The 227,558-nt window shown below is 44.0% G+C and overlaps 2 protein-coding genes and 1 long non-coding RNA gene across 5 annotated transcripts; 2 read left to right on the plus strand and 1 right to left on the minus strand.

The window, feature by feature from the left end:
• The first annotated feature begins 62,495 nt into the window (after window positions 1-62,495).
• On the plus strand, window positions 62,496-163,766 carry ASZ1 (ankyrin repeat, SAM and basic leucine zipper domain containing 1). Of its 3 annotated transcripts, XM_045006607.1 has the most exons (13): window positions 62,496-62,693; window positions 66,717-66,816; window positions 74,900-75,022; window positions 83,715-83,826; window positions 137,405-137,516; window positions 140,080-140,214; window positions 143,090-143,214; window positions 145,633-145,708; window positions 147,299-147,355; window positions 151,695-151,807; window positions 159,195-159,300; window positions 160,436-160,549; window positions 163,374-163,763. In XM_045006607.1, the coding sequence occupies exons 1-13, from the start codon at window positions 62,496-62,498 to the stop codon at window positions 163,524-163,526; spliced, it is 1,524 nt and encodes a 507-aa protein (XP_044862542.1). In that variant the 3' UTR covers window positions 163,527-163,763. The 3 variants fall into 3 exon arrangements, with proteins under 3 accessions (XP_044862542.1, XP_044862558.1, XP_044862549.1); XM_045006623.1 differs by lacking the exons at window positions 62,496-62,693; window positions 66,717-66,816; window positions 83,715-83,826 and having other exon boundaries at window positions 74,903-75,022; window positions 163,374-163,766; XM_045006614.1 differs by lacking the exons at window positions 62,496-62,693; window positions 66,717-66,816; window positions 74,900-75,022; window positions 83,715-83,826 and adding an exon at window positions 129,400-129,683 and having other exon boundaries at window positions 163,374-163,766.
• On the minus strand, window positions 102,821-111,596 carry LOC123364464. The gene is made up of 3 exons (XR_006577115.1): window positions 111,388-111,596; window positions 109,525-109,609; window positions 102,821-102,908 (listed from the first exon to the last, which is right to left on the minus strand). It is a non-coding gene; the product is annotated as an uncharacterized LOC123364464 (long non-coding RNA).
• An 11,871-nt stretch (window positions 163,767-175,637) lies between the features above and the next one.
• WNT2 (Wnt family member 2) lies at window positions 175,638-216,575 on the plus strand. Its single transcript, XM_045032569.1, has 5 exons — window positions 175,638-175,717; window positions 177,503-177,726; window positions 184,234-184,511; window positions 187,948-188,212; window positions 216,346-216,575. Exons 1-5 carry the CDS (start codon window positions 175,638-175,640, stop codon window positions 216,573-216,575), a joined length of 1,077 nt encoding a protein of 358 aa, XP_044888504.1.
• Window positions 216,576-227,558: the final 10,983 nt, after the last annotated feature.

Below are 227,558 nucleotides of genomic sequence, written 5' to 3' on the forward strand. Positions count from 1 at the left end.
TCGCCTGCTCCCGTCAGCTGCGCGCTCCGCGCCCGGCCGGCTGCCGGGACCCCCGCCCGCGAGGCGCTGAGCGCGAGGAGCCCCGCACCCCCGGGTGCCGACTCGCTGCGTCTCGGGCACGGGGAGAGGGATAGCGACGCCTCTCGGGCTTGCTCGCCCCACACTTGTGCTTCGGGGCTATGGCAAGCTGGGCGGGCTCCAAAGCGCCTTGGGGTCGGTCTCCTCCAGGTGACCCCCCACCCCACCCCTAACAGTTTGCTGGGATCAGGCAGAACACCCGCCCTCTTCCTGGGCTCCAAACTGATTCTTCCTTCGGCTGGGAAAGCGCTTCCCCCTCCCCCCTTAGCGCTTAGGATTGTGCCCGGGGTCTTATTCCCTGCCCCCTGGGTTGCAGTCTTTGCCTGGTACCGTGTAACACTGCTCACTCCAGAGCGCTGACCCCAGGTATTGCTACACCCCACCCCTGGCTGTGTTGGGAACTCAGATGCCAAGCACAACACATTACCGACCTGACATAACTGGCAGGGGTTCACCGGGGCACCTGCTATGGTGCCAATTTCAGTCTCAGTCAGCAAACCTTCTTGAAAGGTTTACCGAGAGAAACGGAGTCTCCCACTTTAAAATACAAGACTTGGCCTGTAAAGCTGGTTTCCTCAGACGAAAAGGTAAACTCGGGTATCTCGAGGAAATCCGGTGTAAAGGGAGTTGAAATCCTTGCTCCCGCCTCAGTCTGTGCAAAGTGCTCAGTACACCTTGTGTTAAATCCTGGAACGCTATTGTTAAAAGTGTTAAGCACACATTGACATTGGACTGGAGCAGATTAATAGCAAAGTAGGCTTTTTGAATCTGAGATTTTTATCATCTCCAGGTCTTTGGCAAATTTGTTTACTGTGAAATTACCTCATTAATTTCTGCTTGATATGAATGCAAATAAGTAGAATGTGAATACTTAGTAATAAGGATACTTGCATAGGGTGTGCAGACCCCATGCTGTCTTGGCCATTAAAGGGTTACTAGGATTGGGGAACTGCCTGCCTGCTCAGCTGGGGCTGATCAGGGGACTTACAACAGCTGCAGAGATAAAAAGAAGCTGATGAGCAGGAGCCTTCAGCAACAGACTGGCGAGATACTGCCCAGGAAAATGGACCCTCTGGAGGATGAGACCAAAGGGGTAACTGAGGAACAGCTTGAAGGACAAGCATGCTGGGTAGGCAAGGGGAACATGAAGGGGTTGGGAGAGCTTGATGCTGACCACTTCGTTATAAGAACGGCCATACTGGGTCAGACCACAGGTCTCTCTAGCCCAGTATTCTGTCTTCCGACAGTGACTGATGCTGGATGCTTCAGCGGGAATGAACAGAACTGGGCAGTTACTGAGTGATCCATCCCTTGCCTTCTAGTCCCAGATTCCAACAGTCAGAGGCTTAGGGAAGTGCAGAGCATGGGCTTGCATTCCTGACCATCTTGGCTAATGGCCATTGATGTCTGTCAATGGCTGTCTGTCCATGAACTTATCATGTGCAGAGTTTCTGGTCTGGAACCCAGGACAGTGGATGAGCCTGGATTCCCTACCAAGCCCAGCATAGTTGCTTATCAAGGCCTTGAAAAAGTGAGCCATACCCAAAGAAGCCAGAGGCTGTGTCCCCCTCACCTAGACTTGCTAGTCTCCTGAAATATTGGACTTTTTAATACCCCCAAAAGGGAAGGGGTTATCTGTGGCCTGCGCTGAGGTTGCAACAAAGAATCAGTGAGTGGGCTGGAAGGTGGGCAGCCCCTCAAAGAAGAAGGGAAAATGAGGCAGAGTTGCTGTGTTGCCTGGTCTAGCTATGAGGAGTTCTGAAGATACTGAAAAAGAGTCATATTTACTTTAAAAATGCATCCGCTTTATATTTCTTCTCTTAGAATATCAATATCAGGAAGGGACCTCAGGAGGTCATCTAGTCCAACTCCCTGCTCAAAGCAGGACCAATCCCCAACTAAATCAGGGATTGTCTTAACTCATGAATGTAAGAAGCAAAGCTGTTTCCTTATTGTGAAACTTTCCCAGAACAATCATTCCAGCTCAGTCAAGGTGGGATGTCCTACATTTCATAATATTGAATCAACACGCTATTATTTATAAAGCACCATAAATGTGCATTGTGCATTACAAACAAGATACCTGATTCCTGACCCTCAATGGATTAAAATCTAAACATAGCCAAAGTGCCAACAAACATAGAACTAACATTAGGAAGAACAGCATAAGAACATATGGTTATTTTGTTTAGTTATGCGTTCAGTGTGAATGATCCTGGTTTGTTTTGTTTAATAACTCTGGTTTTGCTGTTTAAACACTACATTTGTTGACTTTGATTTTTGTATTTGCAACATTAGATATGGGAGGGGAGGATCTATCTTTCTGCAAGTGCATGGTTGCTCCCCTCAGTATATTGTCTAGTACTTTATCCAGACTAGTTGCATCTCCAGCACTGTGCCTTTCTTTTCTTGTAGTTCATGCTACTGTTTAACTAGCTGTCACTCCTAGCAAGCTTTTACTGATATTTTTAAATTAATTTTATATCATTATTTCTAGTTATGCCCAGCTGTACTTCCATAAACAATTCTTCTTCATCTTGGTGGTGTTTCCTCACAGTATATGTAGTTGGTTAATGTCTCCTCTTCTGGAGTGTCTAAACAAGGCTTTTTTGGTCTCAAATTTCCCACTTGATCCTACCACAGTGATCGCAACAATGGGAGTACCAGTATAGACAGAACTCCAGACAGCTGTCATTGTTTTAAGCACTAGATCAGGGGTAGGCAACCTGCGGCACGCATGCCAAAGGCGGCACACAAGCTGATTTTCAGTGGCACTCACACTGCCCGGGTCCTGGCCACCAGTCTGGGGGGCTCTGCATTTTAATTTAATTTTAAATGAAGCTTCTTAAACATTTTAAAAACCTTATTTACTTTACATACAACAATAGTTTAGTTATATATTATAGACTTATAGAAAGAGACCTTCTAAAAATGTTTAAATGTTGTACCAGCACGCAAAACGTTAAATTAGAGTGAGTGAATGAAGACTCGGCCCACCACTTCTGAAAGGTTGCCGACTCCTGCACTAGATCATCTCATCCTGCTCAGATTAGGTCTAGATGATTCCATGCTTAAAACATCAATGGCTGCTGAAGCCTTGTCTACACTAGTACTCCCACTGTTGCGATCGCCCGTGGGAATCTTGAGGCAAAAAAGACTGGTGGTGATGTCCCCCTTAATCATTGTTTATACTATTTGCAAATTTAGCTCTAAAGTCTTTCCTTTTAAGTCAAGCTCTCTAGCGCCTTAACTATTTTGATTATTCTTCTCTGTACTTATCAATAACTCTCGGATTCTAAGGTGTACAGGTGTACTGTCATCAGAGCCACAGGGACTATCCTTTCCCTGCTCCATGACTTGATAACTCTGCATAGATAACCCAAAATTGCTTAGATCTTTTTTCCCTTATCAGATTGCAAACTCTAATCTAACTTGCACAATATCACCCCAAGATATTTTTTCTGCATTGCTGCCTTCTGGATTTCTCCCTTCCAATGAATATCTGTATTTCAGATGACTTTCACTTTGAAAGACTTGCAAGGTAGTATATTGAGGAATCTTAATCTGTTACTTTAGAACTGTCCATATTCCTAACCTTCTCTAATGGGATTGATGCTGCTCTAGTTAAGTAATTGAGAAACTTGTCCGTAACATTAGTCTGAGCAGGAGCTGATCTTAGGTGTGGGAACCACAAAGGTACATTGATGCCTAAGTCCCAGTTTTGGCTCCACTATGATCCCCAAAACTCCTGCTGAATGCAGAAAAGTGTCCTAAACACTGGATTAGTTATTTCTCTCTAGCGCAATGATTTATTCACAGTGGAACAGTGTCAGCAGAAGATACTAAGGGAGTCCCAATTCAGAATATCCCATAGCTAACTAGTTAAAGCACCTGCCTAACGTCTGAACAGGTGTCTCCCACCTCTTTTCTGCCTCCTCAGGGAAGAAGGAGGGGCAATGAACCCTAGGTCTCCCACATCCCAGGTGAGTGCTCTAACCACTGGGATGAAGATATAAGGTGTTCTGTGTGAAGCATCGTAGGTGCCTAACCCATTCCTGCAAGAAACACCTTGGGCACCTAAACTGTCTGACTCCAGGTGGCGAGTTCTTGTTTGTGGATTGCAAAGAAGACTTAGGCACGCGAGTCCAGGTTGTAGGGAGGCACCTATCTTGGGGCAGGGAGGGGGAAGTGCATGGTGTGGCTTAGTGCACATCCTTCTCCTCAGCATTTCCCATTGGCTAGCTTAGGAAGCCCGCTGCCTAGCATGCTGTCATTTGTGGATCACATTCTTAGGCATCTCTCTCCCCATTTGTCATTTAGGGAGCCTAGGTGCCTAACTTGGCTTTGTGGATTAGTGTTGTTCCTATGGATGGTGGGGTTTTGTTTTGTTTTAACCTGCTAGGTGCCTAAAAGTTAAGTGCTGTGGCACTCAGAGTTGTAACGCTTAAGTCTCTTTGTGGATCCCACCCTCATTCTCTTTGAGTTATTTCTCTTCTCTCTGGTTACACCCCCTTCCAATTTAGTATCTGTGAATTTCACTGAGATGCTCTTTATTTACTTCCATTTTTAGAAAAGACATATGTCCCAATCTGATACCAACAATTTTATCCACTAATTTTATGCACTTCCAGCTGGTTTTACTCCATTTTGCTCAAAAAGCTTAGGGCTTGGCTACACTTGCAAGTTGCAGCACTGGTAGAGGCTTTCCAGCGCTGCAATTAGTAACCGTCCACGCCTGCAAGGCACATCCAGCGCTGCAAATCTCTGGCTGCAGTGCTGGCTGTACACCTGGTCACGTTGGGGTGTAGCGATTGCAGCGCTGGTGATCCAGCGCTGCTCATCAAGTGTGGACACACACCCGCGCTTTTATTGGCCTCCAGGGAATAAGGAGATATCCCAGAATGCTTTTAACTAAATTACTCTCTTTGTTTTGTTATGCAGCCTCTCTTTGTTTTGTTGTGAACTCCGATCGGAGCTCCGTTGAACTGCTTATCTAAAAAACAAACACTGATCACAGCAAACAGGAGCTATCTGTACCTGGCTGTGAACGATCAAATGAGAGGCAGGCAGGGAGTGAATGTTTGCTTGACAGAGAAACAGCGTTGGATGCAGGCTGTTTGCAATTAAGACTAAGGGGTCGCGAACATTTTCTGATTTTTCAATCCAGGAAGCTAACACACAGTGTTGGCTCCAAAAATCCACTCTCTCTCTCTTCCCCGCTCCCTGTCACAGTACACCACAAGGAGTGAGTGAAACAGCGGGGAGTCCGTGTTGGAGGCAGGCTGTTTGCAATTAAGAGTTAAGACTAAGGGCTCGGGAACATTTTCTGATTTTTCAATCCGGGAAGCTAACACACAGTGTGGCTCCAAAAATCCACTCTCTCTATCTTCCCCGCTCCCTGTCACAGTACACCACCCTCCACCCCCCTCTTTTGAAAAGCACGTTGTTGCCACTTGAATGCTGGGATAGCTGCCCATAATGCAGCACTCCCAACAGCGCTGCAAATGTGGCCACACACCAGCGCTGGTAGCTGTGAGTGTGGCCACACACCAGTGCTGTTCCTGCACAGCTGCATGACCAGTGCTGTAACTCCCAGCGCTGCAACTTTCAAGTGTAGCCAAGCCCTTAGTAAAAGATTAAGTCCCTGATCCAAAGATCTTATTGGGCAGGGGGCTTATCCAGCAAAGATTTAACATAATGCAACAGACCAGCTACAAATGGAACTTAGAGGCAAATAGCACATCTGTATCATATGGGGACCTCTCAGCAGGGCAAAAGCTGCAATAAGAAGACAGCTGAGGAGTCCCCCAAACTGAGGGCTGGAGTAAAGCTAGCATCTCCAGCTCTATTCCTCCCCCTCCCGGTTCCTATGGCCCCAAAGTCAATGAAGCTGTGCTTCTTAAATTAGGACTGAATATGGCCCAGTGTGTTCTGTTATATGCTTGTGGTTTTAACCATAAAAGTAAACTATTAGCTTTTGTAACTAGGATATAACAACATTTACTATTGAATTAAACCCTAAGTTGCCACTGAAAACTGGGCAGACACTGGTTTGATTACAATGACTCTCTTCACTAGGATAAATTCTACATTCTGCTCTGCTTCTGAAGAAACTTTCAAGGAAAAAAAGCAAAAATATGTTAATTTGCCAAGTATTCAGAAGATGATGGACTGACAGCTTCAAGTAACCAAATTCCACACTCTGTCCACAGACCAGGTATGACACAAGAAGCAACTGTTCAAGTTTTCCTCCTCTGTCAACATGCTCCTACTGGTGCATGGAGGGGTCTACAGCTAAACATGGGAGTGTAGTTCAGTCTGTATGTCTCCTGAGGCTGTGTGACGTTATTAATATGAACTGGGACCATACAGAACATTGTTGCAACCAAGGTCCTGTAGTGGCACCAAATCTTGTATAAAGGGGGGTCAAATAAGGTGACTAAGACAAGGTTATGGTTTGCTGGTTATGATTATGCTCTCTGGATGCATGTATAATTTTTTGTATTTAAAGTTGTAAGTATTGGCTCTATACCGTCAGTATTTCAAACTTGTGCTATGCTTCTGGGTGACACACCAGACAATTTGCCATCAGCACTGCCTAGCCTGCTTGATGGCCCATTAAGGACCATCAGCTATACAACTGACCCATTGAGAGAAGGCAGATACACCCTTTGACTCAGCAAGGTGTGCAGGAACAGGCCTATGAACAGAACTCTAAGGTTTTTCTATGCCATGTGCTGGATAGTTTGTTTTTGGAACAAAGAAAGCAAGAGAATATAAAAGACTGCAAAAAAACCCAGGAATACACCTCTACCCCAATATAACACTGTCCTCGGGAGCCAAAAAGTCTTACCGCGTTATAGGTGAAACCGCATTATATTGAACTTGCTTTGATCCACTGGAGTGCACAGGCCCGCCTCCCCCCTCCCCACCCCCACCCCTGAGTGCTGCTTTACTGCGTTATATCCAAATTTCTGTTATATCGGGTCACATTATATCGGGGTAGAGGTGTACTTGTGGCACCTTAGAGACTAACAAACTTATTTGAGCATAAGCTTTCGTGGGCTACAGCCCACTTCATCAGATGCATAGAATGGAACATGTAGTAAGAATATATATATATACAGAGAACACAAAAAGGTGGAAGTTGCCATACCAACTCTAAGAGGCTAATTAAGATGAGCTATTATTAGGAGGAGAAAAAAAACTTTTGTAGTAATAATCAAGATGGCCTATTCCAGACAGTTGACAATTTCCCCATAAATCTATAAAGGACTGAATGACCCATCCCAGCTGGATGTACTCCAGAGACTTGATTTGAACCTGCAGTTTATTCCATCACTGCTACAAGCCTGAACCAAAAACTTTGCCATTACTGTATGTAATTGATTCCATTTAACCAATTCTACCTCTCATCTATATCTTTTTCCTTTTATGAATAAACCTTTAGATTTTAGATTCTAAAGGATTGGCAACAGCGTGATTTGTGGGTAAGATCTGATTTGTATATTGACCTGGGTCTGGGGCTTGGTCCTTTGGAATCGGGAGAACCTTTTCTCTTTTACTGGGGTATTGGTTTTCATAACCATTCATCCCCATAACGAGTGGCCCTGATGGTGATACTGGGAAACTGGAGTGTTCAAGGGAATTTCTTGTATGACTCCTGGTTAGCCAGTGGGGTGAAACCGAAGTCCTCTCTGTTTGGCTGGTTTGGTTTGTCTTGGTGTTCAAAGGACCCCCTGCCTTGGGCTGTAACTGCCCTGCTCTGAGCAATTTGTCCTGAACTGGTGCTCTCAGAAGTGTCCTACCAAAGCCAGCATAGTTACAGGCTGCCAGGCCAGACATTGATTAATGCCAGTCATGGTTGGTTTTATGTCCTGGATATATCCACTAAGAAATGGGATGAGAATACCAACTTGTATTATATTAGCTGATAAACAGACATCAGAGGGCAGGAAGTTTTGGTAACTCATGACCAGGGCTAGGGCTGATCTTGAGATGAGAAATTCTGATCAGTCCTTGGAACTCTGAAATACCTTCAGTGAAATCCTGGCCGTACTGAACTCAATGGCAAAAATCCCTGGCCAGCAACTACACTCTGACAGATCTCTGGGGGAATACTAGCATTAAATTCACCCTATAAGCACTGAATAGCAAGACTGGCATGTTTTATATAGAATTATTGTAAATAGTGAATGAATATTAATGCCATGCTTCACAACCTGTTGTCTGAGTTCACCTTAAAGATGCAGTAGTTCAAAAAAGGGTTAGCTTGTTATGCAGACCCTGATTTTTATATCATGGATTTCACAGGAGGATGATAATACTGGACTGACATGCTTCTAAAACTGCATGGAGCTTTGACTATAACATTCACACTTCAGGCCTGAAAAGAGTATTGTCATGTATACACCTCACTCTGTTTTGCACTTTATTAGTTGCACTTGGCCAAAAAATTTTGTTTTTTGTTTTTTGTTTTTTTTCCATTCCTTCCTCTGCAACCCCGTGCTCCCCCCCGACGTCTTAGTGACTAAAAATTAGACTAGTCAATTTCTTTTCTGTTTCCAGTCAGCTTTTCTTTTGGGTTGTCACGCACTAACCATGCTGTTGTGGCTGCCAAAAACAACACTTGTGGTCACTGATTTGTCATTGTTTATAATACAGAACCTAATACAAACAAAAGGATTTTCTTTAAGTCTCACCCTGCTGGCTTTTCAAACACCTAAATCTAAGGACTAAACTTAGTTGAAGTCCCTTTAAAAAAAGATATACAAAAAATGGCCCTTGGCTACCCTGGTAGGAAGGAGGGTATGGGGAGCCTCTTTCCATCCCACCCCGCTCACAAGCATCAGGGCAGATACTCCCTACAGTTCATGAGAGAGTACTAGGAGAGAAGGCTAGCAAAGCATGATGTCTCACACCATAAGTCTGATCCAAAGTCTCCTGAAGTCAATGGGAATCTTTCCATTGATTTCTATAGGCTTTGGGTTAGGCCTTATGATCCCAAGGATTATGATCTGTGGTTTTGGGAATACATCCAGGTGTTGAACTATTCCTCTATCAGTAATCAGTGCAAGCTATGGGCACATCCTGCTCCTGTTTCTTAGCTTGCAGTCGTTCTATAGAAGAAGATGCAACAACCAACATCTTCCTTTTGTCATTGCTTTGCACAGGGCTGCATGTTGCCCTATATTTTATTTACGGATGGCAGAGTTGACCTCCCCATACCCCAGGTGACACATTAGAAGTTTGTCTGTTTCAGAACTGTGCAGATGCCATTGTGGAAGCAAATTGTAGTCTCACTGTTCCTTGGGAAACATTCTTGGGAAAATGTTCTCTTTTTTTAATGTTGTGCTTGAAAAAATGCTGAAAATAGTAACGCAATAACAATAAACAGTCTTTGTTATGGCTCTGTAAATTATATTTCCATTTCTTAATAGTCAAAAGACCAGAGAGACACTATCAAATGACTTATACTAATTTTCTTTTTTATATCCTTAAAGTGTTCTCTACTTGTAGGTAAATTAGCTCTTAATAATATGCAATTTTGTTTTGTTCATTAATCATGACTGACTTAACATCATGGCTGACATAGTTAACTTCCTAATATCTACTCCTTTGCCAGCAAGCTTAATTAAAATGCATTGTAAATGAAAGTAAAGCTGCAATGATATTGGTTTAACAAGGTTAAGCATTCACAAATATTTACTGGAACAACATACCTATACAAGTCAATATCCGCAAGACTGAGACTGCAGAAGGATGGCTTTGGTTTTTTGCTTGTTTGGTGTTTTTGTTTTTGGGTTTTTTTTTATTGTGTCAAATGAATTTAGTCCTGGCAGAAGATGCCAGATGATTAATGGGACAAATTCAGTCATCGCCGCAATAAGTAGGCACAACTCCATTGTTTTCTGATGCTGTAATTGTTTATTCCAACCATAAATTTGGCCCTTGAACTAAGGCAGGGGTTCTCAAACTTCAATGCGCTGTGACCCCCTGCTGACAACAAAAATTACTTTATGACCCCAGGGGACCGAAACCTGAGCCTGCCCAACCCCCGGGTGGGGTGGGCCTGTGATGTTATTGACATAAATTGTAACCACATAGATCATTGTTGCAATCACTGTTATATATTTGCTGCAAATATTATACGAAGATTGTCGTGTGAGGTGTCTATAAAGAGGTTATGATTTACTGGTTATGATTATGCTGTCTGTATGTGTATCTTTTTTTTTGTAGTTGAAGTTATGAATATTGGCTATGTACTTGTATCTCAATGTGTTTTGATTCAAGTAGCCTTGGTGAAACATTTGGTCAGCTTCTTGAGAAAGGACTATTCTCAGTACGTGCCCATTCAAGAAACACTTAACTGACCATGAACTTTGGGAGATGCCAATCCACATTGGAGCTTTCCTGGGAACATTCAAACTGACATGTAAACCAGGCCCACACAACATGCGGCCCGCGTGGGCTCACTGTGCGGCCGCAGGCAAGCGGTAGGGTGGGGCTGTCGGGTTCGCCCAGGGCCGATGCAACCGTCCAGGATTTTTCCTCCCTCCCTTCCCTTCCCCTCACGCAGAGTGCAATGTGGCTGATTGGGCGCCTGGGCCTGATTTAGCTGCTCCCATTGGCAGGGCCGGTGCAAGGATGTTTCGCACTCTAGGCGAAACTTACACCTTGCGCCCCCCCCTGCTCCCCCTGAGGCACCCCTGCCCGCGGCAGCTCCCCCCCTCCACCCTGAGGCACCCCCCTTGCGGCAGCTCCCCATCCTGAGGCACCCCCCCCACCCCAGCTCACCCCTGCTCCGCGCACGAGCACCCCGAGCACGCCGTGGCTGCTTCACTTCTCCCACCTCCCAGGCTTGCGGTGCCTAAGCTGATTGGCGCCGCAAGCCTGGGAGGCGGGAGAAGTGAAGCAGCTCACCCCTGCCCCGCCTCCTCCCGAGCACGCCGTGGCTGATTCACTTCAGCCCTCAGCTGTTTTCTTTGCAGTAATATGGCCCTCGCCACTTTATGAGTTGTGCAGGCCTCATGTAAACAGTGACGCTGGCCTGCAAACTGAGTCAGGCATGGACATGCGACTTGCCCTTGTGACTCCAGACTCCATCTTGCTGCTGTGATTTTCCACAGTAAAAACAAAGGACTGTCCTTCCACGGGAAGAGACTATAAAAGGCAGCTGCATCTTCTCCATCTTGTCTTCAATCCTGCTTCTTGCCGATGGAGGGACCTTGCTACAAACTGAAGCTCTGAATAAAGGACTGAATGACCCATCCTAGCTGTGGATGTACTCCAGAGACTTGATTTGAACCTGCAGTTTATTCCAGCACTGCTACAAGCCTGAACCAAGAACATTGCCATTACTGTATGTAATTGATTCCATTTAACCAATTTTAGCTCTCATTTATATCTTTTTCCTTTTATGAATAAACCTTTAGATTTTAGATTCTAAGGGATTGGCAACAGCATGGTTTGTGGGTAAGATCTGATTTGTATATTGACTTGGGTCTGGGTCTGGGTCCTTTGGGATCGGGAGAACCTTTTCTCTTTTACTGGAGTATTGGTTTTCATAACCACTCATCCCCATAACGAGTGGCCCTCGTGGTGATACTGGGAAACTGGAGTGTCTAAGGGAATTGCTTGTATGACTCCTGGTTAGCCAGTGGGGTAAAACCAAAGTCCTCTCTGGCTGGCTGGTTTGGTTTGCCCTAAAAATGGAGAAACCCCAGCCTTGGGCTGTATCTGCCCTGCTCTAAGCAATTTGTCCTGAATTGGTGCTCTCAGTTGTGTCCCGCCAGAGGCAGCATCGTTACAGGGCCAAAGCCTGAGCCCCATCGCTCCAGGCGGGGTGGGGGACAAAGCTCAAGGGCTCCAGCTACAGGCCGGGGGCCTGCAACCTCAGCCCCGCTGCCCAGGGCTGAAACATCAGGCTTTGGCTTCGGCCCTGGGCAGTGGGACTCAGGCTTCAGCCCTAAGTCCCAGCATGTCCAAGCCAGTCCTGGCGACCCTTTAAAGGGGGTTACGACCCATTTTGGGGTCCTGACCCACACTTTGAGAACCACTGGACTAAGGTCCTTGATCTTTGTATTTCTGCCCTTGCCACACTCTCTCTTTGCACAAACTTCCCCACAGATCATCACTACTGTCTGACTACATCAATATAATATTTTGTTTCTCAGTTATGGAAAAATCATCTAGTACTTCAATGGCAGTAAGAGATGTTCTACTGACTGTGTTCTCAAGGGGTGTGTGCGTGCACAGCTTGGTGTTAAAGGATGGTTGAAGCATCCTGGAAGGTCCAGACATCAGTTCTGAGGAGCAAAACAGATGCAGAGAGCCAGATTGTGACAGGCCTTCTAGGGATGTATGAAGGAAGAGCTCAAAATAAACCATCTCCTCATTCAAAGGCCATTAAAGGCCTGCTGCAGTTGTGGTTCCTGTGCCTGGAGAAACAGGTACTGCTCTGAATGTTTCACATGGTGACCCAAAGGCACTGGGGCTGGTTAATATGAGAACAAGAACTTAGCTCTAGCTTTTTTAAGCATTTAAAAAAAAATTGCATGAAAACTGGAGTGCTTTTAGCAGGGTGGACCCCCACTCCTGCCCTGAAGGGTTAAAAACAGCCCTGGAAGGGGACTGCAGCTGGAGAAAGCAGCTTTTAGGCTGGGCTTATTGGGGGAAGTGGCTGCAGCTGGGGCCACGCCCCAGACTCAGCTGGCCCTATAACAGCAGAGAAGCCAGGGGCAGACAAAGGAGTCTTCCTCTGCCTGTAGAGGGAGAAGGGTCTGGCTGCAGGGAGCTAAAGACAGGGTACCTGAGTGACGCAGGGCTGGGGAAAGGCAGAGGAGCTGGAGAGCTCCAGCCTGGAAAGCCCCAGGCTGCAGCCTAGCACAAGGCCAACAGGTACTGGGGGTTGCAGAGGGCAGCCCAGGGGTAGGCTAAGGCAGCAGGTCCAAACCCCTTTGCCTATGATGAGTGGCTGATACTGCAGTGTGCCCCAGTGAACGGGGGCTAGATGGAGACTGGGCAGTAGTCAAAACTGAGGCAAAGTGGGGATAGTGGGTTGGGGGTTCCCCAGGGAGGGGAGATCCAGATTGGTGGGGTACTGCCAGAGGGCAGCACTCCAGTTAAAAGAGGCACCAGGGTCCAGGGAGGGACACGGGGCTAGAGGACAGGCGGATCACCGGCCTGCAGAGGGTGCTCTTGGCTGGAAAAAGAGCTAATTCCCAGGAGCCACCAGCAGGAGGCGCCGCAGGGGTGAGTCAGCATGTCTACAGTGCTAAATCCAGTTCCTTCTTCCCTTTTAAGAGAACTCCAACCACAAATACTTTTAAGCAGGATACCAAGTTACAACATCAGAAAAAATTCCCACTGCTAACACTGTTACTTCTGAGATGTTTACAAATTAACCTTTTCATGGGTAGTAAATACACAACAATCACATTCTCATAAACCCATTTGGCAATCTGACTGCAGTTGATTGACCTGCATGAGTTTAAAAGCAGACTTTAAACTTTGAGTTGCATGTTTCCAAAGGTCTCCAATTTCCTGTGTGCAACTTTGCACCCACAATTATTGGCTGGCATAAATTATAATGGGCATTATTTAGATGATTAACTACCTGACTGAACCCGTAGACAAGTCAGACAGTCAGATGCGGCCATTTGCCACTATAGTCAGGGGCGGCTCTAGCTTTTTTGCCGCCTCAAGCACAGCAGGCAGGCTGCCTTCGGCGGCGTGACTGCAGGAGGGCCCAAGTCCCGTGGCTTCGGCATACCTGCCGCCGAATTGCTGCCAAATCCGTGGGACCGGCGGACCTCCCGCAGGCAAGCCGCTGAAGGCAGCCTGACTGCCGCCCTCACGGCAACCGGCAGGGCACCCCCGGCGGCTTGCCACCCCAGACATGTGCTTGGAGCTCTGGTGCCTGGAGCCACCGCTGACTATAGTTAATAACACCTGCAAAATTGTGGCTAAAATTTGGAGGCTATGTTTGAGCCCCTTTAAAAACTAGGCCTTCTGGGCTGCTGAGCAATAAATATGACCTTGCTTAGGGTTTTACTAATCCATGAATATGGGGGCAGGCGTGTGCTAAGACAGATCATTCCCATTGATACTGATGGGTAATTCTCCTATCTACCAGTAAGACAATAGACTCTTTGACAGGATGGCAAGGTTTTCTATTGATCCATCTTGCTAGCTGGTTTTGGACCCATACATGGAATGCTGACTCATTTCTCGTTAACTTACAAGACTGTTTCTAACCTACCTTGGATATGAGGGCACAGTAGCAGCAACTGGAGTCTGGAAATGGGGGAAGAAATAGGCTGAGGACTTGTCTACATAGTAAGGTCATCTGTGACTTTGCACTGGTTTATCTAAATCCATGCAGCCCCACTTTTTTATATTTAATCCAGGCTTATTGCTGTTTAGCTCATGTTGATTACTAATCAGTTGAAACTAAGGGCTTGTTTTCACTAACTGACCTAAGTTAAGCAACTCAAGCTATGTGAGACGCTCTCCGGTTGACTTCCCTTACTCTTCTTGGAGAGGTGGAGTACTGGCATCTTGGAAAGATGGAGTACCGCTCTGCTGTTGATTTTAGTGGGTCTTCTCTAGACCCGCGAAATCAGGAATGGGCAAACTTTTTTGGTCCGAGTGCCACATCTAGGTATGGAAATTGTATGGTGGGCTATGAATGGTCACAAAATAGCGGGTGAGGGTTCTGGGGTGGGGCCAGAAATGAGGACTTCAGGATGGGGCTCTGGGCTGGGATGGGGGTTGGGGTGTGGGGGGAGGGCTCCAACTGGCAATGCAAGCTCTGAGGTGGGGCTGGGGATGAGGGGCTGGGGTTGCAGGAGTTTGCTCTGGGCTGGGATGGAGGGGTTTGGAGGGCGGGAGGGGGATCAAGGCTGGGGCAGGGGCTTGGAGGCACAGAACGGGGGCAGGCTTTGGGCAGCACTTACCTCAAGCAGCTCCCAGAAGAAGCAGCAGTAGCAGCATGTTTCCCCCTCCGACTCCTACGCGGAGGTGCAGCCAGGTGGCTTTGCATGCTGTCCTGTCCGCAGGTGCCACCCCCACAGCTCCCCACCATCAACCTCAGCCTGGACCAGTCCACACAAGAGATCCACTTCCTAGACACTACAGTGCAAATAAGTGATGGTCACATAAACACCACCCTATACCAGAACTCCACTGACTGCTATACTTACCTAAATGCCTCCAGCTTTCATCCAGACCACATCACACAATCCATTGTCTACAGCCACACTCTAAGATACAACTGCATTTGTTCCAATCCCTCAGACAGAGACAAACCTACAGGATCTCTATCAAACATTCTTAAAACTACACTACCCACCTGGTGAAGTGAAGAAACAGATTAACAGAGTCAGAAGGGTACCCAGAAATCACCTACTACAGGACAGGCCCAACAAAGAAAGTAACAGAACGCCACTAGCTGTCACCTAAAGCCCCCACCTAAAACCTCTTCAGTGCATCATCAAGGATCTACAACCTATACTGAATGACGATCCCTCACTCTCGCAGATCTTGGGAGACAAGCCAGTCCTCGCTTACAGACTCCCCCCGCAACCTGAAGCAACTACTTACCAGCAACTACACACCACACAAGAAAAACAAGGAACCAAGCCATGCAACAAACCCTGGTGCCAACTCTGTCCATATAGCTATTCAAGGGACACCATCATAGGACCTAACCACATCAGCCACACCATCAGGGGCTTGTTCACCTGCACATCTACCAATGTGATATATGACATCACATGCCAGCAATGCGCCTCTGCCATGTACATTGGCCAAACCAGACAGTCTCTACACAAAAGAATAAATGGACACAAACTGACATCAAGAATTATAACATTCAAAACCAGTAGGAGAACATGTCAATATCCCTGGACACTCAATAATAGACTTAAAAGTGGCAATTCTTCAACAAAAAACTTCAAAAACAGACTCCAATGAGAAACTGCAGAACTGGAATTAATTTGCAAACTGGACACCATCAAATTAGGTCTGAATAAAGACTGGGAGTGGATGGGTCACTACAAAAACTAATTTTCCCCTGCTGATACTCATACCTTCTTGTCAACTGTTTGAAATGGGCCACCTTGATTACATTGAACTCATTAGCACTACAAAAGTGATTTTTCCTCCCTTCTTGTCCACTGTTGAGAATAGCCCACTTCCACCTTAATTGAATTGGCTTATTAGCACTGACCCCCCCCCCCACTTGGTAAGGCAACTCCCATCTTTTCATATGCTGTGTATTTATACCTCCCTACTGTATTTTCCACTCCATGCATCTGATGAAGTGGGTTTTAGCCCACAAAAACTTATGCCCAAATAAATTTGTTAGTCTCTAAGGTGCTACAAGGACTCCTCATTGTTTTTACCTCTCATGGTCTCTTTTTACCACTGGCAAGCATAAAAGGGTCTTAGTCACAGTCTGGTCTAGATTGTGTGATAAATATTCTTTTTCTATCATAATATTTACATTTAAAACAATTTAGTTCACACAATCAATATTGAAACTGAAAGCAGTGGCCTCTAATTCAAGAAGTGAATATACTAATTTTTGGCATTTATGCTCCTTATTAGACAGAATATTGGGGAAAGGAGGATAAGAGGTTGGAGTGGGGTGGGTAAGAAGGAAGATTGGGAGTAGTAGGATCAAAAAGAAGGTGGAGGAGTGGTTATACTACAGCAGGGGTTCTCAGACTTGGGGTTAGGATGCCTCCAGGGGTCATGCGGTTATTATATGGGGGGTTGTGAGCTGTCAGCCTCCACCTCAAACCCCGCTTTGCATTCAGCATTTATAATGGTGTTAACAGGGGCAGCTCTAGATTTTTTTCTGCCCCAAGCATGGCAGGCAGGTTACCTTTGGCAGCTTGCCTATGGGAGGTCCGCCGGTCCCGTGGATTCAGCCGCCAAATTGCCGCCAAATCTGCGGGACTGGCGGACCTCCCACAGACAAGCCGCCGAAGGCTGCCTGACTGCCGCCCTCACAGGGACCGGCAGGGCGCCCCCTGCAGCTTGCCGCCCCAGTCACGCGCTTGGAGCGCTGGTGCTTGGAGCCGCCGCTGCGTGTTAAATATATGAAAAAGTGTTTGTTTTTAATTAATAAGGGGGGGTGCTCTCAAAGGTTTGCTGTGTGAAAGGGGTCACCAGTACAAAAGTGTGAGAACTACTGTACTACAGGGAGAAGGCTACCAAATGGAGACCTACTGATTTGAGAGGTTTGGATCCTTAGTAAATAAAACTGTTTTTCTGGTAGCTGTTTCAGAAAAAGAGATGGGGGGGGCCACTAATGATTTTTAGGGGAATTCTTAAAACCCCTTTGAAGTCCAGAATAAAGATAAGAGGAATTGAAGGCCTGGGAATCCTACTCCAACTGGCACATGATTTTTCTGTTCCCAATGGTAGCTTTATTTAACTTCTTCCTTATATTGTCATTTAGTAATCCTAGAACAATGATATTATTGAGGCTAAAAGGGCAAAAATCCAAGAGTGAGATCTCCTGTGACTCACCAAAAGGCAGATTCATGCTGTCTCAAATAGCTGAGAAACAAAGTATTGAACCACCTACTTCATATGAAAGTGTTTAATTATTTACAAACTATTTAAAAGATTCTCTTGAGCCCAATTTTTTAGAATGTGAATATAGAGATTGGCATCTTCTGAATTTAAGCATTACTGCGAACAGTGATATAATACTAGTGCTATTGTGTGAATTCACACAATGCTTCTTGTGGATCCTATCCATTTTCTTTTGCAAATCAGGTATAGTTCTGGTTGGAGCCTGTCACAGCCTCACAGATCGTGCCCACTCGTGGCCTCGTGTGGTCCGTGGGCGGAGTGCCCCTTTTAGTGAAACAGCCCTTCTCGGGGGTCCACTCTCTCTCAGGATCAGGCCCCTCCACCTCCTGGAGCCGCACCTCTCTGAGCTTTAGCACACCTGTTTCTCGCCATGGGCCCCCTCAGGGAGTCCACGCACTCTGGACCCCCTGGGCCTCCTCACCCCCGAAGGGGTTGATGCAACCCTGTTCTCTAGACCGGAGTGACTCTCAGCCAGCATAAAACAGGAGGGTTTATTGAGAGTTGAACACAGCACAGGAAACTCTCAGGGCCTCAAGCCTGGCCTCTCTCAGCACAGCATATCCCAGTCTCCCCTGCATCCAGGTGGGCTCTGCCTGCTGCCCCTCTCCAGCCCAGAGCCCCCCTGCTTCCCAGCTGGGCCTCCGATATCCCCAGCCCCAAGCCCGGCCTCTGTGCATTGTCTTCTCTCCAGGTAAACAGTGTCGTAAACAGGATGGCCTGGGTCTCCTCTCCTCTCAGCCCTCCTCTGGTCCCCTCTGGCTGGCAGGGCTGCCCGGGGGGGGCAAGTGGGGCTATTTGCCCCGGGCTCCGCAGGGGCCCCCAGGAGAACAGCTGAGGCTCCTGCCTCCGCCCCTCTCCTGGAGCCTTAGCGCATCAAGCGGCGTGTCTCCGGCGGGGCCCCTGAGCCCCGCCCCGCTCAGAGCTACGTGGTGAGGGGGCAGGGCTGCGAGCTCCAGGCTGAGCTCAGCTCCCTCCGCTCGGCGTGGAGCTCACAGCCCCGCCCCCTCACTACGCGGCTCTGAGCAGGGCGGAGCTCAGGCCCCGCCGGAGATACGCTGCAGCTGTTCAGCGAGGCGCTGAGGCTCCGGGTGAGGAGGGAGCCGGGGGTAAGACGCTGGGGCCAGGGGGGTTGGCTAAGGGGCAGGGAGTCCTGGGGACAGTCAGGGCACAGGGAGGGGGCAGAGGTTGGGGGGGGCGGTCAGGGAAGGGGGGGTTGGATTGTGGGCATTCTGGGGGGGGTGGATAAGGGTTGGGGCAGACAGGGAGCAGGGGTGGGGTCCCAGGGTGGGGGGGGTCTCTGGGGGATGGTGAGGGGACAAGGAGCAGGATGGGTCGGGGATTCTAAGGGGGGCAGTCGGGGGCAGGAAGTAGGTGGAGGTCGGATAGGGGGCAGGGCCAGGCTGTTTGGGAGGCACAGCCTTCCCTACCCTAAAGCTCATTCAGCAGTTTGAGGCTTTCAGAAGAGCCAAGCTGTTAGCTTTTCCATTAGGGCTACCATCCCTTTCACTTCTCAAATGCCAAATTATAGTCTATATTTAATTTCAGTGCCATAGGGAGATTCATGTCAGGGGAGGGTAGCTTCATTTAAAATTAGCCGCTGGGAGAGGGATCACATGAGAAGAGCAATATCCTTCCCAAACCTACGAAGGGAGACCCCCCTCCCCTGCATTCCCTGAGGCTTCAGAGGGGTTAATTCAGTGGTTCTCAAACTTTTGTCCTGGTGATCCTTTCACATAGCAAACCTCTGAGTGCGAACCCCCACCCCTTATAAATTGAAAACACTTTTTTATATATTTAACACTATTATAAGTGCTGGAGGCAAAGCGGGGTTTGAGGTGGAGGCTGACAGCTCACGACCCCCAGTAATAACCTCGTGACCCCCTGAGGGGTCCTGACCTCCAGTTTGAGAACCCCTGGATTAATTTAATTTTAGCGCCCTGTATCCATTCACATGCACGTGCTATTTTGAGCATTTCAGTTTTGACAACATAGGCTCATCCCAGATTCTGGAACAAGCTCAAATGCTCAGTTCGTGGAGTATGTACATAAGCTATACTAAAGACAAACCCACAGTAACCGTCTCCAGTTTGTGAGGGACCACATGGAGCCAGGCTCTAGGAAACAGATAAATGCATGGAGATTTAGTCCATTAATGGCTATTAGCCAGGATGGGTAAGGAATGGTGTCCCTAGCCTCTTTTTCTCAGAGAGTGGAGATGGATGGCAGGAGCGAGATCACTTGATCATTACCTGATAGGTTCACTCCCTCTGGGGCACTTGGCATTGGCCATTGTCAGTAGACAGGATACTGGGCAGGATGGCCTTTGGTTTGACCCAGTATGGCTGTTCTTATGTTCTAACCTAAATGAACCCAAAGTTATGGAGACAGATACGAGTCAAGGAAGCCATCAGAGTATCAGAAACCTGGAAAAATCTCTGCCTGGATGGGCTCAGGTGTTTGGTTACAAGCTGAGGTGGTTCAAAAGTTTTGGATTTCTTTTAAGCAGAATTTTTTTATTGTTTCTTTAAACAATCAAACACAGCAAGCAGCAAATATTTGGCCAAACACTTCTGAAACCTCAAACCATGTTCAGGTTTTGGCAGACTAATTTCAGCTTTTCAATTAAAAAAACCACAACAAATTTTGAAGGAAAGCAGACATTGTCCGTGATTTTTTTCTGCTTTTTAAAAACCCCTAGTTTTCGATCCAGAAAAAGTTTTGATGGAAAATATTTGTCCAACCCTTTTAATGAGCTTTAGTGCCTTTTAGCACTAGCTGATGCTGAGAACCAGTGATACCTTGTAAAGAAGTTTTCTCAAAACTGGGTTTGTGCCGAAATACGGAAGGTTTATTTTTCCCAGGGGCGCCCGTGGCGGGGAGCGAGTGGGGCAATTTGCCGTGGGCCCCGCAAGGGCCCCCAGGAGAATATAGTATTGCAATTTTTTATAGAAGGGGCCCCCAAAATTTCTTTGCCCCAGGCCCCCTGAATTCTCTGGGCGGCTCTGCTGGCTGGAACCAGCTGGTCAGGTCACCAGAGTCCTCTCTTCGCAGCCCATTGTCCTTCCACTGGCCAGAAGTGGCTGGGGTCCCAAGTTCCCTCTCCAGTCCTCTGTAACAACAAACTCCCTCTCCCCTCACCTTGTTAAACCGGTAACACCTGGGGACACTGAGTCCCACTCCCTCTGCATGCAACCCACTGGAAAACACAGAAAAACCAAGAAAACCCCCCACTTTGTCTCAAAGCCCATGATGAAACAATTATATATAAGTCTTTAAGTTTAGTAAGCTGAATGGATGCTGTGTGAAGCAGACATTCCTTTTATTTAGAGAAAATTATTATGGAATAAACATAATAGCAAGTCATTAAAGTCTGAAAATATACATAAAAAGAACAGGAGTACTTGTGGCACCTTAGAGACTAACAAATTTATTTGAGCATAAGCTTTCGTGGGCTACAACCCACTTCTTCGGATGCATAGAATGGAACATATATTGAAGAGAGATATATATACACATACAGAGAGCATGAAAAGGTGGGAGTTGTCTTACCAACTCTGAGAGGCCAATTAAGTAAGAGAAAAAACTTTTGAAGTGATAATCAAGATAGCCCAGTACAGACAGTTTGATAAGAAGTGTGAGAATACTTACATGGGGAGATAGATTCAATGTTTGTAATGGCTCAGCCATTCCCAGACTCTATTCAAGCCTAAGTTGATTTATCTAGTTTGCATATCAATTCGAGTTCAGCAGTTTCTCGTTGGAGTCTGTTTTTGAAGCTTTTCTGTTGCAAAATTGCTCCTCAATATATGTTCCATTCTATGCACCCAAAGAAGTGGGCTGTAGCCCACGAAAGCTTATGCTCAAATAAATTTGTTAGTCTCTAAGGTGCCACAAGTACTCCTGTTCTTTTTGCGGATACAGACTAACACGGCTGTTACTCTGAAACCTGAAAATATACATGATTCCTGTGTTGGCTCAGAACTTCTTTGTGGACTGGGGGACAAAGATACTAATGCAAGGAGCAATGAAAGTGCTGCTGGATGGGAGCAGCCACCTGGCACTCCTGAAATCCCAGGAATAGAGGGTATCCCACAGCCCATAACCACAAGAGAGGATATGAGTAACTGATTCCTCTAAAGACATCTAAGGGTATATCTACACTGCAATGTAAATCCAGGATTAATGAGACTTGTGTCTGCAGACCCAGGGTTTGTAAGCCAATGGCTTAAGTGTCAGCAATCATTGGTGACCCTAGGATTACAATTTTTGGACCCAGGACTCCAATATCCACTCTGTATTGGGCAAATCTGAATTAAACTGCCATATCCCAAGCTTCTCAGTGTCCTCCCCAGCTGTGGCCACCCTGGTTTGTGGTGTAGTGTAGGAAAACTTGACTGTTCACTTTCCACGTAACAGGAAGCTGTCACACCCTGCCAAGCTGTCTTTTTGGGTCTGCATGCTCCTGGCAACTGGAGCCAGCACATGGAGTCACCATTTGAAGAGCTTCTCTTGCTTGTGCTTTTACTCCTGTTTTCAGCAAATGGGCAGAGTTTCCATGAGATTGGGGTGACCAGATGTTAAGGGGAAAATATCCGGACCACAGCACCGGCAATTCGGCGGAGAGTCCTTCAGTTGCGGATGGTCTTCGGCGGTATTTCAGTGGCAGTTAATAAACCTTGCTACCAAAGACAGAAGCACCCGCCACTGAAATACCGCCGAAGACCGTCCGCAACTGAAGGACTCTCTGCCGAATTGCTGCCGAAGACCAGGAAACAAAATATCGGGACAAATGGCGTCCCGACCGTACTCTGGTCAGGACATGGGACAAACTCCTTAAAATCAGGACAGTCCCGATTTTATTGGGACGTCTGGTCACCCTACATGAGATGCTGGTGGGCATTCTAGTGGCATTTCTGACCTACTGAAGGCACCAGATGGAGGAGGACGACAACACAGACATGGAAGATGAAACTGACTACTGCTCATGACTCCTGTAGAGCGGCTGATGCCTTCTGCATAGGCTGGCCCTTCTGGAGCAGGGCTACAAGAGCAGACTTGTGGGAATTAGATCATCCTGTGAGCCTGGGATAACCAGCAGTGGATCCAGAACTTATGCAGGAAGGAATCTACATTTCTGGAGCTTTGTGAGCAGCTTGTCCTTACCCTCCAGCATCACAACATGCATGAGGTCCATGGCAAATCAGTTGGGTGTTGGAGGTTTCTGAGGCTATCAGGCAAGTGATTTCTTTTTTTAACCCAAAGGTGGTGGTGTATAAACAATATCCCCGAAGTAACTGCTGGTTTTGAGAGAATGGTGTCCAAGCTGTGCCAGTGCCATTGGTGGGACTCATGCCTGTAGTTTGCCCTCCTCAAGGAGCACATGAGTGCGTAAACTGCAAAGGGTACTACTCCATGACTTACAAGGAGAGGCTGAGGGAACTGGGGTTATTGAATCCGCAGAAGAGAAGAGTGAGGGGGGATTTGATAGCAGCCTTCAATTACCTGAACGGGGGTTCCAAAGAGGATGGAGCTAGGCTATTCCTCAGTGGTGGCAGATGACAGAACAAGGAGTAATGGTCTCAAGTTGCAGTGGGGGAGGTCTAGGTTGGATATTAGGAAACACTATTTCACTAGGAGGGTGGTGAAGCACTGGAATGGGTTACCTAGGGAGGTGGTGGAATCTCCTTCCTTAGAGGTTCTTAAGGTCAGGCTTGACAAAGTCCTGGCTAGGATGATTTAGTTGGTGTTGGTCCTGCTTTGAGCAAGGGGTTGGGCTAGATGACCTCCTGAGGTCTCTTCCAACCCTAATCTTCTATGATTCTATTCTATGATTCCATTGTTATGTAAGCTCTTGTGGACCACAGAGGCTGATTTATGCCAACGTAGGCTGCACTGGAAAAATTCATGATGCTAGAATTCATGTTTTCTGCTGACTGGGAGTCAATGGAGAGGCTGGAACGCTATTCCCACCAAATGACACTGTCATAAATGGAGTTACTGTCTCTACTCTTGTTCTGGGGGAACGCACTTACGTCCTTTTGCCTTGGTTTAGGAAACTGTAGGCAGATCTTAAAGGGTCTGGTAAAATAAGGTTTAATTACACTCGGCAGATGTAGAATGGTAGTTGTATGTTCGTTTGGCAGATTACAATGCAGGGGGACTTTACTTGTGATTGACATGACTCCTTATGCAATGGGTTCGGGGTGTGGGGAAAGAACAGTAGATTTACAGGCTTGATGTAGATAAATGTATTGAGAAACAGTCCCAGTTGTCTCTTGTGTTTATCTTTACTATTTGAAATATACTGTGATAGACCCAGGCCAGTTGGGTATAGCAGAAGGCAGATATACTGGCCACTGGATTAACAGTTTTCTGTTCCCTGATTGACCAGAGCAGGGGCTGCTCCAGGCTAATGAGAACACCTGACTCTAATTAAGCTGTAAAGAGTCAGGTGAGGCCATTCAGTTAATGTGACCACCTGACTCTAATTAAGGCCCTGCTGATACTATACAAAGGGCTCACTCTAGTCAGGCAGGGAAGTAGAAGTGCGGCTGAAGGGCTGGTTACTGAAGACACCCTAGAACATCATTAAAGGAGCCCTAAGGTAAGGGTGAAGAAGGGAGAAGCAGGAGAGCTGTGGGGAAGTGGCCCAGGGAAATGTAGCAACTCTGGCAGTGAAAGGTTGGCTGCCAACAACTGCTACCATTAGGGTCCCTGGGCTGGAATCCGGAGTAGAGGGCGGGCCTGGGTTCCCCGCAACCCACCACTACAGGAACATCTCCTGGAAGGGGAAGTCAGGTCCCTGTCAGGACAGGAGGCTGAACAGAGACTGTGAGAGTTCTCTCACCAACCTCCTTGCAGCCTATGATGAAAAGGGCTCAGTAGACTGTAACCCTGGCCCTAGAGAGAGAAGGGCTATGTGGAGAGTCACAGTGAGCCACTGAGGCTAGCATAAACTGCCTAGAAGTGCAGGACCCATGGGAGCAAGGTCAGAGCTCTGCCACAATACATTATGATGTGATGCAGTGATGGTAACAAAACTTCTTAATCAAAGCCTTTATTTTTGAACATGTATGAATATAACCGTTCTACCAGGTGCAGCTGGCAGCAACAAGGGCTGGGTTCTATAGCTAGGGGTCCCTCTTAATACTACAAAACAGTACTGGTGTGAGCTCCCACCCAGCAATCTGGGAACATTTACCACCAGCCTGGATGCCTCTAAGAGGTAACACTTCCTACTCACAAGCCCTGAGTCTATGTATAAAAACAAGAACTTTCATTAAAAGGGAAAGGGAACGAAGCATTAGTTTGGGAAAGCACCCTAACCATATTCAAAAACATGCAACCATAAGCCAACCAGCCCCCACAGTATGTCCTTTGCTTCAGTTTCCCACCTTGCAGGGTGAAAGTCTGACAAACCACTGCCCCTTTAGCACATCACTCTCCTCTCCCTCCACTGCACCCCACTCACAGTTGGATGTCCTTGGTCAGCAAAGATCCTGAGTTCACAGGTGCATTTGTGTCGGTTCACCTCCCACCTCTGTGGGGGTGAGGGAGGAACATTGAGCAATGCCTCTGCCGCTAACTCACAGTTGCTGCCATTCACTCTGCCATCACCATCCACTGTGGCTGTCGCTCTCACTGCCCGATGTGGCCACCATTCATTCTGACACCACTGGGTGCTGCTACTGCCATTCACTCCACCATCATCCTTCACTCTGGGGCTGTAGCTGCCACTCTCTGCAGTGCCACTTTCTGAGGTTCCACCACTTAACCCAGCTCTCTGATTTCAGTGGGTAATGGGGAAACTCACTGTTTAGTGCAGGCTGGGCAGCCTCTGTCACTGCAACATGGTCCCACAGCTGTGCTAAGGCTCAGCAACTAGAACTGGTTCTCACTGATTTCAGTTCTAACAATCACTTAACAAAACTCAGACTTTCAACTGAGTCTAATCACCTCTGTCATTAAACAGTGGGGATGGGGAGGGTCAAATTGTATCTAGGACTCTTAGGCAGAGCCCATACCTGTCCCCACCTTCTCTCCCTTTTCGCTGGGCATTGGCATCCCTGCTTCGCAAGTGCGCTGTGGTTGAGGGTGACTTCCTCAATCAGGGCGTGCTAAGCCCAGTTCTGTTGCCCTTCACTCACACCATAAGGATGATAACATTTCATTACCCCTGCATTCAATACTAAAGTGATTGGTATCTCAACACCAAACAAAATTAATCACTTTGGCAATGCAACTCTGTCTGCTGAATATCTAGGCAGAGTATGTGTGTTTATGCAGACAGATGTGGTCTGATCCTGAAGTCTTCCTCCCCCAGCTCATCACTAGATGGCAAAGGAGAGCTCATTCAGACTCTGCTTATGTTAGGGGGGAAAAACATATTAAACTATTGGCAGGCAGGCCAGCTGCCATTAGCACATCAAAACACCAGTAATAAACCAACACAAAAACCACTAATAGAACAAAGTGCACAAACCAAACACTAAATAGTGAAACCAAACCAGTGCACATAAACCCCTTACCGTTGTGTCCTCTTGCCCCTGTTCTATTTCCTCTTCTTTCTATGTTTAGCATGCACTTGGCTGCCACGGCAGTAGAGTGGAGGTATTCTCCTGGGCCATTTGCATGGGAGTGGCAGAACTACACCGCTATTCTCCCCTCCCTTCCCCCCACTCCTGGACTACATACAAAACTCTGGCCATACTTTGGACATTAATTTTGTCACCTATGGACTACATTTAACTTTACTTACCCTCCACCCGCTTCAGTTTATTGGCTGCTTGTCACATTGTGGCATAGCCAATTTGTTCAGCGTGATGTACTAAAAGGCAATATTGGGTTCTTATTTTTAACACCTTGGCACATCTTTGCAAGAATGTGTAAGTTTCTAGTAAAACATTAATTGTAATTTTAATTACAAATGATTGTTTCACTGTTGTGTGCACTTCCTAGTCTCCATTTTGAATTCCACATGGCGGTGATGGGGTGTCTGAGATGCTGTTAGCGGATACATGCTGATGCCCACTGTTTGTAATAACTTTTGCATTGGATTATAAACCAGAAATCCCTCCCATTCCTATATTAATAAAAACAACCATGAAGCCAAACGCTTATGCTCCAGGGCTACATCTGCCTCTTCTGTTTCTGCTACTGGCTCAATAGCAGGCTCTCCTCTGCTCCTCTGAGTATAGACTTAGGATATGTTGCAGCTGCTCTGGTGGCTTGATTCAAGGTGAAATCCCTTACCACTTGTAAAATTGCTGACCAAATTCTCAGGCCAGGTTCTGCTCCCAAAGTCCATAGGCTGTTTCTTTTGTCTTTAGGTGAAAGAGGAGGATATGGAGAGATACCTTGGAGTCCACCAGTCCCCCTTTGAAAGGGTTTTTTTTTTCTCCTGCTGATAATATCTCACCTTAATTGATCACTCTCATTATAGTATGTATGGCAACACCCATTTTTTCATGTTCTCTGTGTGTGTGTGTATATATATCTATCTATATATATATAGATAGATACATCTATCTTCCTACTGTATTTTCCACTGCAGGCGTCCGATGAAGTGGATTTTAGCCCACAAAAGCTTATGCTCAAATAAATTTGTTATTCTCTAAGGTGCCAAAAGTACTCCTCGTTCTTTTTGCTGATATAGACTAACATTTTCCAAAGGGTTACCCCAAGATAAAGTCTCCTGATGAAAGAGGTTCCATACTGTTATTTGCTAAGATGCAGATCTATTTGTTCCTGTCCACTTTCCTAGCCAAAGAACGGCCACTTGACAAGTGATGACACTTGGCTAGAGCCATTAGCTTGTCCTTTGTTTCTGAGAAACTGGTTTATCCAGATTTGCCTGGTAAGCATATTTCAGATCTTATTTCATTTTATGTTTATAACTTTACATATAATGTGGCTACACACATTTCACCATGATGTTAATTATCAGTTAGTTATTCATTTGAAAATGATATCTCACATGGCCAATTTTGTACAGAGATAGTGTGTAGAGGGTGAAAACAGTGATGCATTTGGTCACACCTGGCTGACCAGGATATCGTACATCACTGGGGGCTCAGTTCTCAAGGCAGTACTCAGAACCCAGTCAAACTCTTTGTAAAGTGGGCACAATGATGGTGAGTTCCCAAAGGAGTGATTCTCATCCCTGGCTTTGCGGTGGTCGTTCCTGAGCTGCTTAATCTGCTCCCTGCACTGGTCCAGTGAATTCCTAACGCTGCCAGCTTCTTTGCTGTTTCCTGGTATGCATAATCATTCCTGGGACTCTTCCTAAAGTCTAACTGTTTGCTTGCCTTGCACCTGAGATTAACCAAAATCTGACTGTGCTTCCGTGACCAGCTAGCTGCACACTTGACGAAGGATTCCTTCATTTTTGTGGTCATTTCAAACACAGGAGAACTGCTTGCATTTCAGCAGTTGGCATAAAGTAGAGGAGTTGAACACTTAACAGCTGTACTTGAACCAGGGGTGTTGCTTCCATTTCCTGGGAGTTGATTGTCCAATCTTGGGATAGAAAGAACAATGGACACTGTCCCATGGAACTGTGAGACAGCATTGGTGGCCTGTCAGGATGCAAGTTTGGAGGGCTCAGGGCCAAGCTGCATCCACACTGCAAAATTATAGCATTTGGATCTGAGCCCTCCCCCGCCGGGTCCTGGGGCCTGAGTCCGACAGAGTTGTCTGTAGATGAAAGAGGGTCTGGGCTCGAGACTGAGCCTAGGCTTACGTTGAAATGTAGCCATGCCCTCTGGTCCTAGGGTTGTTGCGGGTGGCCTGTTCCAGGTGAAGAAGGGAGGCAGAATGGAAGGAATGTGCTGCATGCAGCTCTACTAACATCCTCAACCCATTTTCGGAGAACAGACTGAGGTTCACAGTACCAGATTGGGGGCCTAGTGTTAGCCAGACTTGAGAAAACAGTGATGTTCTTTTTATGAGTGCTATAGCAGAGCAGCAAAGGGGTTTAGTGACTTTCATGGTGGATTCTGTCATGGCCAGCATGAGAAGTTGTCTTTTTTTTTTTTTAATAGTACAGCAGCTGCCAGTAGAATACTATGAATTGCTGAACTTAATTAAAAACCTTTCATTCAGACACAATGGAAAATTTATGCATGGTGAGAAATGTGTCTCACCGTGTGAACTTGCAGAACACTATGCTAAGCCAAACAGGTGTGGCTGTATTTTAAATGGTTAATATTTTTAAAATCAAAAGTTGGACCTACTCTAAATTTGTTATTGTGTAAATGTGAGGGTCAAGTGGCTAGTAAATATCCTATATTTTATTTATTTTATTAGCAATATCTACCGTTCACCCTCTGTGAATGAAAACAAATAATCACTTTTTCTGTGGTGCCCTCAAATGTTTCATGGCCTCTCAGTAGCAATAAAGGACTATATCACCACTCCCAGAGCTATAAGGGCTGGCATCCTCATGATATTGGTGCACTAATAAATTTGTGAGAAGGCCTTGTAAAAATGGTACTTAAATCAAAAGAGCCAGCAAGCCCAGTGTCATGACTCTGCAGGTCTTGAACCAGGGGCCTCAGTCAACTTCACATCCCTTCCAATAGCTTTCTACTAACCAACTGAGTAGGAGAAGCTATGAAACCTGAAGTTACACCAGGGAGAGTTTGTCTGGGCCTGACTGGGGGAAACTGTGAATGCTGGTTGGTCAGGGCTTCCTATTTAGAGCCAAAGAGAGGCACAAGAAGTTATCTGCACAACTGGGCTCTACCGTGCTGCTACATTAGACCCTGAACCCTGCTTCCCTGCATTGTTCCTGACCTTTGGCTTGACTCTCTGACTCTGATTCTGGCTCTGACTCTTGGCTTGACTCCCAACTCTAACTCCTGCTCCAACCATAGTCCTAGCAGCTTATGTCTCAGCCCTGACAATCAGTCAATTTCTGTTCCATTCAAAATATGTGGGGAGAAATTAATGTTTTCAAACTACAACAGGACTATATCAGTGGGGGGAAGATTTAAAGCTTCTAAGAAGGTGTTAACAAACAATGGAGAGTAGGAATAAAGAGTGACTCACTGGGCATTAAAAAATGAGAGTCAAGGAGTTTTGAAAAAGCTTATTAATGGAGACTGAGATCTAAAAGGTCCCTTTGAGGGTGTTTGTTTGTTTTGTTTGTTTGTGTAACAAGTGTTTCTGTAGTTAACTAAGTGGCTACAGTAAATGGCCACAGAATGTGAATTGCTCACTATTACCTTTAAGTGGTGCAAGTGTCCAAATACACACATTGGAAAAGCCAATCTTTGTTAAAATTTTAATATAATGTTTGAAAAAACAATGACAGGTTTCAGAATAGCAGCCGTGTTAGTCTGTATCCGCAAAAAGAACAGGAGTACTTGTGGCACCTTAAAGACTAACAAATTTATTTGAGCATAAGCTTTCGTGGGCTACAGCTCACTTCTTCGGCTGCATAGAACCTCTCCAGCGCATCATCAAAGATCTACAACCTATCCTGAAAGATGATCCCTCACTGTTATATCCTTGGGGGCAGCCGGTTTAGGAAGAAATCACTTGAGGCCAGACAGCAGACAGCTAACAAAACCACCATTTTATTTACAGACTCAGAGAACTCACCCAGCCGGCTGAAGCTGGCTGAGCTATCCCCTAATAATCTAACTCAGTTACCATAGGAACCAAAAACTATGACAACCAAATACACAACATATTCCTCCCCCCCAATAAGAACATCCCCTAAATAAAACACACACTAGACTAGAGAAGGAGGGTAGACTGCCTCCATTCCCAGCTAAACCCTGGGGATTATTTTGCCCCATAACCATGCGTTCACCCTAGCTAAAGATCCAGCCGATGAGGAGGCCTTCTGTCTCTAGGTGGATTACGGTGAACTTCTGGTGTTGTTGCACCCGAAAGTACCATGGGCTCAGGGTCCGCAGCACGAACGGGTGAGGAGATGGTATCAGCTCGTGCTGGGCAAAGGGGCATCTCAGCCGCCGGCAGTAATGGAGGAGGACAGTTAGGAATAGGTGATTCGTGATTCGGTGTCTCACCAGAAGAGGTGAAGTCAGACCCCTCAATTGCAGATGTGTCCTGAGGACTGGCATGACCTGGCAACAGCTGATCTACATGTCACCGCCAGGTAAAATTCTCTGCAGTCCGGACTGTGTAGGAAACAGGTCCTGTTTGAGTGATGACTGTGGCCGGGACCCATTAGCTCTGGAAGTATAATTCCGAGCCAAAACTGGCTGTCCTGGGCTAAGGCAAAACTGGGCAAAACTGGCTGTTCGGTCTTTTGCTCTGGGTGCCTGTCTGATGACTTGATATTGCTGCTGATGTTGCACAGTTTGTCTGGGTTCAGAAGGTTTCAGCAGATCAAAGCAAGTGCGCAGCTGTCGTCCCATCATTAGAAAGGCCGGAGATGCCTGGGTCGTAGCATGAGGTGTGTTTCGGTAGGAAAGTAAGAAGGTATCCAGATGCTTTTGAATGGAGTGTTGTCCCCTTGCTGATTTCAAAGCGTTTTTCATTGTCTGCACAAATCTTTCAGCTAATCCATTGCTGGATGGATGATATGGTGCTGACGTGATGTGGTGTATCCCATTTGCCTTCATAAAATTTTGAAACTCCTGAGAAACGAACTGCGGTCCGTTGTCGCTCACAAGTTGTTCTGGCAGACCAAAACGACTAAAGAGTCCTCGTAGTTTTTGGATAGTACTCTCTGCAGTAGTGGACTGCATTATAGAGACTTCTGGCCATTTAGAATGGGCATCTATTGCCACCAAGAACATGCTTCCTTCAAGGGGGCCAGCAAAGTCAACATGAATACGTTGCCACGGGTTTTCAGGCCAGTCCCATGGGTGTAGGGGTGCCCACTGGGGTGCATTCCTCACACCCTGACATGACATACAAGCTTTTGCCTTCTCTTCAATAGCACTGTCCAATCCAGGCCACCAAAAATAGCTTCATGCAATTTCCTTCATGCGCACTATTCCACAGTGACCAGAATGTAGCTGTTCTAACAGCTGTGATCTCAGTGGTGGTGGAATAATGACACGTCTCCTCCACAACAAACAACCAGATTGGACTGATAACTCCGTCCGCTTGGACATGTAGGGAACAAGGTCAGATGAGACCGGAGAGGTTTGTCGAGATTTTCCAGCATCACCAGGTCCATAACTTGGGACAATACTGGGTCAACGCGGGTTGCCTTCTTTATCTGAGTAGCAGTGATGGGTGTATTCTCTACCTGTTCAAAGTAGAAAATTTCCTTTTGGGCACTATCTTGATGTTTGACCGGCAAAGGAAACCTTGAGAGGCCATCTGCATTGCCGTGCAGAGTGGATTTCCGATATTTGATTTCATATGTGTGTGCTGAAAGTAACAATGCCCAACGTTGCATACGACTAGCAGCTAATGGGGGAATGCCTGTGTAGGGTCCAAAAATTGACGTCAGAGGTCGATGGTCTGTGAGAAGAGTAAACTTTCGCCCAAACAGGTACTGATGAAACTTCCGAATTCCAAAAACAATTCCTAATGCCTCACGTTCGATTTGGGCGTAGTTAGTTTCTGCTTTGCTTAGAGTGCGTGAAGCAAAAGCAATAGGTCTCTCTTCTCCCGAAGGCATAATGTGTGACACGACTGCTCCCACTCCATAAGGGGAGGCATCGCAGGCCAATTGTAGGGGTAAGGATGGATCAAAGTGCGTTAGAACTTCAGAATTTAGCAATGCATCCTTAGCTTTGTTAAATGCAACATCACAGGCTTCAGTCCACTTCCAGGCCTTGTTCTGCCCAAGGAGCTCATGAAGTGGTTTTAGCAGTGTGGCTAACTGTGAGATGAACTTTCCATAGTAGTTCAGTAGTCCTAGAAACGAGTGCAGCTGGCTTACATTTCGAGGTGGGGGAGCCTCCACAATAGCTTTAACTTTTGCAGGGTCCTTATGAAGACCTGCAGAATCAATGATGTGTCCCAAATATTCAACAGAGGGCTTGAAGAATTCACACTTGTCTTTGCGAACTCGTAGGCCATACTCTTCCAGTCTTTGTAGGGTAGCCTCGAAATTCTTTAAGTGATCCTCTTCATTTCTTCCAGTGACCAGGATATCATCCAGATAGCACTGAACTCCTGACAAGCCAGACAAGATCTGGTCCATAGCCCTCTGGAACAGGGCGGGAGCAGATGTTATTCCGAACGGTAGGCGGCAGTATCGATAAAGCCCCTTATGAGTCACAATAGTCAACAGCTCTTGGGACTTTTCATCGACGTGCATCTGTAAATATGCTTGACTCAGATCAATCTTACTAAACTTTTGTCCCCCAGCCAGGCCTGCGAAGAGGTCATCGATGCGGGGAAGCGGGTATTGCTCTGCACACAACACTGGGTTGACAGTGACTTTAAAATCACCGCAAATCCGGAGAGAGCCATCTTTCTTCACTATTGGAACGATAGGAGTGGCCCATGAGCTATGGGTAACTGGTATTAGGACTCCATTGGTGACCAGGTGCTCCAGGTCTGCTTCAACTTTTGGCCTGATGTCATATGGCACAGTTCGGGCTTTCAGATATTTTGGTGGACTGTCAGGTTTAATGTTCAATGTCACAGTGATTCCCTTCATACTTCCCAAATCATCTCCAAAAACAGCAGCATGTTTCCTTAGTATAGGGGTTAGACTGGTTTCTTCTTTAGTCATCCGGTGCACTTCTGCCCAGTTCAGTTGAATCTTCCCAAGCCAAGACCTACCCATTAAGGCTGGGTAGTTACCTCTCACCACAAACAGTGGCAATTTAGCCACCTGTCCATTGAGCTCCACCTTAACATCAATAGTGCCCAGCATAGGCACAGCTTCTCCCGTATACGTCTTCAGAACAGTTTTTGTTGCCTTAAGCGGAAGATGCTGTAGCTTTTCTTTATACACAGTCTCGGAGATCAGTGAGACAGCTGCACCGGTGTCCAGTTCCATGCGTATACGTTTGCCATCCAATAACGGGGTTACCCAGTATTCATGTGAGCCCACTGCCAAAGACAAAACATGCAGTGGCACTTTCTCTTGCGCTGAGGTGTCACCTTGATCATCCTGGGTCTGCTCTAGGGTATGCAAGGTTCCTCTTTTTGTCGGCCAGACCACAGGCCTCCTTTTCTTTTGTTTACAGGCACACTCAATGTGTCCCTTTTTGCCACAGTGTCGACACACCAGGTCCTTACACCAGTATTCCGATGCCTGGTGACCCGGCTTACCACAGCGGTAACATTCTTGACTCTGCACCGTTTTGTGGGTCAGTTCTTGTGACACTTTTTGCACCCTAGGGGATGCACCGATGTATTGTGCCTCCCTTGCAGCCAGTTCCATGGAGACAGCAATATCAACAGCCTTCTGTAAGGTAAGCTGAGCCTCTGTCAGTAGGCGCTTCCGTATAGCTTCACTGTACAGGCCACACACTAACCTGTCACGCAGGGCATCATTTAACATCTCTTTAAATTCACAGTGTTCTCCTAGCTTTTTTAAAATGGCTACAAATTGTACAACTGTTTCATCTTCCTTTTGGTCTCTTTTGTGGAACCTATATCTTTCAGCAATTACCAGTGGTTTTGGGGAGAAATGGGACCCCAGGATTTCCACAATGTCACTGTAAGATTTAGTCTCAGGCTTAACATGGTGTAGTTAGCTGCGTAGCAAGGAGTAGGTTTTAGCCCCTACAACACTTAAGAATATTGGCACCTTCTTTGTTTCTGTAATGTCATTTGCAATACCAAAAAGCTCAAAACGCTCAGTATACACATGCCACTGCTCTATATTCTCATCAAAAGGTTCCAGTGGCCTGGTCAGAGTAGCGATGATTTTAGTTTCACTTTCACAGTCAGTGCAAACAAGCAGTATTTTTATTTGTTTGTTTTGTACCTTGACTTCTACTTCCTTCTGTTACTGGAGCAGCACCAGGATCCCATCCATCGTCGCCACTTGTTATATCCTTGGGGGCAGCCGGTTTAGGAAGAAATCACTTGAGGCCAGACAGCAGACAGCTAACAAAACCACCATTTTATTTACAGACTCAGAGAACTCACCCAGCCGGCTGAAGCTGGCTGAGCTATCCCCTAATAATCTAACTCAGTTACCATAGGAACCAAAAACCATGACAACCAAATACACAACACTCACTGTCTCAGATCTTGGGAGACAGGCCAGTCCTCACTTACAGACAGCCTCCCAACCTGAAGCAAATACTCACCAGCAACCGCACACCATGCAACATAAACACTAACCCAGGAACCTATCCTTGCAACAAAGCCCGTTGCCAACTCTGTCCACATATCTATTCAAGTGACACCATCATAGGACCTAATCACATCAGCCATGCCATCAGGGGCTCGTTCACCTGCACATCTACCAATGTGATATATGCCATCATGTGCCAGCAATGCCCCTCTGCCATGTACATTGGCCAAACCGGACAGTCTCTACGCAAAAGAATAAATGGACACAAATCTGACATCAGGAATCATTACATTAAAAAACCAGTGGGAAAACACTTCAACCTCTCTAACCACTCAGTGACAGACTTGAAGGTGGCAATTTTGCAACAAAAGGTTCCATTCTATGCATCTGAAAAAGTGAGTGGTAGCCCACGAAAGCTTATGCTGAAATAAATTTGTTAGCCTCTAAGGTGCCACATGTACTCCTGTTCTTTTTGAAAAAACAATGTTTTTAGAGAAGTTCAAATATCCTATATTTGGGTTTCAGTAATTTTGTGCTTTGGGAAATGCAAAATATTTGAATATGCCATGACTTCGGTTTTTATTTCTGTTGCATTTATAAAAAAGTAAATATAGGACTCTGATCTAATTTTTGTCATGGTCTAATTTTTATTGGTATTATAGATGCCTTACTTCTCGTGAAGAGCTCGCTTTATCCACATGATCAGTTACCATTTATTCTCAGCTGGACAAGAGAAACAATAAAAGCTGAAATTTTTTTTGCTGAAATTAGCAACAGTGAAGACTTCAGGTAGGGATAAATCAGACATGCTGTGGGTGCAGCAGCGGCTCCAAGCACCAGTGCTCCAAGTGCGTGCCTGGGACGGCAAGCCGCGGGGGGGGCACCCTGCTGGTCCCTGCGAGGGCAGCAGTCAGGCTGCCTTCAGTGGCTTGTCTGCGGAAGGTCCGCCGGTCCCGTGGATTCGGCGGCAATTCGGCAGCAGATACGCCAAATCCGCGGGACCGGCAGACCTCTCACAGGCAAGCCGTCAAAGGCAGCCTGCCTGCCATGCTTGGGGTGGCAAACAAGTTAGAGCCGCCCCTGTGGGGTGTATTTATGCAATGTCTCTATTTTAAAAAGCATTCTTAATAGAATGACTTAAAGGACTAGATTCACTTCTGTCAATAAAAGGTACAACTTGCACTCTCTACATCTGGGCAGGAAGCAGCACCTAAGGGGACAATACGCTGGGGAAAACAGATGATGGTATTACTACAGTTTCCCATTCTGGTGCCAGATGAAGTGATTTAAGCCCAAAATCCTTTCTCCTTAGTTCATTTTGCCAAATATCTTCAAATTTAACTTGTGTTTTCCATGCTGAATAGTATGGATTTTGATTTTTCTCTGAAACAAACACCAATAACAGCCCTTCTTTTCACAAGTGCTCCATATTCATAGTCTTAAGGCAAAATCCTCCTTTCAGATCAATGTGGAGGAGGCTAAGAGCCAGAGCTCCAATGGTGACTTATTTTTTCTGAGAAAAAATGTCCCTTCAGCTGCTCTATTGCTCCAAATCAGTCTTTGTACCAGTTGAAAAGACTAGGCCAGACTCAGCACAGAGTCTGTGTTGGTGAATGCATCAAGGATCATTGATCTCAATGGTGGAAAATCTGCTAGGTGGACCAAAGTGATTATAACCTCATTTGCACCAGGAGGATCTGGAAAAGGTTTGTTTCAACCAACTAGTGTGTGGTCCAGCCAGCAAGATGATGTGGCCAGGGAGTCCATTGACTCGGAACATCCTTTACATAGTCTGTGCTGGCGTAGACATGACTACCGTGATAGAAACCTTGTGTCAGGATAGCAGTGGTTTAAAACATTTTCTCGACCTCAGCATGGAGAAGTTTAATTTACTTCTCCCTGTGACAGCTCTAAAGGAACAATCTGAACTATTTGGACACATTGAAAGGTTCTACATTAAGTGGAACCATTCAAGGAAAATACCTACTGTGGGCTTTGTTTTGGACAGCACAATGAAACCTCTGCTCAATGTATAGCAGAGGTCACAAAAGCAAACAAAGTGCATTAAGAGAGAGTATACTAATGAAAATTATTTAATGCTACTTAAAAATTGGGATGCCTTTACTGTGTATACAGTGTTCAATTTTGGTCACTCTTTCTTAGAAGCCATACAGCAGCAATGGAGAATCCAGAGAATGGCAGCAAAATTATTAAATGCTGGAAAGATATCCCTCTGAGGAAAGTGTGACACTGAGGCCAATTTGTAGTTCACTAATATGTGTCAGCAATTCTTTCAGCCCTGACATGCTCACTACACCTAACCTACTGTTATCATGATATATACCCAAAAGGTGGCATGTCAGATATCACTGGAAAACTAATAACTTACTGATCATTAATATTCTTGGGTAATGAATGTGCCGGGTGTGTACAAAGAATTATGGATATGTTCTAGATTTACATTCTTAATTGTGTTTGGCAAGCAATGCATAAGCCCAGTCTGCTCTAGACAATGGGATGCGTATTTGCTTGGTTGACCAGCCTGTTCATCAGGCAGAGACAATGAAAGCACATCTACATAAAGGGCAAGAAAATCCATCAACCTAGCAAATGGGGAAAATAATCTCTTGAGGAGTCAGAACATCAAATGATAAGTAGTTGAATCAACCAATTGTATACAATATTACTGTATTATAAAAGTGTATCAAGGAAGCTCTTTTATGAAAGCTAATGACACTGCTGATTACTATCACTGTAAAATGCATGTATTAACCCTATATAAGGAACTATAAATACTCACTGATGTTATATTTTTAAGTCTGTTACCAAACGAGAGTTAGTAAACCAGTTTTCTCCCAGACAGGAGGGAAGGTAGCTATGTACCTGTCTCCAATGAAATTAAGCAAGGTGTGACCAGAAACAATGGAAGCCCCGTTTACATCTGAATCAGCAGGGGGATGGGAAGTTCACAGGAAAAGAAGAACGGCATGAGGTCTAGGAACAAAACAGTGAGTTTGTGAAGTTATAAGGAGAGGGAAGAAACCATCTTGGAATCCATCACTAGGAAGATAGAAGGGGCCAGAGTTCTTGCAAGCTGAGAAAGATGGGTCTTTCCTTGAATTGCACTGAAGTCTCAGAACTGAATATAGGTGAGAAACCTGCTTAGGCAAAGCTCTTTCACAATGAAAACCATCAATTCCTGCTCCTGTGGAAAGTCCTGACTGAGAGAGTCCTGACTGGACAAAAAATAATTGGTGAGGGAAACCATCTTAAACAAAGACTGTGCCTTGCTAGATTAAGTTGTAGACAGTTAAACGTGTGTTTTCACTTTTGTTTGATTGTAACCATCTCTAACTTTATTTCTGTTATTTGGCATCACTTAACTTATGTCCTGTGTTAATAAACTTGTTTCCTTTTAATCTAAACCAACCCAGTGGTGCGTTTAAATTGAAGAAACTGCTAACTCCATTAAAGTGGCAAGCTCCTTTCCTCTAAAGGAGGAAACAACCTTATTTCTCTGAGTGGTCCAGGAGTGGGCTGGACACTTCAGGACCATTGGTTTGGGGCTGGAAGTATGTTGGGGTCAGCTTGCCAAGTGTAACCAAAGCTGCTGTTGTGGGGGCTGTTGTGTTGTGGCACGCAGCTAGGATCAGAAGCATTGAAATAAGGCTGCACAGTACATAGAGACTCAGGGTACAACATGCTTGTCTGCTGGCTGTTGGTGTCCAGGCTATGAGCCACACCAGCAGAGCACTTAAGGCACCCAGGGTTACAGGGCAGGCAGTGACACAACCCCTTACTGATCTAGATTGCACTTCAGACGTGACAGATGACAAGATTAGGACTGTGGAGTATAGGAAGGAGTCAGAGAAGAGGAAACATGATAGACATATGTGAAATAATGTGTGGGACAGACAAAGCAAATCAGGTGCTTCTATTTTCCCTTTCATATAATCAAAGAATAAGAAGGCGGACATTAAAACAGAAAGCCAAAACACTCTGAACGCATCAACGGAAATACTTTGTTATACTACACATAAGTAAACTGTAGAACTCATTGCCACAAGACAATATTGATCTTAGCAGGATTTAAAATAGACAGACATGTACATAAGAATAAAATAATAAATGCACTACATCACCCATTCATTAGGGTTATTCAATCCCCTTTTTTCAAGACTCAAGAAAACAATCAATTGCCTGCATTAGGAAGAAACTTCTTGCATAGACAGATTATTATGAAATTGCTTATTATTGGGGTTTACACCTTTCACTGTAGTATCATATACTGTGGCAGATACAGTAGAACCTCAGAGTTACAAACACCTCAGGAATGGAGGTTGTTGGTAACTCTGAAATGTTCATAACTCTGAACAAAATGTTATGGTTCTTCCAAAAGTTTACAACTGAACATTGGCATAATACAGCTTTGAAACTTTACTATGCAGAAGAAAAATGCCACTTTTAACCATCTTAATTTAAATGAAATAAGCACAAAAACAGGTTCCTTACCTTGTCAAATCATTTTTTTAAAACCTTTTTTTAGTAGTTTACGTTTAACACAGTACTGTGCAGTATTTGCTGTGTGTGTGTGTGTGTTTTTGCTGCAGCCTGATTGTGTACTTCCGGTTCCAAATGAGGGTTTGGTTGACCAGTCAGTTCATAACTCTGGTGTTCATAACTCTGAGGTTCTACTGTAGATTGCCAGACTAAATAGGCCGGTGGTTTGATCTGATGGTAATACCTATGTTTCTATTTGTATGGACCCAAAACAGTCAGGAAAAGAAGTTTGGTTCCATCAAATCAACATACCCCTATTCTGTCATCAGTAGAGTTCTACTCCAAATCCTTCCACTCTGGCTGAAAAGTAAGAGACAATCTCTAAGGATGAACAATTAGTACCTAATAATCACCACAAAGTTGTGGTCACTAAGAAAATGGTGGAACTACAAATATGTACAGCCATCCATACACTATATTCTTGAAATTAGAGATGTAAAAGACTTCTTAGATCTAATCCACCATTTTATTAATTATTATTATTTTATTTTATTAATATATATTATTACTTAACATTTATATTGTGATGGTGCCTAGAGGCCAATCACCTCATGGCTCCATTGTGCTAGGGCTCTGCTGTACAAACATATAGAAAATGACAATCCCAGCCCCCAAAGAGCTTATGATCTAAAAATGAGCTATAACAAGTAGATGAGACAAATAAGTGGGTCTTGGTGGGGCGGAGGAGACAGGCTAACAAATATAATAGGATGTCTGCAATTCTTAGCCAATCAGGAGCAGGCATCGCAACTTGCCACGTGCCTTGCCTTTGCTAGTGCCCTATGTTACATGTTCTAATACTTGGTCCAGCTTAGCTAGACCTGAGCGAAACATTTATATCTTCTATTATATCTGCTTGTGGAAAGCACAAATTAAATACTAAGAACACCACTAAGGCCTGATCTACACTACAAAGTTAGGTTGACATAAGCCACCTTGAACTGATCTAGTTCAGCATGTGTCTACACTTAAATTTATCTCCCACTGAAGTAAGTACCCTGTTACAGCAATGCAGTAATACTACCTCCCCAAGTGGCATTGAGCCATGATCAATGTGCTGAAGTCAATACAGCATGAGTCTAGATGCTACATTACTTATGTCAACCCTAACAGTCTTCTGGCAGCTGTCCCACAATGCCCAATACTGACCGCTCTGGTCACAAGTTTGAATTTCATGGCCTGGGAGTAATGCAGACCAGAAGCCCATTCCCTTCCCTTTAAAGCCCTGTGCATTTTTGATATGACTTTTCCTGATTGTCCAGCTTTGTGAGCACACCTCGCAGTGCTCCAATGTTGTGAGCAACTTCCCAGCTCACCATGCCAGGGACCAGCAGCAGTGCCATATGAAAGCAAAGGAATTGTGGCAGGATACCAGAAGGCCAGGGAGGCTAACACTCAATTGTGGGCTGAGCCGAAGACATGCTGCTTTTATAAAGTGCTGCATGCCATGCTTGACAATGAAGCTGCAGACCACCCTAGATAGCTCTGAGGAGCCTGAGACACAGGCCCTGGTGAGAACAGTGAGGAGAAGGAGGTGGAGGAAAAAGAGGAGGAGGATGGGGGGCATGTGACCAGAGGGTCCAACTCTGCCATGAGCCCAGACTTGTTTGGAACTCCACTGCAGTCCATTATGTGTTGGCAGTCAAGTACAGGTGAGCTCGAGGCAGTGGAAGGAACCGCTGGTAAGTGTGTAAATGTTTTTCCCCATTACAATGATGTAGTGATGGTGCCCCAACTTAACAGGACACAACTATCGACTCTTCATTAATTTACTCTTACTGGAAAAGGTAGCAGTACAACAAAGAGAGGTAGTGTTGCTATCTGCTTTTCATTCCACTATAGATTTAGGCACTGGGGGCCATGTTGAGCTATTTGTTTATGTACACAGGGAAGCCCCTTGAATCCTCCTGACAGATCTCAATGAAACGTTCATGCAGGTTCTCTGCAATCTTCTCCTGAAGATTTCTAAGGATGACTGCCTTGTTTCTTCCTCCATGGTAGAGTGCTTCCCCCCCGCCAGTCAGTGATACCTTCGGCATTGCAGGAAACAGGCTAGCAGCATCCAGGCCCAGCAGCAGCTGTGCTCTCTGTGCCTTTGTTAACATCGGGAGTGAGATATCAGCTAAAATCGCCATGGCCTGTGGAAAATCGTGCCAGTATTCAATGACGTTGCCCTATACTCATAGTTTCATGCAACCAAGCAATTCCTTCCCCATTTCCCTACCCATGGAGGGCCATACTCACCATGGCTGGTGCTGATTTCTCCAAAATCAGAAGGGTCAAGAATCATGTCTTGTTTAAAGCTTTAGGGGAGCAAGGGAAGGGAGTTCTGAATCTTAACTTTTGCTTTCTGTTGTGACTATACTGACAATAGTACCTCTGTGTGTTTTATCTGCAGCTGCTGCCATGGCACCCCGGAGAAGTTCCCCCTCGACACCCATGGAACATCTGAGCCAGAGAAGGAGGAGAAAGAAGGGAACTTGGGCTGACACGTTCAATGAGATCCTGCAAGCCAGCACTGCATCAGACCATGAGCAAAGGGCCTGGAGGATGAACACTGCAAACAGCCTTGAGAAGGAAAGAGGAGACAGGAAAAAGGCCCAGGAGTCTCAGCAGGAAGAGGAGAGGGAGATACACCAAGACATACTAGTGCTTCTCTGACAGCAAACACAGATGCTGCAGACTCTGGTGGAGCTACAGATTCAACAATCACGGGCTTGCCTCCCGTTTTCAGTCCATGAAGAACTCCATTACAGCGGCTCCCTACACCCCTGCCCCTCAACATTCCACGGAGTATCCAGGGCTGCATCCATACCCCAACCACTCCACCCCAGAGGATGGTAAGAACAACCACATCTTCACATACACTGACCTGTGGAAGCTACCATTGCTGTATGTGTGAGTAAAATGGACATGAATGTTGTTCCCCCTTGTTAAGTTCTGTTTCATTAATTTATTAAGTTTTTTTATGTATTTGCTTTTAAATTGCCCAGATTTTTCTTTGCACTGGTTTTGTTAGAGGAGAATTCACAACATAAGCTGCAGAGTATCTAGCAGGTCTGAAAACACCCACTTACTTGTTCTGTACAGCATGACACAGCTAATAGGATCAGTGACCCAGTCTAATAATTGTAAATATACAGCAAGCACTGCAAAACTAATAGGTGCATTGATAGTGCTATATTCATAGATGTGCACCAACCACTACACAATCACTAACAGGCCCCAAAACAGGGCCAGGTAAAGCACAGTTCACCACAATGCTTTAATATGGCTCTCTGTTAAAGTGCTCTTTCAAAGCCTCACTGAGCCGTATAGCTCCATGCTGAGCTTTTCTAATAGCCTTGTGTCTGGTTTTTCAAACTCAGCAGACAGCTGCTCCACTTCCACCCTCACAGCAACTTTTCCTCCTTTGCTTCACAGATATTCTGCAGGTCACAGCAGCCAGCTATAACCATTGGGATGATTTTTTCACTGAGACCCAGTCTTATGAGTAAACAATGTCAGCATCCTTTCAGTCTACAAAAAGAACACTCAGCTGTCATTCTGCACCTGCTGACATGGTAGCTGAATCTTTCTTGGGTGCTGTCGAGGTGGCCAGTGTACAGCCTCATGAGCAAGGGAAATGCTGGGTCTCCAGGATCACTACTGGCATTTCAACATCACCAATGTTAATCGGCCAACTGGGAAAGAAAGTCCCTGCTTGCAGCTTTCTGAACAGTCCTGTGTTCTTAAAGATGTAAGTATCATGCACCTAGGGGCAGCTCCAGGCCCCAGCACGCCAAGCGTGTGCTTGGGGTGGCAAGCCGTGGGGGGTGCTTTGCTGGCGCCGCGAGGGCGGCAGGCAGGCTGCCTCCGGCGGTTTGCCTGTGGAGGGTCCGCTGGTCCCACGGCTTCGGTGGACTTGGCGCAGGCACGCCTGTGGCAGGTCCACCGAAGCCGCGGGACCAGCGGACCCTCCGCAAGCAAACTGCCGGAGGCAGCCTGCCTGGCATGCTTGGGGCGGCAAAATCCCTAGAGCCGCCCCTGCATGCACCTTTCCTAACCAGCAAACACTGACATCAGTGAAGCATTCCCAGTGATCCACCAATGCATAACCATAGAAAATTATCCACCAGTGACCCACCAATGCATAACCATAGAAAATTAGCCCTTTCTATTGACGTACTCTGTGACAAGGTGGGCTGGTGCCAAAACAGGGATATGGGTGCCCTCAATTGCTCTATTGCAGTTTGGAAACCTCATTGTTGCAAATCTATCCATTATGTCCTGCACATTGCTGAGAGTCACAGTCATGCTTAGCAGGAGATGATTAATGGCTCTTCACACTTGCATGACTGTGGCCCCCATGTGGATTTTCCACCTCAAAATGATTTCCCACTGATTGGTAACAAAATGTCTTTGGAAGTTTCCACAGTGTGATCATCCCTTCCTTTTCCCACTGGCAGGGCAGCTCTCATTCTGTGTCCCTGTGCTGGAGGGCTGGGGCAAGCTTAGCACACAGATCTAAAAATGTGGTCTTGCACATCCAAAAGTTTTGCAGCTTCTGCTTGTCATCCCAAGCCTGCATTATGATGAGATCCCACCAGTCAGTGCTTGTTTCTTGGACCCGGAAATGGTGCTCAACCATCTGCAGCTCCTTCATAAATGCCATCAACAACCTTGACTTGGTTCTTGCTATGTCCCACAGTAATCTGTCCCTCAAGAAATCATCATGTTCCCTGCTGATTCTGCAAATAGAGGAGGATGGTTTGTCCTTTCCTTACAATGCTAATGACAATAGTGCAGATCTGTGCAGACTCCATGCTTCTGTCAGAGATGGTGGATAGTGAGGAGGACCATGCAGGTTTGTGGGATTTTTTTAAAAAGATGCAAAAATGATGAGATTTTAGATGACATTATGGGATGGAGAAAGTTGCACACTGGAAAGTTGGCTCCCAGTCATCCCTGCACAACTCATTTCTGCCCAACCATGCAGGGACAAAACTTTCCAAGAGACAGTGCACTTGGCAGTGGTGGGTTGCATACTTGAATACCTATTCATGGTGCACTGCACTCTACATCAACACAGCGCTGATGCAAGAAGCCAAGTATGCACATGCACAAGTAATATAACAACTGCGGCATCTTTATGCTGATGTAACTTGCGTCAACCAAAGTTTGTAGTGTAGATACAGCTCAAGTCTATACACCCAGGATAACATACTCTCTGTATCCAGTGAACTTGAGTTGAACTTATTATAAGTACCATGCTTCATGTTTCAGCTGGCAGAAATATCAAAAGAACCACCTTGTAGTATAAAGAGAGTAAAAAACTAAAATAGATACATTCTATCTGTCTCCAGGGATGGCTTCCAATGACAGACCCCCACACACCTGTTAATCAGGGACAGAAAGATGAGCCAAACAGGCAAAAAGACTCTTTTAAAATAAATAAATAAAGTCTTCCCAAAAGTTATTGATTTCAGATGGGGGGCGGGGGCTAGAACTCTAGCAACTGAACTATGAGGATTTATCACTGAGGTCTTGTGCATGGCCACATGAAGAGAGTTACTTCCAGCATAGAGTTGGAGTGACTCCTGCTTGATATGCAGCTTGGCTGCAAATATTTTTTACCTAGAATGGACCCTTAGATCCTGTCTGATGCAGATCTTTTTAGTAATAAAAGAATGAGAGCAGAGAAATACAAACAATAGGCTCTATAACCAAAATAAATGTATCTCAAGACTTACAGTGCAGTTCAGCCATAGTTTATGGGCCTGATCCAAAATCCATTCAACTCAATGGACATCTTTCCCCCTAATTTAATTGGGCATTGAATCAAGTCCTAAATGAGTAGGTGCTAAATATTACGAATGTCATATATTGCTGGTGACGTCTGTTTTCAAAAGTGATTTTCATGCACAACTAAAATGAGACTTCTTAATGTCTCCATCATCATCAAATGGACAGATCTCCTTTCTCTAATTAAGTACACATAATATTCTGTTTTCATTATACCAGAACTATTCTCGTTAATTCTAAGGCTAGAGCTTGTGTTCACAATAGCCTCTTATTCCTTCTAGAAGCATTAATATATTATCTCCTGTACAAAAAATTAAGCCTTTTCTTTCTTTCTTTCTTTGGTTATCTGGAAATGAAGATTAGTAATTTAATCTTTTAGCACCACCTGTTGTATATTTCTGGAAACACTAAACAAATGTTCACAGGATTTAAAACTTACCGCTTCCCAAAAAGTACAATAATACTACAGCTTTTTGATAAATCATTTGATTTCAGCAATCAGATGCCTAGACCACTTGATCAGAGTATGAGAACTAGTCTAATGGGAAGCAGCCTTTCCCAAGGCTCCTCCACTTAAATAGCATAACAAGACAAAGGATTTGTCTGCACTACTTCTTGTCAATGTAATTTACGTCATTCAGAGGTGTGAAAAAAACATCTCCCTCAGTGATATAACTTACATCAACTTAACACAGTGTCCAGGGGCGGCTCTAGCCATTTCGCCGCCCCAAGCACGGCGGCACGCCGCGGGGGGTGCTGCTGCATTGATCGCAACAGCACCAATTTAGTGTGGTAGTGAAGATAAACCCTAAATCTGTCAGCTGTTCTGAGAGAACATTCAGACTAAAGGTTAGATTCTGCATCTCTGATTCAAGTGTACAGCTTCATTTAAATCAATGGGAGCTGTTACACTCAGCATATCTATGAATTAGGCTACTTATTCAGATGCCAAAATATGGATTTAGGTGCTTCACATTTGGATCTCAAATTTATTGCTTCTTATTCTTTTCCAGTGAGTTCTGAAGACACAAAATTATTCTCTATATAGTAAGAGATGTTTGTATTCATAGATTCATGGAACATTATGCTACTTCCCAGAATTTTTTTTAGTGTTGCTATATTTCAGGTCTAATTCTCCACTCATTGCACCAGTTTTACACTGGTGTATCTCCATTGGCTTTGCTGGAATTAAACCAACATAAAGCTTGTGTAATGAGGTAGAGAATAATGCATTTTCTTATGGTGTGAACTAATTTATAACTCTGGAAAAGATGGTGCCAAACCTACTGAATGGATTAAAATGCTACATAATCTCTTCATCTATATTTACAAAGCACCTATCACCCAACAGGAATGTAGATATTTATGGATTATAATTATAAATCCATGAACGTCATGGAATACCAAACATGGTCCTTAAACAATCACTTATGCATCTGCCACACCCAACCCACCCTTTAGGCATTGTTTAGCCAAGTTATGCATAGTTAGTTTCTTTAATCATTCCTCACAAATTACTCCCTTTAGCCCTTGAAATGTTTTGTAGCTTTTCTCAGAATTCCATTCTATTTGTCTACATCTGTCTTCTATTGAAATGCCTAGAACTGAATGAGCTAGTCACACAGCAGCCTAATGTAATTAATATTGAAAATCAGAACTAAATGTCCCCCCAGACATGTTGAATTAAAAAAATTGTGATAGCAGTCTCAGCACACTTTCTGTTGACTGCATTTAGTGAACTAAATTATAAGGAAATTCACTACAAAAACAGGCTGAATTTGGACTACCTTCAATTCCATGATAACAGATTATAAGGGAGATTGAGAAGTTTTTATTCAGCAATGAAGAGCTACTAAACTAGAAAGAGTGGATGGTGGCAGCAAGTCCAATTACAATGACCCTCCTAGCAACTACTGTGTTACTGAAAGATTCTGCCATTTAGGTCTCAGATGCTCATAACAGTTCTCAGTTATAATATTTACCCAGGGGCGGCTCTAGGAATCTGGCCACCCCAAGCAGGGCGGCATGCCGCAGGGGGCGCGCTGCCGGTCGCCGGTCCCGCGGCTCCGGGGGACCTCTTGCAGACGTGCCTGCGGAGGGTCCGCTGGTCCCGCGGCTCCGGTGGAGCTTCCACAGGCATGCCTGCGGGAAGTCCACCGGAGCCGCGGGACCAGCGGACCCTCCGCAGTCATGTCTGCGGGAGGTCCGCTGGAGCCGCCTACCGCCCTGCCGGCAAAATGCCGCCCCAAGCGCGCGCTTGGCACGCTAGGGTCTGGAGCCGGCCCTGTATTTACCTGTTTGGTTTTAGACATCAGAGCTGGATACTGTGTTCTCTGGGCCACATACTGCCTGAAATATATGGGGGAATGGATGGCAGCAAATCTCAGGCCAAATAAGATGGGAGTAATTCTGATGTAAGGGGAAACATGTAAGGATGGAAGGTGTTGTGAATACATCTTCAGTTGATGTCTTGAGGTCATTTTCGCTTTGTTGCAATTCCTTGACTTTCTGGTGAAAACTGTTGCCTGAAATGCCTTTTTCCATCTGTGGTTGATCAGGAGCCTATGTTTGCCACAGAAACTCAAACCTTTGTAACCTCAAAGCTACATTACAACAATGTGCTTTGCTAAGCGGCCTAGGACAGAGTTATTTGCAGGCCACCAGTGCAGGTGAAACAGAAGATTAATGCATTTGTATGCACTAACAACAGGGTCTGAATAACAAGGAAACATTAAAAAAAACAGAAATGATATTTACATAATAAAACTAGGAGCAATACATACAGGAAAACATGCAAAATTAACATGAATTAAATGAAAATGCAAACATCTTTAACACGGTCTGATCTCAAAGGTAATCAGGAATTAATGCAGGTTCTAAAAATGGCTGTATTTTTGTACTATAAATATTTAGGGCTGAGTGGCTGACTTCACCAAACTAGTTCTTTTGCAATTGTAAAGCCTGCTAGAAAGGTCATGTTGATTCTTTACAAAATTAGGTTCGTTTGGAGATAGTTGCAGTCTGTTTATTCTTTCCAAGTACACACGTAGTTTTGTTTAGGCTCTGTAGTTATGGCATTTGAGCATCTTTCATTCTCTGAAGACACATCCTATGTTTCCAGCTCACAGTTTCTTTGGTATAGGGATACTATGAACCAGATCCTATAAGGCCTGGTCTACACTACAGACTTAGGTTGTTGGAAGCCATCTTAAGTCAACCTAATGATGTATACTACCAGGTCACTTCCACTGATCAAGTCACCTGTAAAGTCAACTTCTGTACTCCACCTCCACAAGAGGCATAGTGCTTAATTCAACATCCACAGGTCAACATAAAGATAATGTAGACACTGTGTTGTGTAATTTGAATTAGTTGGCCTCCAGGAGGTGTCCCACAATGCTCCACTGTGACCACTCTGGAGAGCATTTTCAACTCTGCTGCATGGCAGCCAGGTACACAGGAAACAGTCCCTCCCTTGGTAAAGCCCTGGGAAATGTTGAATTTTCATTTCCTGATTGATCAGCGTGGAGGGCTTGCCAGCACACCTGATCATGGAGACTCAATGCCCCAAACACGCTGCACCCTGGTCTACTTGGGAGGTGGTAGATCTTATTACTGTGTGGGGAGAAGAGTCTGTGCAGGCACAGCTGCAATCCAGCAGAAGAAACGCTGACATCTGTCCAAAGATCGCGTGGGGTATGGGGGAGAAGGGCTACGCCAGGGACACACAGCAGTGCCATGTAACAAAAGAACTTCGGAAAGCATACTACTAGAAGACAAGAGAGGTGAATGGTCATTCTGATTCTGCCCCATAGACATGCTACTTTTACGTAATTCTTGATGGCGACCCCAACATTACTCCCAGGAGTCTGAGTCCCGGGCCAGCTCAGGCAACAATGAGTAGGACTTTGTGGATGAGGAAGAGGAGGAGAAGAATGAGAGACAGGTGAGCAGTGGATCCATTCTCCCTAACAGGACCTGTTTTTAACCCTGGAGCCCAGCTGTTTGCAGGACCAAGTGGTGGCCAAACGTGATGCTGGGGACAGCACCTCTGGTGAGTATACATTTCCAATCAAACTGTAGGGGTTACAGTCTATTATGTTATATGTTTAATCAGAACAAAAATTGATGTGCAGTGGGTACCTGCTTGCCGGTGACTACTCCACCTATGCTGAGGGTACTCCCCAAAAAGGACTGTTTATGTGCACAGGGATGGCCTGGGAATCCTACACTGAGATCTCTAAGAAAAAATTTTGGAGGTACTCTGCAATTCTTTGCAGAAGGTTTCTGTGGAGGGCTGCCTTGTTTCTTCCACCATGGTAGGACACATTCCCTCGTCACTCCAGTATTAACTCTGCTGGCATCATTGTGGCACACAATATAGCAATATAAGGACCAGGTCTGTACCCAGACGCTTACAGCATCTGCTCCCTTGCTGCCTCTGGTAACCTCAGGAGACTGATATCATTGAGGATCACCTAGGGAAACGGGGGAAGTTTTCAATACAAGTACTCAAACCGCAAACAATAGAACAAGTGATCCACTCCAGTATGGTGAAATCCGGGTCCCATAACCACATTTTCCCTAATGTGCCATTGCTGTGGTTGGAAAGGGTCGCCATATTTTACAGGCTGTCTTAAGAAAAGAAGGGCAGGGCTTACCGTGTCTTCCACACATACCCCCAGGCCGCCTTGCGAAAAAAAATATTTGGGAGGCTTAACACCAGTGCCTTTTCTCAATCACCGACCATGTTGCTAGGGGGAGGGGGACTCTGCTCAACCGCCTAACTGTGTTTCTGATGCAGGTTTGCCAAAAGTTGCAGCACAAGACCCATGCCTTGGAGTCATGCTCACCATGGCTGGAGCAGCAAACCAACTCATGGAATAACTAGGGATTCTGATTACATTGTAGCTTACAGTGAAATGTAAAAAGGGTTTATTTTTTTTTAAATATCAATCTTGCACAAGAAACGATGTTTGCATGACAATGGTTGCCTTGTGCTTTGTATGCCTCACAGCAGAAAGTTTGTCCTTTGGCACATCCTCCACACTGAGACAGAGACTTTCTCAAATTAGAGCACAGAAAAAGAGGACTCGGGAGGACATGTTCCGCAAGATAATGAACACCTCTGGGACAGCTGAGATGGAGCTCAGATCATGGAGGATTTCACTCTCCAAGAAACTAGACATGGACATGTAAAACAGGAGATGCTGCAGATTATGAAGGACCAATCAGACATGTTGAGGCATGTGGCTGAGCTTCAGGAAAGGCAGCTTGATGCTAGACTCCCTTTGAAGCCTTTGCAGAACTGCCTGCCAGCATCACCCTATTCACAATCCTCCTCCCACAAACATTCTATGAGGCGGGGGTGGGGAGGTACAGTATCCCTTCCATTCAACCCCAGAGAAGGGTACAAAGAACAGAAGACAACCCTTCCAAGACTTTTGATGTTAGGAGTGCAGTGCTTCTGAAAACAAGCTGACTTTGTTTCTCTCCCCCAATGTTATCCCTTTTGCCCAAGGTTACCTTAATTTTATTTTCTTTCCGTGGCTTTGTGTATGCATAATAAAAGAAACCACTTTGAGGGGAAAAAAAGCCTTTTATTTATTCCAGACATGGGCGAGGGGTGGCGGGAGGGGGCTTACAGGGGAATGTTGTGGGTGTAATGGTGTGGATGGTTTGGGAAGGCACAACACAGAGAAGTGTCCCATATTACTGTGGCTCATTGCTGAAATAGATTTTCAAAGCCTCCTGGAGACACAGAGCCCCTTGCTGGGCACTTTTTATTGCCCTGGAATCTGGCTGCTCAAAATTATCTGCCAAATGATCTGCCTCAATGCCCCAGCCAGGTGGAAACTTTTCTCCCTTTGTCTCACAGATATTCTGGAGCACACAGCAGGTAGCAATAACAATGGGGATATTGCTTTCACTGAGGTCTAACCTAGTCAGCAAACAGTGCCAGTGACCTTTTAAATGTCCAAAGACACATTCCACCACCATGCTGCACTTGCTCAGCTTATTGCTGAACCGCTCCTTACTGCTGTCCAGGTGGCCAGTGTACGACTTCATGAGCCATGGGAGCAAGGGGTAGGCTGGAACTCCCAGATCACGATTAGCATTTCAACATCATCAGTGGTTATTTTGCAGTCTGAAAAGAAAGTCCCTTCTTGCAGCTTTCTGAACAGACCTGTGTGCCTAAAGATGTGCACCTTTCCTGACCATTCCACAGAGATGTCGGTGCCCCTGTGACCCACCAGCATTTGCAACACTATTGAAAAGTATCCCTTTTGGTTTATGTACTCTTTGCCAAGGTGGTCTGGTACCCAAGATAGGGATATGCATGCCATGTGTCATCCCACTGCAGTTAGGAAACCTCATAGCAGGAAAACCATCCGCGGTGTCCTGTATATTGCCCAGAGTCACTATCCTTCTTAGCAGAAGTCTATTAATGGCCCTGCACATTTGGATCACAACAGCTCCTGCAGTGGATTTACCAACTTTGAATTGATTCCCCACTGATGGGCAACAGTCTGGCATTGCAAGCTTCCATAGAGTGATCGCCACTCGCTTCTCCACTGTCAGAACAGCTCTCATTTTGGTATTGCTGTGCTTCAGGACTGGGGGGAGCTCTGCACAAAAACTGGAAAGTGGCCTTCCACATTCAAAAGTTCTGCAGCCACTGCTCATCATGCCATAGCTGCATAATGATGCGGTCCCACCAGTGAGTTCTTGTTTCCAGGGACCAAGGTGCTCAACCATGTTCGGCCGATGCGCAACTGCCACCAGCAACTGGGAATTGTTTTGCTCTATGGCTTGCAGCAGGGCTGATTGTGTGACATTGCAATGTTCTGCACAGTGGGTCCTGTCTCAGCTCTGGAAATACTGCAGGATAAGGCATGAGGTGTTTGTAATGCTGACAACATAAGAGTGTACAGCTGAGCAGGGTCCATGCTTCTTGAGCTATGGCATATGCGTGGCTAAGCCAGGCTTTTGAAAAAAGGCGTGAAAAGACATGGGTTGTTTGCCATTGAGATTAGGGGAGAGAAGGAGGCTGAAGCCATGTTACCATTATCACCCGCGACAATGTTTTTGTCCCATGAGGCATTGAAAGCCCTTCCCAAAATCCCCTGTGGTTAGTTGCACTGTGGGATAGCTACCCATGGTGCACTGCTCTGTGCATTGATGCAAGCGCTACTAGTGAGGAAGCACTCTGCCGACACAATGAGCATGGTGTGGACACACATGATTGACATAACTAATTTGGAGGGTAGATGCTGATTTACATAAAGTCAACTTAACTTTGTAGTGTAGACATGCCCAAAAATGAATAAGAGTTTGCAGGTCATTCTTTGTTTCAATCTCATACAGGAGCACTAACAGATTTTCAAAGGGAAAGCTGTTGAAATGATGAAGATTCTGAGATTTTTACAGTTGTTATTATTACTGACTGTACTTTTTAGTACCACCTAGAGACAACTCAGCCAGGATCCCATTGTGTTAGGCACTGAGCAACCATACAAAAAATTGATAAGTCTCTGCACTAAAAGGCTTAGAGTGTAAAGGAGCTTTCAAATATATTTAAACTATTAATTTCCTTGAATTTGTCAATAGTTAGAAAATGAAGCCCTGTTTTTAGTTTAAACATGTTAAAAAGATCACTGATGTATGTAAAGTACGGTATTTTATTTTATAGGTGCCCCTATATCCATAGCTAGTCCTGATTTGGTCCTGTTTTGAGCAGGGGGTTGGACTAGATGACCTCCTGAGGTCCCTTCCAACCCTGATATTCTATGATTTCCACTAGTCAGCTCTTGTTAAAAAGAAATATCTAATCTGCAGTTATAAAATATAAATACAATGATGTTTGGTATTCCCTTCTGCTGCCCACCCCCAACCTCTGTACAAGCGAAACAATTGAGAGGGCTAGTTTAGGCTAATGGAGATTCTTGTTCTCTGTAAATGAAAATGTATTTAAAGACATATACAACAGACTATTATTCTAATCCCAGAAGAAAGTTCTATTTGTCCCCGAGGGATTTCCAGGTCCAATGCAGTCCACTTAGGTCTCCGCAACAGCAGTGAAAATAATATCAAGAAGTGCACACAATCATGAGAATATTTGGCCAGGCAAATATCCTTTAATATCCATTCCCATGTCTCTTAAAAATGATTGGCAGGGTGAACAAAATGTGGATATACCTTAAGTTGCTCTTTATGAATAATGAGTATGATGAATTATGATAGTTCATTCTGACTAAAGACAGCTAATGGTGAACACCAAATTGCAAGTACAGTTACAGACACCTCGGGAATGGAGGTTGTTCATAACTCTGAAATGTTTCATAACTCTGAACAAGACATTACAGAGTGTTGAGGCTGCAGCTGCAGGGTGGAAGGAGCCAGGGCTCAGAGCTTTAGACCTTGGGGGAACGCTGGGGCTCAGGGCTTCAGCCCCGTGACTCCGCTCCCGGTTTCAGCCTCGCGGGGGGCACCATGGCTTGGAGCTTCAGCTCCACAGCTCTGTTCCTGGCTTCTGCCCTGTGCAGGGTGCTGGGGCTCAGGGGTCCCCATGGCTCCGCTCCCGGTTTCAGCCAGGGGGGACGCCGGGGCTCGGGTTTTAGCTACAGGGGGTGTGCTGGGGCTGAAACCGGCACTCCCCTTGTAGCTAAAGCCCTGAGCCCCAGCACCCACAGTGGGGCTGAAGGCAAGAACGGAGCCACAGGGCTGCAGGCCCAGCACGCCCCCGCAGAGCTGAAGCTGGAAAGGGAGCCACGGGGTTGAAGCCCTGAGCTCCTACGCTCCCCCTGGATCTAAAGCCCTGAGCCCTGCTGCTTCTGAGGGTCAGAAGCCCTGAGCCCCCGCCCAGACCCCTGACCTCTCCCACCATGCAGCTGCAGCCCCAACCCCCCCCCCGCCGTCCCATGGCTAAAGCCCTGAGCCCCCGAGGCAATACAGTATTTGCTGCAGGGTTTTTTTTTTGTTTTTGCTTTTTGTTTTGTTTTGTCTTCACTGCTGCCTGATGACTCCACATGGTGGCCAGTTGACCGGTAAGTCCGTAACTCTGGTGTTCGTATCTTTGCGATTCTACTGTATGGAAATGAAAGTTATTTTATTATCTCTTGAGATAAAGGTTCTCAGGGCACTTGTGTGAAATTTTTGACCACCTCCTTAGCTGAAGGTCAAATTCTACAGTCCTACTTGACCAAATTCCTGTTGAATTCTGTGGGTGTCTGCCTTGATTTAAGGACCTTAGTATTTGGTCCTATATCATCAGCACATACATCTGTGGCACACAACCTACACACCTGATCCTGTTCTGACCAGCCAACAGCAGTACAAACAATAAGTTTAATACAATTAGGACTGGGCCCCAACTTGGATAATAGGAAGAAGGAAATAGCAAAACCATCTTTACAGAGGCAAAATTCATATTGCAGCAAATGGGAGTTTTGTGTCAGCAAGGACTATGGGAGAGGGCCCAATACCACAGAAAGGACTGAAATAAAATATAACTGACAGGTACTCCAGAGTTAAACCTGAAATGTTAACCATGTGCTTTGTAAACATGCTAGTAAATATCAATTAGACAAAACAAAATATTTTCCAGAAATATGTTGAAATATATCTGTTTTCTTCCTGAGCGTAACATGCTTAGTTATGTGGTTAGCCCTCTAGCCTTTCCTGTATTTATTATTTTTTACAAAGACAAATGCAATCACATAGAAGGAAAAGCTTGTAGATGCACTTTTCAGTGTCTTCAAAAGAAGGGGTGGGTGGGCTCAGGAATCAGGAAATCTTTAAAAATTTCATTTACTATTTATAAAATCCTGGAAACCTCAACATGCCTTTGAAGCACATGGAAAAAATGAAATAATTTCATACATTGTAAATTCTTTAAAAAAATAAAGCTGATATTAATCTTCATAGTTTTCATTTTTCAGAAACATTTTTAGTATACAGTATTTTCAGTATTGCTTGCTAGATGGTTTTGTGTCTTTTATTGTTTTTAATTTGAATGGTAAATTACAAGATGAATAAATATTGTAAAATTAATTATTTTAGTGCTGTACATTTTAGGTAAAAACTATTTTCATGCTCCCAACAAGTTTTCGCAGGCAAGTGCTGAAGTTTGCAGGATAGATCTCCAACTCTTTTTATTGGGTGCCTATTTTGTATGAGAGACAACTCTCATTATTCACTTCCTCACCTTTATCTGCTACTGTTTAAGTCACAAAATGCTTCATTCTATATTCTACCAGGAAGTGCACTAAGGACCACTGGTAAGACATGGGCATCTGTTTAAGAATTTCTGCATGATAATGTAAATTAATTAGTATGCATTTTCATATCAGTGAATATACCAACAATTAATTTATAGCAAACATTTCCAATTCTACAGTATATAAAGTAGTGAGCGCTTTGGGGAATGAATTGTATCTTTATACACGTTTGAACCATGTTTACCACAATGGGATCCTGATCCTGACTGGCACTCTGGATGCTGCAGTAAGATAAACACTAAATATAATAATAATAATAATACTTATACATTGTATGATTGTAATATTTAAAGAATGACACAGAATTAAAACAATAGAACCATATGGAAATTCATATATCCAATAACTGATATCTATATAATGTAGATAGAAAAACATAATGAATATAGAATGAATATAGTTTTATATAGAATTATATATAATGAATATAGAAAAACAGAGTGATGCACAGGATAGCCCTTTTTGTGATTAAAAATGTTGAAGATCTGTTGAGATTAATTTGATCTTGTGAAAGTTATAATGCATGTTTTCAATGAAATAATATTCATTTTAATAGCTCATTACAATTCTATAGTGATTTTCATTTGAAAATCTTTAAGTGCTTTACAAATGTTAACAAATTAGGCCTTACAATGCTTTTGTGAGGTAAGTAAGAGCTATATAGGAATCACTTTGCACATCACACTGAAACACAGCCTCCTCTGAAATGGACATCAGCTGTTTAACAGCACTTAGCAGCACCAAATATAACTTACTAAGTTGTAGAGAAAATATCATTTTAAAATGTATTTGTAGTAGACTACAATGTAATGAAAGACAGGTTATCTTACTGATTTTCCTGAAGGATAGTATAATTTAAACCTAAAGCTTAATAGTATAAAATGTATGTGTAAAGTTCCCCTCTGGTGTTAGCTGCTAGGCCACTCCAATCCTTGACTCTGGGAGCCAGCCTTACTCTGCTCTGCTGTGAGAACCCCCACTCCTGGGCTGTTAACGCACAGCCTCTGGCATGTAAGGCCTGGTCTACACTAAGAACGGGGGTCGAACTAGGGTACGCAAATTCAGCTACGTGAATAGTGTAGCTGAATTCGAAGTACCCTAGTTCGAAGTACTCACCCGTCCAGATGCCGCGGAACCGAACTCCGCGGCTCCAAGGTCGACTCCGCCACCGCCGTTTGCAGTGGTGGAGTACCGGAGTCGAACGGAGCGCTTCCGGAGTTTGAACTATCGCGTCTATATTAGACGTGATAGTTCGAACTCCGAAAAGTCGAACTCTCCGCGTCGAACTGGCATGTAAGTGTAGACTAGCCCTAAGATGCTCCCAGCTACTTGCAAGAGAATTACACTAGCCAATATCTCTGGTCCCAGACACAACCCTAGGAACCTCTGTCTTGCAGTGTCCAGTTATGCCCACTGGATGCTGCAAGCTTATATAGGTTTGTCAATTTAACAAAGAAATTGATATGTACCAGGCTTGTTCTCCCAAGGGGAGTCTCTGACACGCTTCAAACCAAACACATTGCTTCAGGCAGAATAAACAAACAGATATGTTAACTATAAAGATAGATTTTAAGTGATTATAAGTCAAAGCATAACAAGTCAGATTTGGTCAAATGAAATAAAAGCAAAACGTATTCTAAGCTCATCTTAACACTTTCAATGTCCTTAGAAACTTAGATGGTTCTCACCACAGTGAGTAGATGTAGGTGGAAGAGACAGGAAGAGCATGGCAAACATCTCTTCCTTTTATCATGTCCTTTCTTCCCTCTTCGCTTTGCCCCCCCCCCCCCGTTTTTCAGAGTCAGGTGAGCACTCAACCCAGGGCTGTGAGTTCAATCCTTGAGAGGGCCATTTAGGGATTTGGGGATTAGTTCAGCTTTGAGCAGGGGGTTGGACTAGACGATCTCTTGAGGTCCCTTCCAACCCTAATAATCTATGATTCCTGAGTCTCTTCAAGCAAGGTTGAGCAAATCCCCTGGTATGGCCTCATGCAGGTGAGTCATTACATTGTAGCTCCCTTGCTGGACAATGGTTGTTGATGGGTTGATTGACACCCCGCCTGGACGTTGGTTACTTTCCTTGATGTTGCCTCTGGGAAGCTAATATCTGACTGATTCCCCCAACTTACAGCATGTTTTAGTGACAACCATACTACACCATTCTTATACTTCATATGCTTTAATGATATACATATATGGGTGGAGAAATGACTTTTAGCAGATTATAACCTTTCCCCTGATACCTTACAAGGCATGCTTTATACATAAGATCACGATTATATGAAAATGAGGAATATGGGGGTTACAGCATGCTTCCCCAAGGTATAGAATGTCACAGTATGCAAGCACGCCTACTTTACCACGCAATCAATAGAAGGCTGGAGATTATCATCAATGCTTATACTAGGTCTTACAGGACTGACTAATAAAAAATGAAGTTATGTAGAAACACAACCATATCATCATCTAGTTGTAACGCTCAGAAGCGCCAAACTCTGCCGTCAGGTATACACATATAACTCCCATTGACTTTAAAGGACTAATTTCATGATTGTATCTTATGTAGTCGTTTTGACTAGTGCAAAATGCTATCCTATCAGAATGGCAGCAGTTTACACCCGCTTGGTTCTGATGTAACTGACTACATAAGGTGCAGGGCACCAGTGAATTGGGCCCCTAAGCCTCTGATTTTCAGGGGTGCAACAGGCCTACAGCTCCAACTGAAATCCAGTAAATGCTGAGTCATCAGAACTTCTGAAAATCAAGCCCTTAGATGTTTTAAGGTGGGCATGGAAAACCTGAGACACACATAATCAAATGACCAATTTTAAAAATTTGGCTATCATTTTGGGATAAGCTGCTGCAGAATGATGGGAAAGTAACATTTTTCATTTGGCTTAAGTATTGTCTGGCCAGTTTTCTGCAAATATTTGCAACCCATTAAAATAGCAGAAACAGGACTGCAGTCCAGAGGCGCAGAGAAAAAAGATTAAGATCTCTTGGGATGACTGTAAATTATCTTCTTTATCTATATAGTTACATGTAATGCTTTATATAGAAAGAAGATAATTTACAGTCATCTCAAGAGATCTTAATATTTTTCCTCTGCCCCTCTAGACTGCAATACTATTTCTAGTTATCCATCACAACCCAATTAAAATGGATTTCTACTGATCATTTTACTCCTCTTTGGCTTTGAATTTTTTAAAATAACCAATATGTAAAGTCCTTTCCAGGTCTATGTAAACATAAGTTAGCAGCTCTCACATTTTAAAAGGTGCATTGATTTGACCTGATTTTAACCAAAGCACTGAGTGAGTCTTTTGGATACATTTGTTGTTTCTTTCTTTTACACTGTTTATCTTGTAGAAAAAAAAGTTTATAAACACCACTCCCCATTCTTGTTACCAGAACAAAGCATCAAAGCTATGTTTTCCAGGGACCTCACCATGAGTCAAAGGAATATATTCAGTGAAGAGGACAGAAAAGGAGACATAAATAAATTAAACAGGAAATGTGTTTGTATGTATCTTTTTTTTGTGTGTGAGAGAGTGTAATTGTCGGTCTCTCTGAGTGTCAGTCATTGATGTGAAAGAGCAGAAAAAAAGAGTTTATTAGGAGAGTGGAAAGAAAAAGTAAGTGGTGTCCTCTTTCAAGGGCAGTCCATTCTCCTGCATTGTACAAGAGTCTCCACTCCATCATCTAGTCATCTCTTATCCTCCTGCCATAGGATAGTTGCCTCCTACATCTTCAGCCTTGCAAGAATTAAGCACTAGCTTTAAAGCCAATGAAGAGGTATACTTTCTCATATTTGAAAGTGATTTGGGTGTGCTATAATGGTCTGCTTTTCAGTCTCTCTGTAATACTTTCTGTCCCTGAACAGCAATAGCAGGAAAATCCTGCTCCACTCCTACAGTTCCAGAATGGAGCATCATCTGTGGGGATGGTGCAGGGCAGTCTGGTTAGCATGCAGGAGATGTTAGGGACAGGAGCATACTTGTTACAGATGAAATTTTGGGAGAATTTGACAACTAAACTCTAACAAGTCTATACTGAACACATGCTACCTGGGATGTTTCAAAGGCTCATAACTTGCCAAATTTGGCTAATTTTTCATGGGCACCGCACATCCCTGACACCAGGGTGACCTCCCAGATTTCAAGTTTCTGCTCCAAAGCATGGAAGCTTTAGAGCTTTTTAAAACAATTCTTACACACAATTATTTAACTTGGGCAAAATATTTTTCCTAAACTCATTCTTGGAAATGGCTGAACCATTTCCACCCTCAACCCCTCCCCCCCCCCAAAAATTAGACACTTGGCAAGGAACATTTCAGCCCAAACAGTTATATTTTGGCAAACTGATAAGTAATTTTAAAAAAAGGTCTTAGAATGGGAAGTATTGGGCAATTATAACTATAGGCATCACTACTTATATTGCCTGTAACACACATGAAAAAGTAAGTAGGGCCCTACCAAATTCACAATCCATTTTGGTCAATTTCACAGTCATAGGATTTAATAAATTATAAATTTCATTATTTTAGCTATTTAAATCTGAAATTTCACAGTGTGGTAATTTTAGAGGTCCTCACCCAAAAAGGAGTTGAGGGGTCACAAGGTTATTGTAGGGCAGGTTGCGGTACTGATACCATTACTTCTGTGCTGCTGCTGACAGTGACACTGCTTTCAGGGCTGGGCAACTGGAGAGTGGCAGTTGTTGGCTGGGAGCCCAGCTCAGAAAGCAAACCCGCTGCCAGTAGCAGCACAGAAGTAAGGATGGCATGGCATGGTACTGCCACCTTACTTCTGTGCTGCTGCCTGGGCCCTCAGTCAGCAGCCGCCACTCTCCAGCCACCCAGCTCTGAATGATGGCAGCAATGCAGAAGTAAGGGTGGCATGATATAGTATTGCCACCCTTACTTCTGCGCTGCTGCTGGCAGGGCACTGACTTCAGAGCTGGGCACCCAACCAGCAGCCGCTGCTCTCCAGCCACCCAACTCAGAAGGCAGCACAGAAGTAAGGGTGGCAATATCATGACCCCCCTAAAATAACCTTCTGACCGCCCTGCAACTCCCTTTTGGGTCAGGACCCCCAATTTGAGAAATGCTGGTCTCCCCCATGAAATCTGTATAGTACAAGGTAAAAGCACACAAAAGATCAGATTTCACAGGGGGGAGGGGAGAAAGACCAAGTTTCATGGCTATGAATTTGGTAGGGCCTTAAACATAAGCATGAAATTGTATCCGCAACCATCTTGGCTAATAGCTATTGATTAACCTGTCCTCCATGAACTTATCTAATTCTTCTTTGAACCCAGTTTACTTTTGGCCTTCACAACATCCCCTGACGAGTTTCACAGTTTGATGGATTGCTGTGTGAAGGACTTCCTTTTGTTTGTTTTAAACCTGCTGCCTATTAATTTCATGAGGCATAGGTGCCAATTCCATGCTCCAGCCCTTGAGCACCCACAGAAAAATATTAGTGATTGCTTAGCACCCACCAGCAGCTGGCCCCTCCCCCACAGTGCCTCCTGCCAGCCAGCAGACCTGCCGATCAACTCCTCCCCGACTCCCTCCCAGTGCTTCCCATCTACCCCGGATCAGCTGTTCCATGGCATGCAGGACGTGCTGGAAGGAGGAGGAGGTGCGGGCACAGGGCACGCTTGGGGGAGGGGGCAGAACTGTGCAGGAAGAGGCGGGGTGGGAGGAAGGGGTAGAGTGGGGGCTGGGCCTGGCAGGGGTTGAGCACCCCCAAAGCAAGGAGGAAGCCAGCCCCTGTGTCAAGAGGAGCCCCCTGGTTCTTGTGTTATGGGAAGGGGTAGTAACACTTCCTTCATGCCAGTTGTGATTCTGTAGACCTCTACCATATCCTCCCTTAGGCATCTCTTTTCTAAACTGAACAGTTTAATACCTCCTAATATGGAAGAGATTATTTTTACCTCCTCATCATTTTTGTTATCCTTCTCTGTGCTTTTTCTCAATTCTAATAAATCTTTTTTTCAGATGGGGCAACCAGAACTGCACACAGTATTCAAGTTAGGAACCATCCAGGGATTTATATAGTGGCATTATGATATTTACTGTCTTATTATCTATCCATTTCCTAAAGGTTCCTAACATTAACAAAGTAATGCACAGAACTATAATATTTATTACCTGTACCTGTCTTGACAGATTAATAACAGTTGCTGGCATTTAGAATTCACTTGCAATAAAAAAATCACGTGATCTTATCTTCATGCTGTAGATGAAGTAAGAAACTAAGTAGCAGGCAGGGCCACATTTTATGACTCACCAAGTGCATCTGGCCTTTGGCCCACAGGTAGTGCACACTGCTACTAGATTTAGGGCCAAATTCTTCACTCCTTACCCAACCAAATCTCACACGGACATCAAGGAAAGGAAAGGAATGTGGGATTGGATTCCTAATTTGTTTTGTAAACAGAGATTTGTGAATTTAGTGATGGTAAAAGGAGACCATAAGGGTGACTCCTTAGCACTCCTTTCTATGCTACTGTGGTGTTACTTCAAAGTTTTCCAGCCAGGACAACCCTTGTTCTGAGAGCAGAAGAAATCACTGACTATGGGGTTTATACTTAGTCCCATCCTGCAAGTAGCAGCCATCACGTTTCGGAGAGGGGGGGCAAGAGCGTCATATCTGTCCCAGAAGCACTAGCTGAGAACACCCGTTCCTACTGAAATTAACGGGACCTTGTTCAGGGGCCCAGATAGGGCCCTTCCTGCGGGATTTATGCTGCCTTAATTAAAATCCCAAACCCTGACATGACTCATAAACTGGCAACGTCCAGCCCCGCCCGCGGGGTCCCACGGCCCTGCCTGCAGGCCCCTCCGCCTCGCCCGCAGGCTTCCTCCCACAGCCCGGTCTCCCTGCCCCGCCCGGGCAGGGGCGTCGAACACGCCCTCCCACAGTCCCCCGGGCCCCGCCGCAGAGCCACGTGACCCGCAGCGGCTTCCCACCTGAGATGGTTTCCCGCTCTGGCGGCGGGGAGTGGAAACGAGGCTGGGGTGCCGGGGCCCGGGTGCGCAGTGCGGGTGCGCGGCCGGCGGCAGCAGAGGCCATGCCGGGGTCTTCCCGCTCGCTGGCGGTGGCCGGGGGAGGCGAGAGCAGCGACAGCGACGAGGACCGCTGGGTGATCGGGTTCGTGCAGCACGAGCCGCAGGTGGGGGCGGCCGCGGGCTCCCGCCGCTCTGCCCAGCCCAGCGGGCGGTGGTGCTGGGCCCGGGCTGGGTGCCGAGCTCCGCGGCGTGGCTGGGTTGCGGGGCGGTCCAGAGCGCTTCCCTGCTTGGCCCGCGTGCTCGGCGCTCATCGGTTGGGCCTGGGGTTGCCAACTTCTTCATTGCAGAAAACTGAACCCCCTTCACCCCCACCCCGTCCCCGAGGCTCTGCCCCTACTCACTCCACCGCCCCCCCTTCCTCACTTGGTCTCCACCACCCACCCACCCACTCATTTTCACTGGGCTGGGGCAGGGGGTTCAGGTGTGGGAGGGGGGTGAGGTCTCTGGCTGGGGCTGCAGGCTCAGGGGTAGGGCCAGGGATGGCACTTACCTCAGGTGGCTCCTGGAAGTGGCCCATGTGTCCCTGTAGTCCCCTAGGCTGGGAGTGGGCAAACTTTTTAGCCTGAGGGCCACAGCTGGGAATTGAAATTGTATGGCGGGCCATGAATGCTCACAAAATTGGGGGCTCCAGGGTGGGGAGCGAGAAATGAGTTCAGGGTGTGGGAGGGGGCTCTAGGCTGGGGAAGGGGGTTGGAGTGTGGGAAGGGATGCAGGCTCCAACTGGGGGTGTGGGCTTGGGGGTGGGGATGAGGGGTTTGAGGTGTAGGAGGGTGCTCTGGGCTGGGATTGAGGGGTTTGGAGGGCAGGAGGGGGATCAGGGCTGGGGCAGGGAGGTTGGGATGTGGCAAGTGGTGCTTACCTCAAGCAGCTCCCGGAAGCAGTGGCATGTCCCTTCTCCAGCTCCTACACAGAGGTGCAGCTAGGCGGCTCTGCATGCTGCCCCATCCACAGGCACCACCCCTGTATCTCCCATTGGAGTGCTGGAGGAGGCCATTGGAGTGGGGCCATTGGAGTGTGTAGGAGCCGGAGCGGGGCCAGGCCGTGGCTTATAGAAGTTGCGTGAAGTGGCCCCCAACCTTGCGCCCCAGCTGGAGCACCAGGGTGGGGCCTTGCTGTGGCTTCCAGGAGCCACATGGTGCGGCCCCCGACCTTGTGCCCCGGCTGGAGCACCGGAGTGGGGCAAGCCCCAGATCCCGCTCCCCAGTGGAAGCTTGCGGGCCATCTTAAAACGACTGTAGTTTGCCCACCCCTGCCGTAGGTGCAGGGTTGGCCGGGGGCTCTGCATGCTATCCTTGCCTGCAGGTGTTGCCCTTGCAGCTCCTATGGGCTGTGGTTCCCAGCCAAGTGGACCTATGGAGGCAGTGCTCAGGGCGGGGGCAACACATAGCGTATCCCTGGCTCCCCTGCACCGAGGGGCCACAGGGACATGCAGGCAGCTTCCGGGAGCTGTGTGGAGTCAGGGCAGATAGGGAACCTGCCTTAGGCCCACTGCACTGCCGACTGGACTTTTAACAGCCCAGTCAGCGGTGTTGACTGGAGCTGCCAGGGTCCCTTTTCGACTGGGCATTCTGTTGAAAACCGGACGCCTGGCAACCTAGTGAGCTGCACCGCTGCTGCACACGTGGCTCGCTGGGTGTGATGTGAGCCTTGCTTTGATATAGAGTCCTACCGTGGTACCAACTCTGGGAGCACTCCGAGCAGCCACGGCATCCCATGCATGGCCTGTGCTGATCCAGCAAAGCCCATAAGTCATCCACCCTCTGGGTCACAGCCTTCTGTCAATGGGGATGTGGCTGAGGATGTTCTCCCCCCACCCCCCCGTATTTCTGCCTTGTTTGTATTTTATTTGTACATGGCTTTAGAAGTGCAGCGTGCAGTATAGCTAAGTGTTAAATACTGTCACAACCTTATACTGAATCCACACAAAAGTTTCCAGTTGACTTAGTGACCGTGGGACGTTTTAAGATAATACAAAAAAAATCTTATTTCTGTTTTAGACTATTAGGTATTCATAAGAAATATAACTTCTGCTAGCTTCTTATTTCTAATTTTGTTTTTATTTAAATAAAGTGTAAATTGTTCATGTACCAAAATGATTTTAGGAGCAGCCAGGACATATCACTGTATTGACAAACGTGTTTGTAATGATGGGGAAGAAAAATTCCACTCAATTAAATCAGTTTTGCCTTGGAGTTTCACCACAGTTGAACTGAATATTATAGTTCTGGGGTCTTGAAGGCTTCTGGCTGCTCCTAGCAAATTGGTATTTTTAAGATTCCTGTGTTTTACAGGATTCAGACTTAAAGTTCAAATCTACTCCGAAAAGGGACTTTGTCACATTAATTTCAGTGAGGCATCTGCTTAAGTACTTTGAATAGGCATGGAAATAAGCACCTGCCTAAATGCTTTGGTGAACTGGGTCCATTTTCAGGATTCAGTAAATATTTTGAATGAACAAAATTGCTAATCTGTGAGCTACTGATGTGAGTTTCTAGACCAGTGGTTCTCAAACTTGGGCTGCCGCTTGTTGAGGGAAAGCCCCTGCTGTCCGCAGGTTTGGCCAATTGCGGTTCGCCGCTCCAGGCCAATGGGAGCTGCAGGAAGTGGCACGGGATGAGGGACATGCTGGCCGCCCTTCCTGCAGCCCCCGATTGGCCGAACCTGCGGATAAGATCAGTGTTTATTTTTAAGCATTCTTTTTTCTGTTTTTATGTATTTAAATGTTCAGTTGTTGGGATTACCTATCTGAAAATTTTGATTAGTATTATTATTATTGGAAATATTTTTCGTTGTTTTGTGTATATGGTGAAATCAGCATTTACCAATAAATATCTAATCCTTCCAAGCCTAATTATCAGGTCAGGCTATGTTTCTTAATAAGGAATAATGAATGTTAGAAAACTGGGAAATGCAGAGTTTAGGTGACACTTATCACATGCTGTGACTGGAAACAAACAATAACGAAATATTCATGATTCCACCCCACCCCAGTATTCTGCCAGCACTTCCAGTAATAGATTTGTGATAAAAAACTGCTTTAATTATATCTATGCAACCACATTGGCCTTGGATTCTGTTGTGTATGCAAGTGTAACTGACAGCATAAGGCTAGGCTTGCATGCGTGTGACAGGGTGTACGAGCCCCACATGGCAGAGACAATGGTAAAGGGGTTGCTCTGGACACAGGAAGCCATGCCCCCTCACCCTTGCTGGGGAGGGAGGGCTCAAAAGGCAGCACTCAACTCAGTTTGGGCTGACTGAGCAGGAGAGCAGATGGGTTTACAGTCTCCTGCAGAGAAGCCACTGAGATTCCCAAAGGCTGGAACTAGGCCTTATGGTCAAACCGCCACAGACTTTTCAGCCACAGGGGCTGTGGACGCTGAACCACCACAGACAAGAACCCCAAAGGGGACCACAAGACAGATCTTCAGATGATCTAAAGCCGGGGTAGGAAATGGCCCAGGGACTAGGCATGGGGCGCCTGTCTCCTAGCTTGTGCAATGTAAATTATTGTTTCTTTGGGCTCTGGGTTGGAACCCAGTGGAGTAGGGAAGGCCTGAGTTCCTCTATCCTTGGCTGCTGACTCTCGCTATTGGGTGACGTAGCTGCTGAATCCCGCCACTGGGCTCCACAGTCAGGAGTATTGTCGCAAGGTGGTATTGCCAAACTTGGACTCAGTCCCTTTTGAGAATGGGTAGCCTTGCTATAGGAACTATCAGTTCTGTTGTGCAAGCAAGAAAATAAATCTACCTCTCCACAAGCTGTGTTGGTTCGTAAAAATCTCATTTTTTAATAATGTAAGCCAGTTTGGTGGAATGTGCTAGGAGAGCAGATCTATTGAGTAAAAAAGTGCCATTTTTACAGGCACATGTATTTCACTGTAGAACTGTATGTAAATTATTTTCCTTTCTGTGCTGTAACTTTCTCTTGCATTGTCCTTATCAGTAAATTATAGTAGAACCTAAACAAATCCTGGCAATTATTCAGACCAAGATAAAGGAAAGAAAACAATGATTTTTCTTCTACTTCCTTCTCCAGCATGCCTTCAAAAGCATGTTGAAAGTTGAGTAGAAAAAATGTTTATTATGAAGTAACCTGGCTCTGATTTTATTTTTTTGCCTGTTCAGCAATTTAGTAAAACATTACGGTTACAAGACAAGGATGAAACATTAAAGAAAGCTTTGACTTCTGGGGATGTGTCCATGATTGAAGAACTTTTAAATTCAGGTGAGAAAAGTGGATTGTAAACTTAACTCAAATGTATTGAATTTGGGAAAATGAGAAATTTAGAAGGCCTTCTAAATTTCTCATGTCAAAGGAGTATTGCTAAGCCTGTGTAGGTGTAATCAAACATTTGTAAAACAGTATAGACTCTATATTTATTCAAAATGTAATTACAGAATCACTATCTCCTTATGAGTGGGTCACCATCCAGCATTGCCATAAAGTCATTAGTTTGCCAGGAATAACATTGTGTACCATAGCTCAGATGTTTAGGGTTCTTGATTCATTGGTAAGGTTTTCTTTCAGATGGAATATACTAAGCATGCTGTATAGTATCCTCTACTTCCTTACATTTTGTTATCACTATATTTTAAAAAGAGAATACTAGGTTTGCAAACAATGTATTGTAAATTTGCGTGTGTGGGGGGTGCTAAATTGAGGGTGGGAATTCAGTGGTTCTTGCTTTTCAGTTTTTTTATACACCTCTACCCTGATATAACACAACCTGATATAACATGAATTCGGATATAACGTGGTAAAGCAGTGCTCTGGGGGTGGGGGCTACACACTCCGACGGATCAAAGCAAGTTCAATATAACGTGGTTTCACCTATAACTCAGTAAAATTTTTTGGCTCCCGAGGACAGCGTTATATCAGGGTAGAGATGTACCTATCCTGATTGGAAATTGCGCACACACACACTCACCAGCATGATTGTGCCTGTGGTCAGGGCTGCACCAGCAAACCAAGTATGTGGTAGGGGTGCCATTTCAGACACCTTTTTTTTGGCTTGGGGTGGCAAAAAGCCTAGAGCTGGCCCTGCCTGCGGTCTGCCTCTTGGTCTGTCCTGGCAACAGTAGTTTCAGATTGCTAGATTGTCTGATCTTTAATCAACTTGTGTGATGTTTTTCACTCTTACAAATTTGGCTTAAAAATACTAGTTTGATTTTCAAATAGCTTCCTCGCTTAGAAAACATTTCCATTAACCCAGTATTCAGGCATTGCATCCTTTATTGCAGTATCCAGGGCAGTTAGAGTGGTCAGTCATGAGCAGGGCCGGCTCCAGACACCAGCTCATCAAGCAGGTACTTGGGGCGGCCAAGAGGAAGGTATGGCACTTTGAGCTCTTCCCTGGCAATTCGGCGGCGGATCCTTCGGTCCCTCTCGGAGGGAAGAACCGGCCACCGAATTGTAGCTGAAGAAGAAAGCGGCGCGGTGGAGCTGCTGCCAATCGCGATCGCAGCTTTTTTTTTTTTTTTTTTTCCTGCCACTTGGGGCGGCAAAAACCCTGGAGCCAGCCCTGGTCATGAGCTACACAGATAAATTAACCTGCCTCATGGTGATCTTCAGAAAATTGTGTTTCAACAGAAAACTGGAGTATAGCAGCAAGGAGTATCTGTTCTGAGAAAATTAGTATAATTTCTGGAAAATTGTAACTTGTTGGCAAACTCAAGGGTTTTTTTCAGATATTAAACTGAGTGATGTATCTTCTGAAAATAAAAACTACCAATTTCTTGACCACAGTATTGCATTCATTTTAAGTAAAACACTATTATGGCAAAATTGGTTGTTTAAGAGGGTGAAGCAAATTAACATCACTTTGAATTAAATGTTTGTGATCTCATACTTTGTATCAAAGCTTTCTTTGTTGATAGGTGGCGCTAATTGTGAGTGGTGCCTATATAGTTAGCGTTGCCTAATGATTTACATTATAAGCCTCTGTTTTTAGTGGCTTATAACTTTGGCAAACTTTAACCATTCAGTCTGAAATTTTCGATGTTGCTGTCTGCCACAGGCAGAATTCTTTTTTGAATTTTTTTAGCAAAAATGGTATGGCTGTTTCTGAGAATGGGTTCAATGAGAGGTGAGGAAGCAGTCTGAACAATGTTAAATTTGTTCATCAGTTTCTTTGAAGAGCTGTAGTATAGGCGCAGTAATTCAATTTGATGAGGAGTTGGTTCCGGGGTCATAGAGGTAACTTTGTTGATCCAACCAGATTTGCTCAGTAGAACTTGTTAGAGGCATATTCCCAAGGTACAGCTTGAGGAGGGAAGTGGAGGAAAGACAGCTTTGAGCCAAGTTCTATGCCACTGCAGTCCGTGTCACAAACTAGAGCAGCCCATGAGAAATTACATACAATCTAATGTTAATTTTGCTTCAGAAGTAAATTTGGCAAAGTGATGGAGAATCCACCCAAAGGTTTTTGGAGGTGTTGCTGTAACATAGGAGTGTGGCTATCACATTGTCATAGTGTAGGGTAAAATTCTGTGTTGGTGGGGGAAGTGAGTAGATAAGGGAACAGGCAATCTAATAGATCTTTATCTTTTATGTAAAGTGCATTTTTTCATTTTGATGCGGTTGACTGCATAAATGCTACAGAGAAAGTTGCCTTAGAAATGTATGTAAATAGGGTGAATAAAAAAGTGTGTAAATACAGTGTCAACACCCAACTTGGGGTATTAAGAGAGAGAATTAGCTCTGTTTCTTCTGTCCTCAGAACAGTTCTTGGGGCTATACTTGATTCCTTAGGTACTGCCAAGAAGAAAAAAGGTCTTAAAGTAGCATCTTTTGAGAACTTCAAAATTAGGCCTTTATCATCACAATTTATTTCAAATCAGTTTCTTTTCATGAGACTTAGACCACACACTTGAGTGGTCTTTATAATTCCTATTTGCCCCATTTTCTCTTACATCCACAAAGATGGAAAATATTGATTACTCTGCCACCTCTGCAGTGACCAATAAGGCTAAAATCTCAGAGTAAATTCAGTTTTTAATACTGTCTTCGGTACTTCAAAAGTGAAGACTTACTGAGTCCAAAAATTCTTTTTAGACTTGGGCTAGATCTTGGTGTTTCTGCATTGCTGCTGAGAGAGAAATTATGTGCAGAAATAGTAATTAACATCTGGTTATATCTAAGAGCCACACTGCACATTGACAGAGTATGCAGGGATATGATTGTTTGAGGACTGTTGCTCTCCCAGAGAAATAAGTCATATAAATCCACCAGTGACTTGCATCTTTGAATTCTTATAGGACAAATTAACTGAGTCTGAATATGAACAGATTGTGTGCTAAAGTTTATTTTAGGAATGGGCCAAACAAATCTGTCTGTACATCCTTTTGATTTCAATAGGTGTCAAGTAACTTGAATCTGTTGGGGATAAGAGTCCGTACGTGGAACTTGACCTTAGTTCTTCAAGCATTACCTCATTCACATTTAGAACGTCAGATCTCATTTTCTGTCTACAAAAGTAGCTTTCCTATTGATAGTAACATAAGTCAACAGAATATTTGGACAAAATGCTACTAGAGGAGCCGTGTACTCTACTGTTAACAGAGATAAGGAAGGTACTTTTATGCCAAGTGTTGCCTGTGGAGGTGAATCACAGATCTTTATCTTTATATTGCTAGAATCCAGCTAGTTAAAGAAAAACCTCTGGCACAACCTGGACATAACAAGCACTAAAAACAATTGCATTAAAAGGGCAAAGGAAATGTTTTGTTTTGTACCTGAGTTGCAAGATGGATGAGAAATTGTGTACATTTAGCATAAAAAGTGGGATGTCTTTGTTTTCCATAAGAAGGATCCCTAGAGTACACAGCAGTCTAGAGAGAGGGGCTATTGAGGCCATGTGGATTAAAGCCTACAGCATTTTCTAGGGCAGGGGTGGCCAACCTGTGGCTCCGGAGCCACATGCGGCTCTTCAGAAATTAATATGCGCTCCTTGTTTAGGCACTGATTCTGGGGCTGGAGCTACAGGCACCAACTTTCCAATGTGCCGGGGGGCGGAGGGGTGTGCTCACTGCTCAACCCTCTGGCTCTGCCTCAGGCCCTGCCACAGGCCCTGGCTCTACTCCACCCCTTCCTGCCCCCTCCCCTGAGCCTGCTGTGCCCTCGCTCCTTTCCCCTCCCCCCCCCCCCAGCCTCCTGCATGCCAGGAAACAGCTGATCGGGAGGGGGAGGTGCTGATTGGCAGGGCTGCCATTGGGTGGGAGGCGCTGGGAGCGGAGTGGGAGAGCTGATGGGAGGCTGCTGACGTATTACTGTGACTCTTTGGCAATGTACATTGGTAAATTCTGGCTCCTTCTCAGGCTCAGGTTGGCCACCCCTGTTCTAGGGAGTGGCCCTTAAAGTTGTCCCTGGCTTCCTTCAGGAGGCACACAGCAGCAGGAACAGCTGTGAGGTGCTATGGATGGCCCACCTTTCCTTCTTTAGGAGTCAGTAGTTCTAACTCTCTCAGCTGTTTTGTATGGTTAAAAGATTGACTTGTGGGTAACTTTGTGGAGGATAACATGATAAAAGTTTGCTAATGAATATGGGTTAATTATACGTAAGCATTTAATAGCTATATTAAATCGGGCTGCGGTGTGTGAGAGGACTAGAGAAAAGAGGAGGATATGGGTCTAAAAATGAATATTAAAAGGAGAAAACATTGCAGAAGTCACAGACTCCTTATGTGCACTCATCCCTTCTCCCTCTGCTTCTTCCATGCTAGTCTCCATTCTTTATATCTATCTATCTTCTGAGAAGGATTAGTTTGATTCTTTGTAGGGTACCTTGCACAGTATTGAATGCTGTAAAACAAATCTCATCATTGGCTGTTAAACACCCTTCTTATCATAGTGATAGCAATATATAGGACAGACAAACCACATGACCAAGCTATTTTAATATATAAAGCAGCAACATGGTCAGACCTGCAGTACTCAGCAGAGACAGCGTTTGGCTGGAGATTTTGGCATGCTGTAGTTCCCAGTAAAACCAAGAGTTGAGTCTAAAGGGACTTAAGTCACTGCAGAGGGATGAGGGACTTCATGTCATTTTCCACTAGGAGAATGTAGACTTTACCTTAAATATAGACTGTACCGTACTCATGTGTAGTTGTAGTGGACTGCTAGTCACATTTCTGCAACAAGTTTTGACATTCCTTCTAGTGGCTAAAGCTGTGTGTATTGTTGTTTTTCCTACATTTCTTTTTCCCTGGTATTGCCATCCCAGCCTCTCTTGATGTTTCTCTTCCTCCTACCCCCAATTGCCTGTTTCCTTACCAAACTTTTGTCGTGCCACCTTTCTGTCTTGCTCAGCTTCCATTCTGTTTATCTCTTGGTTAAGTTTCATTGTCTAGCTCTAGCCAGTGATACATACAGTGGAGTGAGGCAGGAGGGACCGAGGTAGAAAACTAGAAGAATTTAAACTGTAAATAAATGCTAGTCTTCAAAATACTTGTTTTAGTTGCCTTGTAAGAATTGTGAGTTTGACCTCAAAGAAAGTGAACCCTTCCACTATTGTTGATAGCCATCTTGCAGTCCACTGTATATGCAGATACTTTCCATAATGGTAGGTAAATTTAAAATATTTATTTAATGGAGCCGCAGAATATAATGCCATTAGATGTGGTGTTTGGTGGTTCTTTTATATTGCAGTATAAAAAGGCCCTATCAGGATCCAGTTGTGCTAGCAGCACAAAGATATGAAGACACAGTCCCTGCTGTAAAGAGCTTATTCCAATTTGAAACAAGATATGAGTGAAACAGTGATATGGAAGGGATCTGGAAGGCGATAAGATTGCTTGGTTACATGGGCCAGCTGTGTGCACAGGTGTATTATTAAGGAGAACCAATATAGCTGACTATCCCTGGATACATACTCGAATGGCTTGCCCAAGCTGCTGCTGCTGCTGTCACGGCCACAGTTGTTATTTTTAGGCACTAACTCAAGCAGAACTAGCACGTGTATGTCTACTTGTACTGGGAATTACATCTCCTAGCTGCTGTGTAGACATACCTTCTGAGTTAAAAGTGCTGCCAAGATCTAAACATGCTTTTTGTTAATAGTGTACAGCAGTGGTCCCCAACCTTTTCGTCTGGCAGGTGCCAGACGAAGGACCGTGGCGGCGCTGGAGCATCAGCCGAAATGCTACTGAATTTCTGCGGTATTTCGGCATCGCTGCCTCTCGATGACGTCGCTTGTTGGCAGCAAGCGGCATCATCAAGAGGCGGCGACGCCGAAATGCCACTGAAATTCGGCGGCATTTCGGCAGATGCTCCACTGCGGGCCAGGACGCGGGCACATTTAGATGCACCCGCGGGCACCGTGTTGGGGATCCCTTGGTGTACAGTATTTTGAAACCAATCCTCATTTTTCATTCCTGGTGCCCCCATGTACCTCTCATCCGCTTTTCTTTCTGTCTCTGGTAGAAGGATGAAACAATTTGCCATCAAGATTACAAGATTCACTGTTGTTACCCTTCTAATAGTATGCTTCGAGCATCTTGGCTCTTCATAATCTAGGTCTAATTCAGCATTCACATTAGATCTCAATCCCAGCCATATTTCCTTACTTTTCCTAATGGGTTCCTGTGACTGTTGTAGGCTTCCGAACTGGCTTCACTTTCTTTGACTTGTGTAATTCCATACAGCAATTGTCCAGTTTTTTGTTTCTTTTTCTGGGAGTCTGAAAATGGTCTGTTCCTCATGCAGCTGTTAGATACTGGTAGCTTTGTCCCAAGATGTCTGATACGAGTTTTTCTCTTCTCTCTCCACTCTCTAGCTACCTTCATGGCAAATCAAAGCTTCCCTGCAGTGGCTGTACTGTAAGGTGTACCATGAGGTGGCTCATTCAAAGTGGTATAAGTTTCTGCACCCCTGACAGATTTGTCTTGCACCCAGTGGCAGTCCCTTGTTTCTGTGCCACCTTTCACCATTTCCAGAAAGGGAAAGACCTCCACACAAGAGGACATGTCCTTCCTTGGCCAGACACTGAACTGGTAGTGCCTCCCTCACTTAAAAAAGCCTGGCACTACTGCTGATTCAGAGGGTACAGACATGAAGAGGTTGATAGTCCCTGGTGGTGGTGATCTTAACACTTCCCTAATTAGGTAATTTAATTCTGCTTTTTGAGATGGTGGTGAGGGAAGACTAACCAGCTATGTCCTTTCCTTCTTATGCCACCCTACAATACAAGTTTCAGCACTGGGGTTTGAGCATTCCCACTCCCTTCCTAATTCTTCTTGGGGTTTGAAAATTACTTTTTGAGGAATTCTTCTCTTGCATCTTATTTTAAAAATATTTTTCTGGGGCACTTTTAAATCTTTTGTTGATCATCTTATATTATGTTTGTCTTGAGAGCTTCTCCTGGACAGTTGCAAGACCTGACTGGAATGTCAAGAAGGTAGCATTTCAGTTTTTTAGGACATGATATGTAGTAGCCGGATACAGGGCCTAGTATGTGCTTTGCCCAGCTCCCCTCCAGGGTCAAAATCTTAAATAGGGAAGTAACACAAGTCTTATGCTAAGAAGCAAAGACTGAACAGTCAGAAACTTGCATAAATGATGGTTTTAGAGAAGCAGAATTACAGTTGGGTAATATTTTTCTCTTGTGCATGGGAAATCATTAGTCTAGAACCACATCTGGGTGTTGTGGTTAAGTCTTGGTTTTTTCCTCTAAAGACATTTAATTAGGTAGTACTAAACGTTAAGGTAGCTTATGCTAAAGCAAACGCAGACAGAGGTCAGAGGGGACCGGTGTAGGGGCATTCTAAATCACGAAAACCCCAGCAACCAGCTAGGGTGGAATTACTTGCTCCTCTCACTGTTGCTAGACACAGCCTACTTCCTGTTTGGTGATCTCCCACACAAAGTCCAATTCATGAGGCAAAATCAAAAGTCGTCATCTTTTTTTATTATCAGTGGGAATCACTGCATTATTTACGCGGAGAAGATAAATCTGGGCACAGCTATAATAATTAATAACTTTGCTGCAATTGTGTGTTGCTAGCCTTTCTAAAATCTTTTTGTCTCTGGGATCATGTTTGAAAGTTACGGTGGTTTTGTTTTGTTTTGTTGGGTTAAGAATCAGGCTTCTTGATATTCAGTTGTGGAATTTGTTTCCAGAGTTCCAAGCAGAGAGGGAGTCTTTTAATTGATCAAAGAAAATAAAAATATGGAACAAAGCATTTTCTCTCCCTAGGAATAGATAGAAACACATTAGAGAAAACAGTTAAATATTTACATTTACTGTGTATATTGGAGTTGGAGTTATAAAATACATATTTACCTTTGTAATTTTTTTAACGTTTTGACAGGTGTGAACGTAGAATCTAGTTTTCAGTTTGGATGGACTCCCCTGATGTATGCTGCTAGTGTTGCTCATGTGGAATTAGTTCGTATCCTACTGGACAGAGGTGCTAATGCAAGCTTTGATAAGGGTAAGATACTTGTGAATCAAATTAGAAGTTACAATTGATTCTGACTAGTACACTTTATCCTATTTATGTCATCTCTTAAATATTCAGGAAAAAAGAAACGGTCACAGTCAAGTAGACTAGGTCTTAAACTTGGCTTCATAATCTGGAGACTGTAATCAAGATTGTAGAAAAATTTTAAAATAGTCTACCACACCATCACTCTCAAAATTTTGGGTTTAGTTTTGTTTAAACAAACCTTAATGTATTGTGCTCCCCTCAACTAATTCCACAGTAAACACAGGTTAAATTGTATTGCTAGAACTGTGCTGACCTCAGTTACTGCCTTTTTGCTTAAACCCTGTAAGAAATGGAGTGGGGGGGGGGAATATCTTGCCCAAATTACAGGATACTGTTGTGTAATTAAATTATTTAATTAATTTATTAAATATGTATATTATGGCAATACCCAGAGCCACCTATTAGGATTGGGCCCCTGTTGTGTTAAATGCTTTACAAATGTTTGAAGACCGGGTCTCCTCCCCAAAGAGCTCTATAGTTTAACTTCTAATAGAAATGCTCTCCTCTCCCTTCTAAAGATAATGATCCTACAATTTACATCAATTCATTTCTCCCACTTTCCATCTGGCTGCATAGGTCAAAATGTCTCCTCTCAGTTGCTTGCAAGTCCCACAGGAGTAGTGATCATCTGTACAATGTAAATAAATGTGCATTCATTGTTTTCACTTTTCTAAAAATGCAGCAAAGTATTCCAGTAAAATGAAGGTTGTCAAATTTTAACTCCATGAAAAGGGAACAGTTTTTTGTTTTTTTTTAAATCTTGTCAGTTTCAAAGAGCAAGCTCAATACTACAAATACTACATTTGTCTGTGAGTTCCTCTGTCAACTTTTGTGGTCTCGTAATCACATTTTTGTATTTTAAGGTGTTTTTTCCCCTTTTCTCTTGCTATGTGGAAGACCCACCCAAGTGAAGGGGTACTGACTTGATTATACAGGGGAAGCTGTCTATACACACAGCACTGTCACATGTACAAAGTAATCTATTTAAAAAATAGAGAGGCTATAATATCTTTGTTATAGTAATTATAGCTATTTCTTGCAGTGAAAGCAGATAGTTTGACAGAAATGTGACATTTAAGATGATGGTTTCGCTTCAGCATTGCAATGTTTTTCAGTATAGCTCTGCTGTGTAAATTTGGGCCTTGCCACATACTACAAAGGGCCTTAATTACATACTGCATTATTGGTAGTCCAGGGTTCCAGAAGCTTTATCAAAGTTGGTTAGTGCTTTCTTCAGTGCCTTTTAGAAAGAAGCAGCCGCAGCAGAGGGAGTGGGGAAAGAAAAATAAAGCAGAAAAGATGGATCAGTGGACAGCAACAGTTAAAGAAAAACTGCTCAAAAATTTACCCTGTATTACCACTGTATTACCCTGTATTAGCACCCTGTATTACCATTACCAGACTAAATAGAAATATTGTAGAAAAATTGTACAGTACAGGTAAATATCTAAACATCTAAAAATTGAATAATTAGTGGTACATAATATAAATTAGGTTTCTAAATTAATTTTGGAGACAAATTAATCTGGAGTAATCTGAAATTTAGATGATCAAAGTTTACGTAATCTTGAGATATATAATATAACAAAATTTCCCAAGTATATAGAAAAAATTGATAACTACTGTATACTCAGTGCTGGTCCTTTCTAAGAAACAGGCTCTAATCTGTTTTTAAGTGGCTTTGTTTGCTAGTCAATATGAAATCTTACAAAACAGCACATTTTCTTACCTTGATGGAAGTCAGAATTAAGACATTTCTACATTGTAGAAGACAGCAACATGTTGGACTCTTAAAGACTTTTTTTTTCTTGGCAGTAATGTATTTCAGCTATTATATCAATGAAGAAAGTTTTCAAAAATATCCTCTGTGTGCTTTCTATCTTGTTTTAAACCGAACTTCCTTTTTTAAGTAATTGAACTCAGATGAATTTCAGTGAACTGCAGTAGAATGTCACTTGAATTGGACTTAGTAGGCAGATAATGGCAATCACATGCACTAACAGATGGTTGTGAGTGTTTGTTTTTTGTAAAGAGGGTAATATATGCTCCGGGCTTTAAAAGGAAATAATTATAAAGTGCAATTTGGAAAAGCTGCTCTAGCAATCATGTAGTTACATCATTTCAGTAAATAAACTAGTGTTATCCTGACCACAGGAATTTGTTTTTTAAAAAAAGCTTATTTTTACACTACAGAATATAATATTCTAATGAAATTTACCAAAAATTCTGCTTAGCTTGATATATGTTTTGATTAAAACAGATTTTTTTCTGTGAGCCAGATCCTGCTCTGTGCCAACTCCTCTGTGCCATTCTGGTAGTGCAAAGAGGACTTAAATTTACATGAGGCAATTTCCATACGTCACCAAGTGGCATAACTGTCTCCACACCACTAACTCCTGCTTTTGTCTGGGTGTAAGGTATGTGGTTGGGCATGGCTGGAACTTACTCGTACTTTAGGGCAGGGGTCCCCAACCTTTTCAAGACCAGGGACCGGTCATGCCTGCGGAGGGAGCGCTCGTCCCGTGGCTCGGGTAGACCCGCCTGCGGGAGGTCCACCGGCTCCGGTTGAGCTGCCGCAGGCATGACTGCGGACAGTTCGCTGGTCGCGCGGCTCAGCTGGACCGCCCGCAGGCATGCCTGCGGCAGCTCAACCGGAGCCGGTGGACCTCCCGCAGGCGTGCCGGCGGGCGGTCCAGCTGAGCCGCGCGACCAGCGAACCGTCCGCAGTCATGCCAGCGGGAGGTCCACCGGAGCCCCGGGAGCAGCGGACCTCCCGCAGGCATGACTGCGGAGGGAGCGCTCGTTTGTAAGAAGCCGCGGTCCGGTACCGGGCCGCGGACCGGGGGTTGGGGACCCCTGCTTTAGGGCATCATCTAGCTGCTAACTAATGGGGTTTAGGAAGAAACGTCTTCTATTGCAAGATTATTCCATAGTTCTCCACTTTAGAGTTTTTATCTCTTCTGAAATATCTGCCAGTGGCCACCATTAGGGACAGGGTATTGGTCTTAGATGGACTGCTAGTCTGATCCAGTATAGCAGTTGCTATATTTCTGGTTATGCCATTTTGTACTGCTCTAAATAGTTTCTCTTTCCTTGGTATTAAGTCGATAACTATTTGTAAGGTGCAATGATGTTTTCTTCCCCTTAATATTTTTATTTGTTGCCTAGCCAAACTACATGTTTGGCACAATGATTGAACTTGGTGGTATTCTAAACAAAAAGAGCTCTTAGCCATGCTTGTAGCTGTTTCCATTGCTTCATACTGACTCAGCAGACATTTTAGGTGTCAGTGACGTTTGGGATTATTGTATGTGGGTGGTTGTGTTGATTTGTGCATATGGAGGAGGTTGTAGTGGGAGATTTGTATGGGTGGCAGTTGGGCCCAAGTAATCTAACATCTGTGCAGTCTTTCTCATACAACCAATGAAATTGCTGTATGCAAATTAGTTGTAGAATAAGGGTGGTGATTGGTTCGTTATCTCTGATCTTACAGTGGCCTAGGACACTTGGCATGGCAAAGATACATGCATTACTGTAGCTGTACTTTGTAATTGGTACAGGTGTAATTTGTAAAGTCAAAATGGCTGAGAACTTAAAAATTGAATGGTAATGGACAGTGAAACCCAGGGTACGTCTACACTACGGGATTATTCCAATTTTACATAAACCGGTTTAGTAAAACAGATTGTATAAAGTCGAGTGCACGCGGCCACACTAAGCACATTAATTTGGTGGTGTGCGTCCACGGTCCGAGGCTAGCATCGATTTCTGGAGCGTTGCACTGTGGGTAGCTATTCCGTAGCTATCCCATAGTTCCCGCAGTCTCCCCCGCCCCTTGGAATTCTGGGTTGAGATCCCAGTGCCTGATGGGGCAAAAATCATTGTCGCAGGTGGTTCTGGGTAAATGTCGTCAGTCTCTCCTTCCTCTGGGAAAGCAACGGCAGACAATCATTTCGTGCCCTTTTTCCCTGGATTGCCCTGGCAGATGCCATAGCATGGCAACCATGGAGCCTGTTTTGCCTCGTCACTGTCACCGTATGTGTACTAGATGCCGCTGACAGAGGTGATTCAGCAGCGCTACACAGCAGCATTCATTTGCTTTTGCATGATAGCAGAGATGGTTATCAGCCGTTCTGTACCGTCTGGTGCCATTGTAAATTGGCAATGAGATGACGGTTACCAGTCCTTCTGTACTGTACTGTCTGCTGCTGTCATGGGTACCCCTGGTTGAGGTCAGCCGGGGGTGCAAAAAACAAAAATGGGAATGACTCCCTATGTCAATGTCTCCTTTATGGTATCTAAAAATAGAATCAGTCCTGCCTAGAGTTTGGGGCAAGTGTACTAGAGAACCAGAGAGCACAGCCGCTCCGTGTCAGATCCTGCAGAAAGGATGAGCTGCATGCTATTCACAGGGGGTGCCACTGCAACAACCCCACCTGTTGCTTCCCTCCTCCCCCAGCCTTCCTGGGCTACCGTTGCAGTGTCCCCCCATTTGTGTAATGAAGTAATAAAGAATGCAGGAATAAGAAACAGTGACTTGTTAGTGAGATAAAATGAGGGGAAGGCAGCCTCCAGCTGCTATGATAGTCCAGACAGGACATTAAGCAGTGTGGGGGAGAGGAGCCCAGCATCCCGCTGTTATGATAGTCCGGGCAGAACAGAATCTTTTTTTTTACACATGAAGGGTGGGGGCTGATGGAGCTCAACCCCCTGTTGCTATGATGAAGACGGTTGCCAGCCATTCTGTACCATCTACTGGGAAGCAGTCGCACTCATGGGCTGATGATGAGGACGGATACCAGTTCTTCTGTACTGTACCATCTGCCACAAGGCTGCTGCTGCTGATGGATATCAGCCATATTGTACCATCAGCCACCAAGGAGGGGGAGCGAGGAAGCTACAGTTCACTGCCACAGCATCGCGTCTACCAGCAGCATTCAGTACACATAGGGTGACATTTAAAAGAGTCAAGAGACGACTTTTTTCCCTTTTCCTTCTGGGGGTGGGGGGGTGGGGATAAATTGATGAGCTATGCCCTGAACCACCCCGGACAATTTGTTTGACCCTACAGGCATTGGGAGCTCGTCCAAGAATGCAAATGCTTTTCAGAGACTGCAGGAACTGTGGGATAGCTTGAGTCCTCAGTCCCCCCCTCCCTCCATGAGCATCCATTTGATTCTTTGGCTTATCCTTATGCTTGTCACGCAGCAGTGTGCTGAGTCCCTGCTGTGGCCTCTGTCTGGAGATTTTTTTAAAATGCTTTGGAATTTCGTCTTCTGTAACGGAGCTCTGATAGAACAGATTTGTCTGCCCATACAGCGATCACATCCATACGGTCCATGCTGGAGCTCTTTTTGGATTTGGGACTGCATCGCCACCCATGCTGATCGGAGCTCCACGCTGGACAAACAGGAAATGATATTCAAAAGTTCGCGGGGCTTTTTCTGTCTACCTGGCCACTGCATCCGTGTTCAGATTGCTGTCCAGAGCGGTCACAGTGGTGCACTGTGGGATACCACCCGGAGGCCAATACCTTCGATTTGCGGCCACACTAATCCTAATCCGATATGGTAATACCGATATTAGCGCTACTCCTCTCGTTGGGGAGGAGTACAGAAACCAGTTTAAAGAGCCCTTTATATCGATATAAAGGGCCTCTTAGTGTGGACAAGTGCGGCGTTAAATCGGTTTAACGCTCCTAAAATTGGTTTAAACGCGTAGTGTAGACCAGGCCCCAGTGATGGTAGAATCTGGTGATACTTTGACCAACAATAGCTCTCAATCATCCATCACTTCATGTTAAATCAGCAGATATTTTAGGCGATTGACACAAGGAGTGACTTTCTTGGAATCTTATCATATAGATTATAGCCCTAGTGGTTTCAAAGGTAACAATCCAATTCTGAACTGAATGTAAATCTTTTTGAGCTTGTAGAATGCTCAAAAAAAACTTCCACAACTTCTATTCATTAATTGGTTAAGTATAAAAGCTAACGATGGTACTAAATATAAAAATTTGCTCTTATCTCTGATCTTTGTAATATTACAATGGTACCCAAGGGGTGTGTATGTGGGAATACGGATATGCATCGGGAAGAAGGGAGCTAGATATGAGACCGAAGAGGATGGGGAAGAGAATCAAATGGCAGAGATCCTGAAGTAAGCATATTTTCTGTGACTAAGGCTTCTGATGCAATGGTAATATAAATAATCATTTTCCCACTGAGTAATGCTGAATGTGACAGACAAGTACTGAATACATTTATTATATCTAAGTTCATAAAGGCCTTATTTTATCTTTCATCTTAGTGCAAACCTGTCATTGATGTCAGTGGGGAGTGGTATGTAAATTGAGGGTATTATGCATGATATCTCTAGACTACATGTAGACTACCCTTGGTATGAAATCATATTTACCCATTGTCTCACTTTTGCTTTTATAAGTTTTTTACATGAAAAATGCAGAACTCTGAAAATGATTTCTGGCATTATGCTAAAGGAGTGAAACCCACGTTTTAAGCTCTTTGCATCAATAATTGTCTTCCCTGTCACAGTTTTTCTTTAGTAAGTTGGGATGCTTTCTTATATTTGTGGCCCTACCAAATTCACGTCCCATTTTGGTCAATTTCATGGTGATAAGATTTTAAAAATAATTTCATGATTTCAGCTATTTAAATCTGAAATTTCACAGTGTTGTAAAAGGAGTTGTGGGGGGATTGCAAGGTTATTGTAGGGGGATTGTGGTACTGCTACCCTTACTTCTGCGCTGCTGCTGGCGGCGGTGCTGCCTTCAGAGCTAGGTAGTTGGAGAGCGGTGGTAGCTGGCCAGGAGTCCAGCTCTGAACGCAGAGCTGCTGCCAGCAGCTGCACAGAAGTAAGGATGGCATAGTATGGTATTGCCACCCTTACTTCTGTGTTGCTGCCTGCAGAGCTGGGCCCTCAGTCAGCAGCCGCCACTCTCCGGCCACCCAGCTCTGAAGGCAGCAACACAGAAGTAAGGGTGGCAATACCGCAGCCCCTCCTAAAATAACTGTGACTCCCCCTGCAACTCCCTTTTGGGTCAGGACCCCCAATTTGATAAATGTGGTCTCCACCATGAAATCTGTATAATATAGGGTAAAAGCACATAAAAGACCAGATTTCATGGTCCATGACATGTTTTTCATGGCTGTGAATTTGGTAGGGCCCTACTTATATTCTTCACAAGTCAGTCCCTTGCCCCTACTCCTAATAATCATATTGCAATCTTCTGAAATCTTTCAGTTACTCTATCTTTCAGGTAATGAGGTACCTAGAACTAAATGTAGTATTCCATGTGTAGTGGCACCTAAAACTGATATATTCTTTGATCTGACACGATAGCTGTGTTTGAGGCACAAAAGTGTTTTGGCCTTTTTTTGCAGTCACATTGCACTGACACTTAACCTAATTTTATACCAACCATCACTCCAAGCTCCCTTTCAGCATTATTGCTCGCCAGGCTTCTCCTTCCTTTTTAATATTTGTATTTCAGAATATTTTCCCCAGATACATAACTAAATTTAGAATCAGCATGTTAATAAAATTCAGTTTTTAGCTTTTGAATAGTTTTGGGTATTTATTTAACAATCTCTCCAATATCTGTAGATATCCCCATCCCCAAGTTGATTGGTTTATCATTGTCCTTTGTTTAAAGTCCTTCTGCCAGCTTTGTGTCAGTGTTGGTATCCAATTTATATATGCTTTGAATAAGATTTTGTCAGCCAGTGTATCATGTGCATTACTAAAATCAATATATTAATCAACTGTTATCTTTCTGCTCATGGAAGTTGAAAAATGACTTATGGGAAACTTCATTTTGTGTAGTAACTTTGTTTCGAAATTCATTCTTTTCAAATACTTTCTATAACAGTGGTTCTCAACCTTTTCAGACTACTATATCCCTTTTCAGGAGTCAGATTTCTCTTGTGTAAAACTTAAGTTTCACCTCACTTAAAAACTACTTACCGGTACTTACAAAATGAGACATAAAAATATAGAAGTGTCACAACACATTATTACTGAAAAATGCTTACTTTCTCATTTTGTCTGTATGAAATTTTTGTTTGTACTAACTTCACTAGTGCTTTTTATGTAGCCTGTTGTAAAACTAGGCAAGTATCTAGATGAGTTGATGTAACCCCTGGAAGACCTCTGTACCCCCAGGAATACACATACCTGTGGCTGAGAACCACTGTTCTATAGAAGACAGCTGTTACTTTCCTTATACTTAAATTCACTTATATGTCCTAAAGTGTTCAGTTCTTTGAAAATAAGACCATTTAATATGTCCGATTATTTATTTTTTTTTTTTTTAAGCTTGGTCTTGGGTTTTTCCTACTCTTCAATTGCTATCTCACTGTCTTCCTCAGTGGCTTCTCCTTCCTCTTCCTGGGTAATTTCATCTGTCTTAATGGCTTCATTTACCTTCACTGAGCTGAAGATTCCAAATCTTTTAATCGTTTCCAAAGATCAAATACTTGATTTTATCAAACTTGAGAATCTGTCTGAACTATTATAAAGATGTAATAATATTAAAAATCCTCTGCTTCAGATTGTTACATGGAGTACATTATTTGTTGACATCACAATCCTCCAATTGTAATTTTCAATTCAGATCAATATACTGTATTGATGGCTGCATGTACTGCACGTGCTTCAGAGGAGCAGATTTTGAAGACCGTGGAACTACTTCTGTCAAGGAATGCCAATCCCAGTGTTGTTTGCCGGTAAAATATTTCATTTGTTAGTCTTAAATTGTTAATGGAGATATCGTTAAAGACCACATGTGTAAAACTCAAGGAGCAGGCATGGGGAAGGATCAGGTTTTGGGAACCTCCTTGCCCTAATAGGAGCACTCTTGAAGTGAGGAAACTACCAGGCTCTTTCTCTATCTCACCTGCATGATTTTCTCCTAAGATTGGGGAGATAACAAAAGAATTAGAGGTATGGGCCATCTCTGCCATTCCTTACACCATCACCATTACTTGAGACATTATAGTATTTTTTTTCTGTCTTGGTGTCTCAGTGATGTGATATTGCTGAAAATAGAGACACAAGGTGGGTGACGTAATATCTTTTATTGGAGCAACTTCTGTTGGTTAAGGAGACAAGCTTTCCAGCTACACAGAGCTGACCCGAAGAAGAGCTCCAATAAGATATTACCTCACCCTCCTTGTCTCTCTAATATCCTGTGACCAACATGGCTATAACAACATTGCTGATAATGTTGCTTTTTCTCTGTTGTCTTACATATGCTGTTACACTATTTCTATGTGTTATTGTTCACTTGGGTTGTTTTGGGCAGTAGGCATGCTGGCTTTGTCATGCAACAATATTGACCATTGTGATTCATGAAAAAAATCTCATCAGTTAATTGAGTATATGCAACTATTTAAATTCTTTTACACAGCAATATATATTGAGGATAAAGAAAATTATAAATCATAAATGATCTGGAGAAAGGAGTAAACAGTGAGGTGGCAAAGTTTGCAGATGATACTAAACTGCTCAAGATAGTTAAGACCAAAGCAGACTGTGAAGAACTTCAAAAAGATCTCACAAAACTAAGTGATTGGGCAACAAAATGGCAAATGAAATTTAATGTGGATAAATGTAAAGTAATGCACATTGGAAAAAATAACCCCAACTATACATACAACATGATGGGAGCTAATTTAGCTACAATGAGTCAGGAAAAAGATCTTGGCGTCATCGTGGATAGTTCTCTGAAGATGTCCACGCAGTGTGCAGAGGCGGTCAAAAAAGCAAACAGGATGTTAGGAATCATTAAAAAGGGGATAGAGAATAAGACTGAGAATATATTATTGCCCTTATATAAATCCATGGTACGCCCACATCTCGAATACTGTGTACAGATGTGGTCTCCTCACCTCAAAAAAGATATTCTAGCACTAGAAAAGGTTCAGATAAGGGCAACTAAAATGATTAGGGGTTTAGAGAGGGTCCCATACGAGGAAAGATTAAAGAGGCTAGGACTCTTCAGCTTGGAAAAGAGAAGACTAAGGGGGGACATGATAGAGGTATATAAAATCATGAGTGATGTTGAGAAAGTGGATAAGGAAAAGTTATTTACTTATTCCCATAATACAAGAATTAGGGGTCACCAAATGAAATTAATAGGCAGCAGGTTTAAAACAAATAAAAGGAAGTTCTTCTTCACGCAGCGCACAGTCAACTTGTGGAACTCCTTACCTGAGGAGGTTGTGAAGGCTAGGACTATAACAATGTTTAAAAGGGAACTGGATAAATTCATGGTGGCTAAGTCCATAAATGGCTATTAGCCAGGATGGGTAAGAATGGTGTCCCTAGCCTCTGTTCGTCAGAGGATGGAGATGGATGGCAGGAGAGAGATCACGTGATCATTGCCTGTTAGGTTCACTCCCTCTGGGGCACCTGGCATTGGCCACTGTCGGTAGACAGATACTGGGCTAGATGGACCTTTGGTCTGACCCGGTATGGCCGTTCTTATGTTCTTATATTACTCTTTCTCATAGGCATCTGCATTTAGTAAAGAAAAACTACATTTTTTAATAAAATAACATGGACAACATTACAACTTTAAAAGAATGTTGTTAATGTCAAGCACTCATATTAGGAAATGCCAGAATTAAGGTTGCAGTTTGGCCCCTTTGTATGTATGATCATTGCAAGATCATATCATATTTTTTTCCACTGGACCCCACCGTCATTCAGTGCACAAGGAGGATCTGCTGTCAGCATGAATCAAGGTTTTGTATTGGAAGAGTCTGTGTCTATAAGGCCTTTGCCTCATTTGTTGTAGAAGTTGGAAGGTATGTAGTGAATGAGGCAGGAGTATGCAGGAACAGAACAGTTTCAAGATTAAGGGTAGATGAATGCTGCCTTGAAGAACTGGATTCTATCCCTGCCTCTGCCACAGAGTTCCTATTTGATGTCAGACCAAACTTTTCACTGGTAGTCACTAATTTGTGTTCTTTGAGTAGTGTCCCTATGGATGCTCCATTCTAGGTGCACATGCATCCCGTGTGTCTCACATTGGAGATTTTAGGTAGCAGAGCCAGTTCAGCCATGCATTCACCCCATGCAGCCTTGTGTTCTGCAATGTAGCTATATAGAGCTAAGCAGGCAAACCACCCTCTGTTCCTTCTCAACCGCCTCAGCAGTGTCCAAGTAGAGCTGACCTCAACTGTATTTTTCTCTTATCTACTAGTTAGTGTTAACTTGTACGCGTGCACGCACACACATATATATGTATATAGTTTTTAGTGTAAGGACCGTTGTCCTTTCATGTGTTTTTTTTTTTCTCCCCTCGGGGGAACTTAAACGCTGGGAGGCACACCTGGTTTTAAGTGTTGGCATTCATGCCAGAGGCAATCCTGATGAATGACAGGCCCTCCTGGTGTATCTGTTGCCTTAGGGAGTCACATGTTGCCCAAAAATGTAATTTATTCCTAACTTTAAAATCTAAAGTTAGAAAGAACTGGGAACTTAAGCTTTGTCTTGCTTGGACCAGCTTCTGACTCTGGCCAGGGGACACACCTCGTACAACAGTCTCTGAGCAAGTTAATTGCCTCAACCTCCTCAGTTCAGCACTCCCCTTGAGCATTGAAGAGGAAATTTCTGGAATCCTCACAAAAAGACTCTAGGAAGTGGCTTCAAGCCCTCGAAGTAGAGAATCTACCTTAAAGAGGCAGTCTCCGCTTCAGACAACCACTTTGACACCTACCAGTCTCCAGCTTGGTACTCACAAGGCTGTAGGTTCCTCAGGTACTGTGAGCACCAGAAAGTCCAAGGACTCTAAGGATTCCAGCTCTGGAAGATCGGTACCATCTGGAGATCAGAGTGGCAGGGAGAAGAAGACCAGTTCTTCTAAACTGGTACAAAAACAGTCTACCAGGCCTCTTGCTTGGCACTGCAAAAGACCAGACCAACACCTAGTGGTCACTTATTGGAGCACACAAAACATTCGATACCATAAGCTGCCTTTCCCTCAGTTACTTCTGCCCAGGCAGCCTCCTCAGTATCAACCACTGTTTCAAAATGCAAGCGTTCGATTCTCTCAGGATCTGGCAGTAGCAAAGACACCTGAATCTCCTTTATTCAGCAACATCAGTGCTGAGGATTTCTTGATCTCTGGACATTTCCCCAGTTTCAAGGGAGTCTCTGCCTAAATCAACGAGTGCCCTACCCATACCAAGGGATGATGATGAGGAAGTTCAAGTGCTTGCTCATGTCCATTCCACAATAGGTGTGTACACGCCACGTGCATCATTGCCGGAGATTTTTCCCTCAGTGGTATCCATCGGGCTAGCTCTAGCGCCCTCTGGTGCCACATGCTCATGCGCTGGTATAAGGCACGCGCCCCTGGCCACACACTTTCTCAGTTCCTCCTTATTGCCTATGACGGTTGCTGGAACAACCTCTCTTGCTTTGGCAAGGCTTCTTCTCAGTGGTTTTTGGACTCTCTCAAACTAGCAAGCCGTACTGGGGAGATACAACTAAGTCTGTGGGATGCCTTAGCCAAGTTCAAAGACGCTCTGTCTCAGGACGTAAGGAAGGAATTTTCTGCCCTTTTGGATGAGGGTCAGAATATGGCCAGGACCTCACTCCAGGCGGCACTGGATGCAGCCGACAGCAGCCAGGACGATGGCCTGTGCTGTCACCATGAGGCAAAGCTCTTGGCTTCAGTCCTCAAGACTTATTCAACAACCTATTCTAGCTAGCAAGGTAAAGAAATATGGGCTGGATGAATGGACTATAAGGTGGATAGAAAGCTGGCTAGATAATTGGGCTCAATGGGTAGTGATCAATGACTCCATGTCTAGTTGGCAGCTGGTATCAAGCAGAGTGCCCCAAGGGTCAGTCCTGGGGCCAGTTTTGTTCAGTATCTTCACTAATGATCTAGACGATGGCGTGGATTGCACCCTCAGCAAGTTTGCAGATGACACTAATCTGGGAGGAGTAGTAGATACTCTGGAAGGTAGGGATAGGGTACAGAAGGACCTAGACAAATTAGAGGATTGGGCCAAAAGAAATCCAATGAGGTTCAACAAGGACAAGTGCAGAGTCCTGCACTTAGGACGGAAGAATCCCATGCACTACTACAGACTAGGGACCGAATGGCTAGGCAGCAGTTCTGCAGAAAAGGACCTAGGGGTTACAGTGGACGAGAAGCTGGATGTGAGTCAACAGTGTGTCCTTGTTGCCAAGAAGGCTAACGGCATTTTGGGCTGTATAAGTAGGAGCATTGCCAGCAGATCAAGGGATGTGATCATTCCCCTCTTTTCGGCATTGGTGAGGCCTCATCTGGAGTACTGTGTCCAGTTTTGGGCCCCACACTACAAGAAGGATGTGGAAAAATTGGAGAGTCCAGCGAAGGGCAACAAAAATGAATAGGGGGCTGGAGCACACAATTTAAGAGAGGCTGAGGAAACTGGGATTATTTAGTCTGCAGAAGAGAAGAAAGGGGGGATTTGATAGTTGCTTTCAACTACCTGAAAGGGGGTTCCAAAGAGGATGGATCTAGACTGTTCTCAGTGGTACCAGATGACAGAACAAGGAGTAATAGTCTCAAGTTGCAGTGGGGGAAGTTTAGGTTGGATATTAAGAAAAACTTTTTCACTAGGAGGGTGGTGAAGCACTGGAATGGGTTACCTAGAGAGGTGGTGGAATCTCCTTCCTTAGATGTTTTTAAGGTCAGGCTTGACAAAGCCCTGGCTGGGATGATTTAGTTGGGGATTGGTCCCGCTTTGAGCAGGGGGTTGGACTAGATGACCTCCTGTGATCCCTTCCAACCCTGATATTCTATGATTCTATGACTTCCTCATGAGGTCCAGCAGTCTATTCAGGACCTCCCTTTTGAAAGCTCCTCATTATTCTCAAAGCAGACAGACACAAGACTTCATGGCCCGAAGGACTCAAGGGCCCTGGGCCACTATGCTCTGTCGGCTTAGAGCAGTGTTTCCCAAACTTGGGACGCTGCTTGTGTAGGGAAAGCCCCTGGTGGGCCGGGCCAGTTTGTTTACCTGCCATGGCTGCAGGTCCGGCTGATCGCAGCTCCCACTGACCGCGATTCACTGCTCCAGGCCAATTGGAGTTGCAGGAAGTGGCGGCCAGTACATCTCTTGGTCCGCGCCGCTTCCAGCAGCTCCCATTGGCCTGAAGCAGCAAACCACAGCTAGTGGGAGCCGCAGTCGGCCAGACCTGCCCCGGCAGGTAAACAAACCGACCCAGCCCGCCAGGGGCTTTCCCTACGCAAGCGGCGTCCCAAGTTTGGGAAACACTGGCTTAGAGGAAGCACTTCAGGTCCCAACAGCTATCACACTTGTCAGCTCCAGGTCTGAGACAGAAACCTTATAAAAGGAAAGGGAGAGGTTACAAGCATCGTCAACTGCTTCCTTCCACCTCAGCCTCCCAGCTGCGGTCACATAGGTACTACAGTGGGCCCAAGCAAGCCTTTTGAAGGTGTACCTGAGGGCACTATACCAGTTCCCACCTCAGATCCTGCCTCCCTTTTATTTTTGGACTGTCTGGCCCACTTCATCCCAGTGTGGTCCTGCATAATATCGGATCGCTGGGTGCTAAATACAGTGACGGTTGGCTATACCTTTCAGTTTTCGTCCACCCCTCCCTCCTATCTCCCGTCCATGTCCCTCTTCAGGGACCCTTCTCACGAGCAACTCCTCGCCCAGAAGGTGCCGACCCTCCTATGGATGGGTGCTGTAGAAAAGGTTCCTCAAGACTTGAGAGGGAATTGGTTTTTACTCCAATATTTCCTAATCTCAAAGACCAAGGGAGGGGCCTTTGGCCCATTCTGGAGCTTCATGTTCTCAACGGATAGCTTAAGAAACTGAGGTTCCGCATGGTCTCTCTGGCCTCCATCATTTCCTCATTGGATCCAGAGGACTGGTATACCGCCCTCGACTTAAAAGACGTCTACTTTCACATTTCTCTCTTCCATGGCCACAGAAGATTTCTCAGGTTTATTGTAAACCAAACCCACTACCAATTTACTGCTTTTCTCTTCGGCCTGTCTGTCTTCAGCCTGGTTTTTCACAAAGTGCATGGTGGTGGTAGCTGCCTTCCCGAGGTAGCAAGGCATTTAGGTCTACCCATACCTTAATGCATAGGCGCTGACTTCCCCTCTGCCTGATGGGGGCTCGACCCCTGGCCCCACTCCCATTCCTCCAAGTCCCCGCCCCTGCCCTGCCTCTTCTCTGCCTCCTCGCCTGAGCGGGCCGTGTCCCCACCACTCCCCCTCCCTCCTGGAGAGTATTAAGCGCCACCAAACAGCTGTTAGGCGGCGGAGCGGGGGTGGGAAGCGCTGGGAGGGAATGGGAGGAGCAGGGAGGTGGTGCGCTTGGGTGGAGGGAGGAGGTGGCGAGGAGGGTGGAGCTTGGCTGCTGCTGAGTGCAGAGCACCTGCTAATTTTTCCCGGTGGGTGATCCAGGCCCGGAGCACCCACAGAGTCTGCGCCTATGCCTTAATGACTGGTTGATCAATTACCCAAAAGAGACCCGTAAGAGACTCTGTGTGAATTCATTGGTTCATTTACTCTCTCCTCACACACACACTCTGTAGATGCCCATTAGTAGCAACATATTGGTGCCCTTTGCTATGTTGCTCCTAAGCGCCTGGTGCTGTTCTGGGGAGTGTTGTCTGACCAAAGACAGCCTGCTTTTTCTAATACTGTAAAATAGTACACCAAAGGCAGTGCACCCATTGCTGCCCAGTATCCCTTCCCTTGCAGAGCCAGTGGCAAAAGCCGTGACCTCACTCCTTCCCCTCCCTGCCCAATCACGCCAAAGCTCCATGTCCCCTCCTCTTACCATAAGCAAAGTGCCTCTGGCCTCTGCCCCCCAGGGGTACTGGTGTGGGCAAATGGCTGAGGTTCGTTGGTGTTGCACTGGTTGCAGGTTCACTGGTTGCAGGTGCAGCACATTCCCCTTGGCCCTGGGATTGCCACCATGTCAGCCCAGCCTTCAGAGCCAGGTTCTCCTGCAGCAGGTGGGAGAGCACCCCCTCCAGCAGGGGAGAGATGAGGGGACAGCAAAGGAAACAGAACCTATTACCCCAGTCAGACCAACAGTTCAGCCCCAGAGAACCCTGGGGCAGATAGATGAGGGGGATGACAGCAATACCAGTTTGGTCTATGGTGGAGGACATTGATGACAGATGGCTCATGGAGAGGTGGAGGAGGTTAGGTAGGCTGTGGCATATGAAGAGTGATTTGGAAGGGGTGGGGCATCCATGTTCCAGGATGGGGGAACCCCAAGGTTTGGGAGAATGGGGCAGGAGAACCTTGGGTTTGGCAGGGGAGCCCACAGCCAGCAAAATGGCTTAGTGAGCCCAGCTGCCAGGGACAGGCTGAAGATGCTCCCACTGGCAGCTTTCATGCCCCACCTTGGTGAGGGATGGATGTGTGGGGAGGGCACCATGCACAGCCTGCAATGTGGAGGGTGGGGGTCCTCCTAGCACGGACAGTGGAGGGGAGGGGGGGACTGGTCAGTATCCTGGGAAGGGGGTCCCCGACCTCCACTGCAAAAACACCCCGCCACCTGTAACCAAGAGGGAGAGGACAGCTCAATGCATGGGTGTGTCCCTGATACTCCTTACTGCAAAATAGCACACACACACACCCCTGCCTGCAAGCCAGACACTGAGGAAGGGAGGAGGAAACCTTCCAGTTGTGCCTCTTCTGCTCTTATGCTGTGGCTATGTTGCTGTTACTGAGTGGACAATTAATGGTGGGGAAAGTGTTCTCAGGGGAAATGTTGCTCATAAGTGGTGGTTGCTCTCAAAGGTGTTGCTGAAGACAAGCATTTACAAGTGTCTGTCTGTCTATCTAATTCAGCAGAATGACTGGCCAAGTATTCTACAATTGGTTAATAACATAGTAAAAGTATCCTGATTGGTTAATAACTTAGATTGGTTAATAATTAAATCACACAGTATTCTAATATCGTGCTGCAAAGATCTGCAGGAGATACATTAAAGAGCCATCTGAGCATCACTGGTTTAGGTTAATGTTTGATGGCAGCTGAATAAGGGTTTTAAAAGGTAGTAGTACTCTTCTATGCTTTGCACACAAACTAAGCTCTGATTACTTTTAGATGCCATTCGCAGAGGATTGTGCTGATGGGCAAAATATCATCACTGGACACCTGTGACTTGGCTCCACCTAACTAGGGTTTGGATGCTCTGCTGGGCTTTGTTAATCTCATAGTGCCACCCATTTGTGGTGCCAAAATGAGATGTCACCCTCAGCAGATTATATAAAAGACCTTCATAATATAATCCTCCTTTTTCTTATATGCTTTGATCAGCAGTGAAATAATGTAATGCCAGCATTAACTATCTTTGGGCATCTGAGTTAACACCTAAGTGAGATGAACAGGAACAGTTTATGCCTCTCTCAAAACTACTGTTTCAGACTCTCTGCAAATTCAGGCAGACATCACTTCATTGGTTACATTTGGCTTATATTTTGACTTTTTTTAGTCAGACTCTTTTTTTAAAAAAAAATCTTAGATTTTGGAGCACAAGATGGCGGGTCAGGAGCAGGTATGCCTTCCCCTCCTTTTTCCCCTTAACTTGAGCCCTTAGTCTTGATGATCTGACCATGCAAGTCCATGGAAACCTAAAGAAGCTAGACTTCACAAATGTTTTGGAGCTAAAAGCAATTCTCATCTTGTTAAAGCGTCTTCTCCCTGTATAAGCTGTATAAAAGAAAAGCATGATCCAGTGGTGAATACTATTATTATATCAATTGACCACAAAATATACCAGGAAGCGTTCCAGCTCTGGAAATAGCAAAGATGAGTTGTATGAAGACCATACTATCTGTCTTTTTTGTGGATGATGAACTATGATAAGTGTCCAATATAAATGCTCCCTGAAGGGTTCTTTCACTCATAAGAAACATCTCAATCTCTGAGCTGTCCAGTAGAATAAATATCAAATATCACTAATTCTGCTCCTGGAAGGGAAGGCTTTTATTCCCTAAATGATGCTTTTTATTGCATTGGAGCAAGAAGAGTCTCAAGGCTTTCTCTCTAGTGCAAAGGAGTACAAAATGCACACTGTATTTCAGTTCAGTGTTGCCTTTTAGACTGGAATAAGTGGTTGCCACATACTGGTATGCACTGGGTATTCGTTATTAGCCTTATCGGGGTGGATTCCTAATCAAGGAATGCACTTTGGAAATTGTCATGAAACTAATTTTAATACACTAGTTACTTTTTAGCTTGACCTGGAAGTCAGTATATAAGCTCCTTCTATTAATGACTAGTTTGTGATACCTCACCTTTTTGTTTGCACAGCAAGACTGCATATTTTAAAAGCCAGTTCTTAGATACTGAATTATAAAGCATATCAATACTTAGAAGTAGTGCTGGATGGACAAAAATACCATCTGGAGTACCTAGTTTGGTGTTGTGTATAGGTGCTGTTATATAAAAAAATATATTCCTAGGTGCTCTGCCCCTCCAAAAAAGACAAAACAAGACTCTTAAGTTAGCCTAAAGTTAAGCTTATATCTGTAAGTTTTTCAAAAAGGAAAAAAGGCCTTGACATATAGTAGATTTTTTTTCAAAAACGAACATTGAAAACCTGCTTAATTTATACTTAATCCAAAAGCAAACATTAGAAAGTGTGAAAATGCACAGTCCAAGTCTCTCAACCCACCTTAACATTGCCTTTGTCCCCTCCTAACCTTCCACCTTGTGCATCTGATTCACTGTGCATGTAAAATGAAAAGACATTTTGATGGCATTTTGGGAGGGTTTAAGATGACATCTTAAATTTATTAAATCCACTTTCTTGCCATAGTTTGTCTTTGGAATCAAGGAATATCGCTTTAATTGTGTACATGTCTCTAGTATGCTGTCATGCTTCCCCATGACTTGTAGACTATCTACTGTTGGTGTAGTCCCAGTTGTGGTAACATCTTCTGTATCTTTCAGTACTATACAATTGTTACATTTGAAACTCCATTTACTTTCAAGAATTACCTTGAACAGTCACTTCTTGTGTAGAAATAGAAAACCTTGTCACCTTTTCTTCAGTCTCCAGTACCACTCCAGATTCTTGGATAATGTTCCAGGCTGCAGATCTTTTCTGCCATCAGCTGTTCTCTCTCCCCAAAATAACACCAAGTATGAACTATGATCTTGAAAGATCTCCACCATGGGTGCAACCCAGTGCAGGACCATTTATGGAATGACTGCATTTGAAGAGCTCTAGAGCCACCTAAACATCAGTCGCTCTCTAGCAGCAACTCCTTGCTCCTGTTTGATGTCTCTTACTGGATCTTGACACAGTGGTACCCTCAAGCAGCTCCTGCAGGGATCAGAGGAACAACTGAGGATCATGTGGCCACCACTCCAATCCTGCCTTTACCAATTTTCAGTGGCTCATCTCATCAGCTCAGGAGTGGAGGAAGCTAAATGAGAGGGCACCAAAATGCCCTCCAGAGCCAGCACATTGAAATCCTTGCAGATTTCCTTCCCTTCCTCTCTCAAACGCTGGCCTCCTAGGAGGAAAGACTCACTGCTTTATGCTTAAGGAAGAGGAAAGATGGATCACAGTCACCAGGATTACTTGTTGGCCAAGATACGTCATGATTGTATACAGCTTAAATTTGCCTTTTTCTTATAAACGATAGATTTCTTAAAATAAAAATGTCTTAATTGACTGGTTACTTGTGTGTGTTATGGTAAAATGGTGCTTATGAAAGGATTTGAAGAAGAATACAAAATAGAATGTGAAGTAATATGGTAAACCAAGTCTGGGGAGAACGTTCTGCAAGTTTGGGGGAAAAGTTGAGAGACAGCCAAACATACAGATAGCAAATATATCTGACAAGTAACTCTTCCCTGATGGAAATTAAGCCTTTAGTGGAATCAGAAGTTCCATATTTCCTCTCATGGACTCAAATACAAAAGTTTTAATAGAGATCCTGTCAGTAGATACTTCCACCTTAAGACTTACCAGGAGAAGAATCTTTCCAGTTGGAGAAGCCTTAAGATAATTTATTTGCTCCTCAGGGCATGCTTGTTAGATCATGGCTACCCAAAAGCCAAAATCAGTTATGTTTGGCCAGGAAATATTATTGGTTCAGAGACTTATATTTAACTATACTCATCTCAAGTCTTGCAACTGGCTGTTTCAAAAGATGGGTACCAGAAAGTTTTTATTTAAAGTTTTCAGTTCTTATGGTAAGTGTCTGAGATTTTTTTTTACTTGGAAAAGTGACTGTAAAAATGGAACTTCTTAAATTTCTTCAATCAAACAGAAGTTCATGTAGATATAATACTTAAATTGTCCAAGTATTGTTAGTGGGGCTGTCAATTAATCACAGTTAACTCATGCGATTAACTACAAAAGATTAATCACACTGTTAAACAATAGAATACTAATTGAAATTTATTAAATATTTTGGATGTTTTTCTACATTTTCAAATGTATTGATTTCTATTACAATATGGAATACAACATGTACAGTGCTCACTTTATATTTTATTACAAATATTTGCATGTAAAAATGATAAACAAAAGAAATAGTATTTTTCAGTTCACCTCATACAAGTACTGTAGTGCAATCACTTTATCATGAAAGTGTAATTTACAAATGTAGAATTTTTTTGTTACATAACTGCATTCAAAAACAAAACAATGTAAAACCTTAGAGCCTATAAGTCCACTCAGTCCTACTTCTTGTTCAGCCAATCACTAAGACAAACACGTTTGTTTACAGTTATGGGAGATACTGCTGCCCACTTTTTATTTACAATGTCACCTGAAAGTGAGAACAGGTGTTTGCATAGAACTTTTGTAGCTGGCGTTATAAGGTATTTACGTGCCAGATTCGTATGTCCCTTCGTGCTTCAGCCACCATTCCAGAGGACATGCTTCCATGCTGATGTTGCTCGTTTATAAAAAATGTGTTAATTTTTGACTGAACTCCTTGGGGGAGAATTGTATGTATTCTGTTCTCTTTTACCTGCATTCTGCCATATATTTCATGTTAGAGCAGTCTCGGATGATGACCCAGCACATGTTCATTTTAAGAAAACTTTCACAGCAGATTTGACAAAATGCAAAGGTACCAATGTGAGATTTCTAAGGATAGCTACAGAATTTGACCTAAGGTTTAAGAATCTGAAGTTCTCTCCAAAATCTGAGAGGGACAAGGTGTGGAGCATGCTTTCAGAAATCTTAAGAGAGCAACACTCCAATGCAGAAACTACAGAACCCGAACCACCAAAAAAGAAAATCAACCTTCTGCTGGTGGCATCTGACTCACATGATGAAAATGAACATGTGCTGGTATGCTCTGCTTTGGATCATTATTGAGCAGAACCCGTCATCAGCATGGATGCATGTCGTCTGGAATGATGGTCGAAGCATGAAGGGACATATGACTCTTTAGCACATCTGGTATCTTGTGACACCAGCTACAACAGTGCTATGCGAACGCCTGTTCTCACTTTCAGGTGACATTGTAAACAAAAGCAGGCAGCATTATCTCCTGCAAATTGTAACCAAACTGATTTATCTGAGCGATTGGCTGAAGTAGTACTGAATGGACTTGTGGGCTCTAAAGTTTGATATTGTTTTATTTTTGAATGCAGTTATTTTTTTGTACATAATTCAACATTTGTAAGTTCAACTTTCATGATAAAGAGATTGCACTACACTTTGTACTAGGTGAATTTAAAAATACTATTTTGTTTTTTTAGTGCAAATATTTGTAATAAAATAAAGTGAGCACTGTAGACTTGGTATTCTACGTTGTAATTGAAATCAGTGTATTTGAAAATGTTGAAAACATCCAAAATATTTAAATAAATAGTATTCTATTATTGTTTAACAATGCGATTGTGATTAATTTTTTAATCGCATGACACCCCTAACTGTTAGGTTCCTTTTTTTGTATCTGAACCTGCTTTTAATAAAAAAGATGCTTCTTAATCAGCTAATCTGCTTTCCATGTGTATTCAGAATCATAACTGTTAATTTTATTGACTAAAATAAGTTTTACTAATGTTTGGTTTTGTCAGGGATAGAGAACCAGTACGACTCTAGAAGAGTGAACAAAATTCTGTTCTTGCTTGTGCATGATCAACTGAGTTGTTGAGAGAGCTCTTCTTGGAGAATCTTCGTTGTTGACATGTTAGCCAGAAAGAAATTCTGTTTTATCTTCGGGTCCATATTGAGTTTACACATCTAACTGTTTAAAAACTTATTTTTAAACTGAACTGTTTTCATCTGAATCAGAGATGACAAACACTGAGCTCCATGAATCACTTATTACCAAGTTGCACTCTGAATAGAACCACACTTTAAATATCTCCCCACTCTACTTCAAAGGGTTACTTTTTAATCTGACCTTGGCATACGATTATGGGAGGAAGTTGAGAGAACTTTTTTTGGATTGCAATGTTTTGGCGCTCCATATTGGTTGAAGGGGAGGGAAGGTATCTTTAAGTATCAAGGATGTCTTTAGGTAAATTGACTGCTTGCTATGTGATAGAAGCTGAGTGAATTGAGATGTAATGAAGAGATCAGAAATCTAGTTGCAGGAAAGAACTAGAGTGATGAAATACCAATTAATATCAAATGAAGGAGAGAAGAAATAAGGAAAGAGGAAAGACTACTGAAAAATCTAAAACAGAGAATAAAACCCTTGACAGAAGACGAAAGGAGGAATTCTGTAAAGAAACAAAATAATCCAGTAAGAACCCAGTATTTAAAATAGAAGAACTAATCTGAGAGACCTGAAAAGAGAGACTCAAATAGGAGATAAAAAAATAATAATAAGGAAAAGATTGAGAAGTAAGAACAAACTACTTTATTTTTATATAGCAATTCTTGACAAAATGTGGCTCTGAAAATTTTAGGTTTGTGGCACATATTATCGAGACAAATTTATCTAGCATTTTCTTGTCTCTGATGTTTTTAAATCTCAGAAAGAAAAGATACATTTTCAGTTTTTGCTGGGCGTGTACAACTCATTCTTTAGTTATCCTTTTTGAGAGATTGCAAAAATTTTTGCCTTTTGCTAGCATTTTTCTGAACAAGGTATTGTGTATTTCCTTAATCATATACTGAATTCATTAATATAATATTGAACCATGAGTCAGTGTGTTGAATAGACTCGTTTTTGTTAATATCTCACACTTGAGGATGCCAACTTAAGTATAAAGAACCCAGTGATTATGCAGAATTGAGTTAAAGATATGAGCCCGATGACATCCAAAATGCACACTTTTACCCTGATAATGTCCATCAGTATCTATTTGAAAAAGGAATAAAATACCAACCAATTCAAGTGTTTAACATGCAAAATCTCCTAGAATTTTAAAGTAAGCTCTTTGGGGTAGGGACCCTGTTTATTCTGTGTTTGTATAGTGCCTAGAACACTGGGGTCTTGGTCCATGACTGAGGTTCCTGCTTACTACACTGTACAAATAATTTATAATTATAATAAAGTTAATTTTGACATTTGAAAATATAAAACTCTAGAGAAAATACTAAATTAAAATAGCCAGTGATGTAACAAGTCATTATGTATTCTATCCTCTTGAAGGTTGAGGTCCTAATACTTGAGTGTCGCCTATAGTTGTGTACATAAATTTGAATGTGTACCTATATGCACCCACAAATTGAGTTTGACATCGAACTAACCAGTATGCAGGCACAGTTATATGCACATTTAGAAACAATTTTGAGGATTACTAAAAATGTTTTCCATAATCTGGTTTGAAAGTTTGTTCTTAAATGTGATGTTTCTTGGGGGGAGTGCAGTGGTGGTAGGGGAAAGCTTTCATTTAAAAGTTGTTCAATTAGCAAAGTGTTTTTTCAGGTTGCTTGGTTAATGTGCAAGTTTTAGAAGAAATTGCATAACACTTTACTTTTAGCAGGAAATATTTATTGCTACTGATAAGATAGCAGCAAGTCTGCACTACCATATAATAATTTCAGAGGCCTTGACATCACAGAATGATAATCGTTAACTTAGTCAAATAGCAAACAGCACACAGTTCAGTAAAGGTAAATAGCCTGGGAAAAGTGTTACATTTTTTAATCAGATCATAAATTTAACCATAAATAGCACTGCAGCAGAGAGGTACGTCAATTAAAGTTTAATATTGTATTTCACTAAAGATCTTTGATCTACTGAAGTCAGCTGATTTTTACATTATATTTAATTAATGACCCTTTTAGGATTCTTTATTCTAGAGGTATGAACCCAGGACAAAATGACAAACATTTTATTTAGATAATTTCTGCAGCACCTATTCTGGGGCGTATCAGTGCAATACAATAAAGATTAAATGCTAAAAATTGGATGGAAAATACATCCACTCAAATACCATACACAAGTAGTGTCCCTGTAGCGGGGTGGTCACCCCGCTCAGGTCCAGAGGGGTTAAAAACAGCCCTGAAAGGGGGCTGTGGCTGGAGAAAGCAGCTTTTAGGCTGGGCTGATTGGGGGAAGTGGCTGCAGCTGGGGCCATGCCCCAAACAGACTCAGCTGGCCCTATAAAGGCGGAGAAGCCGGGGCAGACAGGGAGTCTCCCTCCACCTGTAGAGGGAGAAGGGCCTGGCTGCAGGGATCTAGAGACAGGGTACCTGAGTGGAGCAGGGCTGGGGAAAGGCAGAGGAGCTGGGAAGCTCCAGCCTGGAAAGCCCCAGGCTGTGGCCTAGCGCAAGGCCAACAGGTACTGGGGGTTGCAGAGGGCATCCCAGGGGTAGGCCAAGGAAGCAGGTCCAAACCCAACCTTGCCAGTGATGAGTAGGCTGATACTGCAGTCTGCCCCAGGGCGCGGGGGCTAGACAATGACTGGCAGTAGCCATATACTGAGGCGAGCTGGGGATAGTGGGTGGGGGGTTCCCCTGGGAGGGGGAGACCCTGGAAGAAAGGGGTTATGGCCAGAGGGCAGCACCCCAGGTAAAAGGGGCACCGGGTCGAGGGAGGGACACGGGGGCCAACAGCAAGAGACAAGTGGATCACAGGCCTGCAGAGGGTGCTCCGGAGGCTAGAAATCAAGCTAATTCTCTGAGGGACCAGCAGGAGGCACTGCAGGGGTGAGTCCACACTCTTACAGTCCCCAAGCCCAAAATAATTTTGAACTAGAAAAAAAAAACACCCCAAAAACACTGTGGAAATACATAAACAAAAGGGAGTCCAAGAAGATCAGTCAGGCAAATGAGACATGGATAGGATCTTTAAATGTAGCTAGTGAGATTGGCTTTGCTGGCCTCCACTGGGAAACAGTTTTACACTTTGAGAATGAATATTCAAGGGACCTGTCTCATACTGACTGAACCATGGGACCACCAGACCAACTCCCATTGATCATAATTTCGCGGCAGAGTGATAAGAGTGGATGGCCTGATTTTTTACAGGTGGTAGTCATCTGCAGCTCCCATTGAAGTCAAGGAATGGAAATGGTTGATAGAGGTGAGGGAAAATAAATCTAATTTTAAATAAAATTAATTAAAATAACTTAAAACTGCACCTTTATAGTGAAAAACAAACAATAGAAAGCATGTACCTGGTCTCTTCCCATTCTTGTCAAAAAGGTCAAAATTATTGTTGTTAACATAATATATGCTGGATGCCTTAGGGTAGAACCCTGTTAGCTGTGATCAGGGCAGTATGCAAAAATAAATGAATAGTTGTACCAAAACCTATTCAGACACATGATTTAAAAAGCATTCTGACACTTACAAAATATTGCTTGTTCTACTAGGCCAACAGTTCATGTGTGACTGAAAGTACCCCTTTATTAACACACTATGGACTACTGCAATTATATTTGAAAACTAATAACTTGCTAGTCAGTAATATGGTGAAATGTATGTGGCAACATTATGTGTAAAGTTATGAATTCCTCCTTTATGATAGCACAGGTTCAAACCCAGACAGCCCTGACTAGGCAAAAATTGTTAAACAGTTCTAAACAAAAGATGCGTTTTTGTCAATTTACGTATATATAAATAGTAAACAGTCCTTGAGATAGCAAGAGGGGGAAATGGCAGAAGAGAAGGCAAATCTGCATTTCAGCAGACACAGGGGAGAAGAAAGAGCATGGAGCAACCTTCACCACCAGTTTTTACTGTTTGAATATTGACCCCTTACAAGAGAGAGTTGGACAGTGCAGAACACACGTTTTGGGGAAAATTCGGGACTTGGAGTTTGTTGGGGCCAAACTGCAAGTAGTAACCATGGCTGGTGGAAGTCATAGTATGACTGGTCCGTTGCTGACAGGCTGTTGGGGTCAGAGCTGCTGTAGCTATACACAGATACTCAGGGGTGACATGCATGCTGTGAGGCTGTTTGTGAGTGGCCCAGGTTAGATGCTACAATAGCAAAGCGTTGTGAGGCACTCAGGGTTACGGGCCAGGTAGTGACACAACCTCTCACTGGTCTGGATTGTGCCCCAGAATGTGGCATCATGCTAATGTCAGGATTTCTGGACCATGTCTCATATAGTGCCTTAATGACATTGTACAGGATCACTGCTTGCTCAGCTAGAGTCTGTCCAACAATAACAGCTGCTTCAAAGGAAATGAACAGAACGGGGCAATCATCAAGTGATCCATCCCCTGTTGTCCCATCTCAGCATCTGGCACTCAGAGGCCTAGGGACACCTAGAGCATAGGGTTGCATCAATGGCCATCTTGACTAATAGCCATTGATGGACCTATCCTCCATGACCTTATCTAATTATTTTTTGAATTCATATGTAGTTTTTGCCTTCATAACATCCCCTGGCAATGCATTCCACAGGTTGACTGTGCATTGTGTCAGAACGCGGGTGTGAAGAATTTATGTTGAAAAGACAAAATGTGAAGTAGTCAGTATTTTCATGGAGAAGACTTTTCCTTTGTGTCCCAGTTCATTGCTGTGTGCGCCACCCCTCCCTATGAAAATCCTATACACCTATATGCCCCTCCTCATTCTCAGCATAGGCCACTATGCATCTGACAAATTCATGCCCATCTTACACGTAAAAATAAATGATGGAGACAGAAGTAGGGCATTGTGTGTGTCTATCCATGTCCACACACCCCTTTCCAACCTCCTTTGTTAATTTTGCATTTCCTGAAGGAGGCTCAGGTTTATGAGGAGACATGCAGGGAGCTAGAATAACAGGCTGTGTGTGTTGGGGTGGGGGGCAGGGCTGTAGCTGTGCTGAGGAACCTAGAATTGAGGCCAGGTTTGCCAGCCATAGAAAGGGCCTCCTTAGAAGAGCTATAATGTCCATTTCTTTAGCAAACTTTGCTGCAAGACTTCCTCTTTCCTTCCCATCTTGTTCCAGCAATAGTCAGTGAAACAATAGTCTTCTAGCAAATGATTCCTATGAGCAGAGCTTATAGTTCCATTAGAAAAGCATTTTCTTTAACTGACAGTCCTGCTGTGGATTACCAGAGCTTTTCTCAGTATTTTACAATGCTGCTTCTTGTGAACCTGAACTTGTCTGTACAACAAAGGTAGTAGACAGAAGGTTTGTTTAGCACTAGGGTGATAACCTGGCTGTAGTTAAGGAATGGAGCAAAGGAATCTGTGTGGCCTGGGTCTTTTGGTCTCCTTCCTGAAATATAGCAGGCCATCCCGTATTTGTTGACATTTGCAGGTCCATCCTTTTCAGAAAAAAAATGGACAATAAGCTGCATAACCTGAAAGATTCCAGGGCAGTACTGAAGTTGCTTGGAATTTACACACCGGCGACAAAGGAAGTGATTCTGGCCTCAGCAGGCTGTCAGATATCAGTGTTTTATTCCTCGGCCCCAAGACCTGCTGAGAAAAAGGAGGAGGAATTACAGGAGGCTACCACTGCGCTCCTCATCTGCAACCACAAGTTTCTCTCAACCAGCAGTCCAATCTAAATATGCATTTGGACAGATATGTCAAGGGTGGCATACCATTACTTATAGACCAGTTTGTTCCTGTGCATATTTTTCCAAACATCTATCCCATTTTCTTTGTGCTTAGACTCGCATCACATCGGATTGCTGGGTCCCTAAGCATGTTGGATCTGAGATATTCTCTTCAATTTCAGCATTCCACCCTCCAATGAGTAATTGCTTTTTTTCCAACCCCATAACTATTGGATTTCTAAAAAGCTTGGACAGGTTATATGCTTAGGTGTGAGAACCTGTTTCCCCATAGGATCTCAAACTCATCCTAACAAAATTAATTTGAACCTCTCATGGTTTGCTCCCTACTCCACCTCTCTATGAAAGTGGCATTTCTGGTTGTAATGATCTCAGCAAGGAAAGTGGTTGAATTGAGATCCTGGGTTTTAGAGCCTCCTTATACACTTTTTCATAAGGATAAAGCTTACCTCTACCCGCACCCAAAATTCTTGACAGAGGTGGCTTCCAATTTCCACATTAACGAGGCTATTTATTTGCCAATATTTTTCCTGAAGCCTTACACATATATAGATGAGCAGAAGCTTCATTTGTTTTATGCAAGGAGAGCTTTAGCCTTCTACTTTGACCAGAGTAGGCCCTTTAGATCCTCAGCACACTTATTTGTTAGAGTTGTGGACAGGGTGAAACGTAAACCAGCTTCCACTCTCAGTCTCCATCTGCATTCACTTGTGCTACCAGCCCACCCTCCTTCTGCTCTTTATTTGAGTCTATCTGCTAAGAAGGTCACGGATGAAAAAGATTGAGTACTAGGCTTAAGAACTTTCTCTGAACTTTAGAACTATTTCTTTTTTCATGAATTCAGGACACCTGGTTACATTTTTTTTTTAGCTGTAGTCTTGCCTTCCACTGCTTTTCAGGGTATAATTATTCAGAAACCATCCAATCCAGATATGAAACTTCCCTTTCCAAAGTCCTTACACTCTTTAAATAATATTACATACATTTCAGGACTACCATCCTAAGTATGGATTTCCCTTTGAATTTACTCTTCCTTGTATCTAGAAGTGGGAGGTGAGAGGGTGGTTCTTAGAGTAGTAGTACCTGAAAATATTTGGTGTGCATGTGCATGCACCCAAGACCAGAAGATTCTTCATTAGCTGTGTCTGGTAGTCTATACTTGTGCTGCCTCATGCTCAAAATAGAGAGCATAAGATGCGGGATGGACCAACCACCTCCTCTGTTCCTCTCTACTGCTCGTGGTCCAATACTTAACTCCTCAGCGTCCACAGTTTTGCTAGCGTTCCTACCTTCCTAATCAGATTTTTGCTGTAAATCGTTTACCTTATTTTATATAGTTAACTAGTTTTAGTGTGTAGTTTAGATCAGTGGTCCAGGGTCCCCTGGGGAGCTATGAGCAGGTTTCAGAGAACTGCCAAAATAAACCAGAGAGCAGGGCCAGTGTTAGACTCGCTGAGTCAAGGGCTGAAGCTGAAGCCCAAGTATCTTAGCTTTGCAGGGCACCAGGCAATTACCTGCTTGCTACCACCTAATGCCGGCCCTGGCTTTTAATCTACTGGATATGCAAAAAAACAGTTGAGGCCCAGGTGGCTGTAAAGTTTTTATAGACATGTTGTGGGGGGCTCAGAAAGAAAAAGGTTGAGAACCTGTGGTTTAGATGGTGTTTTGGGAATTCGGAGTTCTGTGCCATCCATCTAGTATGCCCAGGATACCTAGCTTCAAGTCCTGCGTGGCCTGCCCCCAGGTCTTCCCAGCTAGTGATCCCCATGATTCTTGCTTACATTGTCTCAGGGTGTCTCTTACTCTTTTCAGATATGAGATTTGCATTCTTTTCCAGCTTGAACACAACAATCCTGTGAATTCTGACTCTGAAGACATCTGATGGAGCTCTGCATAAGGTCCCATTCTGACTCTGGGCATTCCGACCCATCTCCTCCCCCAGACCTGGTGCTCCCTAGCCGCACATCGTCAGAGCCCAGGCCTAATCACTCTAGCACAGTGGTGGGCAACCTGCGGCTCATCAGGGGAATCCGCTGGCGGGCCACCAGTTTGTTTACATTTGCATGGCCGCCCACAGCTCCCATTGGCCGTGGTTCACCGTTCCCGGAAAATGAGAACTGGGGGAAGCGGTGGCCAGCACATCCCTGCAGCCTGCACCGTTTCCCGCAGCTCCCATTGGCTGGGAACGGTGAACTGCGGCCACTGGAAGATGCGGGCAGACATGCAAATGTAAATAAACTGGCAGCCCACCAGCAGATTACCCTGACAGGCCGCAGGTTGCCCACCTCTGCTCTAGCAAGAAGAGATGAGAGGAAGGTAAAAACAAACACCCTCAAAAAGCAAGAGAAATCCCCCTCTCCCCACCAAGCCCTCTAAGGAAGAGAACTGCCTCTCTAACCCCCTCAAATCTGGTGGGACTGCACTCTGGTATGGGGTGTCTGGAGTTCATGGGGAGCAGGGTTCTGTACTATTGGTCCTGAGTTTCAAGGACAGTCCAAACTGTTTCCTGTGCATGGAATGGGACTGATCTTAGCACTAGCAAGAGAGAGAAAAGAGAGATTGCTAACTGCACTGGCAGTACCACACTGCAAGAAGGAGGACTTGGCAGTACCTGTGTTCACCATCTGACCCAAGTCTGCACTATTGGTCCCCACCTAGAGACAGGAGTCCCTCTCACTTTCCATCTGCTAGACCTCGTTATACCATCCTACATGACCTTGCAGTTTATCCTGATTTGGTATTGACAGTACTTTTGGATTCCCAAAGAGGTGCCCACACCATTAGTGTGCTATTCCCCAGTTCTGTCCACCAGACATAGCATCAAGCTGCCTATGCTGACCGTGCACTATTTACTAGTCCCATTTACCAACTGTGACATCTGGAGACGTGCAGTACCAATGTCTCCATCTGCAGAACCTGAGACTCCTACACCTGCTGCAAGTTTGAGGCTTAGATAGCAGCTTCTTCAAGTATCCCAAGATGTGAGATTAGCCCCAATAGGGGTTCTAGAGTCTCTTGGACATCCTGTCACACTTGTAAAACATATGATCAGGACCAGGACCAGAGGTACTCTCCCCTATCGGCATCACTTTGACTGCCATATTGGGGTGCTTGGGACCCTTACTTCAGGCCTCCTAACTTCCAGGGATCTGAGCAGGAATTTGGACAGAGATCACCTCTCAGGAAACCTCACTCCCCTCAGGAGCTCTGTGAAGACGAGGAACAGCCCAAGCAACCAGACTCACTCAATCCACCTGTGGTTTTCTCTTCTTAATCTCTCAGTGAGGCAGTGGCACCAGCCTCACCGTCGCTATTGGATGACTGCCGACAATTTCAGAACCTCCTAAGGAGGGACATGGAGTCTGTCCAGATTCTCCTGGAGGAAGTTCAGGATCCTACACACAATCACGTGGACATCCTCCAGACTTCATTGCACCGTGACCCCCTTCTGACAACAAAAATCACTACACAACCCCAGGAGGGGGGTCTGAAGCCTGAGCCCGCCCAAGACCTTCTGCCTGAGGCAGAGGGGCAAAGCCCAAGGGCTTCAGACTCAGGTGAAGGGCCTGTAACCTGAGCCCCACTGCTCAGAGCAGCAGCTGAAGCCTGAGCCCCGCTGCCCAGGGCTGAAGCCCTTGGGCTTTGGCTTTGACCTCGGGTGGTAGGGTTTGGGCTTCAGTCCCAGGCAGTGTGGCTCGGACTTTGGCTTCTGCCCCAAGCCCCAGCAAGTCTAATGCCAGCCCTGGTGACCCCATTAAAATGGGATTGTGGCCCACTTTGGGGTTCCTACCCACAGTTTGAGAACCGCTGCTCCAGACTATAGGACATAGCAACGTGGTACTTCCTATCAACAAGACTGTACTGGTACCAGCCAAGATGGTTTGGCACACTCCAGCTACCTGCATCCTGACTCCAAAAGGGATGGAGAAAAGGTACTTTGTTCCATCTAAAAGAGTAGAATATTTGTTTTCACACTCTGCTCCAAATTTTTTAGTGATCCATGAAGTCAATGAACACAACGGACTGCATCAGCCCAAGTCCAGTCCTTCCTACAAGGATGCCAAAAAATTGGATCTTCTCTGAAGAGTGTCTCTTCTACCAGCATAGTTTTGTGAATTATTAGGCACTGATGTGTAAATATGACTTAGTGAACTGAGACAATTTATTATATTTAATAAACAAGCTTCCAGAGGAATTCAGGTCTTAATTTCAGGCTATCCTCGACGAAGGAAAGCTGATAGCCAGGTCATCCCTCTAGTCATTGTTAGATGCACCAGATGCTGCGTTGTGTTCCATGGGGACTTCAGTTGTCATGAGGCGGGCTTCATTGCTTCACTCCTCTGGGTTTCCCAAGGAAGTTCAAGCTACTATGGAGGGCCTCCCTTCAAGGGCAACAGTGTTCAATGAGAAAACGGATGAGTCATTGCACACCCTCAGAGGTTACCAGAAAGTCCTCCACTGCTTGGTTATATACACCTCAAAACCTCAGAGAAAGTACTCCAAACCACCTTCAGATAAACAACATCCTGCTCATCAGCCCTTTTACCATCAAAGAGTCTGCGAACCTCCCAGGGAACACAGAGGGTTCATTGCAGCAGGCAGAATGCCCTGCTGCCATTTCCCCCTCAGCCTCCTGCCAAAAAATTAATTTGATAGAACTTTTGAGAGGCACCAATCAGTCTCCATGGTGCCAGACACCTTCATCCCCTTCGGTGGTCTCCAGGCCCGTTTGTTCCTGATGTTGTGGATCATCTCCTTTCCCTCCCTACATCAACCTCTTCCCCCCCTTTCCCATCATTCTTCAGGGACCCTTCTCATGAGAGGACTCTCAAGAGGTAGATTTCCTTCTCCAGCTAGGAGCTATAGAGCCCATTCCACCTCAGCACAAAGTGAAGGCTTCTATTCAAGAGACTTCCTTGTTCCCATAAAGAAAGGAAGACATAAGACCCATTCTGAATGAAGACATTCTTCATATGCCATTCAAGATTCAGGATGACCATCCTGACCTTTATAATCCCTTCCCTAAACAAAGGTAACTAATTTGCAGCTGTCAACTTGAAGGATGCCTAATTTTATATAGACATTCACTCCACGGGAGGTTTCTGTGCTTTACAGTGGGCCTGGAACATCGAGTCTTGATTTAAAAAATCTCCATTGCTGGAATTTTAAAATCAAGATTGGGGTTTTTTCTAAAATATAAGATCTACTATTTTATTTTGCAGGGGAGGTTCTATGGCATGCATTATACATGAGATCAGATTTGATGATCATGGTGGTCCCGTTGGACTTGGAAACTATGAATCTATGAATGAAAACAGCAGAAAGGTTTCTACAAGAAAATGTTATGGTGCCAAGTGGAAGCATTTCTGGTGCAGCATCATCATGTATCTACAAAGGACTCTGAGATCCCTACGTCTTGTAGTATCTCCTGTTCCTGAAGTTATTGGCTTTATCCATTAGCTCACTGCAGGTACATCTAGCAGCTTTCCATCCTCCAGTAGAAAATTGCTCGGTCATCACTCACCCTACAACCATGAGATTTTTGAAGGATCTCATCAGAACCTTTGCTTCAGTATTGACAGCAACTCCTAATCGGGACCTTAATCTGGTACTATCAGCACTTCAGAATCCACTGTGATGATCAGGGTCCAAACACCCCCAGGGTGCTTGAGCCCCAATGAATGAGCAGTTGAATCAGCTGTATACAATGTTGTTATGCTACAAAAATATGTTAAGGTCTTTTATGAAAGCCTGTAATGTTCTAAACTTAATGGTCATTGATATGTATACAGACTGGTTATGAGTTTATGTATTTGTGTATATAGAAAGCAGTGCTCCTAATTTGTGGTGTAAGCAGACAAGGAGGGGCTCCCTCCCCAGCCAGATGAGACTAAACTGCAAGCACCTAGTTTTGTACAGCCCAGGAAGAGACAAGTTCATCCCAAAGGTTCTCTCCTATTTCCATCTGAATCAAACCACTACATCTACCTGTTTTCTATCCAAAACCTGACATCACCAGAGAGGGCAAGAAGCCCCATTTTCTGGATGTCCATAGACCACTGGCTTTCTATCAGGAAAGGACAAAGTCTTTTAGGAAATCTCTGAGAGTCTTTCTACCACTGAGCGGCAGAAAGGGGAAGCATTCTTATCTCACAGACTCTTGAGATGGATTTTGGGTTGCATTGTGCTTTGTTATAAACAAATCGAAACTCCTCTCCTTCACGGTGTGAAGGTCCATTCGACCAGAGCACAAGCTATCTCTGTGGCTTCTCTACAGGGTGTACCACTTACAGAAATCTGCAGAGCAGCTACAATGGGCTCAGTACACATCTTTGCTAGATATTTCTCCCTTGTGTAAGCTGCTTCTGCAGATGCATCCTTTGGTGAAGCAGTCTTGTGGGTTGTGATGCAGCATAGCTCCTTACACCCTCCTCCTCTATGCATACTGCTTGTTAGTCACCCAAAGTGAATACTCATAAGGACCACCACTCGAAGAAGAAAAAAGGGGTACTTACAGTATGGTAACTGGAGTTCTTCGAATCCATTGATTCTTTGAGTATTCCATTACCCACCCTCCTTCCTGTCTGCTTCAGATGCTTCCTAGATGAATTGTGGTAGAGTGGGAACAAGAGGAGATTAGTCTCTGTGCTGCCGCATAGGCCATCAGTTCAGAGCATGAAGTAGCACAGGCGTGGACTAACAGACACTGCTAGTCTCTGGTGCATGGAGCACATGCGCACCCTACAGTGAACATCCCTGGGGACACCACATTTCAAAGAACTCCAGTTACTGTAGGGTAAGTAACCTTTCTTTTCCTCTCACTGTTTTCCGCAGAATTTTTTTCTTGAACTAAAAAGATGGGTAGAAATTTCATGCTACCTGAACGTACGAAGCAGAACATACCAAAGACAAGAATGTCCATTTGCCAAGAATGGCAGATCTCCCTGTCTGAAAATATCTCTCTTAGTTGTGTTAACTGTTTTAAATATTTAGATGGTTACTGCTAGTGTATCCTGATTAAACTGGATGATATCGTGGTAGTTAAATATGTTAAAGGAGTTTTGTCTTTAAAATAAAAATAATTTCTAAGTTTAGTATAAAACTTAAGTATAAGTTTCTTCTTCTTTTTGTCAAACACAGAGAGATATAGACATTAAAAGTGGAAGAAGTTTTCTGTAATTCTAGATTTCAAAGCAAGTAAAAGAATTTGTTTCTTCCAGTCTGGATATTGCATAGTAGTTCTGGCATTGGAGCTCTGAAGCTGACTGTTCTGAAGTTAGGATTTTGCAGACAGTTGTATCATCTATGTGGTAAAAGTTTATTTTTTTATACAAGTTCCAATGTTTTAAATATTTGCAGGAGTTGCATTGTGCCCAATCTAGCTTCAGTTAATAATTAAAATTGTTTATATGACAGAGCAGACCATGCTTGTATCACACAGAGCAGGTTTACTTTTTAAATGTATTTGGGAAACAGGGCCACCTTTGAATCAGAGTTGGTTATGCCAAATAGTTAAAACCATAGAGCAGTTATGGGATTCTTCAGAGTAAATCCTAATTGTACAAATAATCGGAATAACTGTCATTGTGCATATTATATCAATTCTAAAAATATAAAATTAAGACTTTTAAAACTATTACGGTAATAGATCATAGATCAGCCTGAAAGGGTAAGCATCTTGGGTTTAGAATCATATAAATACAGGCTTTTGTCTTCACTATGCTTGATTGAGTCTTCTGCATGATCTCTTAATAATAGATCTGAGTTTCTGTACGCAGATGCTTTGGTCACCCTCTAGTGGATTTAGATATGAACTGAGCAGACTGCTTTTTAAAAGTTACTTGTTATTAGGGCTCCATGTCTGTCATGGAGGTTGTGGAAGTCACGGATTCTGTGAGTTTCCATGACCTCCATGACTTCTGGAGCGGCCAGTGTGGCTGACCCAAGGGCCGTCCAAGCAGCTGGCTCCCGGGCCAGCTGCACAGGTGTCCCTAGGGCCAGCCACACCGCCTGCTGCTAGAGCTGCTCTGCAGCCAGCCGCTTGGGCAGCCCTGCAGCCAGCCGCAGTGGTCGCTCCTGGAGCTGCCCCGTGGCCAGCCGCACAAGCCGCTGCTTGGGCAGCTGGCCCCAGTCTCACCCACCCCCCTCCCCAGGCAGCAGCCCCGAGGGGCACCCCTGAGCAGCAGCTCTCCCTGAGCTCCCCCAGCAGTGGCTTCCCAGGCCCACCCCGTTAGAGCAGCAGCTCCACAGCTAAGATTTAATCAGGGATATTTATAGTACAAGTCATGGACAGGTCACAGGCTGTGAATTTTTATTTGTTGCCCGTGACTTGTCCATGACTTTTATTAAAAATGCCCATGACTAAATCATAAACTTACTCATTATTCTTATTCGAGTGCTTGCTTATGCCCATTCCAATGTAGGTGTGACGTGCCGCGTGCACCACCACCGTAAAGTTTTCCCCACAGTGTTTTCCGTCGGGTCGGCTCTGGTGCCCGCTGAAGATGCGCCCTCATGGCACGGTATATAGGGACTTGCCGCCTCCTCGGTTCCTTCTTACCACCTGTGATCATTGCTGGAATGCTGCTCATTTCTTGCTTTGCAAGTGTTGCCTCTCAGTAGACTTTTCTGTAAATAAATTGTAAATAGTTTATTAGAATTAAGTTAGCATATAGTTAAATAGTGTAGTGTAGTTAGTAGTGTTCCCCGCCTTGTGAGGCTAGCCTATCCAGGGCACTGGGGTTTGCCTTAGTCCCGGGGTTTCAAACAGTGTGCAGCGTGCCACAAACCCAGTGAGTGACCTGCACAATAGTTGCCTTAAGTGCCTGGGAGAGACCCACGTGCAAGAAAGGTGCTGAATCTGCAGGAGCTTCAAACTCAGGACAAAAAGGGACAGGGACATTAGACTTAAGTTCCTCCTTATGGAGGCAGCACTTCGTCCCCCCTAGGAGCTGCAGGTGGAAACAGCACTGAGCACTTCAGTGTCGGTCAGGAGCGCCCCAGTGTCTCTGAAAGAGGTGCAGTGCTGGTCATCCTCCCCAGCACCCAGAAAGGACTCCGCGCCGACAGCCTGGGACTTACGGTACCATCATACAGCCACGGTGCACAGAAAGTTGACGCTGGTACTAGACCCTCGGCACCGCTCTTCATCGCCAGTGCTGAATTAAAAACAAAGAGACAGACTGGGGACGTTCCCCGACCCCAAGACCCTCATATCATAGGGTCACAAAGTGAGGGTGACCCATGTCAGGCCACTCTGAGGCACCAACAGGGCATGTGGCACCGTCGACTCCAGCCTTGGGAGTCATTGAGTCCAGTACTGGTGGGCTCCCCACCCAAGGAGAGCCACCATGGTGTAACAGCCATGGCTTTACCATCTATGCCAGAGGCTTTTGAGGCAGCCAGGGACCTTCTTTCCTTCCCTATGCCACCATCCCCTGCTGGTCGTGAACTGTCAGCATCAGTTCTGATACCACGGGATGCCTTGGCACCAAGGCAGGTGCCAATGAAGGGCAAGCCAGCGATGATGGCGTGGCACCGCTCTCCTCCTTTGTGGCACCACTCTTTGGCACCCGTCGGCACCGCAACACTATGGTCACCCAGGAGTGAGTCTTCTGACTTTGGTTCAGAGACAGAATCCTATGCCTTGCACAGGAACAGGCATCGCTCCAACTGGAAACACCCGGTGCCAGACATGGGACAAGGCATCATGCTGGCAGCATAGCCAGCAGCACAATAGCAAATGCCACTGCAGTGGCCAATTTGGAACCTCGGGGCATTCCAGCTGACTCAGGATTCCCATTTGAGCACTCCTGCTTGGCAGCATCTGAGGTGTGAGTTTCCCCGCCATCTCCCTCAGAACAGGGATCAGTTCCCAGTGCTGAGCTGGGTAACAAGAGACAGGATACACCTTCACGGGACCCACCTGCAGCAGAGGAAGCTGGCACAAGCCTCATCATCTTCCTTCCCAGCTGAGTCTGTGGTGGGGACTGCCACCTAGGACAATTATAGGGCACACCAAGAATTTCTACAGATGTTAGCCCAGAACCTGGGTATACAAGCAGAAGACATTTCTGAATCCTCCCACACCCTAGTGGACATACTAGTGGCCTCAGAGCCATCCCAGGTGGCCTTGCCCTTGAACAATGTCGTTCTAGAGCCAATAAAAGCACTCTGGCAGACTCCTGCATCCCTCCAGTGCACTGCTAAACAGATGGAGAAGAAATACTTTGTTCTCCCAAAGGGATATGGGCTTTTGTATGCTCACCCCCCACCGGACTCGCTGGTCATTTCGGTGGCAAACGATAGGGAGACAGGAACAACAAGAGCTAGCCCCTAAGGCCAAGGATGCCAAAACACGTGATCTGTTTGGCAAAAATGTACACTCAACAGGCAGCCTCCAGCTAAGAATTGCCAACCATCAGGCCCTCTTGGGCTGTTATGACTTTAACTCCTGATCAGCCATGACAAAGTTGAAGGAACTCCTGCCTCTGGAATCCAGGGGTGAATTCTCCTTGTGATGCTGTATGAATTCTGGGGGACACTTGAGGATATTATGAATATTAACACTGTAAAATTGCAATGAGTTATGCCAGATAGGCCATGTAAGGTATCTGCAAAAATGTTATAATTTGCCAGATATGATGATCTCATTTATGTATTTGTTTCACCTTTCGCACCACTGGCTCCTTGCTCTGCCTTCTTTGTTGCCATCACCTTGGCTAGAAGCGTCTCAGAGATACATGCCCTTATCTCTGAGCCACCGTATATGGTCATCTTCAAGGACAAGGTACAGCAGTGGCTATAACCATCATTTCTTCCAAAGGTGGTCTTCCAATTTCACAGTAACCCGGACATTTTCTCCCGGTCTTCTATCCTAAGCCCATGCCAGCAGGGAGGAACAGAAGCTCCACTTGCTGGATGTGAAATGTGCACTTGCTTTCTATGTAGAGAGAACAAAACCCTTTAGAAAGACCACCTAACTGTTCATAGTCATTGCGGACAGGATGAAAGGCGGTCCAGTCTCGGCCCAGAGAATCTCATCATGGATCACGTTCTGTATCCACTGGTTACGATCTGGCAACGGTCCCAGCTCTTTGGTTGTCAGCCCACTCTGCAAGAGTGAAAGCATCTTCAGCAGCATTCGTGGGGCAAGTTCCAATCCAGGATATCTGCAGAGCGGCAACCTGGTTGTCGATCCACATATTTGCCTCAAACTACACCATCACCCAACAAGCTAGAGATGATGTGGCCTTTGTCCAAGCGGTGCTACAGTCGGCACCTCAATGAACTCTGGACCCTCCACCTGATCAACTGGTTGGGCATGAGCAAGCACTCATGGAATGGACATGAGCAAGCACTCAAAGAATAAACAGTTACTAACCTTTCTGTAACGGTTGTTCTTCAAGATGTATTGCTCGTGTCCATTCCAAAACTCGCCTTCCAAACCCCTCTGTCAGAGTTGCCAGCAAGATGGAACTGAGGAGGCAGCAGGTCCCTATATATCGCGCCATGAGGGCACGACTCCAGGAGGCACCAGAGCCCACCCGACGGATACCTTTGAGGGAAAAGCTTTCCAGCCATGGTACACACCTATATTGAAATGGACGTGAGCAACACATCTTGAAAAATAACAGTTACAGTAAGGTTAGTAACCGGTTTTTTTTGTTTGTTTTTCATTACTGCAGTGTATTGGAGCCCTAATTAGGACCCAATTATGCTAGGTGTTGTAAAACCAAACAAAAAGATGGCCCCTGTCCCAAAGACCTTGCAGTCTAATTTCCTAATTTTAAAATTTCATTAAATCTGCTTACTGTGAAAATGAACTATTTGTAGTAGTTAATTTTAACAGGTCCTCACTCTCAGATCACTTGGCTTCTGGAGTGTTGGCTTTTGGGAGTGACTACTAGCTTGGTTAGCTGTGAATTTTGTCTCTAGGTAAAACAATTAAATTCCCAGCATGGGTTTAACAATACTGAACTTTTCCTCTTGATTTTCTACTCATTGTCATTTCAAGAAACCACCTCTGCTGTTCTACACAGTTGCAATCACTGAAGATACTTGAACTATAATTTTGCATTTCCTGTGAGGATTACTGTAGTTTGGAATTCACTGTTTACCTTTGTCCAGTATAACTTGAATCTGTTGACTTAGAGAGTGTGCTGCAAAACCATGTTTTTAGATGGGATTTGGGGAGGGCTGAGGTATGTGAGGGGAAAGGGATTCTTACTGTGTTCTTTGCAGAAGGGCTGGGACAATGGGGAGAATCTACTTTTTTATATTTTCTATTTATTGTATCCATTTTTATAGGCTATATCTTGAATATTTTGTATTGGAATATAGAGTTTGGGATAGGTGCCTCTATGGGTACGTCCAGACTACCCACCGTATCAATGGGTAGCGATCAATTTTTCGGGGATCGATATATCGCGTCTCATCTAGACACGATATATCGATCCCCGAACGCGCTCCCGTCGACTCCGGAACTCCACCGGCGCGAGCAGCGGTAGCGGAGTTGACACGGGGAGCCGCGGACGTCGATCCCGTGCCGTGAGGACCTGAGGTAAATCGATCTAAGATACTTCGACTTCTTCAGCTACGCTATTCACGTAGCTGAAGTTGTGTATCTTAGATCAGTACTCCCCCCACACACTGTAGACCAGCCCTTTGTACACTTCAAATCCGTGTGATTGTCAGAGAACTCCTGCCTGTGCCATCTCATTTTCCATGGCCCTGAGGCTGTCTCATGACTCCCTGAGCACTCCTGGAATCAGAAGAGACTAAAAATATGTCTGGTATCCATCCAGAACAATTGATAAGGGCAGTAAACTGACCTGTACATTGCAGGCCACAGAACCTCACCCACCCACTCCTGAAATAGACCTCTAACCGCTGGCTGAGTCACTGATGTCCTCAAATCATGGTTTAGAGATGTCAAGTTCACCATTTACAGTAGTTTAAACCTGTAAGTGACCCATGCCCCATTCTGCAGAGGAAGGTGAAAAACCTCACAGTCTCTGCCAATCTGACCCAGGGGGAAATTCCTTCCTGGCCCCAAATATGGCAATCAGAGAACCTGAGCATGTGGGTAAGACCCACCAGGCAGATACCTGGGAAAGAATTCTCTGTAATAACTCAGAGCCCTCCCTTTGCAGTATCCAGTCTCTGGCATTGGGGATTTTTGCTTCTGGCAGTCACCGATGGGCCACATGCCATAGTAGGTAGTCTTTTCACAGGGGTCAGCAACCTTTCGGAAGTGGTGTGCCTAGTTTTCATTTATTTACTCTTAATTTAAGGTTCCACGTGCCAGTAATTCATTTTAACTTTTTAGAAGGTCTCTTTCTATAAGTCTATAATATATAAACTGAACTATTATTGTATGTAAAGTAAATAAGGTTTTTAAAATGTTTAAGAAGCTTCATTTAAAATTAAATTAAAATGCAAAGACCCCTAGACTGGTGGTCAAGACCTGGGCAGTGTGAGTGCCACTGAAAATCAGCTCACATGCCACCTTCGGCACCCGTGCCATAGATTGCCTACCCCTATCTTATCCTATCATCCCCTGCATAAACTTATCAAACTCAGTCTTGAAGCCAGTTAGATTTTTTGCCCCCATTTGTCCCCTTGAAAGGCTGTTCCAGAACTTCATTTCTCTGATGATTAGAAACCTTTGCTTAATTTTGAGCCTAAACTTGTTGATGGCCAGTTTATATCCATTCTTGTTTCCACACTGGTGCGTACCTTAAATAACTCCTCTCCCTCCCTGGTATTTATTCCTCAGATGAATTTACAGAGAGCAATTATATAAGTTAAACATGTCAAGCTCTTGAGTCTCCTCTCATAAGGTAGGTTTTCCATTTATCAGATCATTCTAGTAGCCATTCTCTGCACCTGTTCCAGTTTGAATTCATCTTTCTTAAACATGGGAGACCAGAATTGCACAGTACTCTAGATGAAGTTTCATCAGTGTCTTGTTTAATGCTTCTACTGAAAATACCTCACCTGATGCATTCTAGGACTGCATTAGCCTTTTTTCACAGTCATATCACACTGATAGCTCATAGTCATCCTGTGATCAACAAATACACCCAGGTCTTTCTCCTCCTCTGTTGTTTCCAACTGATAAGTTCCTAACTTATAGCAAAAATTCTTGTTGTTAGTCCCTAATTGCTTGACCTTGCACTTTACGCTATTACATTTTATCCAGTGATGAGCTGCCAAAATCTTAACAACGGGTTCCCTATAAAAAGTTCTGATTTAACAACGGGTTCCCTATAAAAAGTTCTGATTTAAGGGATGTGCGACAGCATGTATTTTTTGTACCAATAGGGTTACCATACGTCCATATTTTCCCAGGAGGTGATTAAGAACCGAAAAGCCTGACATGTCCAGGAAAATACAGATGTATTTTAACCCTACCTAAAGTTCTTTTTTAAAAAGATGGGGCTGAACTAGAAATGAGCTCCGTTTCACATGTGTGGGTGGTGATCAGGGACAGTCTAAATTTTTGGGTCTTTTTCTTATATAGGCTCCTATTACCCCTCACCCCCGTCCCGATTTTTCACACTTGCTGTCTGGTCACTCTAGGGTGTGCACATGTGTGGGTCCCAGCTGCTCCCTGCCCCCCCCCTCATTAAAGCAGGTGTGCAGGGTTACTGCTCTGGGAACTGCAGGGCACCAGTGGATGTGGGGCTGGCTGCAGATAGGGGCGTGGGGCAGGGCTAGCTGGAGGCAGGGAGTGACACGGGCTGGCTGTGGGCAGGTGATGCAGACGGGCGGGCTGCGGGTGGCTGCGGGCAGGGGGTGGCTGCGGGCGGCTGTGGGCAGAGGCTGGCTGCAGGCAGGGGGTGGCTGTGGCAGGGGCTGCAGGCAGAGGCTGGCTGCGGGCAGAGGCTGGCTGTGGCAAGGGCTGGCTGCGGGCAGAGGGCGGCTGTGGGCAGGGGCTGGCTGCGGGTGGCTGTGGGCAGGGGGTGGGGCAGGGGGCGGCTGCGGGCAGGGGGCGGCTGCGGGTGGCTGTGGGCAGGGGCTGGCTGGGGGCAGGGGGCGGCTATGGTCAGGGGGCGGGGCAGGGGGCTGGCTGGGGGCAGGGGGCGGCTGCGGGTGGCTGTGGGCAGGGGGTGGGGCAGGGGGCGGCTGCGGGCAGGGGGCGGCTGCGGGTGGCTGTGGGCAGGGGCTGGCTGGGGGCAGGGGCTGGCTGGGGGCAGGGGGCGGCTATGGTCAGGGGGCGGGGCAGGGGGCTGGCTGGGGGCAGGGGGCGGCTGCGGGTGGCTGTGGGCAGGGGGTGGGGCAGGGGGCGGCTGGGGGCAGGGGCTGGCTGCGGGCAGGGGCTGGCAGGGGGTGGCTGGGGGCAGGGGGCTGGCTGTGGGCAGGGGGCGGCTGCGGGTGGCTGTGGGCAGGGGGTGGGGCAGGGGGTGGCTGTGGGCAGGGGGTGGCTGGGGGCAGGGGCTGGCTGGGGGTGGCTGGGGGCAGGGGGTGGCTGGGGGCAGGGGGTGGGGCTGGGGCTGGCTGGGGGCTGGGGCTGGCAGGGGGCGGCTGGGGGTAGCTGCGGGCGGCTGGGGTGGGGCAGGGGGTGGCAGGGGGCAGGGGCTGGCTGGGGGCTGGGGGTGGCTGCGGGCAGGGGCTGGCTGGGGGCAGGGAAGGCGGGGGAGGGGCGCAGATACTCACACGGGTTGGGGGGGGGGCTGGGAGCAGCAGGACGCAGCCGGGGACTCACCGGCAGCAGCAGGAGCCCCAGGGCCAGAGGTCCAAAGAGCAGGAGCAGCAACAGGGCCAGGAGGCAGCTCACATGGCTCTCGCAGCACAGCGCAGCGCCCCCGGGCGGCCGGGAGGAGGAATTACAGGCTTCCCAGGCAGAGCCCATCAAAGCTTCCCTCGCAGGGAAGCTAGTTAACAAGCGGTTCTAAAACCGCTTCTAAATTTAACAACGGGTTCGCGGGAACCGGTGCGAACCGGCTCCAGCTCACCCCTGATTTTATCCCATTTCTGTTACTCCAGTTTACAAGGTCATCCAGATTTTCTTGTATGATATTCCAGTCCTCCTCCATATTGGCAATACCTCCCACTTCGTGTCATTCACAAATTTTATTAACCACTCTCAATTTTTGTTCCAAGGTCAGTAATAAAAATGTTAAATAAGATTGGTCCCAAGACCAATCCCTGAAGAACTCCAGTAGTAACCTTCCTTCACCCTGACAGTTCACCTTTCGGTATGACTCGTTGTAGTCTCCCCTTTAGCCAGTTCTTTATCCACCTTTCCTCCTCCCACCTTCCTTTTTCCCCAATTCACAGAGATACCCCTGGAAGGAACAGAATCTTTGTATATGTCCTTGTTCACCAACTGGAAAGACTGATTGCTCCTCCATAGATGCTGAGGGACAGTCCCTTTTAGATGGGGCCCCAGCAAGCCCATGTCTCTCTGAAGTCACATTCCATCATGGGGTAGAATTATTTGTAAATGCTCCTCTTGCTCACAGGCAAAATACACAGTAGAAGAAGCTGATGGCTCCCCCTTAGTCAAGGCAGATGTCTATTTTGGCTCCCCCCGCCTTGAATTCCACAAGGCCCTTCAGTAATCTTCCTTAAATTTCCTTTTTCATGGCTTTCCTGTGCTACAAGCAGGGTGATTTCTCCAACAGTTCAACCTCCATTAAATCCTCTTTATTCTGCTTTCTGATAGCAGAAAGCTGGATCCATTGTACCCAAGTTTGCACCTTCCTGGGAAGACTGTTTAAAATCTCTATTTAGGTCTGTCAGTTCCGTGATCCATGTCTCAGTCACACAGTCGGTAAATTGCTGGGTAAAGATGTGTGGCCACCCATGGGAGGAAAAGGGCTCACGCCTAAGTTGCTGGTAGTACTTGTGGCAAGGCACCTTCTCAGTCTCCCCAGCCTCTGCTGCTTTTAGCCCTGGTGAGACAGGCTTGGGTAATGTGGTCCCCCTTGGGACACAGGGGAAGTCTGCTCCCCGTCTCTCCACCAGTCCTGTTTAGAGTATTTTTACTCCCTTGTGGGAGAGAGCACTGCCTCTCCTCCTGGTGAGGCTCGCTGTCTTGCTGCTCCAACACTCCTGGCAGCAGGGCTCCTTCTCTCTCTGCTCTGCCCCGCTCCTTCCTCCCAGGCAAGGGTTTAAAAAGGTCTCAGGCAGCCCTAAGTTGGAACCAGCTGATCCTAATTAACCTCAGGTAGCTCCCCCTCAGCTGATTCTAATTGCTACCTTGGTAACCCTTTCTCAGCTGAACCTGATTGACCTGTAGTTGCCTCCCAGTTGATAAGGAGGAGGGCCTTTTAACCCTCTGGGACTGATTCCTACCCCTCCCTTGCAGCTGTCTGTCACACCCCCCCCCCCCCCCCCCCCCGCTCAACACTACAGGGTTGGGCTACTTGGGTCGGCAAACAGTGTACCCTTGAAAGACCATCCGCGTTGCCATGCTTGAGTCCAGACCTATGTTGTACTCTGAAGTGGAAGGAACCACCTTATCACTCTTGCATTTTTCTCTTTGTTCTGATGCATCCACTTCAGGGGGGCATGGTCCGTGACAAGGGTAAACCTCCGTCCGAGTAGGTAGTAGCGAAGGCTTTCTACAGCCCACTTTACGGCCAGGCATTCCTTCTCTACTACGGCATATTTACGTTCCCTGGGCAGGAGTTTCCTACTGAGGAACAGGACTGGGTGTTCTTCCGCTCCAATCATTTGTGAAAACCGCTCCCAACCCAACCTCAGAGGCATCCGTTTGCAAGATAAACTGTTTCTCCCAGTCTGGAGCTACCAGCATTGGGTCGGTGCAGAGGGCGGTCTGCAGATCTGCAAACGCCTCCTCAGCCACGCTAGACCATCTTATTATGTCCGGGCCACGGGCTTTCGTTAGGTCTGTTAGCGGGCATGCCCTGGTGGCGAAGTGGGGGATGAACCGCCTGTAGTACCCAACCAGCCCCAGGAATGCTCTGACCTGTTTCTTCCGGACTGGTCAGGGCCAATTCTGTATTGCCTCTAACTTGTTGAGTTGGGGCTTCACCACGCCTCTCCCCACTATATACCCAAGGTATTTGGCTTCTGCTAGCCCAATTTCGCATTTGGAGGGATTTGCAGTCAGCCCTGCCTTCCTCAAGGTGTCCAGGACTGCTTCCACCTTCCCCAAGTGCGTCTCCCAATCTGGACTATGTATAATGACGTCATCAAGATAGGCGGCTGCATACCTGCCATGTGGACGCAACAGTTTGTCCATGAGCCGTTGGAAAGTTGCAGGAGCCCCATGTAAACCAAAAGGGAGGACAGTGTATTGATACAGTTCCTCTGGTGTTGAAAAGGCCGTCTTCTCTTTGTCAGCCTTGGCCAAGGGAATTTGCCAATAACCCTTAGTCAGGTCAAGGGTGGACAAAAATCGTGCTTTCCCCAGTCGGTCAATTAACTCATCTATCCGGGGTATAGGGTACGCATCAAATTGGGACACCTCGTTCAGTTTTCAGAAGTCATTGCAAAACCTCATACTGCCATCTGGTTTAGGTACTAGGACCACTGGGCTTGACCATTGGCTATGAGACTCTTCAATGACCCCTAACTTCAACATTTTCCTGACTTCTGTCTTGATCTCTTCTCTTTTCGCCTCTGGGATCCGATATGGCTTGACATTCACCTTCACTCCAGGCTCTGTGAGGATGTAATGGTGAACCTCAGTAGTCCTGCCTGGCTTTTCTGAGAACACGTCCTGGTTGCGTTTGATCATGTTGATCACCTCAGTTCGTTGGTCGGGGGTCAATTCTGGGGATATTCCCACTTGGCCAGGCGGGTTGCTCTCTGGAGGAGGTGACCCTAGAGTGACCACATGAGCTTCTCTGTCTTGCCAAGGTTTCAACAGGTTTATATGATAGATTTGTTCCAGCATCCAGGCTGTCGGACCTTGTAATCAACCTCTCCAATAGTTTCTATTATCTCGTATGGCCCCTGCCATCTGGCCAGGAGCTTGCTCTCCGCTGTGGGTACGAACACCATTACCCGATCTCCCACCTAGAATTTTCGGATCATCGCTTGGCGATTGTAGTATGTTTGTTGGACCCCTTGTGCCCTCTCCATGTGTTCCCGCACTATGGGGGTGACTTGGGCTATCCTGTCTTTCATCTGCAACACATGCTCGATGAGGTTTCTCCCTGGGTTCGGCTGTTCTTCCCAACTTTCTTTGGCAATGTCCAGTATGCCGCGGGGGTGGCGACCATATAACAGTTCGAATGGGGAAAACCCAGTTGAAGTCTGAGGCACCTCCCTTATCGCAAACATTAGGTACGGTAGCAGGGTGTCCCAGTTCTTCCCATCCCAGCTCACCACCTTTCGTATCATGTTCTTCAATGTTCTGTTAAAACGCTCGACAAGGCCATCGGTCTGCGGATGATAGACTGATGTCCTTAGGGTCCGTATGTGGAGCATTGCACATAGATCCTTCATTAATTTAGACACAAAGGGGGTTCCTTGATCCGTCAGGTTCTCTTTGGGTATTCCCACTCTAGCAAAGATTTGAATTCTTTAGCTATGGTCTTGGCGTAGTGTTCCATAGGGGAATGGCCTCGGGGTATCGGGTGGCATAATCTAACACCACCAGTATGTGCTGATGGCCTCGAGCTGATTTTTCTAGTGGCCCTACTAGGTCCATAGCTATTCGCTCAAAGGGGACTTCAGTAATCGGCAGAGGTACCAAAGGTGCCCTTAAGCGTGGTCGGGGCCCATGTAATCGGCATTCCGGACAGGAGGCACAATATCGTCGGACCGCCACATATATTCCAGGCCAAAAAAACCTCTGCAGAATTCGATCCAGGGTTTTATATACCCCTAGATGTCCCCCGAACAGATGGCTGTGGGCTAGCTCCATCATCACGCCCCTCTGATGTTTCTGTGGTACTAGGAGCTGTTCCACGACTTGCTCTTGGATACGGACTACTCTGTATAGCAGATCCTTCTTGATCATATAATATGGCCCTGGGCCCTTGGCTCTTCCTTCCACAGGGACCCCATTCACATCAACTACTTCTTTGCGAATATTATTATATACTGGATCATTGGTCTGATCCTGTCCAAAATTCTCTAGTGAAGGTCCAATTTGCCCAAACTCAGGGGGTTCTATTTCCCCCTCCCCCTCGAGGGAGGTCCCCGGGGAACTGGGCCCGGCTGCTGGCTCACCGACCTCCTGCCTAGTCCCCTTGTCAGTCGGGCCAACTCTTTCTCCTACGAGTATAGGCTTCTGGTTCTGGGTCAAGATTCTCGTTCCCCTCCTCTTATCTGCCCTCCTTTCTCGCCGAGTCTTCCTGGTCTTCCCAGAGGGCGAGAATAAATCCTGGGCAAATTCTTGGAAGGCCGGGGGGTTGCTAACTATCGAGGCATCCCATTGCTCTCTGGGATGTTATCTTCTTCTGATTCCCCTTTAGGAAGTAGACTGCCAAATCCTGGGAAGTCTCGTCCTATGAGGACTGGGTAGGGGAGTTTCGGGACCACCCCCACCGTCACCTTAGTGGGGTTTCCCAGGACCTCTATTTTTACTGGGATGGTCGGGTAGTAATTGACATCCCCATGGACGCAGAATATTCCTGTGCGCTTGGCCCGGGATAGTTGATCATACCCGACCAGCTTTCCCGAGACCAGCGTGACTGCACTTCCTGAGTCTACTAACGCGGTGGTCTTTATACCATTCATTTTAACTGGCCTAGTATATCTATGAGGGACCATCGCAACCCCTACTAGATTTATCAGGTCACATGGCTCTTCTAGATTTCCCAGGTCGCATTGCATGGGCTCCCCTAGGTTTGGGCACTGGGCAGCTATATGCCCTATCTCTCCACATGCATAACATCGGTACCCTGCTCGGGGCAGCCCCTTATTTTTCGGGCTGTGAGGCCTTACCCCCCGAGTCTTTCTCTCCCAGTCCCCAAGTCCCTCCGAGTACTCTGGCCACTCTTCGGCCTCCTTCCTCCCCTCCATAGTTCGGCCCGGAGCTATGGCACCTCGGGCCCTTGGTACATAGACTTGCCTCCTGTTCTGGCGCCTCCCTTCCCCGGTGGTCCGAGAGAGTTCCTGCACTGCTAGATGTCTCTCTACGAGGGCAACTAGCTCATCATAGGAGGAGGGATCATTTTGACTGACCCATCCTTGTATGTCCGGCGGTAGCCCTCTCATGTACCTGTCCACAACTATGGTTTCCACGACTTCCTCCGGCCGGTGGGTCTCGGGGCACAGCCACTTCCTGGCTAGATGGATCAGGTCAAACAGCTGGTACCTCGGGGATTTGTTGACTCAGTATTTCCACTCATGGAACCGCTGTGCCCTTATAGCTGTCGTCACGCCAGACCTCGCCAGGATCTCCGCCTTTAGCTGGGAGTAATCTGAAGCTGCTTCTGTTGTCATATCAAAATATGCTTTTGTGCCTCCCCACACAGAAAAGGAGCCAGGATACTGGCCCACTGGTCTTGGGGCCAGGCCTCCTGCCGGGCCGTTCTCTCAAACGCAAGGAGATATGCCTCCACGTCATCATCCATCGTCATCTTCTGTAAGTAGTGGCTTGCCCGCAGGGGCCGAGTCCCATGGGGGCCGTGCGTTAGGGTGGTCAGGGCCTTTAGCTGGTTCACAACCTCATGCAGGGTGGCTCGATCCTGAGCCGCTTGGCTCATCAGTAGTTGATTTGTCTCCTGCTATATTCGCACTGCCTCCTGCTGGGCAGCTATCTGCACCCTGGTAGCTTCTTGTTGGGCCGCAGTGGCCTGTACCAATGCCTTCACTACATCCTCCATTTTTTTAAGGGGGTGTGTCATAAACAGTTAGTTAAGGGTTAAGGTCTCTTTTACCTGTAAAGGGTTAACAAGCAGTACCTGATGAACATCTGACCAGAGGACCAATCAGGGACAAGATAATTTCAAATCTCTGTGGAGGGAATTTTTTTTTCTGTGTTCTTTGTTTTGAGGTGAGTCTCTCTTTGGAGCTAAGAGAGTCCAGACATCTTAATCAAGTCCTCCCAGGTTTCTGCAGTATTTTTCATCTATTCAGTCTAGTGAGTATTAGAAAGGCGTACTAGTATTATAAGTTTATTTCTACATTTGCAATTGTGTGTTGCTGGATAAATTCTTTATTTCTGTTTGCTGTTACTTTGATTATTCTGAGGAGGAGGGAGGGGGAAGTCTCTCCAAGTTTATATGTCAGACCCTGTAATATTTTTTCATCCTGGTATTACAGAGAGAGTGTACTTTCTTTCTTTTAATAAAATCTTTTCTTTTTAGAACTTGATTGATTTCTTCCCTTGTTTGGATTTTCAAGGGCAGGGGAGGGGGAAAAGTGAATCCCTCTTTGTTTGATTCAAGGAGTTTGAATCAAGGTATCTCTCCTAAGCACTAGGAGAGGGGAGGAGGAAAATGGTTCGTTTCCCTTTGTGTTGAGATTCAAGTTTGAATCTGTGTTCCCCAGGGAAAGTTTTGGGGGAACAGGGAGTGTGTCAGACACTTAAAACTGACTGGTGGCAGCGAAAACCAGATCTAAACTAGGATTTTAGTTTAGAGGAGTCCATGCAGGTCCCCATCTTGGAACCCAAAAGCTCCAAGTGGGGGAGAAGACCTATGACAGGGTGTTTTACCCTGCCCTGAGACGGTTTACCACGAAGTCTCGCTCACATCCCACTCCTGACACCATGTGTGGCATGGCACCTTCTCAGTCTCCCCAGCCTCTGCTGCTTTTAGCCCTGGTGAGACAGGCTTGGGTAATGTGGTCCCCCTTGGGACACAGGGGAAGTCTGCTCCCCGTCTCTCCACCAGTCCTGTTTAGAGTATTTTTACTCCCTTGTGGGAGAGAGCACTGCCTCTCCTCCTGGTGAGGCTCGCTGTCTTGCTGCTCCAACACTCCTGGCAGCAGGGCTCCTTCTCTCTCTGCTCTGCCCCGCTCCTTCCTCCCAGGCAAGGGTTTAAAAAGGTCTCAGGCAGCCCTAAGTTGGAACCAGCTGATCCTAATTAACCTCAGGTAGCTCCCCCTCAGCTGATTCTAATTGCTACCTTGGTAACCCTTTCTCAGCTGAACCTGATTGACCTGTAGTTGCCTCCCAGTTGATAAGGAGGAGGGCCTTTTAACTCTCTGGGACTGATTCCTACCCCTCCCTTGCAGCTGTCTGTCCTGAGTTTATCACATACTGTTGCTGTAATGTGCTTGGGGAATCCAGCTTGGCCCTTTGATGATATTGAAGTTGGTGGCCATATCTTCCTACAGGGCTTAATACATGGCTTGTGCTGCTTTTGTTAGAAATGGAACTAAGCTAGCAACCCAAATCATATTTGAAGGTGATCAGATAGGCCTCAGGAGTCACGTAGTCCCATTTTAGGCAGGGATGACATGGCAACTTGTGCAGTGTCTCTGCAACTGCTGCTCAGGGAACTTTCTGTTGTTCCCCGTGGCTTGTTCAGAAACTGTTGCAAATAAACTTGGGTGATTACTTGTGTCATATACTGAACTTTACTGGAGAAAAGCTTACCTACTGCTTTTTGTTTTGTGGGATTGTCTGAGTTAATTGGTTCACACAAGTTTCAAGGCAAGAATATTGTTGAAAGAAGGAAGGGCAGAAACAGAAATAAGTGTAATTAATGCATGCCAAGATTTGGTCATAGTGTAAACATCAGAAAGATTTAAAAAAAAATCAGTGCTCAATCTAACTTCTTTTACAATATTAGTATAGGAAAGAGGTTTACATCCTTCCACCAGAGAGATTAATCAGATAAATTATCACTGATATGAGAAGGAAGGTATTGGGGGATTGAAGCGCAGTATCGCTGGAGATGTGACGTCCATTTTTACTTCCATAACATCTCCAGATGTTACTAGAGCTTTTTGGAAGCTTATTCATAATCTGATTTTGGAATTACAGTGTTCTGTTTTAAAAAATTTCTTCTGTTTTTGTAAGATTCTTCTGGTTTGAAAGAGATTAGCACAGTGGGCCCCGAATCCTGATTGGGTCATTGGGTGCTATTCCAATACACACAATACATAAAACTAAAGAGAAATACTAGAACTCGTGATATCTCTTAACATGCAATAAACTTTTAAAGTGCAACCACTGTAAATATTCCCCCTCTAACTCCAGGGGGAGGTTAGATTCTGATATAATCACATCTGCATGAGCCAGAGCCCTAGGCATGATCCTATAGTGCCTGTGCATTAAATCAGCTGTTTTCTTCCTACTGCTATGTCCTCCCCTTTTCAAGGGAAAGCATTAGAGGCCCTTTTCTAGCTATCTTCCTCTTTTTATAAGACTCTCATGCCTTTTTCCCTTTCCTAGTCTCTACTTCAGTATGCCAAAATTTTCTCACCAGTTTTTGTCTATCTGCCTATTTTTCAGTTCCCAGTTCATCTCTGATCTCTGGATGCTATTCAGCCTCAGATTATGCAGTCTTCTCCTTATGTGGATGTTCTGGAGAGCAGTTTTCTCTCTCCATCGTGTATTTTGCTTATGAAAAATAACAGGGAAAGATGAACAATGCCATACTTTGCTGTAACTACCATACGATAAAAGAGAGACAAAGCTCAGTCTCTCATAGTCCATTCAAATAGAATAATATAGCCTCTTTGCTGTATACTTGCTTTTCAGGGTCCCTCTAGTGTTCAGTATTATAGTTAATACCTGTAGACGCTGTAGGAAAAACCCCTCTCCCAAGGTTTTACATTTCTTCCTAAGAAAAGAGTTGAAAGGTCTGTTGCCAACAGACAGTGGGTGCCCTGTCACAGAATAATGTACCGTATTTTCCGGAGTATAAGGCGACGGGGCGTATAAGACGACCCCCTAATTTTACAGTTAAAATATAGGTTTTGGCCTATACTCGCGGCTGGGATTTAAAAAGCTCTGGGCTCCCTGCCGCAGCGGGCAGCCCAGAGCCCTCTGATTCCCGGCCGCGGCTGGGATTTAAAAGGCTCGGGGCTGCCCACTGTGGCGGGGAGCCCAGAGCCTTTTAAATCCCAGCCGCAGCCGGGAATCAGAGGGCTCTGGGCTGCCCGCTGCGGCAGGGAGCCCAGAGCCTTTTAAATCCCAGCCGCGGCGGGGAGTCAGAGGGCTCTGGGCTGCCCGCTGCGGCGGGGAGCCCAGAGCCCTTTAAATCCCAGCCGCCCGCTGTTTATACCCGGCGTATAAGATGACCCCCGATTTTTGGGGGTTGTTTTTTAATATAGAAAGTCGTCTTATACGCCGGAATATACGGTAATGCAAACAATGGTTAATTCTTGTGAAGACAAAATGTTGCATTTTAATACATTTTAAATAATACTTACCATCCCTAGTAGGAGTGGTGGCGCCTCACTCAAAACTACTTTTTATTTACAGCAATCAGAATTTGAAAGCTTTTCCTCAGAGATATTTCTCATTATACAATTGCATGATCCCTTACTGTACATCTCAGTGTTGGATGGTTGTTTTATTTATTTCTATAGTGCTCAAAAGAATACTAGGCATGCTGGACCTGTGGTAAGAAATCTCTGCCCTGAAGAGCTTATAGTCAATAGAGACACAGACAAAGGAGGGATATAACATGAGACTTGGTTGCCTTTTTCAATGTTTTCTTCTGTTTTGTATTTTAATCCTTACCTATTTTCATCCCCTCTGCCATCTTCAGCACTTTACATTCCTTTCCTGTTTTGAAACACCTTTTTTCTCCAGCCCAGTCCCCAAGCCAATTCAGGAGTGATATTGACATGCTTGCAAGATACTTGAATCTATCCAGGTCAGCAGATGGTCCTATCACCAGGTCTTCTGGGGTGTAGAAATAAAGGGTAGATTTGGGAGAGAGAACAATCTCAGAGAACTTTCCCTGCAGCATTGCCAAGAGGTAAAAGTGTGTAGGAGAACAGCATCAAAACACAGTTTTGGAATAATGAATAGAAATAAAGGTAAAAGACTAAAGATGTTCAGATATTTTACCATGTGTTTAGCTTGTTGGATGTTAAAATATATTTGTACACTCCTGTTCTTAGAGAACCATTTAGTGAGAGTGACGTATTCCTGGATTTTTGAATTATATATCACTTTCGCTAGAGGGTGCTATTCGACATTTGTTGTATAATATGCATATTCTCCAGCCCAGCATCTCCCCCAGTGCTCATACATCTGGGCTGTCACTCTCCACAGTGCCGCTCACGGAGGCGTTCCAGAGTTTCACCACTACTTATCCTAGCCATGCCCTCCTGCTCCTGCTTGCCACTAAGTTCTCTGCCTCCATGGCAGGGGACAGTTGGCAGATTTAGCTGCTCCTGCTTTCATTTGCTCCCCTGTTTGTTTTTCTCTCCTGTTTTCAGGCAGTGGGGAGCAGATGAGCTGGATCTTTTTAACCCTTTTTATTCCTCCCTAGGTAAAATATCAACCATTGGGTGGTTAATCCACCTGGAAGCTGCCTCTGTAAAGTCTCTCTGCCAGCTCCTCTGCCTCCCTCTCAGGCTTGATAGAACAGCCAAGGAAGCATCAGACCAAGTCCAAAAAAGTGCTCTGTTTGCAAGGCAGCCTTCCAGGCTCCACCCAACCAACTGACCCTAACTCTGTTAGGACTCGGATCTCTGAGTTGGACAGGCATGTGGAGTCCTATCTGCTGAATAACCATGTCTCCAACACAGGACAATCAGAGCTGGAGCCACAGAACAGAACAGGGAGATGATCAAAGGACAAAGAGGATCTCATTCAGCTGGCCGAGGGGTAAGTCCCAGGGTCCAGGACTCTAAAAAGAACAAGGCTGCAGGGCTACAGATCCATCCCCATCTTAAAATGGCTCCTAAATGCCCTGGGAAAAGAAGCAGGGCTCATAAGCAGACTCTCTCCTTCCCAGTTTGAGCTGAAGGAGTTGGGCAGTGAACCCTTCTCCCCTGCCTTAGGGGACTGGGACCCTGCAGGGGAGGAATCAGACAGAGAGCTCTCTGGAGAGCTTCAAGCACTGTGAAAGACAAGCTGTAAAATCCTCATCAGAGCCACAGCAGGGTTCCTGTGCACATGAGATGGGCTACAAGAACAAAGACCAAAAAGGGGAAGAAAACAGAAAAAAACCTCGAAGGCACATGCCCTCTGACTCTTCTTCCTCCCCCCACCTCATCTCCCCCCCCCCCCCACACACACACACACACACAGAGGTAGAAGAACTATTGTGTCTGAATCGGAGCAGGAGAAGAAAAAACAAAGTTCCTCTCCCCTCCACCCCCAAAATGTTTGAGACTGTTTACAGAAAGGTTGTACAGATACAGATCCAGCCTGAACAGGCTGGTGAGAGCAAGCCTCAAAGCAAATTCCTGGCCTTAAAATCCTCCCCTGAGGCTGCTGTTCCTCTGTGCTCCTCTTCTGAGGATGTGGTCACAGAGGAATGGGACAAGCCTGACAAAGGCAAACATCAGTAAAATTTACCTCAAGTTCTACAGGCTACAGGAGCCAAAGAACTTTATTGCTCAGTGTGACACAGAGACCCCTTGGCAAAATGGTACCTGGTTCTTTGCAAACAACTCTCACCTCAGACCTGAGAAACTCACTACACAAAACACTTCATCTTCTTCAAGTGCTGTCCTTGTGGGTGCTCCACTTCAGGTGATGGTGAGTCCTGGTGCCGTTGATCAGAGATTTTTGGTAGCAGTGCTCGGTCGGGCTGCGTGTGCTTAGTAGCTGTGTCATTGCGCTGTTGGAGTCTCATTTAGCGAGCGCACATCCTTGTCTGAAGATGGAGCTTAGGCCAGTGCAACAGCTTTTTCCGCTATAGATTGACAAAATAGAAATGTAGTTGTTAGATACTATTAGTTGTTAAAAAAAATTATAGTTTTTCTTTCTCTGGTTCCTGTGCTCCCTTCGGAGCACATTCCGCCAAAGTTTTTCTCCATTTCCCCGCTCCCTGGGGGCACTACCCTGAACATGCCAGGCTCCCCTGGCTTTACGAGATGCGGCTCCTGCAAAGAAGCGATTCCGCGATCCGACGGGCACGCTCTCTGTGTGAGATGCCTGGGAGAAACGCACATACCACAGAAGCCCTGCTGACCTGAAGTCCTCTAACTTGTCTAAGTAATTCTTAACTTGTTCTTTTCCTATTTTAGCCTCTGATCCTACCCCATTACACTGATGGTTCACTGTGAGTTGTCCAATCACTGTTAACTTTTTTGGTGAAAACGGGGCGGGGGGCATTTAGCACTTTGGACATTCCTGCATTTTCTGTTCTTGTCTTTCCCTCCTTATTGAGTATTGTGCCTACCCTGTCCTTGGTCTTCCTCATACTTCTCCTGTATTTGTAAAATGCTTTCTTGTTACCCTTTATGTCCCCAGTTAATTTAATCTTGTTTATTAACTTAGCCTTTCTAATTTTGTCTGTATGTCCTTATGATGTTTTTTATATTCATCCTTCATAATTTGACCTAGTTTCTACTTTTTTATGACTATTTTTTGAATTTCAGGTAATTGAAGATCTCGTGGTTAAGCCAGGGTGGTCTCTTATCGTACTTCCTTTCTTTCTTACACATTGGGGTAGTTTGCTCTTAGGCCCTTAATAGTGTTTCTTTTAAAAATCTGCCAACTCTCATAAGCTCTTTTTTTCCCATGGGATCTTGCCTACAATCAGGTGCCTTCAAATCTTCCTCCTGAGAGTGTGGAACCACTCCCCAGAACACATGAAAGACCATGTCTGGCAGGGCCGGCTCCAGGCACCAGCTCAGCAAGCAGGTGCTTGGAATGGCCAAGGGGCGGCAGGTCCCTCTCGGAGGGAAGGACCTGCCACCGAATTGCTGCCAAAGAGGAAAGTGGTGCAGTGGAGCTGCCGCAGATCGCGATCATGGCTTTTTTTTTCTTTCTTCTTTTCTCCCACTGCTTGGGGCAGCAAAAACCCTGGAGCCGGCCCTGATGTCAGACTCCCGATCCAGACGCTCAGTGGTGGGAACTGTCCATTGGATTGTCTGCTAAGGCCTGCCCACATGGCTTCCATATCCCCTTGTCCTTACTAACAATGCCAGCCTGGAGGGCTGAGGTACTCATATGGGGTTTCAAACCACCCAGGGAACCTGGAGCCCAGAAGAAAAGACAACTCGCATAAATCTTCTAGAACTCAGAGTAGTCAGGCTATCTTTGTGAAAGTTCTAGATCTTCCTGGAGGGAATCATATTTTGGTTCAGTCAGCCAACACAACTACAGTCATGTACATAAACAACCATGGAAGGAGAAGGAGCCCAAGGCAACATGCAGAAACAATGGAAATAATGAAACAGGCAGAGCAGTCTTTCTTGTCATTCAGAACGACCCATATAAAGGGGAATTGAACCAGAAGGCAGACTGGCTCAACCAACACTAGCTCAACACTCTAGAATGGTGCTTGAATCAGGAGGTCTTCAGTCTGATTACAAAGAACAATCTGTCTTCCTTCAGCCAATTTGTTTGTGAGCTGCAAGAATATGAAGAGGCCGAGATACTTCACGAGGGAGATAGATCCCAAATCCTTGGGGACAGATGCCATTTCACACAGATGGCTACCTTTTCCCTTCCTGGGGAAAGTGATTCAGAAAATAAAAAGGGAGCAGACAAAAGTAATATTGATAACTTCCTATTGGCCAAGGAGACCCTTTTTTCTGACCTGATAGACCTGACTGTGGAACCTCTGCTACAGTGACCATGGAGACTGGAAATAATTTCCCAAGGCCTATTTCTCCATCCAGGTCTCAGACCAGCTTCAGTTGATAGACTCAGTATTGCTAAGGCCTCTGTTTCAGTAACCAAACTATCTTCCAAAATTATCAAGACTTTGCTAGCATCCAGGAGAGCCTTAACACTAAAGCCATACTTTTCTCTCTGGTCAAGGTTCAGTGCCTCGTGCCAAGAGTACTGTGTGGACCCCAGCAATCCAAGCCATTTTGAACTTTCTGCAGGATGTCATAGACAAGGGCTTTAAATGCAGCACCACAGCGCCAAATTTCTAATCTCAGTAGCATCCTTTTCATTGGGTCTGCAGGATCATTGATCTTCAGATTCCTCAGAGCTATCAGGCTGACCAAGCTGTTGATCAGGCTAATCTTCGCAAAATGGGATCTACCACTGGTTTTGAAAGGTCTAAGAGATCATTCCTTTGAGACACTGACTTCAGTGATGGCCTTCTACTGGTCCATAAAAACTTGTTTTCTGGTCTCTATCACATCTGCTAGATGGTGATGTCATCTGTGCAAGAACCTTGTCGTATATTCCACAATGGCAACGTGGTGCTGAAAACATCTTTTCTTCCTAAAGTAAATTTTCCCTTTCATACTTCCTAAAAAGTTGTCCTTCCTTCATTCTCTCCGATTCTTCAACATCCAACGGAATAGAAGTGGCACACCTTAATGTCAGGAGGGTGCTGAAAATCTGCATCATGTACACAGAATTCACAATGAGATCAGATGCCCTGTTTGTGTCCTTCCAGCCTAAATGTCAAGGTCTCAGAGTTTCTAAAATCATCCATCGCTAGATGGATTAGGCTTTATATTGTTGAAGCCTACAAGGCATTAGAAATCCCTGCTCTGTAGTTTCTGTGATCCCTCTATGTGATTTAAACTTCACTGTCACTTTGCAGGTGTATTTATGTATTCAAATTATGGAGGCATCAGTTGCAGCTCCATAGTTAATGTTGAGTTAAGTTTTGCACTTAAGGGAGGGATTCATGTGCTTGATTATATATGAAAAAATAGTGCAAGGATCAGCAACCTTTGGCATGCAGCTCACCAGGGTAAGCACCCTGGCAGGCTGGGCTGGTTTGTTTACCTGCTGCGTCCACAGGTTCAGCCAATTGTGGCTCCCACTGGCCGCAGTTCACCGTCCCAGGCCAACTGGGGCTGCGGGAAGCGGCGGTCAGCACATCCCTCGGCCCGCACCGCTTCCCACAGCCCCAATTGGCCTGGGACGGTGAACTGTGGCCAGTGGGAGCTGCGATCGGCTGAACCTGCGGACGCAGCAGGTAAACAAACTGGCCCGGTACACCAGGGTGCTTACCCTGGCGAGCCGCGTGCCAAAGGTTGCCGATCCCTGAAATAGTGTGTTCTCCCCCAAGGTACAGCACTTATTCTTTAAGTAGAGAACTAGTTTTCTGAGACTTTACAGTAAATCCATTAATTTAGTTTGAGTTAAAATTATTGTGACGGGTTGGAGCCCCCCGTCCGGGATGCCAGCTGATGTGCTGGGGTTTAGCTGAGCCTCTCCTGCTCCACCAGCCTGGATTCCCTCTCCCTATTTTGCTGAATTAGGCTCTCCAGCCTCTTGCAACACACACACAGAGGTAGGGCCACACCCAGCTACAGACACAGACTGAAATCAGTTCTGTGTGAAAAGGCTCACCCAGCACTCATGTGCACACGCCTTTTGGGAGATACACCCCAAAGTATATTGTTTTGCACTGTATAGAAAGATCTGCACAGTGCAAACTCATAAAATTTCACCCTCTTCCTCAATGTTAAGAGAGATATGCATTTCTTCTCCCCCCCCCCGTTAGAAATTACATAAACTGGGTTTAATAATAAACAAAACAAATTGTATTAACTATAAAAGGCAGTTTTTAAGTGGTTAAAGAGATAGCAAACTGAACAAAGCAGATATTGGGCAAATAAAACAAACCACACAAACTAAGCTTGATTTACTAAAGAAACAGGTTCCAAAATGTAATTTCTTACCCTAAATGTTGAATGTAGGCAGGATCCAGGGTTTCTGTAGCTCAGAGTTCCAGTTATTTTCTTAGACTGGACCCCTGTCTCAGTCTGGACTCAGCCCCGCCTTTCCCTTCAGGTTGGTTTCTTTGTCCCTTTAGGTACTGTCAGCAGTCTCTCTTCTTGGGTAGGCAATGGAGGAGAGACCCGGTTGCCCTCCTCCCCTCCCTTAAATAAGATTTACGTAAGGTGGGAATCTTTTGTTTCCCAAACTTGACCCCCCTCTCCTTTTAGTGGAAAGTTACAAGAAGTCCAAGATGATGTTTTTTAGTAGATTACCTGACTTAATAGTGTCACAGCTACATCCCAGGACTCCTCCCAGGAAGGAGAGAGATTAGTATCTTCACAGTCTTGTTATTTCTTCCTAATGGCCCATCAAATCTGATGGCCTGTTGTCTGGTGAGTGACTTCCAAATACACACCCAGTTTTAATTGTTACATAGTCCATATTCCTAACCTTAGATACAGAAATGATTCATGCATACAAATTGGATAATCACATTCAGTAAATCATGACCTTTTCAATATCTCACATGACTCATCTTTCATAAAATATATCTTAGTTATGTCATATCCATATTATAAGCATATTTCCATAAAGAATATGGAGTGTAACATCACCATTATTTTTGTTTTTGTCTTAATAAAAAAAAAATTATTTATCTTAATTATTGGAATAATGCTAACTTTTCTAACTTTCCATGTAGTTAAATCTCACTAAAATATTTTGCATAGGCTACTTTGAAGAATTACTTTGTGGATTAATTGTCAGATTTTTGTAGTTTTTCTTCATAACTGAAAAATTCTCTTTCAGAGAATTACTTGAAGACTTGTTTGTTTTTTTTCAAAATGGCTACCATCTCCTATTGTTTTTAATGGAAATGAGGCCACAGGCTGCAACTGCACCTATTTACCTACTTCTCAGTGTTGCACTTTGACTCCAGACCACATGGCGAAGCTACCATCTGCCCTGTAGTGACATGAATTTTTTTTTAACAACAGATTTTCATCTAATCTGTCACAAACACTATAATGCTTTAATCACAAGGTTATTGCATGGTGTTACTAAAGGGAAGAGTTAAGGTTGTTTGGGTGTTCTAACTGCATTCCATTATTTTGCATGTTTGTATTTCCTATAAGTTTAGCCTTAATTCTGAATTTCCTTGGTTTATAAGAATTGCTTTTGGGATAGTTACAACATCTCTATAATGTACAGTAACTCCTCACTTAAAGTCGTCCAGGTTAACGTTGTTATGTTGCTCATCAATTAGAGAACATGCTTGTTTAAAGTTGTGCAATGCTCCCTTATAACATTGTTTGGCAGCCGCCTGCTTTGTCCACTGCTTGCAGGAAGAGCAGCCTGTTGGAGCTAGCTGGTGAGGGGTTGGAACCAGGGTGGACCGGCAGCCCTCTATCAGCTCCCCTAAGTTTCCTGTGTGGCAACTGCCCAGCAGACTATCAATTGCTGGGCAGTTCAGCTGTCCCTCCCCCCACTGCCATGTGCTGCTCCTGGGAGCCTCCTGCTCACTGTGCAGGAGGCGGAAAAGAGAGGGGCTAATGTCAGGGTGTCCTCCTCCCCCCACTCCTGCCCCTGCCTCTGAGCTGCTCCTGGGAGCCTCCTGCTCGCTGTGCAGGAGGCGGAAAAGAGAGGGGCTAATGTCAGGGTGTCCCCCTCCCCCCACTCCTGCCCCTGCTCCTGTGTCTCATCTCCACAGAGCTGGAGGGGGGGACAGGACATGACAGGACTCAGAACAGAGGGAGCTTGCTGGCAGCAGCTGCGGTCTCAACTGCCTGATCTACTTAAAAAGGCAGCGTACTTAGAGTGGGATCAGCATACTTAAAGGGGCGATGCATCTCTCTCTCTCTCTCTCTCTCTCTCTCACACACACACACACACACACACACACACACACACACACACACACACACACACACACACACACACGCCTCTGTGTGTCTCTGCCATGCTGTCTCCCCTCCCTCCATTCCTGCTGTCTTGTAGAGTGTGAAGCTACATTAACAACAATGTGTTAACCTTTGAGGGCTCAACCGAGTGCTAGTTAATCATTTAGCAGTAAGGCATTCCCTGGGAAATATCCCACTTTCTTCCACCCTCTGACTTCACCACCTCAGCCAAGCTTCACAATCATCATTGCTGTGTACAGTATAAAATTGTTGTTTAAAACTTATACTCTGTGTGTGTGTATTTTTATATATATATATAAAAATAGTCTTTGGTCTGGCGAAAAAAAATTCCCTGGAACCAACCCCCCTACCCCATTTACATTAATTCTTATGGGGAAATTGGATTCGCTTAACATCGTTTCACTTAAAGTAGCATTTTTCAGGAACATAACTACAACATTAAGCGAGGAGTTACTGTATTATACTCTAAATTGCTGATACATACTAGCAATCTTGAGTATCTTTTTGTCTAGGAATATAATACTGATTTTCTACTTACTGATATTTGTACTTCTGATTGCAGTACAGTAGACGCTTGACAGGATAGATGTTAATACTGCTCATTGGGAATATAGGCCCAGTTCTTTACATCATTTCAATATGTGCTTAACGTTAAGTATCTGCTTAAGGCCAATTGACTCTAATAGGATTTAAGATTGCATTTAAAGTTTAAGCTCATGGTTGAGAGTTCTGCTGAATCTTTGAGTCAACACCATATAGCTGATACCTTAGTTAATGTTTAGTGTTTTAACAAAAATTCCTCTTTTTTCCAAGGAAACAAATGACTCCGCTAATGTATGCAGCTCGAGAAGGCCGCTGTCAGGTTGTTGCTCTACTTGTTGCTTATGGATCACAAATAAATGCCCAGGATGAAAATGGTTATACAGTAAGCAAGCTACTTGTATATACTGTATGTGATACTGAATTGGGTGTTTACTTTTCACATTTACTACTTGTTCCTCAGAAATACCCTTCACTCTAGTGCTCCACGTTGCCAAATTTTTCTGGAACTGACTCCATCTGGCACCACTCAACAGCTTTTTCTGAATCAGAAGAGATTGTTCCTTAACATGGCACTTGCAGTAGCCGCTTGACTTTTATATTTTTTCTTTCCTTATCTAAACTTATCTCTCACCTGTCTATCATCTGTTGCCATCAGGGGCATAAGCCGGGAGGGGAAAGCAGGGATACACCTTCCCCCAGTAATCTCTCCGCCACCACCCCCAGCTTCTGCCCTGCCCTCTTCCCTGGGATTCCCTCCCCGAGCCCATCCTCCCCTCTTTCTGCCAGGGTGGGAGTTGGGCTGAGTGCAGCTGAAGGGACATGCCTGAGAAAGGCACTGCAGCTAGTGCTCCCACTGAGCCCCACTAGATGACGCCCGGAGCAGGAAAGCAGAGCTGGCAGCCCAGCTTTGCCAGAGGTTGCGCGGGTAAGCTGGCTGATACCCATCCCTTCCTTGCCCACAGCCTCCAGTAAGTGTTTGGTGCCCACCTGGGATGCCACAGAAGGGAGCTCGGGACAAAGGTGGGCAGAGGCAGTGGAAACGGGATAGGTACTCTGGGGATGGGTGGGGAGCCTGGGGAGTTGGGGAGGGAGGAAGCGGAGCCTGGGGACACTGGTTGGGGTACTGATGTTTAAAGTGCCTCCTGTGATGTTCCCTGGTGTTATCTGGAATGGTCATCTGTTAGGTAACTCCAGTCTTCGACTCTGGCAGCCAGATTTACCCTGCTCTGCTGTGAGAACCCCCACTCCCGGGCTGTTCATGCACAGCCTCTAGCATGTAAGCTGCTCCCAGCTACATGAGTGAGCACTTTTGGCCAGCCGCAGCTTGGATTGTGCAACCGAATGACACTAGCGTATATCTCCGGTCCCAGATACAACCCTTGCAGTGTCCAGTTATGCCCGCTGGACACTGCAAGCTTATATGAGTTTGTCAATTTAACAAAGAAATTGATATGTATCAGGCTTGTTATCCCAAGGAGAGTCTCTGACATGCTTCAGACCAAATGCACTGTTTCAGGTAGAATAAACAAACAAATGTATTAACTACAAAAGATAGATTTTAAATGATTATAGGTCAAAGCACAACAAGTCAGATTTGGTCAAATGAAATAAAAGCAAAACACATTCTAAGCTGATCTTAACACTTTCAGTGCCCTTACAAACTTAGATGCTTCTCATCACAGGCTGGCTGGTTGCCCTTCAGCCAGGCTCTCCCCTTTGATCAGCACTTCAGTCGCTTGGTGGTGGTGTCTGTAGATGGAGGTGGAAGAGAGACAGAGCATGGCAAACATCTCCCTTTTATCATGTCCTTTCTTCCCTCTTTGCTTCCTTCCCTCCCCCCGAGTCAGGTGAGCATTACCTCATCGTAGTCCCAAACTGACCAAGGGAAGTTTGGTGACTCACTCGAGAGTCCAGCAGATCCTTTGTTGCTGCCTAAGCCAGTGTCCTTTGTTCCTGTGAGGCTGAGCTGGGTTTGTTCCATACATGCCGTGATGAGGTATGAACTGCCCCTCTGTTCCTGGAGAGTTTTTGCCTGGGTTTGTTTTAAGCAACGAGAACACATTTTCAGCCTCATAACTATTATATACGTGAAACAACCTATAACGTTACTATAACAACAATGCTCAGTGCATCATGAGCCTTCTGAAGACACCCGACATGACAAATTTTGTATTGGATACCACACAATCATTTTATAAGGATGAACATGGGGGTGCAGGGTGTTTACCTGATGTACAGAGCATCACCACCACCCCCCCCAAAAATAGTCACATTTAAATCCCTGCACACGCCCCTGGTTGCCATAGCTTCTGAGTCCCTTTTATATGTGGAGTCGCAGTAGCCCCAAAGCTTTGAGAATTGCTCAGAATGGAATTTCAGAATTTCACAGGCAACTTATTGCTTCCTTGTTTGCCATCATGTTCCTGTATTTAAAACAATCTGCAAACTGTAGGGTATGGGGGTAATTTTGCTATTCATGTTTAAATAAAGCAAAATTATAGAATTTAGAACAAACCTAAGTCTATTAAATACACTTGTAGTCCAATGGTGTGGCAGAGAGGAGGGAACACCTTCCCATGTGTGAAAGATGAATGAGTGAGAAAGGGCAGAGTTAGAACTGACTTTGCATATGTGTTGAGAACTTTTGTCATAAATATTTAAATCTGCACTTTAACTTTGAATTAATTTTTAAAGCATTTGACAAGATATTTTATATGTTGTCCATTTTTAGTGAATTGCATTCTGTCCGGTCATCTTCCAATCAATAATTAGCTTAATGTAACAAAATGAGATTGTGCAGCATCATCATAATTAGCTGGTGGAGTTACTCTTCCATGTTTACCTTTCACACAAGTCCCCTATTTTGTTTTACTGAGATAAGCTCTGTTTTTTGTCTTTTTTTTTAAACTTATTCTGCCAAGTGAAACAAAATGTTTTATATATAGGCACTGACATGGGCATCCCACCAAGGACATAAAAATGTTGTCTTGAAGTTGCTTGAACTTGGAGCTGATAAAACTCTACAAACCAAAGATGGAAAGACAGCAGGAGAGATTGCAAAAAGCAGTAAACATTCAGAGGTATTGTTCTCCACTAAGGTCTCATTCTGTTTTTCCTGAAACGTTCATGTTCTCACTGGTCGCACAGCTTCCCAGACCAATGTTAATGTAGGCCCTTAAACATGTATTACAGCATATATTTAACCAATATTTTTATTAATATTATTCAGTGCTACACTGTAGGTGTTTGTGATGTTTTAAAAGTTACTACACATGCATTATGTTGCAAAGTTAATGTTGCTGTGGGAACTTTAACTTAAGAATTTCTGTGCTTATGTGTACTTAAATTTCCAGCATAATTCCTTGCTTAGAGTTATTATTTTAATACATGTTGTATCAAAAATGTATTCACTGACAGTTTTTCTGATCAACAGTTGGTTAAATTCAACCAAGATAACTTTGAAATAGATTGCATTGCATAGTGTTTAGCTACATTTCGTTTGGGAGAGTTCTACAGAAATTCAAATAGAAAAACATTTTAAATTGCTTAAATATGAAGCAGTAGCTGCAGGCTTTAGGTAGTATAGTAAATATCTGCCGCTTCAACAATTAGTGCTCAAGGGAGAAGTCTGTCTAAAAAGGTTGAATCTTCTCCTGTGGCCCTAGGAGCAGCAACAGAGGGTATGTCTACACAGTGAGCCTCCCAAGCCAGGTCGATATCTCTTGAGAGTTGTGAACTACACTATTCATCACAGAGCTCTGTGGAATTTGCAGCTCCATAGCTGTGATATTTAGCATTTTTCCAAGACTCCATAGAAATCAGCATTATTAAAGTGAAATTCACCATTTTTCTGCACCTAGGCATCTGACTATTTTCAGCCTCTCTCCAGCTTTCCCCACCAGGGGGAGTTCATTGGATTAGAGTGCATCTTCCCTGCCCTGTTCCCGGGAGCCAGGCAGCAGAGGGACAAGGAGCCAGAGCTGGAATCTAATGACAGTTAGGAAGAGGAGAAAAGAGCCAGTATTGCAGACTAGGAGCTTAGGCTGCCTGGAGAACAGTGGAGCAGCCAAGGCCTAGTGGTTTGGAGAGATGAATGATTGAAAACCAGCTACAAGCTACTTTTCATGGCGCACACTGGCCAGGCTGCCTGAAAAGTATGGCAAAAAATCCATTGAGACTAATCACTGACAAATTTTACATCACTAGGAGCTTGTGTTTGTGTGGAGGTGAGGGGAATGTGAACAGAGTATTTAATAAAGGTACAATAAATTAACATTGCTGTGGAATTTAAAAATTCTTGTTGTGGAATTTGGTCTAATTATATGATGGAGTACATGGGCTTGTCAGTCTGATCCAAAGAAATGGGAGGAAAATACACGATTATCTTTTCCCACCAAAATTTGAGATGAGAATGAGATGAATCTCTATTGCTCTTTGGCTTCAACACCCCACCAAAAGAATAGAAAAAAATATGAAGTAGAGCAGATCTTCAGTAGGATCTATTGAAAAAATGTTTTGACCAAGTTGAAGGACGCCTTTCTCTGACCATCCTTTAAAGAGGATTATTTGATGGCTCCTCTGAGTGTGAGGAGCCATCAAAGAAAAAACACCTTGGATAGGAAATGTCTAAACATTACCGTTTTACAAAGGACATGCAAGATCTTTGTGCAGCTCACAAAGATTGGCATAATAGTAACAACCCTCACCAAAGACATTTAAGGAGATGCTGACTTCCTGAGGACCAGACATACAATGGGTTCCCTAAGAGAATTAAGAAACTTTTGCAGTGGCTCTTCAGGCTTCAGTCTCTTCCTCATCCTTAATTAGGATTATAGTCATCCAGGCAAATCATGTCAATGAACTTGATGAAGAGCAAAGAGCATCTTTCCTTCTGATGTGACCATAGAAAAACAGAAATAAATTTATTTTTGAAGTGGGGAAATCACTGATCAGGATGTCAGGCCTTCTTTGTACATCATAAAAAAAGCAGAAAATGGGCACAGACTGAATATTTTTTCCCACATTGCAACTCACCTTCGAAGTAATGCGCTACTAATCATGTGTTTGAAAGCTTTTCCCTGATGACTTTGTCAGGTTTTTTGATTTAATGTTAGCTTTACCCTTTCTTTCTGAAATCATCGTTTTGTTGGTAGTTCAGGAAGAGTTCTTGGATCATTGTCCCTGAAGGCAGACTTTAGAGTGACATGTCCCCTGAATGTCAACTTGACTGCTGTTACTGGGGCCAGAGGAATAGACTGAGCTATCTAGTGGAGATTGTGTATATGGTTTTACCATGAGAGAATGAATCAGCAGGCAAAAAAAAAGTCATTTTTTCATTGATCAGTTAGATATAAAGAACACCCAAGTACAAAATCCATTGTTTTTTAGTTTGGAATGTGTATAATACTGGTATCTGTGTGTGTGCTAATACAGTATATCCATACATTTCTAGGATACAGGAATAAGTTACAAGTGCATACACAATCTTGTTCTTGAGAGATTTTACTTGGGAGTGAAGAACTTCTAAGTCTTCAAAACAAAAATTAATATTCAGTTAATTTTAGTTAATATATGACCTCTTTCAGCCTTTTACATTTCACATCAGAATATTTTTATTTATCTTCACACTGTACACAATGTTGCCTCACTCTATACTGATGGTTCTTGTTCAGTATTCCATTGAAATTTGGTTAGCTTAGCAACATTCACTCTTGGAGATTTAAGCTCCATGGGCTCATCTCTATCACAGTTGTTTGCCTTTTGGAAGAATGAGATGACTTACCTGAATTATTCTCCCCAGATAGTAGGCCATGAAATAATTTTCCCACCTTTTTTACAATTTAAATTTTCATTGTGCATCGAATTATTATTGTTTGTTTAATTAAATAGGACACTACTATACTTCTCTTTTCCTAAACTGAAGATTAACTAAATGGTTTTCATACTTTTTTCCAGCTTTTTAATTTACTTTCTTTGACTGCAAATCCCTTTCATGAGAAGTTCCAGAACCTGTTTAAAGAAGAGGCTATCCACAAACTTTTGAAAGCAGTCCCTGATGCAGTTAGAGATCATAGAGTTAGGTAAAGAAGGAAAAAAACTAATGCTGTTTTAGTTCATTTTAGTTTTAATATTATGAATACTTTTGGGGTGTGCACATGGTTAGCATTAATGCAGAACAATTTACAGTGTCTATTTTTGGAACTTTTTTTACAGTCACACCTAATGTAATAATTTCTTAAAATGAGAAACCGAAACCCAGTTATGAAACACTGAAACCCATCTTAAATTTTGTATTTCCTAACATTTAGGTGCCTTACTGTACAAACTCAATATTGCATTACATAGTTTGGATGCTTCCAAGTTTTTAACAGAGGCCACTGGTAGAGTATATACACAATAAACTTTATCTGTATCATCCATGGAGAATGTGACCCTATTGTTGCCTTCTCCATCAGATAATTTCTGACAAGGTTAAGAACTTCTGTTGAGAATGACAAATGCTTTAAAAATTGAGGTTTCTTCTGACCAGAAGCACCCCACATACACAATATGATATTTTAGAAAAGAAGGTATTTTAGAGCATGCCAGGGACTTCTGGCTCTTATATGCATCTGTTCTTCTCCTGGCCAAGGTGGGAGATTTTTTATTACGTGTCCCTCCAGGGATTTGAGTATTCTTTTCACATCCCACACTCAACTTCCTGATAAAAACAGTTGCTATATAAGGCGTTGATTGAGAGGATTTTTACTTAGTCATATTATGTGTATATTTATTCTTAATCAAATATATGAATAAAGTATAACTGAGTGGAAAATCCTTTCCCTCATCTCATCATGAGATAAAAGGAAAATGGGCCACTTAGGAAGAAAGGCCACATCGTCTGCCTCATTGGCCTTGCATATACCAAATTACAAGGCCATTCTGTTGAGATCAGTTATGCTGTTTGGGAGAATTAATCCCTTTGGAGGCATGAGCACAGGAGACACAGGAAATCTTGTGATTAAGGTACCAGACCTTTTCTAAACTAGGAAAATTTGCACTGGTGGAACTATACCAATGTGGTTATTTCAGTACAAAACTAATACAGATATGCTGTACCAGTGCAAAGCACAGCTTTCATTGGTGCAATTTACCCTGGTAATTTACTAAATTGCACGAGTGAAAGGTCCATCTCACTCCATTGCAGCACATCAACACTGAGGGTTTGTATCCGTGTAGTTACACCAGTGCAAAAACCTAGTGTAGATAGGGCCTGAATCTATTCCTGACGGCCTGGGTTTTTTTCCCATCCCTTTCACAGAATTTCTGTGTGATTTTTTTAAGCAAGTCAATCATAGCCTCATTTTCGGAGGTACTGAGCAACTGGAGTTCCTATTGACTTCAGCTGCAGTTGCGGGTGCTCAATATCTCTTAAAATCAAGTCTCTAATGCAGTGGTGGGCAGCCTGCGGCCTTTGAGCCACACACGGCCCGTCTGGGTAATCCGCTGGTGGGCCACCAGACAGTGTGTTTACATTTTCACGGCTGCCTGCAGCTCCCAGTGGCCACAGTTTGTCATTCCCGGCCAATAGGAGCTCTGGGAAGCAGCAGCCAGGCCCGCGCCACTTCCCACAGCTCCTGTTAGCCAGGAACGGCGAACCACAGCCCACTGGGAGCTGCAGGCAGCTGTAAACAAATGGTCTGGCGGGCCACCATCGGATTACCCTGATGGGCCGCAGGTTGCCCACCACTGAACTAGAGTCTTCTAGGTATAAGGGTAGGGTTTTCAGTTGGATGTTTTCCAGGAAACGCTTTCAGATTTTGAATTCACTCCATATTTGGTCTGAAATAAACTTGAATCTGTTGACTTTCAGGGCATGCTGCAAGGGTCCTCTGTTAATGTAGGATTTTGGTGAGGGAGCAGTGAAGTAATGGTTCATCTTTTTGCCTTTTGCATGGTGTTGTTTGGAATATGCATTTTTGATCGGCTGTTAATTTTCTGGCTTTTGAGGGCTGCTGGGGTTTATTTCTTCTTGTACTTTTAAAAGTATTTCAAAGGCCACAGGAGCCCAGGGTAGGTGTACTTACCTTTCTTATTATAAATCTAAAAACAAACAAGCTGTGATACTTGTCGTGGACATATCTTCCTGACATAAAGGATGGCTGATGATTAGAGGGCAGAGTTAAAGTAGTTTGGTGTACCATAACTGCATTTCCATATTTTCCAACATTTGGGATGTCTTTGAAATAGTAACCTTAACTTTAAATTTCCTGCCTGCAGCCATTTGATTTTTAAAATTACAATGATATACTAAAGATTTTTTTTAATTTAAAGTATTCATACCAATTTGCTGTTTTAATTACAGTCTCGTGAAGTGCTTTGCCTGGAAATATACATCGCTTTACTGACACACATGCATGTTTGTGTTAGCCTATTAGAGTTTAGACAACTGCTTTATTTATGAAAAATAAATTTGCCACTTTTTTTTCTTTTTGTGACTTATGCAATAATATGTATAGTTCCTATGCAGCCTTTGGTGACCTAGAAGTGTTTTTGCATGGTCTTGGTCTAGAACACATAACAGAGTTATTAAAGGTAAGATTAATGTAGTGAAATTGCATATTTTAAAAATAGTTTGTAAATTATTAAATGCGCTTCATACTACTATGACCCTTAGATTTTTCAGTGTTAGATTGTATACTTTTGTCAAGTCACATTTTAATCATTTATTTGAAAATGAATGAGAAAATTGTATCTGAAATGCTACATGTAAAATTTGTCTAAGTGATAGTCATAGAGTTTAAGGCCAGAAGGGATCACACCAGATCATCTAGTCTGACCTGCTGTATATCACAGGCCACCAACACCACCCAGCATCCGCACACTAAATACAACAACCAAAATTAGACAAAAGTATTATAGCCCCAGTAGACTAAACTATTACTTGCCACAGGCAGAGATTTGGAGGGACCAAGGTGCAATGCCAGAGGACAATGCAGTGACAGGGAATTGATTGAGATATATCCAAATAATCCTGACAAGTGACCCAGACCCCATGCTGAAGAAGAAGGTAAAATACTCAAAGGTCACTACTACTGCCAGTTTAGCCTGGGGAAAAATTCCTTCCTGACCCCATATGTAGCAATCAGTTAGACTCTAAGCATGTAAGTTAGAACAAGACAGCCAAGCACCTGAGAGAGAGAATGCTCAGTGCCACCTCAGAGCTGAGACCATCCCAGTCCAATATCCCATCTGCAGCCGTGACCATCCATGATACTTCAGAGGAAGAAGATTAAATACACACACATACCTGTGCGTGTTCTCTATTGATTGAGGGAGGCAGGGGAAATCCCTTCCTGACACCTGTTGGTGGCTGGCTGAAACCCTGAAGCATGAGCTTTAGGAACTGAAGACAAACTGGAAGTGAGACCTACCTCCCTACATCACAAGCAATCCTGTCATATAATCCAACTTCTTATTGTCCTTAAATCTAATTAAGTTGTTTGCCTCCCACTGCTCCCCAGGGAAGGCTGTTCCAGAAACTCCTCTGATGATTAGAAACCTTTTTCTAATGTCCAGCCTGAATTTGTTCATGGCCAGTTTACACCCATTTATTCTTGTGCCAACATGGTCCTATAGTTTATACAGCCCTTCACCCTCCCTAGCATTTACCCCAATGTATTTATGAAGCGCAACCATAGCCCATCTTAGCCTTCCTTTGTGAGACTAAATAAGCCAAAAGGTTGCTCTCTAGTTATGACAGACAGCCTCCCCCCCACACACACACACGTACACTTTTCCAGATCACTCAAGCACTGGTCCTGCAAAAGCTGCCTGGGCAGATCTCCCCCCAGCCTTCCACCATAGTGGCTGGGGGAAAGCACACCAGGATCGGGGAACCCCCAGAGCAGGGGAGGGAGGGGGCCCTCTGTGGTCCCATTGGCCAGTCAGCGAGGATGTTCCTCTGATTATTACTGTAGTTTTTTTTCAGAATAGCGATTACAACTTCCTAGGAATTGAGGCTTAGGTATATGCATTAGTTATTTTTTGTATTATGAATACATTTGAGAATTTTTACAGTGCTTCTTTGGTAATTAACCTGTATAGCTACATTTCTAACTTTTTTCTTCATAGTCTTTCTTCTAAATTTCCATATTTGCTAAGTGAAACTTTTGTTTCATACAGGAAAAAGATATAGCTTTAAGACAGCTTTTGACCATGAGAAAAGATGATTTTATACAGGTCAGTTTAATGTTTTAGAACTTCCTAATTTATTTTCACTTCTTTTATATTCCTTTGTTTGTATGTCTTTACAAACATTTTTAGAGGGAAAAATAAGGGGATCTGAATGTAGACTGCCCTTTGTACGCTATTTTAAAGATCAATCTGTGGGGTATATCACCAGGCAGATCCTAGAGTTTGAGGCCAGTCTAATGCAATTATTGAGATGTTACCATTCCTTCATTTTAGCTTACATTTTATTAATTAGAATGGCCATATGATGACTAAAAGTTTGTTACCTAAGTAGGGTAATATCTTGTTGATTATTCCTTTGATTATTTGGCTAGCCATAAATCAGTGCTGTTTTTTAAAGAATGGTAAAAGCAGTGTGTATGTATGGTGTTAATGCTTTATTTTTTAAGCCAACTAGCTAAATACATAAGCTTATTTGTCTTTTTAAAGTGTGGTTGTTAACTGCTACTCTGGATTTGTAACCGCAGCATGGGATCTGAGTTGGAGTCTAGGTTATTTTCTACTTGTGTTCTGTCACCAGTTATAAAAATAGTGTGGGCCAAATTGTGCCCTCAGTTATACTTGTGGGATTATGCTGTCTTCAGTGGGCGTGCAAGAAGTCTAACTTAAAACCCCATTATAAAAAAGAGCGGTGGAAAAGGCAGGAGTGGAACCAAGGTCTCTTGACTCGCAGGGCTCATCTACATTTTCAGCTACAACTGAGTTGGGGTACTCAGTGTCAACATGATTGTTTCCTGACCCAGTTACAACATACAGCACAGTGCCAGTTTGTAGTTTAGGTGGTTCTTCAACTAAGCACGTGTAGTGCTCACATTCCAATAAGCATAATACGTGAAGGCAGTTAAGATGAAGTCTATAAAATAGAATTGTATGTAACCAGGCTAGGGGACAGCCGTCCAGTAACTAGACCAGTGTAGTTTGGTGCCCTGTCATCATGGTTCTACAAGTGTGAGCCATCTTGAATTGTTAATTGACTACACTTCTTGAAACTTATATTTTACGGTAGATATTAGTCTAGTTCTTTCGGTACTCCCTGTGTGTATTTCACTGTGGGTATGTTTGTGCTCCATGCAGGGCTGGTTCCAGACCCCAGCGCGCAAAGCGTGTGCTTGGGGCGGCGTACCGCTGGAGGGCGGCAGGTGGCTCCGGTGGACCTCCTGCAGGCATGCCTGCGGAGGGTCCACTGGTCCCGCGGCTCCAGTGGAGCATCCGCAGGCATGCCTGCGGGAGGTCCACCGGAGCCGCGGGACCAGCGGACCCTCCGCAGGCACATCTGCAGGAGGTCCACTGGAGCCGCGGGACCGGCGACCGCCAGAGCACCCCCAGCGGCGTGCCGCCGTGCTTGGGGCAGCGCAAATCCTAGAGCCGCCCCTGGCTCCATGTTCTTGAGACCAGAGAATTCTTGCAAGTAGTCTTTTGGTCTGTACCTGTGCCCCTCCTCTCCTTGTGCTCTGCACTGAGGGCATAAGGGGCAGGGCAGACTGACCACCTTTCCAGTTCCTTCTTACCACTACATGGCCTGAGTCAGAATCCTCCATTGTCCAGAACTGATCCTTTCTCTTCTTCCTGTAAAATACTCATCATTTATATTATTCATACCTCATTGTTAGTGTTATGATAGTTCAAGTTAGCTAGAATTAGAATCCCAGCGCAGGACTTAGATCAGTGCTGGGCACCCTGCAACCCACGGGCCGCACGCAGCCCATCAGGGTAGTTCGCTGGCGGGCTGCCAGAGAGTTTGTTTACCGCAGCCACTGGGAGCTGCAGGTGGCTGTGCAAATGTAAACAAACTGTATGACGGCTTGCCAGCAGATTACCCTGATGGGCTGCAGGTTGTCCACCACTGCTCAACAGAGAGAGGCAGAAGAGTTCCAGATGTCCTTGGAAGAGTACCAGGACCCTCAGCATAAGCTCCAGGATATCCTACAAGCTCCATCTGGCTTGCTGTCCTGGTAAATTAAGCCATACTAGAGTCAGCAAGGGCTGTGTGGCATATGCCAGGCCAACTGTGCCCCTACCCCTAAGAGGGCAGAGAAGTGATACATTGTCCTGCCTAAGGGAGCAGAATTCTTTTTCACCCACACTGCCCCAAACTCCTTGGTGGTCCATGCAGCCACTGAAAGATACAGGCAACAGCAAGGGTCTTCCCTAAAGATGAGGCAAAGTGTCTTAACCTTATGGGGAAAATGGTCTTAACATTTACCAGCCTGCATTTTAGGATCTCAAATTATCAAGCTCTTCTCGCCATATATTATCGCCTTAACTATTCTAAGTTCTTTGACAGGATTCAATTTCAAGCCTTTATTGATGAGGCAGACTAGCAACCAGAGCTTCTTTACAAGCTACAGTTGATGCAGCTGATACAGCATTGAGATCCATGGTGACTGCCACTGTGATGTGGCGGTAATTGTGGTTACTCTCTTTGGGGTTCCCAGGGACGTGCAAAATACGATTGAGGACTTCTCTTTTGTGAGACTGATCTTTTCACCAAGAAGACCAACAAGTCTTTGCACTTGTTGAAAGAGACTAGGGTAGCTCTCTGCTCCTTAGTGTATATACACCTGCCCCAAAAAGAAAATAGCATAAACAGCAATACAAACCAAGGCCCTTACCTCAACCATTTTATCAGCAGCGACCTTACAAGCCACCTTGCAAACAATAAAAAATGCAGTCCAATTTACCTGGTGTCTTCCACTTTATCCACAGCTACCCAGCTTCACTCTCTAACCAAGAGAGATGTTTGACATGATGCCAGAGAAATACGAGCCAATATCAATGCCAACTCCACATGATTCTGAGACCCATTTAGGGGGACACGTAGCAAAATTTTCCAAAAACTGGGCAGCAGTAACAGACAAGTGGATGCTAGATAACATCCATTCTAGCTATACCAGCGAATTTCTCCCCCATACTTCCTTCCCCATCTCTTTTCACGGACTGCTGTCATGAGGGAATTCTGCAAGGTTAGCTCTGGTCAGTAGGTATTCTGAGAAAACACAGCATGAATACCATAGTTACAATTCCCACTGAAGTGAGTGCATCCCTGGTGCGGTGGAGAGACCCTGGATATGTGTGTGTAAGAATTTCCTTTCTATCCCCCACATCTGACAAGACAATAATTACGGACTCCTCCCTGATAGTCTGTGGAGTCACATGGACAATCACACAGCACAAGGCATTTAGACACCTTGGGAAGCCAGAATACACATAAATCTTCTAGAACTAAGAGCAGTACGAGAAGCTTGCAAAGCATTACTACCATTCATACAATCCCAGCACATCCTGATAATGTTGGACAACGTAACTACCCTTTTCTATATGAACAAGCAGGGAGGGGGCACACATAGTCACCCTCGGTATAGAAGCGGTCAATTTATGTCTCTCATAAGTTGATAGTTATTACCCAGATGCATATAGATACTTTATGCCACCTGGAATTCTTTTATAAAATTATTTTATTATTTTCCAAATATCCAGAGGTATTTAGGTCATACATGGACCACATGGAAATTCCAAATGATTAGCATGTGGTCAATAAAAGAATAATAGACACTTAAAAATTTGGGTATGCTTTTTGGTGTCGTTATGTTAATTTGTATTTTTTTTTTCTTGGGGGGCAAGACTATGGTAAACATATAGATTGCTGTTTACAGTTGTACTCTAAGCAGTCTCGTGGTCTTTGTCATTTTCAATATACTTTTAGTTAACAAGATAAACTGGTTTGAGTTAGGTGAGTAGCTGGATTAGACCTCTCAGGAATACCTAGGTTCTGCAGGAAATGGTGCTGATGATTCATTAGGTGACTTTCTTCCTGTTGAGTTAATACTGAACCAGTATGATGATATGGAGCGTTTTACTGCTGGAGGTGCCTCAGATGACACCTAAAATAGAGGCCCTAGTTATTTGTGATTATTGAAAATCCTATGGCAGTTTTTAGAAATATCCCATTTTGGCCAAGTGCCAATGTGAGTAATTACATTCTGTCTACCTATGTTTCCTGTGCAATTTCAATTAGGCATTCTTCACTTCCAGTCTAATTATATAGCGGTGCTGTGCATTATTAAACAGTTGCCATGTTTCACCTTCAGTAGTTTGGCTATATTGTAGACTTAGTTGAAGTGACCCTAAGTGTGCTTTTTTGGTAAATTTTTAAGTCTGTAAAGTGTTTGGGACCCTCCATGATGAAAGGTTCTGTGCTGCTGTATGTATAAATAATTATATTTTGTGTACTTCTAAAATTTAAAAACTAGCTTTTTAGATTTTTTAAATTCTATTGTCTGTTTTAGACATTACACAATTATGTATTTAAAATAACTTTTTAATTTAGATTGGGATTACAAATACCAGAGACCAACAGAAAATCCTAGATGCTGTTAAAGAGCTGCAGGTGGAAGAAGTAAAATTTGGAGAGTTGCCTGAAGTGATGAACTTAGAATTCAGGTAAAATGTCATCTTTCAGTTACATAAATATATATTGAGAATATGGTTGCAGTCCTTACTATAGCATAAAGATGTAATTCTTTGAAACAGAGTATCATGTTACATGTGCTAGTAGCAGGATTGAGCCTTAAATTATGAAAGATGGTGGCAAACACTGAGGAACACCAGTATTACAATAATTCAGATCAGGGCTAAGTTGCTGTTACTTTCTGTGATGATGTTGCCATCACTTTGATTGAATATGAGAGATCCTCCACATCTGTTGGGATGCAGTATGTTTTTTTTCTCTCTTCCTCTGCCTTGTGTGCGGGAAGGCTTTCCCAGTTGTTCTCATGCTTCACAGGAAACAGCTACAGCTGGCATCTCTGACTGAGATGTCAGTTTTCTTCCAGCCTCAGTGAGCTCCAGAATAAAATGGAGCAGGAGAAAACAAAAAAAAGACTGAAGAAAAATTCTTTTTCCCCTGTTCCATTTTATTCTTCTAAATATATTTTTCTTCTGTATTTATCTAATCTGTACCTATATATAGCTAGAATAGGAGCTGGAAAAAAAACCTACTATAATATTGTTGTCCTCCATTCCACTCCACAGCATTCATCAGCATAGCTGCTCTGCACTTCCTGCTTCTCCCCCCCACCTCAGTCCTGTGCAGAACTATCACAGCCAGGGCTGTGAGCTGGGTCAGAAACGTGTCTGAACAGCCTCACTCTAATTCAGCAGTACCTCAAGGACAAGTACAATGGTTCCCAAATCCACCTCCAAAGGTCAAGAACACTTGCACTTTTGGTCTGTTAGGAACATCACAAAAACAATAGTTGTAATTGCAGTGGCCCTCAGGAAGGAAAGTGGTCTGCATAATTCCCTACCTGAATGACAGACTGGTTTGGGCCAAACTATTCCGCAGAGACTTGGGAGACATAAAGACTCTGACAATATACAGTGAACTTGGCATGTGTCAAATCAGTAAAACAGCTCTTTGTCTCTAAGATTCTATGCCATCTCAGAGCAGTAATAAAACAGGATAGAAAACAAGTCATTTTTCCCCTGAGGGAGCCCTTAAGATGGAGGCAAGCTGTGGTGTGAATATATCCTGCACTCGCCTGCCAAGGACTAAGTTTTCCCTGTGGACCCTGCTGATGCTCATTAACAGTTTGTTACCGTGCTTTGATCAAGTCCTCTTTGAAAAATAAGTAATCAAAGTGCATTCTTCTTCCTGTCAGAGGTAGCGCTCGCCAAGCCAATTGACAGCAGCCTCCTCAGCTAAGTGTAGAGTCCTCAGCCCACCATCAAATCTGGTCAGAGGACTGTCATCAGTGATGGGTCATCATTGTCTGTCCTTGGCCACAGCTGCATGTGGGATCTTCTCATTGACTGCAGGTATGAAGGCTGGCTGCACGTTGACCCTGGCCCATACAAAATCAGTTCAGAAAGACCCATGAGCGGCGTGGCAAATCAAGCCAGGTACACACGTGGTCAGGTCATTTATAAGAGACTGGTTTCTGACATCAGCTGCAGACCATTCTTCATGCTGCATCAATATCACAGAGAAATCTGGGCAGGGCTAATGTCTAAATAGCCATATCTTTGGAAGTTGCTCTTCATTGACCACTCACATGAAGAACTGCACCAACCATGGGTGAACACAAGTCCTGAGGTGCATCAGGAACTCTAGTAATACGTTGTCATAGCCAGCAACAGTGCCACTCCTAATATCACTCAGAATTTTGTCTAGCTTGGTGGCTGTGAACAGCTCTCTATATTGCCAAGTTGCATCTCTCAGATGGAACCTCTTCCATTCATCATGAATTTGTCTGACATTTGGGGCCTTTGACACATACAGCAGATGGCAGACAGCTTGGTTTGGCATAACAGGTGGGTGGCTTAGGGGTGGTGGTTGCTGAGCTGTTCTGAGACAATGAATCAAGTTCCAGCATTTCTGATTTGAGCGAGAATGCTAGATTCTGAGTCATCACTTCCCATCATGCCTGTCTAGTCATCCAGTGACTCAATTATCTGGTCAGCAATATATGGATCATCAGAGGATTCATACCAGGACCGCCCAGAGGATTCAGGAGGCCTGGGGTCTTCGGTGGCCAGGGGTCCCCGCTTCGGCGGTAATTCGGCAGCAGAGGGTCCTTCCGCTCCGGGACCAGCCGCTGAAGTGCCCCGAAGACCCGGCACTTTGGCGGCGGGTCCTGTGGTGCAAGGCCCCCCCCCCCCCCCGCCGTGGGTCTTCGGGGCACTTCGGCGGCAGATCCCGGGGCGGAATGACCCCTTGCTGCCGAATTAGCACCGAAGACCCGGAGCGGAAGAAGCTCCGGGGGCCTGGGCCCTGTGAGAGTTTTCCGGGGTCCCTGGAGTGAGTGAAGGACCCCGCTCCAGGGGCTCTGAAAAACTCTGGTGGGGGCCCCTGCGGGGCCTGGGGCAAATTGCCCCACTTGCCCCTTCCTCTGGGCGGCCCTGATTCATACTGACTGAGCAGTTTAGCACATTCAGCCTCAAGGCACGGAATGTAGACTGGATGGCAGGTGCGCAGTATGGATGCACATGCAGCTTCGAAGATGGCTCCTCAACACTCACTGAAAGCTTCATTGACCGGGATGATGCATGATGGTATGGAGACAAAACTTTTTTCTAGAGCATCTGAATGTAATGTTAAATGGACCAGTGTTCTCATCACGCATCCTGTGTGTATCTGGTTCATATCAGGGAAATTGATGATCCAATCAGCACACCGCATTCAAAGTCCTTTCTAGGGCTGAATCTGAGTCACTTGTAAGACAACATTCCTGATACAATTCCATCCCCCAACATTGGAGCCATCAGGCTAGTCCTGAGAATACTGCAGCTCAACACTGAGGGATTCTGGACAGACAAATGCAACATTTTCTGCAATCAGAGCACATTAATGAACTGTTGATGTGTGTCAGCATGGGCCACACAGACAGTATGTATATTTCTGTACTAAATGCCACAGAAGACTGACTCTTCTTCAAGCATATACAGAAGAAGAGCTCAAAAGCTTCTCTTTCTCACCAAGAGAAGTTGGTCCAATAAAAGATATCACCTCACCCACCTTCTCTCTCAGATACCCTGAGGCCAGCATAACTGCAACAACACTACATACAATCTTCTTCAAAGGTTAATTTAAGGAGCATGAGTTTAAGAGAATTTAGTTCAATTAGGCTTCATGCATTTTATTCTAAAAGCAAATAGTGCTGCCAAAGAGATGCTGTATTTTTTAAAATAAATGTATTTGGGCAGATTATCCTTAAAATATAAATTATGAAGAATTGAGTGGAAAATAAAAAAATGAACAGTATACTGGCTATCTAGAAAATGAGTCTAAAATAGAGAGAACCTGTTCCCCACTACAGATTTTTAATTAAATAACATGCTAAATACGTGAAATGCACAAAATGTATGTTATTAGATCAATGGTTGTATCCATAAACCTTATTGTAGCTTTCTGTGTTTTCATGAGTTAAAAGAAATAATAAAGCTTAATGTAGCTTTCCATGTGTTCATGAATTACAAGAAACAAAGCACTAATTCAGAGCTGTGAGGTATACAAAATATGACACAAATTCAATTATTAGAAGTGTTACACTTTTTAAATAAAACTGTTAGACACATGTATTCTAGGAATCTGACCTTGTGGTTAAATCACAGGCTATGTTTACATGCTGTTATATAAAGATTTTGCTTCCCATTTGTTCAAAGTCATTCTAAAAGGAGGAATATTAGTCATTAAGTCATAGAAAAACTAACATAGTAGAAAATGTTGAACTGATTGATTATAAACTCCCACAGGGTCTCTTGCACTGTTTAGCAACTCATATTTTAACTTTTTTCTTTTGCATTCTAAAGAAATAGGATACCTTTATTTTTCTGAAAATCTGAACTCCTGTTGGAGGTGCAAGGGAAAGTGTCAGAGCAACAGCTATCTCTCTGTATGCAACATTACTTAATTTAATTGTTAAGGGTTTTTCCACTAGGTGCTGAAGTTAAGTCTAATAACCATTCCTAATATTTGAATAATTTTAACAGATACGGTAATGGTAAGTGTTTTACTTGGTTTTATGCCTTTGTCATATTTTGTTTTAGGAATGATTCTCAACAAAATGACAAAAATAATTAGTATTCATTTGTGGCAAAGCACAAAAGATGTCATCATTGATTCCAGCCATTGATAAAGTTTATCTTCTGGATGGAAAGAAGTCCCTTTGATAGACTTGCTTGACAGGTGCTCAACATGTATGAGAAACTTTCAAACTGCCCTCTAGTTAGGATCATTTTATTTCGTCCAAAATTTTTATCCAAAATAAATGTTTACTTAAAATTAATGGGTTATTTTTCTCTAAAAAGCCATTCCAGAAGGATTAAAAGTCATAGCAATTTACCAAATAAAACTAGATAATAGTTTTTGTTTTGCTCCCATTCCTTCCATCCCTCTCCCACCTTCATCAAAAAGTAAACAAAAGTCTCATCTTTTTAAAATATATTTTTAACAGAGATGCTGAAAGCACCACCTTTCTATATTAAGCATTACAGAAGTCTTACAACACTACACTGTATTGCGTACCACGAACCACACTCTGACCAGTACAGGGAACTTACTGCAATAGTGTGACCACGGTCAAATGGGTTCATGCGAAAAAATTAATTCTGTGAAATACCAGACAACAGAATATAAATATAGACCTAATATTTACAAAAATATAATTTTCAAAATGAACAGAATACTTTACACTTAGGAAGACTTCAGTGTAATTTCTGTGTTTCTACTGGAACTTGGAACACACATGCTTGAAGTGGACCAGTACAGTGTTTCAGTATTTTTCTCAGACCAGAGTTCCTTCCATACTGTTTCCATGCTATATGATTTAATGGTGAAATGTGCGAATGTTGCACTGTGCCTTGGCTTAGGACTCAGCTTCCAGCAACCCAGGCGAGAGGGGGGTATTGGAAATATGAATATGGTAAGGTTTGAAATACCATCTTGTATTTGAACAGTAAGTGAAAGTTTCCTTCAGATTGGAGAGCCTCAGGTCTTTCCCAAGGTCACTTACAGAAATTCAGTACAGAAGGTGTGCAAGATCCAGGGCTAGAGCAGCACTGTTGGATACCCCCTACTCCTCCATCCACCACATTTTAGATTGGATACCTCACTTTACCCTGTGTTCAGCTTCTTAATGCTGGTCAGAATCCCCATAGAACCATAGAAAATTAGGGTTGGAAGAGACCTCAGGAGGTCATCTAGTCCAATCCTCTGCTCAAAGCAGGACCAACCCCAACTAAATCATCCCAGCCAAGGCTTTGTCAAGCTGGGCCTTAAAAACCTCTTAACGATGGAGATTCCACCACCTCCCTAGGTAACCCATTCCAGTGCTTCACCACCCCCCTAGTGAAAATGTTTCCTAATATCCAATCTAAACCTCCCACACTGCAACTTGAGACTATTGTTCCTTGTTCTGTCATCTGCCACCACTGACAACAGCCTAGCTCAATCCTCTTTGGAACCCTCTTCAGGTAGTTGAAGGCTGCTATCAAATCCCCCCTCATGCTTCTATTTTTCAGAAGAAATAACCCCAGTTCCTTCAGCCTCTCCTCATAAATCATGTGCCCCAGCCCTCTAATCATTTTTCTTGCCTTCCGCTGGACTCTCCAATTTGTCCACATCCCTTCTGTAGTGGGGGGCCCAAAACTGGATGCAGTACTCCAGATGTGGCTTCACCGGTGCCGAACAGAGGGGAATAATCACTTCCCTCCATCTGCTGGCAATGCTCCTACTAATGCAACTGAATATGCTGTTAGCCTTCTTGGCAACAAGGGCACACTGTTGACTCATAGCCAGTTTCTCATCCACTGTAATCTCCAGGTCCTTTTCTGCAGAACTGCTGCTTAGCCAGTTGCTCCCCTGCCTGTAGCAGTGCATGGGATTCTTCCGTCCTAAGTGCAGGACTCTGCACTTGTCCTTGTTGAACCTCATCAGATTTCTTTTGGCCCAATCCTCCAATTTGTCTAGGTCACTCTGGACCCTATCCTCCCCACTTAGTGTCATCTGTGAACTTGCTGAGGGTGCATCCCAGCATCCAGATCATTAATGAAGATGTTGAACAAAACCAACCCCTGGGGCACTCCGCTTGATACCGCTGCCAACTAGACATCAAGCTGTTGATCACTACCTGTTGATCCCGACGATCTAGCCAGCTTTCTATCCACCTTATAGTCCATTCATCCAATCCATACTACTTTAACTTGCTGGCAAGAATACTGTGGGAGACCATATCAAAAGCTCTGCTAAAATCAAGGTATATCACGTGCACCGCTGTCCCCATATCCACAGACACAGTTATCTCATCATAGAAGGCAATCAGATTCATCAGGCATGACTTGCCCTTGGTGAATCTATGTTGACTGTTCCTAATCACCTTCCTCTCCTCCAAGTGCTTCAAAATGGATTCCTTGAGGACCTGCTCCGTGACTTTTCCAGGGACAGGGGTGAGGCTGACCGGTCTGTAGATCCGCAGATTCTCCTTCTTCCCTTTTTTAAAGCTGTTTTCCAATCATCCGGGACCTGATTGCAACGAGTTTTCAAAGATAATGGCCAGTAGCTCTGCAATCACATCAGTCAACTCTCTCAGCACCCTGGGATGCATTGCATTGTCCAGCTTTTCTAAATAGTCCTTAACCTGTTGTTTCACCACTGAGGGCTGCTCACCTCCTCCCCATACTATGCTGCCCAGTGCAGCAGTCTGGGAGCTGACCTTGTCTGTGAAGACCGAGGCAAAAAAAGCATTGAGTACTTCAGCTTTTTCCACATCATCTGTGACTAGGTTGCCTCCCCCATTCAGTAAGGTCCCACACTCCATGTACCGATCAGATATCAACTTCTCCATGTCATCCTTGATTATAGAAGCTGTAGACCAGGAATATTTCATACATCAACATAAAATGGACCTGAGACTTCCAGTACTTGATCTTGTAAGATTACTGGTTGCAGGTTTTATCATTGTGCACAAAAGACCATAATGTTATAAATTCATGTGCATAACAGGGAACACTTAATATTTCCTTTATGTAGCAAATAAGGGGTCTTCCCACTGGTAGGTGTAAAAGACGGGGTAAAGAGGGAAAGCAAAGATTAATGGAAATTAAACTCAGCATTGCTAAAGATTTAGGGGATTTTGAACTGTTCAGACTTTCAAACTTGTTTTTAATAGCTATAGTGTTCTAGAAAACTTTTTATGGGGAAATAGATAAGCTTACTGAATTTTAGTACATGTAGAGCTCTTTGGGAAGTTGTGCATTTGTAATAATAAAATAATATTACTTTATTTCTTAATTAAATTGCATATCTTATTATCTTATTTTGTTTTTATAGTGGCGATGAGTTCCTCACTTTTCTTCTGAAACTGAATAGAGAGTGTGGTCATCTTACAACTGCTGTGCAAAATATAGTTAGCCAGTTACCCACAAACTCTCACAAGGTATTCAACAAAGGAAAATGAAGACTGATTTGGGACAGGGTGGGAGGATTATGAGTTTAGCTAATAAATGAGAAAATGAACAGTAATGGATGTCTATATACAACTTTCTCCTTTATCATACAGTTTATGTAAACTAGATAACATTCTTGCCAGTAGTACTGTACCTTGAAATACCACTTTAAGTTACAACATTTAAAAAAAAATCTTGTCAATCAAATTTTTAAGAAAAAAAATTCTGTTCCTTTTTGCTTGTGCTGATAAGAGTTTAAATATTTAAATGAAAAGTTCCAGAAAGGGCAGGGGAAGGCTGAAACACAACAGTATGTGCTATGTCATGCACAAACCATGTAATTGGAAATGTAGGGTGTTGTGTTTTAAAAATAATCTGTTTGTGTTTTGATTTTATCACAACAATATTTAAAATATCAAAATTTTTAAAAAGTAGAGAATATTTTGTAAGGTTAGACTGTCTTAGGGTAGGTCTATACTCACCGTCCGGGTCGACGCGGTGAGTTCGACTTCTCGGAGTTCAAACTATCACGTCTAATCAAGACGCGATAGTTCGAACTCCCCGCGCGCTCCGGTCGACTCCGGAACTCCACCACCGCGAACGGCGGTGGTGGAGTCGACCTTGGAGCCGCGGAGTTCGACCCCGCCGCGTCTGGACGGGTAAGTCAGTCGAACTAGGGTACTTCGAGTTCAGCTACGCTATTCGTGTAACTGAACTTGCGTACCCTAGTTCGACCCCCCCCCCCTTAGTGTAGACCAGGCCTTAGTTGTTTTTCTTGCTTTGTTTACGCTTCTGGAGAAGCATAGAAATATGTACTGCTTGTCTAAATAGTCTGATTATCTTGAGCTTGCATAATGTTTTCGGGATGTTTGGGGGCCTTCAGGCAATATTGCCTACCAGTTGACCTGTGTGAGGTAAGATGACATTTTGAATAACTGGCTTGATCTATTAAACTATGTAAGTAAACTAAGTTGAACTATGTACTGTGCCAGTCTCTTCATCAATTTCATACGGTACAGAGTATAAGCATTTTACAGAAATTGTTGTTCATGGTTTAATAGCAATTATATAAAGATCAGAAGGTTTTTTTCCAGATTTTAAATAACATTGTAAAACTTCTAATAGATAGTACTCGAGTGGGGTCCACCCCAGAGCTTCACTAAAGTTTGTGAGGACTTGGTTGGCAGTGTTGAAGATTTGAGTGAAGAAGTTAGCAAACTAAAGGACCTCATGCAAAAGGTGGGTATGTGTCTTAATGAATATACTAAACAAAATGCCATAGACAGATTTCTTATAAACAAATTCTGTACATACTGCCCTACCAGCCAAGTGGCACGTCAGACTGTCACAGAAATGATCTTTAAAACTGTAGTTTGAACATCTGCAAAGGAAAGGAGTTGCAAGATATTTGGAAGTAGAGTGACTGTATTTCTCAAAGAGAAAATGGGACACTGCATGGGGCTGGGCCCCAGGCCCGAGCTGCCACCCAAGCCCACCACCACCGCCCCATGCGGGGGCAGGCAGGGCTTGGGCGAACAGTGACGCACATACTAGATAGGGCAACTGTATTTCCCAAAGGCTGAGGCTGGTATCACTGGCCACACACACCCCTGCCCATTCCTCCACACCCTGCTTTTTTGACAAAAGTGAGCATTTGTCCCGTTTGCTCTTGCCAACTGATCAAGTTAGCAAGAGCAAACAGGACAAATACCCACTTTTGAAAGAGGGGGGGGAAAAAGTTGGTAAGGCTGGGACAGGGCTTAAAAAAGGGACTGTCCTGACCAAAACAGGACATATGGTCACCCTATGTGGAGGCAGCAGGGAATTGGGGTTGAGAGGTGGGGTAACTGTTGCTTTGCATCACTCAGCAGTGAATCATCTGGACAATTCCAAAACAATGCTGACAGGCTCTATAAGAAGCTGTAGCCATCCCTTTTGTATTGAAAGGCAGAGATGAGTGAAACCTTGGGGAGAGGAAAGGACGCTAAAAATGGGGGATATCCTTATGCTCCTTAAGAGCTATTGCAGTATAAACGCCATTCTGTGAACACATAATTAAGGTATTGTATGGAAATATTGACTCACGAGGAAGATGTTAGGGTTTTATGTGATGGAATAGGAGGCAATCCAGATATGTCTGTAGAGGTGTCAAAAGAAAAGGGTGGGAGAGGTCAATGCTAGATGTTAGCACTACATCACTCACTCTCAAACCAACATAATGACAAGCTCTTGTCAGACAAGATCACTTTAAGTAATAGGCTGGTAAAAGGAATGAGTGTTGAGATTCAGTAAATGAAGCATCAGTGTCAGAAAGGAATCTGTTGCTGAATGAAGTCATGTGGAAGTCAGACAGTGAATATAATACTATTAATGCTGTCTAGTGGTTTAGGTAAATTTAAATGAATGTTAACAGCCTTCGCTTTATAAAACATTTAGAACCAAATATGTGAGAGTAGGTTTGAAGCTGCCACAAAGAACTCCATGGCAGTTGCATGCCCACATTTGTGTATGCAGTACTTGAATACATGTGCAAATAGGTGATTGCGCACCCACCTCACCAGTTATAGTTGATGTTTAATGTTGATGTACCAAGTCTTAGAGCCTGGGTCAGCTGACTCAAATTCATGGGGCTTGGGCTTCAGGCTATAAAATTGCAGTATAGACATTCAGGCTTGGAGGGAAGCCCAAGATCCGAGAGTCCAAACATCTACACTGGAATTTTATAGCCCCACAGCCCTATACCCACAAGCCTGAGTCAACTGACCCAGGCCAGCCGTGGCCATGCTGTGGGTCTTTTATCACACTGTAGACATACCCTAAAGGACAAGTTGCACTTTCAAGTGAAAAATGGTACTGCATGTGCATCGAATTCACGCATTCTCTCACTAGAACCTTTAGCCATGTTCTTTAAACATTTGGCACTTTTAATATTTTAGAAACTATTATTCCTGTTACATTACAACTATAATCATTACATCATATAATCTGCTCATTTAGTATCATTCTGAATAACATTTTAACAGCTTTTAACATTTAAACATACTTTTTTGCTTTACATTTTTATTGGCCATTGTTGAATTGGCATAGGTAATGGTTCTCAACCTATTTACCATAGTGGGCTGCATATGCAGCTCTCTCTGTGTCATGTGGGCCGCATCAACACAATATGTATACTACCTGTATGACCCTGAGGATGTCACATGGGCCACAGGTTGCGAACCACTGACAGAGAGAGCTCAAATGAAATAACATTTAGTGTGAAAATTAGTTATTTCTAAAACATTTAAGTTAAAATTCATTTTTTAAATCTAGTAAATATAATTAATATATAAAATTTCCATTTTTTGCCAGATTTCATTAAATACACAGTTAACAGCTATAATAGATAACTACTTTGTGAAATGTATATGTGGCTATTAGCCAGTTTTATAATAATTTTAATATTCTGGGGGTAAAACTCACATTGACCTAAATGGAGCCAGAATTTCACGTTCTGCCTTTACGAGGATAGAGTTATTATTTGTGGGCCCAATCTTGTAAGGTGCGTAGGACCCTACAAACATACGATCTCGCCTATATGCTGACTATAGCTCTGCAGTTACAGGGAAGTCATTGAAAGCCTCTTTTTGACTAAATATATTTTTACAAATCATGACTCTTGTGATTAAATAGCATAGGCCCTGATCAAATATTGGACATTGTTCTTGTTTTTATCACAGGGTTGTTTTACTGTTATAATGGTTCAAGATGTTTTCTAACAATTGTTAGTTTTGACTCGCCTTTAAGGAATTTTGTTTATTTACAAAAAGGTGCTGGTATTCATGCTTCTACTATTTTTATAGTATCTCTCTGTGAAATAGATAAGATAAAGACCCACTCCTACTCCCATTGAAATCTGTATAAGTTTTGCCATTTATTTTAATGGAAGCAAGATCAAGCCCAGACTTTAACAAGAGTAAAATAACATAAATACCTACATTTATGTACTGTCTGAAATGCCTTTATGTACTTAAGAAGTTCTCATACACGAACTATTTGAATTATATATTTACATGAATTTCAGCTTCAAAATGGACAGAAGAATGACCCCACTCGTGTGCGACCCCTAGAAAAAACACCTACCTGGAAAAGTAGATTAATAAAAAGGGCAGCAGTAACCCTGTTTGGCTTTGGATTTCTCTTTCTTATCACCAAATTAACCTTAAGGAAAGCCTGATTTTATGCATACTTCTAACAAACTTTTTTCTCAAATATGATTCTGTTCAACGTATGGAGCTACAAACCAATTGATAGTAAGAAAAGATATTTGAATAAGCACATTAAATTCTTAGCTTCATTTCTGAAGAGTTTAAATGTTGTAATGTTATAAATACTTTCATTTAGAAACAAAATAAAGGTTACAAATTCAGTCCAGCCAATTACATTTATTTGTATCTAAAAGTTTTCTTTACAAAATGGGTATGGCTTGTAAGTATAAACCTTTTCAAAGTTTTGTTTTTATATTTCATTTTTGTAAGAAATAAAACCATAATTCTTATTGCTTAGTACTTATTGCTAGTTTCTTTGCCCATTTAGCTGCCATTTATGAATGTGGAACATCTTCAGTAGTTTGCTATATTGTATATTAGTTATGTATTTGCAACAATAGTGAAATTTATTTTTCCAAAGGCATTTTATCAAAATATTTAAGACAACTTAAGTAGACTTTCCTGAAGACATTCTGTATTTTATAATACAATGTAGTTTCACATCAAAAAATATTTTCCTGTGATTACGATGCCTTTATTTCTTATTTGTTTACCAACAACAATATTGTAGGTATTCTTGTCAAGCGTGTAATCATGAAGCATCAGTTTGATTTTCCTAACCCACCTCAGTGAATACTTTCATATCCAGTGCTACAAAGCAGTAGATATCATTTAAATATTTAACGTTTGAATGGCACACTTTAGTTTTAGTAAAACTTCTTTGTAGTTCAATATTGTAAAGATTGAATAGATCATAAACACAACAATCTGTTGAGCAAGGTTGAGATGACTAGAACCAGATCAAGCTACCATGTTTACACAGGGATCAAAACCATATTATCTAGAACTGTGTAATATAAATAGGGATGTTGGTTACAAGGTTCTAGCACAGCTCTCCAGATTATTGTGGACAAGGATTTTTTTCCCTTGAACAATGTGCTATCCAAACCATGGATAAACTGATCTCTTCCCCCAAGCAGACACATCAGTGTTAGCATTTTCAGCACCATTTGATAACAACAGATACAGATTTACTGGTGCTCAAAAGGATTTAAATGGTAAAGGTTCAGAAAAATTTGCTGCATGTTTCTACATGCCCACAGCTCTTTACTACAACAGCTCCATATGTATGTTCGAGAACTCTGCGTAGTATCTTCCTCAATGTGTGCGTTTTTGTGTCTTCTGTGAGTGTTTCTACCCATTCTCCATCCTGGTTACTAAAACCATTATTTCCTCATACGTGGTTGATGTTACAAGTATTAACTTACACAGTTGATTCTTGTAGTAATTTACAGCTTGTAATTCTTTCCATACCTTCTTGTTACAAATGGGGAGCATTCTCCCCTGATGGGATGGGGTAAAGGGGACACACCTAGAAAAGTCAGAGTCCTAGATTCCGTGTGAAATTGAACTATAGCCCTTTGGGTTTCAGGGTTGTAGTGCAGAGACCTCTCTTTGCCTGTCCCTATTGCCCCATCCTGTCCAAGGTCAGTACAAGGCAAGATTTTATCCTCAGCTCCTCTGCCGATTACTGCTTTGAAACTACATTAGGTAGTAGGTTTACTTTAATATACTTATTTGCCCCTCCTATGTTCCTAGACTCCTCTTCAGCTTACAGAACTCCAGCCATGTGGCTTATCAGGAGGAAGGGAAAGCCTATAGCACAACTCTTCCATATGCACAGCTACTCACTAGCTTTAGTTTCCCTCTGCCACCAAAAATGGAGGAGTGCATTCAGCTGTAGCCCAGTGATTTGAACCAGCAAGCCTTGGAGAAGGAATTTTGCGGGACCTAGCTGTCACAATTCTCACTTTTAACTTACAAGCAGTTGCTCTTGCCCCAGTACTATTTCTATGACATTACCAAGCAGTCACCAAAAAATGTTTGAATAGAAACGGGAAAATGTGTTACATATGCAATATTTATTTTCTTTGCTGCTGCAAACAAGGTCATCACTAAAACTGTTCTCCAACTAGCTTGCAACATCCAAATGCCAAAGTTCTTCACATCTCTGATTTACCCATTTACAGATTATCATCCTTTAAAATATAGATGGAGTTTTTAAATTTGCAGTAGCTACATGTGTTTGTTTTTTTCTTTTGTTTTCTGTTATTTTTAGTGTTTAGAGTCTTATATTTCATGGTATTTTGCACACAAATACTTTACTTTATTCTACTGTAATTAATCTCATGAATACTCCCTGAGAGAGGTTGTTCTACTTTACAGAAGGACAACTGAGGCACAGAAAGGTTACATGACACAATCCAAACTGTCAGTGGTAGAGACAGGTATAAAGCTCCGAACTCCTCACTCACATTTTAGTGGTGCAACCACTATACCATTTCCTCTCATTTATATTTCATTGCCATCTCAAGCACCAACTAAAAGAGGACATTTTTCCCCCCGGTTTTGTGGAAGAAAATTAACTTCTCAGTTGAGACCGTTAATATACTGAACTTCAGGCTATAATTTTAAAAAGAAAACCCCTCCAGAAAATAGTTTTGTCAGTATTTCTGTTATAACCCTTTAAGTATAATAGCATGAATGACATCAAATACATATGAAGAAAAGCAGTATTAAAGTAAAAATTATACTTATTGATAAGTGTTTTGTAATTAAAAGTTACTATCAATTTCTTTTCAGAAACCAATTCTAGGCTGTAAGTTCTACTAAACCAATTTTATATAGATGAAGTCAACAGAAAGGTAATTCTTTTTAAAATAAATTCCAGATGTCTTCATTTAACTACTCCACTTTCATGCAAATTAGAAAACATAATAGTGCCCTGGTACCTGATATAGATACACCTTAGAAAATTGGGTTGACAACCATAAACACTGAATCTGTACTGGTTGAAACTTTAGGTGCATCTTAATCTGTTGCAGACTTCACAGATAAATAATCAGTTACAAGATAAATAATTGTACTCTGCAAAAGTTACCTCTTATTTCCTTCTGTATAAATTAGCTTTGATGAGAGTGCAGTTATTGAAGTTAGCCTGAGTTTTATCTTTGTGAATTAACAGATTGAGACTGTCTTATTACTAACTTACGTGTTGCTAGTGGTGTTTTCAATTTCTGATTAATATACCTGATCTTGCCTCAGTAAATAACCCAGTAAAACATTGAAAGGATACGAGTCAAAATGCCCATCCTTCATATAAAGCATCTATTTCATATCTAACTCGTAAGAAATTGTTTTGTTATTGTTAAGCAATCCTGCAAATTACATCTGTGAGCGGTTACTCCCCGTGAAATCCTCAGGTTCCCATTTGGTTTTCAAATTATTTCACAAAGAAAATGTTGATCATTCTAATGGAAACACCACTTAGGTACAAGTACAGATTTTTTTCTTTCTCCCCTCCTCCCATCCAGCTGCATATACTACTCAAGATCACTGTGCAGAGCAACATATACTAGGTAAGGGAAACAGGAATCCTGGAACAACCACAATGAATTGTCTGAAACTTCAGTTATCAGGGTCACAAGGGCTGTAGTATGGGGGAGGAGAGTGCTTAATTTTGAGGGCAAGACTAAAACTGATCTTTGGTTATTATCTTCCATCGTATCACCATATGAAGTTGCATTTAATTTCCTCTTCTCAAATTACTGTTTCTTAAATGGTGCACTTCAGGTCCATTATTCTCTGTTTTCCCAGGGAGAGTTTTGCTAATTTCTCTGTCTTAGTCATTGTTGTGTCTAAATCATCTTCTCAAACATACCTATAAGAGAGTGGGGAAAAAACTGTGAGTGAAGAGGCCACTTGGAAATCTAGCCCCCAAGTCATGCTGTCTTTAAATTCTGAGCCATTTAGTTTCACTGTGGGTGATTTCAGATAGAAACAATCCTGCTGAGAGATCTTATTCCTTAAGGTATTGAACCAAAGTCACTATCTTACAACCATAGTAATAATACATTGCTTTGCACTTCTAAGAGGTTGCTGGAGATAAGGTGCTAAAGAGCTTTGCATACATTAATTAGTTAAGCCACACAATACCCCTGTAAGATAAAATGGAGATAATACAGAAGTTGTAAATTGAGGCACAGGGAGGCTGAGTGAATTGACCATGGCCAACTGTGGCCAGATTTTTAAAGGTATTTAGGTGCCTAGTGTGATTTTTCAATAATGCTTAGGCATCTAACTCTTTTTGATTTCTGCACCTAGGTGTTTTTGAAAATCCCATTAATCTATCTGCATTTTTAGGCACCTTACATATCTTTAAAAATCTGGCCCCTCGCAACTTGATGATGGTCTGGAAATAGAACCCAGGAGTCCTGACTTCCAGTTCTGTTCTAGGGACAGAGGACATTGCATTTTCAAAGCTACATTTATTGTTGAGTGTCTAGATCTAAGCAAAGGAAACACACAAAGCTATATTTCCACAACAGGGTCACTGAGTAGTGCTCTTTCTGAGAGCTTTGTCTCAGGGGTACTTTACTGTTCAACAGTGGATCAAAATGTTAACATTTAGAAAAACAATCTTGTTTTGTAGTAAACTGGGACACTGCTCCCCAGCCTATGGAATAATCCTTTGTCCTGACTTAACAGTTCAACCACTCAAGGGCGCGGGAAAAGTAGCTGTCTGTAACCAAGGCTACATAAGGAAATGCCCAGTCCCTGTCCTGTCAGTCTCGGCTGCCAGGTGACAAACAAGTATAGAATTTATATTAAGTTCTCAGTTTTCTTCATTTCTTCCACTATTTTTCCAACAATTTAGCAGAAGAATAAGAGGAAAAAACAACAGGCACAGAGCACTGTGCTCTTGTGCTCGATTCCTCTGTCTGACCAGGTACAAGATGTAGCCTGTTTTGCCTTTCTTTGCCTCCTGCCTTTTTAGTTCCCAAACTCCACCAGGCCATCCACCAGCTTGTATTTTTGCTGACAACTACTCTTACGGAGCATATGTCTGCTCCTGCCTCTAAATTTCTTTCATCTGCAAAGAGGTTCTGAGAAACTATATGTAATTATTTTCTCACTTGTAGAGGTTCTTCCCCTTTCTGCATCCCTGTTAAAGTGCTCTAGACATGCCCTCAGGCCTTATTCGCATTGCTGTTTCCAGCCAGTGGGAAGCTGTGAAGGCCTTAGATCTCCAGCCTCAGTGTTCTCTCATTATTTTGCAAAAGTCATTTTGGATTAAAGCCATCTCATGGCCCTACTTATACTGAACGTGGAGTAGTAACGATTCTTCCCCCCTCTGGCTTCCTGCCCTCCTCGTGGGTGCTTTGACATTTAAGAGCAGAAGGGAATCTTTTCTGATCAACACCAACTGGTCTTGCCAGTCCTGTGAAGGAAAATGTGCTTTGGACCTTTCTTTGTCTCCTCCTGTGGGTTTTGATGTACCTTTGCCAGGCTAATGGAAGGTTATCTTTTGAGCCCAGAGATTCCCGCTAGCCCCAGATATCTGTCAGCCAGCATCACTACAGAGGGCTATTTTTGAGACATTTTTAACCATTGCTTTATGGTGGGGTGGGGCGGGGAGGTTACATCCACAAAGTGCTAATTTTATGCCCATGAACTTTTAAAGATCAAGTTTGTCTTTTCCTGCTCAGAGAAAGGGAAAAGGATCCTTGACCTTCTTGACCAGTTTGAAATGAGATCACTGGCAGGCAGGAGGAAGTATCATTGGGATCAAGACAGCAAGTGTGCTTTTTTTCCATTTTAAGTAAGATCAAGTGTAGTATGTTTCAGTTGCTGCTGGAAGGTTACTTTGAATTGTTCTACAATTAGGATGTATTTTTAAGTTATGTAAGGATGCCTAGAGCATACAGATAGGCACCTTTTTGAGCAATTCTATACATCTAAATTAAAAAATATTGAATTAGCTAGATACAGTAGTCCCTCTCTGGGTAAGGTATGGTGTTGAGCATCCTTCCTTTATGATCTCTCCCCACAAAAGCCTGTGCTTGGCCAGGCAATATGCATTGCAAAGATGCTGTGCCTTGTTCTGTGGCACTCCACAGTTCTGAAAACCAGGCCACCTTTATTTAAGTGCTTACTTATAGATTTAGATGCTTAACTTCTGATGCTCATATTTCAAAATCTGTTCATAATGCCATAGGGCATATCAGCAAAGACAAATGATTCTACTCAGTGTCCCGTCCTTTCCTACAAAGGAAATCCTCAACTGCATAGTGCACAATGTGAGCAGAATAAACCCTTTCAATTGATGTGAATTTTTTTGTGTGCACAGCATAATCAGAAAGAGCAATTACAATATCATAAATCCAATATGCAAAAAGCCAAAACAGAGTCAGGGATTGTAATACAGCAATAATTAAATGCACAAAGTTATACTGTCAATCAAATACCAGAGTGTGCAGAAGAAACATCTTTTACCAGGAGTAGTCCTACCAGAATGAAACAGAAAATAGAAATCCAAGATCCTAAGTCTAAACAATTCAAAATTTCACAAGACTTTACTTACTTTAGAAGGCTGAAGATATTTACATAGCTGGTTTTAACACAATTTTCAGAAGTAGTTTTTGACACCAGCACTCTCCATTTCATTTATTGTCAGTGTCCTCAGATCTTCCATTCTAATCCATTTATTTTTGTCAGTTAAATTAACAAACTATTGTAGAGTACCAAACTCTTATGCAGCATCTTTAAACTATGGGTTATTGCTGTTTAAGACAGTTCTAGGTTCCATGGAGGACAGAAAAGATGACCCCTCTCCACAATCTTCCCTAGTTGTTCACCTGGGCTGCAGTATAGATAGGCCTTCCGGGGAAAAGGGATTTGAAAGGGGGGATTGTCCTACTGGCTGCCTGATTTTCTCCTGACATGGTTACTGTTATCACCTCCTCTCTGGCTTAATTAATATTGCTTCTCTCCAGTCTGCTTAAAACACTGCTGCTATTTCCCCCCTTGCTCATTTGATCTGATCATGTCACTACTCTTTCCGGATCCCGAAGCTGCCACTGCTTTGCCCACTGAAGATTAGCCTGCTCAGCTGCACTTGCAGGTCCTGCCCAGCTTTGCCTTCTCTACATCCTGGATATTGTTTCTTATTGCTTCCTTATCCCTTCACTCTGCCAGGGATTTCCTCACTCACCCTCCTTTTCTCCTCCCTCTCCCATCTTTACACCATCATTCATACTCTCCCTATGCATCTGAAGCAAGTTTTATATATCTGGAAATATGGAGGCTACCTACTGGTGGAACCAATAGTGTGTCATTCATAACTTCTCAATGTGATAAATGGAGCCTATACACTCCAAAAGCTCTCTCTAATGTTACTTTGTGTCAGTAATTTTGAAATCCAAGCTGTGCTATATCAGGTTGCTGGAGGTTCCTTTCAGTTGGAGGGAAATGAAATGCAAAATGAACATTTCCTTCTGAACTGTTAAATCTTATACCTGACCCACTAATTTGTGATCAGAAGAATTCAGACTTCTGAGTAGGATGATGTTTGTTTGTTTATTTGAGATGGGCTTTTTCATACATCACAGTGCAGTGCTACAATTCATTGCAGTGCTACAATGGCCATGTTTGATTTTTAAATGCTTGTTTAGCTCCTAAATAATCAAAAGTATTCATAGTAGTAAATTCATCATGCCCTATATTTAGTGTTCCAAAGCACTATGTTGAAATTCCATTATGCACCTACAGCCGCAATGATTTGCATTTTAAATAATGAATCTAGCATTCAGAAAAAGTGTTAATCGATAGCCCAGAATACTGAAGCTATCACAATGGCTTCCCTTCCCTGCCCCACAAATGTTCCTTAACCCTGGACTGGACTGAACAGGTGTAGAGCAGAGAGGGATAGTTCATTTTCCAGGACTCTCAGCTGGGATCAAAATCAGGGTAAACTGTTAAGATGGCTTTGTGACATAAACACATGCCTTCCAGGAACTCAACTCACACTAATGGGGCCACCAAACAGTCTTCAGAATCTAATGACTTCAAGTTACAAGCAAAGGGAGCTGGATTTAAACCAGTTATTGGATGAGAAAGACTCCATCTTCCACAGCAAATCCCTTCAGGCCATCAGTCCTCCATAATAGACTTGCTTTAACATTGCTGTTTTTCTCTTAAACATTTGCAGTAGAACCTCAGAGTTATGAACACCAGAGTTACTAACTGACTGGTCAACCACACACCTCATTTGGAACCAAAAGTATGCAATAAGGCAGCTGCAGAGACCAATAAAAACAAAACAAAAAAGTGGAAGCCAGTACAGTACTGTGTTTAAAGTAAACTACTAAAAAAGGGGAAAGTTTAAAAAAATATTTTTAAGTAAACTGTTTCTGTTCTTGTTTCATTTAAGTTAAAATGGTCAAAAGCAGCATTTTTCTTCTGCGTAGTAAAGTTTTAAAGCTGTATTAAATCATTGTTCAGTTGTATGCTTTTGAAAGAACACCCATAACATTTTGTTTGAACATTTCAGAGTTACAAACAACCTTAATTCCCAAAGTGTTCATAACTCTGAGGTTCTACCCATATAGCATGTCCTACACTTGTCCCTTTTGCAAATGATCGAGTTTGAACCAATCCTTTTTATTCCCCAGAAGTGTGGGCCATCTCTCTTTAGTGTGTGCTAGTGCCAACATGGGACCAAACTAAAGAAAAGGGAACTTAGTTGTACAAACAGAAGCCAAGGCCAAAGCAGTATTCAAGGTTCTCATTAAGGTTAGGGAAATCTGTCCCCATACAATGTTAAGTCGAACATACTGAAGATGACTGCCTGCAGACAGTAACATGCTGTACATAGGTCTGGGGGGGAGGGATAGTTCAGTGGTTTGAGCATTGGCCTGCTAAACCCAGGGTTGTGAGTTCCCTCCTTGAGGGGGCTATATAGGGATCTGGGGCAAAAATCTGCCTGGGGATTGGTCCTGCTTTGAGCAGGGGATTGGACTAGATGACCTCCTGAGGTCCCTTGCAACCCTGATATTCTATGAAAGGACAAGATAGCTTATCACATTCATAAGATCCTGCATGAGAGAAAGGGGCAGCTCCTGGCTTGTTTGTCACTATCATTCATTTACTGAGACATGACTGTCACTATAAAGACAGGAACTCACATTTTTTTCCATTACACCAGTGGAAAACAAGCAATTCCACTGAAGTGAATTGGGATTTATGCTGGTGTACCTGAGTTCAGGCTCTGCCCCTGGAGCAGTGATATGCAGGGCTCCCATGGGAACGTCGTCCCAGTTCAGTCTCAGGACAGTCTTGGGAGAAGGTAAGTTAACTCTGTCATTAAATGGTACTGGCACAAACCTGGAAAGCCCTAGTCTACCAGCCTGGATTGCTTCCCTAAATTAAATATTACTTATAAACCATCCCCAGCCTATACAACAGGAAACCGATTTTAAAACATATTTCAAAGGATCCTACGAATTTAGGTCCACAAATCACATTAAAACGCAATGGATTGTGGTGTGGGTGCCTCCCTTAGGCTCAAATCCGGAGCTAAAAAGACCGCCCTCTTTTTTTTAAAGGGAGGGGGCTTTAGGAAAGGGGGGAGGCAGGTAAGAAATAGGAGACAAGCAATGGTCAGACCTGTCTTGTCTTCACCGGGAGTTTACCACATGCACCATGTGGTAAGAAAATATCTTTTGTCCTAGTGGCGACTCCCGGGCAACAGCGGGTGCCAGCAGAGGGGGTGGCAGTGGGAGAAGAGTAGGGGATGGTGCCTGGCTAGCAGGAACACGAGGGTGACTGGGTGGTCTGGATTGAGGGAGCAGGCTGGGGAGGGAATCTGGCTCCTGCCCAGCAGTGTCTTTCCCTGTGTCTGATGTGTTCAGCCTCCTGCCTTTCTCCAGAAAGGTTTTATACTCTTACATTTAAAAAAATCTCCACGGTCTCTCTTGAACTGGGGTGATCAACCACGGGCTTTCACAGCCCGCCTGTTTCAGGCGAGGTCATTTCTTCTGCCTCCCCAGCGGGCGAACTGCGTCTCCCTTGGCCCGGGTCACTGCAGACTGCGGAGCCGGATTTGTTCAGTCTGCCCCGGTCCGGCTGCTCCGAGCTGGGTTGGCCGCTGGACACGGTTTCCTCTCTATCGCTCTTTCTCGGTGTACTCGCTGGGAATGGAAAGCACAGTTTCTGCTTAACAGTTGCCATATGGAAGCCTGCAAATCCCTCCCCAGTGCCCCGGAGGATACAAACTTCCAGGGAAGCATCTTCACTTTCTGGTCTATGTAAATCCCTGCCGAGTTTCCCTGCTTGTAGGCTCCCAGCTCCAGTACCTTGGTCGAGCTCGAGCTCGGCCCGCCTCCAGCTCGCTAGAGACACATTGTTGTCGGGCTACCTACGAGTGATCGCTGATCGCTCCCTGCCCCTGTGGCTGAGCCAAATGACAAAATCCTGCCAGCAGTAAGGCCCGAGGTGCCCTTCCCTGGAGCATCGCCTGGGCTTCCCTCCGCTCTGAAAGCAGATGGCTGCCGAATGCACTGGTCCCGGAGGGTATAAACCTGGCTTGGGATGGCAGCGACCAACCCTTATTTCAGTTCCGCGGCATCTAAACTAGCGCGGTAGATTCTCACCCGGAATGATGCTTCGGGGGAGGAAATCTCTAGCCTGGACGAGCTGCTGTAGCCCCGTCAAGACTAGAGAGAAGTGGGCTTGCTTGAGTTTTCCCTGCCTCACTATCTTCTAGATAACAGCCTGCCCGAGGCCGGTTGCCTTAGGACCTCGTCCAACTTCCACTGAAATCAATGGAAAAATTCCCTTTGACTGCAACAGGAGTTGGATCCTAAATCTGCAATCCAGTCACCTTTCAGAGCCTTTGTTCTCTCTGTCGCCCCACTCCCTTAGGGGAGTTTAATTTGATCTTCAGTACATGGTATTTGAACACCCACACCCACAAATTGCTTTGCAACAACAACGTAGTGGGATATGATCTGTTAGTCTGGGCAAAGTTTTAAATGTAATTGGAAAAAGACAATTGATCCGGACAGTTGTCTGGTTTCCAGGTGGCACTTGAAGGAGCTAAGCACAGTAATTCACATACTAAACGTGTGCAATATGGATGCTGTGCTGTCATGTGAGCTGTCCCGACTATTGACGATGTGTTTGTTTTTACCGGTTGTTCTCTGCCGGACTGTTGTCTGAAGAGTTTGCCACACAGTCAATGGGCTATAATTTGGAGTAGACTGTTCGGGCCAAAAGTCAGGAGAAAAGAGGAAGCTGCTTTGCTAGGAATCGGGGTGATATTTACACGAATACGACCTCAGCGTGTTAAATAACATGTTATCGAGTTTTCACACTTAAATGTGCTTGTGTGCCTTGTGTTCTTCATTTCACCCGGTCTCTATTCTTTTACAGAATCACCTTGAGCCGTTACAGTTAGTGTCCTCAGATGTGAAGAATTTAGACCATTCCCCTTCCCAATTGCCTAGGGCGGAGATTAGTAAAATAATCAAAATCATGGACATATTTCCTTTTTTATATATAATGTTATAGCCCAGTTGCATGGTTCATATGGCGTGTCTGTATGTATAATTCCATACACATACGTGAATGAAATACTGTATAAAACGTTATATATCGATACCAAATATTGAGAAGTGCTAAGTATTTTCCGTTGTTTGGCGACTTCACTGCTGTATTCTCAATCGAAACGTATCCCAGGCAGGGTTTGGTAATTGTGTAGGGTTCGAACTAACTCTGTTTGGATTTAAGGTTATTGGAAGGCAACTGGCTCATCGGGATTCCTTCCCTAATCAGAGGTGTTACCTCCTCCAATGTCTCTTGACATCATTTCATCCATCAGAGTTAAGAAAGAAAGAAAGGCAGAACCCACCCAGTCTGCAAGCAACCCACACCAGCCCCTCAGCTTTTCTCGGACCGCAGAAGAGCTGCATCAGGGCAAGGAAGAAGGATGAGAGCTGCCCTCCTTGAGGATGTGATTCTGGACAAATTGAGCAGACTCCGGAGTTCTGCACAGACATATTATAGAGCGTATCAGTAAATCTGACCTCTGGCAACCGTGACATGGGAATGGTGAGACTCTTGATCCAGTGAGGAGAGAAGCCCTCAAGGTGCATTTGGCTCTGTGTCAGTAGTTTTTGTTCCATGGGATTTCCTCCGCCCTTCGCATTAGAACCGATGTGGAGTGAAGTGTTTCTAATATGAACTTTCGCTTTGGGATCTGGTTTGCGGTTCCACTGATCTTGTTCTGGGAAACCCCAGAAGTCACTTCTTCGTGGTGGTAAGTTCTGCAATTACAAGGGTTTATTTGCTCTTGGGTAAAGTGGGATAAAATTAATGGTAAACTAGAATAATTGACACCCCCACCCCTTTAGTGATCACACAAAAATGTATCGCCGCCGGCTGTTCAGATACAAAAACCCCAATCCGAAATCAATCCGAATTATTCTACATCTTCTCTCAACTTCTCTTTTCCTTTCCAGCTCCCACTCCTCCTTCCCCATCCTTAACAATTAAACGTCTGTTTTACTACATGTCCAAGTAGGACTCTTTGATCTGAGGACCGATCATGGACAGCATGGACAGTAACAGCAGAGTCAGTTGGAGGTTGATTAAAATACGCCCCGCATAGCTCTTATCACCAACTATATATAGAATCCGAAAGAAATGTATGAAGATTTTGCTTATGGCATGCAACAAGTTTTTGCATCGTTCAGGTTCAGGGATATATCTGATTAATTCTCCTTGATTGAATATCCTTGCTCCTTTATTTACTCATTTTTCATGTAAAATGACAGCTGAAAATGAACTTGTCAGAAAATCTGTCGGGTAACAATGCAGTGGCCAAATGAATCGATGAAAATAAGAGGCATGGTGCAGTTTGTACTAGGGCAAAGTGAGAGAGAGAGAATTGTCAGAATAGTCTAGAGCAGAATTTTGTTCAAAACCTCGATCCTCTCCAGCCCTTCCTCCAGGAGAGAAAAAAATGTTTCTCACCGCTGAATTAACCTCCAAATGAACAGCGGAGAAGCCTGTAGGGACCACAGCTCCTAGTTCAAACGATATTTGAGCTGGTTGTGATGCTTCTAAACGAGCTGCAAAAAACGGGGCTAATTAAGGGGGAGCCTAAATCAGAGATTTCCTTCAGAAAATGGGGTCTTAAAACAAAACAAAACAGACAAACCTCACTTGTTAAACTTCCCCTTGTAACCATACTGACCAGGGAATGCATTTAACCTTGACACGGCTGACACTGGATCAAAGGTTGATTTATCAGACTGGCCATTTTTCAATACAATTGCTAGTTCTGTTTCCATAGGTGCATAGACATTATTTATTGCCAGGGCTTTTTGTCACGGTGTCTTTTACCTGTTACCGAATATCTATACATTTTTTTGCAAACAACAGCTTTAACGATTTGATGATCATACAAGCGAATGAAAACACGGCAAAAAGACATTTGCTCCTGTTTGATCGCTTCAAAAGACAGCCACGGCGGTTTGGGTTTGATAAGAGATACCTTTCTAAACAGTTCAGGGCTAATAGCGAACATCTGGATACAGATGATGATGTCATTTAGGAAAAAATGACAAACCCCAAAGTAAGGAGGTTTTGGTTCTTCCAAAGGCTCGGGAGGCAAGAGATTTTGAAACGATTTCTACCAAAAAAGCAAATGCGGCTGTAAATTAGACTCCACATTAAACGGACTCTGGACCAGGGGATGACCAGAATGTAGCCCCAGCAAGAGCCGCCTTAGCCAGCCGCTCTGCGGCCTTTGCTCCTTCGAGGGGAACCAGAGGCAGGCGGAGGGGTCCGCACCGCGCGCTGGCAGCAGCCTTGGCTCCTGGCAAACAGCCAGGCGGAAGGGCACATATCCCTGTTCGAGTCCCACTCGCCCGGCCCCTCCCCAGTAGCTCCCCATTCCCACGCAGTCCCCTCCTCGCAGCTCATCCCCCCCCACCCCCAGCAGCTCCCCCCAGTCCGTGCCCCCCCCGCTAGCTGAGCCTGTCCCCGCTCGCCCCGCCGCTCCTAGCCCCCGCTGCCTGTGCGCCTTTGCTCCCCGCAGGTACATGGGGGCGGTGGGCTCGTCGCGGGTGATGTGTGACAACGTGCCGGGCTTGGTGAGCCGGCAGCGGCAGCTGTGCCAGCGGCACCCCGAGGCCATGCGCGCCGTCGGGCGGGGCGTGGCGGAGTGGACGGCGGAGTGTCAGCACCAGTTCCGCCAGCACCGCTGGAACTGCAACACCCTGCCCCGGGACCGGAGCCTCTTCGGCAGGGTCCTGCTGCGCAGTAAGTACCCGGCCGCACGGGGCGCTGCGGGCCGCAGACCCGGCCCCGGCTCCCCCTGCGCGGCGCCGGCGGCTCGGCCTGCGGGGGGCACGCGCGAGTCACCACTGGGGGAGCAGGCGGGATCCTGCCCCTGGCGGGCAGCTGAATAGCGCACAACACGTGGGGGGTCACACGAGCCATGCACCAGCACGTGCAGAGAAAGTCGGAGACGCCGCAGGAGCCGCCCATGTGCCCTAAGAGGCTGCACCCGGAACGGGAGCCTAGTCTGCCCTTAGCGTGCTCCGGGTCGGTCATTAGCGGAGAGACCTGAGGCAGCATGACACTGACACACGTGCCCTGCGGAGAGCTGGCTGCAGCGTGCGTGTGTGTGTGTGTGTGTGTGTGCGCGTGTGTGTGTTGGGGGGGGCGTGACATCTGCTCCCCTCCACAACCCAGCCCTTAGAGCCACGAAGCGCGCTCTGCTGTTCCCTGGCTGATGCTTCGCAGAGGGTGTTGCACTCATGCTACCATGTAATCATCCGGCCCCTGGGATGGGAGGCGGCCAAAAGTACAGCACAGCGTCTCTAGGCTTCCCCAGGGGAGCGATCATCCCACCATTACCCTCCGCAAGAGTGAATTAATTGAGATTGTAAATTAGTCTGTGTCCTGGGAGTGCTTCTGAACGCGCTGAAAGGACTAACGCTCCCTGGCTCCACCTAGAGCTCTGCTGGCCACTTAAATATTGTCACCAGCGAATCAGCCTCACGTGCTTTTTGTCTTCAGAAAAGCTTTACCAGTAACCTTGGTGACGGCTGCTTGGAGTTGTTAGCTACATTTCCCACAGCCCACAAACCATTAAGTGCATTACAAAGTGTTGTTAAAACTGACCATATTTGAAACACGAGAGTAGCGCCTGTGAAATGGTTCTCGATTTATTTCTTTAAAACAATAGTTGTTTGAAATCTTTGGATCATAAATCAGAAAAAAAAATTAAGTCAGTTTACGATAACCCACGAATAATGAAATTGACATGGGGATACTTTGGCACAGCTCCTCAGCTGGTGCATATTGTCACAACTCCATTGATTTTAATGCAGCTATGACAATGTACGTCAGCTGGGGATCTGCCCTTTTAAGTTAATTCTTAGCACTATTTTAAGCTTTGTCATGGTTATATAATTTCAGGGGGAAATATGGTATTGTTCTGTGTCAGGCAAAGAATCAGAAACAGCCGCTAGATAAGAAGCCTTGCTTTGTAGGTGCATACAATTTTTAGTTTACAAGTAAGATTAAATTTATATAACCATATTATTATAAAATGTTATTAGTCAACAAATACTTCTTACAAGACAAATATATCAAAGCATGAGGAGTAGATGGCCTGTAAACCAGTCCCAGGTATATATAACTCACTATCCTAGAGCACTATGCTTTGGCAAAAGAAATGCATCTTCCATTTTGTAAGTAACTCAAATTTAGCTGTGAATTTCCTTTGTAAAAATGCTTAACTTCAAAACACAAGTGTGAAAGAGGACAATTAGAACCAAATTCTGCTGTTCTACTGATTTATGGCTCTGATGATTAGGTTGCACATGCAGGTGTGTATGAAAGTACTGAATATCATCTGTTGATGATAGGTGGGTGTAAATGGAAACTGGCGTTAATATCTTTCCTGTTTAGTTAATATTAGAATTAGTTAATATAATTGCAGTTAACTCATGCAATTAACTAAAAAATTAATCATGATTAAAAATATTGTGATTAATCGCAGTTTTAATTACAGCAGTTGAAATTTATTAAATATTTTGGATGTTTTCTACATTGTCAAATATATTGATTTCAATTACAACAGAGAATATAAAGTGTACAGTGCTCACACTATATTATTATTTTTGGTTACTAATATTTGCACTGTAAAAATGATAAACAAGATAAATAGTATGCAATCTATTAATTGTGAAAGTGCAATTTATAAATGTAGATTTTGTTGTTGTTACATAACTGCATTCAAAAACAAAACAATGTAAAACTTTAGAGCCTACAAGTCCACTCAGTCCTACATCTTGTTCAGCCAATTGCTAAGACAAACAAGTCTGTTTACATTTACGGGAGATAATGCTCCCCACTTCTTATTTACAATGTCACCTGAAAGTGAGAACAGGTGTTCGCATAGCACTTTCGTAGCCTGCATTGCAAGGTATTTACATTCCAGATATGCTGAACATTCATATGCCCCTTCATGCTTTGGCCACCATTACAGAAGACATGCTTCCATGTTGATGACGTTCGTTTAAAAAAAAGTGTTAATTAAATTTGTGACTGAACTCCTTTGGGGAGAGTTGTGTGTCTGTGTTTTACCCGCATTCTGCCATATATTGCATATTATAGCAGTCTCAGATGATGACACAGCATGTTGTTCATCTTAAGAACACTTTCACGACAGAATTGACAAAATGCAAAGAAGGTACCAATGTGAGATTTCTAAAGATAGCTACAGCACTCGAACCAAGGTTTAAGAATCTGAAGTGCCTTCCAAAATCTGAGAGGGACGAGGTGTGGAGCATGCTTTCAGATGTCTTAAAAGAGCAACACTCCAGAAACTACACCAAAAAAGAAAATCAACCTTCTGCTGGTGGCATCTGACTCAGATGATGAAAATGAACATGTGTCAGTCTGCACTGCTTTGGATCATTATCAAGCAGAACCCATCATCAGCATGGAAGCATGTCCTCTGAAATGGTGGTTGACGCATGAAAGGACACACGAATCTTTAGCACATGTGGGACGTAAATATCTTGAAACACTGGCTACCACAGTGCGATGCAAACGCCTGTTCTCACTTTCAGGTGACATTGTAAACAAGAAGCGGGCAGCATTATTTTCAGCATATGTAAACAAAATTATTTGAGCGAGTGGCTGAACAAGAAGTAGAACTGAGTGGACTTGTAGGCTTTAAAGTTTTACATTGTTTTATTTTTGAATGCAGTTTTTGTGTGTGCATAATTCTATATTTGCAAGGTCAACTTTCATGATAAAGAGATTTGCACTACAGTACTTGTATTAAGTGAATTAAAAATACTATGTCTTTTGTTTTTTACAATGCAAATATTTAGAATAGAAATAAATATAAAGTGAGCACTGTGCATTTTGTATTCTGTGCTGAAATTGAAATCAGTATATTTGAAAATGTGGAAAACATACAAAATATTTAAATAATGGGAATTATATTATTAACAGCACGATTAATCACGATTAATTTTTTTAATCGCTTGACAGCCCTAGTTAATATTGTTTAGAGATGACATGACAGGAAGACCACCTTCAGAACACATACATGGCTGCTTTACCTGTGCTTCCCGCACATTGCACAACCCCAACATTGTGTATAATGACCATCTAGGCTACAAGTACAGCTGAGGTTTTGTAGCCACATTGTGAATCTCTCATCTGACCCAGTCATGGAAAACCTCCCAACTGCAGCTTTTTCCTCAGACAGACAGGTGTCCACTGAGTTTGTTGTGTTTTCATCACCCATGTTGCCTAAGTGCATTCTGGGAAAATCTAAGCAGCCATCCCAAACTGCCTCAGCAAGAGATAGAATGCAAACTGAATGGCACCAGCATCAAGTGGAGCAATGCACCCTGGGATTTCTGCTACCACACAGAGCATTGGGAAGGAGGCCTGGTCAAACTGGTGACATAGGCACAGGTAGCATTGAACATTCTCTCACATGCTTGACTGGTTCATACTCTCATACTCAGCTTCTAAGTGATCGCTATGTGTGGGGTTGAGAAGGAATTTTCCTCCAGGTCAGATTGGCAGTGACTTTGAACTGGGTTCATTTCCCTCTATAGCGTGTGGGTGCGGATTACTTGCCAAGACTATCTAGGTTTATCTCACTTAATCATTTCCCTGCCATTGCAGGGGCATCAGGCACTGGTGCACCTTGGTCTCTCCTATTCTCTGCATGTGGCACATAATAGGCAGTCTCCTGTGGGTTGTAATATTACGATTTAATTTTGGTTGTTGGGTTTAGGGTGTAGATGCTGGGTGGTGCTGGTGGCCTGTGATTCATGGGAGGTCAGTCTAAATGATCTGGGAGTCCCTTCTGGCCTTAAACTCTCTGATTCACACTACGTCAGGGGGGTCCCATCCAATCTATGTCTCTGGTAACGGAGATACATGGTTGGCCCCTATGGTTGCTAATACAGTATTAACCATGTTTCCTGTGGATACAAATCATGTTTATGGTTACCACCTGTCCTGGTTTTCCAGGGATTGGCCCTTATTTTAGGTAGCTGTCCCAGGAACATGGGTTCCCATCTGACCAAGCTGAATGATGCATCATGGGAGTCAAAAACTCTGCTGAGTCTGCCCAGCAAGGGAGAATGGGGTATCAGGCTCCTAAACACCAACAACTCCCAGGAAGCAATCAATAGGAAAATGCAATTTAGTGTTGAAATAACTCAAAATCAAGTAGTTTTGGTCAGTTCAACAAACGCAAATGAAACATTTCAATAGTTGTGAATCAAAATTTGTCAGAAATGCTATTGTGTTAGTACATGAGTGTGAGGAGCCAGGTTAGTTAACATTATCTTTATCATTACTTTGTGGTCACAGCAGACAAGACCAAGTCCTTTTCAGCACCGTGGCACAATGCAGGCCCAATTTTGGTTGAGGCTTCTAGATGCTATTGGAATATAAATGTTAAATACTAATGTGTCAGGTCAGTGAATCATGATTGAACCTTGTTCCCCTCGGGTTTATTCATGAGGGGATGACACAATTCAGAATTTTTCCAGTCTACACCTATTACAAAGTCATGGTCAGCATAGTGATAGCTAATTTGACTCTTTGAAGTCAAATTAACATACTTTAACATAATAAAAGTTTGTAGTGAAGACAAGCCCTGAAAGGATAGATTCCTCTTTATTCCTAGGGGTTTAGCCAGTGCATGAAGGTGCACTTCTCACCTTTCTGTGTAGTTTTAACATAGTCTTAAAGACTGCACTTTTCAGCACAAACTTACTTTTCTAAATGTCTCTTTTGGAAATAGTCTCATTTGTACAACTCATAATCCTTTGCTATCCATTGGTTGTTTGAGTTGCTTTTCAAAAAAGTCATTTGGTAATTGTGTTTTTCTCTGGAGAACACAGATTACTACTTAATACAAATATTCCTATAATTAATTTCAAGTAGATTGCATGGTAGTTTTTTAAACAGCTGAGGTAAGTGTAATTTAATACGATGTAGATATGGTTTCCTGGTTTTTAATAAGAAGACTGGCAGAAGTCATTTTCAGCCCACTGTTATAAAATTGTAACTGAAATGAGCAAACTTTAAATCTGAAATGAGCAAGAGCTTCAATGCTATACAATATTTTGCTCTTCCAGTTGACATACAGTGTGCTTTAAAACGTCTCCGGCCTCTTGATATCACAAGCTGTTTTGTGTTTTCCGATTGGAAAACTCAGTTTTTCTTCAAGTTGTTAATATACCTGTTATGGCAACCATTAATAAGTACACCTACTAATAATGAAATACAGCACTGTTTGAAAGCAAAAGTGTATTAAGACCCTAAAGAGTTTTATATCTTATCAATATAGCACAGCTGTGTATTATGAGTTATTATTAAAATAATTTTTTGTAGCTATTGCACTGAAATATGTATCTTTTCCCTTATGAGAGGGCATAGTCTGTAGAGTAATAAAGTATCAGAAAACAGAACTGTATGAGTACTTGGCATGTGGAAGTGCAATTATAGGGCTAAATCCTACTCAATCACACAAATAGTCCTATTGACTTCTTCAGTGGTTCTTATTTGCATGAATAAGGTGAACAGGTTTGGCGTCTAGGAAGGAAGCTTGTTTTCTTGCATTACAACCAAAGATCTTCTAAATTCACTAAAACAGCAATCCTAGAAGTGTATGTATACAATACAACTCATCTATGAAAGTGTATTAATAAATACTAGAAACAAACTTGTAGTTTTCAGAGTAGCAGCCGTGTTAGTCTGTATCCGCAAAAAAACCAGGAGTACTTGTGGCACCTTAAAGACTAACAAATTTATTTAAGCATGAGCTTTCGTGAGCTACAGCTCACTTCTTCGGATTCATAGAATGGAACACACAGACAGGGGATATTTATACATACAGAGAACATGAAAAGGTGGAAGTATGCATACCAACAGGCAGAGTCTAATCAATTGAGATGAGCTATCGTTAGCAGGAGGAAAAAAACTTTTTGAAGTGATAATTAAGATGGCCCATAGAAGGTATGAGGAGAACTTAACATAGGGAAATAGATTCAATTGGTGTAATCCCAATCCAAGGTTTCTGTTAATGAGCTTTTACTAGAGAGGGGCACAAATTCAAGCCATATGTAATTCTCTAGTGAAATTACACCAGGCGTGAATTCAACCCCATTTCTCTTTTGTACACTGTGAAGTCCAGCATAAATGGATCTTAACCATTAAAATTATCTGGAACTGAATATCTCAACCATCTTAAGGCCAGCCTTCTTGTTTCAGGTAGCCGGGAGTCTGCCTTTGTGTATGCCATCTCCTCTGCCGGAGTTGTATTTGCTATCACAAGGGCATGTAGTCAAGGAGAATTAAAATCCTGCTCCTGTGATCCAAAGAAGAAAGGGTCTGCCAAAGACAACAAGGGCCACTTTGATTGGGGTGGTTGCAGCGATAACGTTGACTATGGTGTCAAATTTGCCAGAGCATTTGTGGATGCCAAAGAAAGGAAGGGAAAAGATGCCAGAGCCCTAATGAACCTTCACAACAACAGAGCTGGAAGAAAGGTGGGTGTGACACTTCTTACTTACTAAAACTTATCTTCTCTAAATGACCTAAAATTCCTTGACCTAATTACAAAAAATGGAAACATATCATTCTGGGGGCATTACCCTTTGAGCCTCATTAACATATCTCTACAATGCATTTGGGATGAAATTCACTCTGTGGAGAGGGCCAGTGTAAGATCTACTGCACCACTTACATGCCCACTTCAGGCCTCAATCCTGAGAAGGTTTACACACATACACTTAATTTTATGTACAGTGAGTAGTTGTCCTACTGAAATCAATGAAATTATTCATGTCAAGAGATCAGATGGTCTGGTGTTCCCTACAGGCCTTAGATTCTATGACAGGGGTTCCCACCCAAGCATGAAGACAACAGTGTGCCAATCTGCTAAGCACTTGCATAAGTCTTTGCAAGATCAGAGTGTGAGAGTTTAATTGGTGTCTGGGTGAATAAAGAAGGGAAACCTTTAAATACACTCAAAGACCACAGCAAAGGATTGGTTTAGCTGCCAAAGAGCAAATCCTTCTACCCCAACAATGAAATAAAACAGCATAATCTACATTCATATGGGGACAATAAACATGCAAATAGAAATTATCAGAGGGGGTGAAATATACCTACTTCACTAATCTAAAAAATAAAATAAATAGAAACAAATTGCACTTGTTTAGCCCAAAGGCTCTGACCCAACCTTTATCCAAACACTGTATTAAAATAAGATCCTTGGAACTTCCAAAATAGTCTTTACTTTTGTTAGTAAAATGGCAATAAACTAATAGGCATGTTGCCTACTGCTTGTGCAGTGAGTTGGAAAATACACACACTCACCTTTTTGCCTTGGCATTTATAGAATATATATAAATTAATATGGTCCATGTGACTGGAGTGTATTGATTAATTATTCAAGGACATAGGAAAATCATCATATGCACAGCATCTGAAAAATTGTCATATAGCCCCACCAGAATCTGTACTTTCACTGAAGAGAAGATTTACTTGTTAAAAATGAAGTATTTTGATGACTTTGTTCAAGAATCTCTATTCTTTTTGCATCCACATTAAATAGGAAGTATATTTTTCATATTTTGTGTGATTGTTTTAAAAAAAATTCTCTAAAATGGATATGAAGTCCTCTTATATTAGCCATTCTCTATAAGAAAAATTTGTCCCCTTTTAACCCCTGATTTGGTTAATTCTGATGAATGTAGATGGTCATCCATGTTAGTTAGTTTTGTTTTTTTCCTGACAGTGCCTCTCCCCTAGTTTCAAATGGTTGTAGACAACACATTGTTTAGCCAGATGAGATTATCCAATCCAATGAAGAGTCAGAATGGTCAGTCAAAGAGGGCTATCTCAATGCTTTATAGTGTAAGGGATTGACTGTAAGGGATTGTTGTATATGAGACAGCTCATGATTTTATACAGTGAAAGCTCCTTGGCTGGGAGTATCCGCTGTCCATGCAATGTTTCAGGATCTCTAACTGCTAAAAAAAGTAAACAAACATTAACATTGATCTGGAAAGGTACTGCCACATCTAGTAAGTGAATAGGTTGGGGACATAAGATCAATGAAGAGACTTCAGGAAATGTTTTAAGTTTAAACTAGCCAAGAAACAAAAGAGTTATAAAGCAAATCCTTTATTGCTTTAGAACCTGGTTTTTAGAAGGAGGTTCCCATTTTGTACCGACAGTTTAGTGGTTTAAATTTAGTTAGAAACTGGTGCCTCATTACCTGAGTGTATCAACAAATCTGGCAGTTACAGGCCTAGATGGAGTAAATTGTATCCACAGTTATTTTTCCTCTGCAAAATGAGAGGCCAGATTGTGATGAGAGGCCCTTTCAAAAGTAGGCCCTTACATTTTAGTAAATCAAAACATCCCATATGCACCAAATGAATGGCTATATTGTATATCATTATCTGAGCATCACTGAAGAAAAAAACCTCCCATATCTTAATGGGCAGCTTCTGATGTCTGAGGCCTCAGTTCAGCAAGGTACTTAAACATGGGCCTGACTTTAAATACTGAGTAGTCTCATTAATTTCTACTCACATGCTTAAAGTTAGACATGTGCTTAAATTATTTGCTGAACTGGGGCCTTGTTTTAATACTAAGTTCATCAGTCCAGATAGGACTGTGAGAATGTCAATGACTGATTTGAACCATAGTAATCTAATACATTGTTTACCAGTCACAGAAGAAAACCAAAGATGCTGGTCTATTACTCTGGGTATGTAATATATTGTAGCTTCTTTAGAAAGCTCTTGGTTGGAAAAGGCCATTCCAGTCTACTCCAGCTCCATTAATATGGCTTTTTTTCCTGCAACCCAAACTCTAAAGTGCATGCATTTTATGAATCCTGAGAATAGACTTCCAGAGATGTGATTGTCATAGATCAAAGTCTATGTGGTATGACTTATCACATAATTAATAAATTAACCCATTGTTTGTTCAGTAACAAATATGTTAAAAGCCTGACCTGAAGCTGAGACTGCTTTAATGCTATCCAATCATTGTATGAATGATGAAGATGAAGGCCTCAAGTGCAAAGCAATAAAATTCTTATAAACCTTTCTAAAAAAACTTGTAAAAATAGGAGTTATACATATATTTTACTTTCAAGTGCCACGTAGATAAAAATGACTCGCTCACATCGGATGCCCTAGTCTGATGACATAACACACTTTATACTGTCTGTGTAAAATAAAATTACTAGGAAACAAGGTTAATTTCTAAGCCACATTTAAGAAACTCTTTGTAGATCTGGATAGGCACTCAGATACCATGGTTAGATCTGGATGAGAAATGGAAAAATTACTGTAAACATGTTTATATTGGATTTTGACCTGCTTTCCACTGAAATTTTGATGAAAAGGTTAGTTGAAATTGTGAATTTCACATTATTTTGATCAATTTTAATTCCAGTGAAGGAGCTCTTGGAAATGGGCAACCTCATAAAAAGTGAGATTGGCAGGTCTGGTATGATGTTACCTCAAGCTGAATGACAACACAGTAAACCCAACAGTATTTCCAAGGGGATAGATTCTGCCTTGTTATGCATGTGCATTCCCATTGACTTAAAGACGTTTGTGTTCTGTCACTAGAGATGAATTTCTGTCCCAGATATCAGTGGATCTGGTAAGGAGGGAAATGATTTCTCAGTAGTGTTGCCTGGATCTTCAGGGAGACTGAAAGTAGCAGGAGAGGAGAAAACACCAATCTTGAAGGTTGTTGGTATAATTGAGTAAACTAAGCAGACTGGCTTAACCTTGTGAGGATGACTCACTGCTGCCAGTGGGTGTCACTACAGACCATGATTACAGGAGCCATTACAAAGCGGAGACTGCAGGATCAATGGGAGGGGAGTGAAAAAACATAAATTAAAATGTAGCCTGTTTTACTTGTTTATGTTTCACTGGCTTTTTTTGGCAGGCTGTGAAGCGGTTTTTGAAACAGGAATGCAAATGTCATGGTGTGAGTGGATCATGTGCTCTGAGAACCTGCTGGCTGGCCATGGCAGACTTTAGGAAAACAGGAGATTATCTATGGAGAAAATACAATGGAGCGATTCAGGTGGTCATGAATCAAGATGGCACTGGTTTCACTGTGGCTAACAAGAAATTTAAGAAGCCCACCAAGAATGACCTGGTATACTTTGAGAGCTCGCCGGACTACTGTATCAGAGACAGGGATGTAGGTAAGCTTGAGTTACCACACATACATGGTTTGATTTCAGACTTTTATTCCTTGAAGGTTAAAAAATGATCATCAGTATTGGATTTACATATTTCCCTCACTCTTTATTACCTAAAGTCAGAAGGACAACTCAGTACACGAGTGAGAGATAATACAGCTTCTCTGCTAGCAAAATCCTGGCCTTCTCTAAACTTAAGAGAACCAATTGTACCAATATTGTACATACTTTGTAGGGTTTGTGGCAATGAGAACAGCAGTTTCTAATTAGCTTTTCAATGAGACAGTCATATAGTTCTCCAAATTGGACTTAAACTAGGGTTCAATCAATAAGATGACACTACATGATTCACTAATGCTGTTATAGTCCCAAGAATGGAGCAGGGTCTACAGTTGCATGTATTCCCTTTTCCCTCCTAAACACACTCTATATCAGTGATTCTTAAGCATTTGGGTGCTGTCTCCATGTACTACACACCTTCTCATATTCAACTTCATTCTAATCTGCAGGAGGGTTGAGCTCCAAAACCCACGGTGACAATTACCAGGCAGAAGGGCTTGGAGTAGTCCCAGTTTCATTGTGGGTTAGAGATTGCACAACTGGACCAGAGACAGGCATTGGTTGTGAGCCAGGGCGCAACATGGCAGCTCCTCACTGAGGCAGGGAGGAGAAGTGTGTAGCATATACCAGTGCAAATCTGAATGCCGGTGCATTCTACACTTCCTCTCCCGGCCTCAGTGAGTAAAAACTATTGTTTCTATATTTCTTTTTAAATGGTTTGGCCCACTGTCAGGGTTCCTTCATCACTCTGAACTCTGGGGTACAGATGTGGGGACCCATGTGAAAGACCCCCTAAGCTTATTTTTACCAGCTTAGGTTAAAAACTTCCCCAAGGCACAAATTCCTTTCTAGCCATAGTATTGCTGCCACCACCAAGTGAGTTAAACAAACATTTAGGGAGGGCCACTTGGAGCCCTACCGCCTCCAAAATATCCTCCCAAGCCCCTACACCCCGTTTCCTGGGAAGGCTTGAGAATAATATCCTCACCAATTGGTACAGGTGAACACAGACCCAAACTCTTGGATCTTAAGAACAATGAAAAATCAATCAGGTTCTTAAAAGAATAATTTTAATTAAAGAAAAGGTAAAAGAATCACCTCTGTAAAATCAGGATGGTAAGTACTTTACAGAATAACAAAAGACTCAAAAACACAGAGGATTTCCCCTCTAGGCAAAACTTAAAGTTACAAAACCAGGGATAAACCTCCCTCTTAGCACAGGGAAAATTCACAAGCTAAAACAAAAGGTAATGTAACGCATTTCTTTTCTGCTATTTCTTACTATTTCTGCAAGACTAGATGCTTAGTTCAGGTATACTTAAGAAGATGTAATTTCCCTGTCCTGTTTCCTGGCTGGCTCAGGGAGACAGACCAAAACCTTCCCCCACAGATTTGAAAGTATCTTCTCCCCTTATTGGTCCTTTTCATCAGGTGCCCCCCAGGTTATCTGACCTTCTTAACCCTTTACAGGTAAAAGAGGACTTAACCCTTTACAGGGTAAAGAGGGATTTTATGCTACCCTTAGCTGTATGTTTATGACTGTCATGGTCTTACCCTCACTTGAAACTGGGGGGGTTTCAAGTTGAGGACCAGCATGTACCTCCCCACCCTAAAATCCTAGGGTAGGTCTCCTTTTTGCTGCCACCACTCGGTCGATTTATGTGGGCCGAGACACCCCTGTTTTCCCCCTCCTCTTTCCCAAGACGTTCCCTGGGGAAACACAGATCAACTCACAGAGGGAGAACCCTCCCTCCCCTCTCTGCCCGGAGATAAGCTTGTCTCACCACCGAGAGAGAGTTTCTTAGCCCCCTCCCCCTGTATCCACAGTAGAAGGGATTTAACCAAATCTTTATAGAAAGAATTTATTAAAAGAAAAACAAGAAAATACACAATCTCTATGAGTCCAAGCTGGACACTCATAGGGTATAACCTTGCTAAGTTCTGGAGAGAATCTTCTCTCCTTCTCAGTACAAACAATACAGGCAGAATTAAGAATAATCAATAACAAACACACAGAATTGCAAACATAGGATTACTAGATGAGGACACAAAGTACCTTTCTAATACTCACTATCTTGACTAGAAGAAATTAGTTCAGAAAGATGGAAACTTGTAGAAGACTTGATTAAACATCTGGACCCTTGTAACTCCAAACGGCTAAGAACAACACACACACGAACAGAGAGAAAAAGTTCCCTCCTAGGAATTTTAAATTCTCTTCCCTGATTGGTCCTCAGGTCAGGTGTTCACCAGGTACTATGTGTTAACCCTTTACAGGTGGAAACTTAACCCTTAACTAACTATTTATGACAATGACACCCACTCTGGCCCATACTAGGAAATAGGACTCTAAAGCAGTACAAAGACCAAACTAGAAGAAAAGACCTAGAGAAAAATGAACTCGAAACAGTTTATATTACAGCCATGCCTGCGGATGTTAAAAATCGGAGAGCTCCAGACCTAATAGACATAGCTGTTTCTTCAGGGCAAAATTAGTATTTTCCCAGCAAAAATATCTGCTGCATCTTTAACTCTTCATTTGCTCATTTATTTGCTGAGTGCCAGTAGCATGCATGTTGCTGTATTGAAAACAGAGGAAGACATGGCCCCTGCCTCATGTGATACACACGTCAAGCAGTGCCAGAATCATAGTGTGTTTTCCTCTGTTACTTGTGCATGTACTTAGGCAAATGTCACTGTGAGCTCATTGACTTCTGAGGGTGTTTTGCTGAGAGTAACAGGCAGCAGAATCAGAGTCATAATGAATGATTAACTTCTTGACCCATTATAACCAGCTTTTGAGTATGTTGGGTATTGTGTGTGGTGGGGAGGGGTAGCACTGCCATAGTTAATGTTAAACAGCTTACTGTTTTACAGCCAGTTTTTCTAAGTGCTCTAAAATCCACAGGCTTACTTGGGTTTTCTCAAAATTGCTAGGCATCATGGGGAGCAGGGGTAGTACTCCATATCTGAGACCACCTGAGCAAGGCGTTCTTGAGATACAACCTCCCTGACCAAAAAAATTCAAGTGACATCAACATTTTACAATTATTGCAGAGTTTGGGCAGCTCAGGGGCTCAAATGGGAGCTCAAATCCTCCCAAAACAGATATCACTCACACAGGATTGAGCTCAACTAATGTCTGGCACCCACTGCCCCTTTGGGGAAGCAACATTTTAAAAGTCATGCAGGGTAAAAGTTGGGTCTGAAACATGCTCAAGCCAAACTTATGAGCCAGAGAAAGCCAGTTACGAATATGCAGAAGGAATGTGGCTCTGTTGCAAGCCAAAGTATTTACAGCCTGATGTCAGCCTATGTGGATTTTTCAAGGTGGCATGCAATGGCCAATGAACCTTGGCAGCCCCAAGTGCTGTGAGTTTTGAGTCCAGCTCTTGGCAGCTTTCTGAGTATTGTAATGATTAGTATAGACAGCACCTCCACCGCTATGTGGTGTAATGTCTTTATTGTAGTGTTGTCATTGTCTTATATGTTATTGTGTTTGTTGACTTGACTTCAGGGGGATTAGCAGTAAACTTGATGTTACCTGTGTGTGCTAGAGTTGGTACTTGCAGTGGCCCAGTGAATCTCTGTGATGCTATAAGCAAGTACTTCTGTATGTGTCTTGTGTTCATTAGCTGTTCTCTGCCTGCATTCTTCAGGGGCTACTTCTGGAAGTTTTTCCATAAGAGCAAAGTTTCTGGTTTAAGAGACAATATTTCAAAGTGCTCTAAAATCCAAATTTCAGACTCAGATTTTACTTGCAATATTGTCAAAGAAATAGCATTAATGTAATAGAGGGAAGGTGAAAGACTCTAGTAAGTAGCAGCATTAGGGTGATGTAATCACTTGTGCTTCAAGCTCCACATCAATTCCCTGAATAGTGGGACCAAGTGTGATCAAACAAAAACAAGTAGCTGTGATTCTCATCAGTGTCAGCATGTTTAAAGAAGTTGCTGAGCATCAGGAAATGCATTCTCAACAGACAGCCTTATTCTAGGGACCAGATTAAGATTATCATTGACTAACGCGACACCAGAATACTGTCATCAGTCAAAACAGTCACTTACATTTATCCTGGAAAATAAACACAGGAAATAATTTTCAACTTCCTATGACAATTTATCCAGCCTATACCAACCAAGAGTTCACACCTATCTATTTCAACTCTCCAAGTGCAGTAGTTCTTGGGAAAAGAGGTCCAAAGGAAATGGACACTAAGTATTTTAGTCTCCTGACCCCTTTTAAAAACAGTCATAGCAACCTTCATATGATAGTTTCCCCCACAAACTTCTGTAGAAAAATCAAGCAGTGCACAAACTGAAGGTAAGAGTTTAGAATGATACTCTTGCCCCAAAGAAAATGTTTTGTAGACCCTTTTCACCCCTGTTAAAATGGAAATCCTGCTGTAACCTTAACTGTGGTGGGGATATCTGAGGGCCAGGAATAGAGACTGTGCTGCAAGCTGGGGTGGTTCAGTCAAGGGGTTCTTTACAGCTGCCCTCCCCCAGTAGGGTGACCAGATGTCCTGATTTTATAGGTATGATCCCAATATTCGTGGCTTTGTCCCCACCGCCTGTCCTGATTTATCACACTTGCTATCTGGTCACCCTATCTCCCAATAAGGAGCAGATTTTAATAATCAAAGTGCTCTAATATCCACATGCATAAGGAGATTGCCTTGAAAACCAGGGCCGCCCAGAGGATTCCGGGGGTCTGGGGTCTTCGGCAGCGGGGGGCCCTTCTGTTCCGGGACCCGCCGCCGAAGTGCCCCGAAGACCCGTGGTGGGGACCCGCCGCCGCCGAATTACCGCCGCGGGTCTTCGGAATTACCGCCAAAGACCGAGCTGAACTTCTGCGGCGGGTCCCGCTTCGGCGGTAATTCGCCAGTGGGGGGGTCCTTCCGCTCCGGGGCAGAAGGACCTCCCGCCGGCGAAGAACGGGAGCGAAAGAAGCTCCTGGGCCCGGCCCCGCAAGAGTTTTCCGGGCCCCCCGGAGCGAGGGAAGGACCCCGCTCCAGGGCCCCCGAAAAACTCTCGTGGGGGCCCCTGTGGGGCCCGGGGCAAATTGCCCCTCTTGCCCCCCCCCTCTGGGTGGCCCTGTTGAAAACTGGTATGTCACAACAGGGGTTTGGGGCATGGAGGGGCCAAGAGGTGAGCACAGCTGGTAGTTGAGTGGCAGTGAGTTTTCCCTGGAAGCCTCTTGTGGCCCCCAGTCATGACCTTCTCACTTCCACCACTTCTTAAGCCCCCCCACCCCACCCCACCCCAAATCAAACAAACTACCACCAAGGGAATTTCACTGTCCAAAAACTTCACTGGCACAGTTAAGTTTGACTGGCAGTGCCTTGTACCTTTTCAGAATATCGACTGCACGTATACTGAAACTTCTTAAAACCAGGGAATAAAGGGTTAATGTACACCCTAGCACCACCCTGCAACCTTAATTCTCCCAGTTCCCTTTGAGGGGTGCCCAACCCTCCCTTACAGACATTGTAGCACTCTGTCTTCCAGATGATATGGAGCACTGTGGGAAGGAGACACAGCACACGAATACCCTAGAAGAAGCTGTCAGACCACATTCTCACTAAGGCAAAAGTTGAATTTGGGGCAGTGTTTGTGAACATCAGTTGGCTACACCTGGCCTGTACTCAGCCATGTCACGTCTTCTGCACATAACACTCCAGAGTTGCCACATGTTACAACCCTTGAACCTCCATCCTAAGGACTATCTCTAGAGCATCACCCGCCCTTACTTCTGCCCTGTAGTGCACTGTCATGCAGGGTACCAGACTGCTACAAATCCCTGCGGCAAGAATAGACTATTGTGCACCTCTGCTTGCACAACCCACATTAGGGGTTTAGAGAGGGTCCCATATGAGGAAAGATTAAAGAGGCTAGGACTCTTCAGTTTGGAAAAGAGAAGACTAAGGGGGGACATGATAGAGGTATATAAAATCATGAGTGATGTTGAGAAAGTGAATAAGGAAAAGTTATTTACTTATTCCCATAATACAAGAACTAGGGGTCACCAAATGAAATTAATAGGCAGCAGGTTTAAAACAAATAAAAGGAAGTTCTTCTTCACGCAGCGCACAGTCAACTTGTGGAACTCCTTACCTGAGGAGGTTGTGAAGGCTAGGACTATAACAATGTTTAAAAGGGGACTGGATAAATTCATGGTGGCTAAGTCCATAAATGGCTATTAGCCAGGATGGGTAAGAATGGTGTCCCTAGCCTCTGTTCGTCAGAGGATGGAGATGGATGGCAGGAGAGAGATCACTTGATCATTGCCTGTTAGGTTCACTCCCTCAGGGGCACCTGGCATTGGCCACTGTCGGTAGACAGATACTGGGCTAGATGGACCTTTGGTCTGACCCGGTACGGCCTTTCTTATGTTCTTACTCAGCTCAGAAACAAGGGATACCTGATCCCTTTGGGTGCAGATGTACCTCTTCCTGTGTCACTGGGTGAGCCATGGCAACCTACCATGACAACTCTCTGTCAATTAATATAGCTGTCCTTGATGCAGATCTGTGGGGCACAATACAGCACATAAAATGATAGTTACTTGGTCATTCCTCATGTCTGCTTCTAACACGACACCTCTGGGTGAAACATACTTAAAGTATCAGAGGGGTAACCGTGTTAGTCTGGATCTGTAAAAGCAGGAAAGAGTCCTGTGGCACCTTATAGACTAACAGATGTATTGGAGCATGAGCTTTCATGAGTGAATACCCACTTTGTCAGATGCATGTAGTGGAAATTTCCAGGGGGAGGTATATATAAGCAAGCAAGAAGCAGGCTAGAGATAACGAGGTCAGTTCAATCAGGGAGGATGAGGCCCTCTTCTAGCAGTTGAGGTGTGAAAACCAAGGGAGGAGAAAATGTTTTTGTAGTTGGTTAGCCATTCACAGTCTTTGTTTAATCCTGAGCTGATGGTGTCAAATTTGCAGATGAACTGAAGCTCAGCAGTTTCTCTTTGAAGTCTGGTCCTGAATTTTTTTTCTGCAGAATGGCTACCTTTAAATCTGCTATTGTTTGTCCAGGGAGGTTGAAGTGTTCTCCTACAGGTTTTTGTATATTGCCATTCCTAATATCTGATTTGTGTCCATTTATCCTTTTCCGTAAGGACTGTCCAGGTTGGCCAATGTACATAGCAGAGGGGCATTGCTGGCATATGATGGCGTATATTACATTGGTGGACGTGCAGGTGAATGAACTGGTGATGGTGTGGCTGATCTGGTTAGGTCCTGTGATGGTGTCGCTGGTGTAGATATGTGGGCAGAGTTGGCATCGAGGTTTGTTGCATGGATTGGTTCCTGAGTTAGAGTTACTATGGTGCAGTGTGCAGTTACTGGTGAGAATGTGCTTCAGGTTGACAGGTTGTCTGTGGGGGAGGACTGGTCTACCTCCCAAGGCCTGTGAAAGTGAGGGATCATTGTCCAGGATGGGTTGTAGATCCCTGATGATGTGTTGGAGGGGTTTTAGCTGGGGACTGTATGTGATGGCCAGTGGAGTTCTGCTGGTGCTTAAATTCTAGTCACAGGGCTCTTGCCAGCTGCAGGGGGCAGAGTTAAGGTTGCAGAATGGAGCTGCTGTGTATTTGAACTCTGTATTTCCTGGTTTTCTGAGGCTTCAGTATAGGCGCACACACTGTTCTGGAAGGGTGTAAGGCACTTTAACCATGTTAATATGTTACTAATGTGGTAATAAAAAGAAGAGAAGTCTGTAAAAGGGAGGCAAGTTAAGTAATGCACAAAAGATTTGCCATACCATGACATCCGTTCAGTGGAGGTAATTAACAGGTTGTGAGAATCAGATTGCTGTGACGTATCCATAGGTAGCAGTGACAAGCACAGGGAAGTGCAGGTCACCTCTTCTGGATACCTCTGCTTGTTTATGATCCAAGATTTACTCTGAATACACATGCTGGAGAACAGCTGCACATCGCACATCAAGTCAGTGGAAGTTTTGCTATTAACGGGGCTAAGATTTCACCGAATATGTGTAAATTAAGTAGCCTTTCTGATCAGAGGATTGGGTCTGGGCCTTTCTGATACTACTTAGTGGTCTTGGCAGGTGCTCTAAATGCCCATCATGCTCCCTGATAGTGAGTAATGGCATCAAGTCTAATATCTTTATCTGGATGCATATTACAGGCATGTTGTAGCACTGTACACAGGGCTGTCCTTAGGATTGAGGGAGCCCTACGCAGTATTATTAAACTGGTGCCCCTTTGCCTGCACAACTGGTGCCCCTACGCCGGCGCATTTGGCTCTGTAAATACTGGTGCCCCTATAGTGCCCCTATACTGGTGCCCCAATGCCGGGCCAACTGGTGCCCTTACGCCAGCTCATTCGTCTCTGTGAATACAACCCCTGCCTTCTGCCTAGTAAGGAGACTGCAGCATGCGCTGGGTGTGCGGGAGCCGACCCACTCTGACCTGCTGTCCCAGTCATAGGTGTGGCTCCGTGGGTGGGTGCTCCGGGGCTGCAGCACTCACGGGGAAAATGTAGTGGGTGCGGAGCACCCACCAGCACCAAGCTCCCCCCTCTGCTCCCTCCCTCATGCACCGATGGCCCCGTGCTTACCAACTCCTCCCTGTCCCTCCCAGCATTTCTGGAGCACTGCAAACAGCTGATTTGCGGCATTCAAGCTCTGGGAGGGAGGGAGAGCAGGTGGGGAAGAGGCAGGATGGGAGTGGAGCAGGGGCAGGAAGAGGTGGGGCTGGGGCTTGGAGGAAGGGTTGGAGTGGGGGCAGGGCTGGAGTGGAGGGGGGTTGTCGAGCACCCTCCTCTCCCCCCCCCCGGCAAGATGAGAAGTCAGTGCCTATGGTCCTAGTGGTGCCCCAAATTTTCAGGTGTCCTACCAGCCGCGAATGCTGCATATGCCTAAGGATGGCCCTGACTGTACAGAGACTGACTTCATAGCCTAGAGTTACAGATACAACTTTCTCTTTGGAGGCTGCTTCTTTCATTGTAAATTCTGTGACACATTTTTCCCTAAGAGAAGAGGCCTTTACCCAAACATTTGTAAGTGAAATGCTGTTTTACAGTCTCTTTGTAGGAAGTGCAATGCATTCTGCCAGGCTTGTTATCTCAGAGGTGATCGGGCATTTTTCTTTGCAGAGTATAATCTTTACTTGTCTGCTGACTCTGTCAGATCTGCTCAGCGGCTGTAGAGTCTGACAAGTGCTTTTATTCATCTCAAGATAACACTTTAAATCAATAATTTCTTGCTGTTCTATGAGTCTGAGAAATTACTTGTCACAAAGGGTAATTTTGGGGGGAAATGGTAGTAAATCTTTAATGTAATAAGGGAATATGTAGTTCAGCTCTATGAGATTCTGTTTGCTTATTCTGATAATACAAAAAAAGTCTGATAAACTAAACAAACATGGATCAGACATTGACAAAGATGATAGAAGCAGTTGAGCTGATTTTTTTTCTTGCTTAATTTTACTTCGCCAAGTTGCAGCCTCCACAGGAGCAACCCCATGAAATTTTGTATTGGGGAGAATTATAGAAGTTGAGTTGGGAAACATTTGTTATCTAGCATGTCAGTCCAAACTAAATATACTGTAATAAAGCTTCATTATGTCTCTTAACAGAGCTTGTCTGTCATCCCCCAGGGAATTCAGACATTTTTATGCTTGGAAGAATACCCTAAGAATTCTATCATTTCTCTGTTATCCTTCCTAAACATGGTACATGTATAAATTGTAATTGTGATCATGTGTGATGACCACCGTCTTGACTGATACCGGGGATTGAACTAGAGACTTCCAGGGCGAAAAGCGTGAGTTTCTCTACTTTGAGCTAAAGAGCCATGCTTACCAGTTATGGTCTGTACCGCTCACATCTTCTGTGATTGGGCACACTGGGGAACATGTAATGCACAATGACCTGTGAGTTACAGATGGTCAATTGTTGTATTAACTTTTGGTTAAAGGACAGAACCTAAGGACCTTCTGCATAAATATACTGGCCTATCCATGTGTCACTGTTGTGAAGGCTTTTACTCTCTGTGCTGGCTTTTATCCTAAGTAAACAGTCAGTCATTAGAGGGTGCTATAGTGGGTGTTATGGTTAAGCTCATGTGTACAGAACTCCCAGTCCACCTAGTGGAAGGCACTAATGCATGTGTACGCTATTCAGTACATGATAAAACACAACTCACTGGTACTGTACCAGCCTTCGTAGATGTAGTAGAGGCAGAATTTTATGAGGTAGTATCACATGTGCCAAGCACTAACAGCCAAGTGGTTGGTAACTGGGGTATGCAATGGCCTAACAGTTCAGCTAATGTTAATGCTTCATGCTACAACTGAGGACTTTTTACAAAGGATGTAGGGTGCGATTTTCAAAAACCCTTGGCATTTGTTTATCTCTGCTCCTATTGAAACCAGAAAAACTTTTTACCATTGACTTCAATGGCAGCAGAGATAGGCCAACACTGAGTGCTTTTTGAAAATCCCACTCCTTAACCTCTTAGAAATCCTGACATATTTCACATACTCTTTCTTCACCTTCTTATAAATTGCCAGCTGCCAGAATGAGTAAAGACTCAGCAAGAACAGCCTGGACAATATGAGACCTCAGGAGCCATTTCAGTAAACCTCTGTAGCTGAGTAAATCAACTGACAGGAGAAAGGCATTACTTAGCATGATGTGCTGATCCGTGGGGTGATAAAGACGACAAAAGGCATTGGTTGTTTTGCTCGCCCCATGAAGATAAGTCATGCAAGTGGATTCCTCCCATCAGCTGAGTTTGCAGCTCAGAGCGCAAGGGAGGAGGGGGATAAAGACATCGTAACAAGAAGAAACTGTATCTCCATGCTGCTAGGATCCGGGGCAGAGGGATTACTAGGCATAAGCAAGAGGTCCCCAGTGCTTAGCCTGGCTTAGCCTTATAGGTCATGTAGAGCTTGCCTATTATAGAAGCTTCTGTTACCTTTTGATACTTAAGATTGTAACTCATTTGGGCATATATGTGTATCTGCTTTAACCTTGTAAATAACTCTTGTTTACTTTCCCTATTAATAAATCTGTGTATAGTTTATTATAGGATTGGCTACAAGCATGGTCTTTGGTATGAAATTTAAGGTGCAATTGACCTGGGGTAAGTGACTGGTCCTTTGGGACTGTGAGTAAGCTGAATATTGCTGTGATTCTTGATGTAAGGGACACATCTATCACAATGGTACACTCACTTGGGGTGGTGAGATAGATCAGCCTACCCCAGGGGACCGTCTGTGACTCCATGGTTAGGCTGTTATAGTGCCTGAGGACTTGTGCTTGATAACTGGTTGGTAAAAGCTAAGTACAGAACTCACAACCAATTTGGGGTTTGTGCTCTAGTGATTTACATAGTCACAAAGGCTCACAATACAAATGCTCAAATATTACCTTACAATATGGACTACAGAGGTTATAAGTGAGATTAATGCATGAAGCAACTGACAGGCATTCAATAAAATCTAAACACATTCCTTTAGTTCTCATACCCATTTTAACACACTACACACAGGGGAGCCAGACTGATTCCAGATATGTATTTGCCAGCATTCCACTGAGGTATTGGGGACCTTGGTATGAGCTAGCACCTGGTCTGCCTGTCACAGCATGGGCACGTTGTTCCTAGGCCTGGAGGATCTCGGGCTGCCATATCTGTCCCTGGGCTCCTTTGAAGGTCATTTTACATTAAAACAGTGGTCAGCCTGTTCATGTTTATGGGGAAAGTGGCCCAGCACCCAAATAGTTCTAGGACTGGGTGGTTCAGTGGTGCTAAATCCACCTTTACTCCCTACCTAACCATTTTTGAATGTGTGGGGAGCACTCCACACTTGGATCAGAAAACTGCACAGTATACGTTTTGTGACCAGACTGACAAATTGATCTTTACACCAGCTGGAAGAGCTTCACAGCCAGTTGATGGCATTGCAGAGATAGTTAATCTTCTGGACTAACAGTGGTAGATGCTGTTGCTTCTGTGTTTATCGACCCATATCTGATTGCTTTGGATATGTCACAGAATTATTGTGCCAAGCCAAATTAGCAATTTACCACATTTCAAAGACTTCTATGACCAAGATTGGACTGAAAGCAGAATGAGATATTACAGCTGCAAGGTGTAAATTATTGGTGTTGGGCTTGATATACTGTATTATTACTTTAAGTATGTAACCCGTGGTGGGTAACCAATTCTGGCGTGTGTCCAAAGCAGGTAACCCTGGTTGCCAGCATACTGTCAGTCACTGAGTGACTATTTGACATAGATCTCCCAATCCAAGCATTTAAAATCCCTACAGTTAAATCCTGGGCTCACTGAGTTCCACTGACTTCAATAGGGGCAGAAGTTCACTTGCAGTGGCACATATAGTACAGAAACTGCATGCCCAGCTAGCACGGCTATAATAGCAATGCAGATAGTGAGGCATTGCTTAGGCGAGTAGATAGGGCAGGGTGCCCTGCACACCTGAATCTAGGCTATATACCCTACATGGCTCTTTACTCACCCAGACAGTGCCTCCCAGACCTACACGGCTATTCTTAGCAGTGCAGTGTCCCGCTGGCTCCCTGCTGCTGGAGCCTTTCCCTGCTGCGGTGAGAGACCTCGGCAGAGGGGAAAGGTTCTGGCAGTGGGGAGAAAGCAGGGGAAGCATAGATGGCGGGTACTATAGGCCAGGGGAGGCTGAGCCTCCCCAAACAGCCTGGCATGGCCCCACCCACGCTCCACCCCCAGGCTTCCTACTGCACTTCCTGCTCTTCTGAGGCCCAGGCTGGCTAGGGCTGGAGCAGCTGGGGCTGGGGCTGCACCAGGCTGCTTCCCCGGCACTCGGGGGGCTGTGACCGCAATGCCCACCTGGCGCTCCAGGGCTTGGGCTGGGAGCACTGGGACTCTGCTGCCTGCCCTCCCAGTGCTCTGGGGCGGGGGGCACGTCCTGGCTGCCTGGTGCTCCAGGGCTTGGGGTGCTCGAGCAGCCCAGATCAGGGATGGGGGGGGTGTGGCAGCTGCGGTGGGGGTGCTCAGGGCTCCTGGGGGGGGGAGTAAGAGAGGGGGAGGAGCTGGGCCTCAGGTAGGAGGGGAGAGGCTGGGGGCTAGCCTCCCCCAACAGCCGGTTCCCCTGTTGCCCATGAGAGAAAGGCTTCGGCTTTCCGCTGGTTCCCTTTCTGCCGGGGCCTTTCATTGCAGTGTGTAGCTATGCATACCCTACATGCTGCTGCAGGCATAGACTAGATCAGTGTTCTCAACCTAGTTATCATTGTGGGCCGCATACCTGTGCCACAGGTTGCAAACCACAGTGCTCCCCCCAACCCCCACCACAGACCCCTATGCCCAGTGCCCCCACCCAGAGACCCCTCCACAGAGTGGGGCCAGGAGCGATACCCCAGGTGTGGGATGGACAGCAGCCCCAGACCTGGCCACATGGATCTGGGTGCGGCCAGGTTGCGTCCTTTAGCACACAGCTGGGCTGCAGCTGTGTGTTAATTGGGCCGCAGGTTGAGAACCACTGGACTAGGTCATAGAGAGCTAATAAAATGGTAGCTACCCTTCCAGTTTTCTCTCTGGTAATGCTGCACCAGTGTGCCAGCACATGTTCACCTGCCTAGGCTTGGAAGAATGAGATTTAAAAAAAAAATGTTGATGAATAATATTGATTATTTTTATGCATTTTTTTTTCAATTTTTATTGATTAACATTTTCACAGTTGCAGTCTATTGGAGGGTCAGAGAATAGGGGGGTTGGACAATAATTATTTAATGACAATATAAGTTGCTTTTCAAAAACTGAAAGTTTCATAGCTGTTAATACACAATTTGTCAACATCACATGCAGGACCAAGTACTAATTTTGCCCCAGGTCTCTAAGTGGCTCCCTCAAGGATTGAGCTTGTAACTCTGGGTTTAAGAGGCCAATGCTCAAACCACTGAGCTATCCCTCCCCTCTCCTTACAGCAAATGTTGTTCAGTTCTCAAGCAGCACTTTTCTTACTTTGCCTAGCTGTATGTTTCAATAATTATCAGTGGAAATGTTTTTCTTGTTTTTTTGTGTATGGTAAAATTGACATTTACTGATTAAAAACCTAATCCTTCCAAGCCTACCTGTTGTATACTGTTAAAAAGAGATTTCCTCACTCACTTCTGAAAATATGTGACAGATTTTAGTGACCATTAGAGTAAGGGATAGACATGCTGTGTACAGATATATGTTTATTGCAAACTAGATCTGTGTACGTTTTTTTCATCCTCACCTCTCTCTCTTAACTCTCCTCATTCCTGGCCTGAAAAATCCTTGTTGTTGCAGTCCTGGGTTTCTCCTGAGCACAGACTATATTTTGTGCCAAATTTTGTAACACTTATGAGTTATAAATAAACATCTACCAGGAACTCCTGATCTACAAGATGAATGTCTAGATAGTAAGATGACGGGAACATAAGAAGTATGAATATGTTAGAATTGAACACCGACTCAGAGGCGCCTTTCAATGGTGTTGTTAAATTCTTTTACAATAAACTCTTGTCATATGCCACACTGCATACATGGAAATTGGTATTTAAAAAATCAGTTCAAACTAACAAGTCACATCACTACGGGCAAGTTTTCTAATTAAGAGAAGTTTAAAAAATCTCATACTATAAATTAGTGTTTAAATTTAGTTGCTTACCCCAAGGTTTTGGGAACAGGAGAATAATTGTCTTCAGCAACAGAATTCTCCCTACATTAGTCCCCACAAATAAACTGGGCAGAGAAAGAGGTAGATGTATATGCATCATAAAGGTAGCAGTATTAAAAGCTGTGGATATTTTGAAGATGTAGTTGCATGTTATGCCTAGGTGTGACAGTTGCAACATTTGAACAGCAAACCAGGCAGCTCTGGGGAATCTTTTGACAACTTACCATATATTCCTGTTTTATTGGAGCTCAGTCATATTCCATGTGTATAGCATTTTGTGGTATACATTTAACATGAAATGAGAAGTAGAAAATACTCATTCTAGTGCAGCCTAGTCTATGTAGTTCTTATACTGCCCACATCACTGTAGTATTTGTGCACTTGTCAGTAGTGCACTAAATGACATAACTAACATCTGTCATGTCTGGTTCATTCTCTTTCTGATCCCCTCCTGAGGAGGAGAACAGTGTATGCATTGTAGTGTTTTCTTTTGATGGGGTTTAGTTTTTGTGTTTTTTAAAATGTGCAAAGTGTTTTGTGTTTATATTAGAGAAGGCAGGTCAAAAAGTGCACCTGGCACTTGGAGTGGAAGTTGGTGACGTTTGTGATGGTGCTTAGTTCATGGAGGAGTTTGTTGCACACACTCGGAAAGGACTGTGTATTTGTAATGTAGCCCAGTTAACATTGCCATACAGTAAGAACTAGTGTTGTCCGAAAAATGCAAATCCCTTCCTGTGACAAATGTCATGTTTTTGAAAAAATTTCATCCTGAATCAGGACTTTATTTTTTTCAGAAACAGATTCCAGAAAAATTCCTTTACACTTCTCTGAAAATGGAATTTTGGCAAAATTTGGGAAAATTCTATTTTTTGCCAGAACTGTAAAGGAATTTATTGGCTCCGTGCTGCCCTCTTGGAAGCCTTTTATCTATTTATCTTTCTGCTGGCAAGTAGCAAGTGAAATTGCCAAGAGCCTTCCAGATGGGCTGCTGCAAGCTGAGCACCTTTGATGTCTGTATACAAATGCAGGAGCATGAGAAACAAGCAGGATGAACTGGAAGTCACGGTATATGAAGAAAATCATGACCTAATTGGCATTACAGAGACTTGGTGGGACAACTCCCATGAGTGAAGTACCAGCATTGAGGGATATAGCTTGTTCCAAAAAGATAAGTAGGGGGAAAAGGGGGAGGTGTTGCAGCATACATCAAGAATGTATACACTTGCTTCGAGGTCTGAGAGGAAGTGAGTGACAGACCTATTGAAAGTCTCTGGGTGAGGATAGAAAGGGAAAAGAACAGTAGTGATGTTATGATGGGGATCTAGTAAAGACCACCAAATCAGGAAGAGGAAGTGTATGAGTCATTCTACGAGCAGGTAACAAGATTAGCTAACACACATGAGCTAGGATTAATGGGGAATTTTAACTTCCCTGATGTGGTATCTTTTGGAAGACTTATTATAGCAAAACTTAATATGTCTTGAAAATTCTTAGCATGTGTAGGGGACAACTTTCTGATTCAGAAAGTTGAGGAAACAATTAGGGGGTCATCCATTTTGGATCTGGTTTTGACCAGTGGGGATGAATTAGTTGCAAATGCGAAGGTGGTTGGGAACTTGGGAGGAAGTGATCGTGATCTGATAGAATTCAAGATTCTGTAGAAAGGAGGACATGAGAACAGTAAAACAAGGACACTGGCCTTCAGAGAGACTGATTTCAACCAACTCAGAGAAATAGTAGGCAAGGTCCCATGGAAAGACCAAATAAGAAGAAAAGGAGTGAAAGAGGGTCTGGCAGTTCCTAAAAGAGGCAATACCAGAGGCTCAACAACAAGCTATTCTGACACAGAGGAAAGGTAAGAAGAGTCACAGGAGGCCGAGGAACTTTTTAGCTATCTAAAACCCAAAAGGGATACAGACAGGAAATGGAAGGAGGGGCACATCACCAAGGAAGTATACATGGGAATAGCGCAAGCATGTAGGGACAAAATCAGAAAAGCCAAGGCAAAGAGTGAGTTACAGCTGGCAAGGAATGTTAGAGACAACAAGAAAGGGCTCTTCAAACATGTCAGACAAGAAAGAAAGATCAAGGATAGTGTGGGTCTGCTGCTCAATGGAGAAGGTGAGCTGGTAATGGAAAATGATAGAAAGGCAGAGCTGCTCAGTGCCTACTTTGCTTTAGTCTTTTATTTATTTTTTAAATAATGGAGATATCCTATCTCCTAGAACTGGAATGGACCTTGAAAGGTCATCGAGTCCAGCCCCTTGCCTTCACTAGCAGGACCAAGTACTGATTTTTGCCCCAGATGGCCCCCTCAAGGATTGAACTCACAACCTTGGGTTTAGCAGGCCCATGCTCAAACCACTGAGCTATCCCTTCCTTGTCTTCTTGTAAAAAATAATGTGACTGGATGACTAGTGAAATTACCATAGCTAATAAAGGGGAATGGATGCACCTTGGGATAAGTAAAGAACACATCAGGGATCTTCTGACCAATCTGAATGAATTCAAATTATCAGGGCCTGATGCTATTCCCCTGAGGAATTAGCTGAAGAAATCTCAGAGCCACTGGCAATAATATTTGCAAACTCATGGATGACCGTTTTACCCCAAAATTTAGGCTTTGGGGTGCCCTTATAATAACCCACCTTAATAAAGAATAACCTCCCTAATCTGCTTTTTCTGGGGTATGGGTCTCCAGGGTAGTTAAGGAAACACTTGATGGACATGAATATAACCTTCCGATAAAGTGATTGACACAAGCAGTGTATTTTCCAAAACAAAATATATTTTAATTAATGTACCGGTAACTAATAATCCCTACTACAATATGATCTAAAACCCTAAATAAGAATCAAATCCCTTATTGCAAGTTAAAGAGCATTTACGTTACAATTGCATACAGTTTAAATTTTTCTAAGTGAGACGCTTTGCTACAAATGGCCAGTTTACAACAAAGTGCTGATAGCTATTCTTAACTTATACTTTAAATTGTACATAGGTAATATACAAATCACACACACGCACACACATTTCAAGCATACATATCTATTCTATACTATATGGTAAATTTATAGTTGGAAAAAAAAAATCCTGACAAGCTCACCATATCCTTTGATTTTGAGGTGTTGTTGCAAATGTTGCTACTACTGTAGTTTCTTAATCAACTTATTCCAGTCATCTCCATTTCTCCCTTTGCAGAGGCAGCTCACTTCCTGCTGCCTCTAGCCTATCAGCCCTTAGTTATTTTGTTTCAGTGTTGCTGATGTTGTGGCTGCTGCTTTAGGTGCTTTCTTCAGAAGTGCTCTCTTCAAAATTCTATCTAAACTGTCTTTTCAGCTGCTCTTCTGTTGTCTTGGTCACGCCCTGATCTCCTTCTCCAGCAGTTCTTCCAGTATCTCTGCTTGTTGGCTCCTGACTCACTTCTGCCTGCTGGCAGCTGACCTTTTATACTGTCCAACTGAGGCTTCCTTCTATATCCTTAAGCAAGTACCCCATTCACACATGCTCAGTGCGAACCATTACCTCAGAATTATGGTTGATAGCTCTGACCTGTCTCTCACCCTCTACTGCACATGCTCAGTAGCTACTTCAATTTTCACCACTGGGCATGCTCAGCCTAGAGAGCTCTCAGCTCTAGTCATGTGTCCTACATCGTCCAGTGGTAAGTGACGTGCAGCTTTCAGTTGGTGAAATGATTTCTGCTTCTTCAAGAGAGAAGCCAAAGACACAAAATGGAGCTTAAGAATACAAAAATACAAAATTGAGTCGGGAGTTTTTCCCGTACCAACAGGAGAGGTCCCAGGAGACTGGAGAAGGGCTAACATAGAGCCCATCTTTAAAAAGTGGAAAAAGGAGGAGCTGGGGAACTATAGACCTGTCAGCCTGACTTCGATACCTGGTATGCTAGGAGAGCAATGTATAAAACATTTGAGTTGTGAATAACTGGAGGATGAAGGAGTAATCACTAGCAGCTAGTATGGATTTATGAAGAACAAATCATGCCAAACCAGCTTGCTTTTCTTCTTTGACAGGGGACTAGTTTGGTAGATAGGAGAATGCAGTGGACATAATATACCTGGACTTCAGCAAGGCTTTCACATGACATTCTGATAAGTAAGCTGGAGAAATACGGGCTTGATGGAACTTCAGCGGCAGCTCAAAGTGGAAGAGAGGGACTGAGGGACCCGCTGGCGAATTCCCGCTGAAGACTCGGATGGGCCGCCCCAATAGCGGACGGAGTGCCGCCCCTTTGTATTGGCTGCCCCAAGCACCTGCTTCCTTAGCTGGTGCCTGGAGCCAGCCCTGGATGTAGGAATAGAGAGCATATTGATCAAATTTGCAGAAAACACAAAGTGGGGGGAGAGAGGGAGGTGAGGGTTGTCAACACTTTGGATGATAGAGCTAAGATTCAGAGGTTTCTTGATAAATTGGAGAACTGAGCCACAGACAATCAAACTGAAATTCAGCAAAAACAAATGTAAGGTGCTACAGTTAGGGAAGAAAAACCAACACTGTGGCATTTAATTTCAAAAGGGGGAACTATACAAAAATGAGGGGGTTAGTTAAACAGAAGTTAAAAAGTACAGTGACTAAAGTGAAATCCCTGCAAGCTGCCTGGGCACTTTTTAAAGACACCATAATAGAGGCCCAACTTCAATGTATACCCCAATTTAAGAAACACAGTAAAAGAACTAAAAAAGAGCCACCGTGGCTTAACAGCCATGTAAAAGAAGCAGTGAGAGATAAAAAAGACTTCCTTTAAAAAGTGGAAATCAAATCCTAGTGAGGCAAATAGAAAGGAGCATAAACACTGCCAAATTAAGTGCAAGAATGTAATAAGAAAAGCCAAAGAGGAGTTTGAAGAATGGCTAGCCAAAAACTCCAAAGGTAATAACAAAATGTTTTTTAAGTACATCAGAAGCAGGAAGCCTGCTAAACAACCAGTGGGGCCCCTTGATGATCGAGATACAAAAGGAGCGCTTAAAGACGATAAAGTCATTGCGGAGAAACTAAATGGATTCTTTGCTTCAGTCTTCACGGCTGAGGATGTTAGGGAGATTCCCAAACCTGAGCCGGCTTTTGTAGGTGACAAATCTGAGGAACTGTCACTAGAGGAGGTTTTGGAATTAATTGATAAACTTAACATTAACAAGTCACCAGGACCAGATGGCATTCACCCAAGAGTTCTGAAAGAACTCAAATGTGAAGTTGTGGAACTATTAACTATGGTTTGTAACCTGTCCTTTAAATCAGCTTCTGTACCCAATGACTGGAAGTTAGCTAACGTAACACCAATATTTTAAAAGGGCTCTAGAGGTGATCCCGGCAATTACAGACCGGTAAGTCTAACGTCGGTACCGGGCAAATTAGTCGAAACAATAGTTAAGAATAAAATTGTCAGACACATAGAAAAATATAAACTGTTGAGCAATAGTCAACATGGTTTCTGTAAAGGGAAATCATGTCTTACTAATCTATTAGAGTTCCTTGAAGGGGTCAACAAACATGTGGACAAGGGGGATCCGGTGGACATACTGTACATAGATTTCCAGAAAGCCTTTGACAAGGTCCCTCACCAAAGGCTCTTATGTAAATTAAGCTGTCATGGGATAAAAGGGAAGGTCCTTTCATGTATTGAGAACTGGTTAAAAGACAGGGAACAAAGGGTAGGAATTAATGGTAAATTCTCAGAATGGAGAGGGGTAACTAGTGGTGTTCCCCAAGGGTCAGTCCTCGGACCAATCCTATTCAAATTATTCATAAATGATCTGGAGAAAGGGGTAAACAGTGAGGTGGCAAAGTTTGCAGATGATACTAAACTGCTCAAGATAGTTAAGACCAAAGCAGACTGTGATGAACTTCAAAAAGATCTCACAAAACTAAGTGATTGGGCAACAAAATGGCAAATGAAATTTAATGTGGATAAATGTAAAGTAATGCACACTGGAAAAAATAACCCCAACTATACATACAACATGATGGGGGCTAATTTAGCTACAACAAGTCAGGAAAAAGATCTAGGAGTCATCGTGGATGTCCACGCAGTGTGCAGAGGCGAGTCAAAAAAGCCAACAGGATGTTAGGAATCATTAAAAAGGGGATAGAGAATAAGACTGAGAATATATTATTGCTCTTATATAAATCGATGGTACCCCCACATCTCGAATACTGCATACAGATGTGGTCTCCTCATCTAAAAAAAGATATACTGGCACTAGAAAAGGTTCAGAAAAGGGCAACTAAAATGATTAGGGGCTTGGAACGGGTCCCATATGAGGAGAAATTAAAAAGGCTAGGACTCTTCAGCTTGGAAAAGAGGAGACTAAGGGGGGTTATGATAGAGGTATATAAAATCATGAGTGATGTGGAGAAAGTGGATAAGGAAAAGTTATTTACTTATTCCCATAATGCAAGAGCTAGGGGTCACCAAATGAAATTAATAGGCAGCAGGTTTAAAACAAATACAAGGAAGTTCTTCTTCATGCAGCGCACAGTCAACTTGTGGAACTCCTTACCCGAGGAGGTTGTGAAGGCTAGGACTATAACAGCGTTTAAAAGAGAACTGGATAAATTCATGGTGGTTAAGTCCATTAATGGCTATTAGCCAGGATGGGTAAGGAATGGTGCCCCTAGCCTCTGTTTGTCAAAGGATGGAGATGGATGGCAGGAGAGAGCTCACTTGATCATTGCCTGTTAGGTCCACTCCCTCTGGGGCACCTGGCATTGGTCACTGTCAGTAGATAGGATACTGGGCTAGATAGACCTTTGTTCTGACCCGGTACGGCTGTTCTTATGTTATGTTCTAAATGCACAAATTCAGAATGGGAATAACTGGCTTGGAGGCAGCACTGCTGAGAAGGATCTGGGAGTTGTGGTGGATCACAACCTCAACATGACTCAGCAATGTGGTTGCAAAAAAAGCAAATGCAATTTTAGGTTGCATTAACAGAGACATAGCATGCATGTCACAGGAGGCGATAGCACTAGCTAGAGATAAAAAAGGGCAACAAGAAAATGTTCTGCAAATACCTTAAAAGCAAGAGGAAGACCAAGGACAGGGTAGGCCTGTTACTCAATGAGGGGGGAAAACAATAACAGAAAAAGTGGAAATGGCAGAAGTACTAAATTCAATAAGGCCAAATGCAAAGTACTCCACTTAAGGAGGAACAATCAGTTACACTCATACAAAATGGGAAATGACTGCCTAGGAAGGAGTATTGCAGAAAGGGATCTGGGGGTCATTGTGTATCACAAGCTAAATATGAGTCATCAGTGTAACACTGTTGCAAAAAAAATCAAACATCATTCTCAGCTGTATTAGCAGGCGTGTTGTAAACAAGATACGAGAAGTAATTCTTCCACTCTACTCTGTGTTAATTAGGCCTCAAGTATTGTGACCAGTTCTGGGCACTATATTTCAGGAAATATGTGGACAATTTGGAGAAAGTCCAGAGAAGAGCAACAAAAATGATTAAAGGCTAGAAAACATGACCTATGAGGGGAAATTGGAAAAATTGGGTTTGTTTTGTCTGGAGAAGAGAAGGCTGAGAGGGGACATGATAACAGTTTTCAAGTACATCAAAGGTACTTTACAAGGAGGAGGAAGAAAAAATGTTCTCCTTAACCTTTGAGGCTAGGACAAGAAGCAATGGGCTTAAATTGCAGATTGGGTGGTTTAGGTTGGACATTAGGAAAAATTTCCTAACACTCAGGATGGTTAAGCACTGGAATTGCCTAGGGAGGTTGTGGACTCTCCACCATTGGAGATTTTTAAAAGCAGATTAGACAAAGGGATGGTCTAGATAATACTTAGTCCTGCCATGAGTGCAGGAGACTGGATTAGATGACCTCTCGATGTCCTTTCCAGTCCTACGATTCTATGATTCTACCACTCTACTCGGTGCTGGTTAGCCTCAGCTGAAGTACTGTGTCCAATTTTGGTTACCAATGTGACCAAAGGATCCAGAGGCAAGCGACAAACATGATCAAAGGGATGGAATGCAAGCCATATGAGCAAAGGCTGAAGGAACTGGGTATGTTTGGATAAAAGGGAGTTGATGGGAGACATGAAAACAGTCTTCAAATACATGAAAGGCTGCCATAAAAAAGATGGAGAAAAGTTGCTCTCTTCATTAGAGATTTTCAAAGGGAGTCTGGATAGCCATCTGTCTTAGATGGTTTAAACACAAAATATCCTACATCTTGGAAGGGGGGTTAGACTAGATGACCCTTACAATACCTTCTACCCCATGATTTCATGATTCTATCTGTCCTGGGGTAAAATCCTGCCCCCATTGAAATCAACAGCAAAACTTCCAGTGAGGTCAGTGGGATCAGGATTTCATCCCTGGTATTTTGTTAAAAGCTGCCTTTAGCTGCCTGTGTCATTGCTCCAAGCATCTGGAAATCAGACAAAACCTTTCAAGTTCGAAATGAACCTATATCTAAGATAAAGAATATTGTTGTCCCCTTCCAAGAAAGTGCCTGCATCTGATCACAGCAATTCCTAATGAATAGGCCCTGACCTTATGTAAGGACTCATCTGAGGTCTTCCTTCTGTATCAAGGAAACTACCAACACAACCCTTTCTTTAGTCAAGTTCAAGAGACAAATCAAGGTGAACAGTTGCTTTGCTTGTTCCCATTGAAAGAATAATACCTGGCTGACAGCTGTGTGACTGTTTCACACTGTTTCCGGCTTGTTTCACACAAATCACATACAGCAAACAGAGCACAAAGCAACTGGAAACTCAATCCAAATCATGGTTGTTATAGATTAGTGTTCTAGACATGCTGCAGTCCATGGGCAAGACTTACTTCCCATCAGAAAGTTAAAACAGTACACAAAGCAAGGAATAGAACAGATGAGAGGGGATATAACAGGAATCAGGTTAAGTGTATGTGGAGTGGCAAGGAGGAATTCAAAACAAATTCTTAATACCAGGCATTAATCATATTGGCCACAGGCTTGTCCATACAAGGCTTCTGCCTGAGCAGAGACAAGAAACAGTATTGTGTTTATTCAGCCACTAGGTGTGAAGTGATCATCCTATACACTTGAACATGCCCAGAATCCCATAATATGCCTAGGACACAGTAGTGATCATCTGCACATTTTCTGGGAGGACAGACCAACTTAGAGTTTTGTTCCAGAGACAGGAAAATGTCCTGCTGAGAGCTAAGTAAAAATGGCTGCTCTCGCCTACTCACGGGACTCCCATCATGCATTGTGGAGGCCTGGCCAGAGGGAAGGTTGTGATGCTTCATGGGAACCCAGCCCGTAGGAGAGATTGGGGGCAGGAGGCAGCCCGGCAGCTCAGACACATACAATTTAATGTCAATCTGACCTAAAACAAAACATTTCCGTTCAGTTCAACAAATGAAAAAAATTTTTCAGGTTAACCCTGGAAAAATTAGAAAATAGAGAGTATTACAACATCCAGCTGAAATGTAGCCACTAGCCCTTTGACCAGGGTGCACTGTGGGAAAATTCTAGAGCTCTAAAGTGAATCCAGCCTATTCTCACCATTGGGGGAATGAAAGAGGCTCTCTGAGTCTTGCAAGAGGCATTTTCATGTTTCATAGAACTGTAAAATGTCTCCAGTGCCTTCCTATGCTTCTTAAAAAGCCTGGAAGTGGAAAGGAAGGTCCCACTTTAACCCATGTTGAGGACGGGTAAGAAGAGTTGTTTGTGTTTATATTGAATTTATTCTCAGGAGATTTCAGAGCACTTTATACAGGCTTTCTATCCCAGGCTTGAACCTGGGGCACTAGCGTCCACAGTGCAACTTGTAGACCTGAGTCAAACCAACCATATCCAAGACTCCCTAGTGCCTGCCTGAAATGTGGCCTTTGACCTTGATGCACTGTGGGAAAACTTGACTGTCCCCTGCATGTTACAGGGAGTTTGAACTGACCGCCAACGCATCCTGCCAAGCAGTCATTTTGGTCTCTGTGCTCCCAGCTACAGGCAAACTCGATGCTGCTTGTGACACTTGGTACAGCCGCTGATGTCCCCTATGAACTTCTGGATCAGGGCCACAAGCACAGACTGGTGAGATCACATAATCATGTGCACTTGGGATGAGCAGAAGTGGCTCCAAACTGTTTGCATGAAGAAAGCTACATTTCTGGAGCTTTGTGAGCAGCTTTTCCCAATCCTCTCTGAGGGCACCCAAGCCAGTCCAGAAGTGGGTTGTTACCATTGTCTGGAAGCTGCTACCCCAGACTGCTACAGGTCTGTTGCCAACCAGTTTGGTATTGGAAAGTTGACTGTGGGTAAAGTGGTGGATGTTTTGAGACAATCGGGTGTGTGCTTTGCCCCTAGGTTGTGAGCATAAAAGAATATTCCTGAAGTAATTGCTGGCTTTGAGCGAATGGGGTTTCTACACTGCCCCAGGGCCACTGATGCACATGCCCATAGTTTGCCCTCCTCAAGGAGCACATGAGTACATAAAGCGCAAAGGGCACTACTCCATTGTTTTGCAGGCACTAGTGGACCGCTAAGGCAGAGTTATGAATGTCAATGTGGACTGTAGAGGAATGTAGAGGAAATGTTCCCGATCCTAAGGTTTTTCGCTGATCGGGAGTCTACATTCCTGGACAGGCTGGGACACTATTCCCATCAGATGACATTGTCATAAACAGAGTTTCTGGCCCCACCGTTATTCTGGGGGCCCTGCGCACCTGCTTTTGCCTTGACTTATGAAACCATACTCTGATTTCAGAGGCCCTGGCAAAAGACTGTTTAATTACACTCTCGACAGGTGTAGAATTGTTATTGAATTTGCTTTTGGCAGATTGAAATCCTATTGGAGATATTTACAGACCCATTACGATGCCAATATCATCATTGCTGTCCATGTTACCGGGGCTTGCTGTACTCATCACCATTTTTGTGAAGCCAGAGGGGAGCCATTTCCCCCTGAATGGACCTGTGACAGTGAGGGGCTGCTGAATTGGTACACTCAGCTAGAGAGTGCAGCTACCACAGCTGGAGCTGGATGCACCTAGACAACAGAGGTCAGGGATGCTTTGTGTTCACACTTTATGGACTAGCATGGCCGCACAGAAGAGAGAGAATGTGCTTGTGGGGTGCGGTGGGATGTGGCTCATTGATTCTGGGGCTTTCGATGCTTGGGCACTATGGACCGTCTGGACTACCGCTAACTGAAATGGACTAGATTTGTGAATGGAAAATGTTTCCACCTCCTCCTTGCACAGTTCACTGTTCCCAGGCAGTTCGTTACAAAGTGGCGGACTTACAGGCATGGCACTGTAAGGTGATTATTTTTAGGAAACAGGAATGGCCCTAACAAAAATCTGTGCCTAGCCAGTAAAAATTAACTTTCAAGGCATTTTTACTCTGTGCATTTCCTGGTTACCATTTTGAACTCCATGTGGCGGGGGAAAGGTCAGAGGGAGAGCCAATCGCTGACATATAATTCACCATTAATGGATACACTCTGCGAGCAGGGGCTTCTAATAACGTTTGCATTGTTTCAGAGAACGGAAATCCCTCCCATTCCTATATTAATAAACATTAAAATGAAGCCAGAAACTTACTAGGCTCCAGGGCAGCTTCTGCCCCTTCTGTGTCTGCTGCAGGCTTCATGTCAGGCTGTTTCTCATGGGGGCATCAAGCAACTCCTCCGAGTACAGTCCCAGGATGTGCTGCTGCTGCTCCTGTAGTAAAGCCTCCTCGGGGACCAGTTTCACCAACAGAGTCACTTCACTGTCCTCACTCAGCGCCTACTGCTGGCTCCCATCAGTCCCTATGCTGGATTCTGGGGCTAGCAGGGCACCATCCTGGCTGACCAGGTGACTGTTGGCTCCGTGCTCAGCACAGTTCCCAGCACCCAGTCAAACTCCACATACAATGAACATAATGTCAGTGAGTTGCACAAGGTGCGTTTCTGGTCCCTGATTTTCTGGTGCTCTTGAGCGCCTTAATCTTCTTCCTGCATTGGTCACTGGTCTGGTAAATTTGCAAAGCTGCCAGCTTCTTTGCTATTTGCTAGTATGTGTGGCCATTCCTGATTCTCTTCCTGTCCACTGTTTTTCTGGCCTTCCACCAGAGATTCACCAAAATGAGGCTGTGCTCCTGTGACCATGAAGCAGCGTGCTTTGCAAACCCTTCTTCTCTTCAGTCTCCGTTGCAAACACAGGAGGCTCTCTGCTGGTGTGGTTGCAGCTTGGCAATCAGAAGACAATGGAAGTGCTAATGCTGACTCACTGAGCCTCTGCACTACACGAAGGAGGCTGGCTTCCATTTTCCCTGGAGTCGATTAGAGAGTTTTTGGGATAGAGGAGACGATGGAAGTTGGTCCCTGGGACTGTGGGATACTTTTGGCAGACTCCCGGGCCTGAGTTGGAGATCAGGGTTGTATCTACACTGCAAAAGCAATACAGCTCAAACCCTGTGTCATGTCTTGACTTGGGCTCGAATCCTCCACCGCCCCGTCAGGTTCCTAGGAGCCTAGGTCCAAGCCCAAGTCTGAGAGATTTGTGTGCAGTTGGAGGCTGGGGTTGAGTTCAAGTCTGGGTCCTGATTTACTTTGTAGTGTAGACATAGCCACAGATGTTTTAGGCCAGAGCAATTGTCCCAGGCCTTGGCTTGAGAGGCCAGCCCACTGGTGCCACCATCAGTAAGTGTGTACTGCTGGCTGGCTCCCCTGGCACTGGGTGCTTCTGTGCTGAAGTTTTGGTAGGAACTGCTTCTGCCTTTGCTGCTTGTTCCCTATACAGATAAGACACCACTGTTTAGGGTCTTCTGTTCATAGCCAGTCCACAGCTCCTTTGTAAGGCTTCTTTTCTCCCCTTTTACCCAGCAGCCACACACAGTGGCTCCCTTCTGGTCTCCAGGCTCTCACAGCGTTGAGCGTAGGTGCCTGGCTGCAGGTGGGTACCTGGCCAGGAGGGAGTACATATGCTTGGGTGAGTGGTGGTAGAATTAAAACAGCAGGGAGGCAGGGGACAGGTGAAGTAAGACACTGTAACACTAACAGAAATGAGCCAAATCTAGAACCACTGCCTCAGTTCCTGCCTCCTCCTCCCCTTACCCAAAGTGAGGTTTTGCAAAACCAAAGCTTCCCTATCTATAATTTGAATGCAATTTTCCATAGTATTTGCCCTTTCTGTTGCTTGAGATGGAGTTGCAAGTGGTCTGGTGCTGGAGAATCAGTCTGTCCCTGGTGCTCTCAACAAGCAAGAGGGAGAATGTGAAATTAATTGGCCTATCTTTCCACTTCCCATTCTGCAAAGAGAGACACATCTTGCTTTAATGGCCTCAAGTGCCTGGCTAATGGTTGTTTTGCTGACATATTCTCACATATTTTTTACCGTTCTTGAAAATACCCCACGTCCTTTCAATTGACGTTTAATGCATTTCCATTCTAGGCTCCCTCGGGACAGGTGGCCGGATTTGTAACCAAACCTCCCGCGGTATGGACAGCTGTGAGGTGATGTGCTGTGGAAGAGGTTATGACACTTCACGGATCAGCCAGATGACAAAATGCGAATGTAAATTCCACTGGTGCTGCGCTGTGCGCTGTCAAGACTGCCTGGAGGTGGTGGACGTACACACATGCAAAGCACCAAAAAGTGCTGGATGGATAGCTCGAACATGACTATGTGGGGAGACTGGCATTCAAATGCTGAACCTTTCAGTTTCATGCAGGGAGTATGTCTAGGGCATTTGCTACCTTTTTTCAAGTTTCACCTCCATTTCAGTGCAGAGAAATTGCTAAATAATTAATATAAATTATGTTGTAGCCAATTTATATTTTTGAGGTTGTAATATTTTTGTGGCTTTGCTCTTGGTGTTTGGAAACAGTGAAACTTTTAAGTCACCGTTTTTTAAATGCAACACATAATTCGCCTGTGGAAATCACTGCCACAAGATGTTACCAAGGCCACGGTTCAGAAAGAGGTGAGACATTCATATGAATAAGAATGTCCACTGTTGCCTTATATAGGATGAGATTTGTTAAAGCTTCCTTCAAGCCATATAATCCTGGCCCCAGTCAGGCACAGCACGATGGAGTGGATGGACCATTGTTCTGATCCAGTATAGCAATTCTCGTGTAACGGAACCTCTGAGTCCAGTGTGGAGTAAAGGTGTTCTAGAAGTAACTTTCTCCATCTCCTGTCAAATGATAGGGCTGCCCTCTTGTGGATTGCATGGGGCCAGTTCTGCCTTTGCGTGCCCGTTTGCAGTCCCACGGATGTCAACATGCTGCACATTTAAACTACAGGCCATGATGGAAAGCGAAGGAAATTGCAACCAATTGCATTCACTCATGGTATTTCCTCTTAAAGAGTCAGAGCAAGTCTTTTAGTTACATTTGCACAGAATTCTCAATTTAAAATCTACCTTAAATTTATTAATGTGAATCGCTGATATTTTCCCCCTGCAAGTCGCAGTGTAATTAAATGGAAGGAGGACATTTATTTCTCAGACCCGTTGTTAACTAGCTTTATCTGAGCAGATGTATCGGACTTAGAAATTAGTTGTTCACCTCCCTTTGGAAAAGGGACATGAAATATCTTGGGCATAAATATGTTTTTAATTTTAATTTTTTACTAACTGGGTAAATGTGAAAACACCTGCAGCAAGCCTGTGTAAAACAGAAGCAGCTTGTCTCATTATTAATATTCTCCTGCTTCTCACATGAGTGGAACATGAACAATCTTGCCTAGTGGTTGGAGTCATGCCCAGTGGTCAAAGCAGGAGGCAAACCCCAAACAGGAACTGGAGCCAAGCATCACAGCTGGCGCTGAGGGGCCAGAGAATCAGAGCTGGCGGTCTGGGGGTATATCTACGTTACAATGAAAAACCGACAGCATCGATTCTCAGAACCCAGGTCAATTAACTCAGGTTCAGGGAGGGCAGGCTACAAGGGAAAAAATTGCAGTTTAGCTGTTCAGGCTCAGGCTGGAGTCCAGGCTCGGAGACCGTATGAGAGTGGTGGGTTTGAGAACCCATCCTCCAGCCCCAACCCAAATGTCTATGCCGTAATTTTTAGCCCTGCAGCCTGAGCCAGTTGACCCGGCCCATCCGTGAGTCTTTTCTTACCATGTAGAAGTGCCCTCAGGCTAGATGCCCCTGAGAGTGATAGAGTCAGAGCTGGCGTCAGAGGCCAGGTTATCTGGCCTGAAGCATGGCTGGACCAAGGCTGGAGTTATCACAGCCATGGGCAAAGACTTTGAGCAGCCAACTGCACTGCTGCTACTGTGCCTAAGAGCTGGTCTGCTGTCTCTTCCAACAAATCAGGCAGCGTAGCCAAGCTGTTACAGACCAGCTGTGCTCATTGGTTGCCCGAAGACTGGCTCTGCTGCAGGCCCTGATTCCTGACACGGCTTTCATTGCAGCCGAATCTATTAATAACTTTCATTAAATATAGTTAAAGGGATACTCTCAGCTCTGACTGCTGTCCGCCACCCACACCCCCACTCCCGGAATCAGTTTTTCTGAAAACATGTCCTGCAGAGTTGGATATTAGTAAAGTGTACATTGGCCCTATGTGGGTGACTTTAGGTCCAGCATGGCCTGGTCTTGGTTCAGCACAGAACAATGGATTTCTGGGGGATGTAGACCCCAGAGGGTGCCTAGCAATTGTAGATACAATGGGGCAGAGTGCCAGAGAACGTAAGGAACAGCTTTCCCTGAGAAAAAGAGAGACCACAGAATAAGGCGAGACCTGAAGTGGGGCTCTCTGCCAAGAGAGATAGGGAATGACTATGTAAAGGGCCTGTGAAAAAAGACTAGATAAAGGGGCCTGTGAAGAGGCAGGAAGCCCAGAGAGAAGATTCAAACTAAACTAAACTAAAAACTATATATACATAAGCTAAGAAACAGCAGGAGTTCAGGGCCAGGTAACAAAAATGGTTCCATGTGAAAAAAGACTGAGGCTGGTTTCATTGCCAAAGGAGAGAAATGTAAGTAGGGACATGGTAGAGCCATGACATTATGCAAACAGTAAAAAGAAGATGTACCTCTCCTCCCCTTGTGTGTGCGTCACTCTAGGGCTTAGGCGGGGTATGTGGGGTGTCTGGACACACAGAGGGATGTAGCCGTGTGCATGCCCAGAGGCAAAAACCTAAGTGCCGGAGGAACTTTTACCCTGAAAACATAGGTGCTGAGTGAGTTTAGGCACCTAGAGGGTTCGGCAGAAGCCAAGCAGAAGTTTTGTGGATTGCAATAGTGCCTTAAAAATTTAATTTAAGCGTTTAAACCTGCGTGTTAGGTGCCCACGTATCGTTGTGGCTCCAGGCCATAGTGCTTTAAAACATTAATTTAATTAAGCCTTACAGCTTTCCTATGAGGTAGGTGAGTAGTATTGTATCTTTTCCAAGATGGAGAAGCTGAAGCCTTGACCGCCCCCTTTGTTTACTTATGTTCAGGACAAGAAAGAAGGAATGGCGAGTCTAGCCACAATAGCTCCCTCCAATAGACTTTACGACCCTGTATGATCACATCAGCTAGCATATTACCACATCGCTGAATGATGAGCAAAACAACAGTCTCACTCTGCTAGTCGCAATAAGACATTTTCCCCAGGGGGGAAAAGATTGGATTTTGCTACATAGGGGATGTGTGGCTGCTGAGTCAGCCAACTGTTTGACTACATTGTCAGGGTATTTACATGAAAAACAGCTCACACTGAGTTTCTTCTGGCAGTAGCATGTTACTGCCTCTTCCTCCAGGAAAGAGCTCTTCAAAGCATTTGCCCTTTTCGGTGGGGGAAGGGTACTGGTGACACAAACGTTGCTGAGCGAGGCATTTCATTGACAGCTGTTTAATTAAAAAAGCAATAGCGAGTTCAGACAGATGAGCGATTTGGATGACATCAGTTGTCTCCATTATGACCTTCAAGATCAGTCAGCTTGAAGCAGAGCCCCAGAAGTGCAAATGCTGCACAGCAGCCACATTGCACCACAAACATTAAATAAATAAATCAATACGCAGCATACGTGTTTCATTTGCAGTTTTGGCTCCTTGGTTTGTTGCCTTGACACCTGGGGTTAAAGCAGAGGGATGGGGAAGAGCTGGACTCTGGATTCAGCCATTTGAGGTAGGCCATCATGAACAGATTTCAAGTGAGGGAAATGAAACCATCCCTGAGGGTATGGAACAGATTTAGCTTCATGTTCATTCATGAAGAAGAACCAGGTGTCCCAAGACAGACATTTTAATTTCTGAAAAATCTGCTAGAAAATATGTCAGATTGTGCAAAAGGTCACGAGGGTTTGATTTAATTATTTAAAATACGCAGCCTATGCTCTAGGAAAAATACCTATTCTGCTGAAGCATGGAATATCAGGTGCTGCTAGCCAACAGCTATCTGAGACCCTTCTGGACATGCAAATATTTTGGAACTATTTTCTAAAAAACAAACACAACCTCCCCCTCCCACTAGAATTATATGGGCATGGCTTTGTTTCATGAAAAGCCTCAACAAAGGGCATCAATGTCTCTTAACTGGGTGAGGAGGAAGAGCGGCCTTTAACAAGGGACAGAGTTATTTTACATGGCAGGTAAATGGTTGTACGCTGCTCTGCATCCATGGTATTCCTGCTCCTTCCCTGCAAGTGGCAGCAGCCATTTCAATAGCTCATTTCTTTCACTCAGGTCATGCACGTCTTCTTCAATGCTTAGCCGGTCGGACAGAGCGAATGGTCGCCATCTGGTCCATTCCTGTGCAGACGCAAGGGCTTGACGGTGCCAAGAGTCCAACAGCAGAACAGATTTGATGCACCCATGTAATAGGGGGTCTGTCTCTGCACCACCTCCAGCCCTCGGTTGATGGAATTTTATCCCGGCTGTTACAAGTCACCCAGAGAATGGCATTCGCTGGCACATCTTGCGGCATTCTGGCAACATGTCCAAAAAGCATAATATACTATCTGTGGCCTATTGGCCCAGTAGTCTGGAAACTGGAGTGACCATAAACCTCTCGGTTATGAATGACGTGGTTTCCCTTTATGCCCAATATACAATGTTGGCATTTTGTGTGGACAGCCTCCAGCTTTGCCCAGTCCGAGTGGCATCATGTCCATTTTCACAATCGTATGGCAGTAGAGAGAGGCTACAGCTCGAATAGATCCTGAACTTGGCTGTCCTGTGGAGATTATGTTGATTCCATATTCTTTGTAAATGAGCCATGTCAGATGCTGCTATTCACTGGCTCATCGCTTTTAGCACTTCTGGCTGTCAAATGAAAAAAAATCAGTCAACGTGCTAATAACTTCACCTGTAGTATCAGCCCCCCCGCACTCTCACACACACACACACACACACACACACACTCTCACCGATCACGACACACACACTCTCTCTCTCACACACAGCCAGATGTAAGCAGGTTTTCAGCGCTCTTTAAAGTAGCTCCCATTAAAAGTAACAGCAGTCATGCTAGTGTAGTAAGGCTGATGTCTGACATTTCTGGTCACCCAGGCGCTGAGTGCTGCAACTCTCAGAAAGCCCTGATATGATGCCCTTTAAAAAGGTAATAATTGGAGATATACCAATTGCCTAGAACTGTGGTCATCCAGGCTGCTTCCCCCCCACCTTACTGAGGCAGGATTACATCCCAGAGGGGGCTGCAATTGATAAATAATAAAGTGGGTCTCATGTAGTGAGTCGAGCACATTGGGATCCTACTGGATGAAAGCTGTTGTATGGCATTATCATTATTCATGAAAGTATATGGTTGTGTTGGACTATAGAAGTCACTGCTGTAGAGGGACATCACAGGAAATACTATGCCTGGATTTCACTGCATAATTATTTATTATCATGCAAACTAAGATTTCGCTACAAAGACTCAAATCTCATTGAGGCCTATGGCTGAATTTTTTCCACATGTACAACAGGCTAAGTTCCTTATAGGGGATATACCCCCTCAGGCAATAGGTGATGGTCACAGATGGAGCCAGAAAAGCTAGGCTTCATATATGAGTCCAGTCCTATGTGTTCCTATATTTGTCTAGTTCAAATGATGGACTTGTGTTCTGCTATAGTTCAGATCTGAAAAAAAAACTGTGTTGCATGGGCAGTGACCACAATCATTTGTTTTGGAGGCTGGTTTACACCACCAGATTAAATGCCTCTTCCTTAACAATGGGTTACGATGTGAGAGCTTCCCACCTTTCACTGCTGCTTTATTAAAGAAATGAAGCCAACTGTGTTTCAAGCTGTCTCCTCCACTATTTTGGTTGTGTCCTTCTATATTATGTTTGGTCCCCTTGGAAGGTGACAAGCTGGAAGGAAATTGAGAGTTGCCTGCCACAGCATCAATTGCAGCACATATGGTCATCCCTAGGGAAGCCTCGCGCTGCAATTCTGCCTTCACTACAAATTTCTTTTCCTTGTCAGTTTCTGTCAAAATGTTAAACTTTCAATACAGTGGTTGAGTTGTGTGGCTAACTCCTCCCACTGCCTTTGTAGTTCAGTTTCTTAGGCTTCTGTAATGCTAGCGTAGCGCCTACTACTCCCATTGCAACACCATGATGGCATCCCTGGACCTTGGCACTGAAATCATTTCCCCATCAGCACACACAGAGGAATGGGACAGAAATTAAATCCCTAGAAATCTTAATTTCATAGTGGGCTTGACCCAACTCTCATTGAAGTTGATGGGAGCTTTGTCATTAATTTCAATGTAAGCAGAATCAGGCCCCGTGTTATTACTAAGGAACAATATTCTAAATGGAAGGCAATGTGTTAGCAAAGGAAAAATGTGTTTGTCTGCTTTTTGTTTATGCTGTAGATAGATAAAGAAGGCCTCAATGTTGTTTTCATTTTTATGTTTCTACATGGGAAAATCACAAGGCCAAAAAAAGTGATTTTTTCCTGTCCTTAATAATCAGTTGTAGTGAATAATAGAGATGGGCAGTGATTTTTATGCAGACTATTTAAAAAGCTGTATGGTGGTGTGGGTTGTTGTTGTTTTTATTAACACCTCTTAACTCAAATGCCCAAAACCAATTACAAGAAAAGATGCCCTTATTAAAGGGATTAACACTGAACCCTTCAAGCAGAATTGTCAAAACTCAAGCTCTACTTCTGGGACGCTCAACACATTCTCCAGACCCAGAGACTGCCAGACTCAACAATCTTGATATTGTTAGGCAGTTTCTCCCATTTTGTCATTTCAAAATGATGTTACATTTAATTTATAGTGAGTTAAAACAATAAAAAGCTGCTTTTAAGAGTAGAATCCAATCCTATTAATGCTGTGTCTGAGAAAGAAGCATGCCTAAATATCTTGAGGCGACAAAAATATTAAGCCATAGGCATCTTATTCAATAAAAAACTATTCAGACATTAACATCAGAACCAGTTTCCTAATTTCCAGAATGAGCATCTCTGTGTTAAGCCAGGTTGTCAGAAAAGCCTTCTGTCATCATAATCAAAGGACCTGTACGGCTTTTGATCTGCGTAAGCTTAACTTCACAAGAAAAAATGTCAGTGGCAGAAAAGGCTAAAATGACAGTCTCAGCCCTAAACAAAAGAAACTCCTTTTATCACCTTGAGTAGCATTAGCAATGTCTAGAGGTATAATACAATAAAAATTTTTTGGATAATATCCATTGCTCATTACTGGTTGTATGGGATGTGAATGTTAAAATATACTAGCAACAGAACCCTATAAAGACATTTTTTGGGTAGCCTAAAATTTCTCAGTTGAAGGGAAGACTCAAATGCTTTTGAAGACTTTAATATTTGCCTGAAAAGGCTTAGCACTGCTAATAATTGACACTAGAATTTACTGTTTTATGGTGCATTTCATTGTAGTATTGTGCACACTGCAAACATTTTGTGTACATGTGTGTATTTATATATGCATATATGGTAATTATAATTTGGTGAACTGAAATATTGTCATAGTAACAGCTTTTCATTTTTTTGAAGTTCAGCTATATTTAAATTTAGTCTGAGATGCTGTTGAGCTGGCTAGAATAAATAATACAAATCCAACCCTGTCCTTTACATTAAAGGGGCATTAAGATTATGACACAATGCTGCTCCCCAAAACCCAAAAAGGTAGAATTAAAGTAGTCACACCTCACGATCTTAGTTACAAATTACTTCCATTGAGCGATACATTAAGCTGTGCTGTCTTAAAAAAAGTCCTTCCTTCAGCTGTCGCTGTGTGCATGTTTGCACAGAAACATATTTGTATGTATATATTGGTTACTGCAATTCTTCTAGTTTTCTTCATTTTTATTTGCTGGGTAGGTTTGTTCATTCTTTTGTTAAGTGTGTGGGAGTATTTAGTGCAAGGATGCCATGGTGGCATTCACACAGATACCATGGCAGTCATCCATATTGCACAGTTTTGTGTCTTTAATTGTCTAAAGGATTGTCACAAACTTACAATGAAATATGCATTGGTAACAAGCAGATTGTAAATTAATATGGAGGAAATGCCCATTTCATTCTGGACCTATTAACTGGATATTTATATTGCTAGAGCACATACTTAGCTAGCCCAGTGACAAAAGACAGACAGCCCTCAGAGTGGCCTAGAACCTGCTTTTTAAAGCAAGTCAGTGATAAATTAAAACAAGAGAGCCCAACGGTGTGACCTCATAAGACCAGCCATAGTGGGTCAGTCCAAAAGTCCATCTAGCCCAGTATCCTGTCTTCCAACAGTGGCCAGTGCCAGGTGCCCCAGAGGGAATGAACAGAACAGGTAATCATCATGTGAGCCATCCCCTGTCAGCCATTCCCAGCTTCTGGCAAACAGAGGCTAGGGACACCATCCCTGTCCATCCTGGCTAATGGTCCTGATGGACCTCTCCTCCATGAACTTTCTAGTTCTTTTCTGAATCCTGTTATAGTCTTGGCCTTCACAACATCCTCTGGCAAAGAGTTCCACAGTCTGACTATGTGTTGTGTGAAAAATACTTCCTTTTGTTTGTATTAAACCTGCTGCCTATTAATTTCATTTGGTGACCCCTAGTTCTCGTGTTATGAGGAGTAAATAACACTTCCTTATTTACTGTCTCCACACCAGTCATGATTGTATAGACCTCTAGCTTTTTTCCAAGCTGAAAAGTCCCTGTCTTATTAATCTCTTCTCATAAGGAAGCCGTTCCATACCCCTAATAATTTTTGTTGCCCTTTTTTGAACCTTTTCCAATACCATTATATGTCTTTTTTGAGATGGGCCAACCGCAGTTGCACTGTTTGCTTTAAGTGTAGTGCTGGTGCTTCTTTTGGTAAATTCTATTGTCCTGTCTTGAGTACCATGTTTGCGGTCAAGTGGGAAAAGAAAAAAGAAATAAGATTTAGCTACGTTCACGACTCCTGCTGTTGGCTTCATCAATTTGTCACCTTTTATTTATACCAACTACTAAGCGAGTGTTCTGTCTTCATGCATTGAGTTCCTCCCTGGTAAATAAAACCTTTCTATAGTTAATCAGGGTCATACAGCTGGGTGATATTTTTTGAAAAAATTGTAACCTTTCAGTGAATGTTTGAATGTAGATAAATTTAATTGCCATATAGCAGCATCTCCAATACATGAATTTGCCATTTTATCTTGGGGAAAACTTTTAGAAGCTAACAGCTTCCCACCCATTGTACAGTGACTCTCCAAGTATATTCTATGCTTCCTTGCCTCATGGAATTCAAGCAAAGAGTAGAAGATGACGGCAGCTGAGCTGCTTGGGGAAAAAAAATCACTTTTATTATTCTAGGGTCCAAAACCAATTTATAGACCATAATATAAAAAAAAGCAGTGTGACTCCTCCACAATTCTCACTACATATAGGTTCAATAAACACACACAGAGGTGATGTAATCCCATCAATTAAAAAAAAAAGTTCAGGGACCATGCAGCGCTCCTGAAAACCTGGGCAGGCTCCTGCTCAAGATCGACTCTCGGTGGTATGTATTTAAAGTGAAACTGTAACTGCAACAGCATCATATTCCTTGGACTTGCCCTGGTGTGTAAAGAGCAGTAATAGTTGGATTATCTTTGGGGTGACTTATTAGACTTAATATTGTACTGCAATTGGAGTAGCTTAATTAAAAAAAAAAGAAATAAAACGCAGGAGCTTAACCGTGACACTATCCAAAGACTGATGGGGTTTAGGGGGGCTTTCAGTATAATTGAGTTCAGTATAATTGAGAGTTCATACAGAGTTTAGCATCATATACATAATCTGAAGGGGAAATGCTGTTGGGTCTTGATTTAGTGTGCTGCAGGCGTGGCTGGGGAATGAATACAGAAGGCCTTTAACCCCCCAGAGCATGCCTATGCAGGAACAATTTAGGATTGTCCACTGAGCACTAGGCTGAAGGCTAAGCTAACACCCCAAGCAATGCTTCATAACCTCAGCTATCTTGGAAGCATGGCCAGTTCCATGGGTCCCTGGATGTTGGCTGCTTTCTAGTTTTGGGTGGGGGAGGCACTGCTCCTCTTTGGAGCAGTAGGAAGGTATGCTGCAGTGTGGAGTGCTCCCCAAACAGGATGGTTCAAAGATCGTCTGAGTGCTACCACATCATTCTTCCCTTCTGCTTCCCCCCCAGCCATTATCTCCCAATTCAGATGGCCCAATGCAGCAAGGACAGGATTTTACCATTACTGAGGAGGCCCAGGAAGTGTGGGAGTGTTTTTCCTAAAATTTCAACTTGAGAGTATTAAAACAGTAAAGCACAGAAGTGTAGATTCTTTAATAATCCTGTCCTCAGGCCAAATGAGAGTTACCTTCAGTTAACAGCTAATATGTGCAGTGGGAATTTTCAGGAATCTACCGGTAAATGTTCTCAACTATTAATGGCTGCATTTTGCTATATTGTTACTTTTCATATCACGCAGAGGTGTAGACAAGAAAAGTTGAGGTCTCAGGATCATGAAAGGTAGCGATGCATGTGTAGGGTTGCATATTTCATTTGTGATAGTTCATCCCAGCGTCAGGCTCCTGGTGAAGAAGCCCTAGAGTTTATAACTGGTCTGCTGTATTAGCAGGAGCGCTCTGTTGAAGATGGCTCATTACACTGTTACCAGAGTGAATGGGGTAAAAATAGAATTTGGCTAAATTTGTCAAAGCTCCTGGATAAGATATGAAAGATCTAAGCACTGATGTAAAACTCCACCTCTTGACATTGACTGTATTAGTACATACGTTCATGTTTCCCAGCATAAACAGGTAGTTACTTTATAACATCTGTGTTTAATATTGTATAGAGACAAGTCATAGAACTTTCTTTTCATGCTTGCATAGTGTTTTCAAGTACCAAAAATGCAGTGAAAACACAGTATGAAACTCCCCAAAAGCATGTTGCTCCACAACAGAATGACTAATCCAGGGGTAGGCAACCTATGGCACGTGTGCCGAAGGTGGCACACAAATTGATTTTCCGTGGCACTCACACTGTCCAGGTCCTGGCCACCGGTCTGGGGGGGCTCTGCATTTTAATTTAATTTTAAATGAAGTTTCTTAAACATTTAAAAAATCTTATTTACTTTACATACAACAATAGTTTAGTTATATATTATAGACTTAGAGAAAGAGACCTTCTAAAAACATTAAAATGTATTACTAGCACGCAAAACCTTAAATTAGACTGAATAAATGAAGACTCAGCACACCAC

The sequence above is a fragment of the Mauremys mutica genome, chromosome 1 (assembly GCF_020497125.1).
Source record: "Mauremys mutica isolate MM-2020 ecotype Southern chromosome 1, ASM2049712v1, whole genome shotgun sequence".
Taxonomy (NCBI): Eukaryota; Metazoa; Chordata; order Testudines; family Geoemydidae; genus Mauremys; species Mauremys mutica.

Coding starts and splice junctions, on each gene's coding strand:
- ASZ1 (XM_045006607.1), top strand. CDS start 62,496: ATGGTTTCCCGCTCTGGCGGCGGGGAGTGGAAACGAGGCTGGGGTGCC. Junction 140,215..143,089: donor AAAGCAGTAAACATTCAGAG/GTATTGTTCTCC, acceptor ACTTTTTTCCAG/CTTTTTAATTTACTTTCTTT. Junction 147,356..151,694: donor GAAAAGATGATTTTATACAG/GTCAGTTTAATG, acceptor TTTTTAATTTAG/ATTGGGATTACAAATACCAG.
- WNT2 (XM_045032569.1), top strand. CDS start 175,638: ATGAACTTTCGCTTTGGGATCTGGTTTGCGGTTCCACTGATCTTGTTC. Junction 175,718..177,502: donor GAAGTCACTTCTTCGTGGTG/GTAAGTTCTGCA, acceptor TGCTCCCCGCAG/GTACATGGGGGCGGTGGGCT. Junction 184,512..187,947: donor ACAACAGAGCTGGAAGAAAG/GTGGGTGTGACA, acceptor TTTTTTTGGCAG/GCTGTGAAGCGGTTTTTGAA.